The sequence below is a fragment of the Tympanuchus pallidicinctus genome, unplaced genomic scaffold (genome assembly GCF_026119805.1).
Source record: "Tympanuchus pallidicinctus isolate F22 unplaced genomic scaffold, pur_lepc_1.0 scaffold3, whole genome shotgun sequence".
NCBI classification, from domain to species: Eukaryota; Metazoa; Chordata; class Aves; order Galliformes; family Phasianidae; genus Tympanuchus; species Tympanuchus pallidicinctus.
The window spans coordinates 57,744,999-57,988,791 of NW_026294747.1; the positions used below are offsets into that span (position 1 = coordinate 57,744,999).

The following is a 243,793-nucleotide window of genomic DNA, read 5'->3' on the forward strand; positions in this document are numbered from 1 at the left end:
TTCAAATGCCTTCAAGCAATCTGTTTCCTATTGAGTTTTTCTTGCCCTCTCTCCAGCAAAACTTATTTTTCTAATAATATCCTTTTTTCCTTCTACCGTCCAGCTCAGGGGGCTAATTGGGAAAGAACGCCACAGCCTTTTCAGTTTCAGTATAATATCCCAGGAGTTGGACTCGTTGATCCTTATGGGTCCCTTCCGACATGGGATGTTCTATGATTCTATGATCTACATTCCTGGAGTGTTCTTGTGGACCCTCTTCTTTCCTTCCATAGTGCAAGGGTCCCCCACTCAAGTTCTGGGTCAGAGTTTCCACGTGGTTCAGTGTTTGGTGGAGCAGGACAGACCCCCAGCCAACAGCTTGGGTCAGAAGTGTGTGGCTGCAATGACCATGGCACAGCTGTTAGAACAGGGAGAACCGATTCCCACCCCAGCAGTGCAACTTCTCCTCTTTCCTTCTTTCCCACTATCTCAGTAAATTTTCCAGCCACCCTTCTTCTGGCCTGCTGTTTCCTCACAAGCTCTGCAGGACAGCCCCACCTTGGCCCCACACCAAGTTCACCGAAGACAAGGAGTCCTCCCACCATCTCAGGGGCAGGCAATGGAATCCCCAGGACTCCAAAAGGATTTCCTCCTTTTCACTTGTCCTCGGGACTGCAGCCTGGTACACAAGCACTTGGGCTGCTGTGTTCCTAGCAGGAAGGAATGGCTTTGGGTTTATGGCAGAGCAGGTTGCTGCTGCAGACTTCCTGCATGACCTTAGGGAAGAAGTGACTTGCCATCAGACCTTCTCAGTGCTTGTTTCAGTTCGTGCCCATTCTTCTGAACACAGATATTGTTTATTAGAGGTCATCTGAGTCCTAGGTGAAAAGAGGTAATTAAACGCCCGATGACTAATGTGTTTAACACATTAACATGTGTTTGCTTTCATAGGGGCTTTGTGAAAACGTGATCTGCCAACCTTGTGTGCCACTGCTGGCACTCAGTGCTTCAATCTGCCAACCAGAAGTAGCAACACCTGAGTGCATCTGTCCCTGTTTACAGCAGCCCAGTGGGACAGCCAGCTCAGTGCCCCACAGCTTGTGCTGTCCTTACTCATAGGACAAGAGGATTGTCCTTTGCAGTCCAAGATGTCTACATGTTTCTTTGTACTCGTTTGTTTTCATCCCCATTACTCTCCTAAACACACATAAGCGTACGCTCATCTTTCAGACTGCCAGATTCTTCTCTGACCCAACACTCTAATTCCACCCGAGCTTTTTGTGTCCCTGTCTCCCCTGCGGTGTGGGCAGATAGACTTATTCACCTCTTGAGAAGGAGTTGGAGAGGACAGCATCACAGAGGTCAACAGCATTCCATGGCAGGTCATTTCAGAGCGCTTTGAATTTCACAGCGTTTTTCAGGGACTCAGTCTCGCTCAGTCTCCCATCTCCACCCTCAGTGAAGGCAGGAGCTGCTTTCCCCAGCCGCCCCTCTCAGCTCTTCCAAGGGAGCCCAGAGCTGAGATGATAACTGGGGCTCCTTCAACAAGCTAAGGGGGGTGAACCAGCCAACAGAGCCAACAGGGAGTCCCCAAATTCCTCAGCTGTTACAGCAGACTTTTCACTGTTACCCAGGCAAGCAACTTAATCCCCTACCCTGCTTCTAGCGAGCGTGAGCTTACCCTGCACAATAAAATCTTCCTCCCTTGGAGGAGTGCAAAAAGCTCTAATTAGCGTTCCTAAAGTATCTTTGGGCCTCAGACCATAAAAGTGTAAATGGCTCATCTTCCAAATAATAGCAATAAAATCCTGGAATCAGTAACTTGACCGTAACTGCTACATGGGTATAATAAATTGCTTTTGCCATCTCAAAATGAATTGTCATGAATCAGGGCCTTTGTTCTCGCAGTCAGTGAGTTATTTTTTGCCCTTCTGATGGAATTCCTGCAATAACAATGGGGGAAGCATGTAATGGAGAGTGACGGGCATCTTTATAAACAACGTTGGTCACACGAGCCATATATCAGAGAAATAGATTTCTGGTACAGTAACATCTCAACAGCTTAGCGAAGATGGGGACAGCCTGTTGATCTGGTTACTCTGTATAGAGGCAGAGTTTTTTATCTGAAGCTCCTATAATCTTAAGAGACAAAAGGACAGAATCATTTCCAGCCATAGTTTTCAAATGGGAAACAGAGGGCAGTGAGCAACTGGTCAGATCCGAGGAGACTGAGAGGAGGCTGGGAACTGAGCTCAGCTGAGGGCTTTAACTGCCAGCTTCTCCTTTTCTTTCAGTTCCCAAGGAAAACCCTGCCTTTGCCAGGATCCTGGTCACAAAGCTGCCGTGTAACTCCTCTGTGACAACAAGCACTGCTGAACTCCTGTGCACAGCAACAGGAGCCCGGGGTCTGAACCCCACTGTGCCCTTCAGCCCCAGGCAGAATCAAACCCTGACATCCCAGGTTTGAAAGCTCTGCATTTCACGTTCCTTCCCCAATGGGAACAGCACATCTTAATTTAAGAGAGGGTCAGGCTGTAGCTCCTTATAGCAAACAGGGAGGAGGGAATGGTTTGTCATGGAACCTAATTATTTAGCAGCATGCTGAAAAGTTGCCTGGCAGGGTCTGCCCTTGCAGACAGCACTTTCTCCCCTAATAGCGATCCTGATAGCAGGACTTTTATCAGCAGGGCAGCACTGCGCTCTGCTCAGAGCCCAGTGATCAAGTGGCCTTCACAGCTGCCACTGCTTCCTATTAAAAGGCTACAAGGGGCCTGTGAGATTAAGAAAGGATAAAAACAAGTACTTATCATTTGAGAAGTAATGTCACTGGTTATCTAAAGCAACGTAATTATATCACAAGCTTTATCTGCGAGTGGCTTTTTCCTTCCAGGGGGTAGGAATAGAAAAACTTTTCACTTCATAATGAGTCCTATTGAAACTCCATTTTGCCCTTGGCAAAAGGCCATTATCCAGCAGAAACATGTAATCATCCTAAAAATGCATAATGGCATGGAAAACGGACAAGTAGTTTCTTGAAATATTGTTTGTAAAAGGCCTAATTTATAATGGGGATTGTTTGTGTTAGGGCCTTTTGGCATGTATGGTTAACAAGAACTTGCTGTTCTGCTGCCAGTTTGTCTAATCAAGAGGGCCTTGTGTAGGCCTCCCTCGATACGGCCACGGCAACAATGGCAGCTTTTTCCAGGAGCTGCCCCATCATGGCAGAGCAGCCCACTGCTTCATCTGTTGTTCCTCGCGATGGACACCGCTGCTGTCAATGTGCCGCATCAAGACAGAAACATCATCGGATTCAGCGCACTGCTGTCTGTCTAGAGACATGTTAGGAATGAGCTGGCAGCACCATTAATTGAGTTCAATCATGCAACTGTTGGCTCTTTGTAGCGATGCCATGGTGTGACCAACGCCCTCCGGAGAGTTCCTTCCTCCGGAGGAAAAGCAGCAGTTTGCACACACGCTATGAATGAATGCTCTGGCCCTGCAAAGAGTTGGATCACGTGCGTGAGAAAGCATTCTCCAAAAGGAAATGAGAAAGTCACAGAATCACAGATCGGCCCGGGTTGGAAGGGACCTCAAGGATCACGAAGCTCCAAACCCCCTGTGCCATGCAGGGCCACCAACCTCCACATTTCACAGCAGCCCAGGCTGCCCAGGGCCCCATCCAACCTGGCCCTGAACACCTCCAGGGATGGACGGGGTATCACAGCCTCTCTGGGCAGCCTGCAGTAAACACTCTTCACCTGCTTTATTATTAGGTTCCGAGTACGCTTTGCTTTCATTTTGTATCCACAAAATGGGAGTTGAGAAAGTCCCCATTGTATCTGGAGATATCATAAATGCTAACAAATATATAGGCTTACCAGGCATCTTGGTCCATGGCAAACTCTGCTGGTGCCCAATATACCTTCTGCAATCCCTCCAAGCATCTTCCTTTATGTTGGGAAAGGTTCCACCCAGTGCTCCTGGCAGATCCAGTGCTCAGCCCACATGCCAGCTTTGGAGGAACTTTCCCCCAAAGCAGAGCAAAAGCTACACAATACACCTTCCTGATGATCCTGGATTTGGGAAGCAGGGCGCCATGCAGAGGGGAGATATGTGCTGGAAAGCAAGCATGAGAGATTGCTTTAGAGCAGAGCACAAGATGATACCGCTCCCACCAGTGAGCCACAGTGCACAGCACAGAGGGAAAGGAGGAATCACGGATTTCAAGACTTCCAGTGCCAAGATCCAGGCCTGAAAAGTTGTACCTTGTGACACAAAGCAGTCATTTGCTGTAGGTTTGTGCCTCGAGGCCTCCAGCACAGACGATGCCTACTGAGCCTGGCACTGTACGTGCCTTTATTTTAAGACAGTCCTCGCTACTGAGAGCTTAGAATTGACACAGAATGGTATTTTTAACAAAAGTACAATAATTGCCACAAGTAAGATGAAAACAAAGCTATAATTTGGACAGCTTGACAGTATGTGAAGGCCCTCTGTAGAGAAACATAGTTCAAAGCATTTTTGGCTTTCAGGCAGTTTTGCTGAATCCATGGGTATCTCCCTAATGCATAGAAAACAAGAATCCTTCTTTATTTGCTCCAAAGCTGTGTTTGTACAGTAACTTCTGAAGAAGGCGCTTCTTCCTTCCATAACCAAATAAAATGATCCCCTGGGTTATTTTTAGTCCTCACGGCCCAAAGACATCGCTTGGCTCTCTACCACAAGCCCAGCCGTGTGTTACTATATTAAAAAATGTGAAAATGTAATTACGGGGTACTGAAGCCAGTGTCTGCAGACAAAACCTGCCAGGAGTGAGGAGACAGGAAACACGGGCCCTTCGGAGCCGCGCGGGGCCTTCCCTGCCTCGCTCCTCACCAGGACCAAGAGGGCCGAGATGGGGCCCGGCTCTGAGGGCGGCTGACTCACAGCTGCCTTTCTATAGGAACAGGTTTGCTGTAACCTGCAAGTGCAATCCTCACTCCCCACAATTTAAAAAACCCTTCCCTGCCAATCCACAGTGTGGCACCACCTATGCCTGGTCACACTGAAGCCACCCATTCTTCACATGGAGAAAAGAGCCTGGATCATTTCCCCTTTGCATCCTGGCACTCTTCCACAATGGAGGGCCGATGTCACCAGGTCACATTCATCTTCATGCTCTTGACTGCCCAGCTTTCATGTATCTTCCGCATCTAGACTGCACGTCTATTCTCCCCACTGAACCATAGAATCATTCAGGTTGGAAAAGACCTCTGAGATCCCCAAGCCCAACCCCAGCCCACTCCACCATCCCACTGCCCACATTCCTCAATGCCACATCTCCTCTGAACACCTCCAGGGATGGTGACCCCACCACTGCTGGGCAGCTGTGCCACTGCAGCACCACTCTTTCAGAAAATAAATGTTTCCTCATGTCCAACCTGAACACAACTGACACAACTTGAGACCATCACCTCTCGTCCCATCAATGTTACCTGGAAGCAGAGACTGACCCTCACCTTGCTACCACCTCCTTTCAGGGAGCTGGAGAGGATGATAAGGTCTCCCCTGACACCTTATTACTGTGCTTGAGCTGGCAGCTACCATCCATGGCAGAATGAAAACCTGCTCTACTTTATCCAGCTGTCCCTATCAGGCTGCAAGCCCTAAGCGTCCCCATGCAGGCACATGGCAGAGTGCAGCTAAACAGAGCCAAATGCAAGCACAGCTCCACTTTCTCTGAGACCCCAGGACAGCAGCACAAGTAGCTACTGAAGAGTGAAGGTATGAAGAAAGAAAAAGCACTTTTCCTCAGGGCGTGTGAGCTCTGACAGGAAACTTCAGAGAAACTCTGGGGGAGGGATAAGTCATTGGGATGATGAATCGCCCACTGCCCTACAGAGACATTTCCAATCCAACTGTCTTTAGGAGAGTTGCCTCTGAGCTGAGCACAAAATCCTCTTCAAAATATACATGGAGTCTCAGGGTAAAGAAGCCAGGCACACAACGCAGAGCTAGGATCGGTATTAATAGAATGCAGACAGCAAGTTGCTCACCTGCTCCTTCCTTCCGACATCAGCCTGATCTCTTAGCAGTCTATCAGTTTGTCCTTTGCTACTGGCCTCTCACTGACAAAAAGCTGAGCATTTGCTGACAGAAGGAAATGCAAGAGGCAGGAGCGGTTGGCCCAGCCCAGCACAGCCAAGCGAGCCGCAGGAGGCCGAGCAGCAAAGACTCGTCCATTTCCAGCTCAAAATGACCAAGTCTTCCGTAATGCCCTGCCAAAGCCAAGAACCCCTCTCCAACGGTTGCCCTGTAAACCTCCTGCCAAGCTCTTTTGCTTTGGCACTTTGCAATAACATTGCACGTTTCAACATTTTGCGCAGCTTGATTCTGCAGCTAATACAATGACAATGTTTCAAGTGGAAGATTAAACATCAGGACGTTCCCTGTATCCTCACACTATCCACATCCAAACTCCTGCTTTGCCCATTCACGCTTCTTGCTTTAAGCTCTCAGAATCCATCCACGTAGCCTGGTTTACCCAGAGTCCCGTTACTGCAGCACTTCCCCACGTTCCCCTCTGGCCGGGAGCACTGGGACCTCTCCAACGCAGTATCCGCAGTGCCACCTTCTGGTCTGCCATACGAATCCCAGCCACTCTGCTGCAGAATGATGGAATCATTCAGGTAGGAGAAGACCTCTAAGATCCCCACGCCCAACCCCAGCCCACCCCACCGTGCCCACTGCCCACATCCCTCAGTGCCACATCTCCTCAGCTCCGGAACACCTCCAGGGATGGTGATCCCACCACTCCTGGGCAGCCGTGCCACTGCATTACCACTCTTTCAGAGACTAAATCTTTCCTAATATCTGACCTGAGAAGGGCTTGTCAACTTGCCCATCCCCACTGCAGTTACCAGCTCTCATGGCCACAGGAAAACCTCTCATGCAGGTGGTCCTCAATGCACTCCAGTCCCATCATTTCAGTTCACCAGCCTGCAGAGTTCGGAGCATTTGCTTTTCTCCAGCTCAGGAATCTTCAGACCGTTTTCCTCTCCAGGAAAACATAAGCAGAGGAGAAACTCCTGCACTTCTTCTTGGCCTGCTGTCCCAAGATCCACAAATAGGCCGCTGTGCTGCTGCAAGCTTCAGCATGTGAACAGTGATCTGATATCAGCTCACCGTACCTGATAACAGAGGTGCCTCTGCAGATGTTTGCAGCGCCCCAGGCTGTCCCCCCAGAAGCTTCTCAGCTGCTTCACACCCTCAGCACATCAGCAGGTGCAATCCTCTTGAGGACAGCCACAGATCCATGTCCTGAAGCTCGGCACCAACGGCTGCAAAGGAAGAAACGCCGTCAGCAGCCTGCCTTGAAGTTGTTCATCGGACTTCTGTATTAATTCTCCACCGCATTATTTACAGCCATACTAAAAAATTAAGTGCTTCATGGAGCTTCTCTGTGGGTTTTGGCCACATGGAACAAATGCGATTTCCTGAAGCTTGCAACACATTGGCAGCATATCAGCAATTTCAATGCATCTCTCTAAATAAGGACTTAATTCTCTTTTATTATAGGCCCCATTATACTGCTCCCAGTGGCTAAAGGGGCCTTGAGTTTTGGCAGAAACGTCATTTACACCCACCTTATGTCCTTCTTACAGAATTCTGATCTATAAAAGAAAGAGGCAGTGTTCTGTGCAGCTCCAGCTTGCAGTCTGGAAGCCAGAAGTTTTCCACTGCCCCTGGCTTTGGCCAACTGGGAAGCCATTTCAAACCAAGAACTCAGCTTCCACCAATACACTTGTATTTCACTTCCTTGTACTAATGGAGCCCTTAACAAAGCTACATTATAAGAGCAGGGGAAAACAATCCCGATCTCGTGATGTAAAGGACATATTAGCGATAGGACTAGAGGGAATGGCCTCAGGTTGCTCCAGGGGAGATTCAAGTTGGATGTTAGGAGAAATTTCTTCTCCGAAAGAGTGGTAAGGTGCTGGAATGGGCTGCTCAAGGAGATGGGCTAGGTTAGCTGCACCCTAACCCTAACCAACCTGGAAGTGTTTGAGAACCATTTAGATGTTGTACTGAGGGACATGGTTTGGTGGGGAAATATTGGTGGCAGGTGGATGGTTGGGCTGGATGATCTCGCAAGTCTTTTCCAACCTTGGTGACGCTATGCTGCTGTGATTCACCCTCATCTGGAGGGTTCAGCTATGGCACTGCAGCAGTTCTAGGCCCTTTCTGGGGCACCCCACCAGGAAACCCTGCCAGGATAAATCTGTTTGAAGAGAAGCAATCCTCTGTGCCTTCTCTACGAACAGACCACGATACGTCATTCCTCTCCATCTGCTCTCTGAGGCACGGATTGCCTCCTGCAATGCGGGTGATGCCTGGCATACAGAACTCTGATCTCGGTTGGCCGCTACGGTAACACACCATAATATTTGGATGAGGAGAGCTTACACACATGGGAAGTCCCACTGGCTTCTAGAAGAAGTCTCCCAACTTAGCCTGGGAACTGCGATTGGGAGACGTAATCATAACAAAGCACAGCCTTTATCTCCCAGTGGGAATTCTTCCAGCTTCCATTCTTTACAGCCTTATCCATCCCTTTGTAAAATATTTCTTTTTTTTTTTTTTTTTTCTAATGAAGAACTTTCCAACTGAACTCACATTTCCAAAGATGATTTTGAAAAGAACATACAATTTTGGGGATAAACTGGCAAAATTCCAGTTGAGCTCTCACCACTGCAATTGCAGCAATTTTCCCATCCAAATATACCCCCGGCGTGGAGAGCAGTCACACCATCACTGCATAAAGCTGTTTTGATAGATCAGTTCCCTCATCAAAACTATTTATACATGCTCACATATCAGAGCTATTCTAGGAATTAGCAGTATGAATAATCACGTTAGTCATTCTGGAAGGAACAAACAGATGCAGTAGCTTTATTCATGCAAAGCAGAGATACCTACGAGAAAGCTGATTCCCTCTTCCTGCCTGCTGCTTTAAATGCACGCACACACATCCACGTGCATGCGTGGATCACACGTCCCACTGCAACCACAGATCAAGCTTAATAAAATAAACAGCAGCAAAGAAAGCAGGTTCTGTCTATTTTTAAACAAGTACGCCCTAAACGTGCACCAAATCAAAACTCCTTAGCGCACACTCCTAAGAGCTTTTGTAAAATCCAGCTTAAGGGAATTAGGCACGCAGATCTAATTGAATTTCAGGGCGATACGGACACCTCCGTCCTTGAAGCTCCTCTGGAAACTCCTGTCTTATCCAATACGTGGTTCACTTTCCAGCTGAGAAATACCTTAGTAATGGTACACTTAACACTCAACAGTCATTTGACCTATTTTACTAATGTGTTTGGGAAGGAGGTTAATTAACAGTGGATAGCTATATCCTTAAGCTTAATTTTTCCAACAACCCTGCTCATAAAAGGAAAAATTGAGTACATATTAAAGGAAGCAAGCAATTAAGTTGCACAAATAGTGAGCTCATTGAACTGCAGCTGACTTCTATCATGTCAAAGAACAACTAAACACAGAAGCAATGAAAAGATTGTTGCCACGACCACCACTGAGAACTGCCTGGCAATAAAGATGAATAACTTCCTACTTGAAGATTACTGATTAAGGCTCTTAGAAACCAAAAGGTTGGATATAGGCATATCTGAAGCAAAATATTTTAATGCACATTTGGCAGATTCTGTAACGTATTTACAGTGGATTTAAAGCAAAGATTTATACAACTCCAGTAAACTCTGTTTGAAGCAGTCTTTAAAATGACCACCGTTCCAAACTCCGAAAGCACAAGGGAACTGGTTCGTTTCAGAGGAGCTTCCTCTTCTGTTTCCTAAATACAGAGGTGGGGAAATGGAAGGTCGAGCATCCATAGGCCTAAGCACACTGTTGATGGACGGCGCACACAGAGCCCCGGCCACCTGCTTGCCATGGGGCTGTGCCCCTGTGCAGCACAGCCTGCTGGGGAGGAGGCCAGACAGACAGACAGACAGAGCTGGGCATCCGTGCGTGGGACCACATGGCAGCTTTGAGTGGTTGTCCTGCTGCAGATCCCCACTACTGCAAATCTTGGGAAATATTGCTGAGTAGGGGACAGTCCAGGCAGTGCAGCACGGAGCTCTTCAGATAAACTGCTGCTGATAGCAACAGCTGGGGCTGAAAAGGAACTGTAGTCATAGAATCGTAGAACCATCGAATCATTCAGGTTGGAAAAGACCTCCCAGATCCCCAAGCCCAACCCCACCGTGCCCACAGCCCACATCCCTCAGTGCCACATCTCCATGGCTCTGGAACACCCCCCAGATGGGGGATGGTGACCCCACCACTGCTGGGCAGCTGTGCCACTGCAGCTCTGCTCTTTGGAAGATGTTTTTTTTCCCAATATCCAATCCAAATTTTTTTCCTAATACCCAACCTTTAGTGGCAGCAGAACAAAACCCAAGTGTTTTGCAGTGAGTGTGCAACACACTGATGAACACGTGCTGTATGTTCCCATCTCCGTCCAACGCAGACAGCTGACTGCAGTCATGCCTCTGTCTCTCCCGACTCAAACGATAGGTTTTCCTGTGTATAATTCCAGGAATACACAGCACTGGCCAACCTGCCACGTGTTAGGAACAGCACACCCCAGAAAGTGCTGCCATGTGCTTTTCCTTTACCTGGTCCACCAAGGCTAAGCTAGCCAAAATCCAGTGCCCCAGAGCAACCACTGTGGCAGCTGTTCTCTTATAGTACATCAGCAAACCCACCTTCTAAATGAGTAGGAAGGAGAATCTCCATAGCCACGTGCTGTCAAATCCAGACCTAATAACTGTGCTTTTTGTAGGGACATACTGAAACCCAAGAGGGAAGGCATGGCGAGCTCCCCTCCCCACGCATCAGGACTCCCTGTGTCACCACCTGAGTGCCACCGGCCTGCACAGAAGCACACAGTCAGGGGAAAGGCACTGACCAACACTGCCATGCCCCAGTGGTGGAATCAGAGCGATGAACTGCGCAGAGACGTCGGAGAAAGAACTGGAAAGGCAGTTTGGCTGGGAGCAGACAGTGAGAGCATTCAGGCAGAAGAGTCAGGAAAATTTTATTCAGATAAGTTCTGATTATTTGCAGTCTGTGACTAAATATGAGGCACCTGCAAATGCAATAGAGCAAAAATCTACAAAGCAGAAAGCAGCTTTGTCCGGCGTCCAGGGAACAGCTGGCTCTGCCTAGCGAAAGACACTTTATTTTAGGTAGAGCAGGTTGAGAGGCTATATGCAGTCCCATGACAAATGACATTAAATACGATTATTGCTCTCTTAGCTCTCACTGTAAAATACTTCTCCGCACTAATGACATGAATTTTGAGCTGATGTTTTTAAACATCAAATCCAAACAAACAGAAACTACGCTCCGAGCACAATTATCCTGCTGGTTTCCAAGGGCTTCACTTTTTATTTCTCTCCCCCTAATAACTCCTTGAAGTCATCTTCCCCTGAGTTATGGGCCTTGTGCTAATGCCCCGCAGCAAGTATCTTCTTACTTCCAATTGCTGTATGATGATGGAAGCAAGACTTGCTTTTGTCATTCTTTTAAGTGCATCTTGAAAATAAATAAGTGGGAAGCAGACCTCCATTTCCACCTACTTGCTCCTCTGACTTGAGTCTTTTTGCCCTTGAAAACTTTCTGAATCCACAGTCCCTGCAGTGAATCACATCAAGAAGTAAAAATCTTAATTGCAACATGTAAGTTAAACAGCAAGACATGACTTCATTACAGCGGAGATAAAAGGGCAAGGGATTACTGGCATTTTTCACCTCATCTTAATTCACGGGGCTTCTTGGGACTGATACAATACAAGCACATGTGAGTGCAGGGAAATTATTTCTTAAATGTTTTTATCTGCTTTGGGCACTTCTAGTGCCTTTCCATGCCTAGTCCCCACATCTGGAGTCCTGAGTGTTGTGAACTGCAGTGGCTGTGCTCACACCTAGATTCTTGTGCAAGACACAGAAGCACAATGGCACGGTGATTCACAACAGAAAAGGCTTGCATTTCCAATGCGCCCTTTCACCTCTGATAAAGCAACAGCAAGCACTTAACTACCCAGGAGAGTCTCCTTAGCCTGAATGAGATACTGAGACATAGAAACACAAAAGGAAGGTGAGATAAGAGGACTGCAGTGGAAAAAGATAGGAACACTAATTTCTTTAGAATCGCAGAAGCATCGAATCATTCAGGTTGGAAAAGATCTGCCAGATCCACACACCCAACCCCAGGCCACCCCACCGTGCCCACTGCCCACATCCCTCAGTGCCACATCCAGTGCCCTTGGACACCTCCAAAGGACGATGGTGACCCCACCTGTCCTGGGCATCTGTGCCTCCGCAGCACTGCTCTTTGGAAGAGGAATTTTGTCCTTACATCCAATCTCATTTTTTTCCTAATATCCAACCTTCAGCAGCAGCAGAACAAAGCCCAAGTGTTTTGCAGTGAGTGTGCAACACACTGATGAACACGTGCTGTGTGTTCCCATCTCTGTCCAGTGCAGACAGCTGACTGCAGTCATGGCACTGTCTCTCCTGACTCAAACGACAGGTTTTCCTGGGTATAATTCCAGGAATACACAGCACTGGCCAACATGCTGCATGTTAGGAGCAGCACACCCCTGAGTGTCCCTCCGGCCTTATGATCTATAGATCTTCCCTGCATTTGTGGGGACGGAAGCAGTTTTTCAATAGCTCAGACTTACTCTGATAAGGCTAATTTACAGTCTCTCCTCACCAAATGCATTAAATTGCTTTCCAAAAATTCTGCTGCACATTTAGCAGCTGCATTCACTGCCCATTGGGGTATTTTGGAAAAAGCAGAGGCTGACTTTTATACAGCATTTCCTATCTCTGAATGTTTAAAAAAGCAAACAGCAGTGGTGTTCCTCCTTTTCTTTTGCATCTCCTTTTTCAGAAATAATTTAGCTTAGAAACTACATATATGCCTTATTCTTATTGAGGGTTTTTTTTTTTGCAAAATATTTATGCTCTCACCTTCAGATGAGACCCAGCAGCAGTTCTAAAGTCCATTCCTATTTGTCAATACATCAAACTGCATTTGTCTATGCAGCACTCAGCTTTGTTCCAGCTATTCATTCTGTGTTTCTTGCGAGTACTGGGGCAAACCAATTCCCTGAGATACACCTACACTGACATGAGCTGGGAGGAAACAAAAGGCATTCATGCACACTCGTGCACAGAAGCATATGCCCAGTTCTTCTGGGAAAATTCAAAACAGTGCAGACATATGGATCCTTTTCAGCTCGAGCGTCGTAAGTGCATGAATGGCCACTTTTGTGTGGGACTGGCTGAATAAAAACATGTTACATTGATACAGAGGGAAGGCAGGAAAACCAGTACAGCTAACTGAAGCGTACCTCGAAACAAGCATTTTGTACTCCTTAAACCACACGGGGCATTCAGGTGTACTGGTGTAGGCTCAGCTTTTTGTAGTGCGATGATTAGAGAATGTTGTGAAATCTGAAAACTCAGAGAGAACCATAAGAAACATAAAAAGAGAGCCATAAAGAACTGATGTTTGAGTAAATGAAGGAAAAAATACCGTATACTTCCCTGACCAATTGTGTTGACCTGAAACAGCATTTCTAGAGACCCTTCTGATGGTGGAAGCTCTTCAAGATCAGACAAGGATAGATACCTCAGGCACTCGGAATTTAGCAGTGGATTATTATTTGTGCTGATGTTTCAATAAAACTTCCAGCCAAGGATGAAGGCTCCTGGGCTGAGGTGTGAACCAGTTCATCCATCACAATGCTACAGCAAATTGACGAGAGAAAGAACGTCTCAGGCGTTCAGTTCCCAGCTGATGACAAAGACAGACCAAAGGCCATAGGAGTGGCAGAGCTACTTTTGTGGTGGTTCCATAGGAGGGTTTAATCAACAGCATCTGCAGAAGTGACACGAATAAATGAAATTTATTTAGTCATTGAAGAGACTAATTCCATGCTGAGATAACATGGCACGGCTGGTTTTGAGCAGACAAGACCTCTGCAGGAACGGGAAGATATTTTGCAGAGCCAGATTTTCTGTTGCTGAGAGGATTTCTTACTACCTGAAATAAAGATTTAGATCAACATTTTGAGTTTCTGCTGGAGACCCAAGCTCAGACTTATTGCTTTCCATGTACCAGCCCTCTTATCATGCAAAAGAAAAGGGGAACGAATGCACCCTAGCACATGGGAAGAAAATCACACTGTCCTCAAATCTGTATCCAAGTCTTTGGCACTGGAAAACTCAGCAGTAAAAGTTCTGCTTGCTGAGCAAGCCCAATATCCAGCTACTTCAGGTAGGAGCTGGAAGAGCAGATGCAATTTTTTTAGATGGAATTGAAACCATTTTTATATAGTAATTCAGCACATCAGCATTCCTGGCAAACAAAGGCCATCAGTGCTGCCTCCATGAGAGGACAGGGCTCTGCCTCTCACCTCCAGGAAAACACAATGGAAAGAAAGAGAGTGTCTGCTTGGTGCACTAGAAATTGCAGGGGGGAAAAACAGTCAAACTCATGGGATGACTGCAAAGTAACTCTTTTTGGTATAGGCATTAGTTCGGGGCTCATTATGAGGAACTATGAACTCAGTTTGACCACTGTCTTGGCGGGAGTTTCTGCAGGAATGGGGGGAGCTGAAGGGGGAAAAGGATATTAAACACACAGGATTATGACAGTAAACAAGAAAGCTATTTTAATGCTATGCTAGGGTGTTTTTTCAAGCAATTTTAAAATTCATATGAAAAATACATGCACGTGAGGAATTTAGGGTTAGGTTTCTCCTTTCCCCACCCCCTGCCTGCAGCTACTCCGTTTCTGCCGGGCTGCAGTAATGTTGGTAGTAAGTAGTTTATCTTCATAGCTGTTTTGCTGGTTTGTTTGTGTTTAGCTCGAGTTCTGATCCTTTCTGGTTAGCGTCTTTCACTGGTGATTACAGGCAGTGTACTGTGAAAAGGTTAGTTTGGTCAGTGGAGCAGAGGGATGGGAGGGGGGAGAGGGTTAGGAGAGTTTATCAAATGATCAGAGATGCCTTGTTGGCGCTCATCCTTTGTAAACAATGCGAAATGTCAGCGTTGCTGGTTGCTGTCACTGCTGACAGTATAAAGAGCAGAGAGAGCAGCATTCTTTTGGGAAGCGGGTTTACTGGGAGAGGAAACGAGGCTAAGGGATGAAGGCACTTGGTGGATATCTGAGTACCTTGGGAAAAGAGAGGAGTTTGGGCTTCTCACTCAGCAACCTAATGAGAACTAGACAAATAGTCTTGCGTTTAATATATAGTTTCCACCAATTCATGCTTCTTTTGTTAGGAACAATTCTAGTCTGTATCGGAAAGAGACAGATAAATATAAAGAAATCATTCCACATTGACAAGCAAGTTTCAGATTAAGAAGCCAAAGGAAGTTTATGAAAGGAAAGAGCTGCACTCAGATAGGTAAATTTCCACTGCCTGACCGCGCATTGCTTCCGCTGTGTGACAGAAAGGGAAAAAATGCAACGCCCGAACAAACGCCCAAGTGAAAAACTGGGAGACTAAATAGGCCATCAGAGATAGGAAGTGCTAGGACACAACCAGCTGTAGGTAAAACAGAAAGCTTTGTATGTGTGTGAAAAGGGAGCAGCAGAAAGAGGACCAGCATGAAGCGACCTGGAAACACGCAGCTATAGCTGCAGGCAAAGGTGCATCTCAAGGAGCAGAACCTCCTAAGAAAACATCCTGCAGAAACAGCGGTGCATTTCCACCATCAACTGGAGCAGTGAGCCCAATGCACTGCATTGTGCAGCATTTCTAATGCACGCTTGATGCTCTTAAAATAATAAAATAAAACGAAAAGAAGTAAAATAAAGGCAGATTTCCTCCGAGAAAACAAATTACGCGTGTTAAATTGTAATAAACAACGAACTGTCAAAACAGCATTACTGAGAATGACCGGCGGTGCTCCGCAGTCACTGCTGATTTGACACACAGAGCGCTGAATGGATTTGGGGAGTTATCAGTCCATCAGTCACCCTGGGAGATTTATTGCACTCGAGTCAAATAAAACTCACAGAACTGCTTAACTCTTGATCTTCTAGACTCCGTAGAAGGAAAAGGAGAAAGGAGTGAGTCTGGGAAAACAGGTAGACCCTCTGAAGCAGAACTCCAGCCGTCTCATCTGTGTGCTCCCGCTATAAACCCATCTGTCCACAGAGGTGGCACTGCCACACGGTATCACACAGACAGACCCCAGACAGACAGGCGTTTAGAGATCCGGATGGGACAGTATTCTGACAAAGTCAGTGATTCTACAATCCAGACCCGCTGCCAAGACCAGAGGCGCCTTGCTGTAAAATCACAGCCCTTTCAGGTGCCCTGGAGCATCAGTGCTGTTGTGTTTCACGTGTTCCAATGTAAAAATACACTTCACACTTTTTCCCTGAAAATGGCGTGTAGTACCTGTGAGGCACATTGGGACAGAGCCCCAGAGAACCCGATGGCCTGCAATTTTCCCCTCTGTTCAGCAATGTCACATGAAATCACAGTGGCCCATGAGATCGCAGGCACAGAGGAGGCCTCTGCGCTTCTGTTCACACAACTGCAGTCGGCAAGAATGCCACGCACTTTCCTGGGCACGGGGACAAACCCACACCTCCCGCAGCTCAAACCTGCTCTCCTTCCTGCGGAATTCCACAGCCGGTGAAATCAACGGCAGTTTCACTTAAAAAGCTTAACAACTCGTTTTAGATTCTTTTTCCTCGCCAGTAATCTCAAATCAAGGCATTATCAGCGACCTCGCAGCGCACAGGGCTAAGCAGAACTCCGAAAATATCCCTTTTCCCTTTGACTTTCTTGTTCCTTGTTTAACTGCAGAGGAACAAAAGGGACTCTCGCTGTTTGGATCGCTTTTATGAAGAACAGTAAATTTACAGACCCGCTCTTAACAAACAATTGTTCCTGAACCGCTTTCTAAAGCTAACGAATAGTAAAAATAAAATAAAATAAAAGAGATCTGCCTGTCATGGGAGTTGGCCAATAAAATGCAACAGTGTTTATTACAACATTTAAGGTCTGTGATTAAGAACACCAAAAGGCCCAAACTAGAAAGGGTTTTAGCCTGTAATTTCCCTACAGTCCTGGCCTGTACTTCCTTATGAGCCAGCTCAGCAGGGCTTTTCTTCCATGTCCATCATCAGCTTGTAATTATTGCCATTCTCAAAGCTATGCCAGATGGGCTCTTTAGAAGCCGGCATGCAGCTTGTTTATGAGAGAGCGAGCTGTAATATTACTCTACACAGAGACCTATCTGGTCCCAGTCAAAGAGCCACGGCGCTCCCCTCCACATCCCTCCCCACTCTCCCTGCCCGGTTTCAGGCCGAGGACGGCACAGGCGGCTCCGTAACCCGGACCCGGGAGGCTGATCCCCATCCCTCATCTGTTCATTTCTAAAGAAGATGAGCCGGATTGGCACAAATCGGGCTCACGGCATTTTCCCTGCTTTCTCCCCTTCCTTTCCTCCTCCTCAAACGTCTGTTCCTTTCCCTGAGCAGGCAGTGAACGCAGGGCTGGGATCTGCCATGGCTGGACAAACATTTTGGGGAGGTTGAGGTTAAGCAGTTGTGCGCGGCAGCACAGAGCGAACAACCCGGAGTTCATCTTGCTGTAGGCCGCCAGCATTGGGTATCTGAAGGCCAGGACAGTGCTTCTATCAGTAGTTAATGAGGCAGGACTTGCAACAGATAGCCACTTTTAACTTACAAAAGCTTTTAGATGTCTCTGTTTACTTTGATCCATTTCAGTTCATTTGAGCCTTTTCTCTTTTCCTTTTTTTAAACCTTCCCCCTTCCCCCCCACAGCCACCCCAGATAAACTGCCTTCCCCCTCTCCCCCCAACCTTCCACTCCAACAATAGTATCATTTACCAACTTTTATACTTAACAAGTTTGAAGATCTTTAGTCAAGTTCTGCTACAATGGCATAAAGAAAATACACGGCTCTTGAGAGCACCCTCGTAAAGAGAGAGGGAGGGGAATCTGGCTGCAGAAACGTAATTAAAAAATCCGACTGCCGAAAGATAAATGAAAGGAAGGGGGAGGGGGCTGGGAATAACAGGAAAGGCTGCATTTTCAGGAGAGATTTAAAGTTATTTGTTCCTGATTGGGGGAACTGGTCATTCTTTTATCCCTTGTTATTTTATCCATGTGATGCCAAAAGAACTTTCTTTGTTAAAATGTTCTCAGAACGGATAAAACTAATTTGCTGGAATGTGAAATAATCCAGAAAGTAAGAGGACTGTGCCTAATGTTCACAGACTGAGAATGGCAAATTAACCTGCTACGGCTTCCAGTCCCTGGGGCACAGAACTGGAATTTAAAGCTTCCGAAGAGAGCCCTGGTGCTAATGGATTTGCATGAAACTTGGCATGTTAATGGAGATTGTCTCTTGTAATGAGCTTTTAATTAGGTCTGCTTGGTGCTTGACCTTCTTGTAATATGGGGCCATTCCTCAGATGACAGCATTTCTAACCCACAGGTGTGGATGCACAGAGCTTGTAAACACGCAGGACTTAGCCAGCATTCTCCAACTCTTCCTGCTCATCAGCCAGTATTGCTTCCCTCCTGCGAACATCCTTTCTTGATTATTGTTTTGCAAGAGATTTCACATCAATTGTTTTAGTTTTCTTGGCAATTTGAATACAACATTCCCAGGCAAATGGAAAACAAAACCAAACCACAACAGGAGCGTAATGGAAGTACACGCAGGCAGCCCCAGCATGGCACCGGGGCGGGAAACAGGTTCTAAGAGTTCTGATTCCCACTGTCCTTATAGAAAATAAACGTGGGTAAAAGCCTCTCTTTGCCAGCTCCAGACGTGTGTACATCAGCCCAGCTGCTGATGGCTGTACCTCCCTTAAAATCCTGAACAGCTCTGAACACAACACAAATCCTAGAATCGTTTGAGTTGGAAGGGACCTTTGAAGGCCATCCGGTCCAACTTCTCAGCAATGGACAGGGGCACCTACAGCTCCAGCATTTCCGTGCTCCTCCAGAAACAGTCTGAAGTCACCATTTCTGCCTTTCATACTTAGAAGGTGCCCTGAAGTTGCTGCCAATGTGGTAACTGGGAGCTGGGTGAATAGCTTGTCACAAAACCACATTCTCCCAGCCGATACCATATGCAACCATGCTTTCCCAAATGCTCCGGCTATGCTCACGGGCCTTAAAAAAAAAATAAAAATCTATGAGAGGAAAGAAGCTGGGTGTGAACTACCCAAAGATGACCCTAAAGGGCAATGGGTATCAATAACTAAATTTCAATCCTTCTTTTGAAGCAGCCTCTGCCTATTCTGCCTTTTAGGAATAGAATTAGCAGCCAGTCTCAGAGGATACAAGCTCACAGATTCATAGAGCTTGGGGCCAGAAGAAACTATTAGATCATCTTCTGTGATTTCCTATATATCACAGGTCGGTAACTTCTACCAGGTTACCCCTGTGCTGAATACTATGATTTCTATCTGAGCAGTGTTGCTTGGAGCTGTCTGAAACACACCTTTTACAGAAGCAACATAACATGGATCTATTCGCTCTCTAGCTACAGTCCTCAGGTTGTTTTCATGATTAAATACTGCTTTCATTAAAAAGCCTCATTTGCAGTTCAAATACTTTGGTATTTGGCTTCCAGTTAGCAGGTCTCCATATATATTTCTCTAATTGATTAAAAAAACCTACTTTGTTAATTATTTTATACCTTGACAGGCCTTTCCCAGTAAGGTATAAATTAAGCAAGGACTTCAGAGCTACCCTCCCAGCAAGGAAAGTGAAAAGTCTCTGAGAAACAAGATCTACCCAACTCCATAATCAACAAAGGTTACTGGAGTCACTTTAGATACTCACATTGGTGACATCTATCTTTGAGCTTGTCAGGAAAACAAATGAAATGGGCAATTTGGGAAACAAATCATCTGAGCTGTTTTAGGCTGCCATTATGGGAAGAAACTGATACATCTTAATTCTCTTCACTCATTATTTGGGAAGCTAGATAAGTAGCTCAGGTGTGGAAAAGTTGCTGTTAATGTCTGCATGTGGCCTCTCTGTAAGTATTAACATCTGAGCAAAAAAATACATCTCTTCATGCAGAAGCTAATTCATATTGATCTGAAATTGAACAATAACAGCTTTCCTCTTTAATCCTTATGCACAAAGGTAGGAAAACGCAGAGTACCTTCCTAACTACCCTACCTCCATCCAAAATAACACTCAAGATCTTATTATTGCCAAGGTTTGAAATTTCTCTTCTCTTTCTAGAGGAAAGGCTTCAGATGAAAAACCTGAGAACGAATGCTTTAATTTAAGCAACATTCAGATAACAACTCTTGGCAAATGCCGTGGATGAAGATGGAGGACAAGCAGAAGACAAGTTTGTCTTCGCGCGATGAGTCATGAGACAATCAGCTGTCGAGACCTACAACTCATTCTGCTCTTCTTGCAGATGTTTTTACAATTAAGAAAAGTGACTTGAGTGTCAAGTGGGAAAAAGAGTATTCTCCCAAGGATCATCCATTAACCCTGTCAGCAATACCCCAAGCCTCCACGTCAGGGCAGGTTCCTTAACTGTTGACAAGACAATAAAGAATGGCTATTTACCATATGGTAATTCTAGTTCAAGATGTGTCGTCCACATGGATTCTGCTTTTGCATCTCCTGTAGCTATGCAGACAGTTGAGGTCTCTTGGATAGCAGTGCCTATGGAAACATCTTTACGGCTGGATTTGAATTTCTTGTCTCTTCACATGAGCTACGACAACCACGATTTCTCTGTGAATGCCCCAGGGCTGTGAAAAGGTCAAAGAGAAAAACCCATCCTAGAATCCTAGTGAGATATCCTTACAAAGAACTTGAGGTACTTTCTGTAAAGCAAATGAATGAGCAGATGAAAGAAAATACCTTGCCACCAGCCCTGTAATGAGGTATGAGGGAGGAGTGTTGAAAAGACATGGAAAGTTGTTGAGCTATTCAAAAGCCAGATGGGGGTGGTAAATCTTCTACATCTTGTGTTTTCTTTCTTTCCAGATCTGAACTGCCTCCTCACCACCAAGGTTAGGTATTGTTCTACTAAAGTAAAAGGCTGTGTGTGAATCTGAATGTCCCATGAATGTTTAATTTTGAAGTACATATAGTGAGAACAAATAAGAATCATTATACTGGGTCAGGGCGGGCGATCCTTTTCCTAGTAATGGTACTAAGGAGGCATCCAGGAAAGAGCAAGAACAGGGCAATTCATTTGCCTCAATACTCTTCCAGCTTCCAACTCTGCCTGCCTAGTAGATTTCATGGTTCTGTTTAAAAAACTGATCTCTCTTCCAAGTATTTGTGCAATTTCCCTGGAAACCTATTTCTACATCCATCTACACATCCCTTGACACAGAGCTCCAGAGGTGAACTACCTGCCTCTTTTGTCTGCTTTGAACAGCACTCATTAGCTGAGTTAGCTCCCGCTGCCCTCTAGCTCTCATGCTGATATATGAAGAGCTGATCCCTATCAACACGGCTCTGCACATCAATCTTCAGGTTTTCCACACTAAGGAGAACCAAGCACCATCCCAGCCCTGTTATCCTGCTCTGATTTTTTTTTTCCCAAATGAGGGCCCAAAGTTGTACAACACACTGGATGAATGGGCAAAAGGCGGGTTTACATGATGGCATAAGGAGTCTTACCAATCTTATTTCCCTGACTAAATCCTCACTACATTTTCTCACTAATTCTTCTCCCCTGTCCTCACACGAATATGTTGAGCAGCACTGGCACCAGCTCAGTATTCTACCACTGAACTTCCCTCACTGTGAGAGCTGACCAACCTCTTTTTCCAGCCTCTGCATCCTCTTGTTTCAAGCTGGCTATTTATCTGTGCAAACAACTATCCCATGGTTGCTGAATTTCCTTTGGTGGGAGATTTGCTGTAAAGTCTTGTGGAAATCCCCTATCTGCTGGGTCACTGATAGTCACTTGTTCATTGATCCCTCCAGAGAACTCCAAGACATTTGTAAGATAGGACTTCACAGGAATCATGTTAGCTCTTCTCAAGTATGTCATATTTCATGCAGGTATCAACTGTTTCTTACTGATTGACCTATGTGAGCGTTTGCATTACAGCTCTGCAGTTTCCTTGGTCCTGGCTAGAGCCTTTTGAAGGGCTGGTGTTTGATTTCCTTGTGTTGGAAAAGACAGGTAAAGCTGGAAGCTATAGGGCTTGCACAAGTGGTGGAAGGAGCAGTTGTTAACAGACTGCCTTCTCTTTACAGCCCAGATGGTCAGAGCTCAGCCAAACTGCTCTGTTTAGGCACCGGAGGTCTGAGCTGTTGTACTGCAACTAATTTACAAGCACCGCACAGCGTTCAAAACTGTAAACCCACTGCTCTGCCAAGTGGGTACTGCCAGTTCACACCCCAGAGTGCACGTATTTATATAAAAGCTAGGTACTTACGTATTTAGACCTTGTAAAAGTAGCCAGTGAAGACATTGTTCGAGGAAATGCAAGTAAAACAACAAACAGGTAAGACAAATATAGGTCCCAGGGACAAACAGTTCAGCTTGGGACACTGTGACATCTGACTCTCCCATTCATCCTACTCCACTTTCATCTCGCTTCTGCCTATCCCAAATCCTTCCCAGCAGCTACATCTCCCCACCCTGCCTACTTTTCCATACCTCCACGCCTTTCATCCCCAAACCTCAACTATCTTATTCATTGCCTTAGTCCTTCCCAAGCAGTTCATCTCCTCAGGGCGGATACTCCTCTCCCTTGGGCTCTCTACACTATAATGGCTGATCATTAATGCTTCTTTAATTCCTTATCATTCACCTGTGTTAATGGAAGACTATTACCACTATTTCACACATGACAATCATGGAGAGCCAAAGTGGCTTACCAGACTTACAAAGAAAGTCAGTACCAGAGCAGAAAGTCGAACCAGGTATCCCTAGTCTGAAGGCAACGATCTCAAAGCAGACCCTTGTCAGGCAGCGATCCCTTGGAGGTATGGAAGTGGCAGAGAGAAATTAATTAACCTAAATTCAAATACTTCACCTCCACAACACCTCGGTCCGTGTTCATTTTGGACCCTTGTTTGGAAAAAATTGTATCAACTTGACAGTTGGACTTGATGATCTTAGCGGCCATTTCCAACCTTAATGATTCTGCGATTCTACGAATAACGGAGAGGCTGCAGTACCATCTTGAGACAAACCAAGGTCAGCATCCTGCAGCTCAGCAAAACAAAGGCATCCACACCAAAGACTCTTGCCAGCAGAGCAGGGCAGCGATTTTGGATGAAGTGACTCCGGCAGCGGGTAGCTCAGCAGCTCTGGCAGCACCAGGCTGTTTGTGCTACTGATGACAGCTGCACGGAAGAACTGGGAAAGTTTTTCACTTTGCATGTTTCCTACTCTAGCTGCCCTTTTCAGGAGCACAGCCCAACTGGAACGGCCTGAGGCCTTGTCTCACCCCTCCCTGAAAACAGGAAGGCAGCTGGTATATTCCACATTATGTACCAATGGCTTGTAAAAACTAATGCTATCCAGCTGCCCGTGAATGGGACGACTTTCTAGAGCTACAGCCACACTCTGGGAGGGCTGCGTTTGCCCTTTGCCTATGCAGTGATAGGAAGATGGGCTCAGTTTCAGGACTCTGCTCCTGCTCATAGGTTCCATGCCTGGGGACCACTTGTCATGCAAGCATTCCCAGACAGATCAGGGAACAGCGTCAGGCTTTCTTAGATTACTCACATGAACCAAACAAGCGGGATTTGGCCTGAATACAGGAATCATTCAGTTACCCACTGCAAAAATAGAGTGAATAATTGAAGATGAAAGGCAGCTATAAACAAGCGGCAGACCGGAATATTGTGCTATTCTACAACACTGGGATTGAGCAGCACATGGAAAAGGAAATTCCTATCCATATGAAATGGCCGGAGAAAGTTTGATAAACAGGACGTCATTATCAAATTATGAGCCAGATAAAATGTCATCTGCCACAGGTGACAGCAAGTGTTGTCACCTGCAGAAGTCAGGGGCACCTCTGAAGATGGAGGTGGGGCTGCGGGCCAGGGAAGAAGGGAAAGGGAAAAGAGCTGTGAATAATCTGGTTTGCTTCTCCTGCTGCTAGGGAAACAGGAGAGGACAGCAAGACAGCTGCTGCTTCCTCCAGCTGCTGCTGCTGCTGGGAAAACTACTTCCTCCTCTCAGCCCAATTTCTCCACCATAGCAGCAGTGGGATTGCCAGTCCAGAGACTGTCATGCAGCAGAGCCAATGCCAGATTGCCAGCTCCAAGGCAACGGCTTTATCCAGAGCTAGAAGCTGCTCCAATCCAGTTCAGTGTTGAGACAAGATCCTTGGGTATGCTGAGGATGATGTCCTTCTCTTGGTTTTTAATCCCACCAACAGAGACCAGAGTCAGCAATAGATGTGGGAGAATTGACTCCTCTCCATCTGTGTTGAACACGTTGGATGATTGGGTTGTAGACGTCCCTGTTCACCACTGCAAGGGAGCTGGACAAGATGGCCTATAAGGGTCCCTTCCAACACGAACCATTCTGTGATTCTGTGTCTCACCCCATTTCTAACAGCCAGCCTCCAACAATCACCATGGCTGTAGACTTTAAAGCCTGCCTGGCAGCAGAGAAATACTCCTGGCATCCTGTGATAACATCCCTGTGCTACAGACCAGCTGATCCAAAAGGAAAAGAGAAACGTTGGTATCGTTTACCATGAATGATGTGGACAGAAGGGTGAGGCTGAGCTTTGGCTCAAAGCCCTGAGTGCAGTCCTTCCTGCACCACCCCAAGGAGCTGAAGAGAACAAAGTATGACCCCTTCCCTGCTCACCACTTGTTGCAGTCAGCAGAAGCATATGGCAGTCCTGTGGAGTAAACACTTTGCTTTTCCCTCCTTCCAGCTCATCTCCAGTTGCTGGGACACTGTGGCAGAAATGAGGATCTTCATGACTTTCTCCATCATTTGCTTGTGCACCACCCTGTCGGATATTAGGAAAAGCGTCTCCAAAAGAGCAGTGCTGCAGTGGCACAGCTGCCCAGCAGTGGTGGGGTCACCATCCCTGGAGGTGCTCAGGAACATGGAGATGTGGCACTGAGGGATGTGTGCAGTGGGCAGGGTGGGGTGGGCTGGATCTGGACTTGGGGATCCTCCAGTTTCCAAAGGCAGCCCAACAGAATTCATAAGCGCTACAAATATTCATCTTTAAAAATCCTGTCCTTTTGTTCTGGAGAAATTACTTTTACACCAAGGACTCCTGTTAACAGCCCAGAGAGAGATAGGACCTGCCTACCTCTCTTCCTTTTGCACACAAGAGGAGAGGTGACAGTCATGGCAGCAACAACAGAAATAATTTTTGTGTTCAATGATTCTGTGGCGAGGTAAGAAGTCTTTTCTAGAAAATGTTTTGCACTGAAAGAATATCTATGAAACTTGGGAAAGGGAAGCTTTGGTCAGAAAGAACAATTTTTTGACTGATCATGTATGTCAGATCAGAATATCCAGTTCTGTCAGCGAAGATCTTTTCTGTCCATTCATAGAATCAGAGAGTGGTTTGGATTGAAAAGGCCCTCGAAGAACATTGAGTTCCAACCCACTCCTGCAGGCAGGTCTGCCAAGCACTCCTTCAGGCTACAGACCTGGCTGCCCAGAGCCCCATCCAACTTGGCCTTGATGCCTCCAAGGATGGGGCACCCACAGCCTCTCTGTGGGCAGAAGGTTGTCAAAGACTTCCACGACTTTCCATGACTTTCAGTCTAGAACCGGCAATTCCAATCTACAAATAACGCCAAACTGACTGCAGTACCTCAAGAAACCCAAGAGCCACACTGGAAAATCTTCCTTAGCCACACAAATACCACTGAAATTTAGCTGAAGGAAGAGAGATGTTCACAGATTTTCCACATCAACACAACCAGGCAACAAAGAGCCACTAATGTGGCAATTCTTTTTTCTTCTCAATACCTGTCTTACATATATATATATATACAGGTATTTGAAGAATCCTACAGCTCACTGCATTTTCATGCCGGCTTAAAGACTAACCAGAGCTGGGCTCTGTAGGTTCTTCAATGCAAGCACAAGCTGCCATGGGCAAGCTGAGCAAGAGCATGGTGCCAGAGCAGGTAAAGCAGATTTCTCAATACCCAAGACATCTACAAGTTTTTCTCCTTCGAAACATCGCAGCTTCAAACCTCAGAACTCAGCACCAAACACTGCACTTCCCACTCCTCCTCTACCCTCTCATCTTTTTTTTTTTTTTTACCTGAATGGCCATAAGCTTCACCAACAGATTCCATACGGGTTATGTTACACCACCACCTGACTCCAAATCAATTACAGCCCAAAAGGGATAGAGTTGCAGAGAGTCTGTAAAGCCCAGTCCTGGTGTTTCCATGAGGCACAGAGAAACTACAGTGCTAAGAATGGAGCCTGGATCTCCAGCTGAAAGAACTGAGTGATTTCACAATGAAAGCATGGGACTGGAAGGCAGGAGACCTCGGTTTGCGTGCCAGCTCTGCTGCTGACTGCCTGTGTGAGATGGAGCTCTTTATTTCATGTCTCAGCATATGGCTCCTTGCACACCAGAGTCCCCAGGGCCTCCCTGTGCTATCATAACACTGATGGCTCATGATAAAGATGCAGAATGCTTTCTGGGAGACTAAGGCACTGCGAGGGTCTGGGATTCTGTTTCAACACAACACCAGATATTTCTACTGCAGTTCCAAGAAACACGCGCATGCTGATCAGCAAGAACTACTGGAACAGACCATGCTCTTCTCTGACAGTCGTCATTAGGAGAAAACTCACAGCCACAGGAGGATGGAGGGGACTTAATTCGTGAAGGTCTGTTTCCTGCTGTTACAAGCAACCATGTCATATAATCCTTTTCATAAGTCATGCACGTTTGTTTGTCAGGTGTACTTGACTGAGCCGAACTTAAGGTGTAACCTAAGAAAGCAAAGTAGCCAAACAAAAGAGCAACACTTTCTCTACGGGCAATGACTGTGAAGCATACAGAGATAAGGGATGAGGCAAGCTGGGGCTGCCGCAGATCGCATGAATGAAGCCCTCCACCATCTACACGGCACAGCGAGCTGTGCTCTGCGCCAGCTGTGAACAACCTGCTGAATGGAGGCTGCTGCCTGACAGCTCAGGTCTGAGACCTTTGGGGCTCACTTGTTTTCTGCTGATCTCAGCAGAAACGGGAGCATTCCTAACGAAATTGAGTTTGACTCCTCACTGAAGCCCCCTTCAGCTGCTTTAGCTTAAGGCTGAACTCACCAAAGCAGGAAAAATCCATGGCTTGCGGCTAAAGAGCCTCCGTTCATCTCACTGAACTGAGAAATCCAGCAGTTGCAGGCGCTGCTGTAAGAAATGGATACAGAAAGTGCCTTGCAAAACGTGCTGCGTACCCGCATGTCCCAGTGGGCACACTTTTAAACTGAGCACAGCTTATCCTTAAAGCAAAGATAATGAAAGAAACAAGTGAATGCTCCTGGATAACCCGGAGGAAGATGCTGTTGCTAAGCACCTGTTTGATAAGCTAAACAAAGAAACACGACACATCGATCACACAAGAGCCAGTTTTCTCTCTGGCATAACTCTACTGAATCAAGCAGATCACGCAAGGAATGAACTCAGTTCAAAACACCTCTGCCTACAGCCGCTCAGGGTTTGCCCTTCCCAGTTTTAGCACTGTTTCTCCAAAAGCATTGCGAGGTAGAGCAGGGAGTTCACCGCAAAGTCATCCCTTGTAGATGGGAAGCTATGAGTGGGGGAAGGGGGTTTGCTTCCCCTCTATCCTAACCTGCCCCGAACTCCCCTGCTGCAGGATGCAATACAGCCTTTCAGTGCATTCATACCAATGTGAGTGCAGAAAGAAAAAAAAGCCTTCACTCGCCAGCTTTTGATCCAAGCTAGCAAACAAACATCTCGGAAGAGTTCCTTTTCCCCCAGCAGTGAAAATCGTGGTAAAGCACCATCTTGATAGTTCCCAAAGAGATTCGCTTACAAAGCTCGGTATAGGGGAGGCTTGTTTGGTCTCCCGAGATGTATCTCATCCTCTGACAATTCACTGTATCTAGCTATATGTGTACAATTATCTGCTCTGATACCTGAGCTTCTATGCGACAGTCCTGCCCCAAGTAACCCAAACTATCCCCAAGGCATGGCACGCACAGAACGGTCAGGGCCGAGGGGAGGGGGCGGCGGGCTGCCCCCGTTTGCCACTGGAAATCAGCATTTTAGGGCCTTGTACTAATTTCCTTGCTCGTGTGTAGAAACTTTTTGTGCATTTATATAAAATAGGAGGCCAGAGGTGCACACCCCCATCTTACTTCCTAATATATTATGTCCTCCCCTGCCGAGTCCTGGGACTTAGTCTGGATTTGGTAACTGAAGTAATATAAATGTTAGCTAAGAAGCATTCCAGCAATATGGTTCCAATTTAGGCTTGTTTTGAAGTCTAAAGGACCAATATGTCTCGGAGATTCTCCACTGGACGCTCAGCCCCGATGCCATTTGCACAGGAGAGCACACCACTCTCACAGAACCCTTCTGTGATGCCACAGAGCTCAGTTCGCTCCCAGGCAGGACACAGTGCAGAGCTCCAGGCCTCACCGATGGCTCTCTGCCTCTCCTGTCTGGGGTTTTGCTTGGGAAAGGGCACTGTGTCTGCTAGCAGAAATGATGGCACTCAGGCACTGCGCACTGCCACTGCTGTCACACCCCCTATCCCGTGTTTCGGGGGTGAAGCTGCCACCTCTGAAGGGAGCCATTCTCTGCGAGCTGTTTGCACTTTCCTTCACTAACACGCTCCTTGCGACGCTGCCTTTATTTGTGTAGACGTGCATTCTCCAGGTTTGCTGCCCCTTTTCCTCCCTCACACCCCTACGGAGCCCCTGCCTGAATCCAAGTAATGAGCTAACCCATGGAACTCATTGCCCTTTATCTTGCTGGGGAACGTGCACCTTTTGAACTGCCATCTGCAGATTGTGTTGATGCACTGACTTGTTAACTGTGCCATACTGTGAAGGAAATGGCATGATTTAGATCAAGTGCTCTGGACGGCTGTTCATAAGAAACACTTGAGCCAAGCTGTTACTGCTCAGGATGTGCCCTGGGGAGAGGGGTTTCGTTTCGGGTCATGCTCTTGCCTTGTATGAGGGCAGGCGCAAAGTACTGAAATCACAGTCCTTCCCTGAAGCTGAGGGGAGGGGGGAGGAGAAACATTATGAAACCATAGAAGCGAAGCTGCCAAATTAACTTCTCACCCTTTCAATCACACTCCAGAGGATAAAAGCCTAACATTTCTGCCTCAGAAACAGGCTCAGTTTACACCAAACAAGTTATTTCTCTAATTTATCAGACTTGCCAGCTATCATTCTAATTATTGGAAACTTCAGGCTTTTTATGAAGTCAGACGGACAGCGTATTTGCATGGTCATACCGTACCACTGGATAAATAGGTCTTGAGGAAATAAAGGGTTTTTAGAAAGGAATCTGCAGGTTTGGTTACAGCTGGGGGGTAAAGACGCTACCACTGAAAAAAAAAAAAAAGCAGTTCTGGATTTAATTTTCTTTCAAAAAACGCCACTTCCGACACAACGTAACAGAAAGTCAATGGGAGAGGAGGAGGCTGCCATGGAGGGCTCATCAAAAGCCTCCCATTGGCTTCCACTGGCGCTGGGTCAGGCCTTCATTCTGTCTCCTCGCTCGCACAGCAGAGCAGCACAGAACCAAGCTAACACCCAGCGGCCGCCTGGGCTGGAGGAGCAGTCAGAGCCATCAGACAGGCTGCTCACCTCCCCTCGGCAGCACAAACACTGATTTGTCCATTATATGTAAATGGATGATTAGAGTCATTCTCTAAGACAAATTTACTTTTCTGCACACTCTAAATCTGTGTAGTCACTTTAAAGGTGTCAATTATTGGAGCACGCAAAGACTATGAATTTCTTAGTAATAGCTTTAATAACGTTTTGAAATGAAAAGCAGATACCTTGAAGTTGGCTTACTTTGAAAAGACATATGAGTAGATCTGGTTTTAATTTATGTCCTATTCTACATCTGGAATCCCTTATAATTAAAACTAAAAGCTGGACTACTACTTCCACCTGTCAAATGATGAAAAGATGAATGCACTAATAGCTTACTAAATAGCCCAACATGATAGAGTTTACTTTCCCGTTCCATACAGTAAAAAGGGATTTTGGACAGGAGGCTAAAGGTCTTTGGTCATTACTAATAGCACGCTTTCAGTATTAACCTACATACCCCACTATCACCACCACCAGTGCCTTTTAGCACGGAGATCTCCAGGCTGCAGTTTGCATTTTGCTCAGATGTGTGCACTGAGCTCTGCTGCTGCAGTGTTTCCAGCCTCCCCAACCCACACGATGTCTGCCGCGTAGCTTTTCTCTCCTATCACTATTTTCATCCACTCCACACTTCGCTTCATGGAGTTACAAAATAACTGTGTGTTGGAAGGGAGCCTTCAAGACCCTCCGGTCCCACATCCAGCAGTGCACAGGGACACCCACAGCTCCATCAGTGCTCAGAGCCCATCCACTGACCTCGGCTGTCTGTAGGGATGGGACATCCATCACCACTCTGGGCAACCTGTGCTGTGCCTCACCATCCTTACTGTAAAAAAACCTCATTCTTATATCCAATCTAAATCTCTCCTTTAGTTCATTTTGATTGCCAGCCAAACTGTCCACTCAAGTTTCTGAAGCACTCGTATCCCAAATGACAGCTTTCCCATTGATGTGAGCAGTCCATGGCATGTGACAACGCAAACCCTGTTTTTGCACCTTCTCATGCCATTCCTTACGATCCCACCCTCTCCTCTTCCTGTTGATTCACCTCTCACGTCTTACTACACTGCCTGACTCAGAGCATTTCACACAAAAACAGGCCCTCAAAAGATCTGCAGGGCTTCGGAATGCAGGCCCAATATAAAAAATTATTGGATTAACAGAGGGAGGAATTCATTTGCAGTGCTACACATTCATGGAATCACAGAATCACAGCATGGCCTGGGTTGCACAGGAGCACAGCGCTCATCCAGCTCCAACCCCTGCTGTGTGCAGGTCGCCAACCAGCAGCCCAGGCTGCCCAGAGCCACATCCAGCCTGGCCTTGAATGCCTGCAGGGATGGGGCATCCACAGCCTCCTTGGGCAACCTGTGCCAGTGCCTCACCACCCTCTGGCTGAAAAACTTCCTCCTCATATCCAACCCAAACCTCCCCTGTCTCAGTTTGAAACCATTCCCCCTCATGCATAGTATTCAAGCAGAAGTTTTAGCTCAGATGGAGAGTTACAAAGAAAGCTGTCCCAAATATTACAAATGCGCAGCACTCGACTTCTTACGTCAAAGCAAAGAGTAATGTTTCAACTGCTCCAGCAAGGAGGAAATGATGCAGGTATTAAACATTATTACGAGAACAGAGACACATTAATTACTGTTTACCCACCAGGACTGTGAATGGAGCTTTTTGTTGTGAAGGATTTTCATGGGGAAAGTTAATATACTTCGTCCAGACCATGAGATGGTACAAATCAGTGTAGTTCCATCTAAATCAATGGATCAGTGTTGATTTACAGCAGCTGAGGATCAACCCCCTCTTTTTCGGTCTGCTGAGGATTGTATAACATACACAGCCTAGAAACACCGATGACAAATTTGAAACCGTGTAAGGATATGCTGAACCAAAAGCCTGATTCAAACCCAAACGGGCCGCTCTCCTTTTAAATCATGGAGAGCTGCTGTCTGAAGCGGCGCTGTCAGACGAGCGCTGTGAGACATGCAGCACGGCGCAGCGCTGCACCTCCGCACTCTGCATTCCATGCAAACTCAAACCCGCCCAGCGCCGATTCATAAATGATGTGTTGGTTTAATCTATTTTTCACAGGGGGTGTTGCAGAGAAGGAAAATTAGAAACAGGTAGAAGGGACTATTATTACTGTCTCATAGTGTGCTCTCGTACATGAGGATCGGATTAAGATAACATCTGGTCCGTATTTCTTGAACTATTTCCCTTTTATCACAAGAAAATCGGCAACCCATCTCACAACTGCTCCTAATTTAGATCTAAATATCACTGATGAAACGTTGTACAACATGCTGTTATCTATTAAAATGATTTCCCTGAAGGAACAGTGAATACTTTTATACTTTCCAGCGAAGCCAACCATATTCCCCCCTTAGCACTAACTGGTCGCCTTATGATCAAATACTCAAATGGTAAAAGCAAAATCACTTTGGAAAAACAAGTGAGTCCCTCCTAAGTCTTCAGCCGATGCAAATTCTGCCTATCCACTGGTTGAAGTGAAATGATGCCCATCGGCACCACTTTCTGTCGGACAAAGGCTTTTCATTTAGCAGAGGCTGTCAGGTTAGGGTGGGATGGCTGGGTTGCACTCGATCATCTTTAAGGTCTTTTCCAACCCGAGCAATTCTATGATTCTGTGATTCCTGCATGGTACAAACCTGCACTGTGCTACGTATCTCCTGCACTCACTGGTTTGAAGAGGAGCTGCTTAAAATTAAAGCGAGGCTGGGATGCATGATTTATCAAGAGGAGCAGAGGGACAGCGAAGAGCCCTGTGGTTTCTTTGGGAAGCAGAGCACGGCAAACTGTCCTCCCTCCCGTTTGGTTCAAACAGAAGAATTGTCAGTGGAATGCAGTAATCTTTTTTTCAGCACTTTGCAGAGTTCAAGTCCCCAGAAAGGAGCCTATTGAGTTCAGCAAATAAAAACTTCTGTTTTCTTCACGAGTCTATAATTCATTTTCATGGACAGTAAATCAGGAAAAGGAGGAAAAAAAACCCTTTTGCAATCTCAAACTGTTTTGCATACCTTCACTGCACATCAGTTTTACCCATTTGCATTGTATCCTCACCACTTAAAAAGGGGGATTAGATAAGCATACACTCTCTGTATTAACTGGTTTAATTTAAAAGTAATTTCTACCATCTGGAATTACTGTTTACTGTTGTTTGGAGGAGGAAGAAAAAAAAAAGAGAGAATCTGAAACCGTAGAAGAGATCATCACAGAACAATCAGTTTGAAGGAGGGAGAAGCACACAAGGAATGTAATGGATTGTCCACCAGTCGACTTGTATGTTTTGGAGGGAACTCTGAGAATAAAACCTCTCTAGCAGTTATCGCCGGTCACACTGGAGCCATTCATTTTTCACCTGCCTGTGGTTGTTGTCTGGCAACCAGTCAAGGGCGCTATTAGCAGAATTAAGCTCCAGAAGAAAGGATTACCCTGTAGGAGGTAAGATAAAGACGGGGCAGCGTGGCTTGTTATCAGTATCACAGCGAGGACCAGGTCAGTGTGGGTTTCATTTCAAACAGGTAATCTCTGCTGAAATAATAGAGTAATTGTTGCTTTGAAACCTTTATGTGCTGCAGCACACTACAGCTCATTTGATACAGATTCTGGATTTAATGAAGAACTCCAACAAGCCCAAAACAGACACACGGAGAAAGGAAAAAGCAACGCACCAGTGGAAAATGCCTTTATCCTCTAATTCCGGGTCAAAACAGTGAAACACAAAATGCTACTCAGGGCAGTTTTATACCTTGATTTATGCCTCTCCTCCTTCTCAGGTTCCTACCTGCCTACCAAGTTTTGGTCTGTGAACATGCAGGAACGGCATACAAAATATTTCAAGCGTAATAACATATGCAGTTATGTGCATCTCACAAAACCTGAACACAAGCAATGAATCAAAGAATTCCAGGCTATTCCTTGAAATACAACTGCTCCTGAGTTTTATTCAAGGGCCTGAAAGATGTCAGTGGCACAGGCTGCAGGGGGAGGATGCATGTTGCAGCTGATGCTGACGGGCAGCATTTCACGTTTTTCTGGCAAACTGCCGAAACGTTTGTCTTGAAAAGTAATTGTGGAGCAGTCTTTTCCTTTTCTCTTTGTAAGGCACCTTTCCTCAGTCTCTTCTACTAGAAATGTACATTAAGTGCTTGGAGATTAATCTACTGCTCGTGTTGTGGATGCTCCATCTGGAGGTGCCAAAGGCCAGGCTGCACGGGGCTCTGGGCAGCCCCATCTGGTAGGGGGCATTCAGCCCATGGAAGGGGTGAAACTGGATGATATTTAAGTTCCTCTCCAACTTCAGCTGTTTTGTGATTCTGTGACACTACAATATCATTTGCAGAAAGTGCTAACTAGAGAAATACTTCAACTTCTAAGTTGGGAAATACAAAAGATGAGCTGGCAAACACTACCAAAGTACAAAGAAATTAAGGGAAGGAGTTGTCTCATCTATGGCCTCTTACCTTAAGGCATTCTGGGTGTTCCAAAACGTGAAGGCTTCACTCCGGTGTGGACACTGTCAGTTGTGCACGACCTCTCAAAGCCATGACACAAGGCAAGGCCTGATGGAGGCAGGTCAAGGCTGTAGCATCTTCTACTGGAGCCACTCCGAGTTCTGGATGTCAGTTAGGCAGGGTTCTTCCACATGGCGATGGTCCTCTGGCTTCCATAGCCCTCAAACAATCTGCAGATGATATATATGAAAAAAGGGTCAACACAGCATCGATTCCAGATAAGGCTATTATAAAATCATGATGACATGCCACCAGTTACAAAACCAAAGTCTCACAAGGCATCAATCCTCCTGATGTAATGGAATACAAGTCTTACAAAGCTTTACCTGTTTTAGCGATTATGGATTAATTCAGCAAAAAGCAGTGGAGTTGACAAAGTAAACAAGAAAAATATTCACAAAATGTTGTTTTAAACAAGACTTTATAAAAAGTGATTCAGCACTCAGCCTGTGGCTCAAATATGGGCAAGCAGCAGCTGCATGTGGGACATCAAAGGGGCAAAGAATGTAGTCTGAGAGCTCCAAGGAGTACAGCACAGGGATACATCTCTCTGTGGTCTGAGCCATTCAAGAACGTTATCAGAGTTCAGAAGAAGAGAGTGCTGATGCTGATAAAGACTGCAGATGGCACAAGGCTCGGAGGAGCGATGGACAGCAGTATAAAGATGTCGATTCTTCAGGCTTCTCTCATTTGTCTAGACATATGTTTTGTACAATCGGATGCAAGGTCATCCACCTATCCATCCCTTCAGAATGCACGATGCAGACAGATCATCACTTTCAGACTGCTTTTAATATTGAATCATCAACATTTTGCAGTGGTGAGCGCTACAGAAAACACACTGAATGATTGGCAAATGCAATGCAGACACTCAGTAGAAGCCAGCGGCAGTGACAGACGTGGCATACATTGTCCCATTTGCCCCTCTACGCCTTCTACTCACATTCTTTGTACCATCTATCTGCACTAAATTAGGGCTGGCAGAACTGCAAAGCCAAAGGGCTCAGAACTCAGTACTTCTGCATAACTCCCACTGTCAAATGCAATCTCAGCTATAGAGAAATTGGTCTTTAAGGAAATTATTTTCTGGTCCTGAGACAGCAAGAAAACAAGAATGAGAGGCTGGCTTGGCATTAAGAGCTGTTTGGTTCCTGCTTGGGATATATTAGCTCTGATTTTGCCTCCTTAGTAAAGGCCAATCACTTCAGTTAGTCCAAACCTGTCCCAGTGGAAGTATTCACACAGTTTGCACCACCAAAAGACAACACTGTCTGGTTCTAAATCCAGGGAGGAGAAAGGCACCAGCCACAAAGGAAGCCCAGCATTCCCATCCTTTTAAGTTGACTGCTGAAACAATTATTTGCTTGTGCCTTGTATTTTGCTAAACTACCCCAATTATTCTTTTTGCTTCTGTGATGCCTTGGAGGCAATGAAATTGCTGCACAGGTCAAAGAAATATGGAAAGCTCCTCATTCATAACAAAACTTAAATTCTGAAACGATGACTGCAGTGAGTCCACTGGGGAGCATAAGGGCTTGCCTACAGAAAGATCATGGCAGATTTGAGCATATGAGCTGGGGGGCTGATCCTGCTAACACCTCATACCGGGCATAGAGCCAGGTGCACAGATATTCAAACTAAATCCTAATTAAGTGTCTGAATTCCCAGTGAAATCCATGGGCAGTTGGATGCCAAAATATCAACATGGATATTGATCCAGCTGCTTATCAGTCTGAGCAGCATCCTGCTGATTCCTGGAGCAGGTGATGGCATTTGCTGTTTTATCCCAATATATCTTCTTCTTGCTTTACATGTGAGAAAAGCGAGCTCTGAGGATGACTGCATTATCATTAAGTGGGCACGTGCTAGAACCTCCTCCAAGGAAAAGAAGGGCTCATATCTCAATGTGAACCCGAGCTTGAGAAACGCAGGGGGGAAATCAGCACATCAGAGAACCCTCAAGGCCTGAAAGTGTCAGAGTCCACATCTTATAAAGCCTTGTGAAATAGCCCTTCAAGAAATGCACACAGCCTGAAACATAATGACCAGCTCCACCCTTTTTGCCACATTACCATTGAAATGAGCTGATAAAAAACGTTTGGCGACCAAGCCAATATAAAAACATTCTGATTTCACACCAAAGGCATGCTCAGCTTCTAACAGGAACAAAGAATCCCGCACCTCTCTTAGATCATATCTTTGCTGCCCACTCAGTGTAAATGATTGATATAACAGACGTGTTGAATCAAGATGCTGGTTCATTCTTTTCCTTTTTTAAGCAGCCACTTTCAGCCAACGGATTCTTTTCCCCCAGAATATCTGTGATTCCTCAGATTCTTTGAGGCTATTGCATTCATAATCGGAGGAGCTGCCTGAGCACAGAGCTGCAGCACAACACTTTCTCCCCTCTGCAGGAGCTCCCTGGGTCAGAGGCACACGCTGCTGCGATCAAGTCAGCCTGAGAAAGCAGGAACACTGTGGTGGGCAGAAGAGCCCAAAGCAGGGAGACAGAAGGGAAAACACTCACGTCCCTGTTATTTCTTTAACAGATAAGGGCCTCAGCTAGATCCCACTGAAGTCAGCGATGCAGTTCCTGTCAGGTCCAACAGAAGCAATCTCTGAGAGCGTGTTTTCTTGCCAGCTATCTAAGCAATATGGCTGAGCCCCACAGAAAGTAATCCTTCACTACCTCCTAACCCATACAGCTCCTCAGAAAAGCCAACCTTCTTTAAAAGAACAACTTAAAAGAACGCCTCAGGATGCAGAGCCCCACTCATGTTGCTCCTGGTACTTTCCTCCTCCTTGCCTGCTAGGCATTATTAGTGGGGATTCTCAGATTATGAGACATACCCTTAAAGAAAGCAGCCCCTTTTCCACGTATTTACACGAGCTGTCACTGTTTCTACTCATACCAAGAGGGTAAAGGGAGTTTGCAGAATCATGACTTGAAAGTTACCTGCCTCTGCAGCTTAGCAAGTGAAAAGAGCTACACAACTTGTGCAGACCATGGGGAGATGCTCACAAGCCACTGTTTCTCAACTTTTGATTAAAGCATCCCCTATGACATCCTGGCTCTGCCCCCTCACAGTCCTAAACACAGGGAGCCACACTGAAGCTCTCTGTGCTTGACCACACGAGCATGTGCATCAGTTGGCCTCTTGAGTTGGTGCTGAAAGAGCCACTGCTGAGGCACAGCTCAGAGCACGCGGATGTTCTGAGTTTCCTCAAGGGGAGCTTTAGATTAGACATCCAGGGGGATGAGAGGGGACTGAGGCCCTGGCACTGCTGCCCAGAGGACTGTGGGTGCCCCATTCCTGGAGGTGCCCAATGCCATGGATGGGACTCTGGGCAGCCTGAGCTGGTGCCTGATTCAGTGATGGGTGATCCTGCCACCAGTCCCAGATGATCTTTCAGGTCCTTTCCAACCCAACCACTGTGATTCTGTGATTCTCCACTGCCAACTGAGAAGGACAGCTTTCAGCTCCAAAATACCACGAGCCAACATTGCCAGTACAGCAGTTAAACTGACAACTCCTGATAAACAGTTACTGACATTTACTGTTCACCCATGCAGTGCCTTCCTATTGCACCTTATGGCACTGAGCAAGGTTGCTCACCTGCACGCATACTTAAATGTGTGACTTCTGCTGGTTTGGTGTGGACGGAGACATGGGTGGATGTGCTGTCAATGAGGGTGGATGGATGAGTCGTAGGAGAGGCTGTGAGAGTTCACTGCAGTTTTGAAATGCTAGATGTTGATGAAAAGCAGGTTTTTAAGTTAGAAAAATCATTTCTGATCCGCAGTTTTTTTGTGTACAGACTCATGTTCTAACTAAAAATACTTTGCTCCAGGGATGCTGTTTGTTTTCTACTGCTGTCAGTGCAAGCAGCCTGGATCTACAGAATCTGGACAGATATTATAACCAAACTATTCTGAGAAAACAAATCTTAAAAACAATATATGTGATGCAGCTGTTTAGTGGCTCCCCAGGGCTTAGTGGCTCTTGCTGCCAGCTCTCAGCTCTTTTTGCTTTAAGCCGGGAGGGCCCAAGTCTTCAGATTACCTTATAGAGTATATATGTCCCTCTCCTCTCTGTGCTGTCACCCTAAAAGGCTCTAACAAGGCTCCTGCTCCACATTCTCATTCTCAGGAAGGTCTGTTAACGTTTTTGCCTCCTTTTGATCTTCCGGGCCTTCTCTCAACACTTTTCACAGCCTCCTGAAAATGGGATTCTCCAAGTCAGTAATTTGCTTATTGTCTCCCTAGTGTAAACTTCCACGGTTTTCATCAAGGAAGCTACTGCCCTGCCTGTTCTTTTCACACCTCCTCCTGGATTCCAGGTTTAAGAATCATTCCCCCACCTGAAACGAACACTAGCACCTGTCTGTCTATTGCTCAGCGACTCAGTTGTGTATGGGTATTATGGGATTTGTGCCTGATAGCTCCTTTCCCTTTCACTGTTCAGTTTAAGTATACCAAGAAGCAGCAGCTGACAGCAGAATTTACACATGAAGTGATACTCAAGGGTGCGACAGTAGAGAAGACCTCTTGTATTCACAGAATCCCACAGGGCTGCTGGGGTCCATGCCTTTGGCCCTGGTTGCAGGATGGGAGCCTAAACAAACCATCTCACATAGTAAGAAAATACTCCTCAACCTATTATGTTCCCCCCAGCACCACCACCCCCCCAGCCCGTTGAAATAGCACAGTATTCTGTTCCACAAAGGACTGTAATTTGTATGGAATGCCAAGCACTTGGGAAGCACAAGGGGACACGGAGCGGGGAGGGCTCATCCCATAGACACTCTGTCCCTTTCAAACCATGGGAATACAGCCTGCCTCCCTCGATGCGCACTGCAGCCTTGAGAGACGAACGCTGATCTTAGCCTGAACAAAAATTAAAAGAAGATGTTTCCAAAATGGCACAGCTCCTCCCTAGCCCAGAATCTTTCCCTTAGGACAATGAAGCTTTTTATAGGTTACATACAAACAAAGAACATGGAAGATAGAATCATAGAATCCTTAGAGTTGGAAGAGGCCTTTAAAGGCCATCCAGTCCAACTCCCCTGCAGTGCACTGGGTCACCACAGCTCCACTGGGTTGCCCAGGACCTGATCCAGCCTTGCCTTGAAAGTCTCCAGGGATGGGGCATCAACCATCTCTGGGCAACCTGTGCCAGTTCACTCTTGATCCACAAACGGAATCTAATTACTGCTCAGCCGTATGGAACAGAGAACATCTCAGCCCTAGGGACATTAGGCTCCAAGTAGTGCCTGCTGCTGCCTAGGACTCTTCCTTCAGTGCCATGCAGGAAGACTGAAGAAATAAGATGGACTAAATCTCCCTGGCTTAGACCTCAACTACTACCTGCAGAGTAACCATCGTGAATGTCTGGTTCAAGGTTTCCTGATGCTTTCCTCTTGTTTCACACTATTTTAGCAGTCTGAACTAGTTTTAATATAAGCAAAACTAGTTTATTATAAAGGATAAAATTCTTGTTCTGAAGAGAGGTGCTGTGTCTGCTTTCGGCTCTTCTGATTGTGGTGACAGTGGGCACAGGGAGAAGTTGCCATGGTTCTGCATGGATTTTCTTTGCCTTTTGCTGACTGTTTTTTTGGGGGTTGAAACCCTCCTGCTTTCACACAGTTTCACTCATATTATCTTCCCCTTTCTTACAGTGGAGTGCTAATAGCATTAGCTAAACCACATCACTCATGCTTCTCCTGTGGAGCCCTGACTGCAGCTGGGAGGTTGGGTGGGCAGTGGGGAATGGGGAATCCAGTTACTGAAGGCCAAATGCCACAAGGACCACAGACCAGAAGCCCAAGATAGCTATAAGCAATGACCACGATTTAAAACCTGGATGTAGATCCTACACAGAACCGTGTCTTTCTGCTTCCATCCTTGCTGGATTATAAGAAAATCTCCTGCTGAACTATTAGTAATTTGCACAAAGACTGAGGAATGAAAAAGCCTCCACCCCAAGGACTCAGAAATAATTACATGACTAGAAAAGCAAAAATGCCAACATCAGTCGTGGTGTCTTCTGTTACTCATTGTATCTCCACTATCAGAATAACTTCCAAGAAAGCTGCACGTCCACAACCCTTCCATTTCCAAATCCACATCCAGCTATAACACAAGGCAGGATCTGCAGGGTGTGCATTGCAATACTTTGATCTTTGGCCTTCTGGGAAACAGGTCAGAATCTTCTGAGATGAGCCCTGACTGAGGAAATTGACCATTCACACCCTCAGTGCAATTCACTCCACCTGTGGGAAAATATTTGTTCCAACTGAAAAAGAAATGAGTTCCTTTTATCCTTCTTGCTGGTGAGTTGGCTCAGCTTCTACCATGCAGTCAGGCAAGCACACGAGTGGCTGCAGCAGAAGGAATGGACCCACTTAGGTGCATAAGGAAGAGCAACAGAACTGCCCCTTCCAATTCAAGTGAGCTGCTGGACTGGCTCACCTTTATCACATTCCCTCCTGGTCCCTATGAAGAGAGTCCACGTATAGATGACCTAAAGTAGCACCCAGAGGAATGGCTTAAGACTGCACTTCAATCTTCTGCCTATTAGGGATGGAGTTGAAGCATCTCTATGGGATGAGGCCATGGTATCTATGCCTTAATTTGCTCTTGCCAAAAGGTCAGTTTAGATGGACCCAAAGGGAGGACTGCATTATGCATCTCGTTTGAAACAGAAATCTTACTTTCCCCTTGAATACAGGCATTTTGCTCTTCTGACTAGGCACACCTGTTTTCTCAACTAACTCAAATCCTTGCAGCCACGTGTGCCCAGGGGAAGGAGGGAGTGTAATAAATAGCAGAAGCCAATAATTTACCCAGTAAAGAGCATTCCATGCTTTCTGTATGCAAATTCTGCATAAAAATTCTACATATATGGTACAGAACTGCTCTGAACTGAACTCTAAAAATGCTTAAGGCAAACACAGCTGTTATCAAGTGTTGTTCTTTCCAAAACGCCATTCAGTTTGATAGTTATCACTATGCCAACAGCATTCTCCATTCAAATCTCTTTTTTGGGGTCTTAACAACTGCTTTACACAGGAGAAATTCGCCCCGAAAGTCGGTGCTCTGGATCTGTACCCAAATGTGTGTCTGTCCCTTCTTATGACACCAAGGCAGCTCAAATTAATTCCAGCAGATCCTGGCCAAAGAGGCTGAGACAACTGAGGTTTTTAGGAACTACAGCTATTTTTAATTTGAGGACATACTTTGTAACATCCCTGTTCAGCAAAATATTTTAGTGCCTTCGAGTACGTACTGAAATCTCACCGGTGTCAGAAGACACATGATATATGATGTTCAAACCCAAGTATCTGGTAAAATCTGCTGAAGTGCCTGGAACTGAAATAACACCCTATTCAAATACCAGCTTTTGAGAGCTGGGTTAGATCAGAGTTGTACTTTAATCGACTGTTGTTTTTTTCTTCATCCAGCTATAAAGGACTGCTTTTAAGAATCAGAAGTCTTTTCAACTCATAATCCTACAAAACTAAAGGGGAAAGCACTTCACGTATGCTTCCTTGAGGGGGCTGGTCATAGAATCTCTGTGCACATCGAGTTCTTGAGAAAACATCTAAAATAACCCAGCAGCTGGCATTTGTAAATGTCATACAGACAGTAAGGTCAGCTCCCCAGCTGAGGTCTACTTAGTTCAAATCAGGACCTGAACTGTTGATTACTGAATATGATTTAGAACCATAGAATCACCAAGGGTGCAAAAGACTTCCAAGATCATCCAGACCAACCGTCCACCTACCACCAATAGCTCCCCACTAAGCCACGTCCCTTTGTACAACATCCAGACACGTCTTGAACACATCCAGTATTATATGCACGTGTGTTATTGAATGTGTATTGTTTACTATTATATGCATGCGTGTGATTTAAAAATCCTGGGCTGGAATGATCTCATCCATCACACCAAGTGCCTACAAGAGAGACAGGAACTCGCTGCCCCTTTGCATCCCTGCATTTCCTTCCCTCCTGCCAAAGTGATTCCCGTGGAGGAAGCAGAGCTGGCAGCCCTGTCTGGGCTGCCTCTCTTCGTCCCTTTCAGGTGGGTGGATCTTTCGGGGTCATCCTCCCAGCACCAAGCAGCACTGCTGGGCTAATGAGGTGGAGCAGGTCATCAGCACACACAACAGAATGGGGACAATCCTCCTTCCGCTCTGAAGCAAAGGCAAGTGCTGCAGTGTGTCTCAGTGCAGTGTAGCACACCTACTGCTGAGCCCCAGGAGAAGGGAATTCAGAGAGTGCCTTGGGAACACAAAGCAATGTCATCATGGTGAAGCCCAACCTTACAACTGGAATCCCATTTTATCCCATTTTCAGAAAGTGAAGTAATGGATCCTCTGTGCAACGTCAAAGCACTCTGCACAGCTCTCCCTCATTAGCTCACCAAGCAGCAACAGCAGGGAAAAGTTGGGGGTTACTGATGCGTTGTAATTACTGACTGACAGCCTGTCACTGGGCAAAGCAGAGGAAAAGTCTCTAATTAATGCAGGCCAGTTACTTTCCTCTCTGAATGCTTCCTTTCCTGAAGCACGAGGTGGAGCTATGGCAGGGAAGCCCAACTCGAGACCTGATGGCTATTTCCATCTCTGCATCTCTGTCATCAGTTGTAATCTAAAGAGGTTTGACTTCATCTGGGCACAAATACAGCTTTGAGAAGAGCAGAAAACAAAGGCAGATGGGCCTGTCCACTAGCAACGAGGTTATTAACCCTGGATCCTAATAGTGAGCACACTAATAATCACAATGAAGGAGTCCTGGCAGCAGGCTGAGCTCCAGGATACTGCTGCCTTCAGTATCTCACAAGGAGACTGTGTAGAGCACATCCTCAGGGTCTTTAGGGCTTCTATGATGGTTTTTTGAATTCTCATGTGGTTAGCATCAGCTTTAAGGATTTGCTGGCAGTACTGCCTTTCCACAGTAGTGCAGTTTCCCATCAGCAATGAAGATGGGCAGAGGGTTTTCAGCACTACATTGGATGTGACAAATCTCTGTTCCTCCTTCAAAAAAGCCATCCTTTTGCCTCTAATAGTTCAGGGGAAGGAGGAAGTTGGTAGAGAAACACCTTTCTTCAATAGGCAGGTTCAAATGACTGCACAGGAACTCTCACACACTCTCCCAGAGGAATCACATGAAAAAGCAGGGTCAGAGAAAGAAAAAAAGGAGTGAAAATGTCACAGAGAAAGGAGGAAGCATGAAATCTTCATCCTGAGTGTGTTCAGTTATACCTGATATTGTAAACACGGGAAGAGCCTTGCAAGAATTAGGAGGGGGAACACACTGAGAATTACTACTGCCTCAAAGCAGACAGATTTCAGAGGTCAAAGACAGTCCTCAAGATGTCAGAGCTGACAGACAGTCCTGACTGAGGATGCCACGAAGGAATCTGATTAAGACAATCTGCAAGAGACAAAAGAAAAGCTTATCATTTCCCAGGAATGAAAGCAACATCATTGAATGAACGTGGAACGATTCCAAGCTCAGGAAGGACTTTGGTTACAGCCCATGTTGACATCCATGACATCAGACCAGGCACCATTCTGGAGCTCATGACAGGCTTCAGAAATGGGTTTTTAAATGACCTTTTCAGAAAACTTTCCAAGCAAGTTTTCCTGGCTTGGAACAGTAAGTGAAAGTTTAGCTAGGTAAGCAAACAGTGAAGGAGGGGAGACTTGGTTTTGTTGAACACTGAAACTATTGCAGGGAGGAGGGTTTCAGTTTTACACAGAGGGTTAACAGCCTCTTGGAAGAGAAGCTGGGATTCTTCAAACTAGCTGTGTCCTGGGAGGCTAAAAATGAGATAATGGTGATAGGAATGCCTAAATGTGTGTGTAATCTCTAATTGGACAAGATTTGATTAGCAAACAGCATTACAATTCAAGGCATTATCTGGCCTAAGGATACCTCACTGCTCCTCTGCTGGAGATTATCAAACCACAGCTTGGCCAGTAAGAGATGCCATTTCTAATGCAGCCAGACTGGTCAGGAAATTTCAGGGAATGGTTATGTGGTACCTCTAAGCCAATCTCACAGCAAAAAGGCTGGCTCAGCCTGCTGGCCTTTTCATCCTGTGCTGTCTTACCCTTCTGCCTGTGTATGGTGAGCTTCTCCAAGGAATTCAGAGTGCTGTTACACAAGACAGCAATTTAGCTGCTTAAAGCAGACCTGACTGTACAGTAGGGGGGCAGAATTGCCTCTTTCAGTAGAAGGGCAAGATGCTCCATCAGCTCAATTGTATCACATCTTCAGTTCCTTCCAAGAGGAGGAACACCATGATGCAGATAGTCTGAACCACCTTCTAGAGATTTCTCCCTAATTAATAGAAGAAACCTAATGTGATTGCATCTTAACCCTAAGAAAAAGAGTAATTATCAGTGTTTCTACCTTCCCCAAGCTGTCTCATTCCAAAGCCTGATGACTACTAAAGTGCATGGGAAGAAGGGAGCAGAAAGAACAGAGGATAATGTGATACTAAGGCAGCTCTGATTCAGAGACTAAAAATGCTGAGGACACACATCCTAATTTAATCTGGCAGATGAGCAGTTACACAGTCTATACTTCTCACAGAGCTTGGGAAAAGCAATGTACATTAATGTCATGAAGAGTACTTGAGGATAACAATGTCTTAAACTGGGCATACAAGACAACATCTAAAGGTACTTCAAGTGTTGTGGTCTGGGAGATACCAAGCCTAAAAACCTCTGTGTTAAAGTAATAAGGAGGTGTTAGAGACCCTTTTTTTCCTTTTTCATATCCATAAGTAATACAGATATAGCTGAAACCTGGGGTAAGTCACTCAATCTGAAGGATAAAGTCAGTGATTAATCTCCTCTCTAAAGAAAGAAAGATAAAACAGAAAGGACTTGTTCCTTTGCAAAGATACTTACCTGCTAGGTGGTCAGAGGTCATATGGAAATACACGTCTGAATGCCTACAAACTTCTAAGTGAGCAGAAATGTGTCTGTTCAGGCTCCTTCAGGTTACCATCAGGCTGAGACAACTGGTTTCAAGCCTCTGTCTGTGATGGATAGAAAGAGGAGGTGAGACTTCTATTGGAATAACCAGTAAGGTCTGTTGTGCTTTGAAGGAGGCTGGAATATCCCCCAAGTATTCAAAGAAAGACTACAGAAATACTCAGCTATCAAAAAGCACAGCTCACTGTACGAAGCTGAAGAGATGGCTGCAACGAGAAGAGAGCCGACGGCCAGGAACGTCTCAGTTTAACAGAAGTACATCACAATCCTGCAGCTGGATGGCGAGGAGCCATATGGATTCAACTCTAAGCTAAGAGTTAATTTCCTTGTTATAAGCATTATCCAGTATTGGACCACCTCAGCTAAGGATGTGGCTGCCTTAGTTCTCCTTAACAGGTACAGTTCTAACAGAATGCTTTAACCTGGCTTCCACAGAGCACCGCACAGCCTTTGGCAACAGGAGGAGGCCAGCGGGTGATCAGTGCTCCCTTCCACCCCCACAGCCTGTGTGCAGGCAGGAGTACTGCTTTAAAACAAATAAACAAAGATGCTCTTGCAAAGCTAAAGTGTGAAGTGATCTGGTTGATGTGGTCTGATACAACAGGTTGTGCTTTGTAGGCTGAACTCACAAACTTCATCAGCTGCCCAAGAGCCCCATGGAAACACACTGATGCTCACCCCTTCAAGACCACTGCTTAAAAACAACTGACATACGAGTCACTGCTAAGAAGCAGACCAAGAGCCATTAACCTTTGTGCAGAGCAGTTAAAATACACGGTTTACAGACATGGATTCACATATACAAAGCATATATGGACTGGACAATCATTATGGTCCTTTTCAACCCAGGCCATCCTATGGTTCTATGGTACGTAAAACTCCGCTCCTTCAACAGCAAAGAACAATCCTTGGAGAAAATAAGTTGTAAGGAGCAGCTGCTCACAAATAACACTCTTTTAGCTTCATAAAGACTTTTCTACAGTCACCAATTATTTCCATCGTATTGAATTTGTGACCAACAGAGCCTAAAGGCGTCAGCAGCCAGCAGCCCGTTTCCACAAGCTCCACCTCACCAGGCCCATTCTGCACCTCCCTGGGCAACTTCTCAGGGTTGGCAAACTGAAAAGTTTGGAAGCTTGTAGGTTCGGCTTTCAGGAGCCAACAGCTGCTCTTGGATGCCTTCATTTCCAATAGCTTTCTTCTGATTTTGTTTTTAGAGATGATAAATCAGTAAAGATCCTCAAAGTTTCCTGAAAGCTACACTCCTCTAAAGAATCTTACAGTAAAAAAGGAAAAACAATAATTAATTTCATTATCCCAGCTAATTGTCTTTGGGTTTTTTTCCTTTCCTTCCTTCCTCCCTCTCCTTTAACAGAATCCTAGAATGGCCTGGGTTGCACAGGAGCACAGTGCTCATCCAGCTCCAAGCCCTGCTGTGTGCAGGTCGCCAACCAGCAGCCCAGGCTGCCCAGAGCCACATCCAGCCTGGCCTTGAATGCCTGCAGGGATGGGGCATCCACAGCCTCCTTGGGCAACCTGTGCCAGTGCCTCACCACCCTCTGGCTCAAAAACTTCCTCCTCATATCCAACCCAAACCTCCCCTGTCTCAGTTTGAAACCATTCCCCTTGTCCTATCGCTATCCATCCTCACAGACAGCCATTCCTCCTCCTGTTTATATTGTTCCTTTCCCTTTTCTTCACTTTTTCTAACAGAATAAATCAGAAGCTCTCATATCACACTCTACAAATTCTTTAAGAAGAAGGCAGACGGCCCCAAAAAGCAAAAGTAGAAACAATCTCCAACAACTGTCTCATCTTAGGGCAGACACATCTGCACCGTCAGCTGTTCTGCAGACAGGCAAGTTTGCTACACACACAATGCTCCTTGTGGGCTCCCAGCCTATAGTACAGCTCCTGAGTGTGGATTTTGATGGGTCAAAGCCATTTTATTGAATTAGCCCTTTATTGTTTACATTAAATCCAAGTGAGCTCACAAATACTGACTTATCCTTCTGAAAGGCTGGATTATACCGCGTGGCTCGGATGCAAAAAAAGATTAGGGTTTTGTACTAATTACTTCCAGCATGAGGTGTGCATGGACCAGAAGACCACTGAAGATATTCTGCTGAGCATTTCAGTGCAGCAATGCTTGCCATCTTTTCTTGCCTAAGGATGGCTGCTTCTCCATAGCATAAATTTGAAGGGTCATACAGTCATTAAAACTCATGTATGAGATCAGCTATGGCTGGGACAGAGGGTAGTAACAACTCTTTCCACACAGTAGAATAATTCAAGTTGGAAAAGACCTCTGAGATGCCCAGTCCCAGCCCACCCCATCCTGCCCACTGCCCACATCCCTCAGTGCCACATCCCCACATTGTGGAACACCTCCAGGTGACCCCATCCCTCTGGGCAGCTGTGCCACTGCAGCATCACTCCTTCGAAGAAGAAATGTTTCCTAACACCCAACCTAACTCACCCCTGGCACGACTTGAGGCCATTCCCTCTGTCCTATCACTGTTAACCAGCTGCAGAGGCCGGCCCACACCTCCTCATCACCTCCTTTCAGGCAGTTGTGGAGGGCTATAAAGTCTCCCCTGAGCTCCTTCTCCACACTGACCCACCTCAGCTCCCTCAGACGTGTGCTCCAGAGCCCTCACAGCTCTGTTCCCCACAAACTCCAGGGCCTCAATGTCTTTCTAGCTGAACACAGCACTTGAGGTACCTCCTAATGTTTCCAGCTGTTTCACCTGCTCTCCCAAAGTCACTGTTGCTGCAAAGTGCACTGTAGCATCACTTCCTATTCCATATCATCCAGAAAGAAAGAGAACAAAAATCTAGTATCTAGTTATTACTAAGTGCATTCTGATTAGTCTGTACTTAATCAGTGAAGCCATCCATCAGCAGGCACAGCTTCTCAGACTACAAACCCCGTGGTGCTGCCAGCAGCCTGAAAAATTGGAGTTGAATATAGATGTGAAGATGTGGGAGACACGATGTGAGGGATCTCTGTCATTGCTGCAAACCACCAGCACTGCAGAATCACAGAACTGCTCAGGTTGGAAAAGACCTTAAGGATCATCGAGTCCAACCCCAGCCCAACCATCCTACCCCAACTCTAACAGCCCACCCCTACATCACGGCCCTGAGCACCACATCCAAACGGTTTGTAAGCACATCCAGGGATGGTGACTCAACCACCTCCCTGGGCAGCCCATGGCAGTGCTTCACAGCCCTTTCTGTAAAGAAGTGTTTCCTGATATCCAACCTAAACCTCCCCTGCTGCAACTTGAGGCCATTTCCCCTCATCCTGTTCACCAGTGAGGAGAGACCAGCCCCGCTCTGCTGCAATCACCTTTCAGATATTGGAAGACAGCAGTCAGGTCTCCCCTCAGCCTCCTTTTCCCCAGACCAAACAGCCCCAGTTCCTTCAGTCTCTCCCCATAGGCCACATTCTCCAAGCCTTCACAGCCTTGTTGCCCTTCTTTGGACCTGCTCCAGCACCTCCATGTCCTTTCTGTACTGGGGTGCCCAAGACAGACAGACACACCACACGGCAGACCCACACTATGTGTTTTCTTCTCTAAATGACCCCTCCTATTTCTCATAACCAAACGGGCACCTGCCTGTGCAGAATGGACATCCAGCTCCTGGGCTGCCCTCACGGCCAACGATGGAATTCTTGCACAGGCAAAACAAATCTGCTGGGGAGTTTAACATCTTGTATGGACAAAACAGATGTCCCAGAAACACACACAGCTTTCACTGAATAACTTTGCACAGAGTGACATCAGATCTTCTCCCTACACAGATGACTACCTGGGGCCCGGGCTCCGTTGTTGTTTGGGAGATGATGCTCTGTGTAGCTCTTGGAACAGAGCAAACAGAAGGCTTAAATGCAGCCTGGAGATGTGCGAGCTGCTGATCCCACCTGCTGTCGCCTTCACGCTCAGCAGCAGCAAGACAGCGTGGGCTTCGTGGGTGCCGTTCTATAGGGAGGCGGTGTTTGCTCTGACTCTGCGTTGCAGAAAACAAATGCGCGGCTCTGGCCGTGCTCACACAGCTGCGGTGCGGAAGGTAAGGCTCACAAGAGGGTCTTGTTTTAAATCTCGCATTCAATAAACTGCTAGAAGGACAAAATGAAAACAAGCTATTGTGTTAATCTCCAGATTAGCCCTCATAGTCTGTCAATTTAATACTGATTAGTAAACAATGTCCATAATTAAGCTGTTGTTGGAGACACAAATGCCCCACGAGCCCGAACTAATGCGTAGCATTCAATCCTTTTACAAAGGACGGCAGATACAATTCCAGGAATGTTAATGCTGCCAAGTATCCATGATGCACATAACAAAAGAGGAGGCAGAGTTGAGGTAATTAAGCTCACCCTGGCCCTTCTCCCCAGCCAATATTTGTTTATGGACTAAACGTTATGAGGCGCAGTAAATAAAACGCCGCCGAATCGTGGGAGTTGGGACCAAAACCGGTATGAAGTTTATGGGGTCGTCAAACGCTGGATTCCCCCGGCATCAAAGCCCGCGTAGCCTTTGCTAAGGCTGGTGACATTAATGTGCATGACAGGGGTCCGCGGGGCCGCGGTCCCCTAATTGTTTAGGAGACCTTTTAGTCTGGTTGCAGACTGCATGTCTTGGTATTTGCGGAGCTAATTGCACCGAAATCCGCCAGCGCTGTGTCTGCAGCGATGGCTTCACTCATTTATCCCCGGGATAAAACTCTGCTCTTTGTCAGCCCCGCTCCCCGCTTCGCTCCGGGACTCACCCCGCTGCCGGCGGAAGGCACCGCTCCACAGCGCGGCCGATGGAAAACCGCGGGCTGCGCAGCGGCGGGAGCGTCAGCGCCGCAACAGGGAGCAGAGCCGCCCCGAGCGCTGCCTTCAGTCTGCAGTTCAGTCCTTCTGGAGCTCCGGTGGGGAACGGGGAGGTGCTGAGGTGCTGCTGGGCTTCTCTCAGCCCGTTATTTTTCACCGAACCACAGAACGGCCCGGGTTGGAAGGGACCCCAAGGATCACGAAGCTCCAACCCCCCTGTGCCATGCAGGGCCACCAACCTCCACATTTCACAGCAGCCCAGGCTGCCCAGGGCCCCATCCAACCTGGCCTCCAACACCTCCAGGGATGGACGGGGCATCACAGCCTCTCTGGGCAGCTGTTCCAGCACCTCACCACTCTCACAGCACACAACTTCCCCTGACATCCAACCTCCATCTGCCCTCCCTCAACTCCAAACCATTTCCCCTTGTCCTGCTGCCATCTCCCCTTGCCAAGAGCTGACTCCCCTCCTGTCTGCAGGCTCCCTTTAGGCACTGCAGGCTGCACTGAGCTCACCCCGCAGCCTTCTTTTCTCCATGCTGAACAAGCCCAGCTCCCTCAGCCTGTCCTCGTAGCAGAGGTGCTGCAGCCTCTGATCATCTTTGTGGCTCCTCTGGACCCTGAATTTCATGGACCAGCAGTGTAGAACTCGTGCAGCCTGTAGGGCAGGGGAAAATGGTTTCCAAATGACAAAGGGGAGATTTAGAGAGGATATAAGAGAAAAGTTTCTTACTACAAGGGTAGTGAAGCACAGCACAGGCTGCCCAGAGAGGCGGTGCTGCCCCATCCCTGCACACAGCCGAGGTCAGGGGATGGGCTGTGAGCACGGATGGGGCTGTGGGTGCCCTGTGCACTGCAGGCAGTGGGACCAGAGGGCTTTGAAGGGTCCCTTCCAACTCAAACCATTCTGTGATTCTATGATTGTGTGATCAACACTGGGCTCGCTGTGACACGCTTTTCCTCCACCCCCAACCTCCCAGCCCCTATAAAGAGCGGAGGGTGGACATACTGATGTCTCTTACATCAATCTCAGTATTTTTCACATGGGGAGAGAAGGGGCATTAAGCATAGTCTGAAAAGTGACATCATGCAGACAAATATTTTCCCTAATATGGACTCTGAGATTTACAAACTTCAAAGTGAGAGAACTAAGTACTTATTGAAATTTTTCCAGATTTCTTGATTTATGGCATTTTGTCAGTTGTCTTGCCCCCATATTTGCAAGCATACACAAAGAATGGCCTGGGTTGCAAAGGAGCACAGTGCTCATCCAGCTCCAACCCCTGCTGTGTGCAGGTCGCCAACCAGCAGCCCAGGCTGCCCAGAGCCACATCCAGCCTGGCCTTGAATGCCTGCAGGGATGGGGCATCCACAGCCTCCTTGGGCAGCCTGTGCCAGACAGATGCACGCATCCAACAAAATCAGTGATAGCATTTCACAGAGATAGGACTCTTTCTGTCCAAGGATCTCAAAGGCCTTGGCCCACATTGCAGCCTGGGCCGTACCACAAATTAAATCATTTTGCCAAAGGTCAGACAATGGAGGTTAGTGTTATAACTGGAAAAAGTAGTCTGAAGCATCTTCCCCACTGTCCATCCCAGACGACCTATCGAAACGTTGAACAGCATGGAATGGCTTCCTATTTCATCATGTGGATGTAATTAGGGTGGGTCACAAGTTCTTTGAATTTTTGGCCAGATGGGAACTGAGCTTCCTGAGCCTTTCCAAAGTGCTACTTGTCTGTGTTTGCCCGTGAAGAAATGTCAAAACAAGAGCAGGCAAGAGCAGGTGAGACAGCAAAGTACACATATGAAGTTCAGATCCCACTGCATCGCACAGTGGTACATCAAAGGGAGTAAAGAAGGTGGTTGACATGGAAGGAAATTGGGGTTTGGGATTGAAACACAGAAGTGAGACCAGAATGGATTATTTTTTCCCCCATTTCACACTGGAGAGTCACAGAAGAGACAGTTTCCAATGAGCCATGCAAGAGACCAAAAGAGGAATAACATCCTTCTCTACTTACTCTCCCTCTCTGACAGAGGAAGGTTTTTCTACTTGAAGACTCCAGTTCTACTGAAGCATATTTGCCAAATTGTCCCCATTTTGAGCACATTAGCAGAAAAGCAGGAGTACATATAAACTGTAGTTCCATTTCTGGATTCAGGTTGATCATAATACAACAGAGACTTCTCATTGTTCAGCAGGAGACAAATATATGCTTGTCTCTGGGTTTGTAAAAGAAGTAGGAGTTGGTCTCTTATTGCCCCTTATTCTTCTCATTGTCTCATCATGCAACACAGTGATTGCATTACAATTTGCAGAGGAGATATCTGGAGATATTTAGATGAGAGATGCAACAGACGTACTTGCATGAAGTGTATGTTAGAAAAATACACCTCCTCTCTCTCTAAGGGGATGGATAAGCACATAAAATGGCTCTTTTTCCTACTGGCCATTGCCAATGGCTATCAATTCATAAAGAAAAGAATGTCACAATGCATTTAAGCAGACATGAAAAGCTAAAAATGAAAGCATCCGTGGAGAGCTGCCCTTGGCTCCTGAGAGCTGCCTTCCTCGAGATCTGGAATGGAAGACTTTGAAACTTGTCAATACCAAACATACATACAGTAAGATAATTTCAAATTGAACAATTTGAAATTAAAAAGTTAGCTGGAATATTCTCCAGGTTAGCTGTGTGCTGCTTGGAAGTCAGCTCTTTGGTACTCACTCAGAAGAGCTCTTTTATGTCCGGCGCCCTGGGAGGCGGTTACCTGGTGCACGCTTCACAACATGCGCCACTGAGCAGCTTGAGCAAAGGCTCAGCACAAGAGCAAATCCTGCCTCCAGCAGCTTTTTGTGTCCCTTCAAACACAGAGGGCTGAAGGGAGGCTCAGAGAGAAGGGAAATGCGTGAAGTTACTCTACAGACATCTCTTCTGGTTCCAGCAATACCTGCAGCAAGCGGGACAGCCTTCAGCCCTATCAGTCCGCAAGGGAAACCATTCCTGGAAGCACCGCACTGCACATCGATTTAGTGAAGACTTGCAGTCTGTCTCCATGCAGAGGAAGGCATCCTGCTGACCAGAGTGCCCACAGACGTAGGGAAGCCAAGCCTTGCCTGTCTGCTCTGTTACACAGCTGCGGTGTGATCCTGGGCAAACTGCTTGCACACAGATCCTTCAAGGGTCTGTTTTTTAATGGAAACTAAAGTTATTACTGAGAATTATATACTTTAAAAATGTTGTCATTCCAGACACAATTTTTCCACATTCCAGTTCTTCATGTGAAAAACAAGACAGCAAACCCTCCCTGCTTACCAGAAGTGCTATGGGCACGCAAACAAGACTGAGACGCTAGGTGAAATAGCTACAGAAGGAGCCACTTATTTAAGTTAACACAGCATCTATTAAAATAATCTTCAGCGTTCCCTTACGACTTGTTTGTGCTCTCCACAGTCATCCCCACTTGCCAGTATCAGCCACGTGTGGCTGACCTGAGCAGGTGCATCTCCTCTATAGGAGGAGAGAGATCTTAACAGTGTATGCCACTGCTGAGGAAAGCATTGTGAAGAGCTCAGCCTTCATCTCTGAACACAAAGATCCAGCCAGACTTTGCTATTTGCTCGATACAAAACATCCGGCTATGAGCCTCATTAGCACAGATACGGCAATTAATTGTTGCACTCTTCACCAAACTTCTTGTTAAGAAATTATTTTCACTGCTTCAGCCTTTGCCACTCAAGGAAACAGGCTCAAGTTGCTCAGGGACGTTTAGGTTGGACACTAGGAAGAATTTCTTCATGAAGGGGGTGGTGGCGCTGGAATGGGCTGCCTGGGGCAGTGCTGGAGTCCCCATCCCTGGAGCTATTTAAGTATTGTGTAGACGTGGCACTAAGGGACATGGCTTAGAGATGGGACGCAGTAAGTCAAGTCGATAGTCGGACTTGATGACCTTGAAGGTGTTCTCCAGTCTAAAAGACTCTATGAAAGATAATTCTCCCATTTTTCTTGATCCGTCAGTTCAGCAGTAACGAAGCTGAACCCCCTGCTGCCTATTCTATCGTTCACTGTATGCTTGCCCAGTACCCACCCACACCTCACATTCCTAGGTGGTCTCCCATCCTGGCTGACAGGGGTCCTTACCCTGTGGTCTCTAACCTGCAAAGAGTCTCCACAGATGTTTGTGGTGGGCTGTAGGATCATCTGGATATGCGCTGCTGCTGCTGAGGCTCCATTCCCCAGCAGCTGGATTGTTATTTAAAACACTTAAAGTACACTTGGCACCTTCTAGAATTGCTTCCTTTGATGAGTCAGGAACACAGGTGCTATAGTTAGTTGCTGCAAACAGAGCTGGCTAGGCTTCTTGCTGGCCCTCCAAGTAAGTGTTTTTCATCCCCCAAATGCAGGCACATGGAAAATAACCAGAAGCAGAAAGAAGGAAACGTTATCCCTAGCTTTAGAAAGTTCAGTGACAATTAAGAAATGGTAGGGTATTTTTCTGGAGGCAGGAGGCCAGCCCAACACCAGCTTTCTTAACAAGGGACTTCACAGGCGGAAAGACCGCTGTATGTCAGCTCTCACTGACCAGGGAACAGTCCTAGCAAATGCAGCAGTTACACACTGCAAGGATGGAAGATGGGAGTTACAGAGCAGAGCGTGCCACCAAGGCCATTGCTACTGCTGGAAGTTCCAGCTATGGGAGTCAGAAGGCCACAGAAAGTCATAGTGCATGTGCTCCTGAAGGCATTCCCTAAGGCAGGAGGAAAGGAGGCTATAATTTGCTGTGAGAAAACTGGGCATTAGTCCATGAAGACTGGAAAAAAGAGTGATATTGCAAAGGAAGATTATGAAATCAGATGCCACCTTGTGGCCAAAATCCATGGAATTGCTACGGTAGGTACAATGCAGTTCACAAAACATACAAATAAGCAGACAAAAGAGAAGAAATGAAGGCTAAAAGGACTGATGAATGGTGACCTATTTTGGAGCTATATATTGGAGCCTTTTATCTCCAAGCCTGTGTTTCTGCCGACAGGTACAGAACCAACTCTTCCACACTTCTGGCTGATAAACTCCATTAAAGGATAGCTGTAACTACGAAAGTTTCCCCCACCTTTTCTGAGCAAAGATTGCAGTGCGTGCTCTACAAGTTTGTCCAGGTTCTACACGAACTGGAGCAGGAGGCAACGCAGGAAACCACGTGTCTGATTTAAAATCAGGGGCCGATTGTGGTCGTTCCCATGGAATCACAGAATCATCCAGGGTGGAAAAGACCTCTGAGATCCCCAACCGCAGCCCACCCCACCATGCTCACATCCCTCAGTGCCACATCTCCACGGCTCAGCAGGGCAGTGACTCCTCCACCTCCCCGGGCAGCTGTGCCAGTGCAGCACTGCTCTTTAAGGGAAAAGTGTTTAATAATATGGAATCACAGAGGTTAGAAAAGATCTCTGACATCATCCAGTCCAACCATCCACCTACCACCAATATTCCCACTAAGCCACATCCCTCAGCACGACATAGAATCATAGAATCATAGAATCACCAAGGTTGGAAAAGACCTAAAAGATCATCCAGTCCAACTGTTCACCTATTCCCAACAGCTCCCACTAAACCATGTCCCTCAACACAACATCCAGCCTTAACATCCCAATGTTCCTGAACACCTCCAGGCACGGCGACTCCACCACCTCCCTGGGCAGCCCGTTCCAGCCCCTGACTGCTCTTGGAAGAAGAAATGCTTCCTAGTATCAACCTGACCCTCCTCTGGCACAACTTGAGGCCGTTCCCCCTGTGCTGTCACTGTTACCTGGGAGCAGAGGCTGACCCCCACACCACCACAACCTCCTTTCAGGCACTTGTAGGGTGTGATAAGGTTTCCTCTGAGCCACCACATGGTCACTTAAGCATTTACTGGCACCGTTTTGGATGATTCTCATTCTTGTTCCACAGTTTTGCTAAACCAGAAATCACATCAGTCCTTCTGAGCATATAATGGGAATGGCTTCAAGCTACGGCAGGGGAGATTCAGGCTGGACATGAGGAAGTGTTACTTGTCAGAAATGGTGGTCAGGCACTGCAATGGATGCCCAGGGAGGTGGTGGAGGCAGCGAGCCTGGGGGTGTTCAAGGAAAGGCTGGATGTTGTGTTGAGGGATGTGATTTAGTGGGAGCTGTTGGTAATGGGTGAACGGTTGGACTGGATGAGCTTTTAGGTCTTTTCCAACCTTGGTGATTCTATGATTCTACAAAGAAATGCTTTAAGCACGTAACAGCAGCAGTTGTGAGTAAAGGGTTAACCAGCAGCCATTATTATACTGAGGAAATTGCCCCAACAGAAGTATAGCCCACATGGTAGAAGACAAGTGTTATTCACAAGTTATTAATAAAAGTGACCAAAAAGAAGGCAATGCTATACTGTTCTGTTAATCTCATAAGCCCAGATGTTCATGAAATGAAAAACAGCCCAAGTCCATGACCTTTCATACTGATGTAAAGGAATGTTTAAGATATGATGGGATGTTATATATCATGGGATGTTAAAAACATCATGGAAATATTCAGTATGGACAGCAAAAATTTAAAGAATCAAATACTTACAAAAACACACATCTGATGAAATGAAAAAAAAAATAATTTAGGTCATACTTTTCCACAACCATTACTTTATATGCTTTCTAGACACTAGAGCTTATAAAATGTCACAGCACGATAATGGCAGGGCTGTTACAGCACAGAACACAGGACTATCATAATCCCTTGCACAGTAGTGGAGAAATAGTGGTGGCAGGTGGATGGTTGGACTGGATGATCTTAGAGGCCTTTTCCAACCTTGCTGGACCTATGGCTTTATAAAACGTTATGCAGAAAACACCCTGCAGGCCAAAAATAAGTCAATGGATGGTCTTCATTGCAGCCCACTCTCAGAATCAGTTCTTGGGGTAAGCAATTAACGTGGAAGCAAATTAGTTTGTGGAAATGAGAGTCTGAAGTGAAATCACATACAAACGTCAGTCAGCACTTTCTCTTCTTTAAAGAACGCCTGGATTTTGTGTTGAGGGACATGGTTTAGTGAGTGCTATTGGTGATGGGTGGGTGGTTGGACCGGGTGATCTTGGAGGTCTTTTCCAACCTGGGTGATTCTGGCATAAATCGAGAACCACAGGGCAGAAAAAGTCAGTGCATGCAGACAGCAGAGAATTCAGACAATCTTGGCCTTCCACTTTGATATCTTTTCCTTTCAGGTGCTTCAGCCTACATCGGGTGCTTTGTGTAAGCTCCTCTGGGGTGAGTTGCAGGCAGGTTCCTCTGTGAACACGGCACACAGAGCTGAGGCTCCGAGTTGTGGGAACACACGGCTATTGCAGCTCCCCATTAACACCACTGCCCAGTGCAGACTGTGGGGCTGCTCACCAGCACAGGGCCATGGGAAGTGATGGCATAAAGGAAAAGACACCAGCATTCTCCTTGCATACCACCGTGCTGACACTGGGACAGCATGAGGGCAGCACGGGGCAGGTTTGGGATCTCAGTTTGCACACAGATGAGTTTCCACATGAGTGTATGCAGTATTGGGCTCTGTTTTCCATTTGCTCATCAAATTCCAGCACCATAAAGAAAGGAACAGTGCTAAATCCACCATTTTAACCTTACACATACCCACCATTACAGCTGAAATAACTCAGCAATTTCTGAGTCAGATGAGTGCAAAGAAAGCATCTGTAACCAATTGCCCATTTTCTGTTGGCTTGTTTTTCCCTGGCAATTCTATATCAAAAATTCTGAATGCAATTCTACCTTTTTCTTCTTCAGAAAAGAAAATACACAAGCAAAAGAAGCCCTGACACATGTGCTCTCAGGCTGAAAACACACATGCCAAATTCAGCCTGGAGAGAATTTTTACGGCTCAGTTATAAAACCCTGAAAATGGGGATTTATAATGGAAACGCTGACAGACCATTAGCTACAATAATAACATCAACGGAGCAATAGAATTTCCAAGTTATCTCCTTTTTGTTTGTGTCAGCATTCCTGCAGCAGAGCTGGCACAACCAGCGCAGCACTTCAGCCCTCTCCTGCAGCACCCACAGAGCGCAGGGGAGCGGAGAGGCACAGAGCAGGGCTGCACCTCTGGCTGTGCTGCATCGATGTGGGGTGGGTGCTTTGGGAAGAGCCCTGCCTCCGAGCAAAGCCAAGTGGCAGCCCACCAGTTCTCCTGCTGAGCCCACACCACAGCCCAGCATAAGGGTGGCTTCCAGTTTTCTCTGTCATTCACAAAAGAAGTGATGGAAACTACTTGAACAGGGCTCGTGGGGACTGCTCAGCACTGTGCCTATGTGCCATATGCTCTTCTTTCAGAAGCTCAAACTATGCCTTCTCCAAGAAGATGAGTATCCTGAAAATATGCAAACTGTTGTGCTGCTCGAGAGAACCTGCTCCCTGTTACAGCCAAGAACACATTGTTTAAACATACAATAAGCAAGAGCCAATGCTGCAGAATCTGTGTATTCTTTGTCCATGTAAGAAAATAACTGCTACAGGTAAAGACAGGCCTAGCCCATTGCTTATGTACTGCTGGTTTATTAGGAATCTCAAACTATTGCATAGTGCTGAGACTGGGAATGAAAGAGGATAACACACCTTTGTATATATGTACAGTTTTGTCAGATCCAGGGTTTAGGAAGGTGCACCAACTCAGTGGGCCTCTGCCCAAGGAGGCTGTGGATGCCCCATCCCTGCAGGCATTCAAGGCCAGGCTGGATGTGGCTCTGGGCAGCCTGGGCTGCTGGTTGGTGACCTGCACACAGCAGGGGTTGGAGCTGGATGAGTTGTGCTCCTTTGCAACCCAGGCCATTCTAGGATCCTTGTTCCCTCTCTTACCAGCATGCTGAAGCACCTGCCATAACATAGCACCATTATTCCCATTATAGAGGTGGGAAAAGGAAGGCACATGAGTGAAATCAATTCCCAACTAATATATACTAGGTTACTTACAAAACTCAGCCCGTGTTCTCTCCTCACTTTTGTAAGATCTGTTATACAGCCACAGTTTGCAGCCTCTCGCATTCTAAGGGTGCAAATCCAAAATACAACCCATGAATTGACAGAACTCATCCACTTCAGAAGAGCCCCGGTTCACTCCTACAGCAGCAGCTGGCAAGCTTCAAAGTCACTCAAATCATTACTTTCCCCAACAAGTATTCTGTTCTGCACAAAACCAGCAAATTTAATCAAAAGAACTGCACCAAGAAGCTCTGCTTTTGTTCAGCACATGGTTAAGCCTTGTCCATCCTAGATGATACCAGCTGATACCAATGGCAGCAGCACGTCTTGGGGGCTGGACTAGGTGAGGTCCATTCCAATCCCTGAGCTTCTGGGATTCCTACCCTGTAGCTTGCTGTTACTATGGCTAACTGTAGAATATTCACCTTTCTTTTCAAGAGACCAAATGGCCTACAGAGGGATTACCTGAAAGATCACGACCCCCCTCCTGAATGCCCTTGTCAGGGATACTGCAATGGCTAACCTTACAAGAAGGATTATTGCTCTGGAAATAGAGCTGTCAGGCTGGAGAATGTTTCCTGCTGTAGGCAAGGCTGCCAGAAGCCCAAATCCATCCTAAGCCCCTCTCTCCACTGGAACAGCCTGCAGTTTAACTCACCCAAAAGAAGAGCCAACCAAGCAGATTGATCTCTCCCCACTGACTTCCTTCTCCCCGTGATGTGGTTCCTGCAGACACCCAGGCTCAGGCTGGATGGGGCTCTGAGCACCTGATGCAATAAGGGCGTCCCTGATCATTGCAGGGGAGTGGGACCAGATGGCCTTTAAGGGTCCCTTCCCAACTCAAATGATTCTGTGTTCTGCACAACCTATAGATGCCCATGCTCTGCAACCAGAGAAAAAAGCAGCGCTTCTCTCTGTTTCTTTCAACTAAGCACCAGAAGTGATGCAGTCAGTGGTTTGGTGAGCTGAGCACAATGGGGAGTAGTGATGGGGTGGCTGTTCCCAGAAGAAAAACTCATCTCAGCAAACTCCAGCCTTGCTGACAGTGCACAGAAAAAGCTGCCATCTTGGAGCTGGCCAATAAGGTATTAATTGTGTTGTTCTCCACATACTCATCATCAAAATCCAACAGCAAAAACCAGAGGAACAGGAAATGCTGAATGAAGGTAACACTTCCCCACCCCTGCCACCACACAGCCCTAGTTCTGTCCCTGCAGCAATGCCAGCCATTGCAAATCAGATGACTTCTCAAGCTGTTTGTAGTCCTGAGCAGTTCCTAGAGGAGGAGGAGGAGGTATGTGGCTCTGAGCCACGTTTGCAATACCTCCCTGCCAATTCCTGGCTTGTACTTCCCGCTCCCCAGATGCGGGTTCATGAGCCATGACAAAATCTGGGGGCAAAGTAGAACAGATGCACTGAATCATTTCTCCTGGGCTGAGGTTTCAACAGGAATGCTCCAGACAGCTTTGGTTGGGGCTGAAGGGAACAGGCAGTGCTGGATGCAATGGGAGCCCAGCACCTGCCCTCACCCTGCCGTGCACTCCGTGCTTTCACTGTGTCACCCTGAGAAGAACCAACATGTGCTACACACAGCCCTGGCTTTTAAACTTACAGAACGCAAAGTGATTTATAAGGTGCTGCTACAAAGTTGTTTGAATTTTAGAAAATTAGAGGGGCTAGACTTTTTTTTTTTTTAAATACTGTGCTTAAATCGGTTTGGCTATTTGTTTCATTACAGGAGATCAAAAATAATCCCAGCGTTCACAATGAGCAGTAAAGTGTATTTGAATATGCTGGAATAACCTTAAAAGCAGGTGGCTACCTTATTAAGTGTTAAATATTCTGAGCTGAAATACGAGTCTGTTTCCATCCAGTGCATGCAGTAAATGGCTTCCACATATGAATAACAGCCCATTAGCACGATAAAAAAATAATTAGTTATCCAGTTGAAACGTGAACAAACCTACTAAAGACAGGAATTTCAAGGGGTCACTTTTACTTTATGAGCCATCATTCCAGCTGGATAGCAGTGGGTGACCTAACCTAAACATACACTCGTATGGGGTTGGTTTACCCACAGCGTAGTTATTTGTGAGAGGGGAGATGTGGGGGGATGGAGGGGTCTGGGTGGAAAAGACCTCCGAGATCCCCAAGCCCAACCATCAGCCCACCCCCCCACCATGCCCACATCCCTCAGTGCCACATCTCCATGGCTCTGGAACGACTCCAGGACGGTGGGCCCTCCATGGGCAGCCTTTACCACTGTCTGACCACTATTTTGGAAGAACAAGTCCTCCTCTCCAACCTGTCTCCTCCACGTGCTGAACTTCAGCTGGTTGTTTTGGTGTGAAACACTCATTGGCAGGTGGGCCTTAAAGGGCTGATGGTTAATGGTTAACAAACACGCAGTCTATCAGCTGGCATGTATTTTAATGCCCAGAGTAGTTTTGTGAGTATTTAACAAAACCCCAAATAATTTTATTGTTACAACAACATTTAGCAGTCAAATAAGGAATAGGGCAGCCTGAGACTGAAGAAAACGCCTGTAAACTTCCAGCCATATATGCCAAACTGTAACAGTAAAAGAAATACAGCAGCCCCTGCACAGATATTTCAGCTGAAGCTGACTGTGTCTGTCACATGTTCTTTTCCCCTCAACGTTTGGTATTTTACACTGAATTCTGACAATATTCTTCCCTTGTTAATTGGAAACTGCCGTTACTTCTGCAGTGTTTTGCTCTGCTTTCTGTATTTCTGATTTGCACTAAGGTGGAAATAGTTAATGGTGGAGAAAAAGCACCTAAAATCTTAGAACCATAGAATCACCAAGGTTGGAAAAGACCTAAAAGCTCATCCAGTCCAACCGTTCACCTATTCCCAATAGCTCCCACTAAACCATGTCCCCCAGCACAACATCCATCCAGTTCAAGGAAGAACACCCGCAGGGTCGGTGACTCCACCACCTCCCTGGGCATCCATTGCAGTGCCTGACCACCCTTTCTGAGCAGTAATACTTCCTCATGTCCAGCCTGAATCTCCCCTGCCGTAGCTTGAAGCCATTCCCCCTGGTCCTATCACTGATGACACGAGAGAAGAGGCCGACCCCCAGCTCACTACAACCTCCCTTCCCTTCTTAAGGCACATCATGCTGTTCAGGTAGCCCAGTGAGTCCCAGCAAGTGAAATCCTTGGGAGGACAGCATACCTCAAAGCCAACCTTCCAGCAAGTGCGTGCTGGCCTCCAGCCACAGCAAACCTAGAGTCCAAAGGAAGGAAAACCCAGTCCTGCAACCTGCACAAGGGCAAGGACAGCCATAGCAACAGTGCTGTGCCGTTCACACTGAGGTAGAGGCGAGCAGCAACATTCATCACAGTGGGTTCATTTTTTACTCAAGGGGTAAAAAATAGAAACAAATGCAAGTCATAGAATGATTAAGGATGGAAAAGTCCTCTAAGTCCATCTACCCCAACCATCTTCTGCGTAACAGGTCAGCATCGGGCTTTGGTTAATTAGGTGCTGCTTCTCTTATGCGGCAGAGCCGGGAAACGTGCTTTGTAACGCAAAACTTCAGATTGTTATCGTGGGCCTTGTTAACATCACCATTAGTTACACCACGGCAGCCCTGCGGGATCCGTAGGCTCGCAGATAGGGACACGCATCCAGCGGCGACTTCGTGCCTCAGCAGCGATCCTCCCATTTCGGTATCACCTCTGTACAGCCGTACTGTTTGCCACCGGGGGAGGAGATCGAATCAAAGCTTTGCCAAGCCAGGTACGGCTCCTCAAACCATTCGAGCATCTCCCCAGCAGTTCCCATGAGCAACTCTGACGTCCGTTGTGCCCACAGTAAGAGCGCAGCACATCCCAGCACCGCCTGCTCCGCCACCGGAGCGCACACAGCACACGGTGCCCCCGCACGGCGCGCCTTCCCGCGCGGCCCGAGGGAAACGCGCAGCTCGGCCGCTCACCTTCCCGCCGCCGCGCCCTGCTGGGGCTGCAGCAGCGCGCAGGGACATCTAGCGATCAAAGCGAATGGTGCAAGCGAACCGCGGGCCTCACAGCTCCTCGGGTGGCTCAAATGGAAGGGAAAGTTCAGAATTTGAACATTAAGAATAGCTGCTATCTCTCTTTTGCCGTTCTGTCTTCGAGATGTTTCCTACCCACCAAGAGAGCCGGGGCCACCTCCATTCAGCCACTGACCTTTGTTTGGCTTATATCTTATTAGGGAAAAAACAAGCTTAGAATCACCAAGGTTGGAAAAGACCTCCAAGATCATCCGGTCCGACCATCCATCTACCCCCAGTACTTCCCACTAAGCCTTGTTCCTTAGTACAACATCAGACGTTTCTTGAACACCCCCAGGCAGCGACTCCACCACCTCCCATGCAGCCCATTCTAGCTGCCGACTGCTCTTTTGGAGAAGAAATTCTTCCTGCTCCCATACCTGACCCTCCCCTGGCACAGCTTGAGGCCATTCCCTCTGATTCAGTCACGACTTATGGGTGAGAAGAGGCCGAAGCTGTAGTACCAAGGCAAAGGACTTTTAATTTCACTCAACCAAAGGAGCTGCCAACCGAGATGTCTCTTCTTTGCACTGAACAGCCAGAGCTCTGTACAAATTGAATGGACATTCATGAGTTTTGTTTCTTTACACCCCCGTGCTTCAAATAAGGCAAAATGCAACGTTCTACATCACTATCACGTTTCTTTTTGCTCCACATCTGTAAATACCCCCCTGATTATAGCACTGCTAAGTAAGCCCGTATTTCTGACCTGCTGCATGTCTTACATTTCTTCTTTAATAACTCCACGAGCACGGCAGGCTCTTCCTATTAACTACATTACATCATCATTATCAAAGACGAAAGGAAATTAATTTTGTTTTCCAAAGACTTGGCAATAAGTCGGTTCTTTACTTCATCAGACATCTGCTGTTTTTCTGCATGTGTCATTTGTGAAGCAGAGTTTTCCTTACGACTGGGTTCTCGCACTGGTTCGTCATGCGGCGCTGTTTACTGGGGAAATAAAGCGGGGCAGGATTTCTCATTTGCCCCATAAAAGAGTACAGCTAACTGAAAGCCAACACCACCCGCTGTACTGCAGTTCCAAATACTTTTCTGCTTTAAAATAAAGCTCACCAAAGTCCGTCATGCAAAAATAACCTCTCTTGGTCTTTGCTTGAAATTTATTACTGGTGCTGCAGTACTTTGTTTTAACAGATGGGACTTTATCTGCAAATTATGTGGGCAGGCCACAACTTCCCTCGGGAATGGAGGAGTGCTGGTATTTACCCGGGCTCTTATCTTTGCACTTGAGGCCGTATTCTAACCACAAAACTCTATTTTCACTTATCGATATAGAAGACAAAGCACAGAGAATCTTCTGTTCTAAAGCACGCCGCATTCCTAACCTTTGTCTTCCTCTTGTATGTCATAGAGAGCAGCTGTCACATCTCTCACTCCAGAAGACTTCTCCTCACCTTTTTAAGGTTCAGTGCGCTCTGATTTGTTTTCATGTTCGCCATATAATTTCATTAACGCTGGACAAATTTACATCACTTTTCAAAGTATTCATTTTGCTAAGCAATTTGATGTGGTTTTGTTTGGAGCTTCTCCTCTACTTCACTACGTTGCAGTTTACCCCATAAGTTCTACGTTAAAAGTGAGTTTTGCTCACAACAAGCGCTCCTAAAGTACAACAACCAACGCATCAGGAGCCAGAAGGTTCAGAGAACCCCGAGTGCTGTGTCCCCATTCCCTCTGCAGGGACCTGCAGGACCTGATCCTGCGAGGAGTTCCATGTAAGCAACTCCCATTCATTACTTACCACGATGCCTTACATATGGCATTCTACATTCTGTCTACTTTTCACACTTCATTTTGCATATTCTCTCTACAAAGATGCTTTTTTTCCCTATTAGAAATACCTATAGAAATACCTATTAGAAATACCTCTAGGCGAACCCATTAATCAAAGCCAAATACGAATCTCAAAATAGATTGAAATATCTGACTGTGCTGGACTACTGGATTTTTTTCTTCATAAAAGCCACCTATTGGATCAGTCAATTTAAGAATCATCATTCAGCTGAGGCTGTTAATAGAAAGGTTCTCAATTAACTGCCAGCTGTAAAACAGAAGTAGCCTACATTGCTGAAACCAAACAAGTTGTTGAGCGCAGCTAAACACAGCTTGTCCTAGTTCTGAGCCCTGATGTGCTGTTCCCCAGCCCTACACAAAGCCCTGTTAAGCAGTGAGAGATCTCCACTGTACTCAGCAGGTATTGGATCAGAGCTCGACCACCAAAGTTTGGTTCTTTTATCCCCAGAAATATTAGTCCCTGTTCCATGGGGAATAAGCAAGAAAATGCAGAGAACAACTTAACATACATTTGTAATGCAACACTATGAAAACCTGGTCATGGTTCTACCCATTCATAAGGGAATTTTCAGTGCTCCAGAACATCACAGAGTCATTGAACCACCAAGGTTGGAAAAGACCTCTAAGATCATCCAGTCCAACTACTCAGCTACCACCATTTCCCCTCTAAAACATGTCCCTCAGTGCCACATGCAGATGTTTGCAGGCAGAGATAGAACACATGGTATGGTATGGATCACTGTAAGGATAAGGGGCTTCTGGTAAAGAAGAGCTGAAATCATATGCAGGGGCAGTAAATAATTGCCAGAAGTGTGACCAGTATGAGAACACAGAATCACAGAACGGCCAGGGCTGGAAGGGACCTCAAGGATCACGAAGCTCCAACCCCCTGCCACATGCAGGGCCACCAACCTCCACATCCAACGCTAAACCAGGCTGCCCATGGCTCCATCCAACCTGGCCTTGAACACCTCTAAGGACGGGGCATCCACGACCTCTCTGGGCAGCTGTTCCAGCACCTCACCACTCTCTGGGAACAGCGAAGCAAAACCAAATTTCAATATCTTCACTGAATATTACATTCGAATTCTGACATGTAAGGATAGGAACTCATGTGAAACATGGGTCTGGATTTAAATCTTAAACATCTTGCCATTAAAGTTCAGGGTACGTTTGGGTCACAGCTCAATGCAGGTTTAGATCTCCATGGAATATCAGGTTTTTAAAGATACTTTTCCTTTTCAGACGTGACAGTTACAAAATCCCGGGCACAATAAACCATTTGACTTGGAGAAAAAAGGCTGAGCAATAAACTGAAACCAAAGTAGCTCAACTTGGGAGTGTCCCAGCTGCAGAAAACCCTTAATTTTAAAACACTTTGATTGATCCCCATTCTCTTCAAATTTCACCACAGTAAGGACTGTGCACCCTTCCGAAATCAGGCTATGCTTCAATTACTTCAACCGTGTATAAGTTTCATTGTTATTTGAAACATATGCAAAACACAGATACCAGTATTCTCTACAATTGATTAAATATCTGCCTCATTAAAGAACAAATGTGGAGTATAAGAGGCCCTACTGCGAGGGTTCACTTTGCATCAGGAATGCTAAACTCTGCCAGGGAAATACTGTTCTGGATCAATCCAGTTTAGCTGCACAACATCTGTATTTTAGCAGCTGGCCACTCATACCACCAACACCCTCACTGAGGTTTTCACCAAATTTCTGCTGACAGAATAGAGACAAATTGAGCTCTGCACCCTAATTCCTCTCACCTGATTCCCTCAAGCAGTTCAAACGAGCAAGGTGGTCAGAAATGGGCCGCAGGTACAACCTTGGAGTGAAAAGCTTCATCCCACAAACCAGCAGTGCTGACAACCAAATTTGGACCGGAGCATTTCGGAACGTTTTACGAGTTCAAAAGCAGCTTACAGAAACGTGAAACCCAACAGACTGGGAGCCTGGGGGACCTTTACAACAATTACTGTTGATATTTAACCGTGAGGTCTGAAAAAACCCTTGTGCCAATTCATGAGGATCCACGGTCTGTTGACCAAGAAGGGTGTAGGTATGGCCAGTGCCACCGTAGCACGGATGCCAACTGAGCGAGCAGTGCTCAGGATGCTGGCTGGGCCGTTCTTTCCCACCCTCCCTCCACAACCTGCCAAGACACCGCGTGCCTGAACAGAGGAACAAAACTTCCTGAGGCATCCCAGGAAAAGTAATGCTGTGGATTTTAGATGAGCTTGAAGAGCCTGTTCCCAGCAACCTTTACAGAGAGACTCAGGATGATATATCCTGCCGCCCAAGCAAACTGCTCCACAGGTGGTAGTCTACATTTGGCTGATATTTGTCACAGGACCCCATTTCTGGCACCACGTACCCCATGGAAGACAACTTCAGGAACCCCAATAAAAAACAACAGCAAGAACTCCACAAGAAAAATTTTCACTGAGATGCCAGTGAGGCTTTGGTACTGCTATCCAGAGAGCTGCAGGTGCCCCATCCTTGGAGGTGCCCAAGGCCAGGCTGGTGGGGGCACCTGCCCATGGCAGGGAGTTGTAACTGGATGGGTTTTGAGGTCCCTTCCAACCAAGCCACTCCATAATTCTGGGAAACACAGGCCATGTTCACCCAGTTCCCACCACCAAAGCAACATCTGAAGCCACCTGCCCACCCTTCACGCGCTCCTGAGTTACTACCTGAAAAGGAGGAACCAATTGCAGGTGGATTTATTTTATCTGGGGGCAATATCCAGCCTCTGGGTCACAGGCTGAGCACCCTTGCAGTCAAAGAACTCTGTGCCATGGGTCTTTCAGTCCTGTGTTGCTACGATTAGATGAGCAGCAGTACAGCTCCACACCACTGCTTCTGAATGGGCACTTTGTCAACAGGATGATTTTTGTAGTTGTATCACAGAATCATTAAGGTTCATTGGACCTGGTGATCTTAGAGGTCTTCCCCATCAATGCACCCCCACCGTGCCCACTAAGCCACATTCCTGGGTCTAAATCTATCAGGTTTAAATCAATCCCTTTCCAAAAAGGCACTTTAGCATGTGATTACCTTTAGAGATTTATGTTCCTCATCAAGCTAGTAGAATGAAGCACGTCCTTAATGACATAAATTGACACAAACATGCTTAAGTATTTGAGAACAGCAAGTTTCTCAGAACCAACAATGTCACACACTGACTTGACAAAGGAATTGGTCACTTTTACTACAGGGAAAATTGGATGTGGTCTTTCTTAATGCTTCGAGTAAGAAATGCAAAACACGGTTTTGCAGTTTCCAGAACAAAGCTGTTCTCATGCATACAGGCATCCATCCTGGCCATATTCCCACACATCTTCCTTCTGAGCTCTATGGGAACCTCTCTTGAGTATACCAGTGAGGTGAATTGCTGCCCTTGTGGCTGCAGGGACAAGCATGAAACAGGCATTCCTGGAAGATCATCCTACACTTGGCACAAGGTTTGCTTTCTGAAATGCTGATGATTTGTCAGGGATTCGAAGCCTGATGAACAAGCCCCTTTAGGCCCATTTGGAAAAAGATGAGGACATAGGCATTCCTATGGCCCTACTGGCTTTTCTTTTCCCTCTGTAAAGTAGTTATGAGAATGAATTTGTTCAGTTCAGATGGGGACTTGAGAGGATTTAGCTCCCAAACGCTAATGAGCCTCTCCTAAACATCTATGAACTTCTGCAAAGATTCTGAGAGCCACACAGCTTGGTCAGACTGGGGATAGAACACTGCACTGGGATGCCAAGAGATCCTTCCGATATCACAACAATTTCCACTTCCAGGTCAGGTTTCATGTCTTTGTCCAAAGCGTAATTTTCATAATATTTTCACTTTGAGCAACAACAACAACATGCATCTTTCTCCCATCTCAGAACAAGGCAGTTGGTTTTGGCTATTGCTTAGAAAAAAAAGAATGACAGAAATATAACCAACCAGTAACACAGCATTACAATGTAAAGCTCCAGACAGCATTGCCAATAGCATTATTTAACGTACATAACTAATCTGATGCTACAATATCCTCCAGATATTTTTAATACCTGAAGGAAGAGCATGATCCCCCAGAACATGCCATGTCACACAGTTATTTATCAGATAAGCATCTCAGCAGCTCACGGCTGAGATCAACTGGAGTAACTCCACAAAAACCACGTCAGTTTATTCTTACTAAGGCTACAAACTTAGTGTGCTTGAGCTTTTTCTTCCCCAGAATGAATAAGAAGGGCTGCACCAGACTATTCTTTATGAGTGCCCTTGACTTTTCTGTTCATTTCACAGAACCACAGATCGACATCGGCTGGAAGGGACCTTGAAGATCATCCAGTTCCAATCTTCTGCCACAGGCAGGGTTGGCAAGCCATAGATCAAGCTGTCCAGGGCCCCAGCCAACCTGGCCTTGAACACCTCCAGGGCTGGGGCATTCACATTTTTCTCTTCATTCACATTTTTCTCATTCACATTCACATTTTTCTCTTACAGCAGGGCAATCTACTAAATCAGTCAAAATACTTCAGCAGATAGTCTTGCATCTGATTTGGCAGCACTCATTGCACGTGGGAAAAGAGGTATCAAGCAAAAAGGACACAAATACAGGACAGCTTTCATCAGTGGCACGTTGATTAACGTAAATTTCACACACTTACCAATATCCGGGCTCTGATGTCTCAATCACTGCTGACTTAACCATTGTGAGAGTAAGTTGCTGATGGTGGCCAGCCGACCTAGAAAAGAGGGGATTATCTGTATAAAACATGGCCACCCACAGCGTTTTAGGACAAGAGGCAATGATCTCAAGTTGCGCAAGGGGAGATTCAGGTTGGATAGCAGGAGACATTTCTTCTCCAAAAGAGCAGTGCTGCAGTGGCACAGCTGCCCAGCAGTGGTGGGGTCACCATCCCTGGAGGCGTTCAGGAACGTGGAGACGTGGCACTGAGGGACGTGGGCAGGGTGGGTGGTCGGGGTTGGAGGTCTTTTCCAACGTTAGTGGACTCCAGGATTCTAGAAGGATGCTCCCAGCAGGCTGGTGGGATTAACTGAGGCACAGCCCAGAACAGAGGCAGGGCACTCCGTGCTTTCCTTTGGGCAATTCCAGATATGAAATTTCTATGAAGCACCAATGAAATCCGACAATCACTTTGTGGCAGCTGGAATTACACTCTAGCTGGGAAGCATCACGCAGGGAACTGCACAGTAGCGGTTTTTTTTCCTGTCCTATTTCAGCTACTTTTTTAGTATCTACTTCTCCTTTTCTCCTGCCCTGAACGTCTGGATTGCAATACAAATTTGCAGACCAAGAAGTACTTGAACATGCCAGGAAAGTATTAAAAGCTTGTTAAATCTGCTAGCAAAATGATCAGTGCTTTCGCCCTTCCTGGATGTGTCAAGAGAAGGTAACCATTTCCAACACATTTCCAGCAGAAAATAAGGATTTCCAATCAATAAAACGATATAAAAAGAAAATAGAATTTCAGCACAAAATATAAGTCTTTGGGGATTTAGCCAGAAATTTCCATGGAAGTAGATATTTTCTATACACACAACAAGTCTAAAGGTCTTAAAAAAAAAATGAAAGTTAAAAAACACTACAGCAGATTTACTTCCAACTTTAACTTAAGGGCTGTTCTTTAATGCAGCCTTTTATTTTAACAGCTCTTTTCTTTTCAGCAAGTCCTTGAGGGCCACAAAGAACAGCACGGCACCTCTGCGACTCCTTGCATAGCAACACAGAGTGATCCTGGAGAGCAGCCAGTGGGCCAGGTGGATAAATGAGGGCTGTAATGATTCCTTAAGGATCTGTGGGTTTATTCGGGGGATTTCTGCCCATTGGCCTCCAAAGGATCCTCCCGAGTGCACCTCCACCACCCAGCACGCATGCCATAGGAAGCTGGAATCCTTCAGGATAGATGCACACAAAGGAAGATGGAGCAGATATCGCAGTGCTGTTAAGCATGCCTCTCATTCACTTAGCAATGGTCTTCTAAAAAATGATATAATATTTGTAATGCTTCATTAGAAACTAGCCTTGGTGGGGAGGAATACAGCTGAGAGAAGGAATACAGCTAAGGCAGATGTTACTACTAAACATACAAATCATTATGTGTTACAAAGGCTTTTTTTTTTTTTTTAAGGGATTTTCTTTCCCTTTTTAAATTGACTTTGCAATCCAATTAATTTATTACTTGATGTATCAGCCCAAGTATAAGATCCCTCCCTCTCTTGTCTTCACTGCTTTAGCCAGCAGCAGAGTCCCGCACCCATGGCCACACATGGGGCAGGGCTTCACATCACAAGGCCCCAGCACTGAGCTGTGGAAAAAAATCTTTCAGCAGCAGGAACAGCATCTGGCTTCTTGGCATGCTCCACACACAGTTGTGCTGACAGATCTAGAGTTGCCTTTTACAGTGTCATACAGGCAGGCTGCTAATGGGATGTCCCTCCCCACTTGTCCTCCTCCACGTCATTTTTCTTCTTGGACTCACATTTAAGCCATAATGAGGCTGCAAGCACTCACCCCTACAGATGGGCCTATCCCTTCCTTCTGCTTCACAGCAAACTCAGCCAAACATCCATACTGAGGCAGCATCTACACATCCCTGTACGGGATTTCCTTAGGAGGGTTCTGGTACACATCCAAAACCCAGCCCAACAAAGCAATGGCTGTCTCTGACACTCTCCTACCAGAGGACCTTAATTCCAGCCCAGCATCACAGCCAGCTCATAAAACAGGCAGCAGAGGTTCCAAGAAACTGATGTGTCCTGCCCCGGCACTCCGGTTTGTCACGATCTCAATGTGAATCAACACCATTTCAGATTATTTTCACAGATCGCCGGTGTGTGAACCTGGGAGATAACTTGTGAACGTGAACCTCAGAGCAAGCTAATGCTGCAGAAATAAAGTACTGCTTATACTTACTCATTTAAGCATTCACCATACCAAATACACAAAGCATTCCTCCTTCCTGTGTGGAGGGAACCACTCTACTGAGTAAGCTCATTTTCTTAACACCAATGAATGAAAATCAGCGCTGGAAAGCAATTTACTCGAGATCCATTTCTGTTAGTTTATGGAAATATCAAACACCATTTCCTAAATCCATTTGGTATAGTTCACCTGACTCTGATCATCTGGTTGAGAAAGATTTTTCTAAGAGTTTTCATGATATTCCTGCACTATGCCTGCCTGCATTGCTGGGCTCTGCAATTCAAAAGAAGCAGGGATCTCTTTGAAGGAATCCAGCAGGGGGCCACAGAGATGATGAAGGGCCTGGAGCACCTCCAGAAAGAGGAAAGGCTGAGCGACCTGGGTCTGCTCAGTCTGGGGAAAAGAAGGCTGAGAGAAGATCTGATAAACGGTTATGAATCTCTGTAGGGAGGTGGGAGGCAAGTGGAGGAGGTCAATCTCTTCTTGGTGGTACGCAGCTATAGGACAAGGAGCAATGGCCTAAAACTTCTGTTATGCTCACAGAGAAGCAAAATTGCTTCAGACAGGTTCTTAGCAATACCAGGAAAACATTCAGAGGTAAGCCAACAATCACATACAGAAAAGAGCTGAACTCACCCTACTGGTGAAGGGCATCTCTTGCTATGCACCGCTCCTTCCTGAGAAGCAGCCCAAGTCCAAGAGATGCCCCCTGCCGTGGCTGGCCCTTATGTGAGCCCAGCAGGGGCTCTACTCTGGGTCCACCCCTGCTGGTCCCCCAGGGAGCACAGGTGCAAACAGTCTGCCTGTGCATCCTGGGCCAGCTGCACTCCCTCACCAGCTGCTCCATCACCAGTTCAAGCTGTGACCTCACAGTGACCCCAATACTGAACAAAGGAAGTTCCTTACTAATATGCAGAAGAACTTCTCTACGGTCAGGGAGATGGAGCTCTGGAAGAGCCCAGAGTGGTGGTGAGATCTCCTTCTACGGAGACATTCAGGAGGCAGCTGGACACCAACCTGTGCAACATATTGTAGGGAACTGCTTTGCAGACTCAATGATCTCTTGATGTCCCTTCCAATTCCTGTGGTTCTGTGATATGTTCATATAATGACCTCTAAAAGAAAAAAGTCCAGTTGCAAAAAGACGTACGGATTTCCCGATGCAAACTCTTCAGCCTATCTTGCTGAAAAGTAGCATGAAGCAACTTGCATGGGGCAAGAATCTGGTCAGCCATTCACAGGTGAATGACCATAACTCCCCAGCATCTGAAACGATTTTTCTACCTGAAGTCAAGCAAGAAGATCTCAGCAGATTGCAATGAGTACCTTACAGGCTCAATGCTGCAAGATAAAAAGCGTGCTGGCCATTTTCCAGCAAGGAACTTGAGCATGTGCTTATCTTTAAGCTTACGAGCAGTCACACTGAAGTCCCATGCCTCATGCCTGAAATTAAACATTAACTCAAGTATTTTGCTGGACTGGGGCCAACGCAATTTAAAAAGTGGCAGCTCCAAAAGCAGGGTTGCTTGGGGAACAGTTACTCAGGTGCACCTTGTATGAGCTCAGCCTACAGTTGCAGGAAGGGATGAAAGTGCTGTTGCCTTTCCAGTAAACTCCAGGCCTGTCAGTCTTTCATTTAACCCATGATGGAAATCAGAGCAAACTCATGGCTATGGGCAGCCCATCGTGGCAACTGATTGCCTCTGTCACACGCAATGAGTGGGATCTGAACCCAAATGCATTTGTATCTTATACAAATGGCCTTGCAAACTGTAACTCAGATGCAATTTTATCTCAGCCACATAAAGATGGATAAGGTTCTAAAAAGTGGGGTTAGATTATTTGTTCCAGTCCATAACAGAACCTTTTGCAGCATCAATCTGCAACTTCTCCCAGTGAAGTAAATCAAAGAGAGGAAGTGGAGGCAGGAATCAGAAAGAATTAAGCACTGCAAAGTTAAGCTGCTCTGTTTCACACGTGAAATTCGGTATAAAATACTTCCCTATAAATAGTCGTCAATAAACACAACTGCTGCAAATGTATTTGGTAAATGTTGAGGTCAAAGGCCTCAACTGTTTATTGCCTTGTAAACTCAAAGGCAAGTAAATTTACTGCCTGAACGAGCTTCAGAGTATCGGCCATCATAAAAACTCTGCATCCGAGGCACAAAATAGCCCATCAGCTCACACCACAGCCATTCCACACGTAGCTCCAGGGCCACCATGTGCAGCATAATTCAAAGCACCAGAACGTATGTTGTTGCCACGCCGAATATCCACTGCCATGGGCTGGGGCTGAGCTGTCTGTCACTGCTGTTAGAACCACCACTGGGAGAAATTATACACTTTTGTGCTTTTAAAAGCTTGCAGCACTTTTGTAGCAGCACATTTGCTTGGCATCACAGAATCATAGAATCATATGATGGCTTGGGTTAGAAGGGACCTCAAGGATCACGAAGCTCCAACCCCCTGTGCCATGCAGGGCCACCAACCTCCCCATTTCACAGCAGCCCAGGCTGCCCAGGGCCCCATCCAACCTGGCCTTGAACACCTCCAGGGATGGACGGGGCATCACAGCCTCTCTGGGCAGCTGTTCCAGCACCTCACCACTCTCACAGCACACAACTTCCCCCTGACATCCAACCTCCATCTGCCCTCCTTCAACTGCAGTGTTGCATTTTTAAGTCTCCAACTGAACCTGGAGGAGCACTGGACCCAGTGCTGTACAAATACATACTACGCAGCACTATTTACCTGAAATGCTGTGAGAAGGCTCTGAAAGTTCATTAGATTTTGGTCTTACAGATAAAGGAACTTTGCTTTAACCACATACTGCTCTTTCCTAGTGTCTTAGTTTCAGCTGGGATGGAATTTGTTTTCTTCAAAGAGCCTGATATGATGCTATGCTTTGGTTCTAGAAGAACCATGCTGATAACACACCAGTGTTTATAGTTGCTGCTAGGCAATGTTGCACAGAGCCAAAGGGAGGAAGCAAGTGGATGACTGTGTTTAACAGGCTGGGTTGAACCACAGCAGTCAGTTTGGCACCAACACGGGGCTCAGAGGGTTGAGACAACAGCAGATCTGACCAGACTGCATTAACAGTCCACAGAGTGTTAGCACACTCACCAGGTTAACTTTTTGCCTATTTGTTATGGAGCTCTTTGAGATTTTTCTCATGGAACCACACTGTGTAGCACTTTGCTTGCTGCTTATTTTCCCTGCCATGTCTGTCATCTCGAGGGGTTGGATTAAGGTGTTTATTTTGCTATGCTGTGTGGCATATTATGACAAAACTGGCAGCCGAGAAACTGCTGTTTTGTGTCTATTCAGCTTTGCAATCATCTTTGGGCTATGAAACCCATATTGTCAAAACTATTAGTAATTATACCCTGTACTTTGTCTCCTCAAGGACAAAGTTATGGAGGAGATAGGGGAGGACGCTTTCCAGCTGTCTCTGAGCCTTCCTATCACTGTTCTTTCCTTGCATAGAGCTCTGAAGGGGAAATAAAGTCCAATTTGCCACAAGGGGAAAACGAACGCTTAACAATGCACAAATATTAAATATTAAATGCTTTTATTATGTCTATCCCATTGATCTGTTTAGTAAAATGAAGGGATTAACAAATACATGATATTGTGTTACCCACCAGCACACTTTCACTCAAAAAAACTGCACAGCCATGAATTTTCTCTGCATAACATGGAATATGAATGGGGTACTGTTCTTAATTGTCCTTCTAAGTGCTCATAGGATGGAAATTAGACCTTAACACAGCTAGAGGGCTGTGGGAGGGACACTTTAAAGGTTGCACTGCCATGTGTGTCAGTACCAAGAGCTCAGCAACACCCACTTTAATTCATTCTTGGAACTGTTTACTAACTGGAGACCAGGTGTTATTCCTCCATGAGAGGGGAAACGCCTTTAATTGAGGCCAGTGCATCTCCCTGATGGCAAACGGGCACTCACAAGACACCATGAAAACCAGTTTAGCAGTGGTGGTAGAAATGGAGGCTGGGATTTTTCTACAGTGCCCATTTAGAGGGAAGGCCCTCAGAAAAAAGTCACCTTAGTGAGTGCCAGCACAGCGCTTGGCCTACGGGGCCTCAGTTCACACAAGGCCTCAAAATGTCAGTGGAACACACACGTATGGGAAGACTGCTATTCCCAAAACCTGCACCATCCTTCTTACAAAGGAAACACACCTCTTTAGTGTCATGTTTTCCAAAACGTCTCCCAGGGCAATGCAGATCTGTAACGAACAGTGCCCACCAGACAGCGTTAGAAAGGCGCTGTTTAAAAGCAGCTGCCCTTCAGCTATGGCATTTTGGGGTGGCTTTTGCAGAAGTTGGAGCCAGTTTGTATTTCAGAAAGAAGCAAAGCCCCTCATGACAAATCCATGAAGAAACTTTTCACATCCATGTTTGGCTTGTGTTTGTATCAGGAAACAAGCTTAAAGCACTGCAATGGCCAGGCTATGCAGAGAGGCTCTTGGTGCATGCTCACCAACATCAAACCACAGCAACAGCCTTACAAACTTGAAAATCCTTATGTATTCATCTCTAGGAGCAACACCTTGAGATCCCCACTGTGCAGGCAGCTCTACTGAAGCCATTTCCCTTCATTTCAGATATGGCTTTGGATGTTTGGCAAGGAATCCCGTTAGTATTTTTGTGAAGGAAACCCTCAGATTCCACAGCACGTCCTTGAAAACAGCAGTGCAAGGTAAGCCTGTGGAATTTTACCACTTGCAACCCAATTTCAACTTTGCCTTACGTCACAAGGAAACGGCTTGAAAGCTGATTTCAGTCTGGACTCAAGAGAGCGTTTGCTTGGTGAAAGCCAGTATTCAGTGTCACACCATTGCATACACGTGCATGGGATGCCCGGCTCAGGATGAAGGTGTGCTGGTGTTGCTTGGCAGGGAACCTGCTTTGACTGCTTTTGGCTCTGGCAGAGAACATCGGTTTCTAGTCGGTGAGTTCTGAAAACAAAGGCCTTTCCTAATACAGAAATGAGATACAAGAAGCCCCTTCTCAAACTCGGCTTTGAGCAGTCGTGTATCAATGCCACAACTAAGAATCAACAAGCCATACACAGGAGACGAATAGCAGTTGAGCACAAATGGACACGACATTCCTTGACTCCGTTCCCCACTGCACTTTTGGAGGAAGCTTCAACACGTGGGGCTCAGCTGGCAGAGGCACTTTGGTTGAGTTCTGCCCACCAGTGCTCCTGCACAGGTATCAGCTCCCCCTGGACAGTGCAGGCACACAGGTAAGAAACAAATTCGCTTCGTTGCAACGTCTTAAAAAATGTAAAAATGCTAAAAAGCCAACTGTAAACTGATCTCCAGCCAAAGTACACATTAATTATACAGCTTAAGTCAGGCGGATGCTCAAGGAAAAGAGAGATAATGTTACACCCAGCTGGATACTTTGTAGTTAGCACAAACGTAATATAAAGCGTACCAGAGTTTGTCAAGTGTCTGTCTGGATTTTCAGTTTTCATTAGTACCATAATTAAAACCACATTTTCAGCTATATTACCTATAACAAGAAAGGAATGAGAAATGAGGTTGTCAAGGTCAGTCTCTCTCTGCTCTTTACGCTGAGTATCTGCAGGCCACAGGTTGTTGAATTTGGTGTAAACCAGAGTAATCAGATGGAATGTCACGTTACAACCAAACCTTTGTGGCTGAACAGACAAACTTGTGAGGTCACTTCCTTCTCATCGCCAGTGGAGCGTATTTCTCTGCAGCAGTGTGCGACGGGAAGAGGGGCAGGCAGATGACAGACAGGCTGACAGATGGATGGGAATACCAGCGCCCTGAACGCGGCTACCACGGAGCTGATGCGCAGAAACATTCCTTTTTAGAAAGCTGTGCTGGAGCTTATGCTGTCACTGCCTTTCCCATTTATAAGTGACACCACCGTGAATGCTTTTTATGTCCTTTCTATTGCTTGTCACAGAAGACACAGCGAAGATGAAGCAAATAGGAACACTGGATAATTTGGATGAGAATAACAAGGTTAAGAACCACTTGCAGTGCTTTGGGGGAGTGAACAAGTTTGCGGGATAGCTACACACCACAGCATCCAGCTATCTGACAGCAGGCTTCCCACTGATCCCATACTGATCCCATCAGCAGTGGGTGCCTTAATTAGGTATCAGTGGTGAAAAGCGGCATCGCTTCATTGGAGGCAGAAGAGGTCAACATTTTACTGAGGATCTGGCCCACAAATTTCATTACTAAAAATGTAACTCGTTAATATTCAAGTGTCTGGGACAGATGAGGCACCAAGGAATGGGGCTCCCAAAATGAGTGAGCGGCCTAGAAAGCAAATCTGGGTTTAGCTTTCAGGAGAGACTGGGGGGAGGGGGAAGAGGGGGGAATAGAAAAAGAAACAAACCAAGGCAACTGATAAGTATTAAATAGAAATGGCTAGTTTACCTGTGATAACAAAAACGGGGTTTGGTTGGAATCAGAAAAACCAACAACACAACACCAAAAACAAAACGACCTGCTTCAAAGGAGATGAGTGAACCTGCAAAACTGAAAGACTTCAAGATGATACCCCAGGAGATAACTAAGGAGATTCTAAGAATAAAGTGCAAGAGCTCATACCAAATACAAAAGGTGTGTTGTAAGGAAGGATCAGAAGGGCAGACTTTGAGCTTCATCTCGTCATAAATCAAAAGCTTGTTCTCCGTCATTCTTGTCTATGAGGTCAGCTTTGATTCCCAAGCTGCAATTCCCAAAGGATGGAGGCATTTCTATGGGCAAGGATGTGTCTTTCTTCCCCCGGGCTGGATCTGCCAGCCCTGCTGTCACCATGGACTGTCATTATCTCAATCTCTTTACTGCCCAGGATTGTTCCATCCCGGAGCCACGGGGCACTACGGCAGGACGGTGAGAGGAAAACCCATTGGAACGCAAAGGGCATTTGTGGTGCATTGCTTCACAAAGCAGTTTATCGTGACAGGCCATCTGCAAGAGCTCAGCCATTGTTAGCGGCCAAACGATTTAGCACTCCGGTCAGCCGGTAACAGGGGAAGAATACAAGATGTGCTGCAAAATAAAAACAATGGGCAAAAATATCAACTGCCCACAAAATCCACCACTAAATAAACAGCGAAAAGTGTAACTACCTGCCCTGTCGTTGGATTCACATCTCCTTCTGCCTGGGTAACTTCAGCACTAATCTTTTAGCTTTTACACATGCAGTAAACTAAGAGGAGAGATGAAATTGGGTGTAAGTTTTTCATAACAGGGGTAGCGAGGTGCTGGCACAGGCTGCCCAGGGAGGCGGTGCTGCCCCATCCCTGCACACAGCCGAGGTCAGGGGATGGGCTGTGAGCACAGATGGAGCTGTGGGTGCCCTGTGCACTGCAGGCAGTGGGACCAGAGGGCTTTGAAGGGCTCCTTCTAATTCATACAACTCTGTGATTCGATGATTTCATGAATTAAAAAGTTTTAGTGTAAATTTCAGTTCTATCAGACTTTCCTATTGCGCAGTGCATTCCATCATTTGCTCCATTAGCACTGAATGGTTTTACTTCAGTAATTCTCACTTAATCCAGAGAAACACTGCTGTGTGTCATAAAACCTGATAGTCGCTGCAAGCATCTTTAACAAAGATAGCATTTACAGAGAATAATGCAGACATTTGATCCTATGGGCTTCTGCAGATAAAAACCTTCGTTCCTTCGGCAATAACTCAGAAAAGCGAGGCAGAAGGGGCACAAAGCCTGGATTTTTAAGACAAGCCCGCCCTCTACTGCTTAGGAGACGGAAATACTGGGGATGGTCACCCCGACCTGCCTGAAGTCTTCGCACAACAAAGACGAGCTTCCATAGATCCGAGCCCAGGAAAGATCTGCAAAATTCTGTGGCTCAGTAATTTGGTGCTGGAGAGTCAGGCAGCAATCAGCAGAACCCACGCACCATTTAACAGCCCCGTATGGCCAGGGCACAAAGCCCTGCAGAATGGAGGCTGACGGTGGAGTACCACGGCCTGAGTGAAGTCACATCCCCACTGAGTGCTGCTGTGCCAGGTACGTTAGAACTCCAGTACGAACTGCAGTCAAAAGCAGCCAGATGGTGTGCCACCACTGATATTGCCAATGCATTCTTCTCCATTCCTTTGGCCACAGAATGCGGGCCACAGTTTGCTTTCACATGGAGGGGCGTTCAGTATACCTGGAACCGTTTGCCCCAGGGGTGGAAACACAGCCCGACCATTCGCCATGGGTTGATCCAAACCACATTGGAAAAGGGCAGTGCTCCTGAGCACCTGCAGCACATTGATGACATCATTGTGTGGGGCGATACAGCAGAGGAAGTTTTTAAGAAAGGAGAGAAAATAATTCACGTTCTTCTGCAAGCTGGTTTTGCTATTAAATGAAACAAAGTGAAGGGACCTGCCCAGGAGATTCAGTTCCTAGGAGTAAAATGGCAAGATGGGCGTCAACACATCCCAGGAGATGTGATCAACAAAATCACTGCTGTGTCTCCACTCACTAGCAAGGGAGAGACACAATCTTTTCTGGGTGCAGTGGGCTTTTGGAGAATGTATGTTCCAAACTACAGCCTTATTGTAAGCCCCTTTTATCAGGTGATGCAGAAGAAGAATGATTCTACGTGGGGCCCTGAGCAGCAGCAGGCTTTTGGACAGATTAAACAGGAGATAGCCCAAGCTGTGGCCCTCGGACCAGTATGGATGGGACAGGATGAAAAGAACATCCTCTACACTGCTGCTGGAGAGAAAGGTCCCACTCAGAGTCTGAGGCAAAAAGCCTCAGGAGAGACCGAAGGCCAACCCCAGGGATTTTGAAGTAAAGCATATAGGTGGTCGAAAGAGTGCTACACTCCAACTGAGAAGGAGATCCTAGCCATGTATGAGGGGGTTCAGGCTGCTTCTGAACTAAATGGCACTGAAACGCAGCTCCTTCTGGCACCTCAACTACCAGAACTGCTGCTGAACATGTTCCTCAGCACAACATCCCAATGTTCCTGAACACCTCCAGGCACGGCGACTCCACCACTCCCTGGGCAGCCCGTTCCAGCACCTGACTGCTCTTTGGAAGAAGAAATGCTTCCTAGTATCAACCTGACCCTCCCCTGGCACAACTTGAGGCCGTTCCTACTGTGCTGTTGCTGTTACCTGGGAGCAGAGGCTGACTCCCCCCTCAGCACATCCTCCTTTCAGGCTGTCATAGAAGGCTATAAAGTCTCCCCTGAGCCCCTTTTCCACACTGACCCACCCCAGCTTCCTCAGCTGTTCCCCATCAGATGTGTGCTCCAGAGCCCTCACAGCTCCGTTCCGCTCTCTGCCCACATTCTAGTGCCTCACTGTCTGTCTATCTGGCAATGAGGGGCTTAACACCAAACCCTCTAGACTCAACATACTGCAACAGGCCAGCCCCATCTGCAAACAGACCAGGGGAATAAACACAAACCTCTCCTGGGCAGCTCTGCGCTGCCCCGACCACTGGGCCAGGAGAGACTGGGAGAGGATTTGAGCTGGAACTGCCACACACCCACTGGAAATTGTTCCTTCTCCTGAGCAGTGTTGTGGCAGCTGCCACACAGGCTGCACTGCAAAGTGCAGCTGAACTCCTGTGTCTTCAGCCAGATCTGCAGTGTATGGCTAGACACAGGAAAACCTGTGTGCTTTTTGGCTGCAGTGTGCATAGCTTCTCATGGAAACACTTAAAGGACTTCACCTTTTTGTGTCATCTTCAGTGGGTGCTGTCACTGAAGAGTGCTGTACTCTAAGTGTAGAGGCATACAAGCGAGCACCTGCAGTCCTGTGAGCCATGTCACTCTTCTGCATCATGTTTCTGTCCCAGGGAGATGCTTGATGTACAAAAACCAAGGGAACAAACAGCTTCTGTTGGTCCTTGAACATCTATGGCACCCATGAGAGAATGCAAATGTTCTGTGTTCCCAAAGCAAGGCTCTGATGGGAGAAGTAGAGCAAAGGGAGGGAGAATGTTTAAAATTAAGATAGATCAGTATTGGTAATTAAAGAAATGTCCTTTTACTGTCAGGTTTTCTGTTTTCCTATAATTACTGTGAAGATCTGCAAAGAGGCATAGACTTTTAGTATAACTTTTCTTCCTAGAGCCATTTTTCTGGTAGCTCAGTCATTACACTAGTGATATCTACACATCTGCCTGGCTAACTGGTGTGTAACTTGCTGGCATTACCTTCACTGCACTTAATCCCCCTTTCTTGTTTGTTTTCCTTTATTTAATGGAAGGCATACACCCATTTCTGAGAGAAAACTGTACTTTTGTTTTAATTTTCCAGGCTTTTATGTCATCCAATTTGTCCTTCAGATTTTTGAGACCTTAAATCAATTGCTTGTATGGCTGAAAAGAAACCCACAGGTTTCTTTGTCAGGGTGGGAGGGCAGAAGTAAATATACCCATGTTTAACATGTATACACATGCCTGCACATGCAGGATGGTTTATTATGGCCTTCAAAATTTCCTAGTGGGGACAGTTCTCTATTCCTCTCCCTTTGCTCACTGAACTCTCAAAGCTTTTGGCCTTGCTTACAATGCCTGTGCATACCTTCCACTAGAAGAAATCTCTGCAGCATTGCTTACTCAATTACCTAAAGATAAGGAGCTCCTCTCCCGCACAAAAAGGCTTCTGCATTCTGACGCGGGTTTGCAGTGTTCATTTACACACCTTCAACATCAGCCCACATTAGTACCCAGTCCCAGGAAATGCATCTATTCAGCTTTACAGTCACAAGAAATCAGTGGGACTACTCAGATACCTTGGCCATATGTTCTACTGTTACTGGTCAGTAAGCATAAGGTGGGCTAGAAACCAACTGTCAGATGAGATTCAGCAAGAGGACATCCAAGACCTTCCTGCCAGTGGAGAAAGAAGAGGCATATGCAGAAGGCAGAGCATTGTTCCACCTGCCTGGCCATCTGAAGCAGATGAGCATGGCCTTCAGCTGAGGGGAGTCCTACCCTGCAGGACTTGCTGAAATCCAGTTTCTCTTAGTGGCATTTTCCTGTGCTGTTTCCATGCTGTTCTGGTACTCCAAACAATCCCCAAGATCTGTGCAGTACCCTAAACACAGTATTGATGGGACCTTACACATATGGAGCGTGTTTTGCAGGATGACTCCTTGCTCCTTCAGGCTTCACTGGCATCAAAACAGAGCAGAAGCTGCTGTTTCAGACAACCAAAACAATCATGACCCAAGGCATGCAAAAGCATCGGATGTTTTACCCTCATTCCTGGCCTTGGATATCAGAAGTGCAAACCGTTACTGGTTTTAATTTTCACAACCTGACAAGGCTCAGACACAGCTGCCACCCTCCAGGTGTGACCCTGAGCTAAAGAACCTGCACTTTTTACCTCCAAACCCAACACTGGCCCTGCAACAGTCAGCTCTCATCCATACGCAGCAGCTGCTCCACCTGTATGCAGCACCATAAATACCCAAAGAAAATCAATTAACTGCCCTACTATTTGTTGTAAGTTTAAGGTCTCTGTAGGCAACCAGCATTACTTTTTCTTCCTTACATAATCAACCTCTCCTTTCCTTTAGGGAACAAAGCAATAGCAAATTAGACATTCTCCATAGGAAGCTCTCCTGGGCCCAGCATGTAGAAGAAAAAAAAAAAAAAGCCTTGCTTTGTGCTGTTAATGAGGTTTATTTATCACCTGTGAACACCTACAGCTTCCTCAACTACACTCTTAGAGCTCACAGCCCCCTTTTGCTAGAAAGGAGGAACTACACTCACCGAACTTCTTACAGATCCTACTGCGCTTTCCCAAAAGGAAGAAATGCAAAGGCTTCGGCAGGTAACGAGTGAAACAGGTCTCCTCGGCTTAAAGAAAAGCTTCACAGGCGTCTGAACCCATGACAACAGAAGAACTACGCGGCTCTCTCACTACCCTCCCCATCACCCAGCAGCAGCACCAGCTCTGCACACCGCTAACACAAAGTGCCGCACCGGGGGGCCGCCACAGCACCGCCTGCAGAGAGCGAGCAGCCCCAGCGCAGCCCTCTGGCGGAAGCACTACCTAACCGGAAGCGGCGCTCTGCTATTTCACTTCCGCTCAGCTCCGCCATTTCCGTCCCGCGCCCACTGACGTCACGCAGCCCCGCAGCCAATCGTCGCGAGGGAGTTCCAACTCAAATCCTCTCATGTGCGCTGCGCGCGCTCGGTGAGCGGCGCGGGGCGGGGCGGGGTGGGGCCGGGCCGGAGCGCTGCTACGGTGGGACCGGGATCCGGGGAGCGGGCCGCGACGGGACGGCCCGCCGCCTTGCGCCGCGATGATCGCCACTCCCCGCCGCGGTGAGATGCCGTTCCAGGCGGTGTTCCTCAGCTCCGTCCCGGCGGGCACGCTCACCCCGCTGAAGGCCCTGCGGTGCCGCGGCAACGCCGCGCTTCTCCCGCCCGGCCCGGTGCTGCAATCCACGCTGCTGGATGGCGGCGGAGGCGGGCGGGAGCAGCTGGAGATCGGCGAGATCAGCGAGATTCGTCCCGGGCCCGGACCGCCACCGCCGAAACGCCTCGCACGCGAGCAGCCGGCCCGGCAATCCCCGGCCGCGGCCTTCCTGAGGATGAAGATGAAGATGAAGATGAAGGGCGGTGGCAGCGACCGCATCCTGACGCCCGGCGGGCCCGGGCCGCGCCTTGCGGGCGGTGGGCAGCGCGGGGCAGCGGAGCCGCTCAAGAGAGGTTCGTAACGTGGGGCCGCACGGGGAGCGATAGCGGCGTTCTGCCGGCTGTGTGTGGGGGGGCGGGGGGGCTTAGAGCTGAAACAGGGCGGTTGGACGCGTTCCTTACCCAGAGGCGGTGCGGCCCGGCGCTGCTGCCCGGAGCTCTGGCCGTTCCTCTGTGTCTGAGTGGGCAGCCGGAGCTGCTGGCACTCGGCACGCGCAGGGGTGGAACTCGATGGTCTGCAAGGCCCCGCCCAACTCCTCCGTGCTGTGCATCTGCGATCTGTTTGAATCGCAGAATGACAGAATGGCCCGGGTTAGAAGGGACCTCAAGGATCACAAAGCTCCAACTCCCCACCAATGCAGAGCCACCAACCTGCACATTTCATAGCAGCCCAGGCTGCTCAGGGCCCCGTCCAACCTGGCCTTGAACACCTCCAGGGATGGACAGAGCATCCACAGCCTCTCTGGGCAGCTGTTCCAGCACCTCACCACTCTCACAGCACACAACTTCCCCCTGACATCCAACCTCCATCTGCCCTCCCTCAACTTCAAACCATTTCCCCTTGTCCTGCTGTTATCTCCCCTTTCCAAGAGTTGATTCCCCTCCTGTTTGTAGGCTGCATTTAGGTATGGAAAAGCTGCAATGAAAACTAGGCTAAGCACTGAGCTGTACCTTGTCTGTAGCGCAGACAGCTGCTGACTGATTGCTTTTGCTGGGAAGTTGTTGACTGTTGCTGTGGAGATAGTAGTGCCCAAGCTTCATGTTTAGTTATTAAATAGCCTTCCTAAATCTCCTTGCTGCAACTTAAAGCCCCTCCTCACTGTCACTGTCACTGTTGAACGTGATAAAAATGAGTAACCTCTTATTTATGCAAAAAGTGAAAATTCTGCAACTTTCCTTTCTAACCCCAGTTTTCCAAAATGCCTGTTTCTATCCTGCATCATCCTATTTGTTTCAGTAATGATTTCTGAGTCCTTTGTTCCTCTGTGGGGAACTGCTGGTTAGACCTTACTACTACAAAATGGATCTCGCTTGTATTCAGATCTTATGAAATGTGCATTTTGCTTCTCCTCCCTCCCACCCCATTGATTTTCTTCCCCAATTCCAAATGATTTTTTGAACTGTTGTTTCCAGAATTACCTTGCATTCGGATTCCTCAGAACCAGGCTGTGAAAATGCTGAACGTAGACCCCATTGTGTTGGAATCTCCTCAGAAGTTCTTCTTGCGTGTAAAGCAGAAATTGCAGCAGAAGCAGCAGCAAAAAGGTACTTGGTTCTGCCTTTAGAAACACTTCAAAAGCTTGTGGGACTTCAGGACTCTCTTCTTGCTTATAATTTTTGTGTGCTATTGGCAGAATATTGCAGGGTATCATTTGCCTTTGTAGTCTGTGCACAGAGGAAGGAGGTGTGAGAAACCTGCAAGTCTGCCTTTTCAGCCCTGGGGATGGAGTTAAGACTTGCAGGCTGCAGGGCAGGGTGCTGCCTGCTGGCACTGAAGTTTGACATCGTTTGTCTGTTGGATTTTTGTTTGCTTTTTCTTTCATGTGTGCACGTACTGAGCTCGTTCAGCCTCTGGTGTTGTGGTTAAGAACTCTTTATAAATTAGGTGTGACAGTTTGGTACTGGAATGGGAATTTGGTGGAAATATCCTAAACTTTTTCTTGGCTAAGTCTTTTCCCCACTCTGTTGCTTTTAATACGTAAAAAGAAAAAGCTTGGTTCCCTGATGAGAAAAGTGGAACAAAGACTCAGGGAGCTGCAAGCCGGTGAGCCTCACATCTGTGTCTGGGAAGATCACAGAGCAGATCCTTCTGAAAAAGATGTTCAGTGAGGGAGGAGGAGGTGATCTGAGACGGGCAGCACAGCTTCACCAAGGGCAGCGCGTGCCTGAGCCACTGCTGGCTCCTGTCCTGGAGCGCTGGCAGCGCTGGGCAGAGGAGGCAGCTGATGTGCCAGCCTGGAGTTGTGCGGGGCCTTGACGCGGTCCTGCAGCGCATCCTTATCTCTGAATTGCAGCGATGTGGATTTGAAGGTGGACTGTTTGGTGGGTTAGGAATTGGTCAGGAGGCTGCAGCCGTGAGGCTGTGGTCAGGGGCTCCGTGTGTGTGTGGAGGCGGCCGCAGGCGCTGTGCCCAGGGGTTGGCCTGCCTTGGACCAGAGTTCTTCATCAACGCAGGCGGTGGGATCGAGTGCACCCTCAGCAAGTTTGCTGATCACAACGAGCTGTATTTCTCACTGGTACCTCATCTAAATCCACCCTCTGTTATTTTAAAGCTTAGGATTCCCCATATTCATTTTTGTTCTGCACTGTTTCTTGAGAGCAGCTCTGTACGTACGTATGTTGTATCGTTCTTTTCCTAGAATGCAAACCAAGAGAATGATGCATGGCAAAGACAGTGTTGTTCAGCTTCAAAACAGCAGTTAAATTAGGGGAAAACTCAGAAACCAATGTCTGTAGCTCCCAGCATAGCAGCAGCATGGGTAGAAATCAAGGTCTTGAAGTTTGGAAAGAAGGATGTGTTTGAGATTCTGTTTTTTATGGGTAGCAGAACCTTTTCTCTATAGGAAGAAAGGTAAGTATGCTAATAGACGTGTACATCAGCCTGCTTTTGGGTGAGGGTGGGATGCTTATTTGTTGATCTGTGATGAAAATCTAGTACAAACAAATTCAACAAAGTGCTTGCTGTGAGGATTGGCAGTTGAATTAGTGCTTTCAGAATAGTAGTGCTAACCATGAGAACATACTTATATTAACATCACTAATGGCCTTTTTTTTTAACAGCAGGTCCACCACTTCCAAGCCCAAACAAGCAGAACGTTCCTCCTCTCCCAGCTGCAGAAAAGCCAGTAATCAAATCTGCTTGTGGTGAGCTGCTCCCCAGTGCTCAGACAGCGTGTGTGGCTGCTGCTAAGGACAATGAGGATAATTTCCTTGTGGAATCGATGGATGCTGATGATGAAATGTCTCTAAATACAGTAGCAAGTACTGTGGGTGTCCATTGTACCCCTTCTGACCCTGGGGATCAGCTAGAAGGAAGATGTGGAAACAGAGAAGCAAAACGTACTGAGCAGGAGAAAGGACGGCTGCAGCCGAGCAACCAGCGAGCTGAGCACAGAGCAGAAAAGATACTGGAGACTGCAGCTCAGAAACCCACACAGCACTTCTGCAGCGTTGTGCTCTCTCCTCTCCATGTGCCGAGGAAGCAGAAGCAGAAGGAAAACTGTAATGGCCCTTTGGATAAAGCTCGGGCAGGTCAGATCGCTGTCACAGCCAACAAGGAGGTGGGAGAACTTACTGCCTTGTTACACCCATAGGGTAAAACTTCCCGTGGGCTGCCTGTAGCTTGTGTCATGTTTTTCTGTCAGAAGCAATGAGTGCACAGCTGAAACTGCTGGGTGTGACTCTGGGATGGAGTCCACCTTCCATGCAGCAGCCCAGACAGGGCCGCACCCTGCGCTTGTCGCTGCAGCAGCAGTGATGTGCAGCACCGCTCCGTCTCTCGCTGGGCAGCGCTGGCACAGCAGCAAGGCTGCCCCAGAGCCAGCGGGGAGGGAGCAGTGCTGGGGTGCTGCTCTGTGCCACCAGAGTGATATCTCACACTGTGGAACATCGCAGCAGCAGTGGGAGCTGGGGAAGGAGGAGGGGAGCTCTCGTTATGGCAGTGTCCTCCAACAACTGCTACATCAGTTGAGGCTCTGTTTCCTAAGGTGTAGCCGAGCGTTGCTTGCTGATGAGAAGCAGAGAGTAATTTTCTCCTTTTGCTTCTGTACAGTCTTTGTGTTGTTTTTTGTTGTTGTTGTTTGTTTGTTTTTAATTAAATCAAGCTGTTCTTTAGCTCAGCCCACAAGGCTTCTTTCACCATTTGTTTTCCCCCTGTTTTTTTGAGGTGGGGGAGTGAGAGAGTGGCGTGGTGAAGCTGAGCAGAGTAAAACCTCCTCAGACTGTAGTGGTAAATATTTTCCTCTCAAAAGACTTCATTTTTTTTTTCCCAGATGAAGGTTTGGTTGGTTTGTGTTAAAGAAGGCTTTTTCCTTTAGTGTTCACAAGCTGCAGTCTGGGCTCGAAGAGCTCTCAGCTTGAAGGGATTTTCTGTGAGATGAATTAAATATGTTCATTGCCCCACTGCTGTGATGTCCCATTCAGCTCTTGGGTGTATAGGTAAAGCTGAGAGAAGGAGGGAAGATAATTCCTAGCTGTAGGCTCGGTGGCCCTTGAGCTAACTGAATCTCTGTGTATTGGATAGTGAGGTGGAGATCTTGGGTGTAGTGCCAGAATATCCAAACTGATGTTATGGGAGGCAAGAATTTTTCCTAGAAGTTCAGTTTGCAGATAGAATTTTCTCTTCAATAAGCACTTGGTGGTACTTAGAGCTTGCTGATTCGATCTCAAGGAAAGCAGTGTGTTGTGAAGCTGAACCTCAGCAGTGAGCCTAGGGACTCCCCAGGGGCTGTGTTTTTGTGCCCATGAGACATTTCAGCCCAAAGTGATCTCTTAAAATATGAAGGTTGTGCACAGTGAATGTCCAGCAGTTTTTAGTATTGGATGCAGACATTTTAATGTGCTGAATTTTAGTAAGAACAGAGCTAGTAATTTTATTTTCTCATGACAACTTGTTTTTGTGAGCGGTGCTCTGGGGAATGATGGTGTGTAAGAGGGATGGCATGCTGCTGGTGCTTTTTGAGGAGGGCTTTTTGGGTTTGCTAGGAGCCCTGGCCAATGAGTTTGACTTCCAAAAGCCAATGCTAAGTTTCTCAAGGTGCTTGTTTGAAATTCATGTATTCTGCACTGTGATCCAACTTGCTTGTGATTCTACATTTATGCATTTAACGGCTGGTTTCAGATTTTTTTGGTCTGGAAGATGATGCCTAAATAGATTCTCAGGCTGTACAGGAGTTGGTTTCTACTTTGCCAGCGCATTGGCAATGTTGCATGGCTTAGTCTGATACAAGAACCGTGGCAGATCTGATCTTTTTTTTCCCCACAGAAAAGAATCTGCCTTTCCAGGTGGCGCATTAAAGTGATGAGCGGTAACACGGCAGTGTGCGTCGAGGGAAAGCGAAGGTAAGGTCAACATTTCTGATTTAAATGCAGCGTGAGGCATGTTGGAGGCTTTTCAACATCTCAGCCCTAAGGCTGGTCGCATCCCTTGAGATGTGGAGATGAGCTCGTGGGCTCGCAGTACCTTGGTCGCTGTTACAATCAGTTCCTCGCATTTCTGCTGCCTGAAGGCCTGAAGAGAGCTCTGCTGTTTGTGGCACGTGAGGCAGCTCAGCCTTTGGGCCGTTTGCCCTTAGTGCTGCTCTGCAGCTCTGTTTGCTGCTACAAAAGTGTACTTAAAACATCCCATGGAGATTCTTTTTACCTTAATGCTCCCTTTTATTTCTCACTGAGAGGTTCCCTAACCACTTGTTAATCTCTAATTTTTGCATGGACTGGAGCTCCTTCTTCAGTTATTGTCTTTTAAATAGAAAGGTAAGAAACAAAATACTCCCACTTAAACTGGACTTGTATAATAGCATCTCTATAAACTTAAACTGGACTTGTATAATAGCACCTCTGTAACATCCACGAAGGTTTCACTGCAACATGGAGCTCAGTGGAGTCCTTTAGCCTACTTTGATTTTGCAGCCTCATGCCAGGCATGTTCTGTGATGAACACATGCAGTAGTGGCAAGTTTTATTCTGTCTATATTGTTTTATTTTATATTCTTTTATTTCCTGTCCAAATATTAAATAAGACGTCCAGAAAATCTTCCAAGCTAAGAAAGGAAAACCCAGCACTTCCTACCAGTGTCCGTGTGACTCTCACATGGGTAGTACTGTTACACTGGTGTGGGATAACAATTTCTTGTCTTAAATTCCTCCTCTTATGAAAATTGTGTTGGTTTTTTTTTTGTGCATGAGTGTTGTTAATATTATTTATCTTTTCTTAGAGATATGAAGGATATGTTATGGCATAGCAATGCAGTTGTAGAACGTGTAGCTTACAACCAAGTTAAAACATCATCTGGCAATATCTACCTGCTACAGGGACATATAGATTCTGTTTGGATGAGAAAAGAAGGTAAGAAGATCATTCTTAAGGAGAGCTGTAGAATTATGGCTGCTTTCTGCTAACTTGCACGTACTGCCAAAGTGAACGTTGGTGTTACTCTGCAGTCTGGGCTCAGGGGGCTTTGAATGGAGCTGGGAGCTTTGCCCAGTCCATCAGTGCTGGGTGGGCTTCTGTTCCTGGCTCCCAAAAACTAGAATGCCATCTTCACTTGCTGATGTCTGCGTCCTGTGGCCCTCAGTTCACTTCACCATGACACACACAGTTCTTTCAAATTGGCAAAGTCTGTCTCTCTGATGTTTAAGATGTCAGTGAGTTTCTGAGGTGCCTTGGATCAGACCGAGTGCTATTTCTGTGTTTCCTGATTAAAAATATTGCTCAGCTGTGCTTAATGCCACTTCTGTTTCACACAGGATTTTCCTATCAGTTCATCAAAAGATTTAACTTTGGGTTTTCCAAAAGGTGGAAGGAACACGTTGAGGAGTTACTCAAGGAATTAAGAAGGTAATTCCTTTGGCAATTGTTTGATTGTAATACTCTCACAAGTATTAGTTGATTTGTAAGGATCTTAGTGAAAGATGAAAGATTGTAGATGGGTTTATGGAGACTTTGATCCAGGCAAATTCTGGTTGCTTTGTTGGAAGAATCACATCACAAATCACAGAACGGCCCGGGTTGGAAGGGACCCCAAGGATCACGAAGCTCCAACCCCCTGCCACAGGCAGGGCCACCAACCTCCATGTTTCACAGCAGCCCAGGCTGCCCAGGGCCTCAGCCTCTCACTCTTCTTCATAAGACTGCTTTGGATTGTTTCTATTGAGATGGGATCAGCACAAGTGAAGGGCATTGCTGATTCAGTGCCTTGAGCCATGCCACTATTTAGCTACCCCGTGAGTAGAGCTGCACTGTGCTGTTGGGTTTTGCTGGGATGGGGAGAAGACTTGGAGTCTACGTAGGTCTTTTGTTAAAGGGTAGCTGCTTTGGGTCTGGTATGGGAACTGCTGAGCCACGGCCTGAACCTCTGATTGATCACCTGAGGTGAGCAATGAGTCAACCAGAGGAGCACAGGTGAAGGCAATTCAGCTGTGCTGCCTGGCTCCACCCCTCCTAGCCCTATTTAAGAGCTGGCTGCCAGTGGGGAAGGATCTCTTCTGGAGATCTGCTCTGCCTGAGTTTGTGAGTGAGCCCAGGATAGGTGTAAGCCTTCTATTCTCTTTTGTTGTCGTAGTCTGTTTTGCCTAACTCTCTTGTTTATTTGGTGATTATAACATCCTAATATTCTTTGATTATACAGGTCTTTATTATTTTTTTCTTAAACTCTAAATCATTAGGAAAGAAAACAAAAAAAGGATCAGTGAGGATAAAAATGATGAGAGTGACTCAGTGGTGGATACAGATGAGGTGGGAAGTTCAGAAGAGTCACCAAGAAACGCAAGGAAACGTGGAACGAGGAACACTACGTATGAAGTGCTACCAAGGAAAGATGAGCACACTTGTGAGTCTTGGTAATCTTTTTCTCTAGGGAAGAAATGGACAGCTTGTCATAGCTTGGGTTTGGTGGCTTTGTTGTTTTCATAGAGCCATAGAACGGCCTGGGTTGCACAGGAGCACAGCGCTCATCCAGCTCCAACCCCTGCTGTGTGCAGGTCGCCAACCAGCAGCCCAGGCTGCCCAGAGCCACATCCAGCCTGGCCTTGAATGCCTGCAGGGATGGGGCATCCACAGCCTCCTTGGGCAACCTGTGCCAGTGCCTCACCACCCTCTGCATGAAAAACTTCCTCCTCATATCCAACCCAAACCTCCCCTGTCTCACTTTAAAGCCATTCCCCCTTGTCCTATCTTTTTAAAGCTTTTTCCTGCCAAAGAATATCTTGTTTTGTGTTGTTAATTTCAGGCTGTATGGAAGATATAACAAACTAATTGTGAAAGTTGTTCTTTGTGTTTGCATGAGCTGCAATAACGAGGAGCAGTGGCTTGTTCATGTCCTGGTTTGCTGGTGTATGAAAAATAGACGTTGTTTGGAGTCTCTTCTGAGGAATAACCCTGGGAAGGAAGCAGGAGCCTGCTTGGGTCTGTAGAGGCTGACACCAGTGGTTCCACAACTGTTTTTTCAGGCAGCAGCAAACTTGACTGAAGTTTTTCCTGGTTGCTGTATTGCATGTCATGCTCTTATCAGTCATTCTGGGTTGTCTGTGGGATTCAGTCTCTCCAGGCTCTGTTCTTGGGACTCCCATGCAATGGTGGCCTGCACCCTTTTCTGGCTGGCTTGATTTTAACTCCTTCCTTGGATCTGTTCCTGCAGCAGGCTTGTTTTATGGTATCTAAATGGTTTATTGCCAGAGCTGAGGAATAGTGATGTGCTAACAAGCATTGGGCATGGTCTGAATGGTTGTGGAAGAATTACCTCTTTTGGCTTCCTTTCCAAAGGAAACAACTGTAAAGCCACAACCCCATGGCCAACACTTTTTCTTTGCCCCTTAATGCAAACTTCATTACAGACACTAATAGCTTCTGGTTTTTGACTTCTTTTCTATATCTTGTCATAGGCTCCAGCAGGGCTTGCAAACTGTTGGTACTGTCATCAGGTTGTGTTGCTCCTACTATGACAACTGTTTTATTTTCTCATTACTGTGAAGGTTTGCTCAGTGTGACAACTTTTATCACTGTAATTCTCTGTGACTTTCAAGTTCTTCATAGCCTTGTAAGCAAAGCTAAAGGTTCACAGTGATGTGGTTTATAATTCATGAAGATGATTATTTCAGTCTTGTTCAAGTATGCTTATTTCTGACCTGCATGCTCATAAAAGAGCATCATTACTTTGTGGTACATTTGTATTTTCCTTATCATCTGTGCAAGTTCTAGGGTAGTATCACAGAATCACAGGGCTGGGAGGGACCTCAAGGGTCACGAAGCTCCAACCCCCCTGTGCCATGCAGGGCCACCAACCTCCCCATTTCACAGCAGCCCAGGCTGCCCAGGGCCCCATCCAACCTGGCCTTCAACACCTCCAGGGATGGACGGGGCATCACAGCCTCTCTGGGCAGCTGTTCCAGCACCTCACCACTCTCACAGCACACAACTTCCCCTGACATCCAACCTCCATCTGCCCTCCCTCCACTTCAAACCATTTCCCCTTGTCCTGCTGCCATCTCCCCTTGCCAAGAGCTGACTCCCCTCCTGTCTGCAGGCTCCCTTTAGGCACTGCAGGCTGCACTGAGCTCACCCCGCAGCCTTCTTTTCTCCATGCTGAACAAGCCCAGCTCCCTCAGCCTGTCTTTGTAGTGGAGGTGCTGCAGCCTCTGATCATCTTTGTGGCTCCTCTGGACCCCCTGTTCTGGTCCCTAAGTATGGTTGGGTTGTGGCTGGTCTTGATCTTGATAGAACTGAGCAGTTCTATGATTCTAATCTAACAGGTTTAAGTACAAGGTCGCTCTTGTGCTTGTGAAGTGTGTGATAGTGAGTTTTCAGTGCGATGTTTGGGCAGAAGTGAAGCTGGTTTCTCTCGCAGATCAAACACCACAACACAGACCTGCTCTGGACGGCTCCTGTGGGATCTACACTCGGAGCGGCCGCCTGGTCAAACCACCGCTCAGCTTCTGGTGTGGGGAGCGTGAGTTTGTGGATCAGGAGCTGAATGTTACGATTCAGAAAGGTGGGACAGATTATCTGAGCATGGTGAGTGTCCTTTGCACGCTGTGAGCTGTGTGTTTCTGTCAAATGCAGTAACAAATACAGCGGCCACTTGGGCCTTGAACTGGTGGGCTGCTCTAATGAGTGCCTCACTAGGTAGAATGTTTTGGAACCATAATAAAAACATTTTAAAGCAGAAAAGATAAGTCTGAATTATCAAGTAATTGTTGCATGAGAAGCTGAGATAATATATGATTCCTTCTGGGAAAAATGGAACATTCTGGAAGGCCAGGAAGTTGTGCAGAGGCACTGCTTTGGGTTACAGAGGTTCCCAAGTAAAACACTTCCTGCAGTGTAACATCAGGTCCCTGCCAGCATGGCAGAGCTCACAAGGGACGTCAGGGCTGTAGGCTGGGTTTTGCATCATCTCTGCTGTTCTCAGCTTTCCCTTTTCTGTGTAGTTTCATATTCATTAGGAGCAGATGATTCCTCATTTCTTACACCTCGGTCTGTCCACGCGCTCCTCAGTGTTGATTGGGGTGGGTGATTCTCATTTATTACGGCACTTCAAGCAGCTCTGGCGGTGCTGTGGTGAGGGCATTGTGTGTGAAGGAAGGCAGCATTCTCTTCAGCAGCTGTTTTTTCCTGAAGATGAATTGCCCATACGCCCAGGGAGCGCACTAACTCTTGTCAGCAGCTCCAGCAGTGCGGCCGTGTCCGATTCACCAACAGGTCCTGGCTTTTGAGATTTTAACTGTTAGAGAATGGAGCTGGGTCTGGTGAGGTTGCCTCAGTCACAGGCACTCCTATGAGCACCTGTGTGCATCAGACAGCCCTGAGGAGCTTCTGGGCAGTGCAGGAGTCTTGACTGCCCATCCTGTAAACGTTTGGCTTTTTCAGAGCTGGCGTCGGTAGGCTGGGTATGTAAGCTGTAGCAGAAGTTTAGATTAAATTGTTTTGTTTTGAAGATGTATAGTACTGAAAAACCTAAAAGAAAGACCAGCTCGCTCTCCAAGGTGAAGGAAAGAAAGCTTTCAACAAAGACAGTGGAAGAAAAAACAAAAAGTCAAGATAAAGGTAAGGAAAAAAAAAAAAGTTTTTGCTTGTTCTATCCAAAGTTATTGAGTGGATTTGGTGGACGATGAGCCGGGTGCTGCAGTGGTGTGGTGATGTCTGGCTGATGCAAGCAATTTATTTACACCTTTGATTATCATTCACTTCTGTGAAGAGTTAGAGTAACACTGATGGCCAGTTTCACAGCTCAGAATTGTTTGTAAACTGCTGCTTTGGTTCAGCATGGGGACATGAACATTTCTTTCCAGAAATCAAAGCAGTTATGAGTTTTATGTACTTAAGTTTCTGCTCCTATGCTTTGGATCTCAGTATGCCTGATGTGTGCAACCTGAGGGAGCTGCCTCGGCCAACATTCCCTGTGGGAACAAAGAGTGCTGGAAGTACTGGAAGTCTCCCTTGCATGAAGGGCCTGCCTGCTGCTGGCTGTGCTCCCTCTGAGCTGAGGAGGAGCATTTGCTCAGTCTAAATCTGCTGCTCAGAACTGGCTTCGTGCTGTTCTGACTTGGGAGAGGGAGTATTTTTCAGCACTGCTCATCTATCAGAGTGCAGTAATGATTTACCTGACGTGTGTGATGTACTGACATCTCTTTCAGGGAAAGGTGAAGAGAAAAGAGTGAGTACTAAAAACAAAGCCACGTCCACTGGAAGCGGAGAGGCCAGGCGCTTTATTTCAGATGATGAAAGTGATCATGCAAGTGATATTAATAAAATTAAAACATGGCTTTCTAATAAGGCGACTCGCTTAAATGCTGAAGATGCAAACAAGCTTAACTATAATAGCAGAAACACAGGAACAAGAAAAGAAAAGACAGGAAAAGAATATGGAGAAGTGACTACAGATCAGAACATGTACTCCTTAAGGTCAGCACAAAAACCTTGTCAAGGTAAGCCTTTAACAGAGGAATCCTCAAGCAAAGATGAGGAAGAGGAATCCAGAGACTACATCCAGTTGACTGTCAGAAGGAAAAATAAACCTTTTTTGCCAAAAGAGGTGCAAAACTCTGAATCTTCGTCTGCCTGTGAAAGGCTGCAGGGCAGCACAAGCGAGGTGTCAAGTGAACGCCAGGCAGTCGCACACTGCGCTGCCGCCTCCCATTCCATGCAGCTGAGGCAAAGGATACCTGCCTTCATTGAGAGCTCTGACTCCTTCACAGAAGAAACCTCTTCTGGTGAGGAATATCACATAAGGGAAAAGAGATCAGAAGCGTCCAACAGAAAAGCAAACGGTGCTGTTAATCAAACTGCCAAGCCTTCAGCAGCGAAACCGAGTGAAGCCAAGGGGGACAAGGTGCACAAAACTCTTGATTTTTTTTCAAAGGCAGCTGATGACTGGTCTCCAAAGGAACTGCAGAAGCTGCACAGGCAAGTGGTTCCCTTGTCTTCAGAGGGCAAAGCCTCTCTCAGATAGCAGGAGGCATAATTTGGGTACTGGAATGTTTGGTGGTCTTCTGAATTTGGATTTCTCAGGGTTTTGGTTTTGAAGCAGCCCCACGTTATTTTATATTTCCTTCTGCTGTAATTCCCTCTTACGAAATACTTCTGGCTCACAAATTAAGAGAACAGTAGAATGAAGCAGACCAGGATTTCCTGCAGTAGCTGTGGTGTGTGAGCAGCCCTCGCCTCTTCCACGTAATGCAGAGTGAGAGGAGCACAGTTAGCAGCTGCAATTTGGTGGTTCAGTGCTCCTCCACTGCTTTCCAGATATGCCTGCTTTTTTGTGAGACAGGCATCTCTACGAACAAAGCTGAAAAACACATTAACATGTATTATAGGAGTAAAGGTGGTCATATTTCTCTTCCCTGATGGACTAAAACACTAACCATGTGGTGTTTGTGTATTTAGATCTGGTGGAGGGGAGACTAACACGAGGATATTCAATTAGCACATTGGACAATTACTTAATTAGCTACTGGGCAGTGTTTAATATACACACAGTGTTGGAAAATAGCTGGGTTTGGATGCATTTTTCACTTTGTAAGGATGATGTGCACCTCGTACCAGGCGTTCACATAACAGCTGCATGTTACAGTGCCTCTGCTGCACGCCAGCTCTCCCCACGCAGTGCACCTGGGCACGCTGTTATTCTCAGGTGCGTGGCAGTGCAGCTCAGATTCTCCTGTATGAGGAAGGCTGTGCTTCTGTTCTCTTGGCAGGGCAGTGGCTTCATTTCCCAAGCACAAGAATGGTTTCTGGGTGGAGGTGGCGATGGCTGTCGGGTCTCGTTCTGCTGAGGATTGCCAGCACAAGTACACAGAAGAACAGGCAAAAACTTCCCAGAGACCCACAAAGAAAACCGGGTCAGGAAAGCCAGGACAGAAAGGTACTGAGCGCTTGGCTCTGACTATAAGTTGGTCTTTGCATTTGGAATTTGTTATTTATTGTGTAATGCGGGATGCAGCCATAAGCACACACACGCCTGATAAGTAAACAATAAGCAGTTCTTTGTTTTATTGTGCTTGGATTGGAGTCCTGTAGTAAAGGAGGTTATCTTCTACACTGCAAAGGTTTGTTGCAGAGCTTGAGGGATGTTGTAGCAGAAATGCTGTCACAGCCTGAAGCAGTGATGGAGCACCTGGTGGGAAGGCAGAGCCAACCAGGGGAGCTCAGGTGCCTGCAATGGAAGGTGCCTGAGTGACGGAAGGGCTGGAGCCAGGATCCTCCCCTTCCCAGACCTCACTGAAGGTTGGCAGTGCAGGTGAGGGTGTCTCTTGCTGGAGATCCCTGCATACCCGAGGTCTCCCAAAGATGAGCAGCTCTCTTCCTTCAGTTCTGCATCTATGGCTGCTGCCTTTGGGCTTGCTCTCATTTGCTGTATCCAAAGGCTGCTATTATCATCCCATTGCATTACAGATGTCATAAGAGACTGAAGCAGAAAGGAGAAGAAAAAGGGCAATTTAGAGTTTTTTCCAGGCAGGCTTAACCTGTGTTCCTCGCCTAGGAGGAGGCAGCTGTTTATAAGGCTCTGCAGTAACTTTCTGATTAAGATGTAGGAAGGATTTATTTTTGGAAGTGTAAATTGTATGGAAATCCAGAGGACCACAAAGAAGCTGTGAGAAGTTCCCATGAGAGAAAGAACCTTATTGCTAGCACTGATCGATTCTATGATTCCATTCTGTTCTACAACTCCATTCCATGATTCTCTGATTGCATCCAGCTTATTTAAGAGTATGCTTTGTAATTAATGTCTTAGAAAAAGTAATGCTTGGATTCATGCAGATAAGACAGAGCCAGTTGCAATAACTGCCAAAGTGGGAACCTTCAAAAGAAAGCAGCAGATGAGAGATTTCCTGGACAATTTGCCAAAGGATGACCATGATGATGTTTTCACTGCTACACCCTTTCAAAACAGAAGAGTGAGGGTAAGTAAATCTGGGAAAGCTGTACATATCCATGTGCTTCTCTGACTGGTAGTTGAAGGGTGTGCTACGAGGCAGCTGGTCAGTGCCAGTTGTGGTTTGGGGAGGTGAGGGTTACCCACCTGATTCATTTTTGCAGTGCTTTGCTTGCTGAGAGGGAGAACGTGGAGCATGGCTTCCTGCTGTTGTCTGTCCAAACTGGCTCCACTCAGTGATGCACGAGCCTTGATCTGGTACTCATCCAAAAGCAGAGCAACACGTGGCTCACTGAAATGCCAGCATTTAGGCACTGGTAGCTCCCTTGCTTTCTATGGACTGCGCTGTGCAATGGAGCAATCCCTGTGACAGATCTGTGCAGGCTGGCCATGAGAATCCATGCATCCACGTCCAAGACTTCCAAGATGATGGAAGTTCTCCTGTGTTTCTGGTGATGTGCTGCTCCTCTCTGAACCTTTTCAGCTCTCCTCTCTCCCTTTGAAATGGAAGGACCGCAAGTTCCCTGAGAATCCTGTAATCTTCTTCCTGAGAAGTAATGGTCAACTCTGAGCCTGGAATTTTAATCAGACTTTTTTCTTTTAATACGTGGTAGTAACCAAAAAAGGGGCAGCAAAATGTTGGGTATCTGCAGGAGCGTTGAAGTGAGACCACGCTGTCGGCTGGTGGCCCTGCGGCGTCCTCACGTACCTGCATTCAGCATTGCTGTGTCCTGCTGCTGTCTGCATCTCAGGAGGGGTGTGTAGTGGAGTCAGGAAAAGCATCTGCAGTGAGCAGAGGGACGGGGAGAGAACAAAGCCTGGGCCTGTCAGTGTGGGGAGCAGGGGTACAGCTGGGTGCAGCTGCTGGCTGCGATTGCTGTGAGGCGGAGTGGTGAGAGGCCTCTTAAGCAGGCCTGGAAAAAGGGCAGATCTTTGAGTGCTCTGTTCTGTCTTTGTAGTTGCCAACGTTCCTGGGAAGCCATGACGAGGATGATGATGACTTTGCACTTACAAACAACCCCATCACACCTTCCTCAGCTGTCTTCCCTCTGGCCAAAACCCCTCAGTGTGAGCACATCAGCCCTGGTATGCTGGGACCTATCAACAGGTGGGAACTGCATGAATGCTGCTGTTCCTTTGCTAATGCTTTCCTTTCTCATTTCTTCTGAGAAAGACCACTCATAAGGGATTAACCTCCAGTGTGCAGAATAAAGGCTGCAGGCCTTAAGGTATTTAGAGAGAACTTCCATTTGACAGCTGTGCAGTTTGAGCTACTCAAGTAAGCGGGCAACTAAAAACACTGGCAATAAAGCTTCAGGCTTTATTGGAATAAACTTTAGTGAGAAGTGGCATTTTCATATAATGGTTAATGGACATCCTGGGAAGATGATAAAGCTTTTTGTCTGATATTTGCATTATGAGTTCTATGCATGTGATTAAATTAAACTCCTCTGTGTTGAGTCATACTCCAGGGACTGTTGCTATATTTAATTGGCCAACAACTGTTTTAAATAGCCCTGCTAATCTTCTTTCTGGACTAGAACTGTGTGTGCTGCCTGTAGCTGCACGTAGCTGATGCCCTGAGCAGAGCACACCACTGCCACTGACCTGTTTGTTGATGCTTGCAGGAAGGACTGCGACAGACATGTGTTCAGGATGCAGAAAACTCAGGGCTGCAGGAGCAGCTGGGACAAAGTGAAGAAGCAGCAGGTAATGCTGGCTTCCTGCCTGTGGGTTCCACCTTGTAACAGTGCAGGTTCTGCTAAGCAGGAGGATCCCTGGCTCGCAGTGTGGGCACAGAAGGAGCACAGGACCCGTCTCCATTGACACCAAACTTCTGGGTTTTGTACCTATGTACTTCAGAGAAGAGTTACTTCTATTATGATTTATTGTCTTGATCAGACAGGCTGTCTTTTTCAGGGTCTGTGATTGCTTTTGGGTTCTGAGACCTTTCTGATGCTTTAAATTCCTGCTATCTTTTTCCTGTACAATGGGGGAAGAAGTGGGACTCCCCACCTTGCACCCTGAATTTGTGCTCCTTTCCTGTCCTTGCCTTGGTAGTTCTGCCTCTTCCATGAACAGCTGTGATCCCAGAAGCAGAACAGTGCCACTGGTTTAGCCAGAGGTTTTGGTAGATGAGCACTTTAAATCTGGTGTGAAAATGTGGCATAGCAGTAGGGCAGCTGCACTCTAATGGAACGCTGTGCCTTTCCTTCCCCCCTCCCAAATGTTTCCCCTTTCCTATGCTGCTGTCACTGCTGAGTGCAGACCTTTCCTTTTTGGCAGGCTGGCCCTTTGCATGGCACACCAGCTTCGAGCAGAACCAAGTTCACCTTTGATAAAAGTAAGTGTTTTGTTTCTCTTTCACATCAGCTCTACTCACCTTCACGCTGCTGCTGCTGTGTGGGTGTTCACAGCTGCACTCAATCATTTTCCAGCATCCTGTTTCTCACAGGACCTTGAGCTGCCTTGCCAGCTCAGACACACACACTGATGCTCTCCTCCCTGTTTTTCATGTTGCAGAAGCACAGCAGAGCCCTGCTGTAGGGAAGCTCTTTGTGGCTGAGGCAGCAGATACATCAGATGAAGAACAGGAAGATTCCTATTTTTCTGTTTGAACTTCTGGAGGTTTTATTTAGTATTTATGAACTTGTATAAAAAAGCCAAAGGAGGAGCTTCAGCCACCTCTCTGATGTGCTCCTGTGTTCCTGCTTGAAGCTCGTTTTGGCTGACCTGGCCTGCAGTGGAGCTGTGGTTGCAGCCTGTTGTCAGCTGGGTGCTGCTCAGCACTGAGGATGGCTTCTCCTGTGTGCAAAGTGGGAATTCCTTGCCCAGGTTCCCCCTTCCTTTGCCGTGTTTCTCCTGCTGAAGGCAGAGTTGTGCTCCCATACACAGGTTTGCTCTAAGATGAAATCTAGGAATGTTGCTGTACAGTATGTTTTTAATAACACAGTTTGTAATGAATTGAAAGTGCTTTATACTTTGAAATTTTTTTAAATGTGAATGTAGCAGCAGTTTTATGAGCTTTAAAGAAGCAGTGGTCTGAAATTGCTAGGGCCTGTTATATGTAAGCACTTGTTTTAAAATACTGCTTCCTGTTCCCTGTCAGCAGTGCTCAGTACTTTTAGTGTAGTACAGAAGAATAAAGCTTTGAGCATCTCTTTTCTCTGCATGGGAGGTAACAGGAAAAAGTAATTTGTAGTTCTTCAGCTCAGGAACTCACGCTGCAGGCTGTCACGCTCTGGGCCCCATGCCTGAGCTGCTGGGTGCCCCTTTCTGCCTGCTCCTTACTGGGAGAACCTTCATGTGCTCTGAAATAAATTTGCAGGGCTTACATTTGAGCTGAGCTGCTTTGAAAGCGGCTGCTGAGCTCTGCTGGGCTCTCCAGCTTTATCTTTCCTGGAAAGAGCAGAGATGCACGCATCTGCATGATCATCTGCATGCGTGGAGATGGGCACAGCTGTACCTTCTGGGGGGGAGCAGCTTCTGCTGTCCCTCTGCCACTGCTGCAGTTGGTGACAATGGGCACAGAACCATCCCAGCAGCACCACGTATGTCTGATGTGAAATCACACACTGTGAAGGTAAGGTGGAGGGAAGCCTGTGAGTAATTCCTGTGCAGATAAGACAGCTTTTCTTGAATTTCTGCCATAATTATTCATATGGCCTTAATTGAGTGGTGAGTAAGGGCCTCTGCTTGCCCTATTCCTTCCTACTGCAGGACTTCAGTCAGCTGGGCAGGGCAGGGAGCAGCTTGGGGGCATTCCTTATGGGGAGAGGGGGGAAATAACACCATGGAGACCCGAGGAGCAATCCTGCACAGAGCAGTGGGGTGGGAGCGAAGGAGGGCAGCTCTCTCACCCTTTTCAGCTCACTGGCACCACTCCACCTTGCAGCGTGTGAGCGCAGCTCCACTTCCCTGCCTCCAAAGGAAAAATTGCTGGTGAAAAGGAAAAGAAGTTAAAGGTGAGCCTTCTTCCAGTTGATGTGGCTCCTGTTGAGTCCTCTGTGCCTCGAGGGCAGGCTGTCCCTGCGCGGGGCTGCAGCCAGCTGCTGTGTGACAGCACACACTGCTACAGCAAGGCGCTTCTGCTGAGGCCCCAGCATTGCCCTGAGCTGTGGGTGTCCATCCCTGGAGGTGCCATGGCTGGGGATGTGGGCTGTGGGGCCCTCCCCACCCGGCTGTGTAGTGGCCCAATGAAGGTGGGTGCTTACTGCCCTGCTTCCATCCATCCCAGCTGTAGCCCCGAGCCACACCTCGAGTGCTGTGTCCAGTTTTGGGCCCCTCACTGCAAGAAAGATATTGAGGCCCTGGAACGTGTTCAAAGGAGGGCAACAAAGCTGGTGAGGGGTCTGGAACACAGGGCTGATGAGGAGAGGCTGAAGGAGCTGGGAATGTTCAGCCTGGAGAAGAGGAGGCTCAGGGGAGACCTCATTGCTCTCTATGACTTCCTGAAGGGAGGCTGTAGTGAGCTGGGGGTCGGCCTCTTCTCTCGTGTCATCAGTGATAGGAGCAGGGGGAATGGCTTCAAGCTACGGCAGGGGAGATTCAGGCTGGACATGAGGAAGAATTACTTTTCAGAAAGGGTGGTCAGGCACTGGAATGGATGCCCAGGGAGGTGGTGGAGTCACGGACTCTGGGGGTGTTCAAGGAAAGACTGGATGTTGTGTTGAGGGATGTGGTTTAGTGGGAGCTACTGGGAATAGGTGAACGGTTGGACTGGATGAGCTTTTAGGGCTTTTCCAACCTTGGTGATTCTATGATTCTATGACTGCTCTGTGATCTGTGCAAAGCAGACACCAGCAGCAGGGGGGCAGTGCTGAGATGGTGGCTCATCTTTAGGCAGTGTGGCACCATCACTCATCCGTCACAGCAAGGAAAGTAACTACTCTCCTTCCCTGTTAGACACAGTCTCTGTGCCCCAAACCCCAGTGTTTCTCTGAGGATTTATTTACATATTTTACAGCGACTGTAAACTCCGTAAAGTGCAATCAAAAGAGCAGCCCCGTGTCCCTCTCCTCAGCTCCTGGGGGCGGTGTTGCTCTTCCCCTTGGCACAGAGGCTCTCGGGCAGCATCTGTGTGTCGAAGCCGTAGTGCAGGTAGCGGTGCGTCTCCTCTGCACAATGCGGGCTCACCTGGGCACCAGCAGCGATGTCTGATGGGGAGCTGCAAGAGAGCACAGGGACACTGAGCCCGGGGTGGGGGGTGGGTGTGAGGACACAGCAGGGGTGGCCTGAGCTGCGTGGGGAGCAGAGCGGAGTGAGCCCAGCTCAGGAGGGCTGCTGGGAACCAGGGAGTGCTGTGAAAGGAAAGGGAAGGGCGCAGCGGCGAGAGAGGTGGAAGCAGGGATCGTTGACAGCCACAGCATGAAGAGATGGAGATCCATGAGGAACAGCACAGAGCTGGGGATGGGAACTGGAGGGAGCTCTGGGAGTGAATTCAGCACAGCCAGCACCCTGAGTGTGAGACAGTGAGAAAGTGAGGCCTCCAGAGCCCAGGGTGCTGCCCTGCTGTTACCTGTTGACCATCGTCCTCACAGAGCTGAAGTGGTGGCACATGTTGAGAGCAGCCAGGTAGCTGATGTTGGGAATGCTCAGGTAGAAGTTGAGCATTTCCTGCTTGTGCCCCTCCACCTCTGTAGGCACGCAGATGGCAGCGTTCTTCCTCTGCTCCAGCAGGGCCAGCTCCTTCAGCAGCACTGCCGTCTCCTCTTGGCAAGAGCTGAACAGAACCCGGATGCCGGCCTGGAGCAGCGCAGCGAGCGTGACATCGTAGTGCTGCGTCCTCTGGAAAAACCTCGAGGTTTCCCCTGCAGGGGGCGATACAGAAATCTCAGTGCAATTTAAGTGCTACGTTACTGTGAAGCAGTCATTTGTAAGGGCAAGCAGCCCAAGGACCCCCTGCTCTGAGATCTCACAAAAAACAAGAAGATGGAAAGCTTCTAAAAGAATGGGGGAGCTGTGGGACAGGACTGACTGGGTTATGTGAGAGGGAGAGGGAGGAAATAACAGCAAAAATGTAAATTGTAGGGAGAGATTCTTAGGAGAGGAGGAAGGCATCCATGGTAAGGAGTGGGCAAGAGAACAGCACGGAGGGCTGAAGAGGTTTCACAAAGGAGAATCACGGAGGGCTGAATAGGGCTACAAAGGAGAATCATAGGATCGTGTAAAGAAAGCACTTGGTTGTGTCCAGTAATAAATGAGCAGCACTCCAGAAGCAGTGTAATGAGAAGAGATGGACAAAGTTGATGAAAATGCATCACTAATGAGTAGTTAAGTATCTCTGTGGATCTAGGTCAGCCCGCGACCTAATGCACGTACCACTCCTACAGAGGCTACAGGAGAGCTTTCAGTCCAATTTCAGTTCCACAGTTACACACACGGCCAGCAGGGCCAGGACCTGCGTGGAGCAGAGATCAGCGCCTCCCCCACCGCTGCCCCCAAACACCCACCTGGTTTGGTCCTGTCCTTCTCCACGATCACACACACTCTCTCAAACATGCTCCGCAGGCGCTGGATGCGCTGGGTGACCTTACTCCTGTTCACAGAGCTCAGCAGCTCCGACTGCAACTTCCTTTCCACTGCCATGCGGTTGCTGACAACGTAATCGCTGCTGCCCAGCGAGCAGACCTGCACCTTCACCCCATGGACGGCCTTCAGCGAGGAGATGACGTCTGTGCCAGAGGAGATCTCACGGCTGTCCACCAGAACGCACAGCGCTGTGCCTCTGTCGGGCAGAGCTGCAGACACCTTCGTGGGGCCCGAAGCGTTCCCAGCAGTGTGCTGCACTGAGCTCCCCAGCTGTAAGTGCTGCAAACCAACAGTGCGTCTGAGACATGACGGGAGTTAAGCGCAAAGAATGAAGGCCAGCTGAAAGTGCACTTCCCAAAAGTGATACTTAACGTGCCCTGTATTCCACAGAGTTTGGAAAAGTCCCATTCCTAAAAGCTTTTTAAAAGGTCTTACTGACATTGCAACTCAGGAACAATTTCAGATCAATACTTCAATCCCCTGCAAAAATCTCCTGTATTACTTGAGCATCCAATTAGTGAGCAGCGTGTGTGACAAAGTGTGCAGTGTTCACTGCCACTGTTAAGTTCAACACAAGCTGAATGATGTAAGAGACAGAGGTGTAGCAGAAAAGCTTAAGGGGAGGGAATACAGCTCAGGCTGTTTTCATTGAGGAACTCTAGAATGGCCTGGGTTGCACAGGAGCACAGTGCTCATCCAGCTCCAACCCCTGCTGTGTGCAGGTCGCCAACCAGCAGCCCAGGCTGCCCAGAGCCACATCCAGCCTGGCCTTGAATGCCTGCAGGGATGGGGCATCCACAGCCTCCTTGGGCAACCTGTGCCAGTGCCTCACCACCCTCTGGCTGAAAAACTTCCTCCTCATATCCAACCCAAACCTCCCTGTCTCACTTTAAAACCATTCCCCTTGTCCCATCACCACCCACCCTCACACACAGCCGTTCCCCCTCCTGTGAAGAAGTGAATGAGTATTTTAAAACTGCAATACCAAATTGTTAATTGTGTCCCTCTTCTACTGGAAATAGATCTATATTCCCTCACAGTTGTCAGACTCAAGAGCAACTGATTCCACACTTTCTTAGTACTCTATTGGGTGCTCAGACACCCTGCATGCAGAAAAGCTTCCTGTGGCAGCAGCAGGGCCGGGATCACAGAGCAGAGCCGGCAGCACACCTCTTCTCCTCCCTCACCAGAAGCACTCAGCCCCATGCTGTGCTGCCAGCCCTGACAGAACAGCCTCCAGGGCAGGCTGCTCCTGCTGCACACCGCGAGGCACAGAGAGGTCGCTGCCAGCCCCTGCACCCACCTCAGCAGGAGCCGGGAGAGCCTCTTTCCCTGAGGCAGAGCGAGGCCCTGGGTGGAAGTCCAGCATTTCAGACACGGCCGCCTTGCAGCCCAGCAGCCCCCCACTCTCTGCAGACTGACGAGCGCTGATGTCCCCAGCTGTTTTTTTATGTGGTACAGAAGAGACCGAAGGCGACGTTGTGAGTAAGGCAGCGTTCTCCTGTTCTGCCCTGGAGCGGGGTGACGCCGTGCCCTTCTCATTGCTGACACTTGTTTCCTCCCCGCTGGAATCACTCAGGACAATAATTCGGGATGGCTTCTTCGGCCCTGGTGCTGCGCAGTTCTGTTCCTCCTTGGCCCTGTGAAGTTTTTTTCTCTGCCGAGTGAGGTACCGCTGTCTTCCACCACCAAAGCTCTCATTATTCAAGAGATCAAAGTTCACGCACATCTCCTCCTCCTCGCTCGATTCACTTTTTTTGCACGTCTCCTCATCCCCCTCTGCAACACAGAAGCTGTCTTCTGCGTAGGTCTCGTCTTGCTCAGGGATCTGTGGGGGCAGAAGAACAAACCTGGTGAGAGGGAAGGAATGCAATGACTTTGCTCTTCCTCTTGGCCCACCTTTGCTTATCAACCCGGCCCACGCACACACAGAGCCCCTGAGCTTCTCACACATCCACGTAAGATTTCATTGGCTCAGGTTGGATATTAGGAGCTATTTACTCTCTGGAAGAGCAGTGCTGCATTGGCACAGCTGCCCTGGTTGTGGTGGGTCACCATCCTGTGGGTGCTCCAGAAGATGGAGGTGTGGGACAGAGCCATGGTGGGGTGGGGTTGAACCCACCTGGTGATCTTGGAGGCCTTTCTGGCCTTAATGATTCTGTGACTTGTCAGCAGAAAGCTTTCAGGGAGCATCAATTAGCTAATAATGCCACTGAAGAGGTCTGTGCTTCAGGCAGGAATATTGTACTGCACAGGGCTGCAGGTCAGTGCCACAGAAGCACACTCAGGACATGCTGGGTTTGCAGGAAAACCAGGCAGACTCTAAACACAGCACTACCATACAACATCAGCTCTGCACAGACACACACACCTTGCTGGCAGAAACACTTCACGGTGCCTTTATGATTTTAAAAAGGAAATGGAAGTTCAGGCTTTGCATCTTCAGTAGCACCCTGCCTCTGTGTGAACAACAAAGCTGACACTGTAAGCCCACGCTGGCTGGAAATTGAATTGCATGACTTGTTCTTATCTGCTTGCAAATCATCAGCGAGCACAAGCTGAGTTTTTGTTCATCACCACCAGCACTACCAAAGTTGTTTGTTCTCTTCATCAATACAGACCTCAGTTTTGTTTTGCCAAGGATGAGATACAGACAGGAGTATGGGAAAAAGAAATAAACCTCGGGGTAGGGGTGCTAAGAAATCATCCCAAGCAGCCATTGTTCCAGTTCTGTGATATATTTGGACTCTATGAAATAGAGGGGAAATTAAAGACTAAATAACTAAAAAGCGATTTGCCATGTGATGTACCAAGAGTGTAGAACAGAACAGAACTGAACAGACAGTGCACATAGGACACATCTCCAAACTAGTGCATACATGTGACTGCGTGCAGCAGGGCAGCTGCCCACCAGGGGATCAGCTCCAGGGCTGCTCCTGCTCAGGACACAACGTGTTCTTCCAGGGCCACATGAGGGCTCAGGCTGCTGGAGGGCTGAGCAGCAGCAATGAGATGGCAGTGAGAGAGAAAGCATGCTGCTTCATTTTCTCATTCTTTATCACCTGTATCTGGGGAGCTAACCTTGTCTTTTGCTAGATACACTGGCACCTGTTGGCACTGCTGGCTTGTCTGGATAGTGCAGGGCATACAGCTGGGTAACAGCAGCAGCCCAAAGTGCCACACTTCTGCTTTGGGGCTCCTTCTTCTTCCTGGAATTCAGTACAGGACAGGAAACATCGTGTGCTGAGCGAGAGTGGGCTTCCTGAGAGGTGCCAGAGGAGGACAGAGGGAGCAGAGAGGGAAGGTAAGCTGGTGGGCCTGGGGGAATCTCAGGAGCCCTACGTGGCTCAGCAGTGATGACCACAACTCCTGCACTGGGATGGACGCAGAGCACCAGGCTGCTTTTGCTCCACACTGCTGACAGCCTCACTGCAGCCAAAGGAACGTGTGTGCTTCTATCACAGAGCTTCTGCATGCTTTCAACTTGAAAATCAAAATGATGCCAAAAATCTTTTCTTAGAACTTACTTTTTAGCAGCAATAGGCTGCAAACAACTCCTGAAGGTAGGACTGGGACTGAAATGCCATCACATGTAACCCAGCCTCACACAGACAGCAACTGTTTGGTTCCATACCTGTGAGAAAATGTCAGTGCTGCTGAATTCCCGATGCACCATTTTGTATCTGCTCCCCAGAGCTGGGCTGCGCACGGACTTCAGGTAAACACCTCTCATCTCAGAGTCTGAATTAAACAAAGACATTGCAGGACTATTAAGGATACATTTTTTCTTTCATTCTTAGGATACCTTCTTTTCCATGAGCCATTCCTTACAGCCCCCTACATCTGAAGTTCTCCACACACCCCCAAAGATCCCCCCAGGGCTCAGCAGCAGTGTGTGCAGCCTGCACTTCAAGAGGGCTGCCCTTGAGTTAGAGAGATGTGCCCCAGCCTACAGCAGGGGGGTGGAACTACATGGTCTTAAAGGTCCCTTCCGACCCAAACCATTCTTTGATCCTAGGATTCCAGAGATTTCAGTGGAGGAGGAAAATCCTGAACAACATCTGGGAATCTCTTAAATGGCAACAGGACGATTCCAGCATGCAAATATCCTAGGGAGAGATGAGGTTTAGAACCACAGGGTGAAGTGAATCTTGGCCAAAAGCCAGCACCATCTCAGCTCTGCCTCTGCCAACATCACTGTTTATATTTAACACCGGTACTGCTATTCCACATCATGTTATAGAGAAGACCTGCAACTTCAGAACTTTGTAAGTGAAATGGGAAATTCTGCTTCCATTTGTTCATAATGTCGTATGAGGGGTTGGCTGACTCGCAGTCAGAGAACTCCAGCCTCAAAATACCCATTTTCCACTCTGCACAAAGCAATCGCACAGCAGATTCCTGTGAAGGATTCCATAGGAAACCCACGAGAACACCAACAGTAAAGGTACAGAGATGGAGAGCACCTCGTCTAGCACAGCTGAGGAAGTCACTGCTTACAGCTGAGGCTTGCGCTGCTTACACAGCAAGTAGCTGAGGGCTGCAGCTCTCACACAGCACTATCACACCTCCCTTCACCAACCACTCACCACTCACCATTTAACGCCTGTGTGACCTCTGCGTCGTCATTCAGGAATTGAGCCAGTGAGGAGCTCAGCTCCTTGTCTGTGTCCTCAGTCTCATCAGAAGAAACACAGCTCTCATCCTGCTGGGACAACTCAGCTTCTTCATCTAAAAACTGTCTTCCTGCATCCTGAAAAAGAAAAGAAGGCCAATCAAATTTTCAGCCAGACCGATTCATTACTGCTACAATTAACTGATGTTACAGGAGGCCTCCCGTTAAATGCTTCCACGGACTCAGAACATCAGCCAAAAGGAGAATCCGTCCCAAGGGAAGGTGATGGGAAGAACACAGCACTCAGGGAAATAACAGAGCACAGAGAGTGCTGAAGGGTGAAGCTGGACTGCAAAGTGCTGGCCAACCACACACAGTGTGCACTGCTGCTTGCACCAGGTTAATGCTGCAAGGAGGGGGAACGGCTGTCTGTGAGGGTGGATGGTGACAGGACAAGGGGAAGGGATTTAAAGTGAGACAGGGGAGGTTTGGGTTGGATCCTGAAAAAGAAAAGGAAGTTCAGGAGGAAGTTTTTCAGCCAGAGGGCAGTGAGGCACTGGCACAGGTTGCCCAAGGAGGCTGTGGGTGCCCCATCCCTGCAGGCATTCAAGGCCAGGCTGGATGTGGCTCTGGGCAGCCTGGGCTGCTGGTTGGCGACCTGCACACAGCAGGGCTTGGAGCTGGATGAGCACTGTGCTCCTGTGCAACCCAGGCCATTCTATGGCTCTATGATCTCCGACTTTCAGCATTTCCTGAGCCTTTTGAAAGACCTGCTTGCACCAACTAGAAGCCTGAATGACAGGCATCATTAGCAGCCCCTTTCCTAGCAGTATTTTGATTATTACGAACTGCACTGGAGGTCAGCACTTAAGAGAACTCCCAGTGCTACTGGTGATCAGCCTCCATCAGTCTTACTTCTGAAAGACCTGAGAGGATGAACTGCAGCATGGAAAGCACTGTGCCACCAGAAAATAACAGCATGGCCACAGTCAGAAAACAAGAAGTTAGCGAGTTTTCAGAGGATGTGGAATTGCCATGTCCATCATTAGGAACGGTTAGATAAGCTGATAGGTGAAAGAAGAGTGGAATTTCATGAGTATGTAAGTAACACCCACTCTTTTTATGAGCCTGCTGATCTCACCAAAACAGAATCACAGAACAGCCCGGGTTGGAGGGGACCTCAAGGATCACGAAGCTCCAACCCCCCTGTGCCATGCAGGGCCACCAACCTCCACATTTCACAGCAGCCCAGGCTGCCCAGGGCCCCATCCAACTGAAAAATGGATTTCTGGTCTCCATAATTATTTTCATTTCAAAATATAAAGAACTGCTACCACAGGAAGGTCTCCATAAAGAGGGCTATCTTTAGAACAAAGTGGCACCAGGGGAGGTTCAGAGAAGGTAATACAAGTAGAAGGTTGGGGGGTTGGACTCGATGATCTCTGCAGGTCCCTTCCAACCCCTACAATTCTGTGATTCTGTGTGACACAAAGCATTGCTTCATGGTGAGCTGTGCAGACACTGGCACAGCTTGCTGGGAACCTGGTGCTGCACTGCCAGGCAGTGTTGGAGGGCATCAGCACAGGGCCCTCCTGATGTGCTGTCACTTGAGGTCAGCCCTGCAGAGCAGCACTGGACATGGTAAGAGCCTTCCTGCCCAACTGCTCTCATTCTCAGGCCATGACACATGCAGACACACAAGCTCTACAATGAATGATTCTCAAACCAGTGCTTGAGCTTTCTGCCATTTTTGTGGCTTTTTAAAACCGGATGCAGACAAGTTAGATTTTTTTTTTTCTTGTTCTCACAATTTGAACACAAAGTTAAACCTCACAACTTCTCTTTTAGTTTGTTTGCTAACACGTGCTGCTCAGGTTCACAGAGGCATTTCTCTGAACTAGATCTTCTGTTGCAAACACGTACGCTTACATATGTACATACAAGCAGGACAAAGCAAAGCAGCTAAAGGCACTGCAACCTGAATGCCAGCTGCTCCAGATGCGTGCTCCAGCCCACTCAGAGGGACAAGGAATGCCTTACCTTATGTGGAACATTGCTCCTGACCTTCTGGCGTTTCACACCTCTCAGCTGTGCCTTGGTGCCCACTGCTGAGCAGCCCTCGCTGCTCCTGTTTGGGTTCTTGTGAAAATCCACACTGTCATCACTGGACAAGTCAGACTGGAGGAGAGTTTCACAAACACTTCAGTAAATAAGAATAAAGCAAGCCACCCTTCAGTCACAGTCATTCTTCAACATCTGGCATTTCCTAAGCAACACCAGATTAGTGTAATTGATTACACATGTCAAAATGATGCCAATCGTTCTAGGAAATGCAAAAACTGGGCCTTTCAGAATAGAACAGAAAAACACATCATTTAGGGTGAAAAATCAGATTAAATGTGGTGTGAACATTGTTTTGGTTCCAAGTTTCGCAGAAGGGTTATTGACTGCCTTTCACAAAGCTCAGCTCTCACACCTGCACCAAACAGCTGCAAAGTCATCGTAGGAGACCCTGCAGGAGAACTGAAGGAAGGAAGCCCTGCAGGCTGAGGGAGTTCAGCATGGAGAAGAGAAGGCTGCAGGGTGAGCTCAGTGCAGCCTGCAGTACCTAAAGGGAGCCTGCAGACAGGAGAGGAGTCAGCTCTTGGCAAGGGGAGATGACAGCAGGACAAGGGGAAATGGTTTGGAGTTGAGGGATGGCAGATTGAGGTTGGATGTCAGGGGGAAGTTGTGTGCTGTGAGAGTGGTGAGGTGCTGGAACAGCTGCCCAGAGAGGCTGTGATGCCCCGTCCATCCCTGGAGGTGTTGGAGGCCAGGTTGGATGGGGCCCTGGGCAGCCTGGGCTGCTGTGAAATGTGGAGGTTGGTGGCCCTGCATGGCACAGGGGGGTTGGAGCTTCGTGATCCTTGAGGTCCCTTCCAACCCGGGCCGTTCTGTGGTTCTGTGAAGGAACAAATGGCATTCTGGTGTGCCTTGGGGCAGAGGGCAGAAGGTCTGTTCAGTGACACCTTCCTACTGAGTGCAAACGGAGTGAACGCTTACAAGCACACTCCATAAACGAGTTTACACTGTTTCCCCTCCTTAGCACACAGCCCCCACTCACCACGCTCAGCGGATGTTGGCGCTTCCTGACGGCACGAACTGGAGATTCAAAATCACTGTCATTCACAACCTGTGCACAGAAAGAAGAATAATTGCAGGGAGACGTTTGTTCTGACGTTTGACGCGCTCGGCATTTTGCTCCTCTTGTCTTTTCCCTTTTAAGACTCACATCAGGAGACTTCAAAACATTCTTTCTCCTATTTTTCCTCTGGAAAACAATCTCCTCTTCGCTTTCACTGCTGGTTCCTACAGAAAAAAACAGTAAGCAACAATGGTAAGGAAATGCATTGTCCAGAGTGCAGTATTGCTACAACCGAACAATCAAACTCCATCTCTTATAAAAGTACCTCCAAAGGAGATTGCTTATTGATCTGTGCTGCAGACACTGCTCTCTTTAGCCCTTTTAATCAAAATAAATACTCTCCAGTTGAGATGTACAATAAATCCCACTTTCCTGGAGATTCTCCGAGAGGAAATGATTTCCCCAGGCAATACAGATACAGAGAAAGGGAGCAGAAAAATGGAGCAGGAGCTGGGACGTGCAGAGAAGCCCTTAGAAGGTGAGTTCAAGTGTTACACCTCAGGAGACTTTCTGTCATCTGTACAACTTCGGATGCACTGAAACAAAAGCACAACTCACCAAGCAGTCCCCTCTCTAATCGTATTTCACAGAACTGCAGCCTTTCTGCTTATCCCCAAAGGATTGCTTTTGCTGAAATAGAGAGAACAGGATCTCCAAGCAGCGTACGAGTGGAGAATGATGGCCACTTATGAGGTGCATTCAGTGGATGGAAATTATCAAAAGCACTTAAAAAATAACTAAATATGTTGCTCCCAAATCAGACAAGTGCAGGAAATAAAGTCAGAATCGATCCTACAAAGAGCTGATGTTTCAAACACAAGCCAGGCCAGTGCAGAGGGCATCAGCAGAAAATTTAGACACGTCAGTTGTCATGTAACTGCAAGAAAGAAACTCATCAGTAGAGCTTCTGTTCCTCAGGAACAACGATAGAAAAATGTGCAAACATGCACACAGGGAGTGAAGCACAACAGATCTGATGGTTATAAATAAGCTACTGAGAGGACTGAGAAATGGCTTTAAAGGCAGGTGCAGCTCACATGGCTGCACTGTTAGTATTTGTGGAGAGTTACCAGCAGTTTAATTCTGACTGCTTTCTCCAATATGTATGCATGCACTTCAGCCTCAGCTGGGTAAGTTAGAATGCAGGACATGTTACAGGAGGTGGAAGCTCTGGAAAGCCTCCTGATGGAGCCAGATTGAGAAACACAACCATTATTCCCCTCTTCTTCCATCTTAACCAGCTAAGTCACAACAGCCAGCTGAAGATCATAGAATGATAAAGGCAGGAAAAGAGCTCTAAGATCCCGAAGGCCAACCCTACCTCCACCACACCCAATGACCACATCCCTCAATGCCACATCTCCAAGGTTTTTGGAGTCTGAAAGATATTGGATTCAGCAGTATTTGCTTAAACATGAAGCTAACTGTACTCTGAATTCCCTACCTTCAGCAGGAAACACACGTGAAGCATGAAGGTTGGTGCCTTCCAGGTTTTCAGTTCTTCCTCCAGTGGAATCAAGTACATCCAAGGCTGAGCTCCCGAAGCTCTTTCTCTGTGAGTCTGCATTCACTTTATCCGTAGGATGAACCTCTGGAATTTCCTCCCTGACAGCAGAGAACACGTTCTTACGAATCCTTTTGGCAGCTCCAGCACTGCTAACCTTCCTGCCCGTTGGGGTAGAAGGTGAAGGAGGTGAGGCTCCCTGTGAGCCCCGTCCCGTCCTGTCCCCTGGCATCCCCCTCACGTTTCTGCCCTGCAGGGCCAGTGGTGTGGAAATGTTTCTTCCCTCTAGATCTTTGCAATCCCATTTTGGGGATGTTTGAATCCTGCAGCCATCGTTCAGAGATGTTTTATTGGCGGCGAGTTGCACATCTGCACGGCTCCCCGAGGCACCGTTTAATTTGGGGGTATTAACAGCATCCGTGTCTACTTCAAAGATTTCCTTCTCACACTCTTCAATGGAAAACCCCAGATCGAAGTTAACAGAAAACAGTTCCTGGGAACAGTCCCAGAGGTCACTGGTGTGCAGGGCCTCCTCAGCCGCACTGCCGTGGCCCCGCGCTCCCCTGGGTGCTGATTCCCCCCGCGCTGCCCCTTCAGTGCAGGCCGTGTCCCCATGTGGGCAGCCCGGCCCTGAGGGAGGCAGCTGGGAGTCTGGCCCTGCAGTTGGCCAAGCAGGGTGCCTGCCTGAACCCGACCTGAGCGAAGGTTCCGCGTCCACAGGCGTCGTTTCATCATTTGCTCCGTAGATGTGCTCATCTTCAAACAAATGTATGCTCTGCTCTTCACCAATAGTCACATTTCTCTTGTTTGTTTCTAGAGCTCCATCTCTCTGAACGGAGTGTTTATTTGAAGGGTTATTTGTGTGATTTGCTGTGAGTCCCTCCTTGCCCAGCAGACTGTGGAAGCTGCCATCCCACGGAGGTGCAGCAGCTGGTGGTGAAGATGAGGTAGGTTTTGAAATGCAGGTATTTACAGAAGCACTCAGGTCAACAGCGACCTCCAGCTCCGGACTTTCAGCAGGCAGCAGTGAGTGACTGACTTCTAAGGAAAAGTCTTTGTCCAGCAGTTGCCCTGAATAACTCCTGCAAGACACCTTTGGAAGAGGGCACGGTGTTTCCTCCTGTCTCAGCAGCTTTTCAACATCTTCAAGTTTACTGACAGGAGGAGGAGAATGTGCTAACAGCCTCCTCACACTGGAAAATGTTTCTTCTGGCCTAGAAAGCTCTTCAGAGGAGCTCACAAGAACAAATGAATCCACGTGTGATTCTGGGAGATAAAATAAGTCAGAGGACACAGATTTCTCAGCTGTGAAGTTGCTGCAACCCAAATCTGTGTGGTTCAGCCCCACTGACCTGCAGTGCTTTTCTAGCAACCTGAGATCCTTCACTGCTGCACTTTCATGAGTTACAGTACTCTCACCATCACCACATAAGTCATTAAATTCATTTAAGTCAAATGTCACCTTCTCTATTTCCTCCTCCCTTTGACTGCCCTGCTCAGCACTCTCAACCAGAGTGAGCCTTTTTGCTGAGCAAGGCTCTGAAGCATTGGCATCTGTAGGCAACTCAGGCTCTTCCAAGTCCAGTCCAGGAGTTCTTCTGGAAGTCTTAGTGTTTGTTTTAAATACAGAAAAGAATTCTCTCTCATTATCACTTACATCAGGTACAAGCATTCTTTTTGTGTGCGCCATGTCTCTTTTAGAAGAGCGAGTCTGCTGAGCAGACGTGGAACTGCTTGAGGAAAGATGACTTTTATTCCTGTGAACGTCTTCAATACGAAGGTGAGGCTGAAGCTCCAGTTCATAGCTGCAGTCCCCCTGGTGGAAAACACGGCGCCATATTTACTATAAGTGCAAAAAGGCCTGCAAGGATTTGTCACGAGAATATTTACAACAAGTGACAAAAATCACACAGGGGTTATCAGAAAGGTTAAAAAACAACAGAGGAAATGCTTTGCATTTAAGGTCACAGCTCTCAAAGAAAATGCCTCGCTGCAAAGCCACGCTTGAGTAGTCAAACCTGGGTGTTTCAGAAAGACAGAAGATGCTGTGCATGAATAAGGACGGCACTAAACGGAGCTGCAGTGCACAGCACTCCCTGCTGCGCAGGAGCAGCTCTCAGAACATAACAAACAGCTTCACTTCAGCAACCGAAGGCGCCAGGTTTTACCTCCTCAGCATAAATTCACTAAATTAACTAGTTAACAATCAACTAACAGCGAATTCAGAAAGGTGGAGGGAGCATAAGAAAGCCTTATTTGAGGAACACCAGAGCCTGTAGTTCTCTGTTCTCGTGGTACTACTGTTCTTAATTTGGCTACTGCATCCATGGCACGTGAAGAATGTCTCACTTCTATACTCTGCACTTTGCTTTTCACAAATGCACTGAGCTAGGCAACCAACTAACTCTTAGAAACACAGCTGAAGAAAGCCCAGCAGCTTCGGTGTAGCTCCCAGAACTCCCAGGAGGACAGCCTGGATTGGAAAGCTGCTTCTTACTGTGCTTCTCCCTCTCTCTTTTAAATTCAGATTGCAAAGTGAAGGCACTCAATCTCTAACAAAAAGCAGAAAGGCCAAAGGAGGCTCTGTAGCAGTGGTTTCAAACACTCTTCCAAAGTATCAAAAAGAAGTTTTAAACTTGCTTCACTAACAATTACTTCCTAATGGAGCAGTAATATCTAAAGACAAGGCATTTTCTAGCAGCTCAGTCACAAGGATCCCTAGGCTCCTTGATCCTTGCAATAAAACAAAGTACCTTTATGCTGGATGAGAAAATGACTTCTGACGTTACATGCTTCCTGCACAATTAAGTCTCCAAAAGTCTTACCAGACAAAAGTAGGAAAAAAATAAGGTTCTTGCAACCTTAAATTCCTGAACCTTCCTCACTGTCCCAAGAGAACATTATTAGAGAAGTTCTGTTTCAGCTTGTGCTGGCCACCACTCAAACTCCAACATCCTCCCTTTGCATCCACTACCCTTCTACCCTTCACTAACTCTTCACAGGCCAGACCCTTCTCTTCCACCACATGTACTCAAGCAGTGCACAGGCTCTTCCTGCATGGACACAACCCCTGGGCTTCACTCACAGAGAACATGACTCTCATTTCATGGTCTCTGCATAATGGAGCTGAGCTTCCCCTGGCACTACTTGAGGCCACCACCTCTCATCCCTCAGCTGCTCCCCATAAGCTGTGTGCTCCAGACCCCTCACAGCTCTGTTGCACTTTTCTGGACACACTTTAGAAGACTTCTGGATAACAGAGGAATCAGTTTATCCTCCAGCAACTTTTGTGCCTACTAGAAAAGCTTCTCCTGATGCTCTGGAGGAAGAAATTGTGTCAAAAACGTTTGGGGGAAGTTCAAATTCATTATACACAGCCAGAGACCCTTAAAATTACCCACAGCTGATAAGTCTGATGACATAAAAACCACTCTGCAGCAGCTGTGCTCCTCTTGCTGACAACAAGTGGTTACCAGTGAATCTAGCAGTTCTAACACTGCCATGGTTTCAGGCAGCTTCTTTGGAACCAATCCACCACCAACTCCCCCTCTTGCTGTCCCCACAAACATGTCCTCACACCCAAGCCACTGCCATGTCCCACAGCTCCAGCCCCTGCTGATCAGAGTGGCTGGGAATTCCTGACAGGACACCATCTGCTCCTCTTCAGTGGCAGCTGGCTGCTGTTCATTTATCTGCTTATGCTAATTTGACTGACACATCGGTTTGAGAGAGCAGCAGGCTGTGCAGCAAACACACAATAAGAGCATTAAAAACATCCTTCAAAAGATTTATTAGCAAAATCAGGCTTCTGCACCCTACCAGCCATGGATAGGTGGATATTCCAGAACAACAGAAGGGTCAGCAGCACAGACTGCCCTGTTATCTGACATCACAGATAGGTTATTACAGCTGACATTTGCCCTTTGACTTTCTCAGCCTGGGATGTCCCCGTGCTAGGCAGGGTAGGAGCACACAGGGAGCCATGGCTCAGAGGCACGCTGGTGGCAGGTTAATGCTTGGACACGGTGATCACAGTGCTGTTCTCCAACCTTAACCAATCTGTGATTCTATGATTCCACGACGGCTTGAACAGCATTATTTAATTCCTATGGAAATACAGAGAGCAAAGTCCTTCCTGCACTTCCATACCCCTCAAAATATAAATAGCATCTTCAGTGACATTTGGTGTGTAAGAGCTCCTGCAAGAGGCACCACAGGACTGCCACTTACCCTTGGAACTTAGTAGAGAAGTGCTTTGCCACATCAGCCTTCTGTAACAGCTCAAGGAACGACCAACCAATTATTTACCTACATATTTTTAGCTGGTGAAACACAGCATGCAACTACTTCTTAAATGCATAGATCTAAATGCAAAATTTCAGTGCACAGTGTTCCCTCCCAGAATCCAATCAAATAATACAACAGAACAAAAGAGCACAAGTGAGCAGCAGCCAGAACCTACAGACCGAGATCTCCAGCACTACACTGACAGAAGGGAGGGACAGCAGGAGTGCAAACATTAACAGTAAAAACTGGGAAACAGCAGGCAAAGGCATACAGTGGTGTTATGGATTTCATGACACAGAATGCACACAAAGCTTCTCTTGCCTGCAGATTTAAGGCTGGCAATCCTATATCATGTCTTTTATATTCTTATGGTTTCACTATGATAGGATGTTACTCTATGATTTCCAGAAAACTGAGAACATTTAATCTAGGTGGAAGAAAGTGCTTCTGGCCAATATGCCTGAATCTGGCCAAGGAAACTTTCATGCAGCACTGTACAGGAACAAGGAGTCACCACTGAGCACAGCAGGAGCATCACCTCCATCCTTCCAGGTGCCACACAAGTGCCTGATCCATTGCCCCTTTCACATGGCTGATACCCCAAAATCTTTTGCCTAATCACTTTCCTGTTCTTGCTGTGAGCATAAAACCCCATAGGAGCATTAAACACAAAGCACCTGCAATTAAAGGTTGGAACCATCTAAACAAGGTCTTAATTATAGTTTGAACTCAAAATCATCTGGCAGTAAGATCAGAAGAATCGATATGGCACAAGTAAACTATTTTAATTGGAGAGCTGAGATTTTTGGTCTTGCAGGTTCTGCCTGGCAGCCTCACTGCCTGAGGACAAAGCAAACCTCCTTCCCCATCACACTCTGAAGCTCTGCTTTTCTTGAGCAGGGATGCTTCTGCACAGCGCCTTGTTGGGAACCCCAAGAGAAAGTATTTGCTTTAGCTGGTCATTGCAATCTAAGCCAGATTTGGAGCCCAGGCTGTTACAGCTGCCCACAGTTAAAACCAGCAGTTCCACAAATAGCTCAGTGTATCTGCCATGAACACGGTAAACAAATACCATTCACTGCCTTAAATTCATTCTTTGGGCTGGGAAGGAAGTTTGGCACATCTTAGAGCAGTGTTTCAACCAGAAACACACGACTGCCAACGAGGGCCTAAAATGCTGTCTACTTCACGGCCCTTATTTGAACCATTTCTAACCTTGATCCAGTATCTCCTGGGAAAAGGTCATTTGGAAATACCCTCAAAATACATCTGATTTAAAACTCTAGGAGAGCATCTTCACGTTCTTTGGAACTTTAGGCTACCCCTGAAGCACTTTTCTCTTTGTCAGGAACTTCACCCCACGAATCACAGTTGGAAGGGCTCTCACACCCCCAGCTGAGGCTGCTCAGAGCCCATCCACGGCCTCAGGCACTCCAGGGATGGGGCACCCACAGCTCCATCCATCTCCCACTCCATACACGTAGCTGGGATTGTCCAGATGCAACACCCTGCACTTGTTAAACATCCTTATGTTTAGGGGGCCCCCTGGTCCCATATGGACACCACTCATCTCCATCTCTGCACGGACACAGAGCTGCTGACCACAGCTCCCTGCTGCACCACCCAGAGAGGTGCTGTCCTTCAAGGCAACACAGCACAGATGGGAACAGACAGAGGGTTTCAGTGGCAGTTCTGACCTCATCCCCTAAATGCCATCTCTCAAGGTGTTTGGCACCACAGAGTACTGAGGCAGAAAGAAAGAATCCTTCTGATGGGAGACTTTGGTTTTTCTAAAGAGAACCTTTGCTCTGACTGAAAGTTCCAAGTTCAGCCCTGAGCGGGAAATGGATACAGTGGTACTCCTGCATTTGGCTACATTAAGACTGTTCAGGAGTCATTAACAACTGCCTGCCTCTGCACAGCAAATTCCTGTTCTATCCTCAGCAACTCGGGCAAATAACATCTCAGTAAAATTGATTACTTTGCCCTGACCTCGTTTCCAAAGGTATACAGTTTAATTTTCAAACATGCTGAAAAGCTCTTATTTTGCAGAGGGACAACTCGATTTGTTCCCATGCTGCAGGACAATCCCTGCTTGTTGTCCAGTACAAATCCAGGCCCATCTGCCTTGTTGCTGCAGGCATTAAAGGCTTTAGTGGAGGGATGGCAGTGTTGCAGGGCTCTTATTTGGGAAACCTTTCTTGATCTCCACTCCGATGTGCCTACTTTTCCACCAAACTATTAAAAGCACATGACTGCAATACAACTGTAATTATTTCACTCATTTTCACTTCTTTCATTTGAAAACATGTAGGCCTTTGAATCTTTTTAAAGGTTATGTAAAACACAACTGCATTGGAGGTTTCTTGGAAACATTAACTTAGTGAGTACAAGGAACAGAGAACCATATCAGAGCTGATACAGTCTGAGCTGTGTTGTGTTACAGAGAGAACACCTGCATACCCCTGAGTGGCTCCTATGAAGTTGTGGTTGATCTCTGAACGAGATCCTTCCCGTGAAATAATTACCTTCATTAGAAGCTTGCAGATCATTTGGTTATCTGGGGGGAAATAGTGGTTTGCCTGGCTTTATATTTCATTCCTAAGTAAGAACATAATCTATAGAACAGTGGTTTGAAGCTCTCTCTCGTGTTATTTAAGGAAATAGCTCTGACTTGTGCTCGGCGTTATCCCTCAGCTACTAAGAACTGCAAGTCAACGTCAGACAGATTAGCAGTGATATATTTGGCTATGGAATATTTATGGTATGAACATGGCTGCATGTAACTGCAGAGCCTGCAAAAGCTCCTGAAGCTCTGCTAAAACATTACTGCTTCCACCCACTCAATGCCATACCAGACCAACGTTTTAGGCAGATTTTCTTACAGGCTTAGCTTCTGCTCAAGGTTAACTCCCCAGAGCCTGCTCTAACATAGAATCATAGAGGTCTTTTCCAACCTTGATGATTCTAAGATCACCCAGACCAAGCACCAACCCATCACACCGTGCCCACTGCCCATGGCCCTCAGTGCCACATCCTCTTCAACACCTCCAGGTGACCCCACCACCTCCCTGGGCAGCCTGTGCCACTGCCTCAACAAAATGCCTTAATTTGATTTGAAGCATCAATATTCTGCAAACACCCTGTTTTTGGTAGAGAAAAAACACAGGCTTACAGAGAAGAATTTCATACGTTTTTAGAGATGTTCTATTATAGGAACAGCTTGTAGCCTAAGCAGGACCCAGAACCTGGCTGAAAGTCTGTGACTGAGTTACCTGCTCTTGTATGAGCCATAAAAACTCCCTCTATATAAGAGGATATCAGAAATAAAAAACCAGCCAAAGTCATTATAAACTATCTAAAGCCAGATATGTTCTGCTCAGGGCCCCACCCAACCTGACCTTGAACACCTCCAGGAATGGGAATCCACAGCTTTTCCATGCAGCCTCTGCCAGCACCTCTGAGTGATATTCTGTCCCATCATTGCTTTGCCACTTAAGGAAGATGGTCACTCGGGTGCCAGGAGGAGCATCCCTTTATCCAGCCCCACCACTTCATAAAAACGTTTCCTGCCATTCCAAAACACACATCCTAAAGTAAGGTGTGAAAATCACCATCTGCTGCAGAAACAACCTTAACCAAGAATGCTTAGGTCAAAGCTATCTAGCAAACACAGAGCTGGAATTCAGAGTAACCCACCTGTGTGCTTACACTGAGCACATACAGCTGCAGATGCACTGCCCTGGCACAGCACACTACACAGCAGGCACTGAGTGCAGCCCCATCCCTGTGCCTTCAGCAAGCACCATGCATCACAGGGCATGCATGTGAAATGGAACAGGACTCCAAACAAGGAGTGAATCAAATCTAGCAGAAAGGCATGACTTTAAACCTCACAGTTAAGCAGCACAGAGGCAGAAAGGCACATGGGGCTGCAGTTTGCCCAGCATGGCTACTCATAGCTGCACAGAACCAGAGATAGGAACATGCCTAGGATCGATCTATCTATCTATCTATCTATCTATCTATCTATCTATCTATCTATCTATCTATCTATCTATCCATCCATCCACCCATCCATCCATATCTGTATATATACTCACTGTTATAAAGGTGCCTTGATAGGCATGCAAAAATATAAAGCACCACCTACAAATCTAAACTTATTTTATTTTGCACCATTTACATTTTTAAACGAACATTTTCTCCTACAAACAAGCACTCCCTATCAGAAAATGGTGGTGACAAATCATGCTGTCCTGAATTGACTGGTACTGTCTTTCAGAGGTGTCAAAGCTGACTTAAGAAAATTAAGAGAAAATTAATAAAGCTTTTGTGCAAGAAACCTCTGCCAGTGAAGACAAAATAATTAAAACATATTGCATTTTTTGTTTTCTGTAGCTGTGATGTCCTTGAACCTTGACAATTTGGTGTAGATACAACAAACCACTAACTTATGTCTGAAAACTGGCTGTCAGTGCTTGTGAAGGGTCACCCTCTGTTCACTCCACAGCAGAGACAGCTGAGCTGTGCTGTCACATTCCAGCAAGGGACAGCAGGCAGACACATCTCTACAAAAGCTCTGCGAGAGCAATTTTGGCACTGCCCTTTGCTTACAGCTTCTCCTTTGGGAGAGTTGTGGGAGAAGACTGAGGATGCACTTGGTAACTAATGACACTGCTGTACACATTATTTTAAAGGTGCCAGAAGTGAGCACAGCATGTTCCACAACTACGAACCTAAAAGTGTTCTGGCACCAATGCATTTTCACTGAAGGAATTTAGAACACAAGTGCTTCAAAATGCCTGATTTGGTAGTGGGGAGTGAAGTCTCAGACAAACGATTCTAAATCTTTTCACCACTGATTCTCTCATCTCTGAACTTCCTTCAGCTCTCTGTGTGCCTGAGCTGCCCCCTGAAGTTCTCTCTCTCTGACAGTGTGTTCTTAACCCAATCTTAGGAGCACAGAGCCTAGAAAGAAATTAAGAATGCCATTGTTCTGTGATGGAGAAGCTTATCTTAGCTCTAAAAATCTATTTACAACTTGCCATTAATTTACTTTCCTAGCAAAGAGTACAACTACAATGTCTCCATTCTCTTCCTTGATTAGACTAGTTATTCAGTAAACTCCAGCAGCTTAGCAACAGATTCTGATGACCTAGAAAACTTCAACACAGTAAAAAGCAATATGAGGAGAACTGGAAGAAAAAAACACGATGAACAACTGAAGACTTCAGGTACTCTCAACTGATCTACAAGCATTGCTGTGTACGTCTGTGCCTTTCATTATATACAGGAATATAAGCTGTACAGAAAAGTTAGCAAATGAAACTGTCATGTCCCAAATGGTTTTCATCACGTTTGCTGTGTACCCTCATCTTCTCCTTTAATTCTTAGGAGTGATTAGATTTTTAATTAGAGCTTTAACAGAAAACAAAAAGCCTCAAAACACACCTGTCTTAAACGTGGAAATCATTTTTAAGAGATGCCTTTAATGCACATACAGGATTTATTTCAGCTTGAAGCAGAGGAGGCTCAGGGGATCTCCTCAATGCCCATAGATACGTGCAGGGAGGATGGAACCAGGCTCTTGTCAGTGGTGCCCAGTGCCAGGAAAAGAGGCAATGGGCTCAACGTGGAGCACAATATGTTTCTTCTGAATATCAGGAAGTATTTCAGTGCTGTGCAGGAGCCAGCACACTGGCACAGCAGGTTTCTCTTTGGAGATGTCCAAAAGCCATGCATAGCACTGGGCAACACTGCTGGGGCAGAGAAGGAGCAGAGGGACCTCTAGCTTTAACTGTTCTGTGATTCTGTGATGGTACAAACCTATCTGCAATTCCCATTACATCCTGGAATAGTACTAGCACTGCTTGCAGTGACTTTGCACACTGACTACACAGAATGAGAGCTCATTATTTAAGCATTCTAACTGTGCACTGCACACTCATGTGTTTTCAAATGCAAACACCTTACCTGTTCTTGTCTCATCACTTCTATCATTTCCATAACGCTGATAAAATGGTGGCAGCGGTCGGAGTGGTCAACCACACTTGTAGGAAAAGGGCGGTTCTGCCAAATACTCCACTCAGACAAGGACAGCTGATGCACTGCCTCCTCTTCAGGCTTCTGCAGTTTAAGATTGGCAAGGAGATTTTAGTCAAGAGATTGTTTAGCAAATCCAGTGCCTACTTCTCTGTCAAGGACAATAACTACTCTGAGCGCAGGAAAGAATATTGTCACAAATGCTGAAGTCTGGTGGGAAAGAAAAAAATCACAGGCTTTATGTTGCCAGAGCTGCTGATGAAGTACAGGTTGCTTTAAGCAGTGAAATGACAAAATAATTCCTGTTTTCTCCCCTGAATGAAGTGCTTGTACAACTTGAGTTTTCCACCAGTCGCACTGTTATATAAACAAGGGAAGGAGAAACTGTGATACAACGCCATCATGAATACAGCATCCTGCTAGAACGTCTCAGAAGCAGAAGACAACTTACTGCATACCACGTGGGGCTTTTTCCCCTGTTTTTAATGGACTTATTTCAAACATCTAATTCCTAAATCCTTACCTTCAAAAACCTAAGGGAAATGCTCAAAATTGCCTTTTTAAGACAGGCATCCTTCAAACTCATGGGTAACTCTGTTACTCAGTGTTTCCATTAGGGCCAATGCCAAACAAGCATTACATTGAGGTTAAACTCACTGATGTCTCGTCCAGGTTTTCTAAGGTTTCAAACCGAGTGTCAGGCAGTATTGGCTGCTTCACTCCATCATCTTCTTTAAGTCTGTACAGTCTGTCCCATATTTCAAATTCCTCAGGTGACAGAGACCAATTCTCACCACAGTGCATTTCCTTTCGATCTGGAAGGGGGGAAAAAAACAAGGGGAAAATATTATGTTCTGTAAGAAAAGCGACACATAGAAAGATAAAGAAAAAACTTTGTGTAGTACCAGCCAGAAGAAAATACCTCCTTTTTGCTGCTCCTTTTTGCCACAAGTAAAATCAAACACAGACAATCTGCTGTCAGAAACAAAACATCTAACCAGATGTCTGTACATGTTATAATTATGGTCCTATCTATGGATTGTTTTGGGAAAGGCCTCCTATAAAGAAACATTGGCAGACACAAGTAGAGGGACACTCATTCAAACACCAGCTGGCCTTGAAGACAATACAGCAAACAGGGAAAGCATTTGGCTTGAATTTGTAAATGTAATTCTCAGTGATTTGTAAATGTAATTGCAAGGACAAACTGCAAATAAGCTTGAGAAGTGTTATACCTTGTTTGTTTAAGTTACTCTTGGAATACTGGAAAGCAACATTATTTTGTTATGCCAAAAATATTTCTTAGTCATTTCTTGACTAGATCTGTTTTCTATTTTCAGCCATCTGGGACATGTGGATGAGCAAGAGGACAGAAACAAAAGTGTTATGAAAATTTCCCAGGAAGAAACAAAGGAAGCAGAAGGCTTGTTAGCTGTGTAGATGCTCATAACACCAAGTGGGAAGCATGGGGCATCTGTGAGCATCAATGCCAGATGAAAGCCAGGTAGGTGCTTGTGTTGCAGCTGACTGAAGACAAGGCCCTGGTGCTGCTTGGCTCAGAGAAGGAAACCAAGTTACTGCAGCAGTCTGACAGCAAGCCTCAATGCAAGCACTCCACACTTTGGCAGCTGTATGCAATAAAAACGCTTGAACCCCAGCAGCCCTCAGTGCAAACAGCAAAGGAACATAGGAAACACTGCTGTTAAGAGCAGTTAATGTGACTGCTTGAAGCTTGGAGAAAAATGCAGTTGATTTGACAACCGCCCTGAGATTGGATTTGGGAAGAAGAGGCAGGCAGCACCCTGTGCTGAGCTAACACTGTGCAAGAGGAATCAGCCTCCCAGTCCTCTCACAGTACCACTGCCAAAGAACACATCTCCATGGAAGCACGTGAGACTCAATACCAGGTCCCCTAAAATTCTGAGTACAAGCCTCAATTCCTCTTGAGTCTTTCACAGCTGGAAAAGATCTAACCAACAATGACATTATTAAGACTATGGTTAAAAAACCAACCAAACAAAAAAACCCAGAAGATTATTACTGCTACTAGAATATTTTTGACCCAAGCTTAGGAGATGTTAGACTCATTTGTAACTACCATACAGTTCAGGGACCCAGTTCAGGGAGGAACAGAGACCTGTAGGAAACGAAAATCAAGAAACATCAGAAAAGTCTACCTCACAGCCTTCTGTTATTTATAAGAACAGCTAAGTTTTAGCTTTGCTTGAGCAGTAACTATCCACAGCCACACACCAAGACAGTACTTCAGCCTTGAATCAGTGTGGAGCTCTGGACATTGTTGCCTGGGCAAGGAATAAAGGAAAGGCCAGGAAGAGGAGACCCATTTGAAGCCTAACAGCCAGTCCAAAGGGAGTTCCACTGCCCTGCTTCAGACATGTCTTCACATCCAAGAAGTAAGAGAGCTGCCTGCCAAGGAATCAAGGAGGCACTTCCAAACAGCAAATTGCTAGATGGGAAATAGCAGGCATCAGCAAAACCTTCTCAGGCAAACAGATCTGGTTTGAGATAGCTCTGGCTGCTCTTGAAGATGGTTATCCAAAGAGCGTACCAGAACCTTCTGTAAGAGTTCAGGTGATGAACATGTCATCCAGACACATTAAAGGAAACAATGAGAACAACAGATGACTTCAGTTTTCCTGTTACAGATCCAGAGGACGACTCGTTCTGACAAAGCAAGAGGATCCTGTGATACCATCTGCCCAAGTAATGCACAGGGATCCTACTGTCCAAGGTCACATAGGCAGGAAGGCCTCCAATAGCTTGCAGCATTCAGTAACAGCTACTTTGCAAAGCTCTGTGCCCAGTAACTGAGCTATTACATCTCTGTTCCTGAGCAGAACAAACTTTTTGGGCAATACAACGTACTCAGTGCATGGCAAAACACACAACAGGTCTCCGTGAGAGAGGAGAATGGAAGGGAATCCCCTTGGCTTGCAGAGAGCACAGATTAATGCCTGACTTACAGGCTGCTCAACTCTTCCCTTTTCCAGAAACAACAATTCCATACAGCATGGAGAAATGCCCCAGTCGTCTGATCCAAACACTTGGACACCTCAGGCTGAGGGAGGAAAGCAGGAGCTGAAGTTGGCATTCAAAGCCTTCTTTTCCTATGAAGTGTAGCTGCTGTCGAACAGGGAAGGAACGTGAAGCAGACTGAAGGTAGCCAAACACCAAATGAACCCCAGGAACAAGTGAAAAGCAAGGAAGGATAAATGAGGACATACGCAGTGTTCATTACAGCCTCCACCTTCAACTTCCCAACGTAGAAGGGAACACTTGGATAAGAAGGAGAAAATGCAAAAAATTAAAGAGCTTGCTCTCCTTTTTGAGATTTGCCTTGAATATCATTTGCACTGGCAGCAGGCACTGCTTCATACAGTAACGAAGGGAACTGGAACACAAAGCTGGTGCTCAGTATGAAGAAAGTATCAGTAATTTACACTCTTGTAGCACTTGTTTGCAAGACAGGCAGTCAATCCCATCCATCTTCAGCCAGGGACAGATCACCACCTACACGATGTATTTCAGCTGTGGCTGCTGCTAACCTACTTTGCACAAAAGGAACCTGGTAATTATTGCAGCCTGCTGAGTGCTATTCCCTCAGCAGGAAACACGTTCAGCCAATTATCTGCTCTGTGCACCTTGTGCCTCTTGGTTCTATTTTCTAGGACAGACGTACAGATTTTCTACAGTGATTAATTCCACATTTTGTTCTGCTCTTTTTATACCACCCTTGCTTCTCCTTACTGGGTGCTGCCTGGGTTGTGTGCAAAGCCCAGATAAGCACACCTTACAAATGGAAAAAAGTGATCAGGAGGAGCATCATGGCTGTGCCTGCAGCAAGGCAGACTCACAGAGAGGTAAGGCTGAGGATGGTATGTGCAGACTGATGTACTGATACTGATCCTTCTCCTTCACATTTCTCCCATGAAGGATGCTGAAATGGGAAACTGTTTCGCAGCCAAAGAGGAAACTGATAATTTCTGCACGATCTTGTAGCTTGCTTCCCCATATCTTCCCCACATCAAGAAGTTCAGGCTTCGTGATAATAAGAAATTCTGCGTTCAGAAGTGCTTAAAATCCACAAATACACTTTAAGTGTAACTACTTGGATACTGAAAGATAAAGTTTCTCAAGTCTTTCAGAAGCTTCTTCCTTCAGGGCATTTGCTGTTGGTCCTTAAGGTACTGAAAGCACCTAATAAAAGAGATTGTGAATGATTTCCAAGTATTTGTAACAATTAGCTGCTTCATCTATCTTGTAATCTTATTCCAGTGCCATGGCAGTGAACCATCTAAGGAGCCATTTCTCTTTAAAACTCATTTTCTTCCACAAGTTTTTGCAATTATAAATCACAAAAGAAATTACAGAATGGTTGAAGTTGGAAGGGACTCGGGGGGTCCAAGCATCCTGTTCTTGCTTTCTCCCTTTCGTCCCTTAACATTCTCCAGTTTTCAAGCACTTCTGTTTCACTGTAATTTCCAGCAGTATAAAAGATCTCTTTCCTGTATTAATAGAAGCATCAAGCCTAGACGTCACAGCTCCAGCCCAAATCCAGTACAGATTTATCACCAAACACTTGGTGACCAGCATGCCAGCTGACACAGGTGCATCAGAAGCCTTCAGCAGACATTAACGTTTGCTTCTGCTACTTGTAGCTCAAGTTTCTGACCCTCAGTCATTGACTCTATGGGAAGCTTTATGGAGAAGGATGAAACAAAGATCTGATATGAAGGACAGACATTTAAAGGCAGGACTGTGATGTGAGGATATTAAAGAAAAAGAAGGCAGCATCGAAGCAGAATAACACAGCTGCAAGGTGACAGCTGTTAGAAGGGCACTTCTGCTCTAGACCCAAACCGATGTGAGCAGGCACTTTTGATATGCTGTAAGATAACAACATGATATAGCAGCTTGCAGAGTGCTTACAGAAAACACCATAATCCTCTTACCAGTGACACAGGAGAAGAGAGCAGATTTATGGTGGAGAGAACTAGGTCTCCCTCTGGAAAGCTTTCTTGAATCGCTTGGTTCGTATTTTTCAGCAGTAATAAACATTCGGTGCAGCTCTGGATTTATGCCTTCTGGAATCATCCGTGGGCTGTGCTGGTAAAAATGAAGCATTTTGTTTCCTGAAATAGCTTTCTGGATGTTTCTTTTGTTGGACTGGCTTTGATTGTAAGTCTGTAAGAGAAAGGAAAAAGTCATACGTTGCTGAAACGCACAGGGCTTGATCAAAAGCAAAAGAACACCTGAGCGTCTGTGAGGTGTTCCACAGAATAGCAGGGGTTGGAGGGGCCTCTGGAGATCACCCAGCTCAACCTCCTGTCAGAGCACGTTGCACACATGGGCATCCAGTCGGGTCTGGAATATCTCCAGAGAATGCTCCACAACCCCTCTGGGCAGCCTGTCCAGCGCTCTGCCACTCTCACAGCAGTTCTCCCTGGTGTGATCACGGAGCTCCCCGTGTTTTGGAACGTGCTATAATGCATTTCTATCACCGGCTTTTTCCCCCCTCAAATGCAGATAAAACAAATCCCAATGGTCAGTTAGGTCAACAAAATGCTGTGTTCAAGTTCTTGACCCGCAAGTTCAGGGCTGGCAGCATGCATCCACACCATGGGAACCACAGCAGAGCAACAGGATTTGAAGAAAACATAAAGCAGTGCAGCTCCACAGACAATCTGATCATGGTTACATCAGAAATAGCTTGAGAGTCCTTTTAATTTCTTCTTTTTCAAAAGCTTCCACAATAACACACATCAGTCAAATTGAATTTGAACTATCATCTCTTTGTACCCACGCAAGACGTGCAAAGCAGAGTAAGAATCTAAGAGGCACCAAAGAACAGTGACTGTTCTCTAAGTTGCAGGCATGCCTTAAAACTCCTGACTACAAATAAGACAAAACACAAACACAACATGCAGCTTTTTACATTCTGTCAGATGGCCAGAAGTAGGCACAACGCTTGCAAGAAATACAGCTCTTGCCTGGAGGAATCTGCCATCTACAATAGATACAGGGATGATGTAAACTGGATTACATCAGAATGAAAGGAGGTCAAGCAAATTAAGGTATAAAGTCATTAGTTAATATCATATGTGCTTCAAGACCTTTTAATTAGACTTCCTTTCATTGCACAACAGAGAAACCAAGACGAGAATGGAGAAAGTAAGGCATGAATGCAGTTCCCACAGCACATCTCTTGCCCTAAAACACTGCTCTGAGCACTGCTGGAGGCAGGGCAGCAGCAACGTTCTTGTGACAGCTCCAGTTGGAAACCAGGACTCAGAAGGATGGACACAAGGAGATGCTCCGTGAATAAAGCTGGAAGGTGCTATGGTGAGCTTCATTAAGCTGCCCACAGGCATTCTGTTAAATGCTGGGATCCCAGCATAGGTTAAAAAAGTTGTTTTATGGAACAAAATTTCAGCAAGATTTTTGAATAACACAGGAGAACTCTGTAGAAATACAACTGCTTAAGGGAAACGTCAAGGAATTTAAGGGATCATATCAATATCCCATCAGAGAGTGGAACCTTCAGTCTTCATGAGCAGCATAAGAAAACATCTCTTTACAAATACCATTCACCTCCATTTTAAACTCTCTTCCCTTCAAATACGCTTCCTCCTTTCTCCCTCTCTCAGACAGGACCCTTTTGACCAATTAAATTCCAGCTACCTACAAATTTAAATCAGAGGCACATTGTTGATAGGAACAGATCAAACATTAGTAAGACTCTGAAACTTGGGCTTTGCAATTAGCTTACACAGATCTCAAACTTCCCCTTCATGAAAGCCAGCCTACCTGAGAACCAGCCAAGCGAGTAAATGAAACCAAACAACAAAGAACAAAATCCATTTTCAGCCAGAACAGCGATAAAGCCTACAAATGCCTGGCATTCAAGATGATGCTGCAAGGTGAAAACGTGAAAGTGCAGCTTCATTTCACACTGTGACCAATCGAACCAAAGAGAGCTGCCCCAGGGATTGCCAGGCTTCCTCCCACCTAAGCACTGCTGTGTCATCTCGGGTCCCAAGCCCGTGGTCGTGCAGCTGTGGGCTGACCCTGGTCAGGCTGCTGGTACAGCTGAAGATCAGTTCCCAGCTCTCAGCTTAGCTCTCCCAGGTACATTTGTTTCCCAAGGGGCAGCCGGCACTCAGAGAAGATTAACTGTACTCAGAGCTGAGTGCTGAGATTCAGGAATTTAGCAAAAGTAGATTTCCACTTAAGCTGATCTCTTCAGACCTCATACGCAAGCTGCTGCCACTAAGCACTGCTCTGAGAGCGCGGTGCGTCAGCAGCTCAGAGCGAGGCACTTCCAGCCCCAGCCCTCAGCACTGCATTCTCATCTTTTCCTCAGTCTGTCCCCTAACCTTGGCAAAAAACCCTGTGCTTTCTGCATCTCAGTTCATCACGGACAAACTAAGCGCTTTTAACAACAAAGGCTTCCAATCACACAATCATGAATGCTGGGGAACAGCTCCGAGATCCCCAAGCCCAACCCCAGCCCACCCACCATCCCACTGCCCACGTCCCTCAGTGCCACATCCCCACGGCTCTGGGACACCTCCAGGGACGGTGACCCCACCCCAGCTGTGCCACTGCAGCACCGCTCTCACAGAGAAGAAATTTTTTCTAACATCCAACCTGAAAGTCAAAGCCCTCAGCACTGAGCAAGCACACGCATTTTCTGACGCCATAGGCCACGATACCTTCCAGCACGGTCAAACAGGACGCTGCTGAGAGCACTCCCACGCGGCCCAACTCCTAACACAAGCGCCCCGTTCCCATCCAAGCCCCCCATGTCTCCCAGTGAGGATGCAGCTCACGCTCACCCGCTCCTCGCGCCCCTCGGCGAGGATGACGACGACCCGGCCCTGCCGCTGCCGCCCCGTGCGCCCCATGCGCTGCACCAGCCGGATCGGGCTCTTCTGGGCATCAAAGCAGATGATGAGATCGACTTCCCCAATGTCCAGACCTTCCTCTCCCACGCACGTAGACACCAGGGTGTTATAGCCACCCTCGCGAAAGCGTCTGACCACCTGAAGAAAGGAATGGATTTCACAGGTCAGCCTGGAGGCCCCTCATGCACGCTTCCAGGTTCAGCCAGATTTTGATAAAGAAATAAATTTATATTTTACACCTACAAAACTCAGTCAGTCTTCCCGAATGCGTTGATTCCTCCATGGTGATCAAATACCACACACTAATACTATCAGTGCAGCCCTTCAATTCTAAACCAAAAAGAACACTGTATTCTGACTCTAACCATGGCATCTTTCTAACATTGATCTTCCAAGCCTTTCAATTATTATTTTTTTAAAACTTTGCCACATCAAAACTTAAAGATACATCTTATTTTCCTATCTGTGAGGAAAAAAAATCCCCAAAGCAAGTATTTATGTTTGATCACAGAATCCTACAATGGCCTGGGTTGCACAGGAGCACAGTGCTCATCCAGCTCCAAGCCCTGCTGTGTGCAGGTCGCCAACCAGCAGCCCAGGCTGCCCAGAGCCACATCCAGCCTGGCCTTGAATGCCTGCAGGGATGGGGATCCACAGCCTCCTTGGGCAACCTGTGCCAGTGCCTCACCACGCTCTGGCTGAAAAACTTCCTCCTCATATCCAACCCAAACCTCCCCTGTCTCACTTTAAAACCATTCCCCTTGTCCTGTCACTGTACACCTTGTAAACAGCCATTTACATTCTGTTTAGTGAGTGTAGTTTGGGATAATCTGAAAGCAACTGAGCCACCTAGGAATCTACCAATGACATCTGAAATCTCAGTCATCACCACGCAACCCATATTAATAATAATATCTTCATTTATACATTTAATATTCCTTATAAATGCTTCCAACTTCAAGTTTCGGCTGCTTACCTCCAGCTGCTCCTTTTGGGTGAAGCCCTTTGTGCTCTTTCCTGTGGCGTGCCCAACAAAAGTCATCACTCTAACAACTGGGCTGAACCGGGACAGCATTTCTGCAATTTCTTGCACACTATCCCGAAATGATGAGAAGATCATCACCCTGGTGTCCACAGATGTGCTTCCAGAAGTGGTTTGATCTGTTTAATTAAAGAAAGGCAGAAAAGTACTTCTGTAAGTGATACAAAAGCAATGATCTCCCCAAAAACAGAGGACATCCCACAAGTTACACACTCACAGCTCTCATCTGAGTCAACAATTACAAGATACACTTCACCTATATGGCATTTTGATTTTTCAAATACATTTTATTTCAACAAAATTCTTTTTAAAATAACTAAAAAAAAGCCAACAGTTAAATTAATTAAAAAAAAGCAAACAGTTAATGATGAGCCCTTCAGCCTCCTTAGGCTAACCTTAAATTCCCAGAAAATGCTCCCAGATAGAACTGCTCCAACAATTCCTCTCTGGAATCAAAGCAGCATTCAAATCTTGGAGAATTTGCACCAACTCTAGTGAGAATGGCTGATGTCTGAGGTAATGTTATTAATGCTGCTTTGAAAGGCTCAAGTTTGGTGGCAAGTATCTTGAAATAACATGAAAGATGCCTTCTTCTGAGGAGAGTACAGCATGACTTCGGGACGTCACTGCAGAGTCCAGAGCAAAACAAAGTCAGCTGGGCATAGCAGTGAACAGCAGCACAGCAGCAGTCCAGCACAGAGCACGGTGCAGTGCAGGGATGTGTAACAGCTTTCTGTGACTTACAGAGCCACAAGAGCCACAAGAGCCAAGCCACACCTGCCTCTACAGCACAGGAACCCCATGACAGCAGAAAGGTTCAAAACCTTCCCTTGCTCTCTTACTCTGTTGCTTCTGAATGTTCTTCCATCACAATCACTTGTATCTCCCAGCTCTGTGGCAAAGACAAGCTCTGCTTCAAAGCAAAGGCAGAAAGACCTGCACCTGTATTAGGTTTCTTAGCAAGGTGCCTTTAACCAAAAGCATATCTTAATGCTACACAGAGACAGAATGTGCCTCCTGGACACTTCTCTTTTTAACACTTTATTTTAAATCACATAGGGATACTTTCAGAGCAGAAGTCTCAGCAGCGAGACAACAACAGCATCTTTCCTAGTGTGACGAGGTCAAAGCTACCTCCCTTCAAAAACTTCAACTGCATTTCAATGCTCTATTAGAGCTCATCAAATTTCTTATGAATATCCATCAACAGACCAGGTAATCTGCAGTGAAACACAATCTAGAGCACAACCCTGTAGCCAATTAATTTCCTTAGCACAGTACCCACCAGAACAGCCTGCCTACAAGAAACACCTGAACAAATGAAATCAGAGGGCTCTTCTGTTCATTTTTGTCAACAGCTTCAACTGTTCACTCCTTTTTCTTTGAGCTGTCAGCACTTACCAGAACATCCCATCTTCCAGGACTTGAAGTGCCCTATTACTATTTCCTCCAATTTCTTTAATTTTGGATGACTGTAAATAAATTCCTTTTTATTTTCAGACACTGAAAAAAAAGACAGAAAGCAATTAGAGATATAAATGAAGCTGCCACAACTATAAAGATTCAGTGAAGTTCTCCTGCTTTTCTCCTTTTCTCCTGCTACAGTTCTCCAGTATCACAGAGTCATAGAATGGTTTGGGTTGGAAGGGACCTCAAGGATCATCAAGCTCCAACCCCCAAGTCAGGCATACAGATTCCTGGTGCCTGCCCTCACTGCATTCACCTAAACAAAAACTGCAGTGAACTACTTACTGAAGTGTGTTTGTTAAATCCAGTTTTTTAAAGCATGCTGTTATCATGTCATAGTCAAAGTGTGAAAGGTATGCAGCCAAAGCATAATATTTCAACCTTTCATTTGAAATCAAATTAAAAACTTCAAATGCATAGAACTCATGGGAAGGTAGCTAAACCCACCGAGAGATGGGAAACACCACAAAGAGTCTGGAGAAACTGATCTCAAATAAAGAACTATATAGCCAGGTGTATCAAAATGCACAGCTTCCTGCATCCACAAACTGTGCAGAAATACTCAGTGTTTCCATTAAACAGAAAGTAAATATCCTGTCCCTAAAGGGGAAACACCAACCTGCTCTACTCCTGTGAAGATTTCCATTTGCTGAAGTCTGACACATGTCTGAAAACATGTCTGCCAGCTGCTGGTACAGCCTCATGAAGTCCTCATTGCGACCAAGTTCATTCTTTGTACGAGTTAATCCTGTGCAAAAGAAGTTAAAACACCTCAGCATTCAGACTCCAGAGCAAATCTCACTTTTGCAGCCCAAAAGATAAACTTCTCAAAAGCAGTGAACTCCTTTCAAGAGCTAAGTGCCATAAGTTGGCTTAGGAAATACAGCAAACGTTGTTTAGAGTTGGTATTTTCTCAGGGAAAATGCCACTGGAGATCTGAAGGATGAAAACTATTTGTAGGAACAGAAGCCTGGGGTCCCTGGGTAAACTGAAAGCTCCTACCTCAACCATTCAGCAGGAAGAAAGCTGTCCAGAAATGCTGTGGGTTTTTTTTTAACCAACTGACAAGAAAGAAACCTCGTCTAAAAGCTCAAAGTAACAAACCAACAAGTCTCTGGGATGACTTTCTGACAGTGCAGAAAAGAATTTTGTTCTATTCAAATCAGAAACCAACTGTACCAAATGCAGAACAGAAAAACCAGTTACTAAAAGTATTTTCCCTCCGTCACCTTTTAACAGCAGACGTGAATTTAAGGGGTCTGAGAATCGAGGAAGCACATGAAGTGCTCCCCAGCACCAACAGGAGCTCTGTGCCATCAGAGAACAACCTGAAATCAACTGTAAAAAGGTCAGAAGCATAAAATTCACAAGACAATATATTAGCACACACACACCATGAGCAGACATTCTGCAGACACTCTGTGGTATGTGACAGGCACTGCACACCTTCGGGTCACACACAGGACAAAGCAGTGCCGTTTTAATTAAGCAGTGCTTTGGGCAAAGTGCTGGCTAAGCTATCCCAAGTTACGTGGCCAGATGACACACACGCAAACGAGAACGAAGCAAGAGACCACAGAGCTTCATCCCAGGGCATTCTGCACTGCTGAAACCATCCCCTCCCTGACACATACTGCAGTTTGACACTGCCAAGTGGAAATTCAGCAGAGATGTCAGAACCAAACCAGCTGCAGCTTCATATCTCCCTATGTGAGATCCTGCACAGCTGAGATAGAAATTCTAGTGTGATGTACCCACATTTATAATCTTCTGGCAAAGGTGCTTGAATCATGCATACGCTTTAAGAACTTCTGCTACAGGGGGAGCTCCATACTGGGAGAATTGCTTTACTGAGCAATTTTGGTTTAAATAGTTTAGCACTTTATCTCTGTCTGTCCTGAGGTATTACTGCCTCTTAGTTTGTTTTTTTGTGCCTTATTTTTTGTCAAAATTACTGCTGTACATAACGTGCTTTCCCAAATATACCCCATCTGTAACACTGAGTTAATGCAATTCCTAGGGGGTCAAAGGAAAAACAAACACCAATTAGGCTTGCAACCCACTCGTTATATTAATTGATTTGTATAAAGCTAGCGAGACAGATGAGGTAAATTAATTGAGGAACAGCGGGAAAAAAAGGAAGGATGCTTCTGAAGACAGCTCACCTTTTGATCCATCCATAATTCCACAAAGGTAAATGAATAACGATCGCACTCCCATTTGCTGCAGCAGCTCATAACCATGATATAAACTGATACAGAGCGCAAAATCTCCTTCAATTATGCCTTGCTGCATCCCCTGTGAAAATAAAACCAGCTCACCATTAAATGAGATGATAAACAGCAGGAAGCGTACTGCCATTCTTACAACAAATACGAGATGAGCGTCTGAGCAATAGGGCCAAAGAACAAAGCGATGCATAGCAAGTGTCTGCCTGCCCAGACCTCTGGCAGGCAGGTTACAGGAGTTGGGCACCCCATGACAACTGACAGACAAGAGGTGCAGTCATGGCATTTTGAGGGGAAGTGCAACTTTGCTCATCATGAACTACAGAGCAATTTCTCAAAACAATCCCAGTTGGGAAAAATGCTTCTTCTCTTTTTAACTCTCCCACAGTAGAATCAGGAACGATGGAACAAGTAGGCCTGTTTTATTCCAAAGCTAAAACCAGAATGTTACATTGGAAATCTAAATACACCAAAAAACCTCATAAACTCCAAAGTGTTGCTTTTTATTTACTGCTTTAATGTAGTAAATGTTTAACTAAAACGATTAACTTCTGTGTTTAATAACACGAAATAAATGACGGCGCTTACCACGTTTTGAGGAGAAGGGTTTTTTCTGTACTGATCTCTCGCTAGAATTATCTGGTACTTGGTGAGGCTGGGGATGTCCCGCCTTGCTAAAACCCCCATTTTGATCAGGCGTCCAGCAAATGTTTCTAGCACCTGCAAACAGACATGTGAAGGTTAAAGATGTTCAGCCTCCTGCAGTAGTTTGATTTTTACATCTCTGGTACAGCAGGATGCAAATCACTCATTTACTTTACTTGAAATGTTGAATTGTTCATAACCAGGTGGTTTCAAAGTAACTTGTTAGTGTACCAGACACAACCACCACAGTCTTTTACCACAATGCGGTTCCCTACGGATCTGTGGCCCCCACGGCAGCTCCTCCATGTGCTGCCAACCCCAACCTTCTCCACGATGCTCAAACCAGCACCAGCAGACGACCAGCCCAGGTTGGAGGTGTGTGTGACAGGGGTGGGAGCAGAGGTGAGCAGCAAGGGATGAGCAGAAGGCAGCCGGGCCCAGAACACAGGCTGCACTGCTTCCCTCAGCCAGCAATTTATTTTTACACATCACATGTACCTGCTTTCCACATTGGTGAAACGAGGGAGCTGACCTGCACTAATTCACCGTAATCTTGTTTTTCCTCTTTGTTTCTCAGCCTTATGTGGTCAGGACTTATTTATGTATTTATTTATATAGACTTAGCTTTGCAGGAGCGCTAACTGTAATAATTGGAGTAATCAGATTTGCTCTACAGAATGACTTACAATCCACCAGCCCACTTGGCGAGCAGAACCCAAAGCACCTCGGTGTCCTACAGCACAACGATACGCGTGCCAAAGGCACCCTGACCTGTGTGGCAGCAGGCAGCCCCTGACCTGCATGCGGTGCTTCCCTGCTCTGCTGCAGCCTGCCCCAGCTCAGCCCAACCACAGTGCAGAGCTGCAGCCTAACAGCCCCTATCCCCTGTGCTGCTTCTCCCAGCCTGCTGAAAATCGAGTCTGACTGAACCAACGGCGACATTCTTTCATTCTACACACAGTGCTGACTTAAGTATGTCTGCAGTTTCTGAAGATGAAATACCCTAAGATGAAAACCAAAGCCATTTTAAAACTGTGATGCATGTTTGAACGCTAAGTAACAACGCTCCATTCATCCTCCGCGTGCGTTTCACGCTGTGCTGGGTTTTCAGAGCCCATCAAGTTGCACAAATATTATTAATATCTGCACTATTCACACACCGTCAAGCAGCAGCATTTACTTTAACTGCTCTCTGCCGCTTTGGTTGTTTTCATAGTTTGGTGCTGCCTCAGCTTCTTGCTCTGTGTACAGTGCCTGCATGGCACGAAGAGGTAAATCCCGAGAAAGGGGAGAGGCAATGATTGCCACCACAACTCCAGCGGTATTAATCACCCAAAGAAACAAAAAGCACACAGAGAACGGTGATAGGGCAAAGGAAAAATTGTGAAAGCAGAAGCTAAACTGAGAAAACAACGCGCTGGGGAATTTCCATGCTGCTGGCTGTGGGCCCACAGCTCTTTCAAAAACAACTCTCTGCAGTCGGCAGCTAAGCGGATTACAACAGATAAAGGCTGCTGAGAAATAATAGAAACACAGCCTAAATTCCAAACACCGGCGCACCTCAGGCTGCCGTGGGCCTTTGGACAGGAACAGCACAGAATCATAGAATTGCTCAGGTTGGAAAAGACCTTAAGGATCATCGAGTCCAACCACAGCCCAACCATCCTACCCCAACTCTAACAGCCCACCCCTACATCACGGCCCTGAGCACCACATCCCAACAGTTTGTAAGCACATCCAGGGATGGTGACTCAACCACCTCCCTGGGCAGCCCATGGCAGTGCTTCACAGCCCTTTCTTCATAGAAGTGTTTCCTGATATCCAACCTAAACCTCCCCTGCTGCAACTTGAGGCTATTTCCCCTCATCCTGTTCACCATTGAGGAGAGACCAGCCCCGCTCTGCTGCAATCACCTTTCAGATATTGGAAGACAGCAGTCAGGTCTCCCCTCAGCCTCCTTTTCCCCAGCCCAAACAGCCCCAGTTCCTTCAGTCTCTCCCCATAGGCCACATTCTCCCAGCCCTTCACAGCCTTGTTGCCCTTCTTTGCACCTGCTCCAGCACCTCCATGTCCTTTCTGTACTGAGGTGCCCAAAACTGAACCCAGAACTCGAGGTGAGGCCTCACCAGTGCTGAGTACAGGGCAGGAGTTCCCCAGTCCTGCTCACCACAGCATTCCTGACACAAGCCAGGATGCCACTGGCTCATATTCAGCTGCCTGTCCATCAGTACACCAAGGTCCCCTTCCATCAGAAAGACAGAATGTAGAATATATATACATATACACGCATATGTATACGTACACACACAGAAAGCCACCCAGAAACCTGAACTGCTCCTTTTTTTAGTGGGATACCACTGGCACAGCACTTCTTGCTCCCATCAGAACCCAAGCAGTTAAGTGATGAGAACACTGGAGATGCTTAGGATCAAGCTTTGGTCACAACTAGTGGAAATGGGGTCAGTCTCTCAACACAAAAATATTTATTTAGAAAAGAAATTAATGCTTTAATTAAAAATTAAAGCCCACATGAGTATAATGTCTCTGCACTGGTTTGTTATTTCCTACGCTTGTTGCATAACTTTTTTGTTTTTTAATTTCCCATTACTTGTATTTTTATGTTTCTTCTCTTGACCTGGTTTATAACATGCAAGAAAATCATATTGGCACAGTTTGCTCAGTGTCCAATTTAATCATCTTCTGCAAAACAAACCAAGGAGGACTATTACAAAAGACAGCAGGATCCAGGCACCTGGAGCTTCAAAACTAACAGAACAGTAAACATAACCTACTTAGAAGAGATACAGAAACAAGCACTACTCAGAGTGATTGCTTTTATCTGGTCTCCCTACCTTTACTTTTAATTGAAAAGATAATACTTCTGGATTAGGCCTCCTGAACCTTTCCAAAACACTGACATGTTACATTACACTCATTTAGATGAATTTCTTGCTAAGACTAATGACTTCTTCTAGCTTGCTAAATGCAATTAAAAAAGCTGACAGATTTACTACCAGTATATACAAGGCAGCCGGTGAAGTTACCCACGCTGCACTAAAACTGCCAGGAACACAAAGGTTTTGGCAGAACAAGAACCTTCCCAGCTCCAGCCGTGCCAAACACAGAACCTATATGCAAGGATACAAGGCTGCAAGGTGTTATGGAGAGCTACCATCACAGCTTTCCTGTGTGGGAACACCACCGTGTCCTACATCTGCACATGGCCTAATGGGACACGGGGCCAGGCAGCTTCACAACACCCCTCTGGGTTTGCTGTGCCCCACACAAACATTGCACTGCTCAACTCTCAACTCTGAAGTACCAACTTTTCAACAGAGTGAATTAAGAAAAGAAGGAAAGAGGAGGCTTTTCCCACATCTGGACCCCACAGTTCTCAGCTGGAAAGCTGGTTGAGCAGCGTATTTGCCACAGGTCTACAGGGAAGGGTTCTGGTTGTACCGTGCTGGTGGAGTGATTTTGTAGGAAGGCGTGAAGGCAACAGGGGTCTTCCAATATCATATAAGATCACCTAGAATCACATAGAATCAATGGAAATGACCTAAAAGATCATCCAGTCCAACCGTCTCCTCATCACCACTGCCACCACCAGCACTAAACCACATCACGCAGCACGTCGTCCAGACGCCTCTTGAACACTGCCAGGGACTGTGACTCCACCACCTCCCTGGGCAGCCATTGCAGTGCCTGACCACTCTCTGAGAGAAAAAGTTCTTCATCATGTCTAATCTAAACCTCCTCTGATACAACTTGCAGCCATTACCCCTTGTCCTGCTCGTTGCCCGGGAGAAGAGGCCAAACCCCTCTCCACCACAGCCTCCCTTCAGGAGGTTGCAGAGTGCAGTCAGGTCTCCCCTGAGCTCCTCTTCTCCACGCTGAACAATCCCAGCTCCCTCAGCCGCTCCTCATCAGCCCTGTGCTCCAGACCCCTCCCCATTTCGTTGCCCTTCTCTGCAGACACTCCAGGGCCTCAAGGTCTTTCCTGCAGTGAGGGGCTCAAAACTGAACACAGCACTCGAAGTGCGGCCTCACCAGAGCTGAGTGCAGGGGATGCTCACCTCCCTGCTCCTGCTGGCCACACCATTTCTAATGCAGGCCAGGATGCCGTTGGCCCTCTTGGCCACCTGGGCACACTGTGGGCTCATGTTCAGCCGAGCATCAACCAACACCCCCAGCTCCTCTTCTCCACACTCATCCAGCCACTCATCCCCAAGCCCATAGCGCTGCATGGGGTTGTTGTGCCCAAAGTGCAGGACCCAACACCTGGCCTTGTTGAACCTCATCCCATTCACCTCAGCCCAGCCATCCAGCTGATCCAGATCCCTCTGCAGGGCCTCCCTGCCCTCAGGCAGATCCACACCACCTCCCAGCTTGGTGTCACCTGCAAACTTGCTGAGGATACACTCAATGCCCTCATCTAGGTCATCAATAAAGATATTAAATAAGATGGGCCCCAGTACCGACCCCTGGGGGACACCACTTGAAACGGGTCACAGCTGGACTTCACTCCATTCACCGCGACCCGCTGGGCACGGCCCTCAGCCAGTTCCTTACCCAAAGAAGGGCAGACCTGTCCAGGTCACAGGCAGCCAGTTTCCCCAGAAGCAGCCCGTGAGAGATCATGCCAAAGGCTGTGCTGAAGTCTAGGAAGACATCAGCAGCCCTTCCCTCATCTACCAGACTGGTCACCCAGTCATAGAAGGAGATGAGGTTAGTCAAGCACAACCTGCCTTTCACGAACCCTGCTGGCTGGGCCTGATCCCCTGGATACTGCGTACATGCCGTGCAATCTCATCCAAGATGATTTGCTCCATAACCTTCCCTGGTACCAAGGTCAGGCTGACAGGCCTATAGCTCCTCGGATCCTCCTTACAGCCCTTCTTGAAGATGGGAGTCACATCAGCAAGCCTCCAATCCTCTGGGACTTCACCAGTTAACCAGGAGCACTGATAGATGGCTGAGAGGGGCTCGGCAATCAGCCCCGCCATGGGGTGCAGCCCATCCGGTCCCATGGACTTGTGACAGTCCAGATGGAGGAGGAGCTCTCTGACTGTCGCCACGGAATCGCTGGGGGCAAATTCTGTGCAGTGTACCAGACTTCCAGATCAGGGCATAAAAAGCCCAGAGGATAACTGGTCTGGCTGTTTAAGGCAGATGTAAAGAAGGCATTGAGGACCTCAGCCTTCTCCTTGTCCTCAGTGACCACATTCCCCGCTGCTGAGATCTGGAGCATTCATTGCTTTGTTTTAGGAAATAAAAAGGGCTGTGTTTAACAAAGTGTGATGCCTTGGGAGGGGTAACCCTAACATCCCCTAAAAGTTCCAGCAGGAACTGTGCACCATTTGCACCACCTGTGCAAACTGTAACTCAGCTTCAAGTGGAAGAGCCCAGGGACACCAGCAGCACAGAGCCCCGTGGGGGGAGACACAGAGGGATGGAGCAGCTCACACACTGCTCACCAGCTGCAGAGAGCCCTGCACTCCCTGTACACAGGAGAACAAACAGCTCATTGGCATGTCTGGGGAAACCTCTCAGATCATAAATACAGCACGTCAACGAAGAGGAGGACAATTATTAACATAAAAAGGTGTGGAGCTGCAACAGAAGATGGCTGAGGAAGGCACAGGAGCTGGTGCTCAGTTTGAGTTACTCTCCGTGTATCTCAGAGCTGTGACAAACAACCAGTAGACTCTAACTGTAAGCCAGAAGAGTGCTGTTACATGTAAGCTTTGTGCTGACAGATTCCTATCTCCCTTGAAGCAGAAATACAGAAACAGGGACACAGAAGGGAACGGTGCTTTTAAGATGATCTTCTGATTCTCTAAAACCAGTACCAATCAACAGACAAACCATCTTTATTCCTCTCAAAGTTTCTTTGTCACATTGATGCTAATTCATAAAATCACAGAACAGCTTGGGTTGGAAGGGACCTCAAGGATCATCAAGCTCCAACCCCACGGCCGTGTGCAGCGTTGCCAGCCACCAGGTCCAGGACCAGATCACATTGCCCAGGGCCCATCCAACCAGGCCTTGAACATCTCCAGGGACGGCATCCACAGCTCCTCACCATCCTCTCAGTGAAAACCTCCACTGACATCTACTCTCAATCTCCCTTCCTTTAGTGTAAAACCTTTCCCCTTTGTCCTACCGCTGTCTGCCCATGTAAAAAGTTGACTTCTCTCCTTTAGTCTCCCTTTTAATATTGGAAAGCTGCCATGGGGTCTCCTGAGAGCCTTCTCCTCTCCAGGCTGAACACCCCCAGCTCTCAGCGTTTCTCCATAGGAGAGGTGCTCTGAGCACCCTCTGGACCCACTCCAGCAGCCCCACATCTCTCTGTGCTGGTCCCAGGTCTGGATGCAGCACTGCAGGCATGGCCTCACAAAGGCAGAGCAGAGGAGGACAGCCCCTCTGTCGGTGCAGCCCAGAGTGCAGCTGGCCTTCCAGACTGCAAGTGCACACTGCTGGCACAATCTTCTATTACAGCGTATTTCACTTATAAAAAAGGCCTACAGTTTGTACTTTTCAAGTAATTTCACTGAGAATATTTTTCCTCTGTTACTTGAGAGGTTATAAAAAAGAAATGGTATTTCTATACTGATCTGTAGTTCAGTAAATGGCATCTCTTTGCACATAACAGAATGCATTGTATCCTCAATCTGCAAGGCTGAATATTTGTTCTTCTTGTATATACAGAGAAATAACCCTCAGGAAAACATCAGGAATGCAGCACTAACAAAACCACCAAGATCCAGCAGCTACACACAACATCAGTAAGTTGCAGGAAAAAATAAGCAAAAAAAAAAAAATAAAAATCAGCTTTGTTCAGCTCTAGGAATAGTCCTATGCTAACAGTCCTAACAGCACCAGACGCAGACCATGGCACATCTTCAGCACTCTTGTACAAAATTACCAGGCACATCACAAAATAAAACCAAATGAAATAAACAAAGAGCAGATCTTCGAAGGAGGATCTGAAATTCCTGCTAGCCTCTCTCTTGGAGCAGCCACTTACCCTCCAAACGATGCCAGAACAAGGGTTGGAATAGTTTTCTGTTACAAAGCATCAGAATCACTTCTGCAGGCTGAGGAGGAGCCTCTGCACACTGAGCCCAGAAGTCAGCCCATCTCCAGAGCACTGACCAGCTGGGAGCCATCTGAGGTGCCACAATTAAATTGTAGTAATTCAACTTGCCCAACCATGCAGAAATTCCCAATCCTCACAAGTGAAGGAGGTGCTCGTACTGCACTGAAGCACTGTTCAAGACGTTACCTGTGATGTGGATGCATTCATACAGTGACTTGTTTCATGAGACCCACCTGCAGCCAAGCAGCTGCCCCACATAGGAACAGCTTGATGAACGAAGCCTGATAACACCCACAGCTCCGCTCCCGTCAGCATGTGCTCCACGAATCCCGTGATTCAGCACATCAGGAGCTGACCATGAAATCACATCACCAAGCAAGGCTGTCAAGAGACAACCTACCTTGGCTTGCCACCTTTGGCTGGCAGAAGGAACACATCACAGAACTGACTTCAGTCTGTTCTGTGCCATTACCACCAGCGAACTCCTGCTCCTAAGGCAACTAATACTTTGTTGGATCAGAGAATGGAGCCCGGGAGGGAGAATTAAGTGTCACATCTCACAGACAACAGCTTCATTCCCAACCCACGTTCTCCTTCCCCTACAGGCATCTCAGCAGCGTATGGGAGAGATTCCTTTCCTTAAAGAAAAGTGAAAGGTCCATGGCTTCTCTTTCCTGCCTGAGACAAAGGGAGTGCAACTCATATTCCAGTGGTGTTGGGAACCACGGACAGGCAGCTACAAGCAGGGCTGCACGCTCTGCACAGCCCACAGTCAGGTCCAGCTCTGGGACAGCCCTCCCACATTCCGGGGAGCTGCGTGCCTTTTCCTTTCCATAATGTGATATAGCCATCAAATCCCAAAGGTGGATATTCAAGCACAAAATGACTCCCAGATTTTGGGTGCAACCAGCTTCCAATAACATTGCAGGAACTCCTGAAAAAAATGATGGATGTGCCAGGAAAGAAAGGGAGCAGGGAAAGGAAAGGAGTTGGGAAGGGAAAGAAAAGCAGACAGGAGAGATAAAGGAGCTGGAAATGGAAAAGAGCTGCGAAAGGAGAGAAGCAAAAAGAAAAAGAGCGGAAGGAAAAGGAGCTGGGAAAAAAGAAAGAAGCAAAGAAGCAAGGAAAGGGAGATGGGAAAGGAGCGGAGCTGGGAAGGCGAACCTTCCTTAATACCTGAAAGCACACGAAACGCAAACACCCTGACAGCTGCACGGCTGGGAGCTGGCAGCAGCAGGCAAGGCAGAAAGGCAGCTGCAGACAGGTGTGTAAAACACGCACGCTCACACGCACGCACACCTGCCGGCCCCGTGCCCGCCCCTCGCTCCCGCCCCCTCCGAGCCCTTCATAAAGCGGCTCCGCACACACGGCGCGGCACGGCACGATGGAGACGGGCGGCTGCCGCATGAGCGGCGCGGAGCCGAGCGGCCCGGCCGCCATCACGCTGGAGGATCTGGACGGCGTGGCGGAGGAGAGCGCCGACTCGGCGTACCACAGCCACGGCAGCAGCCTGGAGGAGGAGGGGGCCGAGCGCATGGACGACGAGGAGCAGGAGCGGCTGCTGAACTACTGGCAGAGCGTGGGCAGGGGGCACCAGGTGGACGTGCCCCGCGGTAAGCCGGCCGAGCGCGGGGCGGGGGGCGCGGGCGGCTCTGCCGTCGTTCGCCTTCCGAGCTGCCGGGGGTCGACCCGTTTCCGCTCACTGGAGCCGATGGGGGCCGACGGCCTTGGTTAAAAGTTCAGTCGGCCGCCTCCGAGCTACAGAATGGTTGAACCGTTCGGTTGGAAGGGCCGGCGCCAGTGATGCTATGATGTTGTAGGAACGCGCCTCAGTGGGGCGAGCTGAGTAGGCCGTCTGTTCTTAAACGCAAGCCATCTTTCAGTGCCAGCTTTCAGTAAACTAGAGGCTTAAATTTGCTTTTTGACAACAAGCTGCCAGGTTTGCCCCAATGAAAAGTTCTGTATTTTCCACGTTGAGCATAGAAAAATCAGAGAAGCTGTAGCAAATAGCACAGCTCAGCGACCACAAGCCGCCTTTTGCGGTGTAACGCTGAGCAGGGATCCTCAGCACTGCTGCTGGGCTCCTAAACAGCCTTCAAAGAGGGGGGAGGCAGCAAGCCCCAAAGAGACTGCCTTAAGTTCTGCTGAAATGGACCTATTGACGCTCCTTCACTCCAGCACGGACAAAGGGCACAAGCTCACTTTCTCCCTTTTCAAGTAATTCCCAGAAATTCCACGTTACATTTCTGATGCCTTAAGAAGGAGAACTGATGGCTCCTTGGGTACCAGAACACCTCGAGCCTGGCTGACAGCTGTGAATGCACAGCACCAGCAGGGCAGCCCTGGGCTCCAGTACTCGCTGTGGAGACCTTAGGATAGCAAGCTGAGCATCACAGAATGGTTTGGGTTGGAGGGGACCTTTAAGGTCATCTAGCTCCAGCCCCTGCTGCAGGCAGGGCCACCTCCCATAGCCCAGGTTGCTCACAGCCCCATCCAGCCTGGCCTTCAGTGCTTCCATGGAGGGGCATCCACAGCCTCGCTGTGCAACCTGTTCCAGTGTCACATCGCCCTCACAGTAACTAATTCTTTCCTGATATCTGGTCTAAATCTACCCTCTTCCAATTTAAAGCTATTTCCTCTCATCCTGCTGCTACCTGCCCTTATAAAAAGTCAAAAGTGGTGCACATGCCAAAGTAGTATGTTGCCACATTTTGGTTACTACAACAGAAGAGGTTTGCTTCATAATGTGAAGCAGGTATTACAAACATCGGGAGAGGGCTTCCTTCAGGTCCTGCCTGGAGCTGTCAGAGAGGGCTGCACCTTACCTAGCAGAAAGAGCCTGTCAGATTAGCTTGCATGCTCCATTCTGAGTACAGGGGAACTGTTATCCCCTAGGGCAGCATGCAGTCAACTAGAGCATCCCCAGCCTCAGGAGTCCCAGAGGAAACATGGATGACTCTCTGTGAAGAGAAACCCACCGCTCTACCCATTGCAGCTGATGCTGCAGTGCACACAAATGTGGGATTTATTTGCTGCCACAGTGGTAGCTGTGCAGCCAGGGCACTGCAATCTTAACAGCAGAGCATATGCTTACTGTAGCCTAGTGGTAAAGTCTGTGAAATAAGAGCAGAACTGCTCCTGTCCACAGTTCTGGGCTGTGCAAGCTTGGCACCTTGCTGCATGGTGGCAGCACGCCTTGAAGAAAGATATCTTGCTAGTAGCTTCTGTTAGTACCTTGTAAGGGTTACAGAGCAGCATCACCCTCCTACAGACATCGTGAGATTTGAACACAGGCTTATAGGACTGACATACCAATTTGTCACTGTTAGCAAGACCACAGTAATCATGCAGTGAGACTGATGAGCCTGTGCCAAACCTTGCAGCCAAAAAGGAAAGTACAGGTGTAGGATGATGCAATACGGCTTTCTTGGCTTGAGAACTCTATGTTATCCACTCCCAGCAGAAGCAGAAAACATGCTGCAGCAGTTCCTTCACGTTTCTCAATTATAACTTCAACACAAGATTAACAAGAGAGCTGTTAAGCATGGAAAACATCCACTTGCTGTAGTGTCAGGCTATCTAAAGATCCGCAGCATACAAAGCAGCATGTTCTGAATTGAGCACCCTGGCTCCAGATCAAGCTTCAGATATTGACTTGCACGTGATTTTCCATCAGTTCCAATACACTCCCCGTGCTGAGGTTATGTCACATGGGCAGTAGCACATCTGTGCAGATATGTGACTGCTGGGCATGCAGGGAAGGAGCCATGGGGGGAAGGATGGAAGGAAGAGGCTGCTGTCAAGCGTGCATCATCTACAGAAAGCCCTTTTGTAAGATTAGCCTCTTTCACAAACCTACCCATAGGTTGGGATACAATTATTTCATAACCATAATTTACAATTTTAAAATGTAATTAAACCAAGCCCTTACCCAGGTGCACTGTTACAACTCGTTATCACCTCGCCTCATTTTGTCACACCAGGATTCAGGTTCCCAAGCCTGGACTGAGAGAGCATCTGTATGTGAAACAACTCCCTTGCTTTGAGCCATGAAAGCTGAGTGCTGTGCAGGGCTGAGTATTCACAGTGCACATCGTGCTGCTGTGCTGGTGGGCACGGATTTGTGGAGTGAAGAGTAAAACTGAAGGGACTTCCATTGGTTGTAACTGTTACCCCGTGTGTTAACATGCAGAAAAGAATCTGATCACATTTGTCAGTGAAAGAATCAGACATAGAGTTAAGGTTTCCAGGGCCTTAAAAGATCTTCTAATTTGCCACTCTGCAAATCCAGAGCTGAAGCATAATGTGCTATTTTTTCCCTCAGCATCCAAGGAGGTCAATTTTAAATGTCATTACTTGCATTTTAAATTTATTTCTCAATGACATTTACGAAAACAGGTTTAAAATAAGCTAAAGTGTATCTTTCTGCTCCTTATTAATAGGATCTTTACTGCTCCAAACGGCAGTAGAGCCCCACACTGAGTGCCAGGAGATGCAGGTTTGATTCCCAGCTCAGCTCCAGATTTACTGAGTGACACAGGCCCAGTTAATCCCTCTGCACTTTAACCCTCTCCTCTCTGCAGCTCTGTGCCCCCAGCACCCTGCCTCCCTGCTGAAGGCACTGGGGCACTCGGGACACAGAAAAGGGATCTTCAGTTGAAACTTCTAGTCCTTTGCACACCCGTGTCTGACACCATGGGGACGTATGGCAGAAACTCACAGACATGTTTTCAATCACTGTACAGGAAAAACAAGTTTCTTAACCCCTACCCAAGTGCACAAATGCTCGTATCAGCCCAGCTTGGAGAAACAAGGGAGCAGCTCCTTTGGCAGAGAGGCTCTGCGTCGCCAGGCACAACCCTGCGGCTGAGCTGCTGAAGCTGCCTGTGAGGGCTGGCCAAAGCCTATTTACCAACTGCAGCCAGAAGCAAACACAAATACATTCACCCCAGCCATATTTAAACTGCAAAACCCACAGAAGCACAGGGATGTGCTGGTATTTCACATGTGAGTACAGATACTGACCGTGTGAGCTTAGCTGGGAATATAATGATTAATACAGCTGCTTTGCTCTACTCCCACCTTGCCGTTGGCTTCACTTTGCTGGAACATCCACATCACTGCTGGCTTCCACCAGCAGCCCCCTGCCCCTTCCAGGCCTCTCACAGCCCCCACCTGAAGTCCTCAGCATCCAGCCACAGACAGTGGTGGGCTGCCGGGTGGATTTGATGATCTCAGTGATCTTTTCCAACCTGAATGATTCTATGATAAAACTATTATGCACCAAAAAGAAATAGCCTCAAACTAACATGTGCACAAAAAAGTTCTATTCTAGTTCCTTTGTTAAACAATCACATCTTGAGAAGACGCATTTCTTCAGCGAAGCATGCACTGAGGAATTTCAATTTTGCTCTTATTTCTTTAATTTAACAGGACACTTTTCTTCTCTCTTATCTGTGGTTTTGGTGCTGTTAAAGAAACAAACATCTTACATTAAGAGTCATCCATCTCTGCAATTTCCCAAGGGCAGGGGTTCCTTAACGTACCCAGCACACTGGGTTTGATCACAGGCACTGTGTTTTTCTTCACATACACAGTCAGAATTTTCTATGCTAACTTCTGTCTGCTGCCTGTTCTCCATCACTGCATCCTGAGCACAGCTGTGATGGGGTCGAAGGTCTCCCATCCCACCTGCCCCACCTCATGGGCTGCTCTCAGCATCCTTTACTCCCACTGTACACCTTGGTGCTCTCTGCTGATGTACAGATCACAGAATGGTTTGAGTTGGAAGGGACCCTTTAAAGCCCTCTGGTCCCACTCCCTGCAGTGCACAGGGACACCCACAGCCCCATCAGTGCTCACAGCCCATCCCCTGACCTCTGCTGTCTCTGGGCTGGGACACCAGCACCTCTCTGGACACGCTGTGCAGTGCCTCAGCATCCAAACCCTCCCAGCTGTGCAGCCTTAACAGCAGAGCTTGCATTACAAATACCTTGCATTTGCAAACAAGAGCTGCTGACACAATTTACTTTCTCACGTGAACACATCCAGCGCTGAAGGATTTGCCAGGATGGGCAGCACCATCTGCACAGAGCCAAGTGGGCACTGCCAAACCCCCCAGGAGACACAGCTGTAACGTGCAGCACACAGACCAGAGCTGCTGACTGCACCTGGTGATACGAAAGCACTGAGTCTGCTCCCATTCAACCGACAGAAAGCAGCGTGAAGCGTTCCACTGCTGTCTCTGCAGCTTCAATCTAAAACTGGGAATGCTGTCTTTTGTTGCAGATATGGCAGAGCCCATCCAGCAGCTGACCCGGAACAACAGCCCCCAGGAGAGGCAGAGCATCCCATTCACCCTCATCCAGCGCAAGGAAAAGGTACCCAGCCCCTCCCAGCCCCCTTGCTAACAGACTTGGCAGTATCCAAACCGAGATTTGAAAGCTGTGTTCCTTTATCAAGTTAAGTTACCTACTCAGGATTTTTGGCATTGTAGGTGCAAAGCGTTACACTCACACAACTGCATTTCATTTGTAACCTGTCGCCATTTTTTCAAGCATGGGCAAACTTTCCTATTTTTATTAGCTGGAAATCAGAGGAATGTCAGAACACAGACAGCTATCACAGTCCTTGTGACGTTTTAGAACTAATTTAACAAAAAAACCTCCTATTTTGAGACTTGAAACAAACCATTTCCTCCATCTAAAAAATGCACTTGCTTCTTTACAATCATGGTAATGAAACATCAGCAGAGGTTGGAACTGGAAACAAAAGTTGGGAGTTCTGTGTCACGGGCCATTATCAAAGAGAACATTAATTTGCAAATCCATATCCCACAGCCACCTCTTATGTAGTAAAACCTTCAAGGTGATGCCCAGCAAGTTGGGCAAATGGCAAATCAACAAACCTCTCCTTATCACTTATGAAGGTTTCCTGTCACGTTTACTTTAAACAGAGCCATATAATTGGAGTTTATAAATATCACCACTTGACTGTATTTCTTTTAACCGGTTCAGGACTCCCATTGCAGCTTGCATTAATCTTACAACTTACACTTTGCATTTACACTGCAATGCAATGCTCAAAGCAATGTCTCAGTGCTGCTGCAATAAATAAATACTCAGCATCACAAGCTCTTGAGATGGCAGTTTCTTTAAAGAAGAGCCACCTGTGAGTCTGCCAAGAGATCCCTGTCCATGCTCATTGCTGCAACCCTTCCTGGCCGATATGAGCAAGGACTGAAGTTTGCATGACCATTTCAGTGATAGAAAAAGTGACAGAAAAAGATGCAGCTCTTCCTGCTCTCAGGTGAGATGCAAACACTGTGCAGGTTCTGAGAGCCTGCCTGCTGCGTGCCAGCCTGGGCCTCAAAGCACACAGCGTGCCCAAGGCACAGCCAGCACCAGCCTTTCCAATCGTTCCTTGTGCTTGCTGTTCTCTAAAGAACAGCATTTCTTCATGTCAAGCTACTGAGTAATGTATGACTTTATGACTTCTGCTTGCTTGTGGGTTTTTAAATTAGTGAACTTGAAATACAAAACTATGATCCTCCTGTGCCTGCAGCTCGGAGACCTGCTGTACGAAAAGCGTCAGTATGGGAAGGCCAAGTGGGCCTGCATAAAGATGAAGGAGAAGCAGTACGAGCAGAGCATCTGCCTGGGCTTCATGAAGCTCATGAGGTACATCTGTGAGCAGAACTCCTCAGGTATGGTACCACAATTCTGCATTAGAGTAAAAGCAGCAACGGGTGTGCATTGGCTCCTCCCAGTTAGACGGATATTTGTTATTTTCCTTTTCCCAAGCAGACCACCCCAGTCAATGGACATTTTCATGCCATGCAGCCTTTCCAGCACAACATCAGCCAGGCAGCTCCCCCAGCACACCTGCTATTAGAGAGCACCTGAAGGAGACCAGCCCTCCAAGGCTGCGTGGCACTGATGCTGGCTGGCTCTGTATGCTGCCAGCCAGGCCCAAGGCCTTTGCTGCAGGATGCCATGGTGTAGCTTTCACAGCAGAAGTGGCATTGTCTGCTCACAGTTTAATGCTCAAGAGGCAGAACGCGATGCCTGCCCTGTAGCTCATGATACTCAAATTGTGCATGACACGAAACATGCGTGCAGTTGAAGCTTATCTTCCAAAACCAGAATCCAGTTTTAACTCAAGAACTGTCAAGGATGGCAAATGCACCATGCCCTTGATTTTCATTTTTCTACCCTCCATTAAAAAGTACTGCAGCCTCCAACGCCTTGTTCTGCCCTAGCACACGTCAAGTCAATCCTTCATTTTCTTTCCAAGAAACTCAAACCATTGCTCTCCAAAGTTTCTCCTTAATCAGGTACCTTCCCTTTCCCCGTCCTGTTAATGCTTAAATAATTGTAAAAATGTTGTTCTGGCTCCAGAACAGTTCAGTGCTGTTTTCAGTCTGCACAGAGAAGCTAACTCCTCACTCCCAATCATCACTGCTATATGCACCCTCATAGCTACAAATTCATTTACTGCAGCACCACACAAATGAAGCACCGTGTTTGTCAACAGCAAACCCTACAAGAACTCACAGTGCAGACCCCTGTCCTGCCTATGCTTTGTTCCCAAATACTCAAAACATGGCTGGCAGCAAGAGCAGTATGCAAGATAAACACAACTATCTCAAAATGGAGGACAGTAGTTAAGTCAAATCATACGTGAAGATAGGGGAGCTCACTAACTGCTGCATTTCAGATATGCAAACCTATGTACAAATTGAAGTTCTATGTATATACACACACACATATATACACACAGCCACACACAGATGACAAGGTTTAATTCAATGCCTCTTCCAATCTGGAATACAGAAACCCACTTTCTGAAATATCACACCGAATTCCTTTGCAGTGGAAACCTTTCTTCTCAGCAGTACTCCCTTTCTATTGCTCACTACGAGCTCAGAAGCCAGGAACAGCACACAGGCGTCCTTTTGCACTTTCTAAAAGCCATCTGTGTCTCCTCAGGGCTGTACCTGGGGATAACCATCCCCATTGTGACCATCGTCCACACCAACGAGTCTCAGTCGGAGATGAGGCAGGCGGTGACGGTGGCATACTACCTGCCCGAGGTGCTGCAGGATCAGCCTCCTCATCCTTTTGACTCCGACATCATCATTGAAGAATGGCCTTCTACTATTGTTTATAGCAGGTAAGAAACATTTTCGTTCTTCAAACCAAATTCTTAAAGCCAACCAACTTCAAACGTGACTTCCAGTAACTTTTCAAAAGCTGCCTGCTGTGTGAAATGAGGGCACTCAGCAAATAACAGCTACCAACTGCCCTGGGAGAGTGATGCGTGTCAATATACGGTGTCACTGCTTCCCAAAGCAGAACATTCTGTGTAGCTGGGACAAACCATCCAGCGTATCACTGAATGTACTGAGATAAGGAAAAGCGTTACCTGGCTGAGGTCAGCCACAGTCAGTGTCACTTGTGAATCACAACCAAGTGGCTTAGAAGAGAAAGCGACGCTTCCAGGCTCTGGAAAAGATGCAGATGTTAAAAAAGAACCTGATACGAAGTTGCTTTTACAGGAGCTTCAGAGGAATCACCAACGAAGACTCAATCATGAGAGAAATAAACCTGCTGGCGGAAATCCTGGAGAGCCCCGAGCTGTGCCTGCAGGACACGTTCATCATCGCCGGCTACACAAACCCCGCTGCTGCCAACAGACACAACGAGATCTGGTTCCTGCAGAGGCCATAGCCTCCTGCTCCTGGTGCTCAGCCCCCCCAGAACCAGTCCTGACCTGCTGGCACCATCCCACCTCTGGACGGGGCAGGACTGGCTGTGAGAGCCCGGGAATCGCAGAGCGGTGGCTGGCAGCACAGCGCAATCACTGCAGCTCGGCGAGCACACAGAGGTAACGCCTGGCACCGACATCATTTCCTATGTCAACTTCTACAATTTATCAACAGTCATCACAGAGATTTTTAGCACTACAAAGAGCAGTTCACCCTATTTATTTTTCCCTCTATCAGATAAGGGAGACAGAGCCCTCCCCCATCCCATCCCTAGGGCAGATCCCCAGCACCAGCTGCAGCCGCTGCCAGCAGGACACAGCACAGCACCAAGCCCACCTCCTGAAATACAAACACCAGGTCTTCATTTCTAAAGAGACTGCTCAGATTTAGGGACCAGAGCAAGGAGCGAGGCCCAGCCTGTTCTGACCCCCTCTCTTGTGCAGCAGAGGCTCTCAGTGCTAACCTCAAAAAGCATTCAACCAAAGTAACTTCAACCTCGTGAAGAGACCAAAAAGGCAGAACAGCACTAATGCTCACTGAAATTTGAGGGGAAAAGTTACAGTTCACCTCATTGACACACTTACAGCCCCATGACCCTACTTAGCACTCCTAAATAGAAAGTGCTCGCTCTCAATTCTTTTAGAAGTGTTTTCTGAGCACTTTTTCCTTTAGGCTTTGCAGAACGCTGCAGTGCTGCCACTGAAGCCACCTGTTGGCTGCTCCCCACATCTCCCAGCAGTACCACCAAGGTTCAGAACCACCTCAGCCAGAAATGCCCTCTGGCACGGCAGCTCCGAGCCCCATGCAGTCGCTCAGAGCATCCCTTCTGGCTGGGCTGCCCCCACCTCTCCAGGCTCTGTCCCAGCCCCTGACCACTCTCACTGTGACAGTCCCTTCCTGATTTCTGACTTCCCACATCTCAGCTTGTTTCCTTCAGCCACATCCTTAGGGCAGCTCCTGCACGCAGCTGAGCACCCCCACAAAGCCCAGCTGCGTGTGGGGCTGGGGGCTGCACCCACAGTTACAGCACCTGACACTTTAGCATTGGGTTAGCAGATGGCTTTGCTCTCAGAAATCCCTCCTTAATGTCTCCCCTTACCTGATAATGGAATATAGGACTTAATTAGTACCTTTTAATACAAAATTTAACAAAGCTTGTCACCAGTTATTTGTCAGTTACCAGAGCGATGCTTCATAGAGAGCTTTGTGTTCTCCAGCTGCAACACACAGCGTGAAGCCCAGTGCTGGGTGTGCAGTGCTGACAGGTCAGGAGGGCTGAAGGGGTTCTGGGGCAATGCCACCCCCACAGACCCTGCTGGAAGCGCCAGCATCAATGCAGAAGCTAACAAACTAATGGAAAATAACTTTTCTAAAGCTGACCTGAGTTTAGAGCCCAGGGAGGCATGAAATGATAAGCTTTGCTCCTCTCACGCCCTTGTTCCCCCACCCCCTCCAGCAATACAGCAAATAAAAAACAGATTTCCACCTTTGACAAGATTTGTCAAATTAAATTTTGCCAGTGACAGAAGCACCCAAGGAGGCTGTGGATGCCCCAGCCCTGCAGGCATTCAAGGCCAGGCTGGATGTGGCTCTGGGCAGCCTGGGCTGCTGGTTGGCCACCTGCACACAGCAGGGCTTGGAGCTGGATGAGCACTGTGCTCCTGTGCAACCCAGGCCACGCTGTGGTTCTGGCACATCAAACACAAAGTACCCATTGGAAGCAGTTAACCCTCTCACCACAAAGCATTGGTTTGTACATATTTTATACTTCAAATGCCTTTTGTTTGCTGCTATCATGTCTCTTTCCATAGGCAGCCCTCACCGAAACACTTCTGTGGCTCAGCTACTTGTGGGTATGTCACAGAAACACCTTGTTACCAAACACACAGCACCTGCTGAGCGTGCTGGCAATACCTGCAGCGAGTGCTCAGTGTTGTTCAATGTAAAACTGTGAAGTCTGGGGTAGTAGTGATGCTGACTTAGGTTAGGCTGCTTCTGCTGCTGAGAAAGAACCAACAAATCCTAATTTGAAGATATGGAACACTTCTGTGAATGGCCCCCCGAGGCACAGAGCTGCGTTTGCTCATTGCCACCACGAGATCAGCCTCACAGTCAGTCCCTGAAGGCCAAGGAGGTGTTACAGGGACTCAGATGGATCATCTCCAAGTCCCACACGAGTCCCTAACCCCTGTTATTGGAACAGGCACTGCATTATTCACCTGCAGCTCTGCTTTGTAAGCTCTTAATTAAAGGACTGTCATTTTTAATTAGAAGCATTTGATTTCCGCTATCCAAAGGCGATAGTAAAACAGATTCCCCCCTATTTCTGGAAGATTAAATGCTGTAGCCTTAACAGATGAACGCTGTCCCGCATACTGCGTGTTTTCCACACAAGTGTTAGTGCCTAAAACGTCTGTTCCAGCTTTGTGACGCCCAGGGCCTTGCTTACTGTGTGCATCCAAGTGCAAGCATCGGCAAGCTGCGCTGTTTTACGCTGCCCTTTGTTTTTACTTCTGTGTTGTCTTGTTTACTGTTACCGATTCTCAAAGTAAAGGTGATGATTTTATTGTGCGCAGAGCATCCTTGGGTTTCATTTTGGTGACACACAAATTCTTGCCTTCAGCAGCACTGATTTCAGAACTCAGTGTGTCAGGGTCTCTTTGCTGCTGCGTTTCCTCTGAATGGAAGCAGCAGAAGGTGCTGCTCTGATGCTGCAAGAGGCTTGAGGCCTGCATTTGAGACTGTCACTGTAAGAGCCAGAAGATTTGAGCAGCTCTCAAATAGTGCTAGCAGTGCTCAAATAGCACTCTGTAGTGTAGAGCACAGCAGACGTCCTACCTTCCCATTCAAGCAGCTCCTATCAACTGCCTCAGCCTCTCCAAAAATGGAGAACTGAACGCACAGATGAGCTAAAGCCCTCAAGAACAGCCTCAGAGAAAATGTTTGAGCTCTGCAGAAAGCTGGGCACAACCAGGACAACACAAAACCTCCCAGCACCACCACATTCCACCTCAACTAGAGGCCCTCAGCTCAGATGTTGTTCTGCAAGGAGACAACGAATTAAGCTCTCCACTGCAGCTCCTGAAGGGTAACACTGGTGCAGAGCAAAATAGCAGCTCTTGTAGTTGACAGCACAAAATGAACCGGGGAGCAAAGTATTGTAAGTTATTGCTGTTCTAGATGGAGATGTTAAAGTAGGAAGGCACACACATAGAAGTACCTTGGAGAAGCTACTTTGAGATTGAAGAAGAGAAGGTTGTGGAGAGACCTCATGGTGGCCTTCCAGTGCTGGAAGGGAGCGGATAAACAGGAGGGGAACGGCTGTGTGTGAGGGTGGATGGTGATGGGACAAGGGGAATGGTTTTAAAGTGAGACAGGGGAGGTTTGGGTTGGATATGAGGAGGAAGTTTTTCAGCCAGAGGGTGGTGAGGCACTGGCACAGGTTGCCAAGGAGGCTGTGGATGCCCCATCCCTGCAGGCATTCAAGGCCAGGCTGGATGTGGCTCTGGGCAGCCTGGGCTGCTGGTTGGCGACCTGCACACAGCAGGGCTTGGAGCTGGATGAGCACTGTGCTCCTGTGCAACCCAGGCCACTCTGTGGTCCTATGAAGTATACACATGGTGACAGCCCCATTTAACAGTAAGGAAAGGAAAGGACTCACATGGATGTAAGCTCTCTGAATCCCACCCAGCTCTTCACCAAGAGGAACGACGATTTTTTCCACTTGCCGCTCATGAGAATAAGGCTGAATTTCTGGAGAATCTTCAGTACACAGCTCTATCTGAGCAATGAGTAAGTTGGAAACAACTTGCTGCACAGCCTGTGGGAAAAGCCACCAAACAAAAGAGCACGTGTTTGTGTTAATATCCCAACCATGCAAGTCAACACGTCATGAAAATAACTACTTTCAAACAGCTTTGAACGGCACATCAAGGAAAACATTCTATGCAAAAACTGAAATGTAAAAACCTTCAACTTGAAGATTTTAAACAGTATATTAACAAACACTGCAGCAGCACGAGGGCTGGAGTGCCAGAGCCCTCCCTTAGGATTGGGTACCCCAGGGAGGCGGTGGATCGCAGACCCGCAGCACAGATGAGGTGGAAGGTTCCCACAGCCCCACGTGGTAATTAAATGGCAGAGCTTTCCCTTTCAGTGGGTTTGGATGTCCATCTGCCTTTGGTGCAAACCTCAGCCCAACTTGCTTTCACACAGCAGACAATGCTGAGGGGAATACAAGAAACATTCTGCATGAGCTGTATGTTTTCTTTGGCTCTGGTAGGTTTGCATTCTCAAAGAACAGAAGATAACGTTTCCTCTGAGGAAGGGCAGGAAACAATGAACAGAGCCTACAGCAGTAATTAATTCAGAGTCTACATGACCAAGATAAATGCTGAAGAACCAATGGATGGTGAAGCGATTCAGCTTTGATTTACAACTGCCCTGACTTCAATATCCCACATGTGCTGCCAAGCAGAGCCCGTTCAGCTCCAGCTCCCTCACCTTGGTGTCACTGCCTGGCGTTGCACTCAGGGCCAAAACTCGGAACTGCTTGGTGTATCTGCTCAGCTCCTTCACGACCTGCAGACAGGAAGGGTCCACATCAGCACCCACACAGGGGATGGGCAGGAGACAGAAGGTGGGGAATGCTTTGGCTCTGTGACACAGCAGTGTGTCAAACAGCAACATGTCTTCAGGAAAGGTTTTATGTGTTACTTGGAAATCAGATAACCGATCAGCTCCAAGTCTTTGACACTTAACTTCTATAGCTCTGAAAAGTAAAAGGGCAACAGAAGAAGAAAACTGCAGCAGAGGCAAAGCAGCATGCACTGCTCTCAGTTATCAAGCTAACATCTGTCCTCCAGCACAGCACGTCAAACAGGCACCAAAGCCACCTCCTTTCCTCTACAGGGACACAGCAAACAGCCACGCACTGCTCACAGACACACGGTCAGCTTCTCCAGCTTACAGAGCAGCAGCTTTGCCTTCACTCACTGATCCACGGAGGTTAGGATGAGATAACACGACAAACTCTTTGCTAATAAGCAAAATCCTGAACCCTCCCCATCTCAGATCTGCTCAAGGACAGCAAAGCAGCACCAAGGAATCACCTTATCACAAATTATACTTAAGACCAACTCCGTACTGATTGAGCAACGGGCAGAGAGCGGACAAACAAAGGAACTAAAAGATCTCCATACAACTGCAAACTGCTATGGAGGACAGAAGGGATGTTGGTGTAACTGCAACCCAAGCGCAGGGCTGGGCCCGCAGCGTTACCTGGCAGTAGGCATGGTTCCCCAGAGCTTTGTGGGCTTCGTCAACGACCAAGCATTTGATTTCCACAGCAGGGCACGTTCCTCGGCTGAGGTCGTTCACCATGATCTGCGGGGTCAGGAAGAAAACCCTCCTGCCGGCCCACAGCTCCCTGCGGCTCAGGGCCTGCGTCCCACCTGGAAACGGGGAGCGGTTAGGGGTGGGAAAGATGGAATCTGACCTGATGGAGTCGGATGGGAGCTCTGGAGCTCCTCCAGCCCAACGCCACGTGAAGGCAGTTCCCCGAGCAGCTGCACCCAGAGCACGCAGGCGGCTTTGGGTCGGTGCAGAGGAGACCCCCTCACCTCCCTGGGCTCGGTGCCACTCTCACGGCCGCACGGATCTCCCCGGCTCCAGCCCGTGCCCGCCGCTCCTCGTCCCGGCGCTGGGCACCACGGAGCAGAGCCCGGCCCCGACCCCATCCTACAGACGCGGCTCGGCACCGCTCGGATCCCCTCAGCCTTCTCTCCTCCGCCCGCACGGCCCAGGGGCTCTCAGCCCGTCCCGTCGGGAGGCGCTCCAGGCGTCCCCCAAATCTCCGCTCCCTCCTCCGCGCTCTGCCAGCGGCTCCCACCCGCCCGCAGCCCCGCGCTGCAGCCGAGGCCCCGGGGCGGAGCGGCTCCCCGCACGGCCGCCCGCGCTCCGGCCCCGTTGCCCCCGGCTCCCTTCAGCCACGACCCGCCCTGCGGCGCCGCCCTACCGGTCATCTCGGCCATGTCCCGCCCGGGGATGCCCATCAGCTGAGCGCACGCCTCCATTTGCTGAGCCACCAGCGCCTTGGTGGGCGCGAGGAAGAGCACTTTACCGGACGGGAACCAGCGGTAGAAGTTATACATGACGACGGCGGCCACGAAGGTCTTTCCCAGCCCGGTGGGCAGGCACAGCAGCGTGTTGGCGAGCAGCGCGGCGCGGGCCATGCGCAGCTGGTAGGAGCGCTCCGGCCGGTTGCTCGGGTAGATCCACAGCGCGCCCGCAGCCGAGCAGAAGCCGCCGGCCGCCGCTTCGGGGCCCGGGCTCGGGTTCGGGTCCAGCTCCGCGGCCGCGGCCGCCAGCAGCTCGTCGTCATCGTCGTTGTTGTCGTTGTTAACAGCGGCGTCCCGCCCGGCCTGTAACGCGGGGCCCGCGGCCCGCCGCCACGCCTCGAGCAGCGTGCGCTGCCGGCCGCCGCTCATCGCGAGCCCGCGCGGGGCGGGGCGGACGCTGCGCTGCGGGAGGAGGAGCGGGGCGGCGGGAAGATGGCGGCGGCCACGGCGCCCGCGCAGCCCTGGAGCGCGGAGGAGCTGCGGAGCGAGGCGCTGCCCAAGAAGGACATCATCAAGTTCCTGCAGGAACACGCGGCGCAGGCGGTACGGCACGGCGCGGCGCCCGGCCCCCAGCCGCCCCGCTCAGGCCGGCCCCGCTCAGCCCGGCTCTGTCCTTGCAGTTCCTGGCCGAGCACCGCCTGCTGGGGCAGGTGAAGAACGTGGCCAAGACGGCCAACAAGGAGCAGCTGATCGCGGCCTACACGCAGCTGTTCCTCACGCAGGTACGGGCGGGCGCCGGGTGCGGGGCGCCGGGTGCGGGGCGCCGGGTGCGGGGCGCCGGGTGCGGGGCGCCGGGTGCGGGGCGCCGGGTGCGGGGCGCCGGGTGCGGGGCGCCGGGTGCGGGGCGCCGGGTGCGGGGCGCCGGGTGCGGGGCGGGCCGTGACGGAGCTGCGGCCCCGCGGCTCTCAGCGCTTCAAGGGCACGGACGGAGCCGAGCCGGCGGCGGAGAAAGCGAAGCCCGGCAAGGCGGAGAAGGAGAAGGAGAAAGCGGCGAAGGCCGAGGAGCCCGCGGAGGAGGTCGGTGAGGCCGCGGCCGGGGAGCCGCACGCCGTGCCCGCAAATGGGGGGCGGGCGAGGGGGGGGAGGCGGAGCGCTGCCATCGGAACCGTTCTGCGATCAGGGGCCGCCGAAGTATGTGAAATCCATCTTAAAGAAGGGTGACAAAACCAACTTCCCAAAGAAAGGAGACACCGTGCACTGCTGGTACACCGGGAAGCTGCAGGACGGAACCGTCTTCGACACCAACATCCAGACCAGTAAGGCTGCGTGTGTGCTGTGCGTGCGCCCTGTGAGCCTTTGTGCCTGCCTTCGTGGAAAGAACTGAGCTGGGCTGTGTGGGTGCTGGGCGTTACTGTGGGCTGCAGTGTGACACGGCTGCTTCCTGCCCCTCTGCTGTCCCCAGAGCCACAGCTGGCACTGAGTGCAGCGCTTCCAGCAGTGCTGCAGCTGCTTGGGGTGAAGGATGGGGTCTGAACGGAGAGCTTTCCTATCTGTGGAACAGGGCAGCGTGGTTAGCTTCTCTGATGAGACACTAATTGGTGTGCTTGTGTAAGAAAACCTGCACTGGAGCAGCAGAGCTCTGAAGCAGTCTCCTCTAGAACACCAGAAGCACAGAACGGCCCGGGTTGGAAGGGACCTCAAGGATCACGAAGCTCCAACCCCCCTGTGCCATGCAGGGCCACCAACCTCCACATTTCACAGCAGCCCAGGCTGCCCAGGGCCCCATCCAACCTGGCCCTGAACACCTCCAGGGATGGACGGGGCATCAGAGCACAGACGTGTGCTGGTAATGCACACTCATGGAATGGTGGGGTTGGAAGGCACCTTTAAAGATCATTTGGTTCCAACCCCAATCAGAGAATTCAGGTGTGGGACACCGAAGAGCCAGGAGCCCTTCCAGCAGTGCTGCCCAGCACTGCGAGGAGCTCAGACACTGCCAGTGATTCACTGCTTGCTTTCAAACACTTCTGCAGCATTCACAGCAGAATTGGTTCCCTGCTGGCTCTGCTGTTTCAGTAACACATTTATGAGATGTGCCATCGAATCTAATAATTCAGAACTGACTCTTAGGTTCAGTGGGTCGGTATGTGGAAGATGTGTGTCAGCGTGCAACCTGAACATTTAATGGTGTTTTTAGTGCACAACAGTGAATTTTCTCTTAACAATCTGATAGTTCCTAGAGGTGATACAAGGAGGATGGGTATTTATTTAAAGCGTGATCTCAGCAGTAATTCCAGATAAAGTTCAGCGTGTGATGTTAAAGCACATAAATGTAAAACTGTCTTTCAGGTTCAAAGAAGAAGAAAGCAGCCAAACCTTTAAGTTTCAAAGTCGGCATAGGAAAAGTCATCAGAGGCGTAAGTACAAATCAGTGCCGATTCCCTCGGGACCCAAAGAGTTTTCAGCCTTCAGTTACATGGCTGCAGTGCAGAGTTGGAGCTGGTTTGTTCCCTGCTGAGGTGAAAAGGGGAAAGCTCTGCCGTCAGCAGGACGTGCTGTTGGTCCGTTCCGGTGCCTCCTTCCACCTGCAGCGCTGTGGGGGGAGCGCAGCCCCTTGCTGTCTGCACAGCCCTGCAGCACAGAGACGATCTGGTTCCCAGGCTCAGCTGCCGCAGTGCTGGGTGCTCTGAGCAACCAGGAGATGGGCTTTTGTCAGCATCTTTTCTGTTTGCCTCAGTGCTGCTTTGTGTGCTGAGCCTCCAAATTCTGGTTGCTGTCGTGTACAGAGTTGTGCTATTGATGCTGTGAACTGTTCTGCAGATCCACCAGCTTGCTTAAATCTTCAGCCCGCAGGTACTGGTGTGCTCAGCTGTGTGGGGGAGATTCCAGCACAGAGCGGAGCAGCGCTGAGCCTGTGCTGAAGTTGGCTGTTTGTGGCTGATAAGGATACAGGAGGGATCTGATGCTGACCTGACTTTGTATCTGTTCACATGTGTGACCTTCCGTGCAGAAAGGCAGCCTTGCTGGGTGGAACTGGGGAGGGGAAGCAGCCTCGGGCACTGCAGAAGTAGCGGGGTTTTCTTTAGTCACTGGGTTTGATGCTCCTGTGGCACAGAGGGCCCTTCATTGGTTACAGGCCACGACGAGCAGCTGTTTGTTGTGATGCTGATGTGGTGCTCAAATGATTGCTGGTTTTGGTAGGGCAGTCTCAAAGAGGGACGAGGACTGATGTAAAGTTGGCATTTAAGAGCAGATCTCAATGAGCACTGATCCGTGGTCAGGACAGGGGGGAGATTGAGAGGTGGAGACAGCAGAAGACAAAACCTCTCAGTGCTGTACATGCGGTGTTCAGCTCCAAAACATGTTCTGAGGCCGTACACAGTTCCCTTGAAGCAGGCATGTTCACTTCTTTGATTCAGCAGCATGTTTGCTACGTGGATCCGTGGGGCTGAGCTGTGCTGGGCGGCCCAGGCCGGTGCAGATTGGGTTGGTGCCAACAGCAGCTGTGGGTAAATGCTTCCTCAGATGGAAGGAAGGAGGAGGTACCTTACAGCGTGCACTGGGGGGGTGAAATGCTGGAAGAAGTTGTTTTATCACACCCAGCTTTGTGGAAACGAGGTGAGAAGCAGATCAGCGCTCTTTGTTGTTGGTGGTGCTTTAAGACTTGCTGTGTTTTCTTTTGTTTTGGTCTGTTTGTAGTGGGATGAAGCTCTCTTAACTATGAGTAAAGGAGAGAAGGCTCAGCTGGAAATTGAACCTGAGTGGGCGTATGGCAAGAAAGGGCAGCCGGATGCTAAGTATCCTTTCACAATCAATAACTCACTGCTATTTTAAGTGCCCTGGGAATGCAGCTTGGCAGAAGGATGTGCTTTGCAGGCAGGGACAGGGCAGTGTTCACTTGCTGCTTAGAGCAGGCTCAGAGCACTGGGGGATATAAATAAGTGTCACAAAGCGATGGATCCGACTGCTCACTTGTTTGGAAGAAAACCTTCTGTCCGTGTTGCTGCACTCCAGCATGCAGCAAAGGTTTGTCATTGTTTTCTACCTTTTTTTTTCTCCAGCTCCTTCTGAATGCAGCAAAAGCACAGCCAGTGTAGCTGGAAGAAGCTGCTGCTGTAGTGTTGGAGCTTGCAGAGCAGCAGCTCTGGATACGGCTGAAATCACAGCAGAATGAGTGGTCCTGTTGATTTTTTACCAACCCTTCCTGCTGCTCATTAGGCAGGGATTGCTCTCCTCTTTTAACCTTACATCTGGTAGCTGGAAGTGTTGTCCGAGCAAATTTACAGCAGCGTATCTTGAAATGAGGCAGTTTGCCCACAAGGGGAGACAACACTCCAGCAGTGAAGGTAAAACTCAGCTCTTCAGGTGGAATCGCAGCGATGAAAGCATGTTTTAGTAGCAGCTCGCCTGCAGCCCTGCTACTGAACGTCTCGCGACCGCTGGCGTTGAGCAGCAGCTGTGGTTCCACACTGAAGTCAGGATGTTAACACAGGCCAGGAAATGTGAAACAGACACTGAGCAGAACAGGTGCTGAACCATTGCTCAGCCCCACGAGCTACTAACTGCCTCGTTCAGTTTCCTTAACTTGTGCCAACAGAATTCCACCAAATGCAAAACTTTTCTTTGAAGTGGAATTGGTGGATATTGAGTGAAATGAAGGTTTGTCTTCGCTGCTGGGAATGCATTTGAGCAAGAAAGCTTCTGACAGCTGCAGTTCTGCTCTCGTAACTTCAGGATATAACTACAACTGTGGCCTTGTATTGAAATCAGATTTGCTCCCCCCAACTGCTGTACAGTAACACACCACTAAAGAAAACATTGTTTATACACGCAACTGTTCTTTTGTGTCTGCTTGCCTCCCTCCTTCTCTTGCTCTAGGGGGGAAATGCACAAAGCTCCCCCCTCTGAACTGCCAGTCAGTGTCCCTGCCGACCTCAGAGTCCCTTCAGTGCTGACCCGTAACTGAAATGCCTTCATTTCGACCCTGAGCTCAAGTCCTCAGCACAGCCTTTCTCTCCTGACTTCATCACAGTGCAGCTGCAGCACTCAGCCAGCACTGTTGGTTAGAGGTGGGAAGCTTCTCCTTTAAATGCATTCCAAACTGTTAGGGCTGATGTTGACCCGCCTCGAGTTTGAGGTGTTTCTGTACTGTAACTACAGCAGTCAATCTTTGTTTTTTGAACAAAACTGGAATTTATTCTCAGTGTGAATGAGGACATCCAAGAAAGCTCCAAGAACTGCTGAATTCCTTGCTTTTATTACGAAAATGAGAATGATCACTTTGATCAAAATGAAAAAAGTTTGCTCACATTGTGTACATGAAAAACTCTAGATACAAAAATCATCCCAAACACAGTTTGTGTTTCTTAAAAAAAGAATGCAACATCATTTTGCACTGCATTTTAATTTTTGACCCCCCCACGTGGAATAGAAAATACACGTCACAGCTTTCAAAGGCTGCCACCTCCAGCTGAAGAGGTTCAGCCACGAGCCTACAACAAAGCAATCTGGGATTTGCTCACCGGGGCAGAACAGCATCGCACCATGGAAATGGGTGAAGTTTTGGTTGGGAAGGAGAGCAGAACAGGGCAAAGAGCTGCTCCTCTCCCAGGGCAGCCTCTGGGGCCGACAGACCTAAGAACTGCTTGCTTTAAAACAGGAAGGTTTACTGCTTAGATCCACAGCGCCGCATCGGGCCTGTGGGGCAGGATGGTGCCTGCAGGGTCGCCCCAAGCACCGCCTCCATCCAAGGCGCAGTCGGCAAGCTGCACCATCTGCACTGCTGTGAGCCTGCACTGCAGAAAGGCTTCAAACACACTGCAGAGCAGCTGTGCGAGGGGGGTGAAAGTGGGCAGCAGCCCCCCGGGTCAGCAGGGGGCAGGAGGTGCTGTGCCTCAGCACGCAGGGACCACGCAGAGCTGCTGCAGCCCAGGGAGAGCGGCCCACCGCAGTGCAGGAGGGCTGCAGGGCTGCGGCCCAGATGAGGTCCTGGATCACTGCCTGCGATCCTGGAGCTCCTGAAGGCAAGGCAAGGGAAGGGGCCACCCTGGGGCTGGGAAGAGCAGGGGAAGGAGGAGCAGAGGAGGAAATCCTACGGCTTAGGTACAAGAATTGAGGCAGACGTTGAAGCTGGGAAGAAGGGGAGCGGCAGGAAAGTGTTCTCGTTTGCTTTTAGTTCTCACTGCCCCGCTCTGTTACAAATTCATCTTCCACACGCTGAGTCTGTTCTGCCCACGGTGGTAAGGGGTGAGCAATCTCCTGTCCTTGAGACCTCAGCACACGAGGTGGTGGGGCTCTGTTGGGAAGTCACACTTTCTCCATGTGGGCTGAAGAGAAATGAGGGAACAGCTTGGTGGGCAGCCAGGGTCAGCCCTCTGCAGGGATCGATACGAGACTGAACAAAATGCTTCAGACAGCTCCATAAGTTAGTGCAGGGAATTAAAAAAAATGCATTTATGGTAAACTAGAATTGTACAGATACCAATTTTATCAGTTACCAGCACACAATTCTTGCTTCACACATACCCTGTGAACATCAGCTCATTTTACATGCAAAAGACCAAAAAGCAGGTATTACAACAGTTCTTTCACAACCCTAATTTAGAAAAATATATTTTACTCTTTGTTGATACTGCACAGTGAACTTCACTCGCTCTTCTGATCAAGTTGAAGGAGAATAATACTGTCCATAATTCCATGCGTTCTGGTAATTGTACTAGAACAGAAAGACAAGAGATAAATAAGTCAGAATGCCTTGTTGCTTTAAGCTGATGCACTTCTTTCCAGAAAGGCACACAGGGCTTCAGCATTTCGTCCTGTCAGCTGCTCTGATCACAGCAGCCCCTGCAGCCACACAGGTGTCAGTTGCTCTGTGTCACATCCACAACACCTTCTGCTTGGAGCTCTGCGTGCTCCTGAATCTCAGTAATACAAAGGGTGGAACAGCTGCAGGCGTTCCCTGCAGTGCAAGGCCTGTCAACTCTGAACCGCCTTACAAGAGCAGCTGTGCTTCAGTTACAATAACAGAGCAAGGCAGATACTGTTGCCTGGGATGTTTTTGTCCATCCCGTCAGAGAGGGCTTCTGTCTGATCTCCTCCACGTGATTTGAAATACAGGCACTCAGGGATGGACTCAGCACTTCAACAACAGCGCAGAGACCTTCACCAAGGAAGGGCACAGGTCTGCTCCTCCCGTGGCTCTGACTGCCAACAGGGCTTCTCCCCCGAACCCAGCACAGACTGGTTTCCACAGCTGACACAACTTTCCCCACCTGGCTTTGGAGTGAACATTTGTCCTTAAAACACAGAGAGTTCTAGAACAAGTTACACAGCTGCCTGCGTATCTGGGAACACTGCTCTCATTGGCTTGGTGGGCTCCTGCAGCTAAAAACAAGTTTCCATTGCACTGCTTGAGCAAACGTTTCAGCTGCCCCTCTGCTACTCAGAACAAGGCCATGCACTCCAAGCCCACAGCACGTGATGCACATCCCTGCTGACGAGGAGCAGCACTATCCAACGTCAGGATTAACCTCATACAGACAGGGCAAGTTTCGATGCTCTGACTTTGTAATCCTCCCCTTGGCCAAGACACAAAACAAGCTGTTAGTGCAGAAGCAAGCAGAGCATGCACTGGAGGTGCTGCACCACAGGCCCAGCAACAAGAGGAAACCAAGCTTACTACGTTCCTGTGTCCCTACAGGGGATAAAATGCCATGCAGGAACAGCCTCTGATCTCGCACACATGGTACAGGAGCACACACAGAGGTGTTGCAGGAAGCACCAGCTGGAGAAGTTAATGATGAAAACTCTCCTTAAGTGTTGCTGTGCTTCCCTTCATCTGAACAGTCACCAAGCTGTTATCTGCCCCACACCACAGAGAATTATTTTACACTTACAGTATAAAGAGCAACAAAAGCAAGATGAGGCTTTATTCCAGCCTTTCCTTAACGACTGACACTTGGCCACAGGTAAAGAAAAGTCCCCAGGAAAACAACAGCTTGCTTACATCCAAACGTGTGCAGCAGTAAGAAAAAACAACCCTCACCTGATACCAGGCATTATAGTTGTATGCTGCCTGATTGACCTGCATGTCTCCATCCATCATCTGTGCTGATGCCATGGTTTGCTCGTCTGTGAGCATTTTCTTCTCATCTGGCTCCTCCGATCTGCAAAGTCAGCACATGCCTGTGAAGGCTGCCTTACGTTGTGCACACCAGTGAGAAATGCTGCCACAGACAGGAGTGAGCAGCATTTCCAAATTCAGCATCCTGCTTAATGGGATAATGCAGCAAGGTTCTGAGGAGGACAATGATAAACGCTGCCTCAGAACAGCCCACTGTTTAAATCATGCTGGTGCTCCAACTGAGACATCAACTCCGTGCCCCTACTTGGAGCTTTGGTTACTTTTACCAGCATTCTTTAGTTTTAGTGGAACTAAATCTAACTTGTCATCACTTACAGAGGAAATCTCCCAGGATTTAAACCCTCAGTGCAGCCCCAGGTTACGCTTTTAAGCGAGAAAGCAGCCATTTTGTTCTTGCAGTCAGTTTTAAAGACAAATATATTGATTCCACAAAGTAGCAAAAAATAAAAACCAACCCCAAACCAGCAGCCTCAGAGGCTGCTCCCTGCAGTATTTCTGCATCAATCGGGGCAGTACATCATCCACCCAGTTAGCTTACACATCAGGCTACCCACCCGTTCTCTGCTCTCCTCTTTAAAGTATCCTGCTCCTTCAGAAGTGCTTGGTGCTCGTCATATGCATCCAAAAGCCTGAAGGTAAAAAGAAACACAAAGTGCTTTGCTCACCATGCTAACATTTAAGCACAAGCAATCGTTTTAAAACGTCTACTTCAAAATGTAGAAATACTACAACATTCTACCCCAGTGACCAACGGATTGAAAAGCCAAGGAAAAACAAAGCAAACAAATTCCACATCTTAATTTGAAGGGAGATTCCATAAAACACAGCAAGAGTTTTCTCAGAACCGTCAGCTGACAAATCCCCAACTTGCTGAACTCCTCGCCCTGCCTGCAGTTCTTTTATAGCCAAACTTCACAGAGGTTTCCAAAACGTGCTGCTCCTTCCAGCAACGGCGTCACGTCACCTTGGTGCTGCTGCACCACCCTGCACTGATGCTCAGGACTGGACTTGTCTTTAAATACTGGCCATCAGTGTTATGCAGAATGAAACCTGCAGCAGAAAACATAAGGGCTTTCCTCCACCAGGGAAGGACAAGTAATGTGCTGCAGCCCACCTGAGCTGTGCCACTGCTGCTTTATGGATGACTGCGTGCTGCTGAGCAGAAGTTGCACTTCCTTTCCTAATTCAAACTGACTATCATTGCAGCTGATCATGCTACAGTTCACAAGGCACCAAATGCAAAATGCATCATCTGCCAGTACTGCTCCTGAGAAAAACGTTTCTTGCTCTTATTCTTCCTCCTGCAATACTGTTTGCAAGCTTTACACTTCCCTTTGTTTGGTCTGCTTCAGACCTGAAAGCTGCAGCGCCCAGCTGCCACGTGAGCCACAACACTCAGAGCCAGCACAAGTTGAGGACAGCTATTGCTAAAAGCACACAGCAGCAAGATTAACTCCTGCTTCATCTTGCCCAGTTACTTAGCTGCAAAATGTAAATAAAAACAAGAGCTTATTTTACAATAGAGAATCAAGACAAATAAAGCTTATCTAGTGTTTCAGTAAAAGCTGCACTCTTACATGATTCTGCCATGGAAGCATATGGCACTGCTAACACTTCTAAGTGCAGGGGAAGGAAAAAACCAACACTGCAGTTTTGGGATCTCAAGCAGCTGCTCACAGGGCACAGCAGTGCATGTAGCAGCCACAAAACTCTCTGGGAAGCATCCTCCTCCAGAGATCTTAGGGGAAGAAAACTACAGCAGGAAGTTATGAGTGGCGAGAGCTCACTCTGAGGCATCCTGAGGGACTGCAGAAAAAAGGGCTGATTTTCAGAGCAGAGATTCCTACTTCAAAACAGGACTTCAGTGTGGAAAAGCAGCCGTACCTCCAGAAAGAGCTGTGGTGGAAATAAACAGCTTTATGGGTGCACTAAGCCATCCCTGCCCTGCCACTTTCACAGGCACTCTGTGACCTTAATTTGGCCAATGCACACACTGTATCTTACTTGTTTACATCAGAACCAAAATCTTCAAGAAATTCCACTTTCCGCTGTGAAAACGTAACCCTCATTTTTATAGACAAAGAGCCATTAACAGCTTTATCAAAACAGCTCAGAATGTTTTCTTCGTTTTGTGTGAGATCACCACAGTACTCCATTTCAAGCAAGTTGAGGTACAGCTTTGTATTTTCCTGTACAAAAAAAAGAAAAAAGAAGAAAAAAGGAATAAGATCAGAACTTGTCAACCTGCTGCATCAGGTATTTAACAGACTGTGTATCTACTGAACACATTCCATATCAGCACGAGGATACATCAGAGCAGCCAACATCAGCATTTTGTTTTCATACTGGTCATCTTTGACCTGGTTTGATGCACAAAAGGATGGAAGTGATCCAACACCCCAAAAACAGGTGCTGTGTGGAGCTAGCAGGGCTGCAGCAGTTACACAAAGCAATCCAGGAGCAATGCCTACGTGACCAATTTGGTTTGCCTCAAGACAGGAACACTTCCATCACGGTTACTACTCCTAAAAGGCAAAATGAAGCAAACCCCACTTCCCACTAAAGAGTTACAACTGCAAACTGCAAATATGGCAACATCAGTTTAGAGGGACTGGTGTCTCCACGCAGTAACGAAACATCACATACAGTTACAGTACCTGTCATCATTGTTGCCATATTTTAAGAAATGGGGAAAAAAAAGACCGGTTTGTTTTTGTTTTTAGTACAGCAAGGAAAGAACACATACTTTGTCGATTTCTATGGCATCTGACAGCACTTTTCTTGCCTTTGGGAGATTTTTCTGCACTTTGAAGAGGTGCCGAGCTAATTTGATGGCATAGAATGAGGATTCACTAACTGACTTGGCATTCCTAACAGCTTCTTCCAGCAGGCGCTCGGCTTCTTCCATGTTCCCGTGCCTGCGCTCCAAGCTCACTCTGCGCAAGCGAACCATGGCCAGGCCTAGAATGCACTCCTCAAAGGTCTTCAGGATTCTCCTCGCCTCATCGATGTTGCCTAAAACACCAGGGGAGACGCTTTAAAATATGACACTTCCAGCTGCTTCCTTCCAGCAGAACCGCTCCCAGGAGAAGCCAACCCTGCTCTTACCCTGCTGTTCCTCAAAGGCAGCCCACAGCATGTGAACCATCGGTTTCTTAGGAAGGTGTATTGTGCAAGCCCTGCTGTAGACATGCCTCACTCCTTCAATACTATGATTCTCCATGTATTTGGCATACTATAGTTGAAAACAGAGCAGAGATTGAATAATTTTACAGCTTACGTTTGCCTTTAAGTACAGGACAGAAGGATAAAATTCTTTTGTTTAAACCCATTCAGCACCTTTATTGAACCACTAGACTAGTTTCTGTAAGGAAGGACGTAGAGAGGCAACGAAGTTGGCATATGCAGCAGTCAAATCTGGTTGCAAGCAGACCATCTCCTAATGCAACAGATATAGTTATATATGAACAACGTTCGACAAGAGTACAAAAGGTTAGTCACCAGGTCAGCGTATGCCATGGGAACAGTGGCCAACCACCTCCCTTACCTTGATCCAGAAGTCCTCATAGAGGGCACATGAAATAACACATCTCTCAAAGAGGACCACAACTCGTTCATGCGTCCCATTTTCTATCTCAAATTCTAAGTACTCTTTCCAGTTTTTTAGCTGAGCTTTCTCCAGAGGTTTCACGTGGAAGTAAGGCCTCTTTATCTGCAACAACCACAGGACGTGAGGTAAGACTAACAAGCACACAGGCAAGCCGGTTAAAAACCAACCACACACCATTCAAGTAATGGCATTTTATAGCAGGACTTCAAAATGGTACCTTATCACCTATTCAAGTCAAGTGGGGTGATCCCACTTAACTGAGAAACGTGGCTGATGGCTACATGTTAGTCTAGAGCTTGGTTTACCCTGAAAGCTTTCTGAGTGCAGACGTACACAGCATCTGAAGAAGGCGACAAACGTAACGACCCTGCAATCCCTTCCACTGCAATCTAACAGCAACGTTATAAGCAACAGTTACTGTGCACAAACATACTGTCCAAACACTCACCACTGCACTAATAAACATCCTACAGGTCAACTTCCACATCTGGTTGAGGATCATGGCAAGGAAAGACAGCATTGATTTGAATTCCATATCAAATGTTTAAAGTAAGCTGATGGCTCCATAAGTAGTGAGACTGCTAGGCCAGGCTGGATGGGATCCTGGGCAGCCTGACCTGTGGCTGCAGCTCCATGACGATCCTTAAGGTCCCCCCCAACCTACACCGTCCTGATCCTGTGACTGCACTGGCACTGCTGCCAGCAAGAGCTGGGCTGGACTGAGCTCAGCACAGGAAGTATAAACACTGCTCTAAACTAAGCACGGCAAAGCACCCTTCCAGAGATGTCCTTTCTTTCTCTTCACATTTAATTTTAGTTGATTATTTATTGCCCATACTGCAGCTCCACCTCAGTATACACTCATTCACTCAAGTGTTGCGTTACTGCAAGTGTTATCACAATTAAGGAGGAATATTCAATCCCTTAAGGCCACTCCAAATTTAAAGCCCATCATCTCTGCGATCCTCGCTGAATCCTACCCTGAGCCCTGGTAGTTTGTTGTGGTGATAAATCCACATACATTGTTGCTGCTAAAAACTAAAAGTAACACAGGGCTGTGAGGCCTCTACCACTCCCTGACATCTGCTGCACTTCTTCCCCATCTCTGTTGTGAAGACACATTTAAGGTCACATTACACACTCCATAGATCCCAAGTGTTAGTGTCTACACAGCAGATGCTCTCTTGGTAGAGCAGTTGGGGTTCTGGCCAGGACTGTTACAGAATAACCTGTTTCCAATACACTTTCCATGGCACATCCACACTTCGAGCATTCTCAGAAGCTGCGGGAACTGTAGCTAAACCTGAGCCAGAGACAGCTCCATTCACCACCATTCTGTGCTACCTAACAGCACACCTGAGCCTCACTTCCTCTTGAGAAGCTCTCTGTATCTCTGTATCTCTGCTCCCTCCAGGACAGACACCTGGCACAAAGGAGATCCTGCAGCACCTCTAACTGGTGACAGCCCTCCAAGCTGTGCTTCCATTCACTGCAGCTGGCTGCCTGCTAGGATGGGCCATGGAACCACAGGTCTGAGTTCCCCTGGCTTGTACAGCACCTTGCCCACTTTACCAAAGCACAGCAAGGAACACAAAAACAGCTCTGAGATCATGCAGGCTATTAAGGAATCTCCGACCATCCCACCAATGTGGGATTCTTGGGCACAATGTGCTCTTTGTTCCTCCTTTCAGTGTTGCAACACAGTACCAGCTCACCAGAAAACACCCAGAACTGAAAGCCTCAGGCTGCTTTGCCTAAAGGAGTTCAACTTAACTCTACACAGAAAGTGCTTTCTACTTGCTGTGATCGAATTATTACTTTAATTAACTACTTTCAACATGTCACACATGGGAGCAGCATGTTAATGACGGTTACTTCTGGAAAACAAAAGCTAAATGATTTTAGATGCAAGAATATAATCCGAAAATACACAGGCAAACCAAAATCTGTTTTTTCTTTTAGGATATGCCTTCCTTTCAAATGGACGAAGGCAGAAGACAGCAATTCCAATTACTGTGTAACACTGCACGCACAAAGCAGGGCTGAATTACAGCACCACCCAGCTGGAAGGTGGGAAGGGACCTGTGAGGACCACGGAGCCCAGCTCTCCCCTCAGGCAGGCAGCACTGCAGCACCACAGCACTGCACAGCACCTGTGTGCACGGAGCGGCTCAGCCTGCCTCTGCAAATACTGCTGAAAGGCCTTTTCAACCTCAGGTGACAGAGCCGGCCCCACAAGCTGCTTGTGACAAGAAGAGCAAGAAGTGAAGCGAGATCTTTACTCAAAGTCCCACAAGAGCTTAAACCGAAGGCCTCACTGTTACTCAAGCTCTGAGTTCCCAGTCTTACGCTCACAACTCTCGCGTGCCGCCTTACGAAGCAAAAACAAACTTACCCCTTCTTCAAATGTCCACCTCTTACTGACTTCATGTTCATTGTGATTGAACATTTCCTGATGAATCTCAATGATTCTGTGCCTCATGTTCTCTATTTCAGTGATTAGCTAAAACACAATTGTTCAGAAATGTAACACAAGGAGACGCTGCATCAGCTTTGTAAACACACTTTAAGACAACAGAACTATGCATAAATCAAAAGTAGCACGGATGCATTAAATGCTGCACAACACAGCTTGGGGGAGGGAGGAGTATTACCCCGATGATGCCTTGGTTCTTAGTGCAACCCAACTAAAGGTTTTCTACGTGAAGTTTTGGTCTTATCTTAAAGATGAGCTCCATTTCTTTGACACCTACGGAAGTGCTGTTAGAGCATGCTCTACAGACAAAAGCTGTCTGTCTACAGCATGAGGCAAGGAGCAGTGATATGCAAGAGTAAGGGAAGAGATCCCGACAGAAACTCTCTGCATATGTACCTTGGCAGGGTCAGTGATGTCCTCGGTACCCGAGGGCAGGTCGTCGCCAGCCGACGCGTCGCCCCCTGCGTGGCCATTCACAGATGCCAGCTCTCTGCGCAGCTGGATAAACTGCTCAGAAGTCAGCAGGTCTCGAGGCAAGTTGTTCTGGACATGGTCTTTAAACCTGCAAGTAGTCAGAACACATCACCGCTAATTTGGCATTTTATGCTTACACACCATCAGAGCACAATAAATCCTGTCAGGTTCTAAATCACCTCATTGATCTGGAGCACCAGTGAGCACACACTTCTGAAAACAAACACATAGAACAAACCTTCTACTATGTATCAGATGTTCACGAGTTTCACATTTCAAAGAAAAATGGAATTATGAACTTAAATATTGAATACAAAACACTCAGATCTGCAGAAATTACAAGGAAGATCACTGCATAACTTAACCAGGGCTTCTAGTTCTCTCAATCTCTCCATACTAACGTAGAGCTCAACTATCTGTAACTTAGCTAAGCATTTCTACTTATGCTTAAACAACATGATGTCACCACGCTCAGTAGTGCAGTTGATACAGCAGAAGGAAGGGATGCCATCCAGAGTCATAGAATCACAAGGTTGGAAAGGACCTACAAGATCACCGAGTCCAACCGCCCTCCCATCACCATCACCACAAGCACTAACCCACATCTCACAGCTCCTCATCCAGACGCCTCTCATACACTGCCAGGGATGGTGACTCCACCACCTCCCTGCCAGCCATTGCAGTGCCTGACCACTCTCTGAGAGAAAAAGTTCTTCATCATGTCCAAACTAAACCTCCTCTGATACAACTTGTGGCCATTACCCCTTGTCCTGCTCGTTGCTCGGGAGAAGAGGCCAAACCCCTCTCCACCACAGCCTCCCTTCAGGAGGTTGCAGAGTGCAGTCAGGTCTCCCCTGAGCTCCTCTTCTCCACGCTGAACAATCCCAGCTCCCTCAGCCGCTCCTCATCAGCCCTGTGCTCCAGACCCCTCCCCATTTCGTTGCCCTTCTCTGCACACGTTCCAGGGCCTCAAGGTCTTTACTGTAGTGAGGGGCCCAAAACTGAACACAGCACTCGAGGTGCGGCCTCACCAGTGCTGAGTACAGGGGATGCTCACCTCCCTGCTCCTGCTGGCCATTCCTAATGCAGGCCAGGATGATGTTGTTCAGGGCTCATGTTCAGCCGAGCATCAACCAACACCCCCAGCTTCTCTTCTCCACACTCATCCAGCCACTCATCCCCAAGCCCATAGCGCTGCATGGAGTTGCTGTGCCCAAAGTGCAGGACCCGACACCTGGCCTTGTTGAACCTCATCCCATTCACCTCAGCCCAGCCATCCAGCTGATCCAGATCCCTCTGCAGGGCCTCCCTGCCCTCAGGCAGATCCACACCACCTCCCAGCTTGGTGTCATCTGCAAATTTACTGAGGATACACTCAATGCCCTCATCTAGGTCATCAATAAAGATATTAAATAAGATGGGCCCCAGTACCAAGACCTGGGGGACACCACTTGAAACGGGTCACAGCTGGACTTCATTCACCGCGACCCGCTGGGCACGGCCCTCAGCCAGTTCCTTACCCAAAGAAGGGCAGACCTGTCCAGGTCACAGGCAGCCAGTTTCCCCAGAAGCAGCCCATGAGAGATCACGCCAAAGGCTGTGCTGAAGTCTAGGAAGACATCAGCAGCCCTTCCCTCATCTACCAGACTGGTCACCCAGTCACACCAGATCCTGGCCAACTCAAAAGGTGGGCACGTGTGAACTCAATGAGGGTCAACAAAGCAAAGTGCAACGTTTTGCTCTCGGGTTGGGGTAATCCCAGGTCTGCGTACAGACTGTGAGAAGACCTTACTGAGGGTAGCACTGTGGAGAAGGACTCGGGTCCCTGAATATGAGCCAGCAGTGTGCTCTTGCAGCTCAGGCCAATGGTATCCTAGGCTCTATCAAAAGAGAAGTGGCCAGCAGGGAGAGGGAGGTGACTGTCCCCCTCTACTCTGCCCTCATGAGGCCTCATCTGGAGTCCTGTGTCCAGCTCTGGGGCCCCCAGTACAGGAAGGACGTGGAGCTCTTTGAGAGGATCCAAAGGAGGCCACTAAGATGATCAGAGGCTAGAGCACCTCTTCTGTGAGGAAAGGTGGAGGGAGCTGGATTTGTTCAGCCTGCAGAAGAGAAGGCTGCGAGGAGATATCACTGTGGCCAGCCAATATTTAAAGGGAGATTATAAACAGGAGAGAAGTCAACTTTTTACATGGGCAGACAGTGGTAGGACAAAAGGGAACAGTTTTAAACTAAAAGAAGGGAGATTGAGATTAGATGTCAGTGGAGGTTTTCACTGAGAGGATGGTGAGGAGCTGGCATAGGCTGCCCAGAGAGGCTGTGGGTGCCCCATTCCTGGAGATGCTCAAGGCCAGGTTGGATGGGCCCTGGGCAATGTGATCTGGTACTTGATCTAGTGGCTGGGAATGCTGCCTGTGGCAGGAGGGTTGGAGAGTGGTGATCCTTGAGGTCCCTTCCAACCCAGGCCATTCTGTGATTCTACAAAAGTGTTTTGCCACAAGTGAGCACTGCAGGAGGTATTAAGTTCTAAAAGGGTCTCATTCCACAAGAGCTTTCATTCTATGATTGTTTTTTTTTTCCAAAGACTGACAATTCCAAGGCATTCTTTTAATCTGCAGAACAATTTGAGACCTAATCTAAAACCATATTCCTAAAATGTGCACCAGCACTTTAAAATAGCTAGTGAATACGTATGAATAAATAAAAGAGAACTATTTTAAACTGTTGCTCCAGGTGACCATTTTCACATGCAAAGAAGTAGGTTTGCACACAGTTAAGAAATTCACAGCATTAGCTACACCTTTGGTTCCTCTTTACCTTTGGAAGTGATGACTGTAGAGCTGTGTTGGAATTCCAAGGATACGATCATATATGGATGTAACTTCCCTCAGGTTTCCCTGCTCATCCTCCCAGTTTATATACATTTCCCACAGTCTGTCAGAACGGAAATCTGTCCCAGCAGCTAAAACTGCATGTTCATAGGCTCTGAAAAAAAATTTAGTCGTTTCTGGATGCAGTGATAGAGCAAGGAAGAAAAGTTCTAAGAAAAATGCTCATTTACTCGCAATCATACTTAAACTGCTTACTTAAAACTATCTTCTGTGTGTCAGATGCATGAAATTGAGAAGGTTTCTCTAGAAGCTGAGGTTTCCACTTGCAGCTCCTCCTCCAGCCCTCAGCTCACACTCCTCTGGCTGCACAATGCAACCACACACATCCTTCTCACACCATTTACTCTGCTCTCAACTTACCCTCGAATAGTACTGTTAGCTTCAGGGTCATCAGGGTCCAAGGTGTCTTTTAAGAAGTTTATATAATGTATCCAAAGATCAACACTAAGAGGAATTGCCTGAAGCCCTCTGCGATAAACCTATGAAGAGAAGGTGAACTGTACTTCAAATACTTAATGGTGTCCTAATAGAGAGGCAACACTGTGTTATCCGGTGAACCTTAGAAATACTAATTACTGGAATTTTGTTTAAATAATCTACCATTACCATTCGGGTGGAGGTTGGATAGAACATGGCAATGTTCTGATCTCCACGTGCAGGTCTTGATCTTCAAAGCGCAGCGGTCCCTGCATTCTGACCAGGTTGTGTGGGCAGGCTTTGGGGTATAGACCATAGGGCACAGACCCATTAGATCATCATTGACAGCGTCTGACCAAAAATGCAATAAGATGGAGCAATTGTGACCAGCAAACCAACTATATTCTTTTGAAAATGAGTAATAAATGTAAGTGAGAGAAAAGCCCTGCCCTACTTGTTAAGCTGCAGTGTAATACAGAGGCTTGCACTGCAAAGCTTGACAAACTGTAGAGGTTTAACGCACCTGCCAACAAAGAGAGAAAACATTAGCTACAATGCCACAGAAGTGACAAGTGCAAACAAAATCCCTACAAACCTGACCATACACGGCAGGTTCTGGCAGCCAAATGACTTGTGGTACCTCAGTCATTATTTGGCTCACAGGATCAGAGGCAACAGCTTCGTCCAGCTACCTACGTACCTCATCGGACTGCTTGATGTTGTCATGTCTCTTCTCCAGGTCTGCGTACTTCTTCCAGTACCCATAGCAATATGGATAGTGTGTGAAAAACTTGTCAAAGGCTTTCCTGGCAGCTGGCAAGTGGTTCTGCAAAGAAGCACAAAACAAAAGGTAACAGACTGTTTCCAGCACCAAGTTTGAAGAACAAAACAAGCATGTAGCTAGCGTCTTGTCCTGGCAGCAGGTGCCATCAGACCAAAGTCACACCTAATGCACTAAGCCCACCCAAAGACTGACCAAGACAAGTCTAAGAACAGGGCAAACATACAACAAAGCTTCCTCAGAAACCTTTCCTGGCCATTTGCAGTTCAGAGACCTCCTTAGACAGAATCACTTGGACATTACAGCCATGCACTGTATGCGTGTGTGTGTGTGAATTTACACAGGCTCAACAAGCAACAAGATGAACTTCTGTTTTCACATATCCTGCTGCAAGAAGCCCCACAGGTTATCTGCCTCTCATGAGAAAAGACACTGGTCCCTGTTTGCTGTGGTGCACGTGGCTAAGCAGGACCCAACTAACACACAGCAGGTTACACACAGCTTAGTCTAATTAAAAACTGAGAAGGGTGTTACAAAAGTCGAGCACAATCAACGTGCCTTTAAGTAATGCTGACTGTGCTCCAGTGCACAGCCGACTGTTTACTATCAAAAACTAAGTGCAAAGATACTTTCTCCTTTAGAAGCCGGAACAAAATTCTTGCAAGAGTGAAAACAAACAAACAAATAAACCACAGTATTCCCATTTTCAAATTAGTTATTGTTTCAGTATCATCTCAAAAATAGCTGTTATCTTATGATCTTGACAACCACCTTAAAGCAGCGCACACCAAAGCCTGACATACAGTTTTTTTTGTTAGTGGAACATCCAGGAGCTAGTTTGGTTTTCTTTGGTTGCTTCTGGCAGACCAAGGAGGCAGGGGCACACACTAACCTCTTGCTCTACGTACTGCAGTAGATAGACCCATCCTGTGAAATCCTGGGGATTGTCCTCTACTACTTTCCAGAACTTGTCAAAATCCGGAGGGAAGCCAGCCTCAATATCTGTTGTCTGTAAACTCCCAATGTTTGGAATTTCCCCCTCTTCTTGCGTGTTGTCTTCATTCAGGCCAGGGGAACTATCAGGTGATTGTTCCATCTCAGTTACACTCATAATTTCCGTGCTGAAGTCCATATTCTGCTCTTCTGCTGCTGTTTCAGCACCATTGCCAGTGCCGTCACTGCTTACAGCCGCTGCCGTTGTTGTCTTCTCCTCCTCTGTATTATCTGAGCTCTGCATAGTCGAGTTTTCCATGCTGTCCTACAGAAACAAAAAGATTTCATATTCAAGCAGTGAAGATTCAAGCAGAAGTTGGCTGTGAAACAGCAGCCCGTGTAGTCATTAATTCAACCACAGTACTTCAGGAAGTGGCAGTGAGAGCTGTGAGTGCTTCCATTTAAAGGGAACCACTTATTCCAAACAGACATTACTGACAGCAGAAAGCTGCCTGCTGGCTCTGGCTGCTGCGAAGCATCCCTGGGTCGAGCTACAAAATAAAGAGCTGTGGCCATACAGATCCACCCATTTAGTTATCTTGAAAGCAATGAATTCATGTCAATCTCTCTCTTGTTCTAAAGAGCGAGTGCAGAAGGTTCTGAAAAGCCTAAAAAGCTCAGAAAAAAATTGGGATTTTCCCTCAACAACCTGAGGATGGTTTCTAGTTTAACTAAAAACAGAAGTCTGAACAGATCCTTCCACCATCAGATGGAAGAGGGTTGCACTTGAGCCCGATGTCTCCTGATTTCAACCAATGCTCCCTGCACTCCTCTCATCGCAAACCTCCACCAACTACAGCTGCTTCTCTCAGCCCCACTCACAGTCCAGTGCCACTACCAGCCCTGCATTTGATCACAGGGACACAAACACGTCGCTGTGGATTTTCCACATTGTTATCACAAGGAGCTATCAAGGCATAAAAGTGAACAAATACAGCTTTCATGTATGACTGTGGCGTCAGTTTATTCCAAGTAAAGAAATCCATTAAAATTTATACATCAAACAACAATTCTCCTGCTCAGTACAGATCAGCATCTTCTGCCAAAATGAATCTGTTTTGATTCTCGGACAAAAACAATGTTGGTAACACAGCTTGTAGCTGTTGCTAAGCAGTGCTGTACAGAGGCCATCCCAGCCTCTCAGTGAGGGCTGCTGGGGGGAGACAGAATCGGGACAGCCGGCTTAAAACAGCCAAAGGGAGATTGCACAGTGTGTGGCACCAGGTGGAAGGAGAGTTCTGAGGGGGGAGAGCTTATCTCACTTTCTTCCACTCACTGGAGGCCATCAGTTGGTGAGCGGCAACTGCTTGTGCATCACTCGTACACGTACATATAGTCACAACTGCTATGCTTTTTTCTTCTCTCTATCTTAATAACCAGCTTTATCTCAACCCATGAACTCTTTGGCTTTTTTCCCCACTGAGAAAGGAGGGCAGTGAGCAAACAGCTGTGTGGTGCTCAGCCACACGCCGGGTTAAAGCACAGCACCATGCTCAGGGCGCCCTCACCGCCTGCCTGAAGTGGCCCAGGTGATAACCTCACAGAGAGCAGAGCTACTATCAGCTGCAGACTCAGTGAGCATTAAAGACACCCATACACACCAGTGGGCCACAACAGACACGTCAGCAGCTCCTTGTGTGCAGTCACACAGAAGCCAGGTGGTTGCAGCCTCCTCCTGCCCCTCAGGACAGACTCTGCCTGCCTCCCACTCCTCACTTTGATCCCGCTGCCAGACGCTGCCCTGCCCTCCTCCAGCCCCTGCCAAGCTCTACAAGCCACTGGGGGGAATCACCCAGCCTGGCTCTCAGCTCAAGCCACATCCCAATGACAAACCCATCCCAGCTTCTCCTTACAGAGTAAGATAACAAATTCTTTAAAAAAAAAAAAAAAAAAAAAAAAAAAAAAAAAAAAAAAGTCCCACCCCCATTTCTTATCTCCAGAATTCTTAAGCCACCAGTAACAGAATGGAAAAAAATTTGGCAAAGGAAACATGCCTGTCCCCTATCTTCACTGCCTGAGCTAACAGCTGATGTTTGCCGAACAGCTCACCACGTCAGCTGACTCTGAAGTAGTTCTAAAAGGTCCATGTGGGTCTACTTTGTAAGTTTAAAAAGAAAGAATTATTTCAGCTCCGTACCGGATACATCATCAGGCAAATCATTAAACAGTGTCTTTCCTTTATGGAAAACTACTCAAATGTGTATCTTTATGCGACAACTGAAATCCAATAGCCACATCCTGACCATGGAAAGGACTTTGCTGTCCTGCCAGCAGAGAGGATGCCCTATGTAAGACAAGCAGTTTGCCTGTGTTGGGAACCAGTTCTTCCCAGTTCTTTTAACTTGGAGAAGAGAAAGCTCCATGGAGACCTCATGGTGGCCTTCCAGTACTTGAAGGGAGCTATAAACAGGAGGGAACAGCTGTTTGTGCGGGTGGATGGTGATAGGACAAGGGGAATGGTTTTAAAGTGAGACAGGGGAGGTTTGGGTTGGATATGAGGAGGAAGTTTTTCAGCCAGAGGGTGGTGAGGCACTGGCACTGGTTCCCCAAGGAGGCTGTGGATGCCCCATCCCTGCAGGCATTCAAGGCCAGGCTGGATGTGGCTCTGGGCAGCCTGGGCTGCTGGTTGGCGACCTGCACACAGCAGGGGTTGTACCTGGATGAGCACTGTGCTCCTTTGCTACCCAGGCCAATCTAGGATTCTATGATGATGAACCGTTAGCCTTCTGATGTCTCAGAGCATCCACAACCTCCTTGGGCAACCTGTTCCAGTGCATCAACATCCTCTGTGTGAAAACCTCCTCCCAATAAAGCTGCCCTTACAAACACAGCAATTTTACAGTGTACACTTTTCCTGAGATGCGATGGATGTTCCCCACTTCTGTACTCAACTTCAAGTCCAGCCATGCCCTCAGGTTGGGAGAGAGAAAAGAGAAGAAGGAAACAAAGAGAGAGAAGCAGCTCTTTCCGCAAATCCACACAGCCACATAACAGAGCAGCTTAATTCCCGGAGTCGTTACGGCTCACACTAAGGCAGATCACCGTACCGGATAACCTCAGGTCCCAAACCATTTCTCAGCCGGTCTCAGCGGCCCATCCCGCACACGGCACGGCCGTCAACAGACCGCACTCCCGGCCCGGCGCCGCGCGGCTCCCACAGCACGTTACACGTTATAACGTTACACGTTACGTTACACGTTACGGCTCGGCGGGGCGCACGCTGCGAGCACCGGAACGCGAGGCGCGGAGCCGCCCGGTTACGGCGCCGCTCGGCCACCTGGCGCCCATTTCAGCACAGCTGGGTCGAAGCGCCTTCCCCCCTCGCGCGGCCGTTTGTTCCCGCAGCGATCGGCAGCACGAGGCTGAGAGCCGCGCGCCCCGCCCGCCTCGCGCCTCCCGGCCCGCCGCCCGCTACAGATCCGCACCGCGGGGCCGCTCCGCGCCGGGCTAGGCCGAGCTAGGCCCAACTAGGCCGGCCCGGGCCGCCGGGCGAGGGAGGCGCGCCCCGCCGGCCCCCAGCGCGCTGCTCGGCCTCGGCCGGGACCTCCTGCCCGGCCTCCCCCGGCCGCCCTCCGGCCCTGTTCCGCACCCACCTCCCGGGGCCGAGCAGCGCAGCCTCCTCGCGCGGCGCCGGGCCTCAGAGAAGAGCGCGGGCCGCGCACGCGCACCACGTTCCGCGCCTGCGCACCGCCTTCTGCGCCTGCGCCGCGCACGCGCGCTGAGGGCCCCGTACAGACCGCGCATGCGCCGCGCCGCTCCCCGCCCGCCCGCCAAATGGCGGCGCTCCCCTCCCCCCCCAAACCCGAGGCGAGGAGGCAGCGGTTACGGAAATAAATCCCTTTATTCGCGTCAGTTCCCGTGTAAAACGCACGCGGCAGCGGGGCCCGGGCTGGCCGAGCAGAACGGGCGGGGCGGGGCGGCCGCGTTACACGCACAAACGGGCGCTCAGCTCCGTGCGCTCCCGGCGGTGCCCTGCTGCCCCGGGCTCGGCTCCATCCCGCACGGCGCCCTGCTAATACTGCACGGGGGTGAAAAAAAGCCGTCGTTCACCACCGGCGCACCAAGCCCTGCGTTCTGGATGCGGTATCAGCCGGTTCCCCTCCGGCTGCGTGCGAGGTGCGGCGCTCGCAGGTCCCAGCGCTGAGGGCAGCAGCGCAGCCCGCGCCGGCACTCCTACGGTGATCCCGACAGCAGCTCCTGGGCCAAGTGAACGCAGCCCAGGGCCGCCCCACATCCACTGCCATCTTCTGCCCCCTCGGCCCAAGGCGGCCCGCTGGTTAGGTGGCTATCTCCAGGAACTCCTCCAAACTCCTCTTGATGTGCGGCGGCTGAGCTGCAGCGTGAGCGAGGAGGCTCGGCCCCATCTGTGCAAAAAGTGCTTTGGACAGTTTGGCTGTGGCTGCCCGGATGTTTCCTCCTGCTCCGGGCAGAGAGCCGCTGTTGGTCATAGTGCCCAGGAGGTGCCAGAGGACGACTAAAACCTTCTGCTCTACAGCGTGAGGCTTCCGTGGGTACAGCTCCACAACCAGGTCTGCAAGAAAGAGAGCAGTTATTTATTATCACTGGGGACTACTGTAACGTACAGCCCAGAAGTGAGCCCCTGCCCTGAGAGAGGTGTGGAAGTACTGAAAGTCAAAGCATCTTCTCACAGCAACTAATGAAGGAAGGCCATGCTCAAAAGCTTGTTCTTTTTCGCAGCAACATGAGTGGCCCAATAAAAGTTATCAGCTTTCCCTACAAACATGCCTTTCATCTTCTCTCAGGTGAAGGGCTGGGAGAATGTGGCCTACGAGGAGAAACTGAAGGAACTGGGGCTGTTTGGTCTGGGGAAAAGGAGGCTGAGGGGAGACCTGACTGCTGTCTTCCAATATCTGAAAGGTGATTGCAGCAGAGCGGGGCTGGTCTCTCCTCACTGTCGTGAACAGGACGAGGGGAAATGGCCTCAAGTTGCAGCAGGGGAGGTTTAGGTTGGATATCAGGAAACGCTTCTTTACAGAAAGGGCTGTGAAGCACTGCCATGGGCTGCCCAGGGAGGTGGTTGAGTCACCATCCCTGGATGTGCTTACAAACCGTTGGGATGTGGTGCTCAGGGCCGTGATGTAGGGGTGGGCTGTTAGAGTTGGGGTAGGATGGTTGGGCTGGGGTTGGACTCGATGGTCCTTAAGGTCTTTTCCAACCTGAGCAATTCTATTATTACACAGAACAGAACAATCTTTTCTTTTGTCAGTACTAGCTTCACTGAGCATTGTAAGGGGGTGAAATTTGACAACAGATATATTGTTAATGGTCACAGTGCACTGTGGCAGATACACAACCACCTCATCCTGCAAGGAGTTTGCATAGCTAGGATGGTACACAAACAAACAAACGTGCAAAACAAAGCAGCACCTTACCAGCAAGCTTCTCAGTGATGTCTTGTTTTGCTTTTCCATTCAGAAATTGGACTTTTGTGCAGAATGGCTGCAGAAGCAAATAGCTGTCTAAATTCAAAGAACAAAACAAATTAAGAATTGTAAACAAAATTAAGCACTCTGGAAACAAACACGATATTAAAAAAACAGTAACTAAGAAGCTGATTTATGATGCATTAACTCCAAGAATAAAGGTAATTTATTTAAGGAAATACAACCATAAAAGGATCATCTTAACAAGCCCTAACTCCAAGACTCTGGTAAGATGTAGCATTTTCCTTTTAATGAAAATAGTAACTTTCTGCTGCAAGGCCAAAACAGTTAAGGAATGATAACAGTTGTGCCATATACAAATCCCCAAGTCTCCTTCTTTGGCCTGCTTTAGAGCTTCAGTATTCTGACATGCTGCTGGGTGATGACAGACTTGCTAAGCAAACATAACAAACCCACCTACACAGTTAGGACAAGTCTACACTACAATGACTTGCATGCTTTAAAATGCATGAGAATAAAAGCAAGGATGCATTAAACAAGGTAATGATTGAATGGAAATTATTGAAAAGAGCAACTCTTTACATTTAAAACATAATGCAATTAAAACTCTTTAAACTGAAGAGAAAATAGATTACCTAAGTGTTGGCACAGAGCCTGAATAACATCTGTTGCAGCTGCGTAGATCCCTGGATTTTTGGAGTTCAGGTTGTTATCTACCATTGCAGGAACTAACATGTTGATAACTGGTGATAAATTGTCTTTCAGCAATGGAATCATCTTGTGCATTGTCTCCAAAGCAACCAGATTGACTTTGCTGTTTGAGTCATGTAAGCGAGACTTGAAAGCATCGAAGATCTGAAAACGTATCCAAACAGCATTCATCTGAATTAATGAATATCTGAGCTGGATTTTATGTTTCCTGCTTTTCTGTTACGCTTCAGTTGTTCACCATAGCAAAAGGTGGCTCTGATATGCAAATACTTGGGATTATTTTTTTTAGCAAGTAAACCAACGCTCACTGTTTATTTTTGTACTGTGGATGCCTCAGCAGGACCCAACCAACTGTATCTGAATTTCAGGCTTTGCTCTACGATGTACTACAAGTATACCAACCATCTGTAACTTTCAGTATTGCAAGCAATTATTTTTAACAAGACGCAGCTCTACCTGGCAAAAAGAACATCCAGGAGTATCTTTGAAATGTGTTTGACTTGCCTTCTGTAGCACACGGTGACATGGTTATCTTAATAATTAATAAACCCTACTATTATAACCCCTAAGCCTTGCTACAAGACATGCAATAACATGCTAAAATGTAGGGCATTTTTTCGCTTTTCAGAGGCATTAGGAATAGGCATCCTTGACAGAAAAGACCTGGTCTGGACATCTTACAATTTGTTCCCACTGTGTCTATCTTCTAGTTCCTAGATCAAGCCCACCACTCTAAATTTCACCTCTTCACAACAGGAATCTCATCTTAAGGATTTAAAAAACATCCACAGTTAAGATACCAAGACGTTTCACAGCCGTATTTTATTGATTTACAGCAAAGGCATTGCACTGCTAAAAGTCAATCCCACTTTCATTCTATTTGCAGTTCACAACCGTTGGACATCACCACAGTATTTCTCTTCTCCTCAAAGAACTCTTCTTCTCCTGGAAAGGATACTCACCCTAAGCTGTTATATTACATGAAGACCCTTCCTCACTTTCTCCAAGATTAACAAAGCTAACCAAACTTGCAACAGTCCGTGACAACATCTCATGCCTTGATTCATCCTTCCTGCTCTGCCTGTAATCTGTTCCTATTTTGGTATTTTCTCAGCAGCAGCACACAGTATTCCAGAAATACTTCTGTAACTGCTGCCTAGGTGAAAGCTTCCAACTTCTTCCTCCCGTTTATTGCCATTACTACCTTTGCAGCTTACATCTCTCCTCTCAAAGCACACCTGACCATCCCTCAGTACTTGCCTGTTAATCAGACATTGTTATCGAGAGAAGAAATCATGATTTTTAGCAGAAAATTCTGTGATGGAATTTTAAAAGCCTTCTAACTCAGAAGCTGTCATAGGCTTACCTTCACAATGTTCACAACAACAAAGTCCTGATTGTTCTCTGTGTCTGACAACAGTTGCTTAATGCCATTTATTCGATCCCGGAAGTCTTTGGCATTCAATAAACCTACGATGTCCTTCACATATTCTTCACTTTCCAGGGAATTACGAGGAACTGGTTTTCTACTGACTTCGCGTGCTTCTGCAGCCTCTCTGTGGAAAGGAAGAACTTCAGCAAATACATCAGCAAGCTGAAACAAGTCGTTAATCCTGGACATTTGCGTAAGGGCAAATGCAAAAGAAAATCTTATCAAGCCTGGAATTAATTATTCTGAATAGCAGATAGTGCCTGAAAGAAATCTGTTCCTGAAAGACACCCTAAGCCCAGAGGCAGTCACAGAGCCGATGAACTCTATATTCTCAGATACAGATGTTCTGGCCTGGTTTGAGTCTCTCGTGCTTTTTTTTTTCCTCTTTTTCAGATCCACAGAAGAACTGTTAGAAACCAAAACTGAAAACAAAAAAAATGGAGAGAGGATGGTGTAAAGCCTTCAGCATCCCCAGTCAGAATTTAACCGAATACTCAGCGTCCAAAGGCACAACAGACAATTCTTACTGAAGCTACTCCTAGGTGCAGAGCTTGGATGGCAACATCTTGAAATGAAGGACCCACCTTGAGCTGCCAGTGTTTGGGTTTCTTTTGTTTTTTGTTTTTACACTCTGTGCATTTTCACAGGCAGTCAACAAACAAATCAATTTCAAAATGCAGAAAGCCATTTTCATATTAGCAACTATCCTATTTGAAAGAACTTACTCGGGACACGTCCAGTTTTCTCCTTTTCTTCTCCTATGTTTAACCCTGTTGTGAACCTTTCAGTGCTCATTTCTCATCACGAGATCATTCTCCTAGAGATCAGTTCACAGGATAGAATATTCAGGAAGATCATTACCTGTCAGTGATGTTGAGAGCATCTCTGGAAGTAGACGATGACCTCGAATGTCCAACACTACCAGTATGAGAACGTCTTCCTTTTGCTGAAGGTGTGTCTAAGGGCATCTCTCCCAAACCCTGCACAAAGATGGAACTACTTATTAAGTTGGTTGGTACGTTCTGCAGCACTGGAGACTCTTTAGAGGCAAGTCTAACAGCCATGCAAAGCACAGCAGCAAAGTACAGAGCATCCAGTGTATCTGCAAGGATTAAAGGTATGGACAGGTCAATCCCTGTATTAATCTGATCACCTGTCTTCACCTGAATATGCTCCTCCCATTCTCTACAGGTCTGATGTCCATACCTAAAAACCACTAGTACAGTTTGTGTTTCTCACCTGTTAAACAAGCTTTTCTACATACCTTTTGATGTAGATTGTTAACAAATTCCTTAATGTAAGGTAAATCCTTGGCTGGCACATACTTTTCAAGTGTTTTATCAAAATCAGGATGAGTCATCATGCAGAAAAGCATCTTTCGACCATAATACCTGCAGGGCAAAAGACCATGGCACACACATCCGTGAGCACTGATCTGTACGTTTAGACAAATGTAACTTCAAAACAGAGAAGTGCAAAAAGATTGCTGTCTATATGTGTAACCAGACACCCTTTCATTTTTCCCCAAAGAAACTCTGATCAACAATCATTATCTGATCAACAACTGAGCAAATTAAAGACTGAGAAACAGTCTTGAAACAGTCTTCCATTTTAGTGTTCAAGCATTGGCTGTATTTAGACAGGGCGGTCCACCTCTGCCAGTCAGACAGCATGAATCCCAGCATGGCCTGGGTTGCACAGGAGCACAGTGCTCATCCAGCTCCAAGCCCTGCTGTGTGCAGGTCGCCAACCAGCAGCCCAGGCTGCCCAGAGCCACATCCAGCCTGGCCTTGAATGCCTGCAGGGATGGGGCATCCACAGCCTCCTTGGGCAACCTGTGCCAGTGCATGACACTGATCCTAGAGCTCAGATCCCCAGCACGGCCTGTGTAGGGCACGTGGCCAGAAAAGTTTGTCCATTGATTCCCTCTCTTTCCTGCTGCCACGTGGGCACAGCTGCAGGAGACATCCAGGTAGTTCCCAACACGTTATCTTAACAGCCATTTACCACTGTGGAGAACCATACACTGAGCTGTGCAGATGTTTTCAGCCACCTCTAGTATGCTTTGCTGAATTACTGACTCTACTAACCTTGTTTGCTGTGAACTATCCAGTGCAAACCTGGCAATCGCAGAGAAAGTCCTATCAGTGACACCTTTGGTTCCAGACAGCACCCACTCTGCTCCCATACGTTCTACAACATCTGCCATGTGCTGGGCTGTGCATCTTCTCACCGCTGTATGCAGATGGCTAAAGAGAACACGACTGCTTAGTAAGAGCTCATTGCAGCAGCTAACTAACAGAGTTTATGCACCCAAACAGACACGGCATACAACTGCACTCTTATTCTATAGCATAATCTACAACAAGCATAGTGCTGATATGCAGATACCTATTCTGGCTTTACAGAAAATACAGAGCCTGGTAGCTTCATTTGAACGGATAACTCATGGGGCTAAGTATCAGAAAGCATCATTTCACTCACACAGAAACCCAAGCTACATGAACGCAGAAGGGAAAAAAAAAGATGACCTCCTTTTTGTTAAAGACCATTGCAGCCCCTTATCCTCTCACAGGGCAGAATCCTGCAGTTTTTAAATTACTAAAGATGTTCATTCTTTTCTGTGAGAATTTATTGTCTAAATTTTCCTACGTTAGTGAAATATTTTGGAAAGCTCACCGCTACACATTCCTGCCACCAACTTCATGTGAAACAATCCCCACGTTCAGACAGAAATCCCATATCATTTATATCGATTTCAAATTAAATAAAGCAGTATTCTATTGACTTCTAAAAGCCTTGCAGAAGCCTGTTTTCTATAAGACAGAGGACATTACATTCTTATGCTGGTAAAAGTTGGAAAAAACTTGGAATTAATGTCCAAAGTTTTGCAACAAACTAATCCTGCATACAAATCCTGCAGTACCTGCTGATCCCATGTGTTCAGTGTGCAGTTCTGCAGATTTGGAGCTTTCCAACTCTATTTTCACCTCTGGGTTTAAGGACAGTTTTACTGCACAGTAAATGAGGCACCACTATGGCTTGTCGTTCCAAAGGAACACCAGGTCTAAGGAAAGGAGCTAAGGAAAAGAGTGGACTTGCTATCCACATTACTGGCTTCCCCTGCTTCTCAGCCTGATGCAGCCATCCCATGTCCTTCCTGAACGACTGTTCCTGCTTCAGAAGGACTTTGTACCATAAATATAATGGCCTCATTGGAGGTGAAGGTATCCTTACGTTGCACAAAGCACCTTCAATTGGCACAAAGACACCTAACAGCCTCTATTAAAACTGAACACGTTGCAACTGCAAAAGCAGCTCGGGCCACGAGATCTATGAAGTAACTCGGCAGCCAGCACGCTGAGTTCTGTGCTAACATAGCACAGGTCTGAGCTGCTCTGTGCAGCTTAATACCAGAGCTCAGTGCCTGCTGTCATGTCCGTACAGCAGCCCCAGTGCTCATGAGCTTGGCAGAAGGGAAACAGACACAGCCTATCTCCTGCTGTATGTGCTGGTGGGAAAACAACAGCTATGAGGCTTAAAGACTCCACTCAGTAAAACCAAGTCCCCATTCCCCACAGGCACCTGCTGCTCATGCAGAACAGCAGGAATTTGTGTCCCATGCATATCAAATCCTGCAATTAAGCAATATTCGTACAGATAAGAAACGTGGCTTTAAAATTTCTTGTTCTGAAAGCACAACCGTGAATCAAGAATCTGCTCAGTGAGGTGAGCTTGCAGCAGTTATCCTGTGTGTTTAGAGCAGCAACTCATGAAAGCAAACAAAAATGTTTCAGATTGCTCTTGCTGGTAAAGCCAGAACCAGTTCTGTAGGTGATGAAGACTCAGCACATAGGCCTGCTCAGGGCTACAAGGGTAATACTTATGATCACAGTAGGCTTGAGACAGGGCTAGCAGAAACTGGGTAAATTTTCAAAAGGTCTTATGAATTCTACACAAAAATCATACCTGTTAACCTGAACAGTGATGGTGAATAGAAAAAAAATGTATAAAATGGATTTAGAAAATACATCACTTCTGTGATCACGCAGCTGTGTCAAACACAACTTTCCCATTTCACAGTGAAGGTGCGTCCCGTTTTCCCTCCAAATTTCCACACGGGAAGACAGTTATCATCCATATTCACTGTTACTGACCACAGAGATGATGGCTGCAGTTGTGCCACACAGGCTTTGGTGCCAATGTGGGCAGAGTTTCCTGAAGCCTGGATTAGAGAATGTGAAGCCCCCAGTGCTACGCAGGCCATCCGCTGATGTGCCAGGCATGAAATGCACACTGTACCCCATGGTTTAGTCAGAGTTTGCACTGATGGCTTCTTAGCTGCGATGAAATTAATCCCCACTTCAAATGCTGTATTCAGACTCAGTTCAGATAATTCTGATGCCTGAAGTATCTGAAAGTGTCCCTGAGTTCACAAACTGGGGGGTCAGATCTTTGTAGACCCCATGAGGATGTGTCTGTGAGTTTGAATCTGCTGCTGAAGACAGGGAGATCAGATTCAGGCAATTACAATCAGCAGCACTGCTCAGCCAAGGACATCTGAAAAAGGGATGGAGTACCTGAGTGAGTAATAACTGCACCACATTACATGGCTTCTGACTTAAAGCAATGCACAATTACTGCCTGCTGCTCTTAAATTCTCCCAAATGACTACATGCAGGCACATTTCTTAAATCATCTAAATGCTAAGGCAGATATTTGCCTTTCAGTTTGAAGTTCAAATAATTGAAGTATGGTTCTCGTTGGCTTTCAGAGACAGAATCAGAATATTCCAAAGCAATGAGCTTCCCCAGAAACAAAATGAGAAACAAAGTATTCTGAATCAAAACTAACTGCTATGGTTCTAGCAACGCGACAAATCTGTGGACTGATTTATCATGGAGCATCTGAAATATTTAATGCAAAGGACAGACATGAATTTCTTGTAACCTAAGTGATGACAGATACGCAGCAGATTAAATAGAAGCAGGTATAAAGCTACCATACTGAAACACCTCATGGCTCAGTTAAGTCTTGGTACTGCAGGAAATGAGGATATAAAAGAACAGCAGCATACTTAGCAGGTAGGGTGAAAGACAAGAATGTAACTGCTGCTACAGATTGGAGCGAGCTAGAGATCAGAATCACAAACCATGGAGCCAGAAATGGAAGCTTGTCATATCTGAGGCAGTCAAGAAAATAAAGGCCGTCACCACTGTAAAGGAAATTAAATGCAGACAGAGAAAGACTATTAAGCAGCAATGTATAGAGAACAACATGAAATCAGCCAAGATGATTGCAGCTACAGAACTGAAAGTTGTAGATCATTCTTTTAAAGAGAAAGTAATGCTGAAGAACTGAAAAAGACAGGCATTTCATTGCAGAATGAATGGCACGTGAGGATGCTACGTGAGCTTCATTAGACAAAGCAAACCAGCAGTTTCCTAAGAGCATTATATTAACGTTGAATAAAATCACTGAAATCCTGCAAAACCACCAGAAAACACAGCAAGCTCCACAATCAGCAGTAATGCACAAAAAGAAATTTCACGTTCACGCCAACAAACGTTGCCCTGGGCAGCAGCTTTGCTTATTGCATTTCCCATTTTCTGCCTGTTATGTTTTGATCTATTTTTTTAATGATTATATTTGATATACTTAATCTATTCATAAGTTAGTTCTTTATAAAGTCTTTGTAAGAATTACCTTTGCCCTCCATTTATAAGAGAACAAAGTGCACGTGCTGGAGTCACATTATTAACCATAGCCTTCAGTGCTTTGTCTACCTCTTCCCTTATAAATGTGTTGGATTCACCAGCTTTGTGCAAAAGGACTTTTACTGTATTATCTAGTTCTTGATCCATGCTCTTTCTCAGGTAGGTGAACAAATCCCCTAAACAGACCACAGCAGCTCGAGAAACACCTGAGCGTAAATTCTTGACCTGCACACAGGAAAAACCCAAACAAACAATGAATAATGTTTACAAAATAAACGTAAAAATCAGAAAAGCTTCACGTTTCCCTTTTCAAGTAACTTCAAAAGCAAATGAGAAATACATTTCTAACTCGATTCACAAGGTGTGAGAATTAAAACACATGCACTCAAAAATGTTACGCTGTAAATCTTTACAGTCTTTCAGCAAATAAGCTGTTGGTATCCAATGCATGAGCTGCTCTGCTGAACTACAAACTCATCCTTGTGAGACAGAGGAGAGCTAATCGTAGGTGAACACAGCATTTCACTCCAGTGCATCTCACGGCTGTAAAGTACATACATTGTATACACTGTCAGTGAAATATTCTGCTACTAAAATTTAACCTCTTGAGCCACAGCCAAACTTGTTTCGTGGAGCTTCCCAGTCAGCACAGCTGCGTGGTATGCAGACAAACACCGAATGAAGTTCAGGCCTTCAATCTTCTTCTCCCTGTGCAAAGAGAACGGAGAACATCTCAATTCAAGACACTTGCAAATGTCCCACAGAAGAACTGAAAGCAGAACAATGAAGAACCAAACAGCAAACCAAGTGATGTCGTAGAATAAAGCAAGGATATGTAACATGGAAAATTCTTTTGAGGCAAGTCTTCCCTTCAGTGTGGGAAGGGAATCATCTCATCTCTTTAAATTCTGCCTGCTGCTCGCAGTAGTGGCAATTAGAGGATTACTTTCCCTCCAAAATTAAAGAGGAACAGCACTGTAGCCCCAGCCTACCAGTTAGAGAATTGCTGAAGCTTTATATTTAACAGAAAATGACAAGAAGGGATGCTAAAAATTTGTGAAAGCTTAAATATTAGGCCTCCATTTACAGCATTTAAGTTAGATTCATTAATTTCACAGAATCCTTCAAGTTGGAAGAGATCCCTAAAACCATCCAGTCCAGCTCCCCCGCAATGAGCAGGGACAGCACTGCTCCATCAGGACTTAACAGCAGTTTGATTTCGATTTGGATTAAACAAAATAATTTTCTCACCTATCACTTGCAATCATTTCTTGCATTTGATGTTTCCGGCACCTTGCAGTGCTTTTAAAAGCAAGCTATCAAACGACAGCCTTACAAAGCCTTCCACAGTGCATTGGGCTGCAGGTAAGAAGTCTGCACGTACCAGTCGTCGTCAGCCAGGAGCGCCAGGGCTTCTGTCAGGGCTGCCTCTGGTTTTGCAAAGGGCTCCAGTTCTGAAGGGTCCATCACTTCAGGGCTGTGAGTGACCGATGGCGTCCGCTCCTTATAGCGCCCTCGAGGCCCTAGAGGAATTTCATCTGAAAAGCCAGGAGGCCCATCAAACACTGCACAGCCACGAGGAATCAATTCATCCACAGGAAGAAAAGGCACCTCCAGCTTCTTGCATTTAGATGGCTGCTACAAAGGCACCACGTTTTCAAAGGCAGTTTTCCCAGTCACACCCTCAATCATTCAGCAGATGTAATTATTTTGTACAGAACCATCACTTCAAAAAGCCCCAAGCACAAATGCAGTACTCATTGTTCTAGATGTAAAAGCTGACGCACAGCGTGGCAAGACAACAGAGCAAAACTTACAGAGTCACTTGAGAAACTCTAGAGCTTTGACTGCTACCAACAGGAACCTGTTCTGAAGAGGTTTTTGCTGTGTATTTTGAAGGCATCTCAGTGACAAGATGTTCCCAGAAATGTTTTTCTGGGAGGGAGAAGGTTGCAAGAGTCCACTTGCCATTAATTCCTTGCATCACTGAAGTTGCTGAGTGAATAAAAAAAAAAACCCTCTCACATTGCAAACACCTTCCTACCAAATTTTGGATGCAAATAGTTTCCAAGGAGAGTGATGAATTCTAATCTCCTTCACAACCATTCCCAACACAGCAATCTCCCAAAGGATCCCAGGCAATCCACTGTACAAACAAGTCATACTAAACCAACTGCACTCTGCAAATGTCCCACTCCACGTACCCAAAGATTTTAACAGTCTTTATATGTCATTCAATGCAAGAGCTTACCAGAATCTAGCAAGGCTGAACATTTTGCCTTCTTCAAACTGGATGTTCTTCTTAGTGAAGTATTCGGGGCAACATTTTCTAATGACAGTGACACACTTCTTGATGGTGCCAATATTTCCCCATGGAGATTTAACTCTAGAAAATAAATGTCAAAACTACAGCAACAGCAATTCAGCAAAAGGAAAAAACCTGTTGCTTCCAATCCTCGTTGGTTTTTGATTATTTTAACTACAGTGTTTCAAATGTTTCCTTTAGTGCTTTGCTCCGCACTACTCACAGTACAATGCAAATGATTAAAGAATAACCTGCTGTCTAAAATTCACTCCAGTGATACCTTCTGTCACACTGTCATCATTTTTAGTAATTATCACAGAATTTTCATTTCAACTTGTGCAGCATTTAAGAGCATATTATCGATTTAACACAAAACCACTGCTCACTGTCAGCTGTTGTGCTCTTGGGTTCATTCAGGTTCAGTCTTTCCCAAGGACTTTTTTCCTTTTCTTCAAGGTCTTTGACTTCCTGATATTCCTTGTGACTTTGTTCTTTTCTTTCCTTTTTCTTCTGCCTCATCTTATCCTGGGCAGATTTTGACATGGTCACTTTTACCTACAGAAAGTAACGAACGCGTTGTGATACGAAACCTGACAGAGAGCACAAAGCTACCCAGCAAGCGTAAGGTTTCTATGGGACAGCCTGCCATCCCCCTGTCAGCCTTGTGTTGTTTCCTAAAGATCTAAGTCACCAATTTAGCTCACACTGAAGCTCACAGGCTTTTAAAAGCAGTGTTCAGCAGTGCAGCCTCACACCTGCCTCTTGGATCCTTACGATGCTTACAGTTCCCACAAAAACTTCCCACCCCCACTCCATCCTGCAGCCCTCCTCCCAGAGCCCTCAGGAGAGGTGGAAACTTCCACCACCACCATTTGCCACTACAAAGCCACTGGGCTCAGCCTGGGGCTGCACACGTGCAGAGCCTTCGTGCCTCACACTGCACTAACAGATGTGCTCACACCACCAGCCTGCAGTCAGGCAGGAAACCACTTTTTTGCACTTGTTGCATCCCCAATCATTTACACAAAGAACAGATTTTAAGGTGTAACTTAATCATCCATCCGAGACAGCAAATACATGGTTCAGAGCCCTGCTCCAGCCCCAGCATAGCCTTGAAAACGGGTCTCAAGATCCACTGATGAAATACCAGCAAATGTTAGTGGAGCTCTACAGTGTTTCAATATATCCCCTGGTTTTTTTAGTCTAAAACATCAGAGGATCACACAAACGCTTTACACAGTTCACTTAATTTGCTACCATCAATATTGGTAACTGGTGTTGTTTGTAACAGCCTGTTTGAGATGCAAACACAAGTTCCCTCTGGACCATGCTAAGTTCAAATTTATCTCCTATGTTACTAGCAAGCAACAATGACACCACACTGCTGTCTTATTTCAACTGGACACTGCAGTAAGTTGCATTACATAGAAATGTAATTCAGTCTTTAACAACTGTTAGAGAAATAGCACTGAATAATAACAAAGTTCTTTTGGGTCTGATGCAACATCCTGCAAACATCAGAAGAAAATGACTGTGCCCTGATTATCATTTACAAAATAAGCAGTCAGTGCAGCAATGCAGCCACATGTTCACAAAAGCATCTCTTTGTTAACCCAGCTTTAGTCTTCACCTTACAACTGGAACTCCACAAATAACAGAAATGAAAGGATCTGTATTCTGTTGCAAGTTACCTGAGCTGTGAATTCATGTATTTTAATCAAACTGCTGTTTACCACAATACAGGGTATCGTGCTGTATTCACACATACAGAAACAGGAGGTGAGACAATAAAACAGCCCTGAGATTCTACCTCTCTCTCATTTTCAACATGGGAGTGAGAAGTGCTGCCATGCTGGATGCTTCTCCCACAGAACCCCGGCGGTGGCTCAGGCTCCTGGGCAGACTGGTCATCTCCATTCTCTACACACGTTACAGTCTGGCTCTGTGCCTGTGCAGGACTTCCAAACACACCTGAAAGGCATATTGTGTCACACGGCCTTACCAAAGTAGTTATTTCATTCAGCAGGACTCAGCAAAACAAAAACCAAAAAAACAAAACCAAACACCACAAAGCAAAACAAAATCAATTCCAGAAGACAAAAGCATTGCTGTTGAACCATGAGTGGCAATTTCCAGCCAAAGGTAATCTTACCTTATCCCCCCGTGCAGGAGGGCAGGCTAGGCAAGAAGCAAAAACCAACCTTCATAAATCTGCTGCCATTCTTTTCTTGTTACAATGGAATACCACAAGCAGTACCTGCAGAACTTTCAGGTACATCTCTCTTTATTTTCATTTAAACTGGAGACTGTAGAAAATCTAAAATGTTTTAAGGATCTGTTTCTCCTTCTGCCTCCTTACCAAAGTGTACTTTCTACCATTTTAAAAACACGAGATGTGGGAGCTAAGTTAGTTCTCTTCATACCTTTACCAACGATTTCGACCGCGTCTTCAGACAGCAGACTGGGTGAAATGGAACCTGGGCTGCTCAGCTGCTGGGAGCTACAGGCCAACACTGCAGATCAGAACACAAAATCACCCACTGCACACATGGAAGGCTGCTCACCCTGCTGTACATCTCTTATTCTTCCCAAGTATCACCATACACTGACATTCCAGTTTATGACTTCTATGTATTGACTTATTTTCAAGTTACTGACACTCACAGGCTTTAATGAACACCAGCATCCTCAAGATGATGGAAAGCATATATGAGAAAAGATCTCTGCCTAAAAATAGGAAGGACAACCAACGTTTGTAACGGGAGGGTAAATGATTTACATCAACTGGTTTCACTGAAACCCCACTGCAGCAGTTCCTATCTGACTGACTGTAAGTGCAGAAATGGTTCTTACTGGTCCTTAACTAATCCAGCACCACTGCATCATCCAGGCTGGATGTGGCTCTGGGCAGCCTGGGCTGCTGGCTGGCGACCTGCACACAGCAGGGGCTTGGAGAAATAGAAACTTCCAAAGCTCTTTATGTATTCAGACTGAAAGAAATAATGTTTGGCCTTTTCTCATGATGTCTATTATCTCTCTTAGGACTTAACTGGCACTCGAATGTTAACTAATGCCCAAAAAGCCCAACTATTACAGTAAGAATAAAAACTACACCAAACACCCTGAAATGCATTTTCTAGAAAGCCTCCACAAAGGAGAACTTATACGAATAGCAACGTAGCAAAATTACAAACCTATGGAATGCTTCAGATTTCCTTGCTCCTCTGTATTTTGACTCTTAATTAGAGTCCATGGCATTTCTCTTTGCTTCTTGTCCTCAAAGCTCCACACCCACTGCCACAGTACAAGCGTTGGCCAACTACACTAACACCAGAAGTCCCTTTAGCATCAAATGTGAACCACGCAGAAAGAAGAAGCCACGTATGAACAAAACCTTTGAGTGTGCTTCTGGTGTACTACACGTTCTCAAAGCTTTACATTTCCAGAGGCTCCCAGGCTGCTTTTAGCCAAATGGTAGGAGAATTCTTGCTTATGAAAGTCTGACAAGGCTCTCAGGCTTCCTTCATCTTTCTCATGCAATGTTTGTCATCTACAGATAAACCCAAGTTCCAAATGAACATAATTAATTACAAACATAAGAAATCTTTCCATTACCAGCTGCACTGGGAGACTGCCAGAGAGCTGGAGCTGCTCAACGTGGAGCAGAGGAGGCTGGGGGTTGCAGCCCAGGAGCATCCCACCATGCTGCATCCCGTCCAGCAGCACTGCAGCACCAGCTGCTGGCAGACAGATGGGTTTAGGGCATCAGCTGCTACAACCTGTTCAACTTATTTTGTGTGCTCTACAGCAGTATAACCCTAACTTATCTAAGCCTTCTATATCCTCTGCAACCAACTGAGATAGGGTTATATCTCGGTATATAAGTATATGTATATACTTATGGGGGCAGCTCTTCACACAATCACCCACATGTATGACATGGGTCAGACAAATCAACCCAGCTACAGGCACAAGTGATGAGCCATACAAAACTGGGGTGGAAAATAAGTAGAAAAAAGGTAAACATTATAGAGGGATATGTGCACAGGGACGTGTTGTAGTCCTTTGGCTCCTCTCAACTCTAAGTGCATAACAAGTACTGCATTTTCAAGAAAGAGATCTGTAGATCTGCTGAAAACAGCCTGGAGAACAGCAGCTGTGATGTTGGACCTCAGGAGGAAAGGTAGAAAAAACAGAAGCTACTTCAGAGTATAGAAGATGAAAGGGAGAAAAAAAAAAATCTTCTGGTGCATAAAAAGTGTATTGGAAAGGAGCACGGTGCTCATCCAGCTCCAATCCCCTGCTGTGTGCAGGTCACCAACCAGCAGCCCAGGCTGCCCAGAGCCACATCCAGCCTGAAAGTGGCTGCATGCAGTAATGCCTTCTTAATTCAAATTCTGTGCAGTAAAATAGAAAAAGTAATGGGATGAAGTTACAACAAGGGGAATTTAGGTTCTGTGTGAGAAAAAAAAAACTTCAGTACGGTGAGAAAAGTTAAATATCAAAGTGATTTTTAGAAATTCTCCCAGTGTTGAAGCTGGGAGCAGTCAGAGCTCTGACCTGTGAGATGGGCCATGGCCAGGCAGCAGGGGAACTAAAAGACTTTCAACCAGCCAGCTGCACAGGTATTAGGCTGACCTTATCAGTAAAGCAGAGAGGCAGCCCTTCACAGGAGGTCCAGCACTGTGCATTCCTATGAGCAGATGGCTCAGTGAGCAAAATGAATGTGCTGCTCATCATCTTATGCTGAAGGTGAACTTCTCACAGAAGATCTTTTCACATAAGGAATGCAAAAATCATTAACCACAGTACATACCACTGTGTGTGTGCAGGGTTTGCTCTCTGACTTCAGCTGTCACTTGACAAACCTATTTTCTAATTTATCCTGAGAAAAGAGGAAAACAGCTTTATCTCAAATGAGACCTCATTAACCTCAGGAACTGAAAAAAGCCTGTCAGTATGGTTGTGACAAAGACTGATAGATTGGGATGGCTGGGCAAATTCGGGCCTGTAAGATGTCCCCCAACCTTAATCACACCATGCCTTGTAACCTTGGGGGAAAAATGCAGAGCTGCTGAGGGCTGCGTCAGAGACACTGGGAAGAAAGAACGCAGAAGGACTTCAAGAGCACGGCTCCCACTCTTCTTCTCTCTAAGGAAACATCTCCTAACTGAACCAGAATTAATTCAATATACATAATCATAAGCAATTGATTTCTGCCCATGACAGAAATCTGCAGTTACCTGCAGTAGCATCACTTCAATTTCCTACCAGGAAATTAGCTGCTTGCAGCCTTTTGAACCTTCCTACTCTTCTCTGCTGGCATCCAATGAATTTGCAAGCTACACACTTATGAATTTCGAAGTGTACATCCTCACAGGCAGCACTTCCATTAACACAATTTATCCTGACACAGGAAGGAGGAAATCCTTAAGCCTCTCCTTACCTGCAGTTCCACGGCACAACCTCAACTTGACCACATACTGCCTAGCAATTACCTTGTCTTAGTGCTCAAGGAGCACAAATTCATCTGAACAAGCAAGAACATGCAAAGTGAAATCAACTGACTGTTCTGTCACGTCGGTGAAGCACAGAATACATCCATAAGCACGGTGAAATACCTGGCCTTGAGTGATGCTCTGCCACATCTGCATCTCTACTCCTTGCTGAAGAGATGCCTGCAGGCTGTGCTTTATTTCCCAACAGTGGAAAGGTGTCTGACCTGTTACAATACAAAAGACATTTCAGAAATACAATTCGATGCTAGTCAGAGCCTAACTACATAATATTTTTCAGCAAAGACATCAAGGGATTCTAGTTTTGGCTCCCCAGTGAACCCAGGAGGCAAATATTTCCAGAATACTTCTACACTGAGTGGAAAAACAAAACAAATTCAGTAGAAATAATTTGGTGAGCAGCTCTGTTATGAAGAACAGCATAAAGACAACCCTTAGGGGTCAGCTTTACACTAGGAGCATAAATTCAAAAAGCTAAGGAATCATTTGGCCTAGAGGATTGATGCTGCTGGTTCCAAACTGGCAAGCAGGGCAAATGACAGGGAACAAATCCACCACCCTGTGGCTACCAGGAATGAGCTGTTTCCAGATCTGTTTCTAGCAGACAGATAATCATCAGGAAAATGCTGTTATCTGCAGCACCATCTCGACACCCCTTCTTAAAAGTAATGTGCTTGAGTACTAAAGATGATTCATTCCAGTGCTCTGCTCTGTTAAACAGCCAAGTACCAACATGTACCAAACTGAAGTACCAAAATGCACACAAATGGAAGACTTGCACCCTTCTGAGATATCACTAACATGAGAATCGTGCTCCCTCTGCTCACGGTGGTTTATTGGTGAATAAACTGATACTTCTAAAAGCAAACACACAGAAGCAGCTTTGCTGCCCAGCTGCCCTTACCTTAGGGTCAGACAGTGCCCTTTTCTAATGCAGGCAAGCCTGCATCTGAACTAACTGAAAGCTCTCTGAACATTCCAAGGCTTCTTAAGCCCTTGGGATATAGTTTGTCATGTCTACAAGTTCAGCCTTCCTGCCAGAAGTCATTTCTTTGTTACCAGCTCAGCATTCCAGAACTCCGAGTGCTGTAAAACATTAATTTGTGCGTCACACAAAAATGGAAATGGCATGTTGTCCAGGAGGTGGACTCAGTCAGAGGCGTTCTGGCCAAAACCTGACTTGGAAGAAGGTCACATGCAGCACTTTGTGGCCCTGACATTTCAGGTATTCCAGCATTATCACACGTTATTTTAAAAACCAGCAGGAATGCATAAGGAGAGGGTAGGTACACATAGATGAGTTCTGAGACTGCACTGTTGCTGAATCCCCAGCCCCCTTTCACCTCAATAACCTTTCCTGTTTATCTCCTCTTTTCTTTCCTATTCTGTTAAGGTAAAAGGTGTCCTCAGAACAGAGCTAGAAGTGACTTTAATCGTGGGCTCCTAGGGCAGAAAAGGAGATTCTGTACTGCAGAATTTGTAAAATTTCTCAAAAGACATTTTTATTTCCTTAAAAAGAGTTCATTAAATGGAAGCAACACATGATCTGCAATAATAAGATTCACCTATGTTGTTTTCCTTTCACTGTAGAAAAAAACCAACAACCAACAACCCCCAAAAATACGCCCATATCCAGGCAAGCAAACTTTAGCCATCCTCTTAACCCACTCTCCCTCTCACTCATTTGTTTCTGCTATGGTTCACATCACTTCTACAACGGGCTGAAATCTTAATAAAATATTTACTGCCAATATTTGACCAACTGTGCAGTGTTACTGACTGCACCAAGGGCCTCCTTCCAATTAAAAACCGACACAAACTAGAAAATAATTAACCAGCGATGGTACAAAGCAATGTGGTTTTTTTAGGTTGGGAAATAATTCTCAGATAAAAATCAAGTTATTCAGCATAGCAGCCTGCTTGAAAAGATGAATCAGAGATTCCAACCTTGTTAATATTTAACTAACGGCAGCAGGGATTGGGTGAGACTTTCAGAGCAGAGTTAACACCTAAGTTCTACTCACATTACTCTCCTTCTCCGAGGAGCTGTGGATACAGGTGAGGTCAGAGACTCCTGGCTGTGAGCTCCACTTTCACTACAGGAGCTCGGGGAGGAAGCGTGAGAAGGGGAATCTGCAGACAGACTGAGCTTGAGAGCAGAATCAGGACTGTCAAGTTCTGAAAAGTTACTGCTTAGCTTTGCCCTCTTCTTAGCTGCGCTGTTTCGTAGAGATCTGAGTGAACTCTGCATCTAAACGGGATGGGAAAATGAGAAAAGATCATTTTTAATGACTGTAAAGAAATTATGACTATCAATTCAATGGGCACGTGGCACTGAACTCTTCCCTTGCCTGTTCAGCACCTCAAAGTACTTCTAATCATGCATACAGGATGGAAGAAGACTGCAAAGCGAAGCCATTAACTGCTACTGTTCTTAGATTCTAAAGGCAGAATTTGAGACTCAAACAATTTCTATCAACTGCGACAGAATTAAGAACAAATGCATGGGGAAAGACCACACACAACACAACCATCCACAGGACCAATGCTTCTCCTGTAATTAGCACTGCTTCTGACGAGGTGGACACAGCTGCACCACCTCTGGAAGCAATCTGTCACAGCTCTGTGGCATCTGACTACGTTCCAGACTGGTGCAGAGCATTCAGTACCCCTCAGACACCACAAAGGCAGCACTAGGATCCCTCACCAGCAGCAGGCAGTGTTAGGGATAGGCACAAGCCCCCCGAAACAGAGCAGAAGCCTGATGTCCAGCACATCAATGCTGTGTGAAACAGATGCAGTGGCATCATGCTCATCCGGCTTCCCACCAGTTTCTCACACTTATATAATGAAAAACAACTGAATTCCAAGAGAGCTGGGGAGTGCTGAGTACCACAGACAGCCTGCTCAGTGGGCTTGGGAGGCTAAGGAAGCTCAGAGTCCAAAGAACCCTTCATCAATGAAGTTATTAGTGATCTGGGGCCCTTACCTCTAACCAAAGAAAGTACTATTTTAAAGCTGATGTGAAATTTACAGTAAAGCCTAAATACCGAAAGAATTTGGACCAAGGGTTGCTGTTCTGCTTCAGTGCCACAATAACTGCAAACATCATGACTTCAGAGCTGAGAAAAAAAGTGAAATCAAGATGCCTAGAAGAAACACAGCGAGTGTACTTCAGAATCTGCATTCACTGCTTTACCTAGCTTCTGCTGGACACCCAATGGTACCTCACTGCAGATCTGCACTCATGACAGTGCCAAACAGTCCGAGTCAGAAACGCACGTTAGTTTCTGGCTTATAATCTATCAGTTGGAAAAGCGTGTTGAATGACACATAAACAAACCTCTTCTTGGTCCACCTCCTCGTCATCCACACTCAGCTCTGACAGATCAGCTGCAAGCTTCCTGCCCGCTTCATTCATCCACGTATCCTCGCACTGCTCGGCTCTCCCCTGTGCCCTGCTGGGCAGGGGGCTGGCGAGGTGTGGGATGGGGGGCACAGGCCTGCTGCTCCCAGCCAGCCCCCGGCGGGATGCTGGGTGTCTCACCAAGGTGGGCTTCAGCTGCAGAGGAGAATGCTTCTCCTGCAGGTTCTGCCCTGGATAAGACAGAGCCAGGCGTCAGTCCTTGGGAGAGATGGCACGGACACAGCGCTGCAATCTGATGTGGGAGAGCTACTTTTGAAACGAGATGAGTTCTATTGTTCAAAACACACTGATGCACCGGGCTGCACTCACTATTATAAACACATTTCAAGAAGATCCAGTCAGGCTGAGTACCAGCAAATGTTTGTAAAATCAACAAGAGAAAAAGACTGGTGCCTTAAGAAATTCTACCGTAAGTGGCTGCAACAACAATAAAGTTATCCTGAAGAAACACAGTAAGTAAAATGTTGGCAATACACAGAAAATCAAGAGATAAACACACACCTTCAAGATAAAAAGTTTTCTGCATTCAAAGGACAGATGGCTTCCAAAGAATTAATTCAGAAACCTTCTGAATTTTATCTTCGTTGAGACTCAAATTTCTGCACATATGTAGAACAGACTTCTTTAAATCAGTGCAAAATTGTAAGTGGAAACTGTGATTTTGCTTAAAGAAAGTACGCTTCATGAGTGGGGGAAGGGGGCATCAATTTAAGCTCAACAGATACTGAAGTCATTTTAACCTACAAGAAGACTGTCTTTACCAACTACACTCAAAAGAAATTCGGTAAATTGTTTACATTATTGTAACTAAACAAGCTTAAAATTATTTCTGGTTAACATGATGCATGCATGAGGTCTCTAAAGACAGAAACCAGAGCACAAAGAGGAGCCTCTGCCATTAGCTGTCAGTATAAATTGGGATGAAATAAGCACAGATTCCACTCACTGAAGAGGTGTTTATTGGAAACAGAACTTAAAGAGCTTTTCTAAATGCTGGAAATCTGACATGCAGGTTCCCAGCTGCAAATAAAGAAGTGAAAAGGCAGAACACAATGAGCAGAACTTTCTTGTATGTGTGTCATTTGGGGCATTAGAAGTAACGAGACGTTCCTTTAGAGCACTAGATTTTGGGGTCTGATTTTATCGCAGTCTGATGGGAAGCTTTCTGCTGATAACACCACCAATAAGAAAAGCAGAGCCATTGCACGTTATCTTCTATCCCATATATGTAAAGACAAAAGAAATGAAACGCGTCAGTATTTAAAACTACTGATACACAAAGATGACACTTTTAAAAAGAAGCCCCCAGTGGGATGAGCAGAGCACAGCAGCTGCAGCACTTTTACAGCCAGAGCACTGCATCATTCCCCACCTATCTGGCACTGCTAGTTTTTAACTGCTCCTTGTAGTCACTTCAAAAGCCAACGTGAAATCAGTTCTCAGTATACTAAGAGCACTCCTACCTGCGCTCTCTCTTGGCTTTTGAGAACTTGGCTTGTGCAGCCCTTCAAAGCTTTTAAGAGGCCAGGAGTTTGAGAAGCTCATGGTGTTATGCTGTGACTTCTTTGGGGACTCAGCTGGAGAGGAGAGGTGCTTGGGGCTGCTCCCAGGGGATGTCAGAGGGTAGGATGGCAGGATGAAGGCCCCCTGGTTTGCAGCAGTACCTTGCGAGGACGCCGTGTGTTCTGCTGGGCTGCAAACACCTCGCTGGGTCTTGCTGGAAAAATTCAGGCTGGCACCAACTGAGCAAAGTAAAAGAGCACTATTTGTGGTAATTACCCTCTTTGACAGCTATTAAAATAATAATTTGTAAGGAAATAAAGCACTCTCTGCAAGTCAAAACTAAAGGTCGGCACTTCACTCAACTGATTACAGGCAGATCTGCTGACTTCAATTGGCAAACTGTGTTCTCCCTCACAACATCCATTCCCTCACTGCATTTGGTCAACCAAGCCTGAGCCTAAGCTGCTTTGCAGGCACGTCTATAAAGAATTACATTTCAAAGAGAAGAATCATTCAAGCAGATGGAACACAGCTCTGTTGTTTGCTGTTCTGTATTCCAAGTCTGCATTGCATAACACTGAGAGACAACTTTCAAACTTCACTGATGCAAGAATACAAATACAGCACAAACATTTTAAGTGATACTTCCCTAAAAACCATTCAAATACTATTTTCTCCTAGAAACCAGTAGGTCAAAAATGGAAAGATTCTGAATAGGAATAGAACAATTATCATAGTTTCTATTTCCTCAGCCAGCACAGAGAGAGACACTTTCCAAGTAACACACATTGCCTTACAACACAGCTAAAATCCAAATACCTTTGTCTTGCTGGCAGTTATTTAATCCCAAAAACTGTAAAGCAGAGTCCACACTACCACTCTTCCCACGTGTCTGCGTGTGTCCAAGCGTTCCACATTTCCCTGAAGTCTGTGGCTGATGAGAGCCCACAGCACCTTTCAAAAGGAGAGCACAATTAATGAGACTTCACATACACTGTTTAAAAAAATGGATGTAATATTTAATAGCAAATTAAGACACTGATTTTGTAGAAAGTAACTAGTCTCTACGTGATAAATACAAGAGTTTCTAAGTGACTCCTAATCCTGTTCATAGGCACAAGCTAGAGAGATGCCTGGCTGCTCTCCCAGGGCAGCCCTCCAACTCTGAGAGCGAGGGGTGCTCATAAAAAAACCCACGACAGAACAATCAGCTCTTTATATATATATTAATATATATGACAATAGAACACAGCACCTCAAACCCCCAAAACACAGCGAGTTTCTTTACAGCAAAACCACTCTCAGCATAACTGTGAGGAGACTCTGCGTTCCACACATCAGCGCTCCTCAAAGAACACCGAGCACAAAACCACTGCCAAGGCAAGAGAACAAGGCAGGCTTGGTCTTGCCCAGCCTCTCCGTGTGCTTCTTGGCTACCAAATACAAACCACTAAGCTGACACTGCTGGCATAAATTAAGTGCAGTCCTACACCTAAGATATTTTACGGAGCTGGTTTTTGAAAACATGACATTTTTCATCCTTTAAACAATCTTTCAAGCTCCCTCTTCAGACAGCTTGCTACCCCAGCTGTTCATACAAGTTAAAAAAAAAAGGACACAACACACAAATCTAGATGAGATGTGAACTTAACTGGACTTCTGAAGAGCCCATCACACGCAAATATGACCCCCCCACCATGTTTGTGGTTTAGTATTTCGTATCCTGCAGTCACTACCACCTGATTCTTGGTAGGTGCTGTTCTAGCCAACCACATATTCCTGCTCAGGAGTCCATAACATTCTGTGCCTCCTTTATCTGCAATTCAAATTGGATTTCACAGTGTAAAGATGCTCTGGCTGCATGACTGCTGCCATTCTGCAGGTCCCTTCTTTCTCCCTTTGGAGAGGCGCAGGAAGATGCGTATCTCAGGGATCTCCTGAGCCCACTTGTCAGTACATCTGCTCACATAAGCACACTGTTTGAACTCACTGCGAAGTAACGTGGCACTATTTGCAGAAAGGACGGACCCATAAGCTCTGATGGAGCTACTGAGTCTGGCGGACATGTGTGCGTGCAGCAGGGCTGGAGAGCAGGGCCAGGTGCTGAGATGGTGTGAGTGCCCCGGGTCAAAGGGCTGTGCAGATGGCTCTGGCTGCAGGCATCGCCCGGTGCCTGTTCTCAGCTCTGTGCTGTGCATGACACTCCAGAGCAAAACCAACAGCTGCAGGCAATAAGCCATCCTCATAAAGCTGTACGTTTCTGTACACATAAACCTGTTTGCAAATGGCAGATCAGACACGTACTCAGAATCACAGAATGGTAGGGGTTGGAAGGGACCTCCAGAGATCATCGAGTCCAACCCCCCTGCCAAAGCAGGTTCCCTACAGCAGGTCGCACAGGACTCATGTTGGCACTCACCGGCACAAAGCGAAGAATGCTCAGAACTGAAATCTACGCTATTCTGAAATAAATCTCTTGACGGTTTTCTTCTACTGAAAAGTAACTCATCGCTGCCCGGCGTTCCTTGGGAGGGCTGCAGCTTTGGAGAATGGAGAAAATCTCTGGGTGAAGAGAACTGCAGGAGAAAGGAACACAAAGAAAGAAAGGTGCACGTGAACAGAGCGCTCTGCACGCCGCCACGAGTCCCCAGTGCCCCCTCAGCTGCCAGCACAGCACTGGAGCTCCTCTGCTAAGCACCAGCAGTGGAGCTGCAGCCACAAAGCACTCCGACCCGCCTGCCCAGCTACTCCCAGATTGCCAATACTGGAGGAATCCTACCTAGGAGAACAGAGCTGTGGGTTTCTCATTTTCACTCTCACAGGTTGACATCAAATGTTCAAGAAAAAAATGGAAATAAAAAGTTGTGCTATTCATCATTTTCAAGAATTAAATATTAACGTTTTGATTTCTGTACATTCAACCTTTAACCAGACAGTGGCTATTTGAGCTGTGAAAACAGCACGCTTCAGATGGAGCACAAAAGCTGTGCGTTGCACTATCAGCACCCTGCAATGAGAACCAGCTGCAGGACAGCTTGGAACCACGTGCTCACCAATGGAAAGGGGCCCCCAGGTCCTTTCAAGGCACAGATTCCCAACACAAGAGGCATTTATACAAGTCAAAAGAAACGAAATCTCCAAGCCCTATAAAGACACTCCTCGTGGAAAACTAAACTCACGCCTTTACATCCCTCAGGCCTAAATCTGCTTCCCGTGGCCGTGCTCCTCCCTTACAAGGCACACAGTAACTCACACACATCCCTGCTGGCAACAACTACAGAAGGAAAGCAGCCATTTGGCTGCAGCCCCACGCGGGAGCTGGGCTGCTCAGACAGGGCAAAATCTCATCTGAAACTTTCCAAGCAAAGCCACCGCAATGCTCAAAAGTTGGAAACTGGATATAAAATCTTCCTCCCCTGAAATACAGTTTCAGTGCAGGACTGTGCTTTTTAATTGGGTTTCAGAGATCAGATTCTCGATTAAAATGATTCACTGCCTAAAAGTTTGGTTTAAAGCTGGCAACTAGGGAAACCTTAAGAAGCTGAGGTACAAAGAGATCAGTTCAGATCCCCTTCTTAAAGGCAGACTGCAGAAGCCCAGAAGGCACTGGTCAGACTGGAGCAGGGAACATGAAGCTTCGGGAAGAAAAAGAAAGAGATTCTGGTGACGAGATGCAGTCTGAGGACAATCCTTCAGTCACTGTGATGGCAGCATCAGGTGTCCTGAGGATGCTGGTTTTACTTTAACATGAGAGACAGCAGCCAAGTGTGCCGAGAAACCTGCTTCAGGTTATTACAAGTGAGGACAAAAGAGAATTCAGCATGCACAAAACTACAGAATCACTCCAGTTAGAAAAAACATCCAAGATCATCAAGTCCAATTCCCACTCCTGCAAACAAGCCATTAGAAAACAGCATTTTAATCCATCAGCCTGGACACAGGGGCATTACTTGCACAAAGTACTAACGCCTTTCCATGCACACAAGCCAATGTATGCAGAAAGAACAAATGACACGATGCTGAAATGACTGTACAGCTTTGCTCAGGTGCTTCAATTCCAGCTGCAGGAATAAAAGCTGTCTGCTTTCTTGTACACAAACTGTAATTACAAAGAATAAATTTGCCACCCATGGGCACGCAGGGTAGCGGCAAATAAAACAAACCTAAGGCCACCGGAGTTTTCATTGCAACAGATCTCGGAGAAGGGAACTCTCAGAGCTTTCATTCTGATTTCATTCCCAGTGCAGCAGAGCCTTGGTAGCCACGCAGCAGAAGTCAGAGCGCTGCTGAGCAGCCCAGGGGCAAACTGCTGCCACGGCCCCTGCATGCACAGCAACTGCGTGGGCCACCAGCAACACACACCTGGGGAAACATCCAGCACAGCACAAGTGGATAATGACAGTTCCCCAAAGTGCTCTTCCATCACCCTTGAAAAACCACGGCTCATCTCCCGAGGTCTGACACCTCCAACAAGGAATCCCACACACTGTCAAACCGTGAAGTTATGTGAGCATAGCCCAAGTGCACCGTGCAACTCGGTTCAGAGCTTCAGGAGAGCGTCCCACTGCTGTTGCTGCTGCAGCCAAGGGCACAGCTTCCAGCAGCACGTATGTTTTGTAGGGGAAGGCAGAAAATAACATTTCTCTTATTATCTAGGCACGCTGTGCATTCCACACAGCACCCCCAGGGACACCTGGCTACCAACATCCATGGGGAGACACAACAGCATCTGTTGTGCCTTCAGAGGTTGTTGTGCCTCCTCTGTGCTATCAGAGGAGGTTCAGGTTGGACATAAGGAAGAACTTCTCTCAGAGAGTGGTCAGGCACTGGAATGGCTGCCCAGGGAGGTGGTGGAGTCGCTGTCCCTGGCAGTGTTCAAGAGGGGTCTGGATGACGTGCTGCGTGATGTGGTTTAGTACCAGTGGTGGCAATGGTGATGAGGAGACGGTTGGACTGGATGATCTTTTAGGTCGTTTCCAACCTTGTGATTCTTGTGATTCAGGAGGGCAAAAGCATTTGTTTTTTTGACAAGTGCTTTTGTGCCCCAAATTGCAATGAGTGTTTCTGTTCTGATAGCTCGCTTAAGTTGGAGTTAAGAAAGATTACAGTTGAAAAGGGGAACAGGGGAATTCATTGCCACAGCAATGTTCTTCAGCTCATTCACATGACATGGACAAACCAGGACACCGTATGAGAAGGTAACACGTTTGGTTACAGCAGGCTAACTTCAGTTAGTTAAAGGCAGCTCCCGGAGGATTCACAGACCACGTTGAGTCCCACAGAAAGGAGCATAAACATTTCCTTTGGAACGGTCTGGTTTCATTCTGATGGAAGCTACTTATTCTCTCCTAAGGAACTGGAGCAGACTTAACGCATCAGTGCAGAAAAAGAATACTGACTTCAGCAAATTCACACTCTTTCTCCATTGAATCCACAGATAACACTGAACATCACAAGGCCAGCCCTGCCTGCACAGGGTTAGAAACGAGCAGGACCCTGCTGAAGTACAAAGGAAAAGAACTCATGTGATTACACACTTGATTACCAGCTCATGAAAGCATTCCACTGGTGCTGCCACAAGGCTGCAGCATCCCAGCAGGCACTTCCCCACGAATGCAGTGGGGCCAGCACTGCCACCTGCACACGGGGCACTCAGTGCTGTGTCCAGGCAGGTGCGTGCAGCTGCCAGCAGGAAACACAGACAACTGTGCTTCATGTGATGAAGCCAGGCCTTGCTCTCAGAAAGAGAAATGGGAAGCTGGGGTTCTGCGAGCAGCTATTAAGCAGTAAGCCTTACGTTCTGACATGCAATGCGCTGAGCTGTGAAATCAGGCAATTGAACCACAGGACGCTCACTGTCAGAAATAACAAGAGCTATGGATTAAACAAGGCTGGCATCCATGTTTCATTTAATGCCTTTTTAACAGCTGTGTTTCCCCCAGGAACGCCACGCTCTGTCAGCACAGGCAGGGCACAGCACAGCCCTGCTGCCAGCCCTTGGCACAGCCACCGGTGCTCAACAGGTGGGGTTGTGTTGGTAGCAGCTCTCAGGCACACTGTCTGTTTGAATACCACCAGCATCACCGACAGCTCTGGGTTGACAGATGGGTACCACACAGACTTGCTTTCAAAGCTCCTGGGAGGTTACAGAGCAGCATTCCATCAGCAAACCAATTAACATCACTGGCAGGCTGCGAAGCCATGGAGGCAGCGTGCTTTATCTTCCCCACACCCATTAACCCACCCACTAACCTCACCCCTTATCTGATCAGCACAGTCTAGACGTGGCCTCGGACCATTGCTGTGCAACGTGACCCTACAAATAGCAGCAAAAAAAAAAAAAAGAACAATTGTAAAGACTCATTTCATGCATCCTTTCAGACCCCAAAAGTTAATTTTTAAACAAACTCATCTCAAAGGAATGCTTGTTTGAATTAATAATTAATTTTTTACATTTACAGAAACAAGTCAACTATGCAAATGTCATGCATGATATATCTTAGTCAAAGAGGGCAGCTATGAAGAGAGGCAGGGCTGCCCTTCTTTCTCCTCACTGTTAATGCCCCAAGGTAAAGGACTTTATTTAATTAAGTACTTTATGACAATCTCTTCCAGTTGTCAAGGGATGACTTCAGTACAGGAAGAACTGCCCAAGTTCAATAGTCCCCATTCCAATAGTTCCAACTCTGACACCTCAGAGTTAGTGATCTCCTTTCTACCAACTTCAATATGTAAGAAAACAAAATGGAAGTGACAAACAGACCGAGTCAGAAAGCAGAAGGAAGAGACATGAACACAGGCTCTGGGCAGCCTGGGCTGCTGGTTGGCAACCTGCACACAGCAGGGGTTGGAACTGGATGAGCACTGTGCTCCTGTGCAACCCAGGCCATTCTATGGCTCTATGATTCTAACAAAGAGCATCTGCAGGAGGTGCAGGATGACTTAGAAAAAGTCATCAGATGCAAAAAAAAAATTACTTCTTACTAAAAAGCAATAAGCACAGAACAAGAGAAACAGTATTTCTCCCTGTAGAAGTATTTTTGTTGCCACCTACAGTACACCACAGCAGCGAAAGCAAAGCGAGAGTGGTTAACTTCACAGCTTGAGGCCCCTGTTCAAAATTATGCTTTTACCAAATAAAGGCTGAAACTCATTCAGGTCTAATTCTGCAAAAATAGGTGGCAGAAATATATTTGGCATTCGACGCAAAGACATAAAAATAGAGATGATTCCAAAAGGAAAGTGGTAATTTTAGGCTTTAGTACTTGCGTGAACTGAAGTACTAAACTGTACTAACTGAACGCCAAGGAGGAAAGAAAAAAAATTATAATTGCCAGAAGATCTGCAGGCACTCAGACAGGTTTGTGCCAAGTGGTTGCCAGAGGAAGGAAACAGATCTGCAGACCCTTCTGTAGGTGCTACCCTCCCAGTAGGTGCTTTGTGGAGGAGGGAACCCACCTCTCCCAGCCCATAGCGTCTGGGATCGCCCACCTTGGAGAGCTGGGCAACAACCCCCAGACACACACAGATGGCATTTGCATCCACAGTTTTCACACTACGCCTATAAAGCTGCACGGAGTATAAAAGGCTTTCTTGTAGCAGTGCCAAGGATGCTGCCTACTGAAAGGAGTACCTCAGCGCCCCGACTTGCAGCCACAAAGATGTGGTTGCCTCCCCAGGTTACGTTTCAGTCCACACCACTCTGAAATGCATTTTACACACGCAACAAAAAAGAACCCAGGATTTAATTGTTTGCCTCCCTCCTTCCAGAGGTGGAAACTTTGGGCACTTTTCCCCATTTACAGAGGGAAATCAAACCACATGAGCAAAAAAGTTAAACAAAAAAGCCAGCAGCACCTCCCGTGGGCCCAGGCGTGAGCTTGGGCAGGAGCCCTCCACCACTGCAAGCCACAGCCGGGAGGGCAGCCACGTGTTTTGCGTCTATGTGAACGCAGGCAGACACATCAACTCCCTGCAGACTTTTGCAGTGCAACGTTAGCTCACATTCCTTCTTAAAGGGCTTTATTAAAACCCAGCCTGCACAAAGTAGCCTTGCCTCATTACTCCTGATCTCACTCAGTACAGGAACCAGCTACAAAGCAAGTATGAACTAAAATCTGAATCACAGAGTCATAGAACTGCTCAGGTTGGAAAAGACCTTAAGGACCATCGAGTCCAACCCCAGCCCAACCATCCTACCCCAACTCTAACAGCCCACCCCTACATCACGGCCCTGAGCACCACATCCAAACGGTTTGTAAGCACATCCAGGGATGGTGACTCAACCACCTCCCTGGGCAGCCCATGGCAGTGCTTCACAGCCCTTTCTGTAAAGAAGTGCTACCTAAGTACCTAAATATGGTAGCAAAGAAATCTATAGCCATACAGTTTCCCATTTTCTGAAAGCCACTCGCTTATTAGTAGAATTCAGGTAATTCTGGAGTAACTCATTCACTGAGGATCAAGTAATGCTATGTTAAACACATCCAGCACACACTGCAGGTCTCGTGGTACCAAAATCAGCTGTCACACACAGAACTGCAGAAGTAAAAGGGACCTGAACAATTCTTCAGAGGTTCCTTCCACTTGCAGACATCAACATAATCACTAAGCTCTACAACCAAAACGCAGGTCAAGCAGAATCATTATTTCAGCCTCACCTACGTTCCTCCTGGTCAGATCACTATGAGGAAGACGGGCCACTTTCACACATGGCAACCCACAGACTTGGTTAGAGGTGCACTGCCAAAAGCACTGGCTTCAGCCACGTGCTGGAGCTCTGCCTCCAAGGCCTGAACTGAAGCCATTTGTCAGTTTTCTTCCGAACAGCCCCAGTATTTAGCATCCATCAGGTGTTCTCAGGGACACAAGCAGGAGCTCCCTAGGCTTCTGCCAGTCATAATCAGGGTCAACAGGGCAGGATGTTGGAAGCACCCAGTGAGCACAGCATGTTTCAGCAGTGAGGTTTTCTATGCATGCTAAGTTGTTTGTTTTGTCCCGGCGTTAAATCGGATGTTTGGAGCATTCAGATCAGGTCTGCCAGGTCAACACACAGAGAACCTCACACACATCAGCAGCACAAGCCGTGCCTCAGAAATCACAGAATCACAGAACGGCCCGGGTTGGAAGGGACCTCAAGGATCACGAAGCTCCAACCCCCCTGTGCCATGCAGGGCCACCAACCTCCCCATTTCACAGCAGCCCAGGCTGCCCAGGGTCCCATCCAACCTGGCCTTCAACACCTCCAGGGATGGACGGGGCATCACAGCCTCTCTGGGCAGCTGTTCCAGCACCTCACCACTCTCACAGCACACAACTTCCCCCTGACATCCAACCTCCATCTGGCCTCCCTCAGCTTCAAACCATTTCCCCTTGTCCTGCTGTTATCCACCCTTTCCAAGAGCTGACTCCCCTCCTGTTTTAGGCTCCCTTTAGGTATTGAAATGCTGCACTGAGCTCACCCCGCACAAACACCTGTCACTTCACAAACCTCTGGAAACTGTCTCATCCTCTTACAATATTTCCCCTCGGAAAAAGCAGCCCGGCGGCACGTACCTGCTCCACGCCCTCGGCGGAAGGCACCACGTCTCCCGCTCCGCCTTCCCCGTCTCCGCCGCGCTCTGCTTCCCAGGGCAGTTTGTTCTTCCCTCTCCCGGCACTCAGGATTCTCCGCGCCGTCCCGCCGGTCGAACCGGAGCTCCGCGCGGCGTCCCCAGGCTGCGGCCCGCAGCTCCTCGCGCTCCGCGCCCCGCCGCCCGCCAGCAGCCACTCGACGTCGGCCCCGCGCGGCGCCCCGCAGCCCCGGGCGCTCGAAGGCAGCGGCACCGCGTACTGCACGCAGCCGCGCTCCCCCAGCCTCGGCAGGCTCTTCCTGGCCAGCCTGGCCCGCACCGCGCGCATCGCCCGGTCCCCGTCGTCCCGCGGCTCCGCCGCGCGCACCGCCTCGAACAGGAGGCCGCTCTCCCCGGGCCCGGCGGCCGACGCCAACAGGGCGAACGCCTCCAAGGCCGCGTGCCGCACTCTGCGCTCGCCGTCCAGCAGCGCCGGGGCGAGGCCGAGGGCCAGGCTGCCCGCGTCCAGCTCCCCGGGGTGGGCGAGCAGCGCGGCGACGCAGGCGACCAGCACCTCCTCGCGCACGCGGGCGTCGCGGTGCCGCAGCAGCTCCCGGCGCAGCAGCAGCTCCAGCACGCGCCGCGGCCCGGCCGCCTCCATCAGCTGCCGCAGTAGCCGGTGGCAGCGCCGGCGCAGGGCCGCCCGCGGGTCGCCCAGCGCTTTGGCCGCGGCCGCCACCAGCGGACCCAGAAAGGCGCTCAGCCGGCCGCCCAGGCGCAGGGCCAGCAGCTGCGCGGCCTCCAGGGCGCCCAGGGCCACCGCCGAGTCGGCGTCGTCCAGCAGCGCGCACAGCAGCCCCAGCAGTCCTAGCAGCGCCGTGCCGGGCGCCGCGGCCGCCGCGGCCGGGCCGAGGGCCGCCAGCAGCCGCTGCAGCTCCTCCACCGCCCGCGCGCGGTCGCGGCAATCCTCCTGGTCCAGCAGCCGGCCGCGCAGCTCGGCCGGGAGCAGCCCGAGGTCCGATCGTTCCGCGGGGCCCCCGCCGTTCTCCGGCTCCTCGGAGCCTCCCGGCCGCCGGGCCTCGCCGCGGGACGGCTCCCCGGGCGACGGACCTCCGCGCCGCCTTCCGCGCGGCCGCTCCGGGCCGTCCCCCGCCGCCCCGAGCTCGGGGCCCGGCGGCCGCTCCATGGCGCGGGCGGGCGGCGGCGGGGCCGGGCCCAGAGCCGCGGCCATGGGCGGCGAAGAACGGAACCGCCCCCGGCAACGCCGCGCGCCGCAACGCCGCCGTCGCCAGGGCCCGGCGCGACGCGAGCCGCGCACGCGCGGAACCGACCGCGTCCCCGCGCCGCGGGGGGAGCCGCTCCTCTTTGCGCCAACCGCCGCGGGGAAACGGAGCGCCGCGGCTCCGCCGGGAGATTCCGACCGCGCGCAGTGGAACCCGCGCTGCGGGCACACGGCGCTGCGGGCACACGACGTGCCGCCCTCCGTGCCCGACAGCCCCGGTACCGCGCGGTGGTTCGGCCCGGCCCGGCGCCGTGCGGGGCGGCGGCGCCCGGAAGTGACGCGTGCGGCCGGGCGCTGCTGTGCCGGAGGGAGCGAGGAACGGCCCGAAAACCGCGCCGCAGGTGAGCGCCGGGACGGCCGGGACCGGGATGGGGCCGGGATGGATCGCTGAGGGCCGGGCGGCGCCGCGGTGGGTGCGGCTGCTGGCGTCGGGCCCGTCCGGGGCGTTCTGCGGCGTTCTGCAGCATCCCGCAGCCTCCCTCATCGCGCTCAGCGCCGGGGCCGCCTGGCACGCGATCTTCGTTTGCTCCTCCGTGTCGGCCGGCCGCGTTGGCGCTCCCTGCGCGCTGCCGGACGGCCCGGCCTTCCGGCGCGGCAGTGCGGGGCGGGCTGCGGCCCGGCGGAGCGGTGCACGCGGCTGTGAGTGACGCCGTGATGCTCCGTCCTTACCGCGCTGCCGCCGTGCCCGGCTGTGTTTCCACCTTCCCGTTGCAGCACGACACGAGCTGAGCGCGGACACCAAGGGGCGGTAGCTGATGCTGGGGCAGCTTTTTGTAAGCGTTGTGTTGCTAAAATGCTGCTGCGTGGAAAACACCATCACCTTTCACAGGTATCCCTAAAGGACTTTGTTGTTGGTGTGTGCTCGATGGGAGGGCAGATGGCCGCAGAGCTCTGATCCAGCCGTACTGATGACTCTGTGTTTATCCTGTCTGTTCATAACAAGAGATTGCCGAGCGCTCTCACGTCCCTGAGTGGGGCGCAGCTCTCCTCTCTCTGCCCCACAGCATTCACTTTGTCAGCTCTGCTGTTACGTTCTGTGCTTGAATGCTGGCAGCTAATTTTATGCTCTCACGTGAAGCAGTTTGTAAGTGGGCTCGTTGCAAATTAGGTGCCAGTATGGAAATGATGAACTTCTTAATAACGAGATGAAGGAAGCGCACTTTGGAAGCTCGTGTAGTCATCTAGTGAATAAAAGAATTAAATCAGCTTTTCAGTTCAGAAGCGGGATGGTGGTGATGTTCCCTGCAGAACAATGGTGATGTTCCCTGCCTGTCCTGGATCTTGATGTGCTGACACGCTCCACCCTCTCACCACTGCAACAATTCAGTGAATAAGAACTGAAGAGCTCCCGCAGCTCTTGGTGGTGGGCAGCACCACTCGAATGCTAACGAAGCTGAAATTAGAGCAGGTGTCGTGGTGCTGTCAGGTATCACAACGGGAAGGAGAACTTGAAGGAATGAGTGCTTGGGAGCTGTGTGAGCTGTGGGTGGCAGCTTCCTTCTCTCTGCCCTCCCTGTGCCATAGTGAGAGCAGCTGCCTAGAGCCTGGGGAGAGGTGGAGGCAGCAGCAGTGCCCAGGGTGCTCTGTGCTCCCCCAGGAGCTGTGTGGGCTGGGTTGCAGAGCAGCTCTTCTTGTTCCACTTCTTAGAATCATAGAATCATTGAGCTTGGAAAAGACCACCAAGATCCGAGTCCATCCCCACCCACTGAGCGTGTCCCTCAGTGCCACCTCTCCATGGCTCTTGGATACCTTTGGAAACAGGTGCCCCCCCTGCTCCCTGCACAGCCTGGCACAGTGCATCGCCAGGAGAATATCTTTCAGGAGTGCATCTTTCAGAGAATAAATGTTTCCTAATATCCAACCTGAACCTTTTCTGGTGCAAAGTGAGGCCATCGCCTCTCATCCTTTTACTGTTACCTGGGAGCAGAGGCCAACCCCCATCTCACCATTTCAGAGAGTCTTCATTTCAGAGAGTTGTAGAGAGAGCAGTGAGGTCTCCTCTTCACAGCCCCTCCTCACAAGACCTGTGCTAAGGACCCTTCAAGCTTTGTTGCCCTTCTTTGGACACACTTCTGCTGATGCTGGGCACCCTGACCCAATCTCAGCAGGACAGCAGTGTGCTTGCTGGAGAGCTCTTGTTGCAGTAAAGTTCCCCAAGGGGTGAGGTGAGGGTCTCCCATCTGCTGTGCTCCCCTGCCCATTCGGAGCATAGCAGGCCCTGCTCCTGCATGCCCTTTCCTGCAGTCCAGCAGCCTGTGTGGGTCTTTTGCTCTGCTTTTTGCCAAGGGAGGGATTGTTATGACCTGTGTGGAGCAGGGGTTGTGGAGCTGGGTGCCTCCTGAGCACTGGGGCGTTATGCAGCACTGCTTGGGGTGAGATGCAGCGGGAAAGGCGTGAAGCGAGGAGCACAGGCTAGCTTAGGAAGGTTTAACTTTGTCTTGAATAAGCCAGTTCTTTATTTCACAGAACCATAAGGGTTGGAAGTGACCTCTGGAGCTCCGCCAGTCCAATCCCCCTGCAACTGCAACAGCAGTTGCACACAAATCGTGCAGGTGTGTTTGGATACCTCCAGACAAGGAGACTCCCCCACCACTTGGGGTTAGCTGTGCCAGGTCTCTGCCACCCTCACAGCACAGAGATCTTCCTCATGTCCATACGGAACTCCCTGGGCTCAAGTCTGTGCCCGGTGCCCCCTTGTTTTGGTGCTGGGCACCATAGAACAGAGCCCAGCCCCCAGCTCCACCCTGCAGATATGGATCAGTACTGCTCAGATCCCCTCAGCCTTCTCTTTTCCAGGTGCACAGTCCCAGGCTCTCTATTTTTATTCTGATCTCTATGCAGTTCTCAGGAATATGTGATGTAGAGCTCTTTCATGCATTCTGAAGTTTGCATTTTATTCCAGAAGGAAAAAATGTGTATTTTTCAATAAACGGTTAATATGGCAGTCACTGTTAATGAATACTTGTCCTGAGTTTAATGTGGATCTAAAAGCATAGAGCATGAGGGCTTGAGAGGTAAATTGCAAGGTAATACACTGATTTAGGTTAAAGCATAAACGGAAAAGTAATTTTTAAACGTTCCATGCGGCATGTCTGTGTAATATGAGTAATAAAGCAGCTGAAAGTGAAACCCTGAGTAATGCCTCAAAAATTCTGTTTGTCACAGATGGACCAGTCGTCTCCAACCTACATGCTTGCCAACCTAACACACTTGCATTCTGAACAGCTTCTGCAAGGCTTGAACCTCCTTCGCCAGCATCACGAGCTGTGTGACATTATCCTTAGGGTTGGCGATGTCAAGATCCATGCCCACAAAGTGGTGCTCGCCAGCATCAGCCCCTACTTCAAAGCCATGTTCACCGGGAACCTCTCTGAGAAGGAGAATTCAGAGGTAGAGTTCCAGTGCGTTGACGAAGCAGCCCTGCAGGCCATCGTGGAGTATGCCTACACAGGAACTGTGTTCATCTCACAGGACACCGTGGAGTCGCTTCTTCCAGCTGCAAACCTTCTCCAAATCAAGCTGGTGGTGAAGGAGTGCTGCGCCTTTCTGGAGAGCCAGCTCGATCCTGGCAACTGCATTGGGATTTCTCGTTTTGCAGAGACCTATGGCTGCCACGACCTGTACTTGGCTGCCAACAAGTACATCTGTCAGAACTTTGAAGACGTTTGTCAGACTGAAGAATTCTTTGAGCTTACGCATTCTGAATTGGATGAAATTGTTTCCAATGACTGCTTGAATGTCGTGACAGAAGAAACAGTTTTTTATGCACTGGAGTCCTGGATCAAATATGATGTTCAGGAGCGACAGAAGTATTTAGCACAGCTGCTGCACTGCGTCCGGCTGCCGCTGCTGAGTGTGAAGTTCCTTACGAGGCTGTACGAAGCAAACCATCTCATTCGTGATGACCATACCTGCAAACATCTTCTAAACGAGGCTCTAAAATACCACTTCATGCCTGAACACAGACTTTCCCACCAGACCATGCTGATGACACGACCTCGCTGTGCTCCTAAAGTTCTGTGTGCTGTAGGAGGAAAAGCTGGGCTGTTTGCGTGTTTAGAAAGGTAACGGCAGAGCTGCTGCAGCAGTTGAGTGGCGTGATGTTCGTGTGTGGTTTTTGTCACCCTGGGTCAAGACAAGCGCTGAGAAGCTGTGGTTTGCAGAGATGTGGTTACTGCTTTCCTTGCAAGTGAGTTTTCTTGCAGCGAGGACAAGCAGTGAGCTCTGTGCGTAGTGCTCGCAGTTGAGGCTTTGTTTGTACCAGTACAAATAGCAGTAAAATCTTTTTCACTCTGAATTTGGTTAATAAAGGCAGCTGTCTTCAGTTTGCATGCGACTTCTAACTCGGGAGCCCTTGGAATTAAGACTAACTTAATCAGAGGAAAAGCAGTGTAAAGTTCTTGATCACAGTGCAGTCATGCCTTTAGTGAGCTGGTCTTATTTCCCCAGTTCTCAAACTAAGCATCCTCTTCAGATCAGTGGTTTGTTGCCTCGCTGAAGCTAGCCACACCAACCAGAGGAACATAACACAGACAGCTTTCTTGCCCATACTGGTGTGCCTGGGCTTTCTCTCAGCACTGTATCAACATTTCCAGAAGTGGTAGCTCAGCTGTGAGTGTTCCTGTGTATATGTGTGCTTTTGTACATGGGCCGCTGTGATGCTGAATGCACCTTTACCAGTGCAGTACGTGTTCCCTGTGTTAAGGCAGGCTACCTGGGCTGGCCCTACAGCTGGGTGCTGGGATATTTTACTGAGCTACTCTTTTTTTGCAACAGTTCAGTGCTTGTACACATGGGCACACACTTAAGAGCAGTTGAGGATGTTGTCGAAGGTATTTACAATTTGCTTTCCTGATCAGTGGTGTCAACAGTGGCTGTTGGGACTGGGGATCCTTAGGGTTGTGTTTTTAAAGAGTAAAGGGTGGGGGAATATTGAATGCCAGATCTGTTTGGTTAATGGAATAGGAGTCCTCTGGTACAGCTCAGCTCCATTTCTTTCACAGGTTCTTAAACGATTTTAACAATGTCACATAATGGTGTGGTTCAGAATACTTTGTTGTTGTTGTTAAACTGGAACTGGAACTGCATGTTCCTGCATACAAAAACTCCTTTCATTTGTTAATTTATTATTCATAATTGTCTCAAACTGATACTTCCATTCATACTTCAATAATTTTTCATGGCAAAAAAAAAAAAAAGGAATACATCAGTTAGAAATCTTCCCTAATAATTTAGGTACCTGATTTTCCTACAGCTACAATTGAAAACGGGAGGCCCTACCTTTTTGTTTCTATTTGCAAGAAGGCTGATTTATTATTATTATTATTATTATTATTATTATTATTGGGATTTTTTGCTGCTAGTTACCTCCTGCTTCATAATAACAGAGCTTCTTGGAATCTGTTTAGTGCTGCTCTTTCCTACCTGGGCCACTGCAGTGAAGGGTCGGTGTGCTGTCAGTCATAGCATCACTGCATGGCCTGGGTTGCACAGGAGCACAGTGCTCATCCAGCTCCAACCCCTGCTGTGTGCAGGTCGCCAACCAGCAGCCCAGGCTGCCCAGAGCCACATCCAGCCTGGCCTTGAAACTTTCCCTCTAGTTAGACTGCAGTGTACAACTGCGAACTGCAGACTACTTTCTAAATGTGTGTACACGTCCATGTGTGTTCCTCTTACTCTTTTTGTCTCTCCTGTCTCCATGGCCCTTCTGAGTAGCTGAGTGTTGGTTTCTGGTTGGTTGGTTGTTTTCACTTTACCCTCCTAACTCTTCAGTTTGTATTTTGCAGCTTGCCCTATTGCATCCTGCTACCTACCAGCACCCTGCTGTCTGCCCTCACGCTGTCTGTGATGCTTTGTGCCTTCTCAGACTGTTCTGTCCTTTCAAAATCTATTTTTTCAGGTCTCAGACTTGGTGCTCTGGCTTCCCACCATGTCACTGCATAGCTGTATGCTTTTGCTCTTTGCGTTAGCTTGTGTCCAGGCCCTTGGAAGAAACAGCTGACATGGGATGAGAATTATAACGTATGCTCTTAAGACTGCGTTCCATGTTGCCCCTTTACAACAGAGCTTCATAAAGTTAGGTTTGCTCACGTAATCTTTCTTTTTTCTCTGTTTCAGTGTTGAAATGTATTTTCCCCAGAACGATTCCTGGATAGGCCTGGCACCTCTTAGCATTCCCCGCTATGAATTTGGAATATGTGTCCTAGACCAGAAAATCTATGTTGTAGGAGGGATTGCAACCCACGTGTGTCAAGGCATCAGCTACAGGAAGCACGAGAACTCAGTGGAGTGCTGGGACCCCGACACAAACACCTGGACGTCTCTGGAGAGGATGTTTGAGAGCCGCAGCACGCTGGGAGTGGTGGTCCTGGCAGGAGAGCTCTATGCCCTGGGGGGCTACGATGGGCAGTCGTATCTACGAACTGTAGAGAAATACATTCCTAAAGTGAAGGAGTGGCAGCTAGTGGCCCCAATGAACAAAACGAGAAGCTGTTTTGCTGCAGCTGTCTTAGATGGAATGATATATGCCATTGGTGGGTATGGTCCTGCCCATATGAACAGGTACGTGCTTCTCATGTCTGTAGCTTGATGCCGTAAGCTGAAAATCAGTAAAAACACAAGCTTTTAAGCTTGTGTTCAGCAGCCAGTTAAAATATTCTGAGCTAAATCGGTGTTAATCCGCAGTGGGCCTCATTAATCCTTCTGTAGCATCAGTCTAGCGATTCAGCTGGGAAATCTGTATTTGAACTTCTCTGAGCTGGAACACAAAGATGTGTATGTTCTTAACAATCCCTGAGAAGGGAAGATGACGAAGCCAAAGACATACATGCATTCTGCTGAGCCAGGGAGTGCAGGGCGCCTGACCCCAGCATCCCCAGGCTGGATATCCCAGAGGAGAAGTGCTGTGGGCATGTTTGCTCTGCCCCACTGCAGCCCCTTTGTCAGTGGGGCCCAGCAGCAGGTGCAGCCCCTGGGAGAGCCCTGCTGAGCTGCAGCACTGCAGCAGTGCCAGGTAACCCTCTGCACCTCAGGGCTGCACGGTGCCAGGGTGCGAGGTTAGCTCTGACATGTGAAATACTCCTTAGACACGAATGGGATTTTTCTCATGCTCAATATACCTTCTATTCACAGGCATGTTCTTTGTACCAGCGTGTTCTTTAATTGTTCTGTTCCCTGTTGTTTCGTGTGGGTAGTCTGGGGTATTTAGTTATGCAAAGTAGTAACTTGTACTCTTCATTAGAAGTGGGAACAAATCAGCCATATGTTCCTCCGGGAAGCACATTAATAAACAACAAGGCTGAGGAGCTGAGTGGAGAGTGCAAATGAAATCTTGGTTATAAGAGAGGATGCACTGATTATTTAACAGCACGGTGTAACGACGTCACACCAGTCATTAATTGGATTCCTCACACTTTGTGTGCTCTTATGTAAAGCAGTTTGTAAAGCAGAGGATTGGTTCCTAAACAGGGAAGTGTAACTAAATAGTTTTCACTTGGAAAAGGCAAACAGTGCTCTAGCTTACAGAAATATGTAACATCAGTAGGTTACACTACTTAGCATGGTCCTAACCTTGTTGCACAGACAAGGAGGGTAACCAAGACCTTGCTGAGGACAGTCTGTTCATGACAGATGAGTGCTTGGGGTGAATGCCTGCCTTTGAAAGGGAAACTCAGCTTTGCATTTCAGAAAATGCAAAACTTAGCACTGGAATAGCAGGAAACATCTTCATCAAGTTGGTGCCTTTGAAGGGGAAAGCTCTAACGTCAGGCCTGCAGTGGCCCCACTCTTTGTGCAGCATCTGCTCTGTTCCTCAGTCAGAAAGGAACTGCCAGCACTACCTGGGGACTTATCAAACTGACGGATATTTCATTAGTTGCCTTTTAAAATTGTACTTAGTCTTTATTGAATAGCTTTGTTTGTATTGATTATTCAGGCATGCAGTAACACGCCGTGCTGTGCAGTCGCTGGGCTCACACAAGCTCTAGCGTTAAAAGCAAGCTGACTGCTGTATAATTAAGCCCCTTTTCTCCTACTCTTTAGTGCTTCTGATTTTCCCTTCTCTTTTCTGCCTCCCTTGTGCTACTGAAGATGCACTGTGGACGGTGCTGGCCACGTATGAGGAGTGTTTGGGTGACTGTACAGATCCAGTGGTTAATGAAATGATGCTGATAATTTCTGTTTTACCCCAAAGGTCTTTTCTATCCTTTGTGCTCTGATCAGCAACCTCTTTACTTCTTTTCCTGAGGGATATGCTCTCCATGTGGTTGGGTTTTTTTGCCTCTGTCATTTTCAGGGATGCCTGAAGGAATTTCTGATTTGATGCATTACCCAAATAGACACACTTCACATCTACGTTTGGTTCAGTTTTTCACACGTTTCATTTTCTTACAAAAAGCAGCAGTCAACTTTGAAGGAGCTTTCTGTTCAGAACTCAGCTTTGAAAGATCATACTTTGTTTCAAGATGTAACCTGAAGACAAGTGGTAGAGGGGTGAGAGCACTGGGGAGATGGCTGAGCTCGTCTGGGAGTCTTGGAAGTGCTTTCTGGCAATGCTTTCTGGAGAGGCTCCAGCTGCATGAGCTGTGTGTTGTGGAAGGACCTTTGAGATGGTAGCTCTGCTTTCAGCTGTGTGTGCTGCCCTTGGGCAGTAGAAAGCAACCATGCTACAGAATTTTCCACCAGCTCGAGTGCTTTGTCAGTGCGTTCCAGTATTCCTGATCCAGACAATGGATGAGTCTCACAGATGTGGATGTCACTAAAATCTGAGCCTCACAAATGGTTTGTTTGTATTTGCAGCATGGAACGCTACGATCCAAGCAAGAACTCTTGGGAGACGGTAGCTTCAATGGCTGACAAACGAATAAACTTTGGTGTTGGTGTCATGCTGGGCTTCATTTTCGTGGTAGGGGGGCACAACGGGGTGTCCCACTTGTCGAGCATTGAGCGGTACGATCCCCACCAGAACCAGTGGACTGTGTGCCGACCCATGAAGGAGCCCAGAACAGGTAGGGGCATCTGGATCTCAGCACCTCAATTTACTTACTTTCAGAAGTAAGCCACCGTTTGAGCTGTAGAAGCTGCAGTACGTTAGGCTCACAGGGACTTGTCTGCAGGGCATCGACCTTCATCTCTGCATTGGGTCACAGATTGCTTAATCAATTCCGTAGAAGTATTTAAAGTCCAATCTGTTTTTGTTAATGCTGAGCTGTACCAGGTAGAACTTGAAATAGTATTTCTGTTTTTCCATTAGTTTTGAATTAATTTCAGCAATTCTGTGGTCGCTTTTCCATTTTACGTCGAGGCTCCATAATGCATCTTCTGTGCTGCCTGCTTGTGGAGTGTTGCTTTGCCTTAAGAAGGGGTGTGAGTGGAGTTGAAAAGGAGGGTTAGCATCTGTGGAGAGAATGACTCTTCATTTACACCCATTTTCCTTAAAGCTGGGCCGAAGAGGGAGAGGCTGGGTGGGATTGCCTGCTCTGCATTATCAGGAGGTGCCAGTGGGGACTCAAGTGGGAGCAGAAACACTCCTTAGTTTTGTGCTCAGCGATCAGCTAACTTTTTTTCCTTTCAACAGGAGTGGGTGCAGCTGTAATTGATAACTACCTTTACGTAGTTGGAGGTCATTCAGGGTCATCCTACCTGAACACTGTACAGAAGTATGACCCCATCTCGGATACCTGGCTGGACTCTGCTGGTATGATGTACTGCCGCTGCAATTTTGGTTTGACTGCACTTTGATGACAAGCAGGACTTCATGGACCTGTTGTGAGGTTGGAACTTGATGTGGTTGAAGATAAACCCTGCCACTGGAGACCATATGCTGCGTTTTCTGGAGCTGAAAAGTTGCAGGAATGTGGTGGAGTTGTGGTTGAAGTGAGGAAGGAATCATTTCCTCTTGGTTGCTGGCCTTGTTGCTTGGGTGCCACGGGCAGCAGGAGTGGGAAGCTCACCAGCAGCTGGGCTTGGGCAGCATCTGTTACAGGCAGGGAACTTTAACAAGTACTGTACATGCCTAGGACGTGGTTAGGACACTCACTGTCTGTCTGACCCTTTCACTTTCTAGAGCTTTTCTCTCTTCCTCCTGCCTACTAAGAAACATGAAGTTTACTGTGCTTGGGGTGAGAGACGTATGGGTGTGCTGTGTGACTGGGCTCTGCTGGTGACTGTCTGGTTGTGTCTTCATATTAAGAAAATGCCAGTGCTTCATAATTTTTTTATGAACCATAACTAAAGGGCTGCCTTGTTTCTGTATCTCAAGGTCTGTAAATAATAAATGCCGTAGTCCATTGCCTGTGCACTCTCCTTTGTGACCTGCTTGCTGGTAGGAGGGCTGGGACGAGTAGGAACTGCTGAAAGAACTTGGCAAGGCACATTTATTGCCTCTCAACAAAATGTCGCCATCTGATGAAGAGAATCACATTTTTAAACTTTCCCATGTATTTCTCTCTGTCGTGGACAGATGAGTACCAGAAGTGGTGACTCGGTCTTGCTGGTCTGCTGTGAGGTTTTCAGTTGTGATGCAAAGAGAAGTGACAGCATCAGAAAACGTGGCAGCAGCGTTTGCGGCATGCCGTAAAATACTCAGAAAACAATCGGTCCCATCCTTCCCCAGAGCTCACCTGTGTCTGTATCCCCTACAAATTCCCTCTTTAAAAGAATGTATGATCCCTCTCTCAGAGTGCTGGGGTGTGAGGACGAGGCTAGCTGTGTGCCTGCTGCTGTGGCTGTCCCTGCACTGGGTGCAGTGTGCAGGCAGCGCGGTGCCTGTGCTTGTGCTGCTGGCTTTCCTTCTGACTCGCTTGAGACATCTGTGCCTATGGAAGCTGTCAAGAAGAACACAGTGTAGTGAATGAGCTCTATGTGTGTTACCTTTTCTTTTTTTCAGGAGATCTGTGTTTCTTGTTCTCACAAATACATAATGCATACGTGTGGAGCAGTAAGATCCCAGCCCGGGTTCTTGCCCTGATCACCACCAGCATGCAGTGCTGCTGAGTGCAGTGCTGGGCTCAGTGCTGCTGGAGCACCAGGTGGTGATAACTGTGTGATGGCCCCAAACCTGGTGCCAATGCAGGCAAATGGAAGCTGATGCTGGGGGTTGTAAAGCTTATTTCAAAATAGATGAGTGAGTACGTAGCACTTCTAGCTAATTCAGCACGTTTGGGTTTGCCTTCTGCTTTGAACTGGGAATTGTGGTTATCCCGAATTTCTGTTTTGATTGTGTTGCCAGACCTGGTACTTAGGAAGTGTTCTGCCTCGACTTACTTCTGTTCTAACACGTTAAGTTAATGTTTGTCTCCCCTTGTTTTCCAAACCCACGTAGTATTGTTTTTGAAGGTGCAATAATATTTAAAACAGTTGCTTTGAAAGCTGTTTCTTTGTAGATACGCCTAGCAGATGTTCTCTCAGTACACTTAATTTATTGTTTATTTTTTCCCTGAGGAGCTGATTGCAGCTGGGCAAGCACTGGGGGTCTTTGTTCTTCCAGAAGCTCAGATTTGAGCAGCTGAGGGGCACAGGAGCTTTCACCATAGAGCAGAACCCACCCGTTGCAGTTGCTTGCACAAGTCACAGAATCCTGCAAGTGTCCTTCAGGTTTGGCAGAATCAAGTAGGACTTTAAAAGCAAATAATTCACAGGGTAAGAGATTTCAATGCAGTTTGTGTGACCCACAGAGGATTTCTGGTTACATAGCAATAATAGTGTAACTGGACATGAATAACTGCACTGGGTGGGAGTGCAGAGCAGGGGCAGGTGGGGCAGTGGTGGTGCTTCAGTCTGCACAGATCACCTTCACATTCCTGCCCTGGTGAATGCACGAGGCAAATGCTTCCGTGTGCTCTTCTCATTTACAGCATCACAGATGCCATTGGTTATGATGTCTTCTGACTCTATCAGGAGATAAAGTTGCTGAACAATCTAATATCAAGGAAGAAAAGCTCTTACAGTCAGGTGTGTGCCTGTAAGCACAGGAGTTGTTCCATGAAGGTCAATGTGTGCTGTACTGCAGTAGGATTCCATGAATGAAGATGCCAGTGCATCTTTGCCTGAAATACTCTCATGGAAACTATCAGGAAATTCTGTTTCTGGGCAGTAGAAGGTGGTGTGAGAGACAGAAATCATTTTGATGTCACCAGAAGAAAAAGAAATCTATTTTTTCAGCGTGATGTTATTGGTTTTCAATGCACGCATCTTTCATTTATGGAAGGCAGAAGATGTTTTATTACGTTTATCTGAGCAGCAGCAATACTAAGTTAGATGATGGAGACTGACCCTGAATCGTGTCATGTAGTATTGCTAGACTTGAAGGTAACAGCATAAAAATTCTCTTTGTACACAGCGTCAGGAATGGGAAGAACACGAGATGGAATGTGCTGCTGCTGTTGGATGAACTGTTGGGCTGGTTGGACAGAGATGGGCAATGCCTCAGCTTTAGGCATCAGTTCGTGTCACACTGCCCTCGTTCTGGTCAGGCACTTGCTGTCCTGTGTCTCAAAGCGTTTGGTGATGGGACGGTCGGGCACAACAGCTTGTTTGCACAGTGCTCCTGTTATAATGTCTGTCTTGCAGCTGAAAATCTAAGGACCTTCAACCAAGATGTCACACAACGATAAATTATCATCCAGTTCTATTTTTTAATCACTCGGAATGATCTGTAGAGCACTTTAAAATGGGCACCAGTTCATATGTGCGTGCATAGTTCCCAAATTTCTGCTTTCTTAACTCAGATATTCATCTGTAAGCTTCGTGCCTGCCTGTCCTTCCAGGAATGCTCTTCTTGCAGGAGGACTCGTGGGCTGCAAGGGCGACATGTGTCCCATGAGCACCACTCCATTCCCCTTTGCTGAGAGACAGCATGTCGCCATTGCGAAGCTGCCATCAGTAAATCCCCATCCATCATCTAAAACAATGCAAAACGTCCCAGCTTGCCTTAAATTCTTGATATCTAACTGAAAGGCAAAGAACTGGATGATAACTCCTGTTTTTTTGCCTTACGCGCTGTGCTGTATTTTAAACCCAAGGAGAAGTATAATTTTTAGCAGGATTTGATAACTGTACAGAGAATGAAACGTGCTGGGCTGTGCTGAGTGCTGTGTGAGGAGTGAGCAGTGCTGTGTGGCTCTGTGTCCGTTCCCACGTGCACACCTTTTTTAGCAGCAATGTTCTGGTTCTGTTATTGTTTACAATGTGCTATTTGAGGTCAGCAGGAAATGAGCTGTAACTTGCATCCTCGTTCCTTGCCCGTGTTCTCAACGTGTTGGCTCTTGTGATAATGCTCTGTAATGGTTGTTGTAACTATTTCATTGAGTGTGAAGCAGTTTAGTAAATAAACCTGGAGAAAAGCTTGCTTTCACACTTCTGGTGGGTGCTGAACATAAACACGTGGCTGCCTTTCTCTCCTCATGTGATGTCTTTGGGATGTGACCCAAATGCAACGGCAAAGTGATTTCCATGTATCCCTCCCCATCGTCCATCTTTCCACACCCCCACCTGCTGAATCTGCTGAGCACAGACCTGCTGCTCCTGCTTGCACTGTGCTCTAGGAAGCTCCTGATGGCTTCCCCCTGCTGATGGAGGCTCAGCATCACAGCACCTGAGCAGAAACCTCTGTTGGGTCAAGGGTTTGCAGCTAAATGTCAGTTTGCAGTTGAAAGCAATTTGTGTGCTGGGTGGTAACCTCCCCTTGTGTAATGGTCTGCATGAAGTGTCAACTGCTCACTCCATCTGAGGGAGGCGAGTAAGACTTGGCATGTGAGGTCAAGTTCTATTTTTGCTGGCTTCATCTCAGTGCTGACACACATGGTGTTACCTAATGGAGACTGTTTACGAGGGTGGATGGTGATAGGACAAGGGGAATGGTTTTAAAGTGAGACAAGGGGAGGTTTAGGCTGGATATGAGGAGGAAGTTTTGGAGCCAGAGGGTGGTGAGGCACTGGCACAGGTTGCCCAAGGAGGCTGTGGATGCCCCATCCCTGCAGGCATTCAAGGCCAGGCTGGATGTGGCTCTGGGCAGCCTGGGCTGCTGGTTGGCGACCTGCACACAGCAGGGGTTGGAGCTGGATGAGCACTGTGCTCCTGTGCAACCCAGGCCATGCTGTGACTCTATGATTCAATCAGTTCCAACCCCCTGCCACATCCAGCCTGGCCTTGAAACTTCCCCTCTACTTAGGCACCAGTGGTTCTGTCCCTTTACTTCAGTGATAAAAGAACAAACTGAACATGAAGTGGATGTTTGAGCACCCAGCTCTGAGCCTGGGCTCAAAGCCACTGCTCTGGGTGATGGTCAGAGCTGCTCTTCCCTTGGCACACCAGGCTGTGCTGCTGCTGCCTTCTGCCCGCTGTGCTCCCAAGAGCTGTGCCCTGGGTGGCAGTGAGGCACACAGCTGTCTGTTCTGAGGCCACGCTGCTGGGAATTGAGGTCCTGTGCATTTAAAGCAGAGAAATGATGTTGCTTCACGGGAGGACGGCGGTGTTGCTCGAGAGCCAAAGGTAAGGGCGCGCCTGAGTGCTTTGCTTAATTGGAGATGAAACTGAAATACTAACAGCTTTGGGCTGCAAATTTGGATCCATATTTCAGTCCCCAGACCTCCAGGCTCCAGAGAGTTGCTGAGCCTTCAGTAAATGCTGGGATGCAGCAGGTATTTAATTTGTTCTGTGGACATGGATTTCCACTGCCTAATCCCTCAATGCTCACTGAACAATGCAGGATGAGGAGCTCCCCATCTGCATGTATATCTCCTGCTGTGCTTGCAGGTCCTGGGTGTGCACTGAGCCCAGCACTGCACTGCATGAGGTGAGAGCTCTCCCATCCCTATGGGGCTGCAGGGAGAAGCAGAGGGCTGCACAACCCTTTCTAAACGCTGGCTTCAGGACGGCTGCCCCATGGAGCAGTCACCTCCACTGCCTTCAGCTCACCATTTGCCTGGGATGATGCTGATTTTTGCCTTATTTTTCCATCTCAGACCCTTGGCAAAGCACATCAGGTGAATGCCCCGGCAGCTGCCCTGCAGTGTGCAATGCAGACGAGTTGCAGGAGGTCACGGGCTCACAGTGTGGTTGGGTTGGAAGAGACCCCAAAACCCCAACACAAGAGCAGCACCTTGCACTTGGCCCCACTGGACCTCGTTTGGTCCACACAGGCCCACCCTCCTAAATCCATACCCCAGACACATTGCCTCTCTCTCAGAAGGCTGCAGCTGCTGCCCTGACCAAAGCCAGGATGTTTGCAGCCCTGCTGCCACGTCTCCCCTCTGCTGCTCCCATTGCAGGGCTGCACAGCAGCATCCCAGCCCCAGCACTCAGCTCTCAGTGCATCCCCGCGGGGTCCTGTGAGCCCAAGTCTGTGCCCAGGGACACACAGGTGCTTACAGAACCTACTGTCAAATTCTCTCTGCCACATTATTTATTTTAAACCTTGAGTTGTCCTAAATGAAAAAGCACTTCACTCATTTGTGCAGATTAATTTAGAGAGCTGGAGATAATAATATTTTATAAATTTAGCATAAATTTCCCAAAGGGTTTGCAGATATTCAGATTAAGCTCATTCCATTCAGGTTGATTTTCTGCTAGGAAACAAAGCCGAGGTTCTCTCCTTGCTTTCTCCAGAGCCTTCAGACCTGCTTTTGTTGCTGCAGTGCCTCCGGCCCAAGCACTCTGGGACGTGCCCACATCCAGCACAGGGGCAGCCCAAAGCTGGAACACCACAGATCACAGAATCATAGAATATCCTGCCTCGGATGGGACCATAAGTCCAATCCCTGGCTCCACACAGAACCACCCAGTGATCAGGCCGTGGGTCTGAGGGAAGCAGGCTCAGTGCTGTGCCAATAGAAGCCGTGGGGATGCTGTGGAGGTACCACGCATATCAGGGTGCCTGGTTCTTGGTCCTTGCTTCCTCCCAATGGCTCCTCTTTTCGCAGGGACATCCCCTGCTGTCTGCATCAGGATTACTGCAGGATGAAAAAGATCCAGTCTGCTTAACATGAAGTGACAGACCTTATCACACAGTGTCATCCTGCATTTCTGAGAGGAAAAGGAGAGTGAGAAAGTGAGAGAAAAGAAAAAAAAAGAAAAAAGAAAAAGAAAAAAGAAAAAGATGTTAACGCTCCTCGGGGAGCAGGAATTGGGATGTAGGAGGTGGGAGAGCTGAGAGCTGGGCAATGCTGCTGCCCCAGGGGGCTCAGGAATGCCTGGCTGTGCAGTGCCTAGGGCTGCTGGCAGGGGAGGGGGCAGAGGAGGGGTCTGGGTGTGTGGCTGTGTGGAATCACAGAATGGTTTGTGTTGGAAGGGACCCTTAAGACCACCCCATTCCAACCCCTGCTGCAGGCAGGGCCACCTCCCACAGCCCAGGCTGCTCACAGCTCCATCCAGCCTGGCCTCCAGTGCTTCCAAGGAGGGGCATCCACAGCCTCGCTGTGTGTCTTTGTGCCTGTGTATCTGTGTATCTGTGTATCTGTGCCCACGTGTTTCTGCATTCACATTTCCCTCTCGGAGGTGCTCCTGTGCTCACTTTTGACCCGAATCTGATGACAGGAACCTTATTTTATTCTGCAGAATGAAAAGTAAAAGGAAAATTAATCTAATCTGGCAAATTCACCTTTTCAGTCGCTCAAGAAGCAGAGCTGGCTTGGAGGCCATGGAGAGGAGCGCACCGCAGCCGTTGCCGCCGCTTAATCCGATGCGGAGAAAAGGCTGTTAAGCTCTGAAGGGATCTTACACGCATCCCCGTGGCATTTGACACGCTAATCTTACGGAGATAGATTAATTACAAACGCTATTTCTGTCGGCTTAACCGACTATCAAAAGGTCATTGCTGAAGGATGGAGCTGCCGAGGTTGCGCTGAATCGGCGGCACGGCGGGGTGCGGGGTGCGGGGCGGCCCCGGGGGGAGGGGAGCGCGGTGCGGGGCGGCCGCGGGGCACAAATGCGGGCTGCTCAGATGGGCTCCGCACCGCCGGCTTCGCTTGCAGTCGTTCCCACGCGGGCGCGTCGCCATGGGAATGGACGCCCGCGGGATCCGGAGGGAGCGGAGCGACGCCGTGCGGTGCCCGGGATGGAGCTGTGCCCGGGGCGGGGAATTGCGGCAGTCCCTGAGCCGCCATCCGCCCGCGGGTCTCTGCGCCCAACGGGGCCGAAACGCCGCGGGGCGGCACGCGGAGCTCCGTGATACCGCGTGGGGCGGGGAGCGCCGGGCGTCGGAGCGCGTGGTGGAGCTACGGGCGGCCCCGAGAGCCGCGGGCAGCGGGAAAGGCGGACTTGAAGGGTCCCCCGTCCAACTGCGACCGTTCCGTCGTTCTGTGACCCTCTTTGGGGAAATCCCACCGCGCGGCATCTCGGTGCCTCCGTCCGTCGCTCATCGCGCTCAAGGAGCGGGCAGGGAAGGAAGAGCAGAGCCGTACGGCTGCGGCCCAGAGCGGCCACGGGGGAGGAGGGCGGGCGAGGAGCGGGAGCTGCGGGGACGGGACGCGTCGGGGCTCGGAGGTTCAGCCGGGCGCTGCGGGTCGAGCTCCTACGCTCCGCCCGCGGCTCCGAGCGCTTCGGGGCGCTGAGAGCGAGCCCCGGCGCCCGGCAGATGGTAGCAAAGCTCTGCCGCTCCGTGCCGCCGCCTAACGGAGCTCCGCGGGCTGAAATTCGGGCTCTCGGCGGTGCTCGCGCTGCGGAAACGCGCTGCGGCAGGGAGCCGGGCTGGGCCGTCCGAGAGGAGCGGGCGGAAAGCTGCGGGGAGCCGGGAGGAGCTCTGCGGGGAGGGAGCGGAGGTGCGGCTCGGGGTGCGGGCGGCTGAGTGCGGCTCCTTCCGAGGGGGTTGGGGAAAGGATTCTCCGTCGCTCGCTGCAATTGCTCTTGCGGGAAGATGCGAATTGCGCGGCCAGCTGCGGCGTCGCGAGGGTTTGCGACGACCCCTAAGCGCAGACGGGAGCATTTAATGAGCCGTGCCTTAATTGGAGACGTGGAGACCCGCGGCAGCCGGCAGCCCGGCGGGCCCGCAGTACCGCCGCGCGCACACCGCGCCCGGCCCGCGTTGCCGTCGGGTGGCGGCTGTGACCGAAAAACCCCGAGGGGCGGCCGGGGGTCTCATCTGGAGGGAGGGTCGATGAGTTCCAAAGAAGCTTGGGACGAAAGTAGGGAAAACAGCCGCTCCCAGCAGGACTCAGTACAGATATTGGGCTTTTCTTTTCCTGAAGTTTTCAATGGTTTCTAAGGCACAACTGATTCTTTATTCCTCCAGAAAATCTGCTGCCTGCGTGGATCCTCTCCCTGGCTTTCAGTTCCCTTAGGAGACACCTGGAGCACCCCAAGTGGGGTCACACCGTGCCTGGGGGCATGGGGGCAATCACCCAGAATGGGCAGCTCAGGGAAATGCGTGCCTTTGTTTGAGGGACAGTCACCCACTGGGGCATGGGATGTGTCCCCATGGCTGTGCTGGGTGCACATCATGCTGGTGGGCTATGCTGTGTTGGGTGGGATTTTGTAATGTTTGCAGAAGTCAAGAAAAATGAGGCTGTGTGTCCTCCCAGGAGTGCTGGGACTCAGTATCCTCCCCACCACCCAGCTGTGAGCTTGTTTTAGCAGCAGATTGGGATTCATAGGAGTGTAAAAGCATTCCACTTGGAAATGAGCTCTAATATCCCCAACCCCAGCCCACCCCTCCATGCCCACTGCCCACATCCCTCAGTGTCACATCTCCATGGCTCTGGAACACCTCAGGGATGGTGACCCCACCACTGCTGGGCAGCTGTGCCGCTGCAGCTCTGCTCATGTGGAGAAGAAATGTTTCCTAATATCCAACCTGACCACCCCCTGGCACTGCTTGAGGCCATCACCTCTCATCCTATCGCTGTTACTCAGGAGCAGAAGCCAACCCACACCTCACCACCTGTCAGGAAGCTGGGGAGAGGAATGAGGTCCCTCTGAGCCTCCTTTTCTCCAGACTTTCCCACCCCATTCCCTTCTCCCCATAGTATTGTGCTCCAGACCCCTCCCGGCCCTATTCGCAACTCACATTCAGAGCTGTTGCCCACCACCCCCAGGGCCTTTTCCTCAACACAGCTCCCAGTCCCTCTGCCCCACACCTGCAGCACTGTGAGGGATTGGTGTGACCAAATTGCAGGACCAGGCACTGGTGTGTTGAACCTCATCCCATTGGCCTCAGCACATCGGTCAGCCTGTCCTCGTCCCTCTGTAGAGCCTCCCAACCCTCAGGCAGGTCACTGTTTGGGGGCACAGAGGACATCCTGTATCCAGCCAGCAACTGATAGGTCATTCAGAGAGAAAACAGCAGCGTGTGATGAGAGGAATGCCTCCAGTTAGTGCTGAAGAAGGGCTGGTGGAAGCCACGAGGCAAAGGAGTCACTCTCAGTGTGACATTTCAGCCCCATTAGCCTGATGGGAAATGAGATGTGTGGCACTGCAGGCTGTGCCAGAAGCTCGCTGTGTATCTGCCTATGGGATGCAAAGCCCCACAGTGCAGGTGGGTCCCGTGCTCAGGGTGGGCTTCCTTAAAACAAGGCCAATGCTGGTCAGCTGCTGAGCAGGCTGTGGTAACCCTGCACTCCTCTGCATGCGATCAGAAGCACTTTGGTCCCTTCCCCGCCTTTCCCTGGCAGCCAAGTTTACGAAATCATGTTTATTAATCAACTCCCATCTCTCCAAAATGTAATTACAAATGCTGCAGCTCATTTTGTGCAGTGTAACCTGGCATTCCCAGAGCAGAAACCTGAACTGTGCATATTGGGAACGAGGGTGAAACACTTCCAGCATCCCCTGGCAGCCGGGGCTGCCTGCCCAGCACACAGGGATCCCATGGGGGGTTGGGAACCACAGCTTTGTGGCACTTTGATTTTGGGGTGTGTGGGACCTTTCCTTCACCCCCTCAGCTTGGCCAGACTGCTCAGCTAAAAGGCTGGAGATGGGCAGAAAATGGACACTTTCACCCCCCAAAATGGGCACTTTCACCCAACAAGTGGGCACTTTCACCTAAAAAATGGGCATCTGCACCCCAGATGGGCACTTCCACCCCCAAAATGAGCACGTTCACCCCCAAATGGACACTTTGACTCCCAAAATGAACACTTTCACCTCTAAAATAGGCACTCTCACCCCCCAGATGGACACTTTGACCCAACAAAAGAGCATTTTCACCCCTCAGATGGACACTTTCACCCCCAAATGGGCACCTTCACCCCAAAAGCCTCAGCCCAGCCCCAGGCTTTGCAGTGTTGGTGCACACAGAGCAGGGATCCCCACCCAAAGGCCATCCGTTCTGTCAGTTCCCTGAGCCCAGAAGCATCAGCCCACCAGGAGCACGCAGAGCAGAGGGGTTTTTCTGACACTCTGCACATTCCCTGCAGGAAGGACAGAAGCGGTGACGCTGATTGCGTGGCGCATCATTAATATTGAACAGCTTGCCATCATAAAAGATTCAAACTCACAGATATTGATTTTCACACTTCCGTACGGCTGCGGCGCAAACAGGATTAGCGAGGTCTCATATGCAGCTCCTTAATTAAATCCATAAAGCACACTTTTTAATAAACTTGCACGCTTGGCTTCAGCTCAAACAAAGGGCTGCGATGGGAGCGATGTGCCCCAGGGTGGGGATCTGCCCTCTGCATGGCCTGGCCGTGTGTGATGGAGCCAGGCTGAGCTGTGGATGTGCAAAGTGATGGTGTGGCACACCTGCATGGAGGGGGCTCAGGGCAGCCCAAGGCAGGGCAGCACTACGTGGTCAGTGCAGCTCAGAGCTGTCGGTCGGGGACATTGCAGCAGGAGCTGCACCCCACTTGAGCCAGCCGTCTGTATTCAGGTTAATCCACAAACAGTTTAATTTGGGAATATAAAACAAGATTGCCCATTTCGCACCAAATATCACACCCAGCTGTGCAGAATCCCATTTTCAGACCTGCTCTGGCTGGGAGCATCTTCTGGCTTAATGCAATCATTTATAACCTGGAGGCAGAGGTCTCACGTGGTTTGATTTCCATGAAACAAGTTAGAAATAAACTTTATGGAGCTGGAGAGCCGTGAGATGTCACAGCCGAAGTGAAGCTGATCTGGGCCCCGTGAGCTCTGCCTGCACATCCCCACTCTGATCCCTTGGGCTGCCCAGGGCTGAGGCAGTGCATGGGGCTGGGCCATGCAGGTTTGTGTTTAACACATCCTGCTCCCATCTGCTAAACCCAGATGAGTGCAAACGAGCTCCGCCACGCAGGAGGCACCTTCACATCTGGTGTCTGTGGGATTAGGCTGTGATAAGCCCATGTTCCACATGAGGTGCAGCTTTCAAGGTACACACTGCCCTGTGCAACTGGGAGAAGCAAGCTGCCATCCATTTACCCCACACCGGCCCTACACTGAGTGCAGGGGACAGCATGAGAAGGGCTGGGTGGGCTCCTGGCTTTGGGTTCTGTGGGTCCAACATCCAGCACTGGTGAAACAGCAAGCTGTCCTCTGTGTGTGTCTTCAGGCCCTGCACAGGGACAAGGAAACATGCCAAGTAAATGTTAGGAAAGGAATGTGATTACATTTTCTGACAGCGGTTGCCGTGATGTTCAGAAATGCACGAGATGAATGAGAGCTGCTCATTGTTTTGTTTTCCATGCCGAGTTGCCAGGGAGGAAAAAAAAAAAGTCCTGAAAATTAAAATAGTTTTTCAATCTGTTAGATAAATACCAGCACTGCTGATGAGGTGTTGGAGTAGCCAGGAGAAATGTGTCAGTGATGGAACCAGAAAGAGAGGCTGAGCTCTGTGTGTGGGGACCCTGCTGGAGAGCGGGGCTCACTGTGCAGCAGCCGGGCTGTGGGGTGATGTGGGTGACATGGGGTGACACTGGGTGATGGGGGGTGACATGGGGTGACACCAGGAGGAAGTTTTTCAGCCAGAGGGTGGTGAGGCACTGGCACAGGTTGCCCAAGGAGGCTGTGGATGCCCCAGCCCTGCAGGCATTCAAGGCCAGGCTGGATGTGGCTCTGGGCAGCCTGGGCTGCTGGTTGGCGACCTGCACACAGCAGGGGTTGGAGCTGGATGAGCACTGCGCTCCTGTGCAACCCAGGCCATTCTATGATTCTATGATTCTCCCTTTATTCTGGGTGATGGGTGACAGACCAGCCCTGTGCCTGCAGTGCTGCCCTGCGGGCTCCCAGACATTGGGTGGTTGCTGTGTGTGCACAAACCCATCGCTGCACCTCCGGCTTGGGATTGCAGCAGCTCAGGGCCCTGGATGAGTGGGAAGACCCCCAGTTCCCCCCATGCAGGTGGCTCCTCAGGCAGGCTGTGGGAAGAGCCCTGCTGTTACTGGGAGCAGATCTGCTTTGTGCCAGTGCTGATGTATCTCTGCTATTTCCTGCTGTGCTCCAGGCGGCCGTTAATGGGCATAAGTTTGTTTGTTAGGACTGTGAGAGCGCTCAACGTTTTTTAATGACTCCTATAACAGATTTAAAGAAAATGAAGAAAGAGGGAAAGAGATTGGGCTCAGAAAGAATATTGGATCTCACATTTGCAGATTTCCAATCTTGTTTTCCTTTCTGAAGGGAAATGATGACTGAGTGTCCTCCCTCTCTTAATGGTTTGCGATGAGTCTGAACCCAGCAGCCTGCAGGCTGTGTGCTGATGGCTGTGTGTGGGTATGGCAAGCCCTGCTGCTCTGGGTTGTCATGCATGTCCCCTGCTCAGCTCGCACCTGCACTGCCCTGTGCTGGCCACATCCAGGTAACGAGCTATAAAAGCTTGAGCTGTCTCCTGTCTTCTGGCATGATACTGGAGCATCGAAGAAAAGAGCTTAACTTGCAAAGTTACACTGACATTGTGAGCCTTGCATACCTAATAAACCATGGCTTCTTTAACTGAAAAGTGAAGGTTTTCATGGAATGCTACCCTTCTCATTACTGCATACATCTAGATTTAATTTGGCATGGGACACATCAACCTTGGCTTTTGGAGACAAGGTTAGAGCCTGCAGAGCATGAAAATGAGTTCTTCCAACCCCTTCTTTTTGTCATTTCCTACTCTACCGGGCGCAGGCTTTGGGAGAACACAGGCACTGGAGCTGCATTCTACATTGTCTGGCATGAAATTACTACAGAAGATGTATTTCCCCTTCTCTGTCAGACATTGCCCCATTTTTTCCAAGAAGAAGGAGTGCTTTGGGCTACAGAGGAAAGCAATAGCCAACATGTGTGCATTTTGCTGAGCACATTTTGAGATATTATCTTTTTCTGGAGGGCCTACAACAATATTCTGCTCCTCTTCGGAACACACAGTTCCCTTACTATAGCCAGATTGCTGTTTCAAAGAGGCATCACAAGGCTTTTGGGTCAAACCACCTCTTTGGTTGGGTCTGTTATGGGCATTTTGCTGCTTTCTGTCCCGTTGGGGTCAGGGGAGCCCTTCAGCGTCCCCTCACCCTGAAGTGGGTGGGCAGAGATGGCAAAAGAAGGGGAAACAAAGATGGATACGATACAAAAAGCTTTGGTTTATGGAAAGAAAATAAAGCAGCAGTTGGCACACGGCTCTATTGCTCCATCTGACACCGGGAGCTGCAGAGCAGGCAGTGGGATGGGATGTGCTGATGCTGCAGCTGTCGGATGGAGCCAAACATCTGCCCACCACTGCACTGAGCCCTTGGGAGAGCACTGGGGCTGTCACCTCGGGCACTGCCAGGTCCTGCAGTGACACCACCGACCTCCAGCTGCCAACCCTCACAGCTGCACTCCGAGCAGCCAGGACCTTGGAGCAGTGCAGGGGGAGGGGCTGGGAGGAATACTTTCTGGAGGTGGGGAGGTCAGACAGCTCTGGTCAATCAGTTGTTTTGTTGCACGCTGATTTTGCTCCATTAGCTCTTAATGGAGTGAGACACTTCCGTGCCTGCTTCGTCGTTGAATTCGACTTTCACTGAAATTGCAGCATCCCCTTGTTGCAGAGAGGGACCAGGCTGTGAGCAGGAGTGCTGCAGCCCCAGGCACACTCAAAGCAGGGTGACTGCTGTGGGCACCCAACAGATCCTGCTCTGCCCTCCTGTGATGCCAAAGAAGCGCCCGTCCCAGGAGGTCACCAGCAGCAGTGCTCACAGCTGGCTGTGCTTCCACCCAAGGCTCTGTTCCCAGACCCTAGAAGCTCAGGGCAGAGGATCTCACAGTCAGCATACAGCCGATTTCTTCTGAAAATCAGTAGGTTTTGTGGCTGCCCTTTCTTCCCAGGGCTCCTGGGGCAGCTGAGCCTGCTCTGGTGTCATTGGCAGCCTTCGTGTTGGCTCCAGTGGCCCTTTGGATCTGACTCTGTCAAGATGGATGATACCTCAGTTTTCCAAATGGTAACCCTCAAAACAGAGATAGGTTTTCTCTGGTCATGGAGAAAACTCAAAGAGGGCAGATTTAAGTTGGATATCAGGAAAAAGTTTTATAATGAGGGAGGCGAGGAACCGGCATGAGTTGCCCACTGACGCCCCAAGGCCAGGCTGGATCAGGCCCTGGGCGACCCGATGGAGCTGTGGCATCCCTGTACGTGGCAGGGGACTTGGACTAGAGTCATAGAATCCTTAGAGCTGGAAGGGAGCTCTGCAGGCCACGCATTGCAACTGCCCTGACTCTTGCAGAGGCTGCTGTATCTCGTGGGTGAGTCCCTGGGCTGCTCTGTGCTTTGGTGACACAGCGTGCTGCAGGTTGGGCACGGATCAGCAGGGGCTGCAGGCAGCACGCTCACACCGCGCTGCTTTACGGGGGCTAATGAACTAAAGTGTTTATTTCATGCTCCATTTCCACAACTAAATGGCTGTAATATATAATGTGATTATTCCAGTCTTTCTTCAGCTGCACTTATGACCGTAAGGGACGCGGAAAGTATCATTATTGGGAGAAAAGCACCGTTCATGTATTTTCGTATGCAGATCGTTATGTGCTAAATCAGAGCATTGACATGCTATGAAAACAAGTAAACTGAGTTAAAAAATAGCTGGAATTCCTAATGCGTTATACTGACATCTGATTAATTTGCAGCCATCTTCAGGGCCTGTGATTAATGGATGTTCTGCCCACTCTTGAACATCTCAATTCACTTCAGTCCCAATTTTGTCATGTCACACTCTTCAAAATTTGACATTTTCTTCTATGATCCGTGGTCAGAAGAACCATATTGCAAACACTACTTACTGGTGCTCTGGAGGTGTGCTTGCAGGATACAGGAAAGCATCCAGGGGGGTCTGGATCTCTCCAGAGAAGGGGATTCCCCCTCCACTTTGGGCAGCTGTGCCAGGTCAACTCCATGCAGATAAACCCTAGGTTAGCAGAAGTTTTACAGGTTGTTTGCTTGGCTGTTAAGTATTTAAACTGCGTTGTAGCTCATAATTTAAAATATGAGCTGCGTGTGTGTGCCAGGGCACGTGCACAGGGGCCAGAGAAGTGCCCTGGGCTCAGCTCTGGGTGCTCCTGCTGGGACGGGGTTAGGGTTAGTTAGTTGTACTCCATCCTCTGCCATGCTGTGATTCTGCGATCCTGTGAGCTCTTTTGAATCAATCTTCCCCTCAGCTCTGAGTGTAACTGCCTGGAAAAACAGCCAGAACTGCTTTCTGCCCGGCTGCCTCCTGCCCCCTCCTCAGCTGTACCCCAGAGGTGGGGAAGCTCAGCCATGCCCCAGAGCCAGCAGCAAGCCCTCGGTTGTCCCCAGTGAGGTGGGTGCAGATGGGGCTGCAGGGGATTGCTGCCTTGTTCAAATACTGATCTCATCTTGATGTCCTCTCTTCTGCAGTCTGCTTCAGAGCAGTCAGTTAAGGGTGAGACAGGAAAATGCGTGTCAGACCGAAAAATGCCCTCTGTGTGTGATGAATTCCAACAGACCACAGACAGTCAGTGCTCTGGTGAACTTTCCGACTTCCACAAG

The 243,793-nt window shown here is 47.8% G+C and overlaps 7 protein-coding genes and 1 non-coding gene across 13 annotated transcripts; 4 read left to right on the forward strand and 4 right to left on the reverse strand.

Annotated features, from left to right (window-relative positions):
* Positions 1 to 83,994: 83,994 nt before the first annotated feature.
* On the forward strand, positions 83,995 to 101,880 carry MIS18BP1 (MIS18 binding protein 1). Its single transcript, XM_052696528.1, is given in 18 exon segments — positions 83,995 to 84,090; positions 84,092 to 84,331; positions 84,334 to 84,820; positions 85,940 to 86,071; positions 87,587 to 88,086; positions 89,790 to 89,866; positions 90,739 to 90,869; positions 91,271 to 91,361; positions 92,189 to 92,352; positions 94,366 to 94,532; positions 95,456 to 95,564; positions 96,155 to 96,923; positions 97,715 to 97,881; positions 98,778 to 98,920; positions 99,852 to 100,000; positions 100,521 to 100,602; positions 101,179 to 101,236; positions 101,416 to 101,880. Coding segments are annotated over 18 exon segments (3,657 nt in total). The 3' UTR covers positions 101,511 to 101,880.
* Positions 101,881 to 103,819: 1,939 nt separating this feature from the next.
* On the reverse strand, positions 103,820 to 161,750 carry FANCM (FA complementation group M). Of its 2 annotated transcripts, XM_052696509.1 has the most exons (23): positions 161,256 to 161,727; positions 160,520 to 160,692; positions 159,743 to 159,820; positions 158,901 to 159,059; positions 138,312 to 138,443; positions 137,661 to 137,793; positions 136,115 to 136,243; positions 135,430 to 135,531; positions 133,963 to 134,147; positions 132,918 to 133,124; positions 130,032 to 130,263; positions 125,716 to 125,873; positions 124,990 to 125,142; positions 114,667 to 116,542; positions 113,310 to 113,386; positions 113,142 to 113,210; positions 112,079 to 112,216; positions 110,020 to 110,176; positions 109,058 to 109,164; positions 106,727 to 107,251; positions 105,345 to 105,702; positions 104,411 to 104,702; positions 103,820 to 104,059 (listed from the first exon to the last, which is right to left on the reverse strand). In XM_052696509.1, the coding sequence occupies exons 1-23, from the start codon at positions 161,725 to 161,727 to the stop codon at positions 103,912 to 103,914; spliced, it is 6,060 nt and encodes a 2,019-aa protein (XP_052552469.1). In that variant the 3' UTR covers positions 103,820 to 103,911. The 2 variants fall into 2 exon arrangements, 1 of the variants encoding a protein (XP_052552469.1); XR_008209692.1 differs by lacking the exons at positions 103,820 to 104,059; positions 104,411 to 104,702; positions 105,345 to 105,702; ... (1 more) ...; positions 109,058 to 109,164; positions 110,020 to 110,176 and having other exon boundaries at positions 112,164 to 112,216; positions 116,384 to 116,542; positions 161,256 to 161,750.
* Positions 146,851 to 157,817, forward strand: LOC128087238 (heme-binding protein 2-like). The gene is made up of 5 exons (XM_052696680.1): positions 146,851 to 147,083; positions 151,759 to 151,850; positions 153,034 to 153,175; positions 154,461 to 154,644; positions 155,030 to 157,817. The coding sequence occupies exons 1-5, from the start codon at positions 146,855 to 146,857 to the stop codon at positions 155,199 to 155,201; spliced, it is 819 nt and encodes a 272-aa protein (XP_052552640.1). The 5' UTR covers positions 146,851 to 146,854; the 3' UTR covers positions 155,202 to 157,817.
* A 34-nt stretch (positions 161,751 to 161,784) lies between the features above and the next one.
* FKBP3 (FKBP prolyl isomerase 3) lies at positions 161,785 to 166,132 on the forward strand. Its single transcript, XM_052696684.1, has 7 exons — positions 161,785 to 161,901; positions 161,979 to 162,080; positions 162,268 to 162,375; positions 162,479 to 162,614; positions 163,648 to 163,715; positions 164,998 to 165,095; positions 165,896 to 166,132. Exons 1-7 carry the CDS (start codon positions 161,791 to 161,793, stop codon positions 165,948 to 165,950), a joined length of 678 nt encoding a protein of 225 aa, XP_052552644.1. The 5' UTR covers positions 161,785 to 161,790; the 3' UTR covers positions 165,951 to 166,132.
* Positions 166,133 to 166,533: 401 nt separating this feature from the next.
* PRPF39 (pre-mRNA processing factor 39) lies at positions 166,534 to 184,789 on the reverse strand. Of its 2 annotated transcripts, none has more exons than XM_052696606.1 (14): positions 184,674 to 184,789; positions 180,980 to 181,345; positions 180,007 to 180,132; positions 179,250 to 179,368; positions 178,816 to 178,983; positions 175,924 to 176,089; positions 175,447 to 175,554; positions 172,989 to 173,153; positions 172,550 to 172,676; positions 172,188 to 172,456; positions 171,446 to 171,630; positions 169,996 to 170,070; positions 169,343 to 169,463; positions 166,534 to 168,013 (listed from the first exon to the last, which is right to left on the reverse strand). In XM_052696606.1, the coding sequence occupies exons 2-14, from the start codon at positions 181,337 to 181,339 to the stop codon at positions 167,960 to 167,962; spliced, it is 2,043 nt and encodes a 680-aa protein (XP_052552566.1). In that variant the 5' UTR covers positions 181,340 to 181,345; positions 184,674 to 184,789; the 3' UTR covers positions 166,534 to 167,959. The 2 variants fall into 2 exon arrangements, with proteins under 2 accessions (XP_052552566.1, XP_052552567.1); XM_052696607.1 differs by lacking the exon at positions 184,674 to 184,789 and adding an exon at positions 184,128 to 184,236.
* LOC128087450 (small nucleolar RNA SNORD127) lies at positions 172,031 to 172,116 on the reverse strand. Its single transcript, XR_008209863.1, has one exon. It is a non-coding gene; the product is annotated as a small nucleolar RNA SNORD127 (small nucleolar RNA).
* A 113-nt stretch (positions 184,790 to 184,902) lies between the features above and the next one.
* On the reverse strand, positions 184,903 to 217,878 carry TOGARAM1 (TOG array regulator of axonemal microtubules 1). Of its 3 annotated transcripts, none has more exons than XM_052696511.1 (21): positions 216,652 to 217,878; positions 209,516 to 209,672; positions 207,916 to 208,050; positions 207,057 to 207,335; positions 205,510 to 205,763; positions 204,191 to 204,417; positions 202,272 to 202,372; positions 199,074 to 199,163; positions 198,461 to 198,621; positions 197,037 to 197,205; positions 196,597 to 196,731; positions 195,730 to 195,868; positions 194,948 to 195,053; positions 194,335 to 194,570; positions 190,719 to 190,877; positions 189,893 to 190,019; positions 189,490 to 189,608; positions 188,563 to 188,752; positions 187,121 to 187,367; positions 186,474 to 186,560; positions 184,903 to 185,611 (listed from the first exon to the last, which is right to left on the reverse strand). In XM_052696511.1, exons 1-21 carry the CDS (start codon positions 217,876 to 217,878, stop codon positions 185,358 to 185,360), a joined length of 4,599 nt encoding a protein of 1,532 aa, XP_052552471.1. In that variant the 3' UTR covers positions 184,903 to 185,357. The 3 variants fall into 3 exon arrangements, with proteins under 3 accessions (XP_052552471.1, XP_052552472.1, XP_052552470.1); XM_052696512.1 differs by having other exon boundaries at positions 187,121 to 187,340; positions 195,730 to 195,883; XM_052696510.1 differs by having other exon boundaries at positions 195,730 to 195,883.
* Positions 217,879 to 218,147: 269 nt separating this feature from the next.
* Positions 218,148 to 231,282, forward strand: KLHL28 (kelch like family member 28). Of its 2 annotated transcripts, XM_052696611.1 has the most exons (6): positions 218,234 to 218,270; positions 218,644 to 218,758; positions 221,095 to 221,993; positions 224,047 to 224,490; positions 226,726 to 226,934; positions 227,504 to 231,282. In XM_052696611.1, the coding sequence occupies exons 2-6, from the start codon at positions 218,723 to 218,725 to the stop codon at positions 227,665 to 227,667; spliced, it is 1,752 nt and encodes a 583-aa protein (XP_052552571.1). In that variant the 5' UTR covers positions 218,234 to 218,270; positions 218,644 to 218,722; the 3' UTR covers positions 227,668 to 231,282. The 2 variants fall into 2 exon arrangements, with proteins under 2 accessions (XP_052552573.1, XP_052552571.1); XM_052696613.1 differs by lacking the exon at positions 218,644 to 218,758 and having other exon boundaries at positions 218,148 to 218,270.
* Positions 231,283 to 243,793: the final 12,511 nt, after the last annotated feature.

Excerpts from the sequence above, each read along its gene's own strand:
- LOC128087238 (XM_052696680.1), top strand. The coding sequence starts at position 146,855 with ATGGAGACGGGCGGCTGCCGCATGAGCGGCGCGGAGCCGAGCGGCCCG. Across the intron at positions 151,851-153,033 it reads TCATCCAGCGCAAGGAAAAG|CTCGGAGACCTGCTGTACGA; the intron begins GTACCCAGCCCC and ends CTGTGCCTGCAG. Across the intron at positions 154,645-155,029 it reads TCTACTATTGTTTATAGCAG|GAGCTTCAGAGGAATCACCA; the intron begins GTAAGAAACATT and ends TTGCTTTTACAG.
- FANCM (XM_052696509.1), bottom strand. The coding sequence starts at position 161,727 with ATGAGCGGCGGCCGGCAGCGCACGCTGCTCGAGGCGTGGCGGCGGGCC. Across the intron at positions 137,794-138,311 it reads ACCCTTCTCCTCAAAACGTG|GGGATGCAGCAAGGCATAAT; the intron begins GTAAGCGCCGTC and ends TTATTTTCACAG. Across the intron at positions 110,177-112,078 it reads GGAGCAATGTTCCACATAAG|GATGCAGGAAGACAGTTTTT; the intron begins GTAAGGCATTCC and ends TTTCTTTTTCAG.
- FKBP3 (XM_052696684.1), top strand. The coding sequence starts at position 161,791 with ATGGCGGCGGCCACGGCGCCCGCGCAGCCCTGGAGCGCGGAGGAGCTG. Across the intron at positions 162,615-163,647 it reads CGACACCAACATCCAGACCA|GTTCAAAGAAGAAGAAAGCA; the intron begins GTAAGGCTGCGT and ends ACTGTCTTTCAG. Across the intron at positions 165,096-165,895 it reads AAAGGGCAGCCGGATGCTAA|AATTCCACCAAATGCAAAAC; the intron begins GTATCCTTTCAC and ends TTGTGCCAACAG.
- PRPF39 (XM_052696606.1), bottom strand. The coding sequence starts at position 181,339 with ATGGAAAACTCGACTATGCAGAGCTCAGATAATACAGAGGAGGAGAAG. Across the intron at positions 175,555-175,923 it reads ACATCACTGACCCTGCCAAG|CTAATCACTGAAATAGAGAA; the intron begins GTACATATGCAG and ends ATTGTGTTTTAG. Across the intron at positions 171,631-172,187 it reads ATGCCATAGAAATCGACAAA|GAAAATACAAAGCTGTACCT; the intron begins GTATGTGTTCTT and ends TTTTTTGTACAG.
- TOGARAM1 (XM_052696510.1), bottom strand. The coding sequence starts at position 217,878 with ATGGCCGCGGCTCTGGGCCCGGCCCCGCCGCCGCCCGCCCGCGCCATG. Across the intron at positions 190,878-194,334 it reads CTTATAAATGGAGGGCAAAG|CCATCTGCATACAGCGGTGA; the intron begins GTAATTCTTACA and ends TGTTCTCTTTAG. Across the intron at positions 186,561-187,120 it reads GGCTCTGTGCCAACACTTAG|ACAGCTATTTGCTTCTGCAG; the intron begins GTAATCTATTTT and ends CTTTGAATTTAG.
- KLHL28 (XM_052696611.1), top strand. The coding sequence starts at position 218,723 with ATGCTGCTGCGTGGAAAACACCATCACCTTTCACAG. Across the intron at positions 218,759-221,094 it reads AACACCATCACCTTTCACAG|ATGGACCAGTCGTCTCCAAC; the intron begins GTATCCCTAAAG and ends TGTTTGTCACAG. Across the intron at positions 221,994-224,046 it reads CTGTTTGCGTGTTTAGAAAG|TGTTGAAATGTATTTTCCCC; the intron begins GTAACGGCAGAG and ends TCTCTGTTTCAG.